This window comes from Coccidioides posadasii, chromosome 2, assembly GCF_018416015.2.
Source record: "Coccidioides posadasii str. Silveira chromosome 2, complete sequence".
In the NCBI taxonomy this organism is placed as follows: Eukaryota; Fungi; Ascomycota; class Eurotiomycetes; order Onygenales; family Onygenaceae; genus Coccidioides; species Coccidioides posadasii.
The window spans coordinates 4,947,035-5,201,509 of record NC_089408.1 but is presented as its reverse complement, the minus strand read 5'-3'; the positions used below and the strand labels follow the sequence as shown (position 1 = coordinate 5,201,509).

Below are 254,475 nucleotides of genomic sequence, written 5' to 3'. Positions count from 1 at the left end.
TATCTACCTATACTATGACTATGCAAAACTAATGGCTTCAAAACTTGGTTTACAGACTCACACACTTAATAGAGAGGAGCTTCTCAACTGTTTGGCTTATATCTATAGAAATTATCACAACATTGGCTCAGTCAAGACTGATGACAGCATCTACCTCTGGTTTTATTTGATAAATAGACTAGCTAGAGCTGAAGATGCTTTAGACATTTATAAATTCAAACATCAGCTAATTATTCCTCTGGTCATAAAAATGAAGATCTTTAACTTTATTATTATTATTATTATTATTATTATTATTCATTATAGTCTTATGCAGTCAGTGACTATAAAGACTACCTAATAGCTTCTCTGTTAAGATTTACTTAGTATACATTGTAGAAACTGAATAAAGAAAAAAATTCAAAGTATTTCAAGGCAATATAAGATGTTCTTTCTCCACAAAAGTCAAATAGCAGATAGAGTATAATATTAATTTTAAAGGAAAATAATACCCCTGGCCCTACAGCCACCCTACCCCTGGAGTCCCTAAGGCTCATCCAGGGGTCAACCAGGCCTGTAGGGAATGCAAACGCAGGGGGATACACTTTAAGCTATTATACATGCGCCTATAATAACCAACCACCGCGAACTGTCCTCTCAAGCCAGCATTAACCATTCTGATTCTAGTTAAGCCACTACTGCCCAGCCTACTGATCTAGTAACTAGTTCTAGAAGCTAGCTAGTCTACTAGCTACTAAACCCTGTCTTCCAGTTGCTAACCTCAGCATCCCAGCCTACCAATTAGCTGTCGCGGTCTCGCCATTAATGACTAACCAATTATCTCAAGAGATAGTTGACTATTGGAGCGGGGTACGATGGGATGCCTCGTCAAAGTAGGCGAGTTGGTTGATATGGTGAGAGCACAAGAAAGGTGAAAAATCACCACATAGTAAGGGTATGGTCAAGTAGTAAGTGTAGAGATAGATATGTTCTAACAGACGCCTAAGCTTGCAAGGAGTAATAGTACTAAAGAGCCCTGTACTAACACAGGCAGCTCTAATGAGGAACAGTAGCACATTTCATGAACAAGAAATCTTCATATTCTCTAACTAATAGCCGAACTGGTAGTAAGGAACGAGTGTGTAGAAAAGAGCAATGGTGCGTGAAGGTAATAAGCAAGATGCAGGGGCTACAGGTGGTTTATATAGCTCAAGGATAGTAGCTTTGGGGTGGTTTGCGCCTCGGACCGGAACAACCTTTGTCCTAATGAGGTACCGGAATCCCCACTACACTATCTCAAGAGATAACTAGGGGTGCCCTTGTCGGGTGGTTTTCAAATGCATTCCCCTGAATTGGCACCCCACTTAGTCACCCAATTATTAGTTATTATTGGATCACAAGGTGGAGTAGCTTTTAGTAGTGCAGTGGAGCCTACCCACTCACATCATTTTAGCTTCACCAGATACTAGGTGGACCCACTATCTCTACCCAATCATCAGTTATCATTAGGTAAAAGATAGTAAGTAGCTTAGTAGAGCTATAAGCATACATGGGTTGCCTTTTACACTACAACTTTGGTGGGTAAAAAAGTGTGCCAGTTGAAGGATTTGAACCCCGCACCCTAGAGTGCACCTGCAGCTCATTTTACCAGTGAGCCACCTGGCATCTTTAACTTTAATCAATACATACAAATAACTAAAGTTAACAAGCTCACCACCAGCAATCTTCATCAGAAGTGAGAAACAACAGAGTCTGTTGTTATTCCCTAGCTAATATGCTGGTGGAACAATAAATTACAAGACACTATCACTATAGTTCTCACCCACATCAACAGCAAATATAATATGTACTACCATTATTAGTAACTGATAGAAGATTACAATAATTACAGATAGTTGAGAACAATGTATTACAGTATCAGCCAACAACTTATGCATCAGAACTCTGTATACTATCTATAATACATGCTGACAAGATCTGACTATGCTTGGAAATTAATCTCCTATCTATACTACATCAAGTGTGCTAAGCCAGAGAATAAAACTAGGTTTCACCATATCAATATCAATGTTTCAGATGCTATTACTACTGGAAGGGGTGTTAATATAATACAAGAATTCTTGATCTTAATTGCAGAAGAGTTCAGCAACTACACAGAAATCTTGCCAGAAATGCATAACTATTTAGAGAAATAGTGGGAACTAGTTAAAGAATAAGAATTATTCACTAATAGCTATATTCACTGTATTAAGAATACAATATATATCAAAGATGATGAAAGAAGATTTAATATTAGATGGACTGATGTTATTTGCAAGCCTGGTGATATTTAAATTTCAAGCTCTCTGCTACTTCATGAAGTCCATGGTTCATGCAAAAAGGTCCAGCATATTATGCTACTTTGATATGTGGTGATTCAAGAGAACCATGTACATCTAGAAGTCAATAAAGCTGGTATATGGTCACAGCTCTCTACTGCATATAGAGATCTAGTTCCAGGGCCATTATTACTCTCCAGCTATTTAAATTATTATGCATCAGTTTCATATTGATTCCCTACCACTATTCAATTACAAGACTTAGGAGCTATATTGGATGCCTTGATAAAATAAATTAGGTGGAACAACTCTATAATAATTAAGGAACTGAATATTCTCTTTAGCTCTGATAATAAAAAAACTTAAGACTTTATAAATAACTAGTATCTAAAGACTACATGAATTGCTCTAGATGCTATTATCAAGACTTACTAAATTAAAAAGAAAGCTTTTAGTAATAAATTCTATTGACATTGCATGCACAATAATATTAACCCAGTGTCAGTTTAGCCTTCTCCTTCTTCTGAAAACTTGGTGAAAGAAAAGAATCATGATGATCACTATTAGAGATTGCTACTACCACACTCTTTATTCTTATATTCTATGTTTTTCCTTACCAGACTACTCATTACTATTTATTATTCTCTTATTTTACTAAATTAGTTTTATTTTATTTTATATGTTGTTTGTTGTCAGGGGATGCCAACACTCTAAGCTAGAAGAAAATGTAGTAGAGATTCTGGTATCTTATTAGAATAAAGATTGTTCTGGTCTGAGGCATAAACCATCTTAAAGCTACTATCTCTAAGCTATATAAACTATCTATAGCTCTTGCATCTTGCTTATAATCTTCACACTCTATTGCTCTTTTTAATACACTTATTCTTTATTACCAGTTCAGTTATTAGTTAGAGAATATGAAGATTTCTTGTTCATGAAACTTGCTACTGTTTCTTATTAGAGCTGCCTGTGTCAGTACAGGGCTCTTTAGTACTATTACTTCTTATGAGCTTAGGTGTTTGTTAGGATATACCTATCTCTACACTTACTACTTGACCATACTCTTACTATGTTGTGACTTTTCACCTTTCTTGCACTCTCACCACATCAACCAACTCATCTACCTTGATGAGGCATTCTATCATACCCTGCTTCAACATATCAGTTAAAGTTAAAGATCTTCATCTTTGCAACCAGAGAGATAATCAGCTGATGTTTGAATTTGTAAATGCCTAAAGCATCTTCAGCTCTGGCTGGTCTATTTGCCAAACAGAACCAGAGATAAGTGCTGTCATCAGTCTTGACTGAGTCAATGTTGCAACAATTTCTATGAATGTAAGCCAAACAGTTGAGAAGCTCCTCTCTATTAAGTGTGCTTAAACCAAGTTTTGAAGCTATTAGTTTTGCATGGTCATAGCATAGATAAATATCAGCTTTTTTATCACTAAAGGCCTTTCTTAACTGCTTCAGAATGCAAATAAACTCCAACTCCAAATGCATTTTAGTACCCTTTATTTTTTAAAGAAGCTGCTGTTCAAAACCACAGCAACAGCAAGTACCAGAGCATACTATCATGACAGATTCTTCTTGTTTATATTGGAGTATTTTCTCATCACTTTCAGGAGAAATAATAAACTCATCTTTATTATCTAGGTCTTGAAGGGTTTGGTGTGCTGACATAGCTGTAATTCTTTTACTATAGTGCTTTGGAGCTTCTGATTAGCTGAGTGAATTAGCCAGCACACTAGTGAATTTAAATGACATCTGTAATTAGCTAGTTTCCAATCCACACAATCTAATCAACATTGTACTATATATAGAGACTTCTGATATATTGCAGCTATGCAGTATTGACATTCCACTTATTAAAACATCTCTTGATGATCTTGATGACTGTAGTTTTTTTAGTAGATCTCAGGGGCTGCTTGCAGTGAAAGGACTCTTAACAATATCCTGAATTGAATATTGGGAGCTAGATGACTGTGAAAGAGATAATAACTGTAGAAGACTATAGTTCCCAATAGTAAGTTCTCATCAGTATAAAGTATCTCTTGAAGAAAGTTTGCAAGTATAATTAACTTCTTTATCAGCTGTAGTATAATTATCTGATAATATAGCTAAGCTTCAGCAATGTCCAGCTTCTGTAGCATCTAGTCTTCAGAGTACTATACTATTAATATTATTGACAAACTTATTCTAATTCTTATAGATATTTAGAGTATGACAAAGCTTTTGTGCAGTCTCCAGACTTTCTACTTTTAGCTATATGGCATTAATTTTGTCTATACCTCATGTAGCAACAAGTCTATTCTTGATCTTTTGCATATTAATATGATGTTGTTTGACATCCAGGGTAATCTTTCAAGCATCATGAAAGTCAGCTTTAAAATTGATGTGTATAATATGTTACTAAGCTTTAGATCTTTCAACATATTAATAAAAATAGGCCACTAAGTCAGTGACTATGTCAGTCACTTGCATAAGTACATTCATCAGCTCAACTTGTAGATTATATCAACAATGCAGAGCTTGGTTATCAATATATTCCATAGCTACTGTTAGATTATTGAAGAAATAACCATTCAAGTTAACTCCACTGTCTCTGGTAACAACCAGGTCTTGGTTTTCAGGTGCAGATGCCAGAGAAGGCAAGTTATTATTATTATTATTATTATTATTATTCATTATAGTCTTATGCAGTCAGTGACTATGAAGACTACCTAGTAGCTAATCTGTTAGGATTTAATTAATATACATTATAGAAACTGAAAAAAAGGGAAATTAAAGTATTTCAAGGCAATGTGAGATATTCTTTCTCCACAAAAGTCAAATAACAGATAGTATATAATATCAATTTCAAGAAAATTCAAAGTTCTTGTAGCAGTGTCATACAAACAAAAGAAACAAAGTTAGCAAATTTGGGAAAACCACTTTGTAGTAGCTATTCTAGTATATTTTAGAAATGAAACTAGCTATTTTAGACCTAATTCAGTTTCAAAAATAAAATTTAAAGATAGTTGAGAAATATCAACTTCTTGTTGAATTTTTCTTCTTTCAGTTTGATAAGCTAAGCAGTCCAATAGTAAATGCTTTGGGTTTTCAACACAATTGCAGAAAGAGCATAAGTTAGAAGAGTAATCAGATAATCTTACTAGATAAGATCTAAAATATCCATAACCCAGCTTCAATTAACAAATAGTTGACCATATCTTTTTAGATATAAAAAGTGTGGAAGCTTTCTATCTGGGTTTTATCTTGAATTGAGAGTAGTGATTTGTAGACTTTTCTCTATTAAAAAGATCTTCATACCACTTTATCATTGCTTGTTCTTTAATTTGTCTCTTAACATAAGTAAGAGATACATATCTCTCTGAACAAACTTGATTTAATTCTGTAGCTCTCTTTGCTGCTAGATCAGCTTCTTCATTTTCATGTATATTTACATGTGCAGGAACCCAATGGAGATGTATATTAATTTGCTGATTTTTAATATACTTAGCAGTTTTTCTTATAGACTTTAGATAATATAAGCCAGAATTAAGATCTTGATTCAAGAGTCTCTGAATAGCAGCTTGACTATCAGAAAACACCTAGATATCTGATATTGATCTTGGTTGAGATTGAGAGATAGAACTTGCTAATTTAAATGCTTTATCTATAGCAATTAGTTCTGCATTAGAGACTTCAAGATGTTTGCCTAGGTTCTATGAAAATCTAGTATTATCTTGTAGCCCCTTCTAGGAAGGGCTTTGCACCTTAAGCTACTATATACAATGCCTATAGCAACTGACTGCTGCATCTGTCCTGTCAGGCCTCCTAGCAGGTTCTGCTTCTCTAGCTAGGGGCTGCTGCTCACCTGGAACCCCCCAAGCCCCAGGCTTCCAGCTACCAATCTCAGCATCCCAGCCTATCAATTGGCTGTTGCAGTCTTGGCCCAGGAGGCCCTGTCACCCCCTGGAACTAACCATCTATTCTATAGCCTATAGTCTATAGCCTATTGTGTCCTCATGCTGTATCTAAGACTTAGCTGTAAGTTATCACTAAGCAGAGGCCTAGACCTATACACACAGTCCTAGAGAGCCAAGATAGGCCCAAGGTGCCCTGTCTAGCTAGCTCCCCCTGCCAGCCACTAACCAAGCATGCAGCTAGTGGCCAAGCATGCTCTTCACCTCACATGCAGTGGAGCAGCAAGGGTTCCAGCCAGTCGGGTGGTTTTTAAATCTATTCCCTAGTTAAAGGCAGCCCCTAGAGGCCCCTGGCTTTTAGTTAAGAATAGAGCCAAAATTATCCAAATTTTATTGCCCTCTTTGGCGGGCAAAAAAGCATTAATGGTGCCCGTAGGGGGATTCGAACCCCCGCCCCTGGGGGAGGGCAGCCTGAGCCGGGTGGTGCTGTTGCCATTGAGCCACCCGCGCCGGGCGAAAAGGCAAGTTGCTTCATCCAGTCATTTTGAAGAATATCAGTAATCCAAAAAGAGTTGTAACTATCAGAATAGTAAAATAAAGATCAAGAAGAAGTGTTGAATCTGCAAAAAGAATCAAACTTAAATATAAAATAAAGTAGAAGCTTCAGGAAACAAAAATCAGTCTTTAAATCTCTCTCAAAAAATTCAGAAAAAGTGAAGACATGCAAATAATAAAGAAAGAGAAACTTCTTAAAAAAGCAAGCAAAAACTTCTTCTTGCAGGCAAATAAAAGAAACTTTCCAAAAGAGCAAGCAAAAACTTGACCTTGCAAACAAAACACAATAAATTAAATATCTTGTAGAGATATAACAACAGCAAAGCTTCAGTTATCTGATATAATAGTTGGAAATCACATTTGCTTCACTTCTTCTTGATCATTTTTATTTTCACTTTAATTCAAGAAGCTGATATTTAAGAAACTGCTAGAGGAAACATTAGATTAACTTCTTGTAGCATATCTTTGAGAGACATTCTCTATCTCTTCATCAAAATCTGCCAGATTATTATTGAATAGTCTTATTCCAGATTTTATAATATACTTCTTTAATCTGTTTCCTGCAATAGATTCTCTGATTTCAGTGCTGTCTAACTCTTCAAGATGATAGAAATCTAGTTCTTGATTGGTGGACTTAACTCTATAAAGTTCTAGTTATTGAAAGTGCAGAGTGTTGTTTCTTGATATATTTTATTCTTCTTTGATATTGTAAAGCAAGACAAGATTTCCAGGTAGAAGAGAGTTGATCTAAATATTATGAATATTATTAAAGCATTTCTTATTTCTAGCACATATTCAGAGCTGATGATATGCTGCTTTCAGAATATTCTTATCTCATCTTTCAATTTGTTATGCTTATATCAGAAGCAGGTCTTCAGTTGTTCAAATCTTTTGTCAGAGAATTGTTTGTCAAGTAGAAATCTTGAGTTCAATCAGAAGAACTATCTTCTGGCTTATTAGAAATCTATAGAGAGAGACACCAGTACTAGTCTTAGCTGTTATTCAATCTGCCATCAGAATAGCAGGAAGATGTTTGATTTAATTCTTTCCAGTACTATTAGTGACTTTAGCTAGCTTATCAGCCAAAGACTTATAATCAACTTCCATCATATTATTTGCAGAAGAGTTATAGAGTGAAATAATAATATATTTAATATTGAATTTCTTCAGCATAGTCTCAAAAATATTCTTATTCTCTAGTTCTCCATCTATAACAAATTTGGCAGATAGGCTGTATTAACAGATGATATTCTCATAAAGAAATTTGACCACAGCTTCAGCTGTTATCTTTTTCAAGACTCTAGCTTTTACTTATTTAGTAAAGTTATATCTGACAACAACTAAATAATTTTGTTCTTGACAGAAAGATATATACTTGATATTCATTCCAACTTTCTTTCAACAGATAGAAGTTCAGATAAAATAAAGCTCTTCACTCAATCTTTATAAATTTTTTTATTAATATTGGGAACAGTGCATCACATAAGCAGGCACATCTTTATACATTTCTGATTATCAGTATCAAGCTTGTAGAGCAGAGTATGTTCTCTCTTGCTCTTTATAATTAAATTTATCATACATTATATGTAAAGTTTGTTCATACTGTTCTTTATTATTCATAACACATCTTAGAAACACACCAGATTCCACTTATTTAAATAGTTAATTAGCCTCCACCACATATTTAGTTACTTTTCCTCAGAATCTCACATACTCTTTTTCTTCCATGTCTAATGATTTTGATAGGGTGATTAGATATTGTGCAATCTTCTCCAATTCTTCTGAATATGTAAAGTCCAGTATTTTAAGATCTTCAGTATCAAAAGCTCAGCCAGCTAAATCTCTTATAGAATCTATAAAGACAAACAGATTTTCATCTTCTTCAGATTCAGACTGTTCCCTAATATTTAGTTCTTAGCAAGACAGTCTGTCAGCAGCTGTGTGTTTTGTTCCAGGAACATGTTTAACAGTAAAGTTAAAGAGATGTATTCAAGCTATTTAATTAATAATCAAAGCTTCTAGAATATTTGTAGCAGTTCTATTAAGTTGGGCAACAAGAGTTTTTGCATTGATTTTCAAAGTAAGAAGCACTTTATAGATATAGTGTTGAAATTTCTTGAAGACTTTCAAAACAGCTCTGCATTCTTGTTTGCCAGCATTATATATTTTTTCTGAATTATTTCATACTCTGAATTTATATTGTACAGAATATCAAGCTTCTTATTACTTCTGAATAATATATTCTCCCCACTCTAATTTACTAGTGTCAACAGCTACAGTGATAAGTAAAGAATCTTGTTTGTAATTAATTGAAAGAATAATAGAAAATGAACATAACTTTTTTTTCAAAAGCATAAAGATATTATTTTGCTCTTTAGTCCATGTTTATATAATATTTTGTTGAAGCAGATAATATAAAAGTTCAGTTATCTAACTATAATACTCTATAAGTATTCAGAAATATCCAGCAAGCTTTAGAAATTCTTGTAATTTTGTAATACTTATAGAAGTAGGCCAATTCATAATTTTAGCTATCTTAGCTTTCTCAGATTATTGTCTGTCATAGTCATAGACTCATCTAACAATATTAACTCCAGATATGCAGAATTGAGATTTGGCACCAGACATTCTGGCTTCAGAGATTTAACAAGCTATAGAACATAGTCCAGGTTCTGCAGATAGTTATAAATAAATCTTCTTATTTCTGAGAGAACTTCAGTTTCATTTTTGACATATGATTCTTTTATCTCAAGATCATCTATAAAGGCTCAAGCAATCTCTGGAAAAACCTCACATATTATCTTTATTATTTGATGTTGGGCTTGAGCTGACAAATTCATTGCCTTTTGAACTAAAGTCATATAGCAAAAGAGTCTAATAGAGGTTGCAATGGCTGTTATATCTCTGCTTTCTTTAGCTAATAAAAAATTATTGTATCCAGAGAATAAGTTATATAGACTAGCTATAATAAGTTTGCTGAAGTCTTCAGTATATTTGTCAATATTAGAAGAAATAAAAGTGTTTTGAATAGTAACTTTATTGTACATATATACTGCATTATGTTATGAATGTAGATCTAGACCAATTAAGCATTGAATAATGTTGGATGTTCAGAAGTATTTACATGACTCCAACTCTGAACATATAAGAATCATATAATTTACATAAATTGTGGGAACTTCAGCATTCAGTCTTCTAGTTAGAGAACCTCTACATTCTACATACAACTCTCTTTCATCAGTTGCAGACATTATATCTACTTAGCTCTTTCATATCTCTAATCCTGGGAAAATTTATATAATTTACAATCAGTTCTTCTAATATTCTGAACACTCTAACATACAATTGTCTAAGTCAGTATAATGCTATTAAGATTCACAAGATAAACTACAACAACACTTCATGTTGCAGATTCAACAGAAGTAGATATCAATATAAAGAAGATGAATATTAATGAAGATACTGATAGCAGTGAAGCTATCATCAGTAAGATATCAGTAGATAATACAGATGACAGAGATACATCTCTCAATACATTAAACAAAACTTAAAGAGAGAAGATTTTTGAAGAAAAGAAGATACATCTGTAAAAGAATTTAGTAGATATACATAAATAAAATAAGATATACAGGCTGCAGAAGTAGATAGAATACAAACAGAGAATAACAAACAATAATTTCTCTTTAGAGTTTCTCTTACACACACAACCAATAGAGGAGTCAGATAATTTCAACAATGTGAAGCTCTCAAAAGCATCTTACTACCATGACAAATCACTTAACAAGTGCAAATTGTGATTAGCTTTAATGAGACAGCAGTTTCATCTGAGAAAATCATTACAAAAGATATCAGATACAGTCAGAATTGATTGGGCATTCAGTTATTTTTATGACAAACCCCAGATACATTAGCAGATGCTGGAGATAGAGAGAGAACAAGTACCCACATCATGAAGCAAATTCAAGATGTGGTGTAAGAACAACATTGAACCCAAAATAACATACAGTCAAGGTACAATGCAGTACTACCATAATGCTGTTCAACGCGATGAAAGGCGTGACATTATTTCAACGGCTTCCAGCGAATAGCCTGAGTTCATCAAAGTTTTATAGGAGTTACCATCTTTCTCCGTTCTCATCCCCCTTTTCCTCGTCGGTCCAGAGCCGGTCACTCTCAATGTCGGATCACAGTCTTGCCAAATATGGCAAGTTCTTCCAGTACACAAGCGGCCGCTGGCTTTGGGATGAGGAAAAGCAACTTCAGGATCGATTTACACCTTTCAATGTGGTGGAACTCCAGCATATTGCGGCTGGAAGTATTGGAGCGAACAAGTGTGTTGCCATGACAAAGTTGGCGGAAGGCTCTTTTAACAAGACCTTTCATCTTAAGATGGACAACGGGTCTACTGCCATTGCGAGAATACCTCACCCCATTGCTGGACCCAAGTACTATACCACCGCATCGGAGGTCGCGACGATGGATTTTGTAAGACCCATCTTCTTGCCCTTGACAAGTTGTTGGACATCTGGTTTACTCTACTACAGGCCCGTACAGTACTCCAGATACCTGTCCCACAGGTTCATGCATGGAGCGCACGCGTCGATAACCCTGTTGGTGCTGAATACATCATCATGGAGGAAGCTGCAGGGACAAAGCTGGAGGATGTATGGGATAATCTTTCTCTAGAAGACAGAATTTCTATCATGAAGGATCTGGTATCGATTGAAAATAAGCTTCTTTCGGTATCTTTCAGCAGGTATGAATAATTAATTCAATGAACTGCAATCGATGAAGCTGACGCGGGACCTAGATATGGGAATCTCTATTACTCTGGCGAGGCAGTCCCCGGGGCCGTGGTCGCTGAAGTTGTGAATGATACATCACCAGAACTTAAAACGGACGTGAAGACGCGGTTTTCCATTGGCCCTGTTGTAGCAAGAGATTTTTGGACAAAAGAACGTTCAGTGATGGATATAGATCGGGGTCCATGTAAGTCAATCATCTCCCACTCAATATTTCTTATGCTTAAATTCCTTCAGGGAAGCTTCCACATGAATATGCGGTAGCTTTAGCACGTCGTGAACAGAAATGGATTGAGCAACATGCAATCCCCAAGCCTGCGACTGATCAATTCATAACATCTACAGCGCAAAATTCCCCCAAAGCCCATCTTTCTCTTCTCAAAAAGTATCTACAGGTGGTCCCTTATCTTTTGCCCACAGACGACCCGAATCTCGTTGCATCTACAATCTGGCATACAGATCTCCATGCCGGCAACCTCTTTGTGGACAAAGGCCATATCACTAGCGTGATTGACTGGCAGGAAGCTTGGGCTGGGCCTGTAGTTCTTCAAGGCCGCCACCCACGCCTAGTTGATTACCAAGGTGATATCATTTTGAAACCACCGCCAAATTTTAAGGACCTTGAACCGAATGAGAAGGCCCAGTTGAAAAAGCAGATCGCCAGTTCCATAATTCTTTATCTTTATGAACAGCAAACGGCAAAACTCAACCCTAACCTCAACAGAGTACTCCGTTTAAAGCTCGGGCGAGTGAGGTGTGAGCCTATAAGCTTTGTCGGCGACACCTGGGACGACGATATTTTGCCATTGCGCGAATCACTGATAAATGTGGAAAGGTATGTTGTAAAGTCAGTCTCCGGAATTACAATATCCGTTACGGGTATGCCTCCTAATTCCTGGTACAGACATTGGCATGAGCTAGGCTTCAACTTCGCGTGCCCAATTCACTTTACACAGGACGAGCTCCAGAGACACGCAGAGGATGGAGAAGGATGGAATGAAGTCCAAGACTTTTGGAGAGCTGTAGAAGGAATCGTCGCCCGTGATGGATGGACTCCACACAGCATGTATGAAGAGGCTGTGGCTCTTTTTTCAGAACTCAGGGAAATCGGGTTGAAGAACATGATAGGAAAGGAGAGAAAGGACTTTGAAGCACAGACGCGGTGGGTGGAGAGCTCTTCCCAGAGCCATAATGATGGAAATGTAGAATGATACCTATCAGTTCGGATCTCCAAATGACAGCCAACCATCTACATAGTTCTTCTTATCTGCGTAGCTCTCTATTATGCTTTGCGGCTGCCTCAGTCCTCATCACTTAGCTCATACTCTTTCGCCCAAGTGCTGATGTCATTGACAGACCGCCGTGAAATCCGAATTTTGACCCCATGCTCGATAAAAAATTCTGGATCTTGATACTTATACACCTGCTCAAGGTCAAGACCATTCGCAAGTGCCACATCACATGCCTTTTGAAAATCTGCTTCGAGTATCTCATCCACCACATTTGATTCCTGCCACTTGGTGAAGGCGGGAAGCCTTCAGTCAACCATTGGTGCACCATGAACTTTGTGGTACAAAATCTAACCACATCATCGCCCATGTGATCAGCAATGACAAGATAGATCACTGCCACACTTAACATTATATTCCCATAGCTTTTTGACCAGGGTGTTCTTTAAGCAGCATCAACTTTATTGCAAGCTCAACTGATTGTTGGACCAACATAGCTTCATCACTCTGGAAATCTTTTGTGATGGCATCTCTGGAGGAATATTCTGATGTAATGAAGATTAGTTGTTGAACTGGAACACAGGAAGATGGCAGTGACTTGCAATGACAAGAGAGAGCAGTTGACTGGGGAATGATTTCTAATTAGATACTAGATTTCTGGCTTTCTGGCTTTCTGGCTCTTTCTAAGACTGCTATTTTTGATTTTCCGACTTCCAAAGCCATATAGTACAGCTTTCTAAAGCAAACTATCCAATTTTCTGGCAGTTATGGGAATGGTTGGATCAAGTCCTTTTTCAACAAATCATCTGGGAGTAATAGTTCCCAATAGGACCTGTTGAGAATATCAGTAATTTGGCAAAGCCCCATGTGAGATCCCAACCTCTCAAAATCCTTTGTATTCATGTAAGGATTCGCCGCGAACTCCTTACACAGACCAACAGCACCCGCAAGGGCCAAAGGCCTCAGCTCGCAAGCTGCTGAGAGTTACATGTGTTCTTGCAAGGCACTAAGTCATGTGCTTGCAAGCGCACAAACCTCTTGCTAGGAGCCAGTGGCAATCTTGTTTACAAGTCATATATAGTTGCTAGAATACCAGATCTTTTACCTTGTCTGATGCGAAGATACTGGCCTCCGTCCTTCCGGTCAGATCGCGCCTGCAAAAGACCCCCGAGTCGTTTGTAGTAGTCGAGGACATACATGGCGCTCACCTGGAACGGATCGCGCCCCAGCATCGCTCGTGTCCATATCTTCGCAGTGGCCAGCGCCGTCGAGCCCCCGCCATGCTTCCTGACCAGCTGCTCGAAAGTCATATTGTCATATTGTCGGTGAACTTCAGTGGTAGCATGGGACAAGCTCTCCACCAGATCCCTAATTTTAATCATATTCTCCGTCTCTTGCGGAGAGAACTGCCGAGAACGGCGCACTCAATACATCGTCTGCCAAGCAAGAATTCACTACTGACCTTTGGAACGCTTCCATATTCAAACAATCCCACACTCCCATCCTCCTCCTGCATCACACAGTATCCGTTCGTATTTTGTTCTATGAGGTCCAGGTTGAGGCGTTTCGTCCATTCATATATCCTGGCCTGGTTTGTATCGTTGATCCACGCCGCCCCCACGTCCACCAGTTTTCCATTCTTCGTTTTCCGGGTCCACGTCTTCCCACCGACTCGGTCTCTGGCTTCGAGCACGAGGCATGATAGGCCGGCATTTTGAATGTCATAGGCAGCCTGAAGACCACTCAGGCCGGCACCGACGACAATGACGTCGTAGGATTTGGTCTGCCCAACCTCCATCTTGAATGTATGGAGAACAACCAAGTAGGGAAAAAAAAAAAAAAAAAGAGGGGGAGGAACCTTGTTTGTTGAAATATGCTACAAGACAAGCAGCCTTCTCATGGCCGTAGAAGACGGTTAGTATTTAACCATATCAAGTTCTCCCCGCTTTCTACACTCTTCTAGGTTGAATAGTACGCTTCTCCGTAACCCCGACTCTGCTCTCAAGTGTTCAGAGTAGAGAGCCGAGATAAAGGAGAAGAAGAGGTGCGGGGAAGTCACTGCTATGATCACTCGGTGTCCGGCGTCGGTTCCAGCTCAAGGAAACAGGGCGCGTCCTGGAAGTCCCGGCGGCGCTTGACGCTCGATAACGGATCTAGAGGGAAAACGCAGCTGGCCGAGCCGGCCGAATACGGCCAATGGCCAGCCAGGTGCCAAGTCGAAGTCGAGCATTTTCCACATCGGTCATAGTATAACTAACCAACCATCGCGCAACGACAGCGCGGGGAGAAGAGCGCATCACGGAGGAGGATACATCTCTTCTGCAGCGTGTTCGTGGGACAATTGGGTATCAAGAATTGCTAAACAGGTTTCGGAATGGTCCCAACAATCGTATGCAGACATGGGATGGTTCTTCCTGTTGATCTCGGAATCGAACACCCATTTTGCTGCCTGAGGCATCGTGTTCACCCCTCGAATTATGCGTCTAACCGCATTCAGAAATACGTCCAAAAGCGGCCTTTTTTGCGATTTTCATCAGACGGCTCAGAAGTTCAAACTTTGCAGAAACCCAGAGCGTCGAATGAAGTTTGACCCAACAATAAGAAAATGCATTTTGGGCCGGTTATTGGCCGGCATCTGTAACTCTTGTGTTGGACTTTTGCATGTTTAGCGCGATAGGTCACTTCCATCTACTCCGTACACAGAGATGTTACTACGCGTGGCAGAAGTGCAGAAGAATCGATTAATGACCTCTGCCTCTGCATCCTGTGGGGTTTGCGAACTCCAGGGACCTCGAAATCGGAGTTGTTTTGACTTCTCAGCCCGATGGCTTTGAGAGTGTTCATCTTCTCCAGGCCTTTTACCTTGCGAGTTTCAAACGCCCTTGAACCCGCAGAGAGACTTTTGGTGGCATTAGATACCTTTCAAAATAATATATATATATATATATAAATATGTTACTCTTCTTTTCTATTGCCCTTCAACTATGCGCCTTCCAAACACCCACGGCGCTGGTTGTTCGTCCGAATCTGACGCTTCCAGAGCCCATTCTGCCGGTTGGTTACAACGAACCCGTCCCGTTCGATAACTCAACCTGAGGTATCATCAAAAGGCTCTTCAAGCGCTCTTGTCACTTTGATGACGACGAACCGAACCATTGTTCTGGAGACGGCGCTTTGTGCTGCTGGAAGCTCGAGCCCACCAAGGGCTTCTGTTGCGGAGGATCCGATTTCGGGAGCTGCTGCGGCGATGCCTGCTGCCCGAAGGGACATTACTCTGCATACGCAGATTCGTAAGCGAATACATACATGCATATGTTAGCAAAAGAAGAGGCCTAAAGGAACGGTTGGGTAATTGAATATGCTACGTATCTAGATGGACGTCGTCATGCTGCCCCGACGGAAGCCAGTGCGGCGGCTTTCCTACACGCACAGAATCCGTAATTGTGTCCGGCTACGTCACCCAGACCGAGGCACAGACCATTGTTACGCTGATCACCAGTACAAACAGCGACGGCGAACTAATAACAAAGACGTCGACACTTCCAGTAACTGTTGCTCCCGCCAACTCCCTTTCCAGCGACGACGGCCGCGGCGATAGAGATGGCACCAGCGCCCCAATTGGCGCCATCGTTGGCGGCGTGATCGGAGGTGCAGCGCTGATTTTATTCTGTGCAATGGCTCTCTTCATCGGTTCTCGAAGAGGCTGGTTCAAGAAACAACCACCAACCGGCAGTGGTTCCGGCATCAATGAAAGAAGCAGATACGAAGACTACAAACCGGTCGCCAGCGTGCCGTCAAATCATCTCGGTGGTACATCTACATCTTCGCCCATCGATACCCCTCCGAGCGACCCGCGGCTTTCGATGTTTCCCGCGCAGCCGCTGGCACGTCGTCCGCTGCCGGAAATGTCAAATGTGAGTGCTTATTATGAGATGCCCGTGAATAACCGGGGTTAGGTATCTAGGATGAACGTGCATAGAGAGCGGAAGGTAGTTGCAGTACTTACGCGAAAAGCGGTATACTCCCTACATAATTCACAGTCAATTCCTTTTCATTATCCGTCTACGGAATACTCTGCAGCGTTTATATACCAGTGTCATTACTGATTTAAGGGCGTGCTGATGAGCAATATTAAGTTTAATGGAAGCAACATATCCTTTCCCCTCGGATTGGCCTATATGCTTCATGGTTGTACCCACATCTTTGCTTCATCCACAGTACCCGTAATAATGTTGCCATGTGGATAGGTGGTTGTTATATGTCAAGTTAACTGGCGTAGATCCTTCATTGAACAACTCAAGCGGCATCAACTTTGGTTTGCAATCATGTGTGGACTTAGTTTGTACGGAAACTACTGCGTATGTATGTACTCTACATACACACATACTTCGCATTTATGATAGGCCGGAGTCACCAGATGTCCATATTTTGCGCCGATCACATGGCTTAGGGGATATGAGAATCACCGATCCTTATGACGCGAAACGTCCCTTTCGGGTCTACGAATGACAAGCTACATAGTCCTAAAATCTAATTCCTGTTCACCACCTCTTGAGTGGAAGCTAGTGCTTTCGCAATTAGGCCAACACGATCGACAATGAGCATGTCAATTCCAGCATCAACTTGTACCTGTATAAGTGGAAAGGAACATTAGCACAACGTGACATGCAGCATATCTTCGTCGAGTCCAAGTCAGACAACGAACCTTTGCGTTTTCCGGCACATTATTCACTAGTCCGTATGAAGCGCAGAGAAGCCCAGACCTTTGTACGTATTGAATGAGACGCGGACACAATAAAAAGGTCTCTGCGGCGAGAACGACACCGGTAAAGTTCCACTGCCTTGCGAATTGAATAGCGACCTGGAGACTGGCTCCACGCTTCTCCATATCTGTTATGGGACGTTTGCCAGCATTGGTAATAAACATGATCGGATACCCCCTAGCCTTACGCGATAGAAGAATGCAAATTTCAGGGGTAAATGACGCCAGAACAATATTTCTCCCGGCGCCGAAACGGTGGATTTTGTCGAGGATTACATCGATGAATGCGTTTACCTCAATTGCAACAGGTGCAACACTGGCATCTGCAGCTTCGTGCGGTCTAGGATACTCTGTGATGCTCGGTTAACATCCATTTTATTGCCGTCTCTTCCGTGTGAAGACCTACTTAGCTCAATAACAAACCCAAGATCCTTGGGCAACTTAATAAGTAGGTCTTCCAGTGTCGCAAACGGACTCTGTATGGAAGTTCCCTGGCTGTTAGGCTTAAACCCTTTCTTCATAAAGTCTACGGTGTGCTGTAGTCTATAATTGGCGCTGGCAAATTTATCGTCGTATCTCGTCAACGATTGTGAGCGAGGATTTCGTTGGCATGCTCGATCATTCGGCAAGCTCCGGACCAAGTCATCTAGAAGTGCAGATTTACCGGAATAGAGAAACTAAAGTTGTTAACAAATGACAGCTACCAATGACGGGTAAGCTTACCTGATTTAGGCTCACATCATGGATCGGCACATCCGTTCCTGACTCGCTCAGGGAGAAATCATGATAAATGATCGGGACCAGGTCTCTTGTTACCTGAACGTCTACACAATTGTGGTTTAGCATTCAAGGATAACATCAACAGATGATGACGATTTACCAAACTGCAAGCCGTTAGACAGGGTTGCACAAGAGTTTGCTTAATGACTTACTTCCACCAATGAGGCGCCCATTGTTTTCGCTGAAAGACAGGACTAGTCCTATTAGTCTAATGTCCCGAAGGCTAGGAGGGTATCACCTGTCCTACTTCAACTGTATTCTCCCCTAGCTGAAGATAGTCCCGCTCTGCTGTGTTCTGGCCGAAGCCTATCTAAATGTAAGCAAGTAACAGCTGAGATGTAGGTATTAAACGTTACCTCTGTGGCCCACGAGCTGTACGGAGTTTGATATTGGTATGAGCTGCGCTGGTGGGCGACCGGTGCTGGCGTAGGGCTTTGCTATAACATACGTGAACGAGACGGTGCCTATAAAGTCTAATGTATTCTTGGACATGATGGAAATGCTACGTGTTCTTATTAGGGATTCACGATCAGGAGTGCAGGAAGGGCAGGCGTTCTCTAGAAGAGCAGTGCCACCTCCAACAAGAGGACCCTTTTGACCGCCTGTGCCAACACCGCGGAAAAGTTTGAATATGATTTGAGGTGTAGCTGATTTTCCTACTGGGAATAGCAATGGGTTACTCGCGTCGTCCAGTATGGGCAATTGAAGTAAATAGCTTGGACCACCCGGTAAAGAAACTTCGATCGAAAAGCTTTCGGGATGTGATGTTGGATCAAAGTTAAGCGCAACGGCTGCCATTTGCGTGTTCGTTTGCATTGGACCAAGATTCAGGACTAGACAGCTTTCATCACCTTTGGTCATAAAGCTGGAGCTCACAGTGTCTGGTTGTAAATTGCTAGGCCCGCCAAATGGACCTAAACTTTCGTGCGTTGGGAGCAGATTGGCTATATGGAGATGACCTCGAAAAGCCGCATGTTCTTTTGCAGTCCAACCACGACGGTCGACCATCGTATGGCTTGCCTTTGCCTGTAGCAAGATCTCGACTATTTCGAGGTGACCCATTATGCAAGCCAGAATGAGTGGTGTCCAGCCGCGTGTGGTTTCGGCTACATCGATGCTGGCCATCGAGTGGGACATTGCTTGAAGGATTATCTTCACATAGTCTGTTCGGCCGATCTGAACGGCGACATGAAGAGCGGTTTTCCCCTGGTTAGAATGGCAATCCACGTGTGATTGTGCCCAGGATAATAAAGAGACTATGTGATCGTGTTGGCACTTGAGGGCGATTAGAAGGATGTCACCCAACAGGTGAGCCAGAGTGTCCTTTATTTTTTGATCCGCTTGATTGGTAATTTTGAGCGCTTGTAGAAACAATTTGACGATTGCTGTATGGCCGTAGATCACGGCCAGGTTCAGGGGTGTGTGACCCTCGCAATCCTTCAGAAGTAACGCCTCTTCAATATGTAATGGGGTGTCAGGCAAAAGAACCATGGCAAATGGATATATGCCATGGATAGCGGCATAATGAAGCGGAAGACGCCCTCGAAAATCAACGATTCGTAGACAACTTTTTTCAATTTGACCCGATTCAATCATATCACGCATGATTAAACATAAGGAGTTGTCCGCGTCGCCTCGTATACCATTATCAGATGCCTGCTCATCAATACGGCTTTTGGATATTCTCCCTCGACCAAGGCTAGCTATGTAGCGGTTTAGAAATCCAGAATTAATCATGAAGGGGCCTTTGCTCCCGAGTTCAGTGATCAATATTTCAAAGCATTTTCTAGATTGAGAAACTGTGCAAAACTGCATCAACAGCTCCAGCATTTCAGAATACTCTATGCGATCTCTTGTTGAATATTGGGCTAGGAGCTCTGATAGGACCGTATCCCGATCGCCCACAATTGCTGTGAGAACATGTTCGGGATAAATTGCGAAGGGAAACTTGGCTTTCGAGAGAAAGAGCGATCGCAGAGGAGCCTGCGCCTTCCGGTCACGAAGAGAACGAGAGATATCTTTCTCCAAGCTTCTTAATCTTTCGCCATCACTGTTGCACTGGGCGTCAAAAGTAGGTTGGACATCCACTAACAGCCTCCTCGGGCTATTGCCTCCGTTGATCTTCTCAAGCTTGTCGCACAGTCTAGACAAAGCTTCTCCATTGACTCTATCGTACCATTGTAGCCTCGCTAAATCCGCTTGAAGCTCGAGAATGGATTCAAGGATATGGCGGGGTTCACATTCATGCAACGATGCGAGGTCCGGGATTGTCAAAACTGGAAATCGCAAACCGTATGTTGAGCAGAGTGCTCTCTCCTGGTGTTCTAGAAAGCTGTATAGAAGCTGGTGGAACGTTTTGAAGACATTAATATCACTTTCGAGATACTCATAGCTCTCTATGGGCCTTGTCAGCATTGTAACTGAGGGGTGCCACCTGTAAACCCTGAAGCCACAGACCTTCTTGGCTAGGGCTGCCTCCCGGCTGAGATGCCTTGATCAGAGCCTTGATGTGGTTGTAGCGGGCATAATACGGGGCCCATTCCGGAATTTGATGGCGATGGAAGTTCTGGCCAAACTTCATTCTGTCAAACGGATGCGCGGTCGAGCAGCACACGAAGGACCATCGCGATGCTGCACTCAAAAGCAGCCTCCTTCAGCCGCATGGTGCGGGGTTGTTGTTGGATGGTGGGGTTATTTCCACCAGTCAACCCTCAGGGCTGCGCGGGAATCCCGCCCGAACCCCACCGTGATGGCCCAGAGAGGCTAGCACCATTATGTCAGCCAAGCTGTCCTTGTGATTGGCTCCGGCTGTGGACGTCCGACATTGCATCGCAAAGGGCTGCAGGGAGCGACAGGGGGGCTGAGCCTTGAAAAGGGGCCTGGTCGCCCCGTGGTCTCTTCGACCCTCAAGAGGACATCATTAATATCCCTCTGCGCTCAAGTGATATTCTTGGGCCTGGCTGCTTTTGGCTGCACGCCGTCATGTCACCGTGGTAGGTAGGGTCGTTTGCTTTGATGGAGGCAAAGAGCCCACAGCGCAGAGAAGGATCACTCCATCTTTGACAAGGTCTACCCTTCCCGGCCTAACTGGTTACCCGTCACCACCATGGATCCGCTCTCCATCACCGCAAGCATCGCGGGCGTCACCACTCTCGCCTTTCAAATCTGCTCATCACTCGCTAAGCTGCGGTCCCTATGTAAGAGCTTACCCGGGCGACTTCACGCAATCAACAACGAAGTGTCAGATCTTGAGGTCGTCCTTCACCAGGTGGCAATACTGGTTAAAAACCGAGCAAATATCCTGCCGGAGACTCAAATTGCTGCGATCCCGTACCTTTTGAAACAGGCAGCTCTCAAATTGAGCGAGCTTAAAAGCGTCGTTGACAAGATCCTCGACACCGTCGGCAAAGCTAAATTTGGTCTCTCTGGCGCCTACGCTTGGCGGAAAGAGCAAGATACTTTGAAAGCTCTCCAAGACGATATCCGCTCCATCAAGTGCAATTTGAACATCCTCCTTGGAGCTTCAAACTCGTACGTTTTGCTACGGGCAGTTTCTTTATGATTGTCAGTCACAACGCTTTTTAACCAAGTCATACTGACTGGGAGGCGGTTGGCTCAGCCATGATATGGTTCAGATCTATCTCAGCATTCAAGCCATATCTGCATTCACCCTACAGTCCTCACAGGAGCAAGTTGCCATGAAAGATAAATTCATAGATACCCTTACGACCGTGGATGAGCGAATAACTCGAGTGGAGCAAATGCTCCAAACACAAACTCATCAGCTTCAGGCGACCCAATTCCAACAAGTTGGTGCGTTGTACAATGTCCGTCGGACCAACCGGCGCCAAAGTCGATCACGGCCGAATAATCCTACGGTAACCACTCCAAACTCGGAGGGTTTGGCGGTGCGCGTCAGTCCTTATGTTGTGTCCTGCCGGAGCGACTGCCGGTGTTCATGTCATAAGCAACAAAAGTCGTCAACCCCGGCGCTTTTGAACCGTGTATTTGGGCAACTATTCATCGGGTATGCAGGGTTACCTTTCGTCAGCCCGAAGTGCGACATCGAAAGCTGCAGAAAATCTCAAGCAAGTCAAGTTAGCCTAGAATACTGGTTTCCCCTTGGGTTTTTCTCCTCCACTATCGTACGAATGCAACTTGGTCATCATCACAACATGGGATCACTCTTTCATCTCGATACGTTGACAAGAGTGCCTGACTCGGCCCAGTGCGTGAATCTTGCCGTAAAAGGCGATATCGACGGTTTAAAACACTTGTTTACCCATGGTCTGGCTTCTCCTCGTGATGTCAGCACTAGCAGAGGATACTCCCTGCTTCGATGGGCACTTTACGCGAAACAGTACGACACGTGCGAGTTCTTGATATATGCAGGAGCAGACCCCGATTACAGGCCTTTGGCAGGCTCTGACAACAGTCCACGAATTAAGGCGTGCCATTTCTTACTTGAGGGTGGCCTCCCTGACCAGGGCGTCGTTGCCCTTAAGACCATCACTAAAGGGAGCTATTTTGAAGACTTTATCGAGGACTCAAACTTTACACAGATCCACAGGGTTGTACTGGGTCTATCTCTTCTTGACCTGGAGGATGAGATTGTGTTGCATCCTGAAGATCTTAATGCAACTGATTCCATGGGCAGAACTCCCCTTGCTTGGGCTGCTGCGCGTGGAGATAGCCGAAGTGTTGTCACTCTCCTTAGCCATGGCGCTGATCCAAATATTACAGACGTTCAGCTATCTGGACCTGTGTCTAATGCTGCAGCCCGGGGTCATACAGTTTGTGTTCGCCTCTTACTGGAGGCTGGTGCCGACCCCGATCCACCCTTGCCAAGCGGAGTACGGAAAGGCAGCCCTCTCACCGTCGCAACGCGCAACGCCGCAGACCCAATGTTGTTAAAGAGCTTGCTCGACTTTGGCGCAGTCGTCGATTCACGCGGTTCTGATGGTCAGACACCACTCATCCACGCTTCTCAAACGGATAACTCGAGTTTTGCCATGCTTCTACTTGAGTATGGCGCGGATATAAATGCATTCACGGACACCGGGTCGACACCCTTGACCACGGCAATTACGTACAACAGCCACAATGTCCTTCGATTAATCCTTGACAGATGGCACGAGTACTCTTCATGTCCACGCCTGAAGGGGCCCAATCTCTTGGAGCTGGTTGCGTTATATGCAGATATTGAAACCATCAATATTTTAGCGGGCACGGAGCATTTCAGACTGAGAAGTGATAGGCAATACACACTCGGAGACTTCAAGAGCCGCTTGCTCAAACGTCCAGACGTGACAGAAAAACTAGCCTTTGCATTTGATGAATTGCTGGATATTATAAACCACATGCCCGACACCAGGGAGGGCACAGAAAGCATTTTGGAGGCTGGCTTTTACTCCTGCACTTCTTCACCTATCGTTCTCGAGGATGGGCAAGGCTTCGAAAGGCTTGCCAGGCGTTTCTTTCCTTGTCTGTCCTCCTCGGACTCTGATAGTGACCAAAATATCAAGTGGCAGTCTTGGAGCGACGAAAGTTCGAATGACAATTTTCAGGACGCCCTTGAGGATATTCATTCAGAATCCAAGCGCTAGAGTCTCTTCCCCCCCCCAAACAAACAAACCAAAAAAAAAAAAAAAAAAGGAAAAGAGAGAAAAAGAGGGAACAGAGGAAAAGGTTTGAGCTTCACTACGAAGCTCAAGGAAGAAGACGAGCTTGCCATGACGAAATACCACGTAATGTTCTCAAAATCTGGAAAATTCGCAGCTCCTATATACGAATAACCTGGCCAGAAATGTCTGACGTTGATGATTTTTATATCGTCTCCCAATCCGTTGCTTGGATAATAAGTCGGATAATCCTATATCTCCACAACTACGCCTTCTGGGGGAAAGAAATGTAGTCTTTACCAGATACTTGGCTCGGCTACTGTTAGCAAGATGTTTGACAAGCTTTTTGACTTCTAGGTACATTCTATGCCCGTAAGTGGAAATAGCATCAACAACCGTTGATACACTTTACGGTGTAATCCTCCCACAACTCGACGAAAGAACCGTCTCAACCTTATTATCGAATCTCAAGGCTTTACGGCATAAATCTTGAAAGAGCCTATGATGGTGTCAACAAATCACGTACGGCTCCCGATCAGTTGAAGTATCTTACCTGCCCATTCATTGAAATCAATACTTTTAATTGTCGGCTTGAGTGGAGTGCAGGTGTTGGTGCCTCCACAACATGGCATGTCGGCACCGTCATCTTTGGCGGTAGTATATATATTTAAATCGCTGTTCGTGTCCACGATTACGGAGTCTGCTTGCGTCAGAAATATTTCAGGCATTGAGCTTGTATTCCCAAACGGGGATCAACATACCATTGAACCCAGCATTGCGGAAATATTGCTGGTAGCCTGAAACCTGGCTCGCGCCTGCTACGCAGCCAACATAGAGAGCCATGTCATTCCTGATTTCTGGTGGAAGCTCCTTTCTCGCGAGGATGTCACTGATGGCCACACGACCACCAGGCTTGAGGAGTCGAAACATTTCGTTGAAGACGAGTTGTTTCTCTGCTTCTGGGACGAGATTGACCACGCAGTTGCTGATGATGCAGTCCGCTGTAGCATCGGGCAGCTTGACATCGGTTATGCGAGACTCAACGAACGACACGTTATCTGCTTTGGCAGTCTCTTTGTTTTTATGTGCTCGTTCAAGCATATCCTGGAGCTAAATTAGCTCATACTCAGTTAAAAGGGCCGACAAGAGATATCTTCAGCCGAATTTCGAGGAAGTGAAGTGGACTGACCTTATTCATGTCGACTCCAATGACCTTCCCTGTAGCACCAACTCTCTTGGCCGCCAGAAAAACGTCGAATCCTGCTCCGCTGCCAAAGTCGACAACCGTTTCTCCCTTCCATGGGTCAGCTTAAGTGGTTTCGTTGCGTGATCACCGTCATATTGGGGAGTCCTTACCTCCTTCAGGTTCGCCAAGGCCAGCGGATTTCCGCAGCTCAGCCCCAGATTCGCATCTTTGGGGATGCTGGTGAGCTCAGACTCGCTATACCCGAATGCCTCGGCCACCTTTTTGCTGTATTCGTTATCAGTGGTTTTGGCGGCGGAGCTGTAATGCTCCTGGACGTCCGCATAGACTTGTTTGTTGTCCATAGTGGTAGATATCCTTGTACGTATGTGTGCCGTGTGGGAGGATAATGTTTCCTTTGGATAGCCTGCTATGGAAAAGAACTGCAAAAATTAAGTGCAAATGGGACACTTGCCTGATATATTTATATTCCTCGTGTCTTTCGCCGTTCTTCTACTGCCGGGCCGCCGTATGACGATCGACCAATCAGGGCGTGCGAGTGACATTCCAATCCTCCAACGCCACTCCGTAGTTAACGGCTCCAGAGAAGCCCCGCTCGCCGGCTCGAGACGGGTTGAAAACAAAAAGGCAAATCAGAGGAATTGGCTGGCTACACTTTTCGTTTCCGTGTTGAGATAATACATACAGTGAATATAAATCAAGCATAAGCATGAAATCTAGCAATACATCAGGGTGTAACATGGCTGTTCCAATCTTTTCTGAACATACGAAGAAGTCTAAAACAACTCAGAATGCGGGGATTATAGCACCAAGCAAGCAGTAAAAATGAAGGCAGACATCTACAGACAACAAAGTCCGTGCTTATACACCCTGCGGTTTTGTCACATTATGAATTGTCTCTTGAACCCCTGGGCTTTCCTGCACTGTTCCCATGATTAGGCTGGTCTTCATACCTTTCCGCAGCCTGGAAACAGATTCCTTCTGCCCCTTTAAGGGTGTGTATTGGAGTTGGAGGAGTTTAGTGGCTTCCACGTCACAAGTACGACTGAGTTGAGCCAGCTGCACCAGCTTCTGTTGCGCCTGGGGCGAGAGACTCGCGGATGGCTGATTTGATGATGAGGCGTGTGGTGGGGCGATTTGGGAGATGAAAATGTTTAGAGTGACGGACGCGGTGCGCGCGAGGCTTAGAATCTGGAACGGAAGAAGATAAAATGCATTCAGGCTGAAGAGACTGGAGAGCCAGGCTGGGAGATATGTAGCAGGCATGAATACTCCATCACGGTGCGTGAGGAGAGACACTTCGAGGACAAAAAGGGCAAACAGCGTATAGAATCGCCACTGACTGAGGTTTCAGCATCTCATCGATGAGTCGGCGGATTACGCGAAACTTACGTATCTTCCCCATGGCGAAAACCAAAATGTATTCAAAAGTGCTAATGTCACTAATCCAACAAAGTACTGCGGTAGTAACGCATACAGCCCTTCGTACAGGAGCTGCGTAATGGTGTAGGTCTTTCTGCCTTCGATGACCTCCCTCCCAAATCGATCATAGACGAATCGCCTGGTGGGGTCAAGCAGCGTGTCCTGCGCAAGTTTAAGATGGACAAAAAGGTCGCCGGTGCTCGTGCTCTCAAAGCCACCTTGTTTATCAGGGTGGTGAAGCGCGGCTAGTCGCCTGAATCGGGACTTGATGGTCCGATCGTCGGCGGTAGGTAGCACACCGAGGATCTGATAAAAATCTCCCTGCGCGCGGATGCGGTGGTATGCGTCATAAAAGGTGTAGAGAAGATAGCTCGTCACGACAAATATGTATATTCGGCGATAATGTCGGGCATAGCAGGGAGAGGAAGGATGTGGATGCGGTGAACCAGCACGGATGGTAATACGATAGTAAACAGATTGGAGGAACGAGGAGATAAACTGGGTCTTGGTTAGCGAACTGAATGTCCGGTGGATGAGACGTGGAGACTTACGCGGGGGAGAAAGGCCCAGCCAGCAAAGGAGAGAATAGAACCAGTGATGTCGCTCATATTCTCTATTGCATCCAGTAAGGAAACAATACTCTCATTAGAGTGGAGTTAGAACAAGAAAGCAAAATCAAAAAGGAGAGAAAGTCTACCGCCCATTCAATGTCACCTTCATCGCAGTGGATGTGCCCTGGTGCTCTGTATGTGATAGCTGTCATCGTCGCGGCGCTCTATTGCAGCGAAATAAGCGCGCGCTTAAGGCTGCTAGTTCCCGCTAGCGAGCCCCAAGCCGGACCGCCAAACCGCAAATCTCATGGGAGAAAATTTCTCTGCGACGAAAAAAATACCACGGCTGCAGCGCTCGACTGGACGGAAATACCTAACCACAAACACAACAATGGAGACAATGTTGGTATCGTCGCCTGTGAAAAAGAGGAAGAATAAAGATGAAGACCACAAGTTGTCGAAAAAGCGAAAACACCATGATCCCGGCACACACTCCAGTCCCGAGCACAAGAAAAAGGAGAAGCATCACCGCAAACACAAAAGCAATGCTGAGCCACTACATCCAGAATTCTCCTTGGAGCATACGAAACCTCTCAGCAAGTCGCAAGGCTCTCAAACCGACTCCCAAGACCCCATAGATTCCTCGCCTTTCCACCTCGTCGAAACGACCTTATACCTACCTCTCTCGCCGATCTCACTCTCTCCTACTCACGCTCTCTCATGCTTGATATCCGAACACGTTGCGCCACTACTATTAACTTACTATCCACCGGTCCGAGGAATAGTCCTTGCTTTCTCTAACCCGTCAATCTCATCCACACCTCCCCACCATTCATCAAGCTCCCACCAAAGCGCTACAACTCCGCAACCGCTTACTCTCGCCGTAACTGCTGGCGAATACGGCGTCCTGTACGTTTATCTAACGATCACCTTACTCGTCTTTCGCCCGGAGCGCGGCCAGACTCTAGAGGGATGGATAAACGTGCAATCGGAAGGTTTCCTGGGCGCCGTCGTTCTCAATCTCTTCTCCGTCGGAATCGAACGCAAACGGCTCCCCCCAGACTGGAAATGGGTAGCTCCCGGTCAGCAACCGGAATCAACACCGACTACGACGCAGGACGAAGATGATTCCGACACCAACTCAGATACGGAAATTTTTCGCCCGCTTAAAGGCGATAAACATATTCCCGATGAGCATGATGATGAGGCGTCTGCAGCGATGGGGTATTTCCAGACGCGTTCTGGGAAACGGGTTCGTGGGATGATTAAGTTCCGTGTGAGAGATGTGGATGTAATTCCCGGCAGCGAGTGGGATAAGGGCTTCCTTAGCCTTGAAGGAACAATGTTGAGCCCGGTGGAAGAAGGAAAGCTGATTACAGAAGAGAAGAGACGGATTTTGGGGTATCAAAAAGGCGTGACCATCGTTCAGAGCAGTGATGGTGATGTGGAGATGTCTGGAGGCCTCGTGGCCGAAGAAAGTCGCGACGATCGCGCAGCAGGGAGTGCGGAGAAAGAGAAGAAGAAGAGAAAGAAAAAGTCGAAGCAATAGTACACCTATCTCACTGATCTAGGAGCCATTCGTACGGAATCGAGGTTTGACCTGGAAGTTTGCATCGGAGTTAAACACTGGCTGGATAACATAAATTGCGGCTGAAAGAATTCACTGACTTAATATTATTCGTATTGCTCTAACTATATCGACTGTTACATATTTATGAAATTGCTTCTTACAAAACCAGAAGCACACGAAATTATGCACTGCACCAATTGGAAAATTTACATTCTTATTGTGCTGGGGAGGTCCAACGACAGTATATCCAAACCTTTCTCCAATTCCTTCTTCGTCGGCATGTTTCCTCTTCTCATTAACTCTGCACACTTAGAATTTAACGGATCCATGTTCATACTCGCTGAAGCAACAACCGTGTCACCAAGGGTGTAAAACGCAGCGAACTTGAAATTGTCCGGATCTCCGGCTAAAATCACGTCGTCCCATCCGTTCATTGTATTTCCGCAGTACCGTAACTGCTGGCCCAAGGCAGACCAGAAAATGGGAATGAACGCTTTCGGGGGCACTTCCTTTGGTGGAGAGGCTAAAGCGTGGGCAAGAGTGAAACCCACGCTTCGGCCAGCATTCTGTGCAACATCCCAATGTTCAATCCGAACATGGGTTCGATCACCTTGGCCGGCTCCGGGTCCGTGGTAGGGATATGTAGCGATGTCGCCAATGGCATACACGTCTTTAAGGCCATTCACAGCGAATGACTCGTCAGTTTTGAGAGAGCCATCTTGTTCCAAGGTAACTGCTTCGTTGGATTTCAGGAATTCCGTTGCCGGCGATACTCCCACTCCGAGGATAACGAGATCGGCTGGGAGAACCGTCCCATCCTTCAGATGAACCGCGCCAACCTTTGATGGGTCCTTTTCGGAGGGAGAGGCCTTTTCCACGGAAGCGGACATGTGGAAGTTGACACCTTGTTTCTCCAAAAGCCTCTGGAATATCTGACCAACCTTTGCGCCCATGACACGCTCCAATGGGGCCGATTCCATGCCAATGATCGTGACTTTATTTTCCTTTGATAGGGCATTGCCAACCTCCATACCAATGAAAGAGCTACCAATTATGACAATATTCTTGTTCTTGTCGCCGACTGCATTGAGAATCTCCTGAACATCCGTCACAAAGCGTAGAACGAAGACATTTCCAAGATCCTTAATTCCAGGCATAGGTAGTCTTCTGGGGACTCCACCAGTAGCAAGGATGAGTTTCGTATACGGGAATGATTTTCCGGAGTCAGTGGAAACAGTCCTCTTATCAAAGTCGACAGCCTTAGCATTATCTGAAACAAGGTCAATGCCTACGGACGCATACCATTGGGCAGGGCGAAGAAGTAGTTTACTCGCGTCCGGAATAAGTGCCTTGGAGAGCTTGGTCCTATCGAGCGGAGGGTTTGGTTCTCGGGAAATGATGGTGATTTTCCCCTTGAATCCTTGTTCCCTAAGGGCCTCGACAGCTCCAAATGTACCGCTTCCACTGCGCAATAATGATGTGGTCAACATTCTAATGCAGTAACAATTGTGAAGGATAAACTGCTTCTTACCCTCCAATAATAACGATCCTGTCATCTCCGACGATGGAGCATTGACTAATCGGCTGGCGTCCATTGCGCTTCAAGGCTTCAGCACCCGCTTTAACATAGACAGCAGAGTCCTTTTCAAAAAACTCGAATTTTTCCAGTGCATTCGGTGCTGGCGCGTCTTCGATATCTCCGGTCGTGACATTAAAACAAGCTACAAGGAAAAGAAACAAGCATTATTAGCATACATATCACTCTAGGCATTGGGGTTTGACCAACGTACCTCCGTGCCAAGGACATGTTATTCTTCCATCCGGAGTCAGCACACCTTTCACCAGTGGGGCGCCATAGTGGGTGCATCTCGCTGTCAGGGCATGGACTTGGCCGTCTAGCTTTACAAAGAGCAGCTTTGCTTCCTCCAGTCCTTCAATGCTGACTTCTCTCTTCTCCCCATCTTTAAGGTCCGCTAAAGAGGCGAGATCTTTGAGTTTATAATCAGAAGTCATGGCTGCCAGTGAACCGATCGAGTTACTGAATGGCCTGTTCGGTGTGAAAATCCTAGTACTAATCTTGGGACCTGCAAAGTGTGGCCGTATGGGCAAAGAATTGAAATTAGACAACAAACCCCATATAGATATGGGCCTTGAACGCAGATGGCTTGAGAAAGATGAAAAAGAACGCTTCGACCAGCAATGAAGTATAAAACGAGCAGTGAGGCGGGATGCGGGGTGTTGAGGGGGAGAGACCATGCTATCCTTGATTAATTGTTGCAGTGGTATTAACTCATAACATCTAGTTACTCCGTAAAGAATTAGTTACCACAGTTGAAGGACATGGACCGGTTCAATCAACAGCAAAGACGGTCCATGAGCCCATCGGCAATCCCGCACACTGGAATCTCAACAAAGAAATTTCGCCCACACAACGAGGCCGCTCATCGTCTGCAGATCCCGCTGCACCGCCGCGAGCTGGCTGCGAAGCGCTTTAAGGCGTGCACTCAAAACAGTTGGCGTCATACTTGCGGGGCCAGCCAGCCAATCAGCATCTGCAATTCGTCAGCGGGGAACTTGCGACGTGATTGGCTGGTCGCCTCTGACGCCAATTTCCTCTTCGCGCGTTGCTAAAGTTGTAATGCATGGAATCAGCAGCAGCGGCGTGGTTTGGGAATTAACATGCCCTTCATCCAGTGGGGGTGCAGACAGAAGTATCAGCGCTTAATAGTACAAATCCTAATCCGGTAAGTGATCCGAGCCAAAATATCACGGCGCCGGAAGAAACGCGGCCTATATCGCGCTCCTCCTCGTCTTCACCCTTCGCTCCAGCGAACCGTTCCTCTTCATCGACGAGTTTGCCCTCCTTGGTCGACGTCTTCGGTACTGGACAGAGCTGGGTAGCCCTTGCGACTTTGCAAAATCCCCATCGCTGTTTCCAGGCGATACAGGATCACTGGACAGCGTCAGGTCGACGAGCTGGGAGCCCTCGGGGATTTGCAATTGACATTTGGGGGCCTGCGAACTCATGGGTTCCTCCTTAACAATCTGGGAGGATCTTGACCTCTCCTTGGAACTTGATTGCTCGGAAATATCCGGTTGGTAGTCCCCGTCCCTATCATCATCCCCGTAAACGAACAATGGTTCAGGAGATCGTTGGCGCGGAGATGAAAGGACCGGTCGCCGAACTCGAGCAGATCTCTTGGGTTCGGACGGCTCAGTGATCCGAGGAGGCGCGGTGGATGAAATCATAGCATCTAGCGCTGTTCCATCGCTGATTTCCCCGAACAGAACACGATCCACTTCATAGAATGGATTTGTCACCATTGAGCTAGCAGATGAGCCGGGTCGGTCATTTTTCGTGTCGTCCTGGACGCTAGAGGGTACAATGGACAAAAGTGATTCCGGTTGGCTAGTTCCTAACGGCTTTTCCTCGTCTTGAGAATCAGGAGCATCGCTGTGGACTGGGGATTTCGACCTGATATTTTGACTCTCGCCAATAATATGCCCGCCTGGCCCTGTGTCATCGAGATCGGTTATATAGCGCAGACCATCCTCAGAAGGTATAGATAATGCTGAAGCAACCGGATCGACTTCCTGGGCAGCGTTTTTCATAGAGCTTGTTTGCACCAAAGGAGATTCGCTGATGGCCGTATTATTCCCAGTTCCAGTAGAACCGGTGATAGGACGCAGGGCCGCCCCCGGGTCAGGCCGCTCGCTTGTTTCGCGGACCGGAGTCTTTTCAAACCCGCTGAAAGTTGGAGACTCTATCGCATAGTCCTCATCCCCTTGTAATTTCGAAACGCCCTTGTCCTCCTCTTCCACGGCTTTGGTTGAATCGGCATGGGGGAGGAGTTTATGAGGAAAGGTTAAATCAGAATCAATGCCCGACCTAAATCCAGCATCGTCTATTAACTGTGAAATGTCTCGTCGGGTCTGGGAGGAAACCTGAACTATTTCCATCTCTTCCGGTTCCTGTAGAACAGACACGGGTATGCGGTCGGGACTAACTCATACGAAAGAATGAGCCACAAAATTTTCCGCAAACTTCAAAAGGAAACAATAGCAAGGAAATATTATACGGACAGGACATTCGCTTGGGTATCTTCGACAATTACCTCTCCCAAATTTTCAGCTTCACCGTCTTCAGCCGGTGCATGTTGTAACAGCTTTGCCTCCATCAACTGGCACACTTCCATATCTCTTAACCCGTCGTCTTCGCCTTGATCCTCATCATAACCCGGCATTTCAAATCCTGAATATTCGCGTGGGCCTGTATCCTGATTCTGTGGTCGTTCTTCTCTGTCACGCTTAGCGAGACGAAGTCGGACACAAGCGTCATCCAGAATCCTCTCTACGACCGCTGTGCGATAGTCTGAGACTACGGGCTGCCAGTTGGTCGCTTTCGAAACCTCCAGTTGTTTAAATGCTATAATAGCACCAGGTTTAAAATCGGTTTCAGTGGCATTCGGGAGGGACGATACATTCCCGAACAATGGGAGATCCTCCTCTGCCTCTGTAGGGCTTGCTTCCACAAGGTCTTCCTCAACCAGTCCCGACCGCTCTTGGACGTTGTATTTCTCAGTAGTTTCAACAACGGCCGGGGAAACTCCCTGCACATTATCTTCCTTGTCAGAACAATTTAGCGTAATCTCGGTATTCAAATAGCTTTCGGGACCGTCGTATTGATTGCCTTCCTCTTCATAAACTAAAGATTTCCTTTTCCGCTTTTTATTCTGACCATTTCCACGATTCCGCCGCTCGCGGATTTGCTTTTGGCTTTCAGCGTCCCATCTTTGAACAAATGGAAATGGTGGCGGCGGCACTTTCACATCTTCATATATACATTCGGTAGCTTTCAGAATGATGAAATCTTGCCAGTTCTCCACGGGCATAAGAGCTTGACTCTTTCTCGTTGATTCTGTCGGTTCTTTGATTTGCTCTTCTTTGGCTGTAGGTCCAGGTTTCTTCAATGTTTCCGCAAGCTGGGCTTTTAGACGCTCCGCGTCGCTCTTAGTCTTCGGGGTACGTAGGCCGAGGGAGCCAAAAAGAAGACGCCTCGTGCTGGCTAAATCTAACTTCGCCTTTTTGTTAGGCAGTCGATCTTCCGAAACAGGCGTTGCTGTCGCGTCAACCGAAGAACTAGGCTGTACAGCCTTCGGATCCCGTTGCGCAGAGTTTGGAGACACGTCTACGCCTCCCGCTTCAATATCCCGTAACAGTTGCGCTCGCCGTTTCTCGAACTCGGCTTTGGTAGGAGACATCACTTTGTCAGTTTCCGCTGTACATTCTAGAGGTTTCGGCACACTTCTCCTTACGCCGGTCTGATCCCAAGCACGCAAGTCATCAAAATTCGCATCCTGAGGAAGAATCCCAGCAGCCTTCATCTTTGCAAGTCTTTTTCGTAGTTTGGTCCGCAAATTACTATGTTTCGTTCTGCGAGAACCCATGCCGGGCGGATTCATATTTGGCCGTGCAATAATCTCCGAGGTGAGAGCTTCAGGTTTTGCGGGTGGCTTCTGCACTTCAATCACAGAGACATCCGACTCAGAGACGGAAGAGGTATCATCACTACTAATGGAAGATGACACGGAAGACGATGCACTCGTACTAGAAACGCTAGACGACAAATCCGAACTGGAATCACCCACTTCTTCACTCGACTCTTCGGAGGAAGAACTCATGCCACTCTCGCTTTCCGAGGAGTCTGAGCTCGATGATGAGAGGATGGACTTCTCTTCCTTCACCACAGTCCATATCCTGTTACCAGCCTGTTTGCTGCTATCTTTTGTGTCTCCACCTGACACCATAGCATCATGATCAAATTTATCAACAGCATTTATGACCACAGCGCTATCCGAGGTTAGTGGCGGCCGTTCAATTCCTTGTGTGTCGGTTTTATCTCCCGTTTCCGATAGTTCCTGTGATCGTTGGCCATTGGCATCCGCACGTGGCCCGACTTCAGCAGGAGCTGGGCTAAGGCTCCTGTGAACACACCATCCTTCTTCAAGCCTGGGAGGTGAAGGTGAAACCCCTAAGCATCTTGTGACGGAGCGATCGCTAACCCATTCTGCCTCGTTTATGCGTCTCCTTTTATTCCTTGGAGGAATCTTGATAGGAGGGCGAGAAGGTGCACCTCTTTTCAGAGGTCTTTTCCCAAATGCAACTCCGTCGATAAGATGGGTACCATCTGTCGCGATTTGATGACGTCCTCCTATCTGTCGTACCTCTAATTCTTCATAATGTAACGGACGAATTCTAAACCCCCACGTTGTCAGTTATTAAAAGGATCTTCGAGATAGCCTCGCCTATACCGGCCTTGAGATTGACTCACACAAGCTCATCACCATCCCTCAGTAGATTATCAACTTCCATAAAATGCAAGCACTCAGATCCCATCAACTCGACAACATAGTCTTCCAAGCCCCATTGTCCTTCATCTTTCCTATACCCCGACCGACTAGGCTGAGTTTCGAGAGGGACAACCTCATTAATATCTGCTAGCAGCTGGGAAATTGTATACCCTCCAGCCGTAGAAAGCGACGTCAAGGCCGTATTGAAGCTTGTACTCGCGCTAAGTCGTCTCCCGGCATTGAGCGCCTGAGACCCAGCCGCCGTGAAAGAGGATGCAGCAGAAGGTTGATTTGATAAACCCGGAGAGCGGAAAGGAGTCGACCAGAGGACCCGGGTGGCAGGGAAATCGTGCCTGTGGATAACTAGGTGAAGACGCATAGTGTTGCTGGGATCGCCTGCAGTTATAGCTCTGCGAGTCGTGCGATTCTATCCGGGGTCATTGTTGAGAATGGGCTTCGAAATCCACTCGAGCGCTGACGTGAGTTTGCAACCTCTTGACCAGGAAGGTGAACCGCTTGGGGTTTATACCTTGATGCCTGAAAAGGTCCTCAGCATGCAACGCAAATTCACAACAGAGAGAAAAGGAGAGTGGGATGGTCGTAAAAGCGCGTATCGCGTCGGTTCTTCCCGCAAAAGCTTAAAATTGCTCTCTTGCCCTCAAGCACATGTTTATGTAAGCAAACTCTAAGCAACGGCTCTTCGAGACATATTCCGGAATACAGAGAGTACTCCGTACATAGACTCCAGAATTGGTTTGCCTATGATCGTATCATCAAATTCGAGACTAATTGACTAACTAGCGGTCTTTTTAATCGCATTACATCTCACATATCATTATTCATAGGAAGAGTCATGGTGCAAGATATGTTAGCAATGCTAACATTACTATGGAATTAATAATTCACCTGCTCTCAACCTAGAGAAAGGCAAATTTCTTCAGCCATGCATAGTACATAATCATGTCACATTTGTAAAATACGCCTCCGCACACCATCATTAGAATATGTGTATATGAACAAGAACCACAATGCAAGTTAAAAAGGTATCTTTATGTGTAATAACTAAGTGATTTGGAACACCCTTCTTAATGCTGGTATAACAATGAACTCTGATGATATCCCCGTATTCGATGTCCAATCCAATGCAGAAGTTCATCTGCGCGACTGCCCTAGATCGGGGAGCGAGTGTCCGGATCCTGGAACGGGTTTTCGGCTCGGTATTCCAAGTTGGGGAGGCGGTCTCCGTTGGGACGATTCTGGGCGGGATTCCATAGAGGCTGGTGAGAGGGTAACCGGCGACGATTGATCGTCAGGGAGGACGGATATTGGTGCAGGACGAGAAGAACTCGGTTCCTCCGCGAGGTTTGAAGGTGCTGTCCTCGAGCGGTCCGAAGGTGAGAAACCATCGGCAGGGCCAAGCTGATGGTAAATATCGAAGGAGTCTGTCGATGAGTTTAAGGGTCCGCTATTGGGAAATAAACGGTCGCTGCCTTTGGAATTGCCCACTGAACCTTGAGTATCAGTCCCCATCCGTGAGAAGTTTCCAGAAAGAGAGGCATCAAGTGGGTTATACTCGCGCCTCGGGCCGTCCACTGGCCCAAGAGCCTCCGCCATTGCATCTTCGTAGCTAGGCGGAGCGTCCTCATATTCCTCCATAGGGGGCGGCGGTGCAGTGTATGGGGGTGCCGATGGTCGAGGTGGTGGCGGGGGGGGCAGAACTTCTGGTAAAGTTTCGGTGGTACCAGTGGGAAACCCCATGGCCTCTAGTAGCGCTGCTGGAGGAGCTACGCCCGAATAGACATAAACGGAAATACGGAGCGGGAGGACGATAAGATCCGGCTAGATTCAGACTTAGCCCAAAGGCTCATTGTTCCCGTGTTGCGAGGAGGTTCTTCAAAAGCAAGGGAGCGGATACATATCCAAAGGGTAATCCATACCTTCATTGCCGTATGAGCCTCACGAGAAATGCCCACACGCACTTCCAGCTCATACGTTCTCGAGATATTGCAGGTATCAAAAGACGGGGCCACGGAGTTTGGCAATGGAATTTGATTCCACATCCTTGGATCTACCTTCCATTCTTTCCCAACAGGGTCATCAGAACTACCGAGTGGTATATTCATATTACTGCGGCTAACGATGACCCAGCTACTGCTCTCCTTGCGAACAAGGTCATGGGCCCGAATGTTGGTATATCCTATTAGCTCAAGCTGGAATAATTGCAAGTAAAGAGTTTCGGAAAATTCAGTCAGCTTTTTAATGAGTATTCTTAGCGGCAAAGGTTCGTTGCAAGTAATTATGGCTGGACTGGGTAATCTCGCATCGACAGAGATTTTGGGAGCAGGGCTAGTGTCATCTATTGCGCCAACGCTGCCCTTTCTAAAAAGTCCTTTCGTTTCTTGTACGAGGCGAGCATTCTTGAACTGATGTTGACGTCGAGCAAAAGTCTCCTTGTCCGGCTCCTTCTTTCTTGGAGGCTCAATAGGCAGAAACTTGAAATCCGCGAACTATATAGCCCGGCGAACACAGGTTAGTCAATCCACAGCAGAGAAACACATTCACGGTTCCTGTGGGCGGAGAAAGGCTGGGGCCGAGCATCAATGCACTCTTCAGACAAACCATCCTGGACCAGACATACCCCTCTATAATTCTCCTTATAGAACTGCGGCCTCACTACGGTAACTTTCACATAATACCTGATCTCTGCTTCACCCGGAAAGCCGCTTAGAGACGGAGGTAGTGTCTTCTTAACGTGGCGGTTGCCATCTCGGGCAACTTCTAGCCGTATTCCCGCCATGTTGAGATTCGACGACAAGTTGTTATTAATACAATCATTGTTGAATGGGAACTGCAGCATCACGAGTAAGCATCCAGTTAAAATTGGCATAGGATCTTCCAGTTCTCACTTTAAAGCGAAAGGGATATTCATATATCCCGGGACTGAGTGTATAGTATGTACTTGGAGTGGCGAGTGGGTGCAGCTCAGCAGTGGGAAAGAGGGTTGCGACTTTGTATAGAAGCTAGGAATGACGAAATCAGCATCTTTGTTCGATTAAGTCCTCGAGCCCTCGTGTCCCAACCATGATTGATAATATCCATACCTTATGTGACTCTACCTCCGTCCTCTTTTTATCAGACCGCTCACTGTGCGGATACTTCGGGGCAATAAGTCGTGTACGGCTCTCGCCTTCTAGCTTTACGGCAATCAAAGTTATCGGAGTATCCGATGTTAATGTGAGTACCGCCTTCCCCGTGATGAAATCAAGATTGGTGAAGTGTGCGTGGGGTTTATCGAGAAAGATTTGGACCGACATGGTGAAGGGTGTTTCAGTTGGCGACGGCCCAGTGCAGCAGCCGTCGAAGAGCTATTGCATGGTCCGGACGGTCAAAACGTCTTGCTGTAATTGGAACCTAAAGAGGTTTATAGTAGAGTTTATACTTCAGTTTCTCCGGTCATCAAGCGTCAGGATAAGTCCTCCGATTTGATATCCAAATGGGCCAGAAAGAGGGTCAAGGAAGTTGATAAGGTTCTGGGATCAAAAACAAGCAATGACGTTTGCTCGGCACTCCCCAACTCTTGTTGGGAAACGTTAACAAGAATGCGGGAGTCAGTTATCTTTGGCTTGTCTAATAGGTTTTAAAAAATGTTAGAGCTCTCGTCTTCGAATTCCACAACAACACAAGATCTTAGACCGGATCCCAGGAGTAGCTACTGGAGCATGTACCCATCCATGTACCCCGCTGAGATACAGGGGCGGCACAGTTGACCCTGGCCTCCTATTCCGCAGATTTACGGAAGACCGGCTCGCTTGCCCAGCTAGGCTGAAAGATTCTGCAGATGGTTCTCGATCGCTGCATGAACCGCATGCCGAAGGATTTTGTCTGGTTGTGAGTCGCTGCCATCGCGAGCAGCCCTAACCAGGGACCCTCGCGCACAGATGTGGCAGGCTGCTCGTCGGAGGTCCCTTCTGCGCCACAGGAGGGTCCCCCGGGCGACATAGCCACTTCCACGCGGCCTCTCCTTCAGCCGCGATCTGGTCGTCCGGCGCTCATTCGACAACAAACTCTACATCAAATAGTAATATGCAGGAAATGCGAGACGTCAGGGCTCGAAGGTATGTTTCACAACACTCTCCGCCAATCCAACTGTCAAAGTTGTCAACGCATCCGAATACGGTTTTACGGTTTGAGCATGCGGTTACAGTACATGAGTGTGATCCAATGGAATGAAGAGCACGAGCTCAACATTTCATGGTGGTCTTGCTCGAATATTGACTGGTCACTTCGGCTATGTTTGGGCAGCATTTTGTAGATAGATAGGCGCCTTGATCCTTGTCTTCCTCAAGACCACTCCATCTCGGCGACTATGACACGACGGCCAAATTGACTCCCTTCCGTGAAAGTCCCATGATCCACCTCAATGCTCCCTTCCGTAGAAATTCTAAATTTTAGAACCTGTACGGAGTAAACTGAAATGCGTTTGCTGTAACTGAACCCTCTACCAAAATCGCAGGCCATGGAGCGTCGTGGAACAAGAAACACCCGCAGCAAGCTGCCCTGGTGCAGTAGCTTCAACAACCCTCCCATAAAGGCTAGTGGTATCTAATGATCGGACAACTGGCAAAGATAAGACTAAAACACCGAGAAAACATCTATCTGAACCCGATCTTAGGCGTTTGCTGCAAGTTTCTCTGGGACCTCCGGCTTCACATCCAGAACTGCATGGATCAGGTCGTCAACAACACGCTCTCCTTTTGCTTTGCCCGCTTCCTGAATGTCTTTAAGCTTGACGTCTGCGTCTTTGTTGGCCTCTTCCTCAGCCTTCTTATTACCACTCGAATGCTAGCAAACAATGTAAATATCGGATGCATCGAGAATTTTCAAATGGGACGGATCTGTGTTGAACTGGGCATAGAGGCCCCATAAGTCTTACCTCAGCTTCGAACCGTTTGAATTCCTGTTCTTTCTGTCTTCTGTACTCTTCGATCTCCTTCTGTGCTTCGGCTTTCGCGTCCTTTATGCGTTTTGTGCGATCTAGAAGTATAATTAGAAGGGCACCTTCAGGCTCCATCCACAACTACTAACATTCTCGGGCTATGAATGGCCATTAGTGGACGCCTCCGCATAGTTCCCTAGGATGATAAGTTGCATAAGCTCACCGCTTTGTACGATTTTTTGTGCTTCCCTCTCCGCCTGGTCAAATTGCAATATTAGCTGCTATCCGTGACGGCGGGGTTGAACCTGGGGTTCCGCAGAGCTCTCGACACGTACGTCCAGGAGGGTCTGAATACCAGCTGAGTTTTGGGCAGACTAATGGGAAAATCACATCAGTTTCAATCATTCCATCATCGGCCAAGGACAAGTCAAATCTTACCATCTTTGTTAGTCTAGCGTCTATGAGAGATCTATTTGAAGCTGCAGTTGAAATCGCTTCGCTACCTTCAACACCTAGGGTTGATCACCCGCCGACACCGTCATCACGGCCCGAATCTGCCAGGTCACACCGCCTTGGCCGGAGCGCCAAGCCTCAAACATCGCAACGGGGTTTCAAGCAGCAAATCTCTCATGGACGAAACGTCCCAGTCCAGCTTTTCGTCTCCAGGATCCAGAGATTCCCGATTTACGAATTAATTTTGGACTGGTTTGAAGTTTGCATGTCTGTTTTCTCAAAAGCAAGGTCATAATGTCGCGGGCTTCGAAAATTACATTCGCATGCACCTCGCTCGCGACCGCAGGCATAGTCTATTTTGTTCACTGGTCCCAGGAGGCAGATAAAGCTGTATGTGCTACCTTTGCTTACGCTAACATTAGCAATTAAAGCGGAATTGCTGACCAACTTGGGCTTTTCTAAGGCGATGCATGCTGGCGTGCTGAGAGATCTCGAAAACCAGAAGGTTAAGCGCGAACGACAGTTGGATTTTGAGATGCAGAGGCGATTGGAGGAGGAGTATCGGAAGATTCAAACAGTATCGGACGGGAGTGTCCCGGCCGCTAGTGGCAGCACAGGAGTGAGCCCAGGAACTTAGCCTGTGAGCTTCCAGCGCAACCAATCGCAAAAAATCTGCAGGGTGGAAAAATCAACTACCCCTCTTCAAGGGACGCCAGCCTGAGTTACTTTCTCGATTCAGTGCACCGCTCCTCTACCACTAGGGGTTCCATCCGGCCCCAAGGACTCTGAGAAATCGACCGCGGGAAACTATGTTTATTCCGAAACTTCTCCGAAAAGACACTCTTCACTCACGGATATTCCACACGCTCGCTGCGTGCCATATATTTCCATATATGAATTGAAGCTTGGATATTTACCCGGCATCGAAGGATCCCGGGTTAAGCGCACTAATGGGTTGTGGTGCACTTAACATAATGTACAATATTTCAGCCCTCATAGATACCCAAAATGATAGACACTGAAGCTAGAAACAGCCCTAACAGAGCGTTGAATGTCTCTCGTTGCCATCACGTTCGAGGAGAATGGATAGGATGTTATTGCCAGCTAGTCATTCAACAGGCATGGTAGTATGTGATTCATTAAAAAGTACTACGGAGTACGCACTTCACCTAATTATATGCATTGCATTCCAGTAGCTCAGGGCGCCTGGCCCATTCACATCTCACACACTAATATTTCATCTATCTTGAAGAACAGTGAGAGCATTGAACTAATAGGGGCCGCGTACCTAAATATGAGTTCTGCTCACTTTACAGATCTAGACTTTGTGGCATCCTACCATAAATATTATTGGCTTCATATGTGGCCCCCTGGTAAGCGCTGTGATCCATTTACTCCTCATCCTGTAATCCGGCCTTGTCATGGCTATTCCCTGTCCCGGACTGAAAATGCTTGATGCGGGGGATTGGATAAATGAAACCAGGCTGCAGACCTCATCCAACGCGTGACGACATTAACTAGTCCCACCTCTCTTTTGGGAGGTTGCCAGCCAATCTCATCACACTCAACTCTTGGAGCATCGTTACCTACACTCCTGGCTGTGGGATTCCAAGAGATAGAAGCCAGAATACCTGACCTAAGCCGGTCATCCAAGCACGTCAAGGAGCACTGAGCATCTCGTGGCCGTTCAAACCGAGCAGACTTCGGATCCCTATGAAGCTTTCCAGCCTCCTGCACCTCGCACCCGATCGATCTTACGATGGATCAGTCCAAAATCAAGTGCTGCTGTGGCAGACCCGATTGCGCATACCTCCAGCACAATAATGCTGCTCTCCAGAATTTAGAAAAGGACGTCGACACAGCGGCTCGACTTGGCCAAGTACGTCTGCCCAATCAAACATTTTTTTACCAATCGACCTGACAAGTCACAACGACTCTAACTGACGGTGTTTCCTTTTACAACCTATAGGCCCTCCTTGGACGTCATGAATCGTACATGGCCGAAGCGGAAGCCGATCGTGCGAGAATGGCTGCCACTATCGATAATTTAGAGAAACAAAAGCGAGAGGTGCAGGCGGAAAATGCAAAAATCATACAGGAGAATAAAGACCTTTTAGAGGACTTGGAGGGGCTGAATAACGTAATATCTGAGTCGGATGCGCATATCAAAGTCTTGAGTACCTCCTTAGAAACTGCCCAGCTCGAGGTCCGACGATTGACAGCGGCCGCGTCTCGAGCTGCTCTCCTCGAAGCGCAGCTGAATGAGATGGAAAATGATCAGGCACGGTTGGAACAATCTCTCGCCATCACCCAGGAGAATGAACGGTCAGCTATTCAACGCTGGCGAAAAGCAGAGATTACGCTTAGAGATCTGCATGAACAGGTAGATCGAATTGAAAAGGAATCAAGAGAGGAGCGAGAAAGACATGTGGAGCTATTAGGTCGAATGGAGCGAAAGAGATCAGTGGAAAGAGAATTACATGCTGCTGCAGGGAGACTCAAGGGCGCTGCTGCAGCGGCCTCTTTGGGGCGGAACAAGAACGGAACGAATGTTGTCTCTCACTTTGTTAAGGATATCCTTCAAGACAATGCGAATCTCCAGTTGAACATTGTGGAGCTGAAGGAACTGCTCCAGAGTTCAGATGAGGAGGTTCGAAATTTGAGGGAGCAGCTTCTCGTCCATCAGCCACTGGTTGGGGATCCAGATGGTCCAAATTTCCACAGTGGCAGTTTGTTCCTGAGCGAAGAGCTGCAGAATGTTCAGTCTGCTCCTCAAGAATTTCACATTCACCACCATTACCATACCGCTGTCCCAGTTTCAGCTTCACGCAAAGATCGATCCCAGCCGGCAGCACATCGTCGACAACGAAGAAGGAAAGCTCTCTTCCCGCCTACGCTCCTCGAGTCTCCAACGAAAGAATCCAGCGAGAGTCCTCTGAGCGTCCACGATACTATTGACACCGCTTCCCCAGCTTCTACATTTCAAACATCACCATCCTCCCGCACCAATCGCTGGGTAGACCAAACACCTGGTCCAACGTTTCCTTCTGCCCCGAGTTCCCCCGCATCTGCATATAAAGCGGCGTCTATTTTTGATCGTTCCGACCTGGGATTCGATTCATCTCGCCCGACTAGCCCTGAAAGTGGGTTTACTTCTCCTCTCGTGAGAGCATCGCATCGGAAAGGGCCATCCGACACTTCAATCCGATCTGTTCTTGAAGACGGATGGCTAGACAATGTACCGTCGACACCCGCGATCGTGAAACATTCACAAAATCCAAGGTCATTGAGTAAAGTTAATATCTTTGCTGAGGCTGATGGCACTGCTGGCGGAAGCAACGTCTGCTCGCTCTCTGGACTTCCAATCCCGGAAGAACACGACGACAATGAAGCCTCAACCTCATATCATCATTCTGGCGACCAGATTGTTGTGCCGCTGCGATCTCCCCAGTTGCGTCGATCCACGTCTCACGAGAGCCTTTTGTCAATTTCAGGGATGGATATTCACCTGACAAGTAACTACTCAGCCAGCTCCACCCCGACATTTGTACCAAGGACTCCCAGACGTATCGCATCAGCCGGAACAATATTCTCATCAACTACCCCTGTCATCTCTCGGACGAACGTAACCATTCCTAGAGTTTCAATCAGCAAAGATAAATCTCCCCTTTCTCTCTTGTCGTCCGTCGCTTCTGCAGCAAATCCCACCACGAGCGCCACTCCGGTTGCGCAAGAGATTCTTTCTGAGTCGAGCACTCCACAGGATTCCCAATCCAAAAGCATTAAACGTCGCATGGGAGGCTGGGTTTTGGGAAAATGGACCTCAACGCCGCCAAAGTACATAAAGCCGAAATCAACGACCACTCCAGAGACCTCTAGTTCTACCTCGCATTCGTCTCTCCCTTCTACAACGGACGAAGACGTTGCGAAATCATTACCACCAGTATTATTCAGGCCACCAGGTGTAAATCAGAGCGGACCTATTTTTGGCTTGCGTCCTCCTGACAAGGCGCCAACTTCAGTACACCCAGAACACCTCGATGAGACCTTATTACATGAAGCTTTGGCAGAGTAGCCATGTTTTCCGCATTTCCTTTTGCAATATGTATTACGAACGCTCTTTTGTGACTTTCCTTGTTGTCTTACATCTACTATCTACTTTCATTATATGCCCCCTTTGATTGTTTCGGGCTTCTCTTCGAATACATTATGAATAGACCATATTAGGTCTAGGATTGGCCAGCATCTCCATCATTGCACCTGCTTTTGTACACATCTCGGCGTTTGTGTTTGAGGCTGCTGCATTGTTACTCCTGAGCCGTCGTCCTGTTTGCTCCATTGGTTAAAATGAGTTGAGCGTATTGATACCCACTTGCATACATTCCTGGCAGCCTTGTTTCTGTAGGCTGTCCCCTTCTCTCTCTTGGTGTTTCCTATTCAGTGTCTTTATCAGTTTCTATTTGCTTATTTAAACTGTATATATGCCTCAAAAATTACACATAATTAAGAATCAGATACATATGTTGGCTTCCCAAGAGTAAGCATAGGCAGAAAATCCCAGATTAAGCTAGGGGCGAACTATGCGCCGCCCCATCTCTGCTATTGCAGGGCGTCCGCCAAGTTAGACTATTATCAACTTCTACAATGAACTCACGAGTATCTACATGCGTCCATTATCACCGTTTCCTAACTCTCTGACCAACCACATGTAAGGATAGCAACAGACCATCGGATACCCGCGTCAGGAGTAATGAAGTGTACAAATGCCAACCAGGGGTATGACAACAGGCAGTGAAGCTACCTAGCACCGCATTCCATGCGGAGTTATTATAACAACTGCCTATATGCACTACTAGTTACGTACCACCAGCAAAATGTTAGGGGAGGATATGTATCAACTGCGTAGCAGGACTATTGGCTAGTACAATTATACACTAGGACTCTGTAAGTCATGGATATATGGCATAGAACAAGGAGATCATGGTATGGCTCAGGAATTAAACGTCACTGGAATATGTGTGGTAGTTTTTGTGTAAGACTGGTGTGGAGCTAACGCCGGGTAATGCACGTAGACAACCCAACAGGGAGGAAGGAAATGCTGCCAGGTTGTCAACCACAAGCAGCAAACTGCTACAAACAGAAGAACAAGCTCAGTCTCCACTGGAATGCCAGGCTCCCCTTGCTAAGTCTCAGAGTTTTGAGGGCATGGTGTGGGCCTAAGGCGTTAGTCTGAAAGAACATATCAGCCACCTATCAAGTAAGTTGCTTCTTAACAAGATTGAAGATACACATATGTTATGCCCAATGTAACATGCCACCCAGAAACCAGCGTAGGTAGAAAAGTCTAGAGGTTACTAAATCGCATATTTAGAGGCAGAAGCAAGGGAGTTTGATGACGATGGTAGTGGAACTCATTAGTGGGAAGGATTACCCTAGAACAGATGCATACAGTTAGGCCCGTGGAATGCGAGTTATATAGCCAAGATAGGTAGTGTATGCCTAGGCTTCGCGAGTGGTTATCTTGTACGTCCTGATAGGCACATTGGTGCTATGGAAAAAGCCATCCTGTGATTGCAGGGGAGGAGAATTGAAGTCGATTGGTTGTGCATGGAAGTGATTTGTTTCTATTGTCATTAATGGTTAGTGACTTTTGGTGTACCACCCTGCATACATTAGAGATGATTGACAGGGATGCACACCACAGGATTTGAGGAACATTGCGAAGGTCTTCCAGTTGCGGAGCGTTGCCGATATTAAAAACACCTTGAGACCATAATTTTCAAATAGTTCACGCAATGTTGACAGAAGTACAGGTATGAGGTCAGCATCGTATATCTGCCAATCATACCATGGATCAGTACGATGCACACGCGCCTTCAAGTCATCTGAGACATGTAGATGGTTTTAAGAGGCGCATACCAAGTCAGAGCCCAGTGCAACATCGAAAGTAGTTGGATGATCTGCACCTGAATCATCCGGAAGTTCTAAGGGTCTACCCCACTCCCAAATACGGCTATGGAATTTCGAACAGTCAAGGTTGTTTCGTACCACGCAATCCTCAATGTTAGAAATCAATGCCGGCTCCCGATCCGTAGCCACGACTCTCTTAGCACCTAGGTATTTTAGGCAGTACATTGAAACCAGCCCGGTGCCGGCGCCCAGTTCCACGATGTTTTTCCCTGAGACCACAGCCCTGCCCGCCGGGGTAGAAAGATATGTCCCTTGGTGCAAAGCTGCTTCCCACGTGCGGAATCCTGTAGTACCTGAGGACAGGATGAGCCCACGATTCTCAGACGTTACGATAGCCTGGGATTCTCCGCGGCCCAATGTTCCTGGCGGTGAGTACTTGATGTAAGACAGATCCTGAGCTTCCTCTAGCGGTGGCCGTTTTGGGCGAGCAACCAGATCACCCCAACAAGCCATGAGATCGTCAGAGATCTCCTGTCGAAGAAAATAACAGTCAGGATATATCATTAATGCGAAAACGGAAAAGGAAAGAGAGGAACATCAGCTTGATCATGTGTGAGAACATGATGCTGGAACAGAACGTTTTCACAGTGGAATTTATTCATACATCCTCCTCAGGGTCCATAATTGAGTCTTCAATCCTGGACAACAGAGCTTTAAGAACACGCATACGGTAGCTTGCTGGTGGAATTGGCCAGATTACATCTTCGTTGAACATATTTTGGTAAACCCATTTCTGGGCCGCAGGTTTGATGAGGACCGGGTTGGACGGGAAAATTAGACTTTGCGCGTCAACGACTTGGAAATACTGAGCGGCAAAGATCCTGAGATCCGACTCATATTCTGGGGATAACGAATCCATCCAATGGATATCTCAGTTTCCTGACTGCAAAATTTCTCGTGTCGTTGCAGAAGAGCGAGGAGAAGAGGCATCCCACCTGTGTGCGCTGTGCTCCGGGACTGCGGGAAAGTTTGATGCTTTCCGTACTGGGACTAGCGCAGATGTGGAATTTCTTGGCCCTAGCCGAAAACCCACACCCAGCAAAATCGAAATTAGCGACTGAAGAACTTCAGAACGACAGCGACAACTAACGCCAACAGCAGCCTGCGACCCATCCCAATCGATTTATCTGCTTGCGCGAACCCATCGTCAAAGCAGATTCAGATCGATTTATCGGCACACCCGCAACCATGGCTGACGCTCCTGTTACCCTGCGGACACGCAAGTTCCTCCGCAATGCGCTCCTGAGCCGCAAGCAGATGGTCGTGTAAGTAAAATCGCTATCTATCATCAAACATGGCAGCTTGGCTGGAATCCATCTCTTTCGCTGCGACAAACTGGAATCGGCCTTTTGGAAGGAGTTTTGGGGGATAAGTCTAGATGTTCAGATGCTTACGGATTCTCTTATCCGGCAGTGATATCCTCCATCCCAACCGCGCCAACATCTCCAAGGACGAACTCCGCGGAAAGCTCGCCGAGCTCTACAAGTCCAACAAGGACCAAGTCTCTGTTTTCGGTCTTCGCACACAATATGGTGGCGGAAAGACTACCGGTTTCGCCCTCATCTACGACTCCAGTGAAGCCTTGAAGAAATTTGAACCCCGCTACCGTCTCGTCCGTATTGGTGCTGCTGATAAGGTTGAAAAGGCCTCCAGACAACAACGTACGTCTTATCTGCTTATATCTTTTTCTATGGACGGACAAGCTTAGGGTTTTGGCGATGTTTGAACGGGATGGCTGATTGATTTTACGAACAGGCAAGCAACGAAAGAACAGATCGAAGAAATTCAGAGGCACAGCAAAGACCAAGGGCCCCAAGAAAGACAAGAAGAACAAATAGACGACATGAACTTCGGTGTTATAGGGTTGGCAATGGTGCTTGGTTCCTGCTTCGATGGATTGTTCAGCACCCTGAGTGATGCACCTCAGGGATACCGATGCTGTACTGTAGCTACGAATCAAGCCTTGTGGTAAACATGTTTCTGGCTTTGTTTTATTCTACGAAGCAAAATAAGTCTTTTTGAACTACGAAATTGCATTTGCTCTGTTCGCGAATTCGATCCTCATCCTTTGCTGAACCAGGTGGCAAACTTCAAAATGAGACTTGAGAGATTACCTTCCCTTGCTATCCATAAATTTTGTCCCTGAACGACTTTGGCCCCCCTTTCCCTCCCAATACAAAACGATCCACACCATATTCAGGAGCCCGAAATACCCTGGCTCAAGGGATTATAGGCGTTGAAAACAACAAGAAATAAAAGTGAATAAAACACAAGGTGCAAAAAAAGACAGCATGAATCAGACCTCCCAGGGTAAGCCACGTGCGAAGAATTAGAACATCGGCTAGGGCGCCGGCTAGGGACATATGCGGGAAGTGTATTCTGTAGATGGCCCGGAAAAAATTCCATACTTAACCCGCCGAGGTTTTGAAAAGGCAACTATAGGTTGCACAAACCAAAAAATTTGCCAAAATCAAGCCGTGCCGTTAGCAAGGGGGACATTCGCTTCCCCATTTACTTCATTGCATTGAGTAAACTTTGCTCGTAGGAAGGAATTTGTGTTCGAAGAATTCAGTCCTCAATTATTGTAAATTAATCAGTTCGAATTAGACTAGTCTGCAGAACGTGGCCCATCCTGTGTGGTAAAAAATCAAATTCCCTCAGCGTGAGTAAGGGGCGATAGAGGCGCTGGGCGCGGCATCGAATCCGGCCGGTGGATTGAAAGCGGCTCGCTGTCTGCCGGATTTCGTACGTAAACATGGCCACTTATCAAAGAACCTCTGGAGCGTCTTCCTCTGCTATAACCATACATCTCAGATGTGTACGTCTCTGGAAAGCTCTCCCGGTGACAGGCCTTTGGACGTCGGGATTCGTCGGCTGAATGGTATCTGTCCGAGAGACTTAATATTTCGGGCAAAGTGGATGAAGGCGAGATAACAGCTGGTGTTGACTGATTGCTGGATATTGGCATGTATCCGAAAGCAATATCAGAGGGACTTGAAGGTGATAGCCTGGACCTGCCGGACGATGTTGTAGAACTCGTAGCGCTCAAATCTGCGCGTGGGACATGGAAGTCGTTTACAAAGTGTTTATCGAAGGCCCAGGAAGACTTGTAATTTGATATTTGGCCTGGAGCGGCAGACGCGTTTGCCGAACTTTCCGAAACAGCTGTGACGGGTGAGAATGTGCTATTCCGGTGGCCAACAGGATTTGGTAATATTCTGTCGGATGATGTTATGCCAGCTGGTTGTGAACTTAACAGAGGGAACGTGGATACATTATCGGTTGGAGCTGGCGTATGGGGCTGTTGGAGTATAAAAGGATAGCCTGGGCCCGTTATAGAGTTGTTCATATCGGGATCCGTAAACATTCCTGGTAAAGATTTGGCTTGACAAGATTCATACCACGGTTTTGACCCGGCCGTGCTTCCAAAAGCATTACCACCCGCAACATCACCGTTAGTAAGCATATTGGATTGCTGTTGTTGCGCTTGATAGGCTGTGTCATTATCATAGCCTAAAGAATAGCCGGACACATACGGTGGACGATGGGCAAAATTTGATCCATTGTTTGCCCCGTAGTCAAAGCTGTGGTGAAATAAGGAATAAGGAGCGCAGCTTGTAGAAGTGGAATGTAGAGCAGCTGAATTTGGTCGCGAGAGTGCATGCTGGTCGTAACTACCCTGGTGCAATCCTCCAGTTGAAAGAGCTGCATTGGAGCCGAAAGCAGGGAATGGCAAAGTAACGTATGGTGCATGCAATACAGATGAATTGACCTGTCCTCACATTAGACAACGAATCATGAAAATTCCATCATATGTGGCTGACTCTTAAAAACATGCAGGTGCGTGTCCCTGAGGTTCGACAATTTGTACACCCATGGCCGTCGCCGGTATCTCCACTGCACTTGATTTTGCGCTGCCGACATCTTTGACACTACAGGAAGTCAGCCATTTCGGAAAGTCATAAAAAGATAATGGGCCATTCAAGACCGTACCGCCACCTGCGTTCGACGCCTCCCGTTGGGCTTGCCTTCAGGCTCCGTCATTGATCTGCTATGGCTCGAGTTGCCACACATGATATCTTGTCTGTTCTCCGCTCTCATTGACTGAACCATAAGGCTGTGAGTGTAGAGCTCTCGGGGGGTGGCAAATCTCTCAGTTTCAATTCTCCTCTAGTTAAAAAGTAAAGGTGTCTCTTCAACAGACATGCATGCTTCACGGCCGGTGTGTTGAGCAGTATATATCAAACCCACAATGACTGTGTAACTTTTTCTTTCTATGGCAGAGCAGAGATGAGCACACACAGGCAGCCAGAATAAATTGGAGAGCTGTGTTCAACAGGAGCCCCACAGCATGGGAACAATAGTCAAGTTTGATATCCTCCAGGGTCCTTGGTGGTTGAACAAGAATGGCTCGACATATGTACCTAGGAAGCAAGGCTGGTTTAAGCCAAATAAACAACGCTGACTCCTTGTTAACTTGGCTGTACAGCTCCCATCAAATCCTTGTCCGTAATGGATACAGGACAGAATGTACAAGGAGTAACAGAATCCCCACAATTTGAAACTCCAGGTTGAACTGTTAAAGAATTGTGAATTAACGATACCCAATTCTTTATCATGTTTCACCAGGACTCCATGCGTGTCTCCGGTACACAGTCTGCAAGCTGTGGTTAACGTGAAGAAAGCATACATTAATCTGTTCAAAACCTGGAATTTAGAAGGGCACCAGGATGTATCACAGAGCAACGTCACACACACAGGTATATGCTATCCTCATGCTAGTAGGGTAAACCAAGTTCTTGAGATAAGGTGGCTCTGATTAGCCCCGTGCAAAGAAAAAGGACCGGAAAGGAGTTTTGAGTAACTCGCCAGCAAAAGGTTTTGGAGCTCAGGACTTGTTTTCACTTTGATAGAAAATGATAACAAACAAAGAGCAGCCGGTAAGCCATCTCTGGTGAGAATCGACGAAATGCGAGCAAGCAGCCGCTGCCAGAGCGTTTGCCTTGATAGAACGAAGGTATGCACTGCATCTCGTGATGCTATGTGCTACTGGAGCATCAAATGTTTGCTAGATGCTTGGCTTTCAGCTATGATTCGACCTTTAGGTGGAATGCAAGCTGCAGGTACTCGAGCAAACAATCCTAGAATTGGTTCCAGAGCGGAATATGGTCTTGCATCATCAATGCCAATCAAACCCGTGTTGATCAGCATGGTTACCCCAATCAAACATCATCCCCGGGCAAAAAAAGTGTTGTATATGCCCAAAAGATAACAAGCAAAGACTCTCGACTGTTTGTGACCCAGCTCAAGGACGATAGGGAATGGGAAGGCGAAGCAATGGCTTCAGGGCATTCCAACAAGACACACAAACAGAAGGTTGATCCTTTCATCAGTGATTCAAGCCACGTGAAGAAAAGCCCATGTATTATAATGACTTCTAGAGGTCACATACCTTAGAGCGGATTATAGATGCGCGGTCAACCCCTGGCGGTGTGGAGAAAGCTTCTAGATTGGCACGGCCTAGGTTGAACTGCACTAGAAAAATTTTTCAGAATACTTTTTTTTTCCTCTACAGTTTCACACGAAATGGCCTTTTCTTTTCTTTTCTTTTTCTTTCTTTCTTTTTTTTTTTTTGTCGAACGAGAGAGCCGTAGAGGAAATATGTATGTTTCAGATCCCGATCAAAAGCGGAAGCGTTGAGCTACAAGCGAGGAAAGTTATTCTGGAACAGCGGGAGAAGGGTCTTCCCTGGACGGCTCGCATAAAACATCGATCAATCATATGCACCAGTCCAAAATTCTTCAACAGGCTTGGCAACTAGGCTGCATTGGACAACTCTTTAATTTTGTAACGAAATTGGCGGGCTTGCACTCTCCAGACGCGTGAAGGCTTACTCTAGAAAGTACAGCTGAAATTCGAATTTAAACACGAGCATCGATGTTTTAGGCAGGATAAAAATGTAGCATACGGTCTGCTGAAGCGCAAAATAGTGTTCCCACGTGTGTTTCAGAGCAGAGACATGGTAGATGCTCACTGCGGTCTGACAGGAAACCGTAAGCTCATGCGAGTGACCGAACCGTTTTTCAACCGGTGTTCTCTGCTGTACAACATTAGCGGAGCACGCTGTACCAAAGCCATCTGCGCGGAGCAAGTGGAAGTCCAGCACTGGGCTATGTATGTACTGCACATCGCGTCTTTACGCAACTAGTTATGGTAAAGGCCCACATTCACAAAACACTGATACTCGGATGGGGCAAGATGGAAGGCCGGGTCGTCGAACTGGTTCTGTGCCATGCAGTCAAAGGGGTGTTAGAGACAAAAAGAACCACGAGCAAACAAATAACAACCAAGGTTGGACATGTAAGATCCAGGTTCATTAGTTTAGGATAGAAACAAAACAGCCATAAGCAGTGGGTTTCAGGATCCTGAAGGACTGACATGGCACTTGACAGCATTCGACGGCGGCTAAGTGTCAGAGAGTAAAACTGAATGTTCAAGGGATAAAACGGCACTGGAAGTGAGTCTTGCTAGAGCGGTTTTAGCCCCAAATCAAAAGCAGCCACTTATTCCTCAGATGATTGCTGCAGTGGTACGGAGTATACGGCCTGTTGCTCATTGTCCAGCCGACGGAGAGTCGTTGGATGTGGTCCAAGCCCGAGCAGCCTTGCTGAGGCACCGCCGTCGACTCGCGCTGCACGCGTAATATCAGCACAAGCGGTAATAATGGAACTTAGGTACAGAGATACGTTTGGAGAAAGGTCCTCCCACGCCTGGTGTTGGAAGTTGGAAACACTTGTCGAATTCGTCTTGTACTACTTCGTACGGAGTACATTAATTGTTATCGATCAGGTGAATATTTGGATTCTAGCCATGTACCTTTCTGCCACACACCCATATGCTCCCTGTATGTACGGAGTACATACACCTGGGTTGCGCGAATATGATCGGTTCCTGGTGTGACAGCACTAAGTAGTACAGGTATAGGTATGTATGATACAATACTCCATATTTACCGTACATCTAGCGTCTGCGCCAACAGCTCCTCGCCGTGACAACCTGTGGAGGTCGCAAGACAAGCCAACATCTTTGCGATATGAAATAGTCAGCTCTAAAACGAACAAGGATGAGTGTGCTTTTGGAAACATCATTAGGAGACATTATTGTTGACCTCTTTGTCGATTCGGTGCCAAAAGCGTGTGAAAAGTGAGTTCGAAGAATCCATTTTCGTTTCGGAGCTTGCTATTGGGGTGAACGGTAACTGAGAATGGTACTAAGAGCTCGAGATGTAGCTTCTTAAAGTTATGCAAAATCAAGTACTACAACTTCTCGCCAGTTCACAGTGTGCAAAAGTCCTTCTCCTTTCAGACCGGTGACCCGATCGGGCCAGATTCGGCAGAGAGTGACGGTGGCTCATCGATATGGGGCATTTTAAACGGACCGTCGCAGAAGACCTTTCCGGTCGAATTTGCGCCAAAGCTCAAGCATACTAGCCGTGGCACTGTGAGTATGGCTACAGTGCCATCGTCAACGGATCCCGATACCCGCCTGGCTGGTAGTCAGTTCATAATAACCCTCGGCGAGAATCTGGACTATCTGGACGGCAAAGCCGCTATATTTGGCAACGTGGTTGAAGGTTTCGATGTCCTGGAAAAGATTGATAGTGCTTTTGTTGATGAGAAAGGACGACCGCTTAAAGATATACGGATTAAACACACTGTGATATTGGATGATCCTTTTGACGACCCTCCAGGCTTGGTGGCGCCGTCTGAAAGCCCTGTTCCCTCCAAAGCTCAGCTAGCCACAGTAATGATAGCAGACGATGAAGAGCTCGATGATAACATAGATGAAGAGTCATTGGAGAGATTGCGGAGAGAGCGCGAAGCAAGGGCGCAGGCCTTGACTTTGGAAATGGTGGGGGATCTCCCTTTCGCTGAAGTCAAGCCGCCAGAGAACGTCCTTTTTGTATGCAAATTGAACCCAGTTACTCAAGGTGCGTACATCCTCTCGCTTTACCAACGTCTGATTCTAACCCTATCGAAAGATGAGGATTTAAACTTAATATTCAGCCGTTTTGGCCCTATTTTATCCTGTGAAGTTATCCGAGACAAACGAACCGGAGACAGTCTTCAATATGCCTTTATAGAATTTGAAAATCAAAAGGATTGCGAGCAAGCCTATTTTAAGATGCAAGGGGTTTTGATCGATGACCATCGAATACATGTGGACTTCTCCCAAAGCGTAATGCTAAGCTCTACCTGTGACTTTGCTCCTTCTGCTAACTGTCGAATAGGTGTCGAAATTATCAGATAGCTGGCGTTCAGCTACGAATGCTAAAAGAGCCGGCCAAAGAGGTGGATTTGGTGGCATATCTAGTCTTGAGAAGAAACGACACTACAGAGCAGCTGACGCTCCTCGTCAACACGACCGGTATGGAATGGTGTTTGACAAGGAAGATATCCGCACGGGAAGTGCTAGCAGGGAATCGTACCAACCCTCTTCGCGGCACCGATCACGAAGTAGAAGCCCGAGTCGACGCTATCGCCACGCATCCCCTCGACGATACGATGACAAGAGGCGATACAGGCGTAGTAGTCCAGATTCTCGGTACGACCGGAGTTACGACAATGAGCGACGACGGAGATAATAATGATATTGTGGGGTAAATAATCATGCATATTTGCTGTATTATATGTCCCGTTATGATCTTAAAAATGTATAACGAACTCCCTCCAAGCCCGTGCAGGTTTGATCTGGACCGAGGCATGATAACGTCGGAAATATAATCTTGGAATTTCTCATTGTCTTCTGTATTACCAAACGAGAGGCCCGAGCTGCTAAGGGGGTTCTTGATCGATGTCCCTGATGCGAACAGGAGCGAGAGAAGCTCACGGAGGAGTCAGCTTTTGTGGTTAGTCTTGGCCGGTTGGCGGAACGCAGCTGTGCGGGAACCAGCTACGTAGAACCTTGACGGCCAGCCTCAACACACGACCCCACCTCAGGAGTGGCTCTTGAGGCGGCGGCCTGACCCTCCTTCAGCCGCGAATTAAAAAGCATAATTGAAGCATTCCACGATTGAGCGTTAAACATATTTTCTTTGCATGAATAACATTTTGTGGTTTTTATTTCAATCAGTCCATTGCATTTCTTCAATTCCCAGGCGCTCCTTTCTTCTCAGCGCGCAAGCTCCATATCCAAGTCAGCATTTAGATCACAATATTTACCCCACCAATGGCGTCAGCAGTGAAAGACACGGTCTCCAACCTGATGGGCAAGATGGGCTTTCATTCGAAAGAGCCCTCCGCTGAAGAGCTGAACCAGCTCCGGCAGAAGTACGACGAAGCTGGACAAGGCCAAGTCTTCGCCTTCTTTGACGAATTGAGCTCCACCGAAAAGGCCCAGCTCTTCCATCAGCTCTCGACCTTCGATCCCAACCGCATCAACGTCCTTGCTACTCGCGCCACTCAGTCCCAGGAAGCTTCGACGGGGCTCGGCTCTGGAAAACTCGAACCGCTGCCAGACAATGCTACTGCGTCGATCCTCGACTCCGATCCCAAGGCTCTTCAACGCTGGTATGACGAGGGCCTGCAGTTGATAGCAGAGAATAAGGTTGCGGTCGTTCTTATGGCCGGTGGGCAAGGAACAAGGTTGGGAAGCTCTGCTCCGAAGGGATGCTATGATATCGGACTTCCGAGTGGAAAGTCTCTCTTCCAAATACAAGCTGAACGGATCGCGAAGCTGCAATCTTTAGCTAAAGCGAGCTCTGGCAAGCAGAATGTGGTGATTCCTTGGTATGTTATGACGAGTGGGCCAACACGAAACCCTACAGAGGAATTCTTCCAAAAGCATGGCTACTTTGGGCTGAAGCAAGAGAATGTATTCGTTTTTGAGCAAGGCGTTCTGCCGTGCATTTCAAACGAGGGGAAAATTTTACTCGAGAGCAAATCAAAGGTACCTTCCTATTCATCCAAACGGTCTCGGTTAAATATGCGGCTAATTATCAATGAAAGGTTGCAGTCGCTCCCGACGGTAACGGCGGAATCTACCAAGCTCTGGTGACTTCGGGTGCCAGAGACGATATGAAAAAGCGTGGAATCCAGCACATTCATGCCTATTGCGTCGACAACTGCCTTGTTCGGGTTGCTGACCCTACCTTTATCGGATTCTCTGCGTCCAAAAAGGTTGATATTGCCACAAAGGTTGTCCGAAAGCGTAATGCTACCGAATCCGTGGGCCTCATTCTCCTGAAGAATGACAAACCAGATGTTGTTGAATACTCAGAGATCGACAAAAATACAGCGGAAGCCAAAGACTCCAAAAACCCTGAAATTTTGAAATTCCGGGCCGCAAATATCGTCAACCATTATTACTCGTTCGACTTCTTTGAATCAATTGAGAGCTGGGTTTCAGATCTCCCACATCACGTTGCTCGCAAGAAGATCCCCTGTGTCGACACAAATACCGGAGCGACCATAAAACCCCAGACGCCCAACGGGATCAAATTGGAGCAGTTTGTGTTCGATGTTTTCCCATTGACACCGCTTGCAAAGTTCGCTGCTATCGAAGTCAAACGCGAGGATGAATTCTCACCTCTGAAAAATGCCAAGGGAACCGGTGAGGATGACCCCGATACAAGCAAGCGTGATATCATGAACCAAGGACAGCGATGGATTGAAGCTGCGGGAGCTATCGTGACGTCCGAGTCCGAGGGTGCTCCCGGTGTTGAGGTGTCGCCTTCCATTAGCTACGTGAGTCCCATTCCCTTTAGCAACTAATATTTGCCGAAAATTGTACTCACTTTATTACTGCAGAGCGGCGAAGGATTGGCGTTCCTCAAGGGAAGGACTATCAAGGCTCCTGCGTTGATTGAAACCGAGGATGTAGCTGCTTAAGGCCATTGGATGCAGGATCCGACTCCACACCCATGTTTGTCGCGGAAATAGCTCGGAGAAATACAACACTGCGTGTTACTCCGGATATAAAAGACTCTACGGCTACGTACATAGCATTTTCAAGTCCATATTGTGGTAGTGAACCAAAAGGGTGAATATCATAGAATTCATGAAAGTGAAATGCCTCAATTCGTATTCCCTGTGCCCTAAGATCGAGAAAGACGAGGACTGGGTCTGGGTCAATCCATGGATTTACGCAGAGTCATGACCTTGTCTGGGGTAGGCGCTAACGCGATTCGGGATAGTCGCAAAAGAGCTAAAGATTTTCATCCACCCCAAGATGACGGATCATTCTGCACTTTCTAAGTATCTTTCGGGAGTATCTTTACATTTCCAACGCACGGTCATTTGGACAACTGATAGGGAACTCGACTGTGGTCTCGGTGGGATTGAAGAGCCGTGAGGGTTTAGTTTGGAGTGCTGAGAAGTAAGTTATCCTATCCTTTAGTTATCTGTACCTGTCGCCCTTTTTTTTTTAAAACAAAAAGAAAAAAAAAGGTAGCTAAGACATTGAAATTCGGCCCTGTAGGTCCTGGACTGCTGGTTATTGGATATTGAGAAAGAATCTGAGTGTTCAAATATTAAAAGTGAGTTCATTATCCCATAAGCTCGAATCGGTGAAGCGTTGAGACCGCTGCTACATCCGAAAGCCTTGTCTATTTCCGAGTGACTTTGACCAATACGCTTTCTTGCTCAGCGGCTTGCCCGCACACTCCTTGCAGAAGTACTATCCCGAGCGAATCGGGGTGACTGTGGTATTCACGGAAGCTAACACCCTGGTGTACTTATAGAATGTTGTTGTCTCGTCGTGCCTGTTACAAGTGTGGCAACATCGGCCACTATGCTGGTGTGTATCTGGCTCTATGGATTCGCGATAGGTTTGGATCTCCGTACTGATAAGGACAGAGGTTTGCTCGTCTTCCGAACGCCTTTGCTATAACTGTTGGTTTTCTCCATAAGAGCCCACCTATTCCGGACAAATGCTGATTCGCACATGTACAGGCAAGCAGCCCGGTACGTTCGCCTCGTGGTAACATTCGACATTATTCCACTATAATCTAATATGGAGCCAGGACACGAATCAAACGGTTGTCCACGACCTCGTACTACTGAAAGTAAGTTTATCGGGTACGGTGGCACGAAGAAAATTCCATTAACTCTCTTTCAGCGAAACAGTGCTATCACTGCCAGGGCCTTGGACACGTCCAGGCTGATTGCCCTACCCTGCGATTGAACGGAGGAGCGACAAGTGGCCGTTGTTACAACTGCAATCTTCCTGGGCATTTAGCCGTGAGTTAAGCTTGTCCTTGAGAAGAGTAACCCGACCCTGATGTCATATAGCGGAATTGCCACAATGCCGGAATGCAAGGCGCTCCGCGCAACGTAGGCGGTGCTCGCGGAGGCTTCAATGCACCCTTCCGTGGTGGTTACGGAGGGTACCCAAGAGCGGCAACCTGCTACAAATGCGGCGGGCCGAATCACTTCGCGCGAGATTGCCAGGCCCAAGCCATGAAATGCTATGCTTGCGGTAAATTGGTAAGTCGAGATATGATTGGTACGGAGGTTTTATCCAGAGCTGACATTGTTTAAGGGACATATCTCGCGAGATTGTACCGCTCCCAACGGTGGACCTTTGAGCTCGGCAGGCAAGGTTTGCTACAAGTGCTCTCAGGCCGGCCACATTTCCCGGGATTGTCCCACCAATAATACCGCTAATACTACTACCGAGACTAATACTCAGCCTACAGCCGAGACAACAGCTCCCGCTCCACCAGCAACAGAAACTACCACTGAGGCTCCTCAGGCTCCAGCCGCTGCCACGACTCCAGCAGTGGCATAGAGGGTTGTAGACTACAGCCGTTGAGAGCACGCCCCCGCTCCTTCTTTACTAACTTCAGTCTTTTTCTTTTCTTTTTTCACTCGGTTTCTATCATTGATTTTGGATTAGTCTCATCTCATATATTGCACATATCACGCCCGTAACAAATCATCAGTACCAATATTTTATGTATACGACGAGCAAAGATTTCACGATGTCCTAGTTTCTACGACCCGGGTCCAGCATGGCTCAAGCCTCATGAAAAAAAAAATCGGCGTCGAGTGTCTTTCAAAATGGAATTCATCTGCGTTTCACGTACTATCAGGAAGAGAAGAAAGAGCAAGGCATCTTGAGGGTTAATTGAGCGGAGTGAAAGGATGGAATGGACTAAAGCGAGCCGGAGTGGAATTGGCTTTCTCCGCCCATGGACGTTGGTGCTGACTTTCCAGTTTTACGGTACTGGCGTGGCTTTTCTGGTTACATGTCTAGTTGTGCTTTATTTCCCTTTCCTTTGACCCGGTTTTATCTGGTGTCGGTCTCAGTCTCTTAGTTTTCTTTCCTTTGGGTCTGTACAATATGCCGGCGGTTCTTCTACCGGGCTAAACTCGTTCTTGTCTCCATCTAGTCCAGCATGGTCCAAAAGCGGGATTGGTTTGCACGTCTGTCTCATTTCGGTTTCCTTTTGTAGTTCTGGGACTTCTATTTTGTTCTCTGCAAAGGCTATGGGACGATCATTGCATGCAGGCGGTGTTGTTTCCAAGGAGGCTCTGCAATCGATTTCCTAATATGGCAGCGCTCGTGACTTGAGGAGGGGTTAATGGGAATTCCCTCCCAGTCACTCTCACGTTCTCTCATGCCATGCGAGTATCTAGCTTTCCTTGAATCTCTTGAACTTACCCTGGAGCCTAGCATCATCATCATTAGTATCCAGGAAGCTTCTCCAATCTTCCTTTCCAGACACAATGCCTGCCTCAGATGCCAGCGGCAGTTTTGACGAAGACGTAAGCACTCAAACACTCAGTTCTTGTAGGGCAAGACAAGGCATTCGAGTTCCATTATTAACTTTTGATGCAATCGCGAGGACTTAGGAGAACTTCATTGTTGACATTGATGGCATTCAAGCACATGGTTTGTCAATCTTCGCAGGCAAAAGGCCGGCCCTCCCCTTCGCCCCGCGGCTAACTATTAGGTTTCAGGGATTGGTGCCTCTGACATCACAAAGTTGAAAGCCAACGGCTTTTATACTGTTGCTGTAAGTCGCAGAATGGTCCCTATTTTTCCGGGGAAGATGGCTGCAATGTTCCAGCTAACTGTTCTTCTGTAGTCCGTTCACGGCGCAACGCGCAGAACACTGCTGAAAATTAAGGGATTCAGTGAAGTTAAGGTGGAAAAGATCAAGGAGGCAATTCAGAAATGCCAGGTATGATCTCAAAACATTTCCGTAAGACACATAAACATGCAAGACTCAAAGATGCCTTAGCCCTCGGCTTCGGGTTTCATAACGGCAATGGAACTCGGCCATCAAAGAAAGAGGGTCGTCAGAATTTCCACTGGCAGTAAGCAATTTGACGCGATCCTCAACGGGTAAGAATGGAAAGAGTGTGCCTGGCCATAACGAAAGCTGACCCTCAGAAGCGGGTTCCAGAGCATGAGTATCAGCGAAGTCTATGGAGAATTTCGCTGCGGAAAAACGCAACTTTCGCACACAATGTCTGTTGTCGCTCAGCTGCCAAGAAGTATGGGCGGTGCTGAGGGAAAAGTTGCATATATTGACACAGAAGGGACATTCCGTCCGGAACGAGTCGGACAGATCGCTGAACGTTTTGGAGTCGATCCCGATTCCAGTCTAGAAAACATCGCGTATGCGAGGGCGTTAAACAGTGAGCACCAGTTGGAACTCTTGAATACCCTATCCAAAGAGTTTGCAGGCGGGGAATACCGTCTGCTCATTATTGACAGTATTATGAACTGTTTCCGGGTTGATTATTGCGGGCGTGGCGAGCTTGCAGATCGCCAGCAGAAACTCAACCAGTTTCTCATGAAACTGGCTCATATGGCTGAAGGTATGACCGTCAACGCACCAAGTAAATTGACCGAGTAAATACTCACGCACGATTAGAATTCAATGTCTGTGTTCTCATGGTAAATTCTCCCTAGCCCTAAAGTTGCTGATTGCCAAAACTCACACCACCCAGACGAATCAGGTGCAGAGTGATCCTGGAGCAAGCGCGTTATTTGCGGGTGCAGATGGCCGGAAGCCTGTTGGCGGCCATATATTGGCTCACGCCTCAACCACCCGGGTGCTTCTTCGCAAAGGGCGTGGGGAAGAAAGAGTCGCCAAAATCCAGGACTCTCCAGGTATGTCGCCTGAATCATGGATTTGGTATATAGGGCGCTCTGAAGTTGGATTGTCTGACCTTCTAATTCCTGGGCAGATTGTCCGGAACGGGAAGCGACGTACATTATCACAAACGGGGGTATAAATGACCCGGAGAAGGCATAGAAGGTTGACCCTTAGCTTTCTGAAAACCACTTTTCAGAGTCATTCGATCATCTTCAGAAGCAGACGCTTTTGCAATATTTGCTAATTAATTGTTGACGTACGGAGGGCTATGCATGGAATGCTGGAGTTTACGGGAGTAGAAGGCAAGATTTTCCGAGGTTAGAATTCACTTGCGGTCGCGTAAAATTTCCCTATTACATGAGCTTCAAAACTCATCTTTGTGAAAACACATTCGAAGATCGCAAGATCTTTCGTAATTCATTGATTTCCAAGATGGGCCGTGAGTATCCTTTAAGCCTATCTGGCTTTACAGTTCTTCCATTAGAGCTTCCACCGTTGCCTTCCCTGCCAAAGGCCGCAACCCATTTCCTCTACCTGCAACCACATCAGCCAAGAATCCCAGACCCTGATTCATCCCGCTCGCTGTTTCTTGTGAACGTCCCCATTACAGCTACGGAAGCTCATTTCAAACACTTCTTCGGTACCCAGCTGTGCGCTGGTCGGGTCGAGTCAGTGAGATTTCAAGATGTCCAGAGCACAAGCTCAGCTCCCGTCGTCAAACCAAGCGCTCAGTTGAGCAAAGGGAAAAAGCGCAAGAGGGAAACGGTCGAAGAACTGGAGCAAGAACTCAAATCCATACGGTTGCCGAAAACATGGGATCGAGAGCTTCAAAACCCCGGCGCGCATGCCGTTGTGGTATTTGTCGACAAGCCGAGCATGGAAGCGAGTTTGAAAGCTGCGAAAAAGGCCGCGAAGTCTAGAACTAAAATAGTATGGGGTCAAGGTATCGAGGATAAGTTGCCGCCTCTGGGATCACAGAGATACGAGAACCACAATCGTCTCAGATATCCGCCGAGAGAGGAGTTGAAACGTATAGCGAACGAATATATGCTCGTTTTTGACCGTCTCGAAGAGGCCCGTGCCCGCGAAGCTACTACGGGAGCACAAGTACCGGATGAAGACGGCTTTATCACAGTGGTCAAGGGACCGAAGCACAATCCCGATAGGGAGGATGAATTGAAGGCTCTGGCTGAGAAACAGAAAGAGAAGAATAAAGGTCTAGAAGACTTCTATCGGTTCCAGACGCGAGAGATACGGAAGGAGAAGCAGAACGAACTGCTAAAGGGATTTGAGGAAGATAAAAAGAAGGTTGAAGAAATGAAGAAGAGGAGAGGAAAGATCAGAGTAAGTTCCATTTCTCTTTCGTGCTAGAATATCTAGAACTGATTGATACAGCCTGAGTGAGATGGGATCGAATATCTACTATCTCCACGCTTCCGCGACCCGTAGCCTGAGAATATCAAGTACAGGTGTGCATAAACAGCAGTCCAAGGACAACTATATTTTCGCTGGGTAAGTCATATGTCCTATGGTTTAATCCCAAGAGCACCAGCAAGATGAGTCCGCTGGGGCCATATGAACGAGTGGCTTCGCATAGTCATCTCGATGATTTGAACTCCAGTTTTCTCATTGACCAAAATCTTCTCTCAATTTCTCTGAATTGGTCTCATATGCTGCGTTTCTATAGTGAAACTTCCGCTGAAACACGACTAACTTGAACTTTCCGAGATAGAATCTTCCTCTCAGTGGTCCTCGAAGATACGTGTAACTGCGCAGGCCTACCCTTGTGACCACTGCAAGCAATTGACTCCGAGTATACTTCCGATTTGCGAGGCGATGGCAATCGATCGCCAAATGCGTGGTCACGCGCATACGCACAAAGGCCAAAATTACCGTAATGCTGGGATTCCTTCAAAGACAGGTGACCTTTTCAAATAGTGCCCGTAGCATTTGGCCTTCCGCCCAGAAGTTTGTAGATACGATTGCATACTTGGGAGCCGAAGTATACCGATTTTCTACGGAATAGAAGAGGGAGTGGTGTGCCATTTGCTTTTACGTGGAGGACGATGGTCAGCTGCTCACCAAAAGGGTCAGAGTTAAGCATGTATGTATGTACATACATACGAGCAAGCAAGCAAGCATCTTAACAAGTCCCGTATAGCTTTGTAAATGAATCTAGTGTTGGGCGAGCTACAAATGCGATTTGCCGTAGTTATGGGTTTGGTCTCTTTGCGCTTGACGTAACTGGCTGAACGAGTGGCGGAGAGGGCTCACACATCACAAATCGCAGACAGTGATCAAGTCCTCCATCCGAAGAGTGTTTAGATGCAATCGCCCTGCGTTCATCCTTCTTGGCTTTTCTTATCGACCTAGTCACGTATACCCTACCAGTTGCTACGTCAGATCCGCGAGGTACTCCGTCCGACCCCCTCCTCAACTCCTACCAGCGTCATCATCACCTAGTTATTTTGAAGTCCAAGGTACCTTTCATCACTACATTGGACAATATGTATACCCCTCCTCCGCAAGGCGGATTTTTCCCTTCCTCCCTCCCTTCTCCTGCTCCGTCGTCCGCGCTGTCGTCAGCCACGATCTCCCATTCGTTGCCTCAACAAAGGCACCATCCTCTTAAGCCCGGATCATCGAAGGAGACAGCGGTGATCAATTACGTGGATAGTCACATACTAGCGATCAACCGGCGGCATGCGAAGAAGTTCAGCAGTTCCTTTTCAGGCGAGAAGGATGAGGACAGAGGATACGAACGATTCAGAGAAGTAGCGAAAGATATCGAAGGCATTGCAGATGTTCTATGGGTGAGCGGGACTCGTGAGTGACAATCTTTTCCTACCTAATCTCTATCTCTCTCAAACGTTTTAAATGTTGAGAGGTATTGATTGCTTTTTGATTAGCATCCCTACAGACGCCGTATCTCATCTCCATAGCGGGCCTTTTAAACACGTATCTTCCAGACTACCCTTTCTCACCCAGGTCTACGTTCCAACTGGTAAGGAAGCTTGACGCGATGTTTGCTTCTTTGCTACAAGGCGAGGATGTTGAAACAGGGCAGCCCCTTCCGGGGTTTGAGAACAGGAGGAATCAGGTCTCCATGACGGAGAAAGTACGAATAAAGAGTATCGCAGAGAGCACGCGCATCACGGTGCTAGATACGCAGGATCAGGGAAGTCCGTTGGAATTTGATATTGAGGATGAAGATGGCGATGGAAATGAGGCTAGGGATGATGATGGTGATTTTGGCACCGGCGAATTCGTCGCTGATTCGGGTCCAGGTAGATGGGAGATGGAGTCCGCAAAAGTCTATGAGAGGACTATACAGCTGCTGGGAGACGAGCTTGGGAAGCAGGGAGGGTTCTAATACCGGTGAAGGGTCGATAGGTCTCCTTGATATTTGTTGTAGTGTTCTGGGCCTTCGCTCTACCAGCCGAGACTCGAACGATTTTGGTCGCTCTTGACAGCTCGCCGATGTGACGTGTGCTTATCTAATCAAGGATACCGTCACGTCATCGATGAACGGACGAATGGCTCCGCTGGGCGATTCGAGCAGCGCGTTCTTTGGGAATTCTGGAAGCTAAAAAAAGAGGTACAAGATTCTATTATTATGTGTCCTGCTACATGCAGGTACGTGTTTTGGCGGAATTCAGCCATCGGGGAGGGGGTTGCGTCTGGGGAGAAGAATTGGATGTTTCGGAAGGAGGGGTAGTTTGGCTGAGGGCAGGCCTTTCAGTGGAAGCCGCCAAGCGGAGGGTGACCGCTAATCCCTGCGAGCTCCGCCAGCATGGCCCTTGGCCATTGCTTGCATATCGCGAGTGCTGGGAAGGGCGATCATTGGCTAATTTTTCAGATCCACGAGGTTCTGTTCAGATTGATTTTCGTCATTAAAAAGCCCTTCACACAGCAAGAGAACGACTGAGCGTATTCAGCGCGGCACCACGCGTCGTGCTGTTTCTCTCGTACAGCGTATGTAATGTTTTAAAACATATTGCCCAATCAGATGCCCCGACGCCTACAGAGTGTGGCTATGCGCGGGTGAGATACACTCGCGTGACCGTAATACCGTCGACACGGTGAGCCCTATGCGTAATTATTCCTCCGCAGAAAAGTACCGAGAACTGCCAGGCACAAGCAAGAAGGAAATACTTGTTGGGCCGAGATAAAACGAATCCAGCGCCTTTTTTTTCACCAGCTTCATTGGCCTGGCCTGAATTGATTTTGGCCATTTTTAGCACAGGTGGCGCCTGTGAGGTCACCACGCCTGTCCCCTTTTTTTTATTTTTATTTTTTTTATTTTTATTTGTTTTTCGTATGAGACCTTAACGGCGGATGCCTGTTCTTTCAACGACCGCCTGCGTGTTCGGGCGATACGAGCGCGTTCGTTACCTGAGACTGAGATCTTGGAATCGCTGAGACCGATTTTAACCTTGCGCGCGGGTGCAAAACCCCTCGTTCTCTTTCCAGAGACATTCTTTGGTACCCTTAGTAATTTTTCTCCGCTCTTGGGATAGGTTTCGCCTCTTTCTGGTACCCTCTTTTGATCACTCAAGAGAACCTACGGCCATGGTAGACGGAATTTAATAATTGTAGTGCACGGAGCAAAGAGGGTGTGATCGTAGCAAGGAAAAGTCTGGTTCCTCATCTTCGCTCTTCTGAGGCTATTTTTTTCCCACCGGCTTTCCCTCTTTTTTTTTTTTTCCCTTCCTCCCCTCTTCCTCTCCTCTTCCTCTTTTTTTTACTTTTTTTTTTTTCTTCCCTTTTTTTAATCTCTTATCCCATCAACTCCGATTTTATCAACCAACCCCTCCCTTATCGCCCTGCTTCTTTTTTATCGCTCCTCGTTGTTCCTTTTTCCCTTTTCTTGCGTGTTTCGTTCGCGACGGGTTCAAGGTTCTCTAGCCTGCGTGTCTTGCTCGTGTCCCCTTCTTGCGCGCAACTTGTGGGAGTTCCAAAATCTTCGGGTTCCTTTTTGCAGCCATTCCAACCGACCGTTCCGATTTGAATCTGCAAGGTATCTTCCTGCATTTTGTTTGCCATTTAAAGGCTTGGTGAGTGGCTTTATTTTGATAGCAGCATCTTTCTTTCTTTATTCTTTTTATTTTTTTTTTTTATTATATTTTTTTTTTTTTTAAAGAAAGTCACTCTGTTGTTTTTGCGGATTCTGTTTGTTCGGTTTTTATACTTGCGCCCGCCTGTCTGGCTGGACTGTTTCGAAAGGTTTATAAGGACAATCGATCTACACCATTGCTGCTCTTGATAGTCGAGCACGCCTCAAAACCGGGTTGACGCTCCTGTTGGCCAGACTGGCGTGTCATGCAGCGAATTGCAGGATCTTCTCATCTTTTTAAAGTCTCCCGCATCCTGCTCCTCTTTAGTCAGTGTCGCCACCTACAGCCGTGCCTAAAGCGCTTGACGCCTTTGAAATGTGACTTGCTCCCTGCTCTCGCATTACAGCCTTAAGCATCATCATCAGCCAGGTATACCTTGATATGAGAATCGCAACTGAGGCTGTTGACAAAGGATAGTGCTGGCAGGCGCCGGTGGGCGACTGGCTAAGAGAACAACACAAGTGTAAAAAGAATATATTGTCGTCATGGATCTCCCATCAGCGACTCATTGAGTCTAGTGGGATTGCCCCGATTCAGCACAGGACCTGAACCCCCACGCCGAACATAATGCGCAGCAAGATGCAAACCAACCGGACTAGCAGGCCTTTATTGCATTGTTGCTGCAATATGGTGCATTGGTGTGCAAGACTACAGAAACTTCCCACCTGTTGTGATTCCCAACTTGTTTTGCCCAGGACACTATTAGTTAGGGTGTCTTTTCGGCACGCTACCGTGTTTTTTCTCCATCCTGCTTGGCGCACCTGCTGACCTCTTCAAATCCACATCCTCACTCTCAAACCACATCGCCCACATTTCTTCATCTTCCCTTTTCACCCTTCTCTCACTCTTGTTCGGCGGGTTTCTTTCCGGTTGTCGCTGTAACATCATTTGCTTTCATTTCCCATTCACTTTCCGTCTGATCTTTTCTTTGTTCACCTTCTGACTTTGACTACGTCATTGCGATTCTAATTTTTAACTGTCAATTAACCTCCTGTCATTTCAGTCACTTCTGATCTTGCTTCCCTTCATTAGGTGCATTTCCATCTCTCGTTTTTTTCTCTTTTTATTTTCCTTTTTGTTGTCGCTCATGTTAGATGTTTTCAGCCAGGTGAAGTGTTGCTAACAGTGATGATTTCTGCAACAGACACGCGAGTCTCTCTTCGTCGTCAACCTGGGTATCCTCAGCCTCGTGTTTGTTCCCGTCTTTCCTTAACGACCCTACGATTTAAGTCGCAACGGCCGTATTTGCAGCATATCGCACCTTGCAAGGCTTTTACTCTGAAAGGTGAGTCGACTTGAATTATTGTTCACCGGACGCGATCGTACAATTAGGGCCTTAGCTCTGTCGGCTATCGCGGAACTTCTCTCGAGAACGGACGTGAATATTTGATGTCGCCCCAATTGGCTACGCCATTCAAACCCACTCGCTGAGCTACTCGAGTTGCTAACTATTTTGCGAACCCTGTAGGTCCCATCACGGTTTTTCCTTGACGATTTCTTGAAAAGTATCTAGACGGTATATTTCGTTGCATATCGGAAGAACTTGATCATTATCCTGTAGCCATGTCGTTCCAGAATTTCGATACTTTTCAGAACCAGCACGGCGCTGCCGAGTCGCCTGCCAATCCTGCGGGTCCTGCTCCTCCTGCCGACCAAACCATGACGGGTCAGCCGGATGCTACTGCTCCTGGTTTCCAAGGCCCTGCTCCAGGTGAAGCTTCTGCTGCGCCCGGTGGACAGCAATCTGGTGAAGGCAAGACCACTCTCTGGTAAGTCTAACAACATTTACTCGTCTTGTTCGACTTAACACGTCGACTCTAACGCCGCATTCATAGGATGGGTGAGCTTGAGCCATGGATTGATGAGAACTTCATCCGCAATATCTGGTATCAGATGGGCGAACAGGTTAACGTGAAGATGATTCGTGACAAGTTCTCTGGGTATGTTCTTTTATCTTCTGGCCCCAGCTTGGCAGGGCTCTATCTGATCCAGGCATACGTTTAGGAGCAACGCCGGATACTGTTTCGTCGATTTCGCGACCCCTGCGGCAGCTGCTAAGGCTTTGTCGGTTAACGGAACTCCTATGCCCAACACCAATCGCCCATTCAAGCTCAACTGGGCCACCGGTGGTGGTTTGTCCGACAGGTCGTGAGTTCCTCCCAGTAGAGATTTTTGGTTTCTTTTTGCTAATATCTATCCTAGTCGTGAGGATCGCACCCCCGAATATTCCATCTTCGTCGGTGATCTTGGTCCCGAGGTTAACGAATACGTCTTGGTTTCCCTTTTCCAAAGTCGCTTCCCATCTTGCAAGTCCGCTAAGATTATGACCGACCCAATCAGCGGCATGTCTCGCGGTTATGGATTTGTTAGATTCTCCGACGAGACCGATCAGCAGCGTGCTCTTACTGAAATGCAGGGTGTGTACTGTGGCAACCGTCCAATGCGCATCTCCACTGCGACTCCCAAGAATAAGGGTCCTTCTGGTGCTCCTGGCCAGATGGGTATGCCCGGTGCCCCTCCCGCTGGCATGTATCCACCTGCGATGGGAGGTCCACCGATGGGCTACTATGGCGCTCCGCAGCCGATGAATCAGTTCACTGATCCTAACAACACCACTGTCTTTGTTGGCGGTTTGTCTGGCTATGTCACTGAAGACGAACTTCGCTCCTTCTTCCAAGGCTTCGGAGAGATCACCTACGTCAAGATTCCCCCTGGCAAGGGTTGCGGCTTCGTACAGTTCGTTCAACGTCATGCTGCAGAGATGGCCATCAACCAGATGCAAGGCTATCCGATTGGCAACTCCCGTGTCAGACTTAGCTGGGGTCGTTCTCAGAACAACTCCGGGCCAGCTGGCACACCCTATCGCCCTGCACCACCCCCACCCATCTATCCATCCATGGGCATGCCGCCATCCCACCAATACGGTGGCGGGTTTGCGCCAATGAAGGTAAAGTCTTCGAAGTTCTGCGATTTTTCCATACTGGACAATTGACTGACTGGTTAGAAGTGAGAGCGTTTCGTCTTCGTTTAAGCACCAGCAGGAGTTCTGCGTCTCTTTGAAAGATGGGTCCATGTGTCAACATTTAGTTTAAGGTCTTTCTTCAATTTTAACAAGGCTCTGCTTTACGGCTCTTGATGGGCGTTTTTCTCCTGTGCTTGGCACTTAATGTACTCGTGAAACGTTTCTTTGCGGATTCAGCCTTTGCCTCTTTTTTCCCTTCACTATTCTTGAAGTGTTTTCCCAGTTTGCAATTCCTACTATTATTCTCTTCTTTACCCTTTCAAATTGATTCAGCACTGTCATGCCTCCTAGTTGTGTTGCTTCGTTTTCCCAGGATTCTGGAATGCGACATGTCCAATTTATTTAAGCTTCGGTACTACTCCTATTCCAATTCTCTCGGTCGCACCCTTGGGTTGGCAGTCTGCAAAAAGTTTTCTTCATTTCTCATGTCACGGAACAGCCAAAATTGAAATGTTTTTCTGCTTTGCTCCGCCCAAGATTGTCTATCCCCCCACAGCTTTCTTGCTAAACTGTTACGTGTACAATACCGTCAGCCATTATGTTTTCACTTTTTCTGACTTTCGTCAACAATGGCCCGTTTTCCAGTCGCCTTTTGTTTTTCTCCCCTACGAATGTGATGCTCTCGCTGTGTACGCTGTTACCACGCAAGCTTTGACGCTCGGTTCCCTTTGTTTCGTAAACTGATCTGACGCTCGTTTTAACATCTTTACCTTTTTTTTTTTTCTCTTCTTTGGCCGCCTCCAAACGGTGCGTCTCCTTTTTTCTCATATGAGTATGTGACTTTAGGCTTCTAGCCCAGCGCGGTTCTTCATACATCCTTTGTCTGCTACTTCCAATGGACTTCTTCCTTTTCTTTTCTTAACTGGATTTGGTACTTTGAAGCGGCATCGTATCTCATGGAGTTCTCCAACTGCAGCTTTTCTTTTCTGAAAATTGGTGAGGTGATATTCCCCCCTCCCCAATTTGGTGGTTCAATTGTATTCTGCAGTCTGCGCAGCGGCTCATTCGAACCCTTTTCCTATGGTACTCGACTATTATCTGCCATTTTCTTTGTAGCGTCTCATGGAATTGGCTGCTTAATTTTTATTTTATTTTATTTTTTTTTTCGGTTCGATATAATGAGCGTGTACGATATTGCGGACGACCTTTGAGTATGGCGATACCGGATTAGGTACGGACTAGCCACTGAAGCTTCGGAATGGAATACCCAGTTTGTCCTACAGTTTAAGATTCAAGGTTCGTGATTATTACCTGGTAATTCAATTACACAATATCAATGAACAGAGGATTGCCCGACTCAGTACTCGCCTAACTATATACCTAGTGATTAGAGTGTTATTATGCTAATATTATAAAAGGTCAGTCGAAGAAAATAAAGTACCAATTATCCAATAAATTAAATGTTTTGAGATATATTGAGGCCTCTAAATTAGCAACTGGTATAGGAAATGGTGGTTGCCGTATGCTGAAACAGCTGGTTACACTAAAAGCAGCTTGCGGTTCTGGCTGTCCAACGCGCCCAGTACGGAGTACAGCAAGCTCAATATCAAGAATTCGACAAGGCTGATAGGCGAGGCAGTGAAGTACAAGGCACATTAAAATTTGTACGTACTTAAAATGAACGGGCAAAACGTCCCAGGTGCCAGAAAAAGATTTCTCACATCTACTGCCAGCTGTGGCGCATATAAGGACAGACATCTCTCCCATCCATACCGCATGTGTTATTTCTTTTGTATACCAGGTTATCGTTTTCGTCAAAACCAAGAATCGAGGTTATCGAGATGAAGACGCTCCGTTTTGGGCAATCAGGACACACCTCAGTGTTGAAACCCCGACGCGAGTGGCAGTACGTTGAAATTTGGGATGAGTTCGTATGTTAACGGCTTTCGAGTCGATAAGTAATTTGGTCGGGGGAACTATTCAGCTAAGAGTTGAGCGCCCGATAGAACAGCCCTGCTGGTTTCAGCTCCAGTGAGAAATTCTTGAGCGAGGAAGAATTGCTGCAATGGGTATCAAAGGTGCAACATTTTTGGCCTCCTAAGGCCCTCCTTTTTTTTGGGCCGATCTGCCGACTGACACCACTAACTACCCACTGCAGCCTCGTGAAGCTCGGCCAAAGGCAACTCACAGGGTCCTGTACGCTGAGAAGCATCCTCCAACTGACGACACAAACTGATTAGCGTAAAGGTTCAGCCCGGCGTCTCCAGATGGTGAGCCTCCGGCTTTAGGAGCAATTCCACGGCGCACTCTACAGAGTATAACCCGTGCCTGGAACCTCCCCTCCTTGACCTATCTTGCCGATTCGAGGGAAATGTCAGTCTGTTATACAGCAAAGGCCGTGGCTCAGATCGATCGTGTCTCTGGTTAGCGAATGTTCCTCGCCCTGGACGTACGAGAATATGTTAATAGTATGTAGGGCTGGTATTGCGGAATAACCACGGTGGGCATTGGTTCTACTGCCTTGCAATGAGCTACAATGGAGAGACGCGGGAAACATGTGCTCTAATCATCGGACTTCACAATAATTCGATCCAATCTCTCAAAATGTGGCTTAAAGACTGGTCTGTCCATGATTCTAAGCCTACGCATCCGCTCTTTCTGCCGTCCGTACTCATCGAGGAATCATTGTTAAGAATTTCAAATTCTCTACAACTACATCGCGATAAAGTATGGGAAGTTGAAAATGATACGGGCCTACATTATCGCAACACCGATCCAGATCATCCCAACAGATCCGAGGCCTTGGATTTGGACAGAATTATAAGGAAACTGACCGGTCTTCCAGGGGCAATATCTCATATAGAATTTATCTGTCAAACACAGCTCCGGTTCTTAGAAACACTAGCTCAGTGGTCAACGGCTGCTTATGCAGTTACTACGGCTGAACGCGACCTATACTGGACCTCAATGATCGAAAAACTGGACCTGATGAAAAGCAGCTTCACACACTTCCTTGGCGCTTCAGAGTACACCCACTAGCGCATACAAGCTCAGACACAGACAGTAGATAAGAAAATTCCTATTGTTTAATCTGACAATGTTTCTAATCATGACTGCAGATCTACACGTTGCTCGGACAGCGAGATAACCATCTCAACCGATCCATTGCCGAGAGCCAGAGGCGTGATAGCATGGATATGCGGATAATTGCTGTGGTCACACTTTTGTTCCTACCCCGAATGTTCACCGCAGTGAGTGTTCGGCGCCATCGAAACACCAGTTGCCGCCAGTTACATCAAAGTATTGCCAGAACTCGATACTGATTATTTCTGCTTCATTTTGCAGACGCTATGTAGCACCACCTTTTTTAACTTCCAAGTTGGCCAGGAGCAAAAAGTCCTGTCCTCTTGGATCTGGATCTATGGCGTGGCCACCGTCCTCTTGACCTTTCTTGTATTGGGAGGCTGGGTCTATTGGACGCATGGAGAGGGCCGGAAACATCAATACCAGAAAAAATCTCGCCTTAGGCATGGCAATGAGATGCATGATGCTTCCCTCAGCCCTGATAGTCAGCAAGGGGATATGTTGGCGTTTCACTGGAAGGGAGCCTAGGAGGCTTGCTTGGAAAAGAAGTCTCTGGGATCGACGGGAGCTGTTTTGGATAGATGTAATTTCTGTATGTCTCGCTCGACGGATTTTCTGAGAGCCGCTGTCTCGGTCACAGACGCCCTACTTGGATTTTTACGGCAATATTGAGCAGTCGCTTTGCTCAACACCCTAGAAAAGATCATGGAGAAAGTCATGGGAAAGAGAACCTCGAAAATGGCGGGAAAAGAAATACGTTACTCCTTGAGGCCCATATGGGAGGAAGGAAAAAGAGTTTCAATAGAACATCTGCCAGCCGCCTTAAAACATTCTTTTCCACTGTTGGCCAGCCCCTCCAGCTATTCTCTTCATAGTAGAGAGGGCTATCCCCTTCTTTGGACCTGTCAAACACCAATTTTGCAGTCAAACTTGAATTTCAAGACTGCTCCAAAGTTAAGCCTCGAAGCAATTGGGGATGTCCGCGTGAAGTTCTCCAAGCTCCTCATTCAGTATATCATCGACATTTTCCCCGTATTCCGTTGAGATGGCGAAACTGCGTGTGTTTTACAGCCGGGGAGTGTGTTGGATGCAGAATAGGGCATTTTTTTGAACTCCCATATTAGCCAACGATCAATGTCAATGGGTTAAATGCTGGTTAGCAAAAATAGCTAGGCCCAAACATAAAAATAAAAAGTAAAGGTAAAGGTAGAAAATCCAATAAAGTAGCTAAAGTATTTTCATAAGAAATTTCTCACAATAGAGTAAGCAAGAAGGAGGCAAACTTACTGGTAGGCATCTCATTTAGAAAGCTTCTGTCCCATCCTTTCTCCTTCACAGTAACATTCATCTTGGACTTGCTTGACATCCACCATAATCTCTCCCACATTGATATACGTTCTGGTCCAACATTTCACTATAACTTTACCAAGAGGAAGCTGTAGCGTGTTAGGAAAGATATCATCACAGAACAAGGCTTCCACTTCATGATCATCTTGATTGTGGTAAGGTTGATTTGTTGTGCAAATCTCCTGCAAAACAGACCCCAAGGCAAAGATTTCTGTTTGCACTGTTGATTCAATGCAACTTTCTAAGCCTGGGTGAAAGACATGGGAAGTCAGGAGTTTAACTAGTTAGTTATTAGTTGACTATACCTAGCAGATCAGAACTTTACAAGAAAAGCAGCTCAGACAAGGACAGCAGAAGAGAACAGTTCTGACGAAAAAATAAAAATAAACGAGAGACATCAATATCAATATATAATGAGGATTTCAAGCTCAATGCTAGACTGTCAGATTTCAATCCAGTCAACAAAAAGTGTTACAAGAGAAAGCTGGCTTTCATCTAGAAACTGCTTGTGCTATCAAATCAAGATGAGCAGGTGTGAACAGTCTAGTTTAACATGTAGCAACTATCCAACTAACATGTATACATAGGTATAACATACTACGCTACACATAATCATATATAACCATACAAATGGGGGTAGTCACAGTGTGGAGTTGTGGAAAGCGCGTAGTCCAACACGCATGGATGAGTTGCCGTGACAAGAAAGCACCTATTTTCCCCCCTTTGAGCTTTCCGGACAATATGTTTTACCCAAAAAGAAAGGAGAATTCGCGACGTCATTTGCATCCATTATTACTTCCTTCAATGGGCAGAAGAGGCGCATCCTGTTACCTTCCTATCTGAAACCAGAAGGCTTGATGGGCGGCTGGCGGCTCTGCTGGGCTCTTGACGAAAACACACACATTCACCGCCCTTCATTCAACCTCCGCTCTCCATCACCAGTCGTTGGCGAGTCTCATCGATGGTTCATCTGGATAGCTTTCCCTCGCTCGCTGTTTGCAGATCCTCTCCGTTCCCCCTCTTGTTGCTCGCTCCACGGACAGCCCGCTCTGGTATAGCTTCGAAAGACTAACACCATGCGCTACGAGAATTGGGACGTCCTCCTCTTTGCCGAGGGGTCGAGGGTGCCCATCCAGGAGTTTAGGACGCAGTGCTTCGTTACCAAAGACCGTGGTTCGTTTTCTCTGTTTCTGTTTCAGCTATGAACCTTCAAGTTTTAGGTGCTAAGTTTTATATGGCGGAGTTTTTAGAATCTCCGTACTTGCAGACCCAAGCATTCATTAACCCGAGTCTTTTCTTTCCCCAGAATAACAACAGTCTTCAGGGTGGCCCTGGCCAGGTTCCAGTCCTCACCACTTTCATTCCAAGTCTTCCCCAGGACAACCCGTTTAGGGTCTCCATTCATAGCTGGGAGAGGCCTCGCCCCACCAGGGTTCTGGAGGGTGTGATGCAGCCGGATGACTCTGTCATGTATGAGGTGCGGATTTTCATTGATGGATTCTGCGTCTCGTAAGTAGAAGTCTCAGCTGAAGCGGGTAGAGCCTGGCATCATTGCTGAGAAACTTCAAGGGGAAGCCTTTTCAACCAAAATGCTCATTGGCCTCATGTCATCGGTAAGTGTTTTTCTATGGAAAAATACCCAATGTCTGACTCCCAAGGCTGACGTGCATATAGAATGGAGTTCTCGTAAGTCCATGCAGGGCGTATTTGCACATATTGTATAACTTACTGACAGTTGGAGAGAATTGGACAAAAATGGAGACCAAGACTGCATTCGCTTCCCTCCCTTTCACGAAGAGATCCTGCGCCATACCCACTGGGACGCCGGGGAGATGTACGGCCGGATTAGGGTTGTTGTTGCAGAGGGGCTCACAAGACCCCATCGTTCTCCGCCTTTTGAACGAGTGAAGGATATTATCGTTTTCTCCTTTCAGCATGCCCCTCTAAGTAAGTAGCAGGATGGATGGAACGTCAAGTAAAATGTTCTCTATGCTTACCAGAGGAATAGATGTTCTAGAACACTCCAATATCGCTTGGCCAAATCCAGGAATGTGGCTCCAAGGCCCTCGTGCCTTTTTGCCGTATAGTGTTGGGGGAGAGAAGGCTTATGTTAAAGATGATGATGCGCATTCGCATTCACCAAGCCGTCAAGACACTCGGCCTACAATCGGTAACATAGGTCCCGGCCAGGCTAACTTACCCTACCGACTTCAAGGGACTGCTGCCGTGCCATGGCAGCACAATCTTTGGCCCGAAGGCGATCTGGGATGGGTTGTCCCGACTCCCCCAATTGTGGATCCTTTTGTTGATCCTTACAGGAATTGTAGCAATAATCGCTCGACCTTGGATGACGTTTCGATGCCAGATTACGTGGCTTCGACTACAAGCAGCAGCCGAGCCATATCTAGTAACATGAGCTTTTCAAGGAACCAAGAACCTAGCGCACCAGCTCCGATTGATGACGAACAGTATAACCAGCTAATTGAGGCATTGAGTCCTAAAAAGGTTGTTAGTGGCGGTACATGTGCTCCTGCCAACACGCCAGTTTCGACTGCTCCGAAAAAGACCAAACCGTCGGCTACTGCGGAGACTCGCGTTAAGGCAACACGTTCTGGACCGCTGCAAGAGATTTCCCAGCCTGGTTCAAGGGTGTCTTCTGCTTCCAGTGTTGTGTCTGATGCATCTTCTGGCGGAAAACTCCCTGGTAGCCTTCTTAGTCCCAGCCCAAATGCATTCGGCAAAGAAAAAGGCTTATCCCCGGCCTCTAGCAGAGATGGTTCTGTTTCACGCGGGACTCATTTGAAGCCGACACTTCCAGTTACTTCCTCGATTGATAGCAAAAGGAAAAGGTCACCAAAAACAGATAGAAAGAGCATTGATTCAACGTCATCGTTGTCACCGACCCCATCAAAAAAGATCTCTCGCCGAAAGGAGAAAGAAACACTAGAAAAGGAAAATTCTTCGGACCTGTCTGCCACGAGGGCTACCAGATTGTCGATCTCCGACGTCGAATAGAGTTGGATGCTTGGAATGGGCTTCAATGCCCGAACGAAGTGATGACGGTGCCGCACAGTTCTGGAGGAGTGTAGCGTAAATTCTATCCAGGCGGTTATTTTGACGAGCCGAAAGCTGCTACAGGATAAAGCCAGGCAGATGTATAGAAAGCAACGTAGATCGATAAAGGAGTGAATCTTAGCCCACTATCGGGTTGGCCTTGTGATGAGAGGATTGCTAGGAAATCGCATCGATACGTCTGTGTATTGTATACATTATTGTTGTTGATAGCCATTAAACTAGCCAGCATGGAATTATACATAATAGTCTAAGAAATTGTTCACAGTATCACTTTGGTGTCATGTCGCGAATGCCATTACAGGGTCCTTACCTAGGAAATTGGAGAAAAGAAAAATGTTTCATTCAGTGGTGCCTGAATACGGAGTGTAGGAAGCTAAGTAGGAATGCTTGATTTGAGAAGAGAGCGCTGCTATCTGAAGGCTACGGAAGTACGTTGATACGAAGGATTCGAACAGAGATAAAGTGCGAGGGGTTTTAAATATGTATGTACTGTACCATAAGTAGGTTTTGGGATTCGAGAATGGATCTCGTGTGGGATGAGGAGAGACAAAAGACCTCCTGAATAGATACATACTTAGCTATGCCAGATGGAACATGACGAGAGAGAAGTTACTTCAGGCTTGGTTGAATGATATAACAGCGTTTCATAGATAGGCATCATGATCTGTTTTGGTGATGATGGGATGGATGGATGGATGGATGGATGGAGTGAGGCGAGATGAAAGGTTAGGTGATAGATAGAAAACACAGCATGCACCTAGGTATTTCACTCAAATCCAAGTATAATCAAATAATAATAAGGAACATGGTGAACCCCACAGAAAAAGGAATTTTGACAAAAGCAAAAAAAAAAAAAAAAAAAAAAAAAGAAAGAAAAGGGGGGGAAAAAAAGAAAAATAGGGGGAAAGTGGTGCTTAGTGTCAAGGGAGTCAAAGAGGGACGATTGCGTTAACAGTGCGAGAAACAGTCGCGCGCGCCGGACAAAATGAGGAAACATGTGGGAAAATCAAAATTCACTTGCTGTTTAGGGGGTGGAAAGAAAGAAAAGAAAAGAAAATGAGAAAGAAAAGGAGCCGGCCGTATACGGGGAGTATAGCAAAAAAGATAAGGATAAAACACGCCCTGCACCTTGTTACCACCATTCCACGCCCATCCAATCACCCACATCCAATTTATGGAAATCGCAGATAAACGATATAAACGAGGGCAGAGAAAAGAACCAAGAAGTAAACCCAGAGACAGAGCAGCGAGAAAAGCGCGAGAAGAGGGGGGAAGCAAAAGCAAAAGTAAAAGTCAAAAGCTCTTTTGTCGGTATCCTCAGTGTGATGATTGCCCTGTTGTATTCTAGAAGCGATATTAAAAGTGAAGACGATAAAGAAGAGAAAAAGGAGAAATGTAGAGAAGGTGAAGAGTAAACAACATCGGAAAGAAAATTCGCAGACGCCAGATTAGCTGAAACTCAACAAAGGAGTAGAAAACAATGAAAATAGAAAATAAGCAAGTAACGCCGGTGAAAAGGAAGGAACACGGGTTTTACATTGTCTCTCCAGCTCCTGCTTCAACACCGTCGGCGGGATAGCTCAGACCGGGCTCGAAAGCAAATGTGGTTGGATCGTCGGTGTTGAGGAATGTGTCAAAGTCAAAATTTTCAAGGATATCAGGATTATCAAGGGTGGTGAAGTCGAGATTATAGTTATTGGTCTAAATGAAACATGTTAGATCACGGTTCGTTTACGAATCATGCAGAACTCGACTCACATCTGGGAGATTCATATCACCGAAAGGTAGGTTGGGATCCTGTTGAGGTTGCTGCTGCGGTTGGGATTGTTGCTGCTGAGGTTGTGGAGGTTGGGCCTGTGGTGCTTGTTGCGCCGGCTGAGGCGGTGGTTGTTGCCCGATAGCTTGCGGTGCTGGTGCTGATGTTGGTTGCGGCGCATTAGCATTGGGGCCAGGTTTGTTGAATGAATTCGGATGCACAGGGGTGATTGGGGTCGATGGCGTAGGAGTTGGTGGTGGTTCCGCTTCGGATGACGGTGTTGCAGCCGTGTTTCCTGTATTTGCAGGGCCCTTGGCTTTTGTGGGACGCTAAAAATCCAGTCAGCATTGGAACGTAGCAATGGAGTATACGATATTAACCTTCATTACCTTTCTCGCATTGTCTTTGGTGTCTTTCTTCGTCTTTGGAGCTGGTTTGTTCGCTTGTTGTGGAGTCGGCGGTGCAATAGTGCCGGGTTGAGGAGAAGGTGGTTGAGCTCGACCACCTGCGCCCGCAGCAGGAGCTTGAGGTGGCGGCATTGCGTTTCGCTCTTGAGGAGTTCCACCAGGTGGACCTTGACCGGGCTGTTGCGGTTGCGGGATCATAGGTTGGCCTTGCGGGGTCTGTTGCCAGTTGCCGGCAGGCATTCTGTTTGCTGTCCCAGGCGGTTGCGGACGCGCCATCGCATCCATCGGCTGTGTCATTTGAGGACCACTGAATGCGGGATTCGAGCTTGGCGGCCGCATCCCGTTGGGGCCAACTACCCCTTCGGGTTTCATACTGAAAAACGCAGCTCCACCCATCTCAGGGGGCATTTGCCCGCCAGCGAAATTCATTGATGCAGGCGAGCCACGACTTTGGCCCATATTATCCCCAACATTTGGCGAACCGGGGAGACCAGTTTGAGGTAGCTTTGGCGTGCCTCTCTTCATCTGCTCATTTGGATTTGGAGATGCACCGGTTCTACTGCCCTGGGGAGAAGTTCCCGGAGCCAGGTTCGGCTGAACCATTCCAGGCTGGCCATCAGCCCGGGCCATGTTATCTTGCTCCTGTCGAGCCATCATAAGTCGACGCTTATTTTGCTGTTCCAAGAGCATCAGCTGCATTTGATAATCTTGAAGCGCGTGGTTCCCACCACCAGCCTGTCCGCCGGGCGTTTGCATTCCGGGTCGCATCTGCGCCATCTGGCCGTTCGGTGCGTAGTAATCCTGCATCGGCAGCATTCCTTGACCGTCGTGTAGGGGCATGACTTCGCCTTGGTTTGGCATCACACCGGGATTCATTAAGCCGTTTGGCATACCCTGGTTATTCATAGCTGAGCGCGAGTGATGCATTGCCAGATTCTGATTATATACCTGGAGAGACTTTGCTTGTACCGATGGATTTTGTGCTTGCAGTGAATGGATTTGAGCCGGAGTCAGATTTCTTGGGTTGATCCCGTGCTGCATCAACAGATTATTGGTCTGTTGATTTGGCTGACCCGGCATTCCTTGTGACTGCGCGCGACCATTCGGTGTCATCTGTTGTCCATTAACCTGTGTTCCATCAAGGCGAGGTCGTTTCGACGGGGAGGGCGCATTCTCGACAGAGGAGGGTGACTGAGGGCGATGCCCATTCATTTCAATGTCCGAATGCTCGCGCTGCATCTGATGGTGCATCAGTTGAGCTTTATTTTGCTGCAGCTGCGCAAGTTGTTGTGGAGTCCTAGCAAAAGGTGTAAGGTCAGCACATCCCAACGGCCTGGCTATCGGCACAACATAGCATACATATTAGGAGCGTTTGCCTGCATTAATGACTTTTGCATATTCGTTCGCATCATGCCATTCCCCATTCTCATATTAAACTGACTGGGCATCATTTGAGAGTGGCGATAAAGCTGGTTTTGCTGGTGGTCACGGAGACGAAGAATGTTCTGTAAAATAGTTTATTAGCGAGAAGAAAAAGGCGTCAAGCGTGTTCGACATACTTGTGTGTGCTGAAGATACTGCATCGCATCAGTGCTCTTTCCTTTCTTTCTCTGCGCCCAAAAGACATCCCAGAAGAGGTTAAACCAGTCAAAAAGGAAAGACGTTTGCTGCATATCTCCGTTCAGATTAGGCCGTGGAAGATCGTCGGGAATTTTTGGTTTTGCATCATCATTTGAATCTGTGACCATCGCATTTGGATCGACGCCATTAACTTCACCGTCGCGGTGGCCGGATTTTGACGGTGCGGCTGTGTTCATCGGGACGTTGCTATCTTTGACGAGAGCTCTGGCGCAGTCGATATAGCCACGCTTGAGGAAGTAATCGTAGATGTAGGTGTTAAGCTGTACGACCATGGTGTGGTCCGGGGAGACGTTCGGATTGGCATTAGGGTCGCTACGGGGAGCGGAAGAGCCTGTGTTCATCATGGGGATGCCACCCACTGGGCCTCCGGCGGGGTGCATCCCCTGCATGTTCATCTGGTTCATGACGGTATCGAGTTGGGCCAGTCACTTGGTGTTATAAACCAGCGAAGGATCTGACCTACTCCTACCCACGAAGCTGGGATAGATACTCCGGCGGGAAGCGACGGGAGGAGGGTGGGGGGCGATGGATGGAAGTGAGGGGCTTGAGGAGAGCGGGACAGAAGCTTGCCGGGTCAACAACAAGAAGACGGCCAGAGAAGGTAAGAGGAAAGAAGGACGAAGCTACTCTGACAATAGCCTTGCTGCTTAGATCTCCCCTTTCTTGGGTCTGCGAGATGGCTGGGTGCAACTAGATCCAGCGACACCTGTTGACACTTGAAAGTTGAGTTCTTGTTGGAGATGGGGCGTTGGGGTGGCGAGTTGATTGAGTGTGGGCGAGCGAAGGGCACAACAACTTTAATAGGATGTCCCACGGGAATGACAAAGCTTGGAACCAACCGGTAACGAATGAACGTACGGGTATAGATTCGGGCGGAAGAGCCTGATGTCGCGACGAGCGGGACGTAGGTTGGGAAACGGAAAGCGACAGTGGAAAGAAATAAATAAATGATGGCAGATGCGCTCAGACAAGAGTGGGATATCAAAGCTAGGTTCTAGGGTTGTGGCCGGGAGGCGGGCTGGCGATGGCTGGAGGGAGGAGGATGGAAACCTTGGATAGTCGACTGGAGCGCGTCAGTCATTTGAGATAACCACACGAAGATGGGCGCTAGCGACACATGGTCGCCGTCTTCGCGATGGAAAAAGAAAAAAGATAAAAAAAGAAAAAAAGAAGACGACGAAGAATAAAGAAGAGGATTGCGTGTGTTCGCGAAGAAAGTGTGTGGATGAAGTCGACTGGCGGGTAGAGTTGCAGGGCGATTGATCCTCTGTTTTCCAGTCGGGGGGCGGAGAAAGTGGTGTGGTTGGGCGCTGGGATTTGCTTACCAGGCAAAAAAAAAGGGCAGCGAGGAGGGACCAGCAGATTGGGTTTGGCGTTTGGGTTTGCGGTGACTGTGGAATTTGACGGTTGAAGGAGAGGACTGGATGACGTCTCAACACGCTCGAACAGGCCAATTCACCCTAGACCCGTGAATACAGCAGCACGGCCTCGACGTTCATCTCTTCGTTCGCTTCCGACGCGATCACGGGCGAGCAGCGAATTTGTTGAAGCGGAATCGGTGCGGCGCTGGGGGGAGAAATCGTCCATGATATTCTCTCGCTGGCTCGGGGAGGCTGCCAGCGGGAGGTCCTGCAGTTACGCCCGCCCGCCGCACTTTCTGTCACGGCACCCATCACGCGCCAGGGGGGGGCGGCGAAATTACCGTACCGCCGCATTCTTACCGGACCGCAAGTACGTATCTCCATGCCTACAGGAACAGTTGCATCTGAAGGCACCCTCTCCGGCTTCAGTCTACAGGGCTGCCAATGCCTGCTGTATCTACAATGTTGGCCGGTGTAGCTGTCCTCGCTGTGGGGTGGGAGAGAACCACACACACACACACACACACAGAGAGAGTTGGGGTAAAGAAAAGGGTCCCTTACTCAGGTCAAACCGGTTGATACACGGCCAAGACTTGCATGATTTCACAATACGGTGCACTGGTAACGCCATTACCTCCACTGGACACCCACTCCGGCTTCCGTGCATGTATGAGCATGTATGTTAGGTACACTCCCGTACGGATGGCGATAAATCTCATTGCTTGAGCATGGAGGTTATTATGCTTAATCTCAGTACGCTGCGTCATTGGTGAAGTTGCCAGACAATTGATTTCTTCTCACAGTTCTTTGCTTGTGCAACCTCATCCCTTGCGGTGGATTGGAAGAACCGCCTGACTAGAGGCGGGGGGAAGTTTTAATGGGCTTCTTGATGGGTTTCTGACGTTTTTTTTTTTTTTTCCCCTCTTTGTAACGGAAAATCATCTGCGAGAGAGATGCCCGACCGCCCGCGCTGATTGGCCGGGAAACAGACATCACAGGTCACGTGCCTCTGTCGCTCGCTCCTTAAGAAAGAAAAGGGCTCTCTTTCTATCTCTTTTTTTCTCTCTCTCTGTCATTTTCTCTCCCAGAGACCATCGATCGCAGCCGGAGGAGGAGTTGCGTGTGTTGCAGGACAGCACCCCGCGCTTGCTCCAGGCGACATCAGGCGGCTAGGTTCGGGGACCAGGCTTCGCGAGATTTACTTTCCAGGGGAGGACATCCTCAAATTAGATCACGGGGGGGGACAATGGGCGCCTAAGAGGAACATGCTGGCAGAAAAGAAAATCACGGCCCCCAAAAACTCCATGCACAATTTGATCGCGATCCAGTTCGCAGTATAATTCAACAGGGGAAATCTTCACCATTGCTTTATTTTGTCTTTTTTTCTTTTTGTTCCTTTTTCCTTTTTTTTTCTCTTTTTCTTTTCCTTTTTTCAACATCACTCATCGTCAGGCGGCATTTCGTCCTCAAGGTACCTCACCAGCGAGACCCGCATCTCTGTCGTATCGTTTCCGCGTAGAACATCACTCACAAAATGTGCCTCTACCTGCATTTGTACCTGCATCATAGTCATCTGTTTAGTGGAACTGCGAGCAAGCTTAGGCTGGAGAATATTTAGGGGCGCAATTACCATCTCCAATGCGCCTCTTAGCACGCCGCATAGAATGTTTGAATACCATAGTTCATCCTGTGCCCGTCCATCATCCGGTAGCTCCACAAAGTCCGCAAGCGGATTCTCATCAAAAACCAGAGAAAACTGCTTATTATCGCTAGTCCAATTCGTCACAGTAGGCGTGATGTTCAAAAATATTTTGAAGCCAACCTGTATATTTGCATTCAAGGCAGATCTTTCAGCGTCGATCCCTCTTCCTCATCCTAGGCAAGCTGGAGGCATTCTGACCTTGGAAATCATATCTGCGGTCTCTTTAAAATTTGAACATCTCCCCACGCTCGACTTTGCGAGAAAATCTTCAATCAGGCGCATTCCGATATTATATCCCATCTTGTCTAGTTGCCGGTTGACCTCGATGTAGTCATGGTCATAGTCGTTGCAGAGCTGCGCGACAATGGTGCCGTATGTCAGAGTGACCAGTTCCGCATTCACCTTGTCAACCTTCGTCCTATATCTTCGGTGAGTAATATGCTATCTGGACGTTGCATTGTTTGCGCGAGTATCCATCGGGCTGGATGGAAAGGGGTCTCAAGAACATAGGCGGCCCGGGATGGAAAGGATTCGCTTTTACTCACTTCCATATCCTGGATGGAAGCAAGAGTGTTAGCATCGATCCGAATAATAGTGGGTGGAGTGTAGCATCGGGAAGATAAACCATACTCTTCTCCTATTCTGGCGGCTTTTGTGGCCGACATGATATTGACAGTATCAGGGATTTTGGGGGGGGGGGGAAGGTCCAAGCTGTAAGTCTGCAATAAATCCCTGGGAGGGAGTTGCCGATGGATGTTGTTGAGTTCTGAGTCAGGGATAGTGAAAGAATGCTGTGTCGGAGGAGAGAGTCCAAGAGTATGAGTTCAAATATGCTTATGTTCTTGAAATTAGAATACGATGATCAGACCCGCGTGCTGACCTGTGGAGCTGAGCTAAATTTAAGCGCTCCAGCCGCCGAGACGCCGTCTGCTTGGGGGGTTTCTCGCGCTAGTGAAAGGAAGCAAACCTTCACAGCAGGTTGCTGCTTTGCGGAGCAACTCCAAACCCCGTTCGACCCTCGTTTCCATCACGAGCAGCGGCTGGTGATTTTCGATATACCAGCCCCTGGATTGTCGCACGCCCTCGCATTAAATAATTCCCGGTTAAATCGCACCCTGCTTTATTTGTGCCGAGATCGACTGCGGACTCCCGCTTCTGTTTCCCAATTTATTTGATGCGATGATAATGATGTCCGCCGAGAAAAGACCAGCTCAAGACTCGTTCGGGTCAACGCAGCTTGTTAAACGACAGCGCTCAGATGCAGATTTGGGAAATAACAATGCTCTTGCTGTATCGAGTAGCACCTCTCAAAATGGGGCGCTGATGAAAGCTGTATGCCGTGCTCCAAAAATCTCTTCCCTGTGGAAGAATTGGGGGGAAGGAGAAAAAGAGTGCTGATTGTGGTCACAGATTCCCCGGACGAGTGGCCTCGAAGCTCCTATTATGGAACTTACTGGTTAGTAGTGTGGCAAAAGCCCTGATGATTGACCGGATCAGCTGATCGTGCATGGTTTTAGGCCATACGGGGGAGGTGTTTGCGACGAGGTTCGATCCAACCGGTCAACACATCGCATCTGGTGGAATGGACAGGTCAATATGTACGCAATTCAGGTCAACAACTTGTGGGCAATGGAAACTAATCTCCATCTTTATATTAGTGTTATGGCGAACGTACGGGCAATGCGAAAACTACGGAGTGATGACCGGACACAAAGGCGCTGTCTTAGACTTACATTGGTCTCGCGACTCTCGTATTATCTTTTCCGCGTCTGCAGATATGACTCTCGCTAGCTGGGACCTTGAATCTGGAGAAAGGATACGTCGGCACGTTGGCCATGAAGAAGTCATCAACTGCCTTGATCTCAGCAAGCGCGGACAAGAGCTCCTAATTAGCGGCAGCGATGATGGATGTATTGGAATTTGGGATCCCCGGAAGAAAGACGCGATAGATTTTCTGGAGACTGAAATGCCCATCACGGCGGTTGCATTGGCCGAGGCTGGAAATGAAATTTACAGCGGCGGCATCGATAACGATATTCACGTTTGGGATATTCGAAAACGATCGATCGTATACTCCATGATTGGCCACACAGATACGGTTACATCTCTACAGATTTCGCCGGATTCGCAATCGTTGCTCTCAAATTCCCATGATTCCACTGTTCGAACGTGGGATATCCGACCGTTCGCGCCGGCAGATCGACACATCAAGACCTATGACGGCGCAACGACAGGCCTCGAGAAGAATCTCATTAGAGCCAGCTGGTCGCCTAACGGAGAAAAGATTGCTGCGGGAAGTGGGGACAGAAGTGTGGTGATTTGGGATACAAAGTCAGCGAAGATTTTATATAAGCTTCCAGGCCACAAGGGAGTTGTCAATGATGTGCGCTTTGCGCCAAATGACGAGCCCATAAGTAAGTCACGGAGAGACCATGTCCCAAGTTCCATCCTCCTTAAAAGAAAAAAAAGCCTTGTTTACTGACATATACTCTTCGACCAGTCGTTTCGGGATCGTCCGATCGTTGCATTTTCCTTGGCGAGATTAGCAAATAATTTCGAATCTGGCAAATTCCAAAATTCAACGTGTGCACCTTTTCATTTCTTCTAGCGCTTTGGCTTGGATTCTTGTATTGTATACTCCTCAAGAGTGGCTGAAAAAAAGCCTCCCCTGACTTTGTGTGTTCCTGTCCGTCACCACGGATATGTGTTATTGCCTTTGACCTTTTCCTGCAGTAGACAGTGATATGGCATTTCTCTTCGCGCTCGAAGTAAGTAAATACCGTTTACCCGCTCCGCCGTCCGCTTGGATGCGCAGTGCAATGTCACGTGGATACAGTGCCGTGCGCCTCCCGCCTTGGGGTACTTCCCGCAAGCTTGCCAGATAGTCATTTCTTCCTCAGCAGCCTCATTATTCCATACGGGGCGGGGGGAGAAAGTCAAGGACAGCGATCAAGGCAGTTGACGCACCAGATATACGAATAGATTTCTTTGTTGACTGATTGCTTGGCGGATTGATTGACGGCGATCTGATGAATTTCGACGAGGGGCTTAACCCAGCATGCTGTACGTATACGAGTGCTCCGGGAACTTTGCCTCGCTTACATTCATCGGTTCTGCAAATGCCCGCCAGGTCGAGCTTGTGAGTAGATGACAATATTTTTAAAAATAGATGTGTCACGTTCGGGTTTTGGGCATGACTCTGATAATCGGTCAGAGGGGGACCGTTGACCCCAGGCCCAGAAGAGCCGCACAGCCTCATTTGCAGCACAAGAAGGCTGCAACTGGTCTTTTTTTCTTTTTTTTAACTCCTACCAATATATGCAGGACATATTTCTGCAGATAAAATATGATTTATCATGTCATCCAGACCCTTCATTCCAGTGGAACTATGAAACTCCAAAACTATTTTCTAGACTCACATTCTCGGCACAGATGGACCCTTCCTTTCAAGAAAGAATACCTGTCTCTGGCTGGGAACGTTATTGCTTTGATTCCTTAACAAAATATCTGGGCGACGGCCTAGAGAATCTGACACACGGGTTAACTGACAAGTTTGGACGGCCCATTTTCTCCTTGGACAACCGTACTTGGGGGATTGATATCGAGACATGCAATGCATATTGCAGCTCTGATTCCTTACCCTGGCCGGTAAACATCATATATCCGTCTACCTATGTTTTATACTAGGTTAAGATACTAACGAGGGATAGAATTTCAACTTCAGCTCCTTCTCCTCGGCTTTTACGAATTATCTTCTGCCATGGCTGGCCCTCACTGCGCAACTGCCGTACGAAACCGGAAGTCCGTGGAGTGACATCATGAGCCTCTGTCTTGCCCTCGGTAGTCCTGCGCTACTTGGTTTTTCATTGACCATCACGATGCTCAACCGATATTGGGTACGCCGGGAACTCAATTTGCTAATTGGTAGCTTACGTCGCGAGACCCGGAAACGGTACAAACGTCAAATTAGCGCCGTGCAGTATCTCCTTGCTGAGGCGCAACAGGTTCCTCTGCAGGTGCCATCTGATCAAGACAGCTTGCGAAGGCTGCTCGAGCCCCAAATGGAAGTCTGGTGGCAGGGTCTGAATGGGCGGCTACGGCGTTCGAGGCGCGGGGTTACCGCGTCTCTTGTGGCTCAGGCACTTTCCGCTGTGATCGCCTACACCTTCACCGTTATCGCATCATTTTTAACATCAATCGATAGCCTAGACCCGGTTATGGAGATTACTGCAGGGACACTTTGGGTGTGGTTGGTGAGTTCATGGATTCCCCTGTGGCTAAGTAGTTATATCAATCGACACTAACAGCTTGTCACAGATACCCGTAATATGTGGATGGGTCATCGTCGGAACTCAGAGCACGCACGATGCGGTGGAAGACGCCCTGCGCATAAAGCATTTTGATCGCTCAGCCGAGCCCCAGGGTGACTCCGATCACCAGGAGCCCTCTTTTGACGGAGAAGAAAGCCCCATATCTATTCGCAGCAATTGGAACAGTAATCATTCCCGTTGGCTTGGAGTAAATTTTGCCGGAGATGAACTCCAAAAGGGCCCAGTGTATAACTATGCGCGATTATTCACATGGTGGCAGACGGCCAACGCTTTCATTCAGACATCAAAGAGTATTGCTATAGAACACGATGCGGAGACGGAAGCGACCTGGCAAACGGATAGGATTTCGAAGAGAAAAGGATCCCAAGTTCTCAACATGGTATCCGAAAGTGAGATTTCCGAAATTCGCATTATCCACAGTGAACGATTCGCAACGTACCCGAGATTTTCAAACATCCCGCCAGACGTTTGGTGGCGGATGGTGCTGGCCTCGATCATGGCTGTCACGGTACAATGGGGCGCTACTGGCGCGTCGATCCTCATGGCGTATCTCACACCACCCGGAGGTCTCGGCTGTCGGTCAGGGAGCTATGCTCTCTATGGTATTTTCGGGACAATCTCCTGGGTGGCTCTGCTTGTGTCAATGGTGTTGTCGCATGCTGCAATGGCGCGACCTGCGAGTCCCTATGGCCCCGCCTTGCTAGGAAGGATGGCCATTATGTTACGCTGCGGCGGAAGAGCAGTCGCCGTCATGAATGCGGCATGGTTGGTCGTCAGCACCCTGTTCGAGAATATTGGACTTTACGATAGCTGTTGGTGTCACGGGGTTGTGTTGCAGCGTGGCGCGAATGCTTGGGTGATACTGTTCCGTACGGCGGAGGAATTTCGGCACGAGGCGAAGAATGCGTGGCCCGGCGGTATCGCGTTTACTATGATTGTTTCAACGTTGATGATTGTGGTGTTTGCGCTTGGGTCAAAGGGTGATTCGTCGTCAAGCGACGACGAGTATGAATAACGGAACGTTGGTTCTTAATATACCCCGCTGTCCATATTTATTTTTATTTTTTTTGGGATCATTTTCGTTGTTTCATATCATCCATTTTCTAAGGAACTACAGAGTACTCCGTTAGAACCTCGAATTAAATCTCTTATCTTGCCCATGAAAAGCGGGTTTCTCTTGACAATTCTAATTTCCCACCCTGTGTTTGTCTCAAAAAATGATCATCAGTTATAATTAAACTCCTTGGAGCCATGTCCATGCCCCATTTATCTCCCTCGCATACGGAATATAAACATCGCAGTCTCTAGAATCGGGTTCTACCACCGCCTGCCCGAGAAAGGAATGTGCCCAATGTTGAGAAAAGACGGGATAGAACTGATGCCTTGCCCTGATCAACATCAAAATCTCGTATATTGAGATGGTCACGCTCACCGTCATTGACCAACAGAGTTATCCCTTTCTTGTCTGATTTGTCGGAGAATTGGGTATTGTTGCGCATGGGTTTGCGAATCAGGGTGTCGCCAAGCCTTCTCTGGCGCTCACATCACGGACACTCGGCGGGCTTTTGGCCAACGATAGCCCCTGGATCACGAACTTTGAAACGCCACTCAAAAAACCAAAATCACCCCCTTGTTCCTCCTCCGCACACCTCTCAGCATGTATCGCGTTCTTTCCTCGCCTCTTCGGACGAAGACGCGGGTCTGGAGCTTTCGAACCGCCTTCGGCTTCGTGCCTCCGTGTGCTTGGATACAGTTGCTGCAGGCGAATCAGCTCAAGAGCATCAATTGGCCAAGGGGCCTGGGGAGATCACTGACTGGAGACCCCTGCCAGATTTGTCGACAATTGTGGGCAGCTTGTTTGACTTGAGTTACAGGTTAGGTTTTCTAACGCTGCGTTTTGTGACGTCGCTATGGGGTGTTCGCCCTCTTGGTAATTCCGGCTGCTGATCCCTCGTCCTATGGCGTTGAGAATCTATCGCCCTGTCGAACTCTGGACAGCGTTGAAAGGTCGGTCCTTGAGCCGGAATTGGGCTGGATTGGATTCATTCCGGACTGGGCTTGCATTTCAGTAGGGCAGTGAGCTTCTGGGAATTGTCGCTGGCGACCTGTTCCTGCTGGTTCATCGGCTCGATTTGCAACACTGGGCTTTCCCCCTCGAGTCTCAGGTTGAAATTACTGCGTTCATGGTTTGCACCGCCTCTTCTCTTGATATGGTGCGTTCTGTCGTTTCCCACTGAGAAAAACCCTCCCACCTCGCTCCTCTTTTTCAGAGCAACTCGAATCGTGAGGACTGTTGTGAGCAGGTGGAATGGTATGGATTGTGGGCAGTTCGATTTTTGAGGACATTGTACTCCGCATAACCTCCTGAAAAATTAGTCTCTCCTTCCAAGGTTCAGCCACACGCACACACTAATCGCCAAAGAAACGGACGCAGAGCTTAAGGGGGTGAATTGTGGATATTTTTCAGATACTCAAAAAGAGAAGTTAATGAAAGAACGGAAATAAGACTTGGGACTCTTTTCATGTCGCTATTTACGCATCAACAAAGTCTCGATTTATTAGACGTCGATCGCAGAGGAATTTAAGGGGACCAGAGCCGATGGCAACCCGGTTCGAATCTTTTCGCAATCGCGTGTCATCCGTTTTTGCTGGAAAGCCAGCGTCTACAAGGCAAGATGGGGACCAGTTATCCGTGAATTCGCGAAGCCGCAGATTAGGATTCCGCTTATTCCCCCCAAAACGCTCGGAGGGAAGCCAATTGCCTTCACACACCGACCATGGGCCGTCACCACCAGCAGAAGCCATCGACGCCCACATAATATCTTCAACGAACACAACTCCAACGAGTCAGGGAAGTGGAGAAGCACGGGGGCCGCTTCCCCAAACTTCACCGTCCAGCCATGGAGACTCGTCTATGCCATCCAATGGTAGATGGCGATATCCTATTGCATGGGTGAGGCCATCCCGCAAGACGAGACGGAATACCGTAAGAAGCCGATTTAGATTGGGCCCGGGGTTTAAAACAAGGGAAGCGAAGAGAAAAATGATCAGTTGCGGTATATCCGGCTCAATTCTTGCGATCGTGCTAGCAGTATGTAAGTACCCCCTCGCGGACTTTTCTCATTATAGGTACAGTACGGAGTGCAAGCAGCTTATCAACCGTATAGACATGACGCTTGCATTGACGACATCGATAAAAGGACGCGAATTTCACATATTTCTTATTCTCATTTTGATGATTCTTACGATATACTTTTGCCACTCTTTCGTGCGCCTTTTCATGGTTGCTTCCAATTGTCCTTCGGATGAGGGACCTTACGACGGTCGGCGAGTAAGATTTGCGGAAATAGACCGGCCGATTCATGTAAGATTTGCCAGGGACGAAGAAATCGCCGCCAGCGACACGGAAGATGATGGCCAAAATTCCCCAATTGCTTCCCCGCCTCCTGCATACGGTCTGTGGAGAGGCAGTATGGTACGTTTGTTTACTTTTCGACGCTTGATTTAAAATTTATAGTAACAGCCACATACGTCGACGAGTCGGTGCTGACTTTCGAACCACAGAGAATAAACCCCAACTTGATCTACTGGCAACGAGTGGAGGAAAGTGGTTCCGAAGGACAGAGTTCCTCTCAGACTGAAGAGCCACGGCCTTCAACAGCGAATCGGCCACCCAGTTATGTCTCCGAAGATGGAGTTCGGTATGTTGTTGATGTACAACCGCGGTCGTTACAACAACCATCCTGCATACAACCGACGGAGCCATCCCCGATACATCCCGCCGAGCGGAATTGTGCTTAAAGAACCTAAGGACTTCCAACCATTGAATCCCCCTCCTTCCTTTTTTTTTTTTTTTTTTAATATTTTAACCCCGTCATCAGGGGCCGGCTGGTCTAAACTGAAGCTTTTTGTCCCCTTTTTTCTTTTTGAACTTCAGGCGAACAGGGAGCGAGTCTTCCTTTGATTTGACGGAGCTTGGTCTGGGATTACCTTTGTTCCTTTATATTGTCCTATATTCTATTTTTAAAATATAGACTGCATCGAATCATGCAGGTCATTATGTACATATATCCCACGGAGTTGTTGGCGCCGTTGACGCGAAAAATTGAGACAAAGGGTATCTGACAAGGTTGAGTGGATTTTTTGCTGACATAATTAGGAGGTTATCTGTCCTTTAGTTACCCAGCAAGTAGAACGAGCAAATGTACAGACAACATTTGGCAAACCCTATGACCTCGCGATGGAGGCTCTTCTTGTATATATATATTGAGCATCTGACTTTTTTGTTTCCTATCAAGTAAGCCATTTAGTTCCTAGCTGGCTGCTTGGAACCAAGCGTACGCTCTCATGACCACTTTCAGAAATTTAGAAAACCGGTGATGCGCTCGAGATGCCGGCGCCCCCAGATGTCCGGTTTAGCAATTATCAAAACATGGGTCTTCTGGGCGTTGGCGCTGCTGCCATGGCTCTCGTGTGTGCAAGCGATGAGAGAGAGCCAGATTGCAGAGCTCAGGTTTGTCGCTTCCTGTCATGCGACAGAATTTAGAACGCAGTCACTGATTGTAAAGGAAAACCTTATAGGGCAGAGGCAGAGCATATGTTTTATCATGGATTTGATAATTATATGAAATATGCATTTCCGGAAGACGAGTTGCGTCCTTTGTCCTGCGGACCTTTGACACGCGACCGCGAAAACCCCGCGCATATTGAGTTGAATGATGTCCTCGGGAATTATTCACTTACCCTGGTGGATAGTTTGTCGACATTGGCAATATTATCGGATGCCGGCTCGAGGGCTCACAAGGGTTGGAAGGCATGGAAATACTTTCAAGATGGGGTGAAACACCTTGTTGAGCTATATGGCGATGGTTCCAACGGTGCCATGGGTACAGGTTCGAGAGGAAAAGGATTTGACGCTGATAGCAAAGTCCAAGTCTTCGAGACGGTCATTCGTGGCCTTGGTAAGACACTTTGGCCTTTCTCAATGCTTTCTATATATGAGGATGTGATTCTTACTCGGGGATCGAGATCCATTCTAGGTGGCCTTCTGAGTGCTCACCTCTTTGCCGTCGGTGATCTGCCAATTCGGGGATACCATCCTCCTGCAGACGAAGTGTCCTATGCAAAGCTATGGAATAAGAAGGATGACTCTTCAGGTCGTCCCGGGATACGCTGGGCAAACGGTTTTGTGTATGACGGTCAACTGCTCAGGCTTGCAATGGACCTGGGGACTCGCCTGCTTCCTGCGTTCTTCACGGCGACCGGCCTTCCGTACCCTCGAGTTAATTTACGCCATGGCGTACCGTTTTATCCTAAGTCACCACTAAATGCCAATTCTAAGGGGGGAACATCTCGCTCGGAGCAGACGTTCCCTCCGGAAATCACCGAGACATGTAGCGCGGGCGCCGGAAGCTTGGTCTTAGAATTTACGGTCCTTAGCCGACTTACTGGTGACGGCCGCTTTGAAGAGTTTGCAAAAAGAGCATTTTGGTCTGTGTGGGCGAGACGCAGTGAAATTGGTTTAATAGGTGCTGGCATTGATGCGGAGTCTGGGAAATGGGTCAATTCATATACGGGGGTAAGCTAGTTTTTGCGTTCTTCCCAAGCTTTACCCCCAAAAGCTGCCACCATTCGTTAAAGACTGTCTGCTGATTATCCATTTCCAGATTGGTGCTGGCATCGATAGTTTTTTTGAGTATGCATTGAAGTCTCATATCTTACTTTCTGAAGGTCAACCATTGGTCTTCAATGCGTCTGGTCCTTTCCATGAGCTAGACGGTCATTTTACGCCATTGTCAGAAGAGGCCCATTCTCCTGATGCCTTCCTCAAGGCATGGCAACAAGCGCGACACTCTATCAAGCACCATTTGTATCGCGGCTCCAGCTACCAATATCCTCATTATATACAGGGAGACATCATTACAGGAGCGACACGCGCGTTTTGGATGGATAGCTTAAGCGCGTATTTTCCTGGTTTATTAACGCTATCTGGGGATTTGGACGGGGCTACCGAAGCCCATCTCTTGACTACAGCGTTATGGACGCGATTCTCGTCGTTACCCGAAAGATGGAATATTGCCACCGGTGATATCGAAGGTGGCTTAACCTGGTGGGGAGGACGCCCGGAATTCATTGAATCGACGTATTACCTCTATCGCGCCACGGAGGATCCGTGGTACCTCCATGTCGGGGAAATGGCCATGAGGGATATCAAGCGAAGATGCTGGACAAAGTGCGGTTGGGCCGGTCTCCAAGATGTCCGAACTGGAGAATTAAGCAATAGAATGGAGAGTTTCTTCTTAGGAGAAACTGCAAAATATCTCTTTCTACTGTTTGACCCGTCCCATCCTTTGAACCATCTCGATTCTCCCTTCGTATTCACTACGGAAGGCCATCCGCTTGTGATACCAAAATCAGCACAACACAGCACACGTTTGAAATTCAAAAAAAAGCATATAAAGTTTCACGCGTCGGAGGTAGAGACTTGCCCTCGACCACACCCTCCGCTTCCCTTTGGGTTGTCTACAATTGCAGCGCGATCAGATGTATTCCATGCAGCAAGTTTAGCCAGGCTGCCTCTTATGCCTCCCAGAGCCCAAGTTGAATCTGCCATTGTTGAATATTCAAAAGATCACCCAAGCATTACACTCTCAGATCTCGTTTCTCCGTCCAATTACACTTACTTCCCGTGGACATTGCCCCTTGAGGTGGTACCACCTAATGCAATAAGCGCTCCCATGGCAACGAGACCTACCCTTGACCTCTCTTTTCCTCCGATGCCAAACACTGTCCTCAGTTCTGCATCTTTGGAGCGTGTTGCGGATGGAATTTGGGTTAAGTCCATGAGTGGGCTGCGACTGGGCATGATTCAAGACATGCCTTTCCTTACTGAGAGCTCATCTACCCCCATGGATGGGTTTCGTATACAGGTGATCAATAATATAGCGCTTGGGAAAGACGAAAAGGTATACCTTTCCCGTGAGACTGTTACTAACTTGGAGCCGACCGATCCCAATTTTACTCAGGTTGAAGATTTGACCGTGATAGACATCGTTATCGATCTTAAACCGTCACAGGTTCCAGGCAATACCTCGTCTTCAACAATCACAGCGACCAGCAGTCCAACTAGTACTGGGAAACTACTGGAAGAAATTCATACGCCAGTTGACGATAGCTCAAACATGAAATTCGCATTTTCATCGTTTATGAGTCAGGTTACTTCATTGCTACGGGACGAAGTGATGGCGTCTTCTGCTGGATCGGCATTCTTTGGTCGCTCTGTATCTCGAGTGTCGCTACCGGCCCTTACGGCCACAGGTAAAGGTGCAGTGCCACTAGCAGATGTCGAAGAGGCGACACTTCCCGCTCCGTGGGTCTCCAGCTCGTCGGGAAAACAGATTGTCAATCGCCTTGCATGGTCTACTATCTACCTTGCAGGAGAACTTTGCGATGGCCCGTTGCCTTCTTCTGTTCCAAGAACCCATCAAGTTATTGTCATCAAGCGAGGAAGCTGCAGCTTCTCTAAGAAATTAAGAAATATACCCGGGTTTCGCCCAACGCGGTCCGCATTGCAACTTGTCATTGTCGTCTCTTATCCTCAGCCAGGGGATAATAACAACCTCTCTACGCAAAGTGCGAGGCTCGGCTCGACAGGCAAGCCTCCTACCTCGGCCTCCAAAGAAAATGAACCCCCAATTTCAACACCAGTTATTGAAATGGACGAGTCGTGGCTTGTCCGTCCACTTCTTGACGAGATGCAGGTTGTTGCTGATGGGATTCCCCGGCCACATCCGATTAGTATGGTAATGGTGGGTGGTGGAGATGAGACGTACGATTGCTTTAAGCGCGCATTGGGCGTGGGAATTAGAAAGAGGTATGAGATCAGGTCTCAGGGAGTACCGATTAGCAACCTGTTTGTCGTTTAAAATAGTCGCTAGGGCGTTTTCTCCCTCAACAATAGATACGGAATCCAAGACAAAAGCTGGCATGGCTTCCAGTAATTTAGCCCAGCTAGTCACTACATGTATGTACATACACCGATGCTCACATGAATATGGCGGCCCTTTCTTGCGGTTTAATCCTAGGCAATGTTGCCTCAGTTCAACCATCAATGAGCCTACTAGGCTACTTCGAAAATTACATATGTAGCAACCGAATAGTTTGATTCAGAGTGCTGTCCTAGATTCTTCCCTACCAACGGGAAAACATCCCCAAAGTGGGGGTGGAATGCCTACAAAAAAAAAAAAAAAAAACCACACCTAAGATTTTCAGATCTAAATGCCAAAAAATGCCCTGAGCCTTAGCCCCCTAAAATTACATTGCTAAAGTCCCTACAGAACCCACGCCAATCTAGAACATGTGGTGGCGTAGGTACACGATTTAATCTAGATAATGACCTCTGCTTCGCCGAAGGGAACAACGAGACATCACAAGGGATTTGCTTCCCTGAGTGAAATTGAAAAAATTGAAAAGCAACCAGTTGCTGGCAGTCTAGCATGTGGTAGCCAGCTTTTTTACTCGTGGTGTATTAAGTCCTGAGGCTTTTCCAGGAGCGTTATCTCCCACAATCACCCATGGGCTCATGTGGCAAGCTTGGGTGTCTAGTTCCCAGGTCCAGGCAAGACAGAAACTAGAATCGGCGTGACATGCTTCGCCACAATGGCCGGCAGTCGGGACGTTAATTGATTTTGTCGATTCATCCAGACTACCAACGTGGTCCCAATTTTGTCGAATTGATTGTTTTGTAAAAGTGTCAGGGAGTAGTGCCTGGTAAATAGACAATAAGTCGATCCATCGCACAGGCTTTACAGCATGTCTGAACATTCTGCCGGTCTGTAGCATGGCTAAAGGAGATAACCCATGGAAAGCCATAATGGCTATGCAAAATCGATCCGATCGGAGCTTCGCGCTCCTAGGCGGTTCCCCATTAAAGAACCGGGAGTATCCTTCCTCTAGGTATATCCCAAGTTTGATTAAGGTTGTTGCAAGAAGTTTATCACCCCAAGTTTCTGAAAGCGACTCTTCATGCGCCGCAGAAACTATTTCAGGATTCCCAAAAAGTCGGCGCATAGTCGCCTGGGATAAGATCACAGAGGATCCTCCGTGGGCGAAGCGGCCTCTATAATCTCCAACAGGATTTCCAAGATAGTAGCAAAGATTTGAGTCGAAATGGCCTAAAAAGCCTTCCAGTGAAGGGGCCACGATGTATGTGTCGTCATCCGCCAAAATGTACAATTTTTTTAAGTGGCATGCGTTTATAGGCCAGCTCAAGCCCAGAAATAAACTGGAATGGAGTTAGCATGCGGGAAATAGCAACATGAGGTACTCGAATGGATCAACGAGTTGGTGTTCAGCCCTGTAAAAGATCACTACCTTCATAGCATCTAATTCCCATCCAAAGGATTTGGATAGCTCAAGTGCAAGGTTCGTGTCACCAGTGGCAATGGCAGCTGTTAGGTTTGAATATTTGAGCAATCGTGGATGCGATAAGCCTGGGGGTAGGGATCCATTCTCCAGCATCAGCGCCAACATGTCGTGGACGTTAAGTTGACGGCCGCTGTAATTATAGTGCTGTCCTGGCTGCGTTGCAAAGTCGCCGACAACAAGGATGTCGACAAAACTCCTTTCTTGGTGCCATTCAAGCCATGCGGAAATTCGATCTTTTGTTCCAAATCCAGACTTGAGAATTATGCCAGCATCCTTTGAGATTGTCACTGGAAAAGCGGGTGGTTTGACGAACAACCGCTGGCTTGTGAAGGGAGAACCAAGAGCATTAAGATTGAAGCGGAGGGCAAGGCGGATAGAGCTATCATATGGCAGAGCAGTCCATAATAAGAAGAGGCTTGCGGGGAGGGTGAGCACCAGGAAACGCCAACGGAGCCGCCCCCCACAGAATTCGCATTTCCCAGTGAACGGAGCGGGGGTCAGAGGCAGATGAAGGTGAACTATGTGGATCGACGCAACGGTTCGAAGGCGGGCAAAATTTCGGTTTTTTTTTGCGAACCAAGTCTCCAGGTTGATGTTAGCAGCTCCGTCGTTCGAGAAGCCGAGGCGAACGCACTTTGCGACGGTCACATGAATGCCAATTGATGGGGACCCCGGATGGTGAAAGGACTGTCCTGTTCGCTGAGAAGGCTATTACTTACTGTATATGCTATGGGAGACATGTTTCTGAGCTGAAGGACAACGCCAATCAAAGAAGATATATGGAGAAATAAGTTACCCAGCACTCTTCAAACTGGATGGAATGGTCCCTGGATGCGCTGCGGGCGGCCCCAACCTTATTTTACTTCAGTGAAACCTTGGAAACCCCTTTTCTACACGTGATGGCCGGTCGGTCCATGAAGTCCATGTTTCTGTTCAGCAAGCTCACGACATCATTTGGGGACTGATTTTCTTTTTTTGTGCACCTCTTTTGTGTTTAAAACATTTTTGGGCACTGCTGATATATATTTAGTCCCTGGGAGCTGGATTCCTGGTGCCCTCCAGCAGGACCATGCTATTCACGCATTTCGTAAAGACCAGGTTAAGACTAGATTGAACTTCATGTCGCCCAATCTTTCTAGCTGGAGATTTCCTCTAGGTTTACCTTATCTATCTTCGAACATATTATTTTGCACTGGGCGGGATACTTGTCAGTTTCTGCTCTAGGTGAGCCTTGTGCCTCCCACCGCAAGGTTCTCGTCATTATGTGTTATCACCAGCAGGTCGTTCGAGGCAGGGATCAGTCTAGAACGGCCATGATAACTGATCCCAGTGGCTCAATGATGCTTCTTGGTGTGATATGATGGAGATTGTTGGAATTAATATTCTTTTTACAAACCTGACCCTCGCCCTGAGGCAGTGCATAAATCGTCTTTTTGCCTCGATGAAAATATTTGTATCGGCCCGAGGATCAACCATGTACAACTTTACAGCAACAATCATCGCTCTCTCGACTACAGCCGGGAAATACCCTTTAGCACAGTCATCCTATTCGCATTCTTGAATCTTCGTTGGCGACGCCAAACGACCAAGAGACCCGCGGTCCTTAAACGATCATGGCGGCGTCCCTACGACAAGCTTTGCCAAACAAAACTTACTAGACAAAGGAAAACAAGTTTATATCCAACTTTGGATGGATTGTGATGTTTATGGAGGAGTGCTAAAACTGGAGCTTCAGAAGGAAACATTTGTGTAATTGGTCAAAGGAGCAGCGTGGTCGACCATAATTTTTGTCCGGTATGATATCAATGGGTTGCGGAGACGAAGAAACATGTTACAAGTTCCCGCCGGCCACGAGAAGCGCAACATTCCCACTTGTAAAGGAAACTAAACGATCTTTTTGGCGTAATGATCTGGGTCTTCCTATGTACGTCTTATTATGGTCATTAAAGCCTACAGTCTTGGGGTCTAAAGCTGCTCATACACCGCATAGAATAATGACGTAAAATATCCACCGGCCGTCAATCTTGCCTTATCTATCTCGGATATGAAAAATAATTGCGTATATAATGGTCCTGGTAGTACCTACAGAGGGCGGAACGGCACTGCGATTGGAGGCCATTTTTTTGGTATCAAGAGATACAGCAACATTGTCGGTTATAGTATTGGCACTGCTTAGAACCCAGACCTGTTGATTTCCAGCTGCTTTACAGGTCCTTCCTTTCTTTTCTTTTATTCCTCCATTCCCTGAATGTGACTATTTTGAAATACACAAAGAAGCAGCAGCTATGCTTGTTTGGAATTTACTAGCATTTCTATGCCATCTTGAATACAGATTTTAAAGGAGGCATATCAAGGCGAGCTAGAATAAAAACCAGCATGTTTAGCAGCACGGATAGCATGTAACGGCCGTTAGGCAACTACAATCTACAAAGAAGTTATCAAAAGAACCCTTTACTATGTATATATCCTGAAGATCGTGCGTGGAATATCCCAGGGTTAGGCAATTTGCCAATCCCCTGTCAAATCAAACTTCAAAGGGGAATAAAGATGATACCAAGTGTTGATATCGACCCTTGTAAGAAGGCGGTCGAGACGCTCCGAGCGGTTTAAATGCGCGGGAAATATCGGGGTTTGCTGGATGATGTTGACTGTGGACAACAGGAGATGAGTCCAATAGACCAGGATATCGAAGCCAGCATTTATTATTAGGCTCTGCTTATTCATCCCCATCGGAATTATTAACTACCCAACTGGCAGTGTATGGATGATAAATGAATTCGAGAAGACAAGATCTTCTGCTAACTATGAAGTGATATAATGCTTTTGTACCCAAGAACGCCCAAAATTTCCCCAGGTCCCGCCACCATGCAATTGTCATTATTGTAAAATCACCAAAGAAGCGAAGAGAGCTGATAGAAACACAGGTAGGTCGAAGTCCTGGCCTCAAGTCTTGAGGGGATCCAATAAGCGTTGTCATAGTTGGTTTGAACTGGCGAGAAAGAGGAACTAGGGGAAGTATTAAAAAGCACAAAAAAAAAAAAAAAAAAAAAAAAAAAAAAAAAAAAAAAAACGGGAGAAAGAAAGAAAGAAAAAGAAAAAGAAAAAGAAAAAGAAAAAAAAAGACTGTTCATGACAGGTGAAAGGTAGGGCAAGTCTATTATTTAGAATGGCCGGCGAAAAAACCAAACGTTCTTTTTGATGTACGGAGTATCTAGTCGTAGAACGGTTCACGAACCAATCAAAATAGACATGGAATGAATGATGCACGGGTCCAGAGAGATGTATCGGCGACAACTCCTCGCCGTTGGCTATGAGGAGAGGAGGGTGTAAACTGGTGCGTGAAGCTTCGCGCGTCCCTTGAGGAAGTCGATTTCGAGCATGAAGACAAAGCCCAGCAAATTGCCTCCAAGTTTTTGCACGAGATTTCCAGCAGCACTTGCAGAGCCACCTGGATATTGTTCAAAAAGGGGCATATTAGCAATGTAGTTCTCATTATAATAATGGGTCATGAAAAGCGTGTGGGTTCAAAGAGAGGAGAAGCATAAATAGTTAAACACACCTGTTGCGATAATATCATCGACAACAATAACTTTCTGGCCAGGTTTGATTGCACCTGCTTGCATTTCGAAGTGATCCGATCCATATTCCTTCTCGTAGACCTGGGTCTCCACAGGACCGGGCAGTTTACCCTTCTTCCTCACAGGAACAAAGGAAGCTCCCAATCGAAGCGCCAGAGATGGTCCAAACAAGAACCCACGAGCGTCCAGACCGACGATCACATCGGGTTTCTGGTCTCCATATGTTTCGAGCACATGAAGCTCAAGACTTCGAATAAGGTCCTCATGGAGTGAGGGGTCGGCGAAGATCGGGAGTATGTCCAGGAAGATAATGCCAGGCGAGGGGAAGTCCGGGAACTGGCGCAAGGCATTTTGCAGTCTTATCTTAAGACTGGCGAGTTCGGAGGAACTGGCGGAAGTGGTGGAGGGGTGTCCGGGCACTTTGGAGGAGACATCGGATTGCTCACGATTCGTCTGCGTGGTGGCAGAGTTGTTACTCATTCTGGGGATGAGGATAAGGAGGCTTAGGGAAAGAAGGGAAAAGAAAGAGAAGAAGAGAAGAAAAGGCGAAAGAAAAAGGTCTGAGAGAAGAGGACGAGGGGCCGGGGGAAGAGAGGGGAAATATGAATGCTTGCCTTGGGATAAGATTAAAAAAAAGAGAGCGAAAAATTAAAAACGTTTCCTCCCTTCCCATCCATGTAACTTCACTCCTCCCATCCCACCCTGCAGAGCCCTAAAAGGCGATACGTACCACGACAAGGTTCCGTGCCGATGTATCTACCTAGTTGTCTGTTTTCAGGGCGTGATTGACTCAGTGCATTCCCTGGATTTGCAGCCAGCATGTCCACAGCTTGAACACAAAGGTTCAGCGATATTGTTTCACTGAGACGGGAATCATGGTCGCCCAGATGACGACAAATCATCGAACACCCAAGAGACACGCAACTCCAGGTCTGTGGCTGGATCTCGTCCCCGCTACTTAATTCCACACCACCTTGACGTGCTCCGATGGTTGGCTGCTAAGTTTATCCCTGGGAAAAGCGGTGCAGGGAGGTAGGTTCCCTTCTGGCCGTCCGTTCTCCTGTTCCAGGCATCGGTTGCATCTGAGCTATCACAACCATAAGAGCAAGTCGACAAGAAGACTGTCCCGCATTGTATCCTCCCGGTCCTTGTCGCCTGCCTGCAGACAGGAGATCAATTCCGGACGTGTTCTGGACTTGTCCTTCGGGAGTCAACCAGAATTAACTACATACATAATTTATCGAACCTTAGCTCTCCACCCCTCGTTCCTCTTCTGCAAACACGGAACTCGGAACTGCCTTTTCTCTCTCCCAAAAGGTCGGTGAGGAAATTTACCGCACATGTCAGAGGCCGCTCCCCGCTTGTCGGCTGGCAAAAAGGGCTTGTACTGAAGCCAGGCCACAGGAGTTCAATGCAATTAATCGCCTCGTCACAAGAGAGGATCCGTACTTTACACTTCATGCAAAGCCCCAAAACAAAGACAAGAACCTTGGGAGACCAATTATTGTTGGGACGTCTCTCGCCAACGTACAGTGTACTCTGTACCATCTCATCCCAAATCCCTGCAGAGAAGTCGGGTCAAATGGAAGGATTAATTCTCTGCGCATTCGAAAATGATTCTATGGGGCCGCGGCCTATCCGATACAATCCCTGTTAATCCCCGTCGCTTACCTTTACCGTGACTCACTCGGCTGTAACTCATACTCTGGTCGCCAAAGTGACCATTTAAATGTGTTGGATATTTCCCCGGAGGCGCCTTGCCAAAAACGAAAACCTGCTAAAAGCCAGGTGGGATTTGTTACAATGGACGTTGTCAATGGCGTAATGCCACAGCAGATATTCTCACTGTTTCGGCAGGTTTGACACAGAATACACCTATAGCCGCTGCTTCCCGTCAGGTACGACAAATGAGGTACCTATACATACATACAAATGTACACCTGTCGTTTTACATCGCTCAACGTGGCCGAGGCCCCTGCATCAAGTTTCGAAAATGAAGCTGGACTCTCGCGATATTCTCCCTGCACACTTCCACCTGGTTGATGGTGAATCGGTCCAAGTCTATTCTTTGCGTCTTATTTCACTTCATGTTGTTCGCTTTGGGCCTCCCAACACGTCAATTAACCCCCAGGTATTTGCAGTCCCAAGCGTCAGAGCCTGGTCATTATCGCTTTCACCCAATACCTCATTTGGTTGTTAGCTCGAGGACAACTGCGCGGCTTGTCGCTCTCAGACATGAAAATCTGGATGAGTTGGAGTCCTTCACCCTGATGCCTTTCTGTTAGAATGGGACGAAATCTGTTGTACAACAATGGCTCGGTTTGGCATCAGTCCGAATTTCAATATACTGCCCCGGATTCCCCATATCTTCAAATAATTGCCGTGCGGCAATGCTGGACTGAGACAAATGGCAAATAGGGCTCAATAAGCGACTCTCCTGTTAACCAGCGAGTTAGGTGTAACCATGGCTGCTGAAACCAAAAGGAGCTCTGTGCTTTCTCGGCGCCCAGTGTTTTCTGTTCGTGTCAAGCAAACAAGCAGAGCCTTACATGAACAAGTCGAGAATTCCGTCCTCCTTTCTGGTCTCCAATGTGCTGCAAGTGCGCCTGAGAACTGACTGCTGGCACGGTTACAGCCCGAAAAAACCCTTTCATCATTTTCACAACAATGGTGATGGCTTGTTCTATGGGATTCCAAGCTCCTCTAGAGCCGCCTGAAATTGTCACCTAAATATTCCGCTAGTTCAAAATCTATGCGGTTACCCTTTGATATGTAGACAGGAACGTTTCTGATCAGCATCTACCTTTTTTCTTTTGGATAAACCAATAATGTCAGATGGAGTTATGCACCAAGCCACCTTTGAAAGTTAAATGGCCTCATAGCAGCTGTTCGTCTGCATCTTGACTTGTGTGATGTGTGTCTACATGTACACGCTTAGATTCACATTTCTTGCTCCTTTCATACACAGGCCTTTTGCGCCCTCATCTCTATTCTTACCGACATGCCATATCTTGGAATAACCTGAAATTCTTTCCCTTTATCACAGTCCAAATTCAGTGCTCCATTGTGGAGTTGCTTTATTACAAGCAGACCCGCGGGCATGTAATTCAATGCTCATCTTGGGCTTCGGAGGCAATCAGCTTGGATAGAGCACGGATCAGCTACTCTAGCGAATGCTAGCCCACTAACTATCTCATGCATGCTCTGCCACAAACAAGTCCTAGAAAAGAAGCTGGAAATGCACACAGGTTAATCTTGTGGCCAGAAACTGAAGTTAACTTTCAACTGAGTAACAATCATCTTCTAAATAGAATAAATCTGTGTACTTGCAGTAAATCCTGTTTTCATTCCTTTTCACTCAGAGACAGGCACTGCAAGTGTCCCACAATGTGAGAGTTGAAACCCTGTGTTTAAAAGTGTAGGAGATTTATCAGAGGCCCAACGCGCAGACAGTATGGGGACAAACAAGCATGGAATTGCAATGTTTGGCCGCATCCTAAGAGGATTGCCGCAAGATACAAGTACTCCTGACTGTAGTTAATGGAAAGGCCAACAGGATGTTAGAATATCATCAGGGTCCAGCTGAAATATTTAGCAGCAAAACTAAGCCTGGCTAGGCTGGAACTTCTGGGAATCGCGCAGGCTAGGATATAAATGTCCTCTAAATCTTCCAAATATTGAAAGAATAATCACAAAAAGCAGCTACAGAATGGAGCAGAGTGAGTACTTCATGGTGGACTGCATCCTCCAAAGCAAAAGATGGTCAACCACAGCCTCATGCAGACAGCTTATTATGGCCACAGCTTGTTGGAACACAGAGAGAGGGGAATGTCTGGTTGCCACGGCAAGCAGAATAAAGCACTGGGAAGATAGCAACATAGGTCTAATTTAGCATGTTCCAACCATTGTTACTTTGTTCATTCGCTGTCTGATGCTGGTCAACTTTGCATTGTTTTCACTTATCGCTGAATTTGATTTTTAGAAGCCTGAATCACGTGTGCTTGAAAGCCACAGTGCACGGACCATTCACTGGCCCATAAATACCTCTCAAAATGGAAGACAAAACATTTTTCCTCTTCATATTGTGGATGATAATTGTCATCCTTGTCGCGACTCGATCTCCCAGATCCGGGCTGTCAAAAATGTTTTCTTCCTTGGAAGTTCAGCCTGAGCAAGATTCAAAACAACTGCTCGCGCTTGCAGAGGGATTCAATGCTCTGCTTGAAGCTGCCAAACAACTGACCAGGCAGGAACAGCTTCTTCGCAGCAGACTAGAGTCTGCCCATGACGAGGTATGTAATGATAAATAACTTCTCCTTCTGCTCTTTAATGCTCTCTGGCTTGTATGATGAGAAAAATATTTCATTAGCTCTAGATCAGGAGCTGCTCTCGCAGCGGTGATAGACATGTATATTATCTGATTACTTATCTTTATTGATGATTCATCCTTCGTTACTTGTACTTATCGTTCGATCTTACGTACTGATTTGAGGTTACAACCATAGTACCTGAAGCTTTCAAGCCAGTTGGCTGAAGGGTCGACTGGTCAGCAGACAGAGGCATCGGCGGGTATTCCTCCGCAAGATATTACCAGTCATAGAAACGAAAAGGCGGCAGTTGACACGGGTGAATGGGTTCGCAATATTGAGCATGCCGGTTATGTCAATCAGTTCGGTGCTAAGGCGGTAATACAAGCTTCGGAAATCGCAGGGAGAGCGATAAAAGCACACAGCCATCGGGATGAACCTCAGAGGCCAAACGCATGTCCTTTTTCCAAGTCCGACGTGAGAATGTCCATGGAAAAGGACTTTACAACACCCGGGACAAAAGGTAATTTACGCTGCCCCTTCGCGAAACCCAGCGATGAGGCTTCGGCCAGTGGGCAGGTAGTAGTAAACGGGGAATCGGAACGGTGTGGAAATGACGATCTAGATCCCATCAAGGCCGAGCTTCATCCGGGTGTACCCCCTTGTGCGGCGAGTTCAACTCGCTCTGTAACAGCAAGGTGCCCGATTCGCTATCTGAACGCTCACTCGCCGGAAGAAATAGCAGAGTTCTTCCAGAAGCATAAACATGAAATCCCTCGCAGCCACTCTATATGCATCCAGCGGTACCAGAATGACCCACAGAATCTTCGGCGGCTGGATGGGAAGTACGGTGATATTGTGAGCATGGTCCAAGGGCTTGGAGCCTATCATCAGCCGTATTTACCTTCCTCACCACCTCCAGATATGGAACAAAACGGGGAGACGGACGCCACGGACAGGGTCGAAAAGTGGGCCGAAGACGTCAGTAGCAAGTCGCCGACTCCAGGCACTCCTCCTTTCAATGTCGTCGCTGACGACGGCGATTTCGAAGCTAGGGGGAACCATTTTGAGCGCTCTTTGAGGGATGTCCGGGTGGGAGAGTCTCCAGGTCGACCGTGGGGAATCCATGTCCCGATTTCCCAGGAGCCAGCGCAAAGCGATGTCGCTTCGCTTCCCGCACCAGTTCCTGCGAGTAGTTGGTCGAACGCAAAGAAATCCGCTGAGCGTCCACAGCCAACTCCTACCCCCTTGGTTGATACAATGGGTAGTCCCTCTAGAAACGGTCGCTGCCCGTTTAGTCATTCCGCAAAACAGGAAGCTACATCTAACCCTATGCAGCCCGGTCAGCCATTAAATGAGCCACGTCCTGACATCACCCAGGCTTCCGATGCAGCTGCGCCTCCTCCGAGGCCTCAATCTCCTCAACCTCGGATTATCTTCAACGGACCAGTCATTTTCGGGTATAGCGGAGAATCGGTTGCATTGTTCCTTGAGAAACTGGGCCAATTCGGAAAGCTTTAGTAGCATATTCTGGTATCTTCTTGACACATGGTCTCGGGCGGGCAACAGTATATTTCTCCCCTACTTGGCTTCTATGAAATGATCCTTCAATGGTGAAGAATGATTGCATTGTAAAGGCGCAAATTTGGGAAGATTATATGGTCCTGGATGTTCTCTAGCATCTTTGAGCCTTTTGATTATTGTCTGTTTTTACTATTCCAGCTTAGGTGGAATACAGTTCTGGAGCTATGTTATTCCCAGTCTAACTAGCTCTTTACAATGATAAGGGGGGTTTTAGACTCTTGTCAGTTCCTGTTTGTTTCTCTCATAGCGCATGTGCTTACATGCTGGTAACAACCCACAAACTTGCATAAAATCATGCATGCCAGTTCTTCATGATGGATGATTTGCAAGCCTAGAAGCGACAAGAAGCTTGATAATAGTCAATGAACCTTGTCATAAATGTTGCCAAGAGGGATGACATGGTCTCAATAGGCTCGGTGGGGGTTCCGCAGTCTCATCCAGCCTGCTGAAGGACAGGTATCTGAGGCATTGGAGCATATAATTGAATTGTTAAGCTTAGGGAAACGAACTGAATAACAGATAAAAAAAAAAAAAAAATCTAGACCGAGGATAATGTGCTGTTATGTGTTTTTGTCGGGGAAGGTAGGGCATCTCGTATTTTTATCCGGTTGGTTGAAAGGATGGAGTTCCAAAACATCGAACTGGAGTTTACTCGTCAACTACGGAGGAGTTAGTCCAGCCGATAGTTAACTAGGCTTTTCATGCTATTGCATTATTGCCTAAGATGCAGGCTTGTAGGGCCTCTTTCCCCTCATCCACATGAAAACATGGGATCGCTCATAATACACGCAAAGTATCTTGCTGTGCACTTTAAATATAAGTTGGCATCATTCGGAGTTACATTCAACCACATATATATTCGCCTCCATCTTTAGTTGAACCTGCCATAACCTTCATGTCAACAGGCTGGTTTGATACTCACAAGAGTACGGGAATTTCTCTCCGTGGTCAGTAACAGTCTCATTTGGTTGAAGAAAGAGCTGTTTCTCAATTGCTGGGAATTCCGACAGACATTTGGCCATCTCCTTTACTCTTGATTTTTGAGCCCCTTTTAGGTGACTTGGATCAGCGGAAACCTCGACCGCGAGGGCTTCCTCGAAAGACGAGTCCACCGTATTGCGTTGTTTCGCGCATAGTTCGCTTGGTCATCGTGATGCGTCGGCGCAGCATGACATCGTTTTTGTTGTTGTTTCGATTAAGGAATCCCTAAAGACGTACAATCGAACTATACGACTGCCTGTCAAAACCGTCTGCTGAGTGGGGGTCAGTCAGCATAAAGAAGGTGAAAAATTTCTACCTTCTTGCTTGTACGGACACCAACGATCAACTCTCTCGATTTTGTCGTCCTGGCTCGAAGAGGCCATCCCGGACGGAAGGGTTCTCGCAATTGGCTCCACGGAGCTGGAATTTTTTCCGAGAATCCTGGCCTTGCCGTAGAAAAACGAGCTTCGTCGCAAGCCGCTTAAAATTCTCCGTACCCAACTTCGGCAACATCTCATCTGACCAGATGCATCAGTGCTCAGACCTCAGAGCAGGCATATGCTTTGTTGGTCCGTGCACGCGTTCGGTCGAGCTGCCAATAAACTGGTGTTGAGGCAGCAAGGGGTGCGACGTGGTTTTTTACCACTAACGGGATATTTGCGGAGCTTAAAGCAGTGCATCAGGAGCCGGATCTCGAGAACGTCGTCAACAGTTATCAAGCGCAGAGGCATTCTCCGTCGACAGTAATTCTGCCAGAACAATCGTTTTTCCCGGTTACGTGTTTGATATTGCAGAGGTTTTAACGTCCTTTTCTCGGAGGAAATACAGGTTCCTAGTGTAAGCGGCAAGGAGACAACTTGGAGATGACAATTACCGTTCAAACTGATTGGAATGGAAGAGCATGTCTAGGCGTGCATGGGTGGATACGCAGATCAGCTTGAAGGTTTGGCGTCTCATCCACTTCCGCATTTCAAGGTTGAAGCTGGAACCACACTTGATCTCTAACAAAGGTGACGAGAGAAGCCGGGTCGCTGGGCTAATTTTCGGGTCATAGAATCGATACGGAGTGCATCACTCAAGCTTCGATCAGTCCTGGTGTGTTCACACTTATGCAAGCTGTGCGCCAGTTGCAAGCCGGGCCGATTGGTGGTCATGCTGGCAGCCAATCGAATGTGGCAATCTCGAGAACATCACTTGACTTCCTCCAATGATTCACTCCCAGCCGGATGAAGGATTCCAAAGCAGTCCTACATGCTGGTTGAATTCTGCATTGGCGAGATGGGATCGCCCCTAGTCTCGCCCGACAACGCGGAGAATCTGAACGGAAATGAACTCCAGCCCCTTTTTCCCAGGTTATTGTACAGAGAATGCTCCTCGCAAATACCCATGAATCATGCACCCGGTCATATTGGGACTGAGCGTCACTTACCATGGCTCCTCAGGCGATATACCAAAATATGCCCAGGAGATGCAGTCCGCGGAGGAAGAGGAACATGACGTCACGCTAACCAGTCCTACGAACTCTTTTCAATGACATCTTCGGTTCATACTCGGTACTCCGTGCAGAAAGCAACATTGCCCGCCAGCCTCAAGCACGGTTGATCACGCACTGCCAATGCCCCATGCCTCCATCCCGTCTCAATTCGATTAAGGGCAGTTATCCATCGCCCGCCGATACGGAGTACGGAGTACTCCGTACATACTTGCCATTTTCGGACCTCGACCTCCACCCTGCAGGTCGAATCAGAATTATAGCTATCAGATATTACATCAAATACCACCACTAATAATATTTAAGCCAGAGAAGCCACGGCTCATTTGGAATCTCTCGCTTTTCCGACTATAAAGACATTTGGCTGCCTGTATTGCACTCCGTTCGTTTGTCCAACTTGGTTGCTTTTTCTTTCAAAACCCCACCCGGCCCCCCTCGTGGCCTAGAACCAGGAGTGACTGTTAATTTCTAAGTATATCTCTGAAATTATGAATACATGTACAAGGTGCTTGCGCACCCCTCTGAAAGCGCCCTGGAAAGCGATTCAATCTACCTCGCTACCGAGAGAGGCGTTCTCTTCGAGAGGCTTCGTTTCGACGGTTTCGCGGTCAACTAAAATACAGTCGCGAAGAATCTCAACGGATTCTTCCAAAAGCAGCGGTAACAAATATGGGAATCGCACAAAACTAGCCTTTGCTTTAGCCGTGTCTGGCTTTACCACTACAGTCATACTTCTCTATGGTGGTCATCGAGACGCTGTGCGGATGGATTGGCAGCCCAAACGAAAGCCTGCTGTTGACCCAACTCCTGCACCGAGTTCAGGCAAGCCAGTGCCCCCTGGTGAGTCGGGGAAACCATTTCCAGTGAAATCACCAGGGCCGACATCTACTAGGCGATCAATTTCCTTCGTGCCCGCGGGTTACGGAGAAACTGACCTTTCACACTTAGATCCCTATACGGTCCTCGGGCACGAACCAATAGACGTATCAAAATTTCCCGTAGAGGATGCTATACTTACAACAGCACCAAACGTTCCTCCACCAATTACCCGAGACCACCCGGCCCTTCTTCGCGTCCCATTAACCACGACCACCAAGCTGTCGCAGCTTACAAGCGTGTACAAATATGATCAATGGACATTCAATGATTCAGTTCCGGGACCGTTTATCCGAGCACGAGCAGGAGATGTAATAGAATTGACGATAACAAACAAGGACCCATCTGGTAATCCGCACAACATCGATTGCCACGCGTTTATAGGTCCTGGTGGCGGCGCACCGTTGACAACCGTGGGGTTCAACGAGTCCAAAACTGCAAGGTTCCAGCTTCTTTACCCAGGGTTATACGTGTACCATTGTGCAGCGGCCCCAGTACCAGTCCACATCGCGAATGGAATGTATGGCATGATATATGTGCAGCAGGCTGAGGGTGACCTCCCGCCAGTGGATAAGGAATACTTTGTTCTACAAAGCGAGTTTTATCATGAACCTCCTGAAGTTGAAGACGATGGACGCCCATCATCCATCGTAGAGTTTTCGTACCCTAATGCTTTACGAGAAGAGCCCAACGTCGTCGTGTTCAACGGCAGCGAGTCGGCCCTCACAAGAGATAAACCCCTTACGGCGAACATCAACGAAACCGTGCGCCTTTTTTTTGGCAATGCAGGGCCAAATCTGACCAGCTCGTTTCACGTTATCGGCAGTAATTTCAAAAATGTTTATCGCGAGGGCGATGTGATCAGCCCACCTGGCCAGTGTATACAAACCGTCTCTGTACCCCCTGGCTCTGCTACTATAGTTGATATGGAGATGTCGGTCCCGGGGACTTATGCGCTCGTGGATCATGCTATTTTCCGTATGGACAAAGGGGCGGTGGGATACCTGAATGTCTCCGGGGAACAGAGACCAGATATCTATGGGAGCACACAGCCCCCAGCGCCTTGTGTTGGGTGTAAATTACATCCTTGACCAGGTCATGTTTTCGATACGTATCTATTTCTTGATCTTGGTTCGATTTTGTTTCGGATTATCTATTTCAACTGTTGCAGATATTGACACTATTCTTATTCCTTCCGGAAGCTTTCTTGTCCTACCGTGAGACTGGATAAAAAGGCTGCTGCATATGGATATAGCTCTCACAGCGAAGTTTCTTTTGGCCCACAGTGGGAAAAAGAGCAACCAATTCCATGATTGGACGCATGACAATCGAACTTGGAGAGAAGGCATTTTTGGTCCTCTAGCCGTAATATTTAATTGGCTTTTGTGACAATGGAATGATTGCTTCACATATTTCTTGCGTATGCCCTTCTGGCACCCAAATATCCAACTCCTAGGTTGCATTAAAATGATTTATATACCTAGAAGAGGCCGCCAGCCATGTTAAACAAGAGAGCAACGAACACCCCAATCCCTTTCGATGTACTTAGGCCAACAATCAGGCCTGAGGCAGCATTTGAGTTTGTCGCTGTAGATGCTGTGCCTGTGGTGGATGTGGAGGCGCCAAGTGGCCTCCATCCAATGTTCGTAGAGTTCTGGCACTTATCAGAGCTCAGCAATCCCGCATTATCGGAGAACGTGATATCGGCACACTGCAATGCAGACATTAGCCACACTCCTAATTCCACGCATCCAAAAAGAAATAATGCATCTTGCGAAGAAGAGTCTTTTTTTCATACATTATACAAGGCAGACCCCAATTCGCTAAGTTGAATGACCTGAATACTCGCGTTTGTCCCCGGAGAGATCTGTGTACCCTCTGGAACTTGAATTTTGGAAAAACAAACGGTTCCGTTGCCGGTCTGGTTGAACGCGGGTATGAGGGGAACATCGAAGATCACGGAGTCGTCGTTTCCAATGCCAAGATTAACGTACGTTATCGCCCATGGGTGGCCGGCCGAGAAGAGCAGTGAGCCTCCATTAACAGGCCACTCGGTACGATTGGTCGTTACGTTTACGCCACCACCTGTTGTGGGTTAATATGCCAAAATTCACGTTGGGCAGGCTTACTACAGACATGGTCTTGTGTATTGTGTTTTGAAAGAGTCTCCTCGCCAGTAGGGGTAGTCAACATGGAAGTGGGCCGAAGCCAGCTGGAGGAGGGATAAAAAGAGGAGAAGGGAAGACATAGCTAGAAAGTTGCAAACCGGGAGAGCCACCGGCGTAATTCTAGTAATCGGCTCGAGATAGAAAGAAGAGTAGCTATGTCGACATCCAACCGGAACAAGGCTGTTCTGGCGGACGGAAACACGAAGATACAGGCAAGAAAAGCAGCCTCATAAAGGCAGCACGCGCCTTTATATACATCGATTAACCTCACAGCTTCTCTCTTCTGGAGAATCTGCTATGAAACGCCCAAGCGACCTCTCCCCACACCGTCTCCATTGCGCGAAAGAAGCAATATGGAGCTGCTGTCGCTTTAGAAGCCAATTGGAAGAACGGAGTCATTCTTCCTAATTGAGGTTGAGTGGAAGAAGCTTTGAAGGAGAATCCACGAATACTTAAGCAGAACGGCTAGCCGCAACCGAGGTGGGCGTGAGGAGAATTGAGCAGATTTAAGAAAGATTCTGGAGACGCGACGATATCATTTGATTGGATGTCGTCAAACAACGCCAAGATGATTAAAAGGCTGACTAATCAGTGACTTCCGATAAGATAAGATAAACGGGACGGATGGCAAAGAGATTCATTTACGTCCTCTCACACAGCGAAGAGCATATGCTAGCAGACAAGCATTCGCCTAGCAGCTAGCTAGTAGGATGCTCAACAGCATAACGTATATAGATATATCCAATCCTTGTAGATTTGTAGCTTCCAGCTACATCAACGAGAGAAGACTGATCCCTTGCCTCCTTTGTAGGATCCAAGCGAATTGGCACGAACTACGGAGTATATGGATCTCACATCTCATACACCATACCCCCGTATTCTGTAGAGCTCCGATGGCCTAGCTGCTAACTCTCAGCTAGCTCGTAACACAGATGCGATTAAAGCATGAAGATGCGACAGAAGATTGGGGAGCCGCAAGGAACAGAAAGAGCGTTTTTTGAGAATCTGGAAAACTATGGAACTTCCGCGAGGAGTGTAGGAAGTTCCAATCTGAGGAAATCAAAACTCTAATGAGCTCACTAGCAAATTGAGGCTTTCCACGGGTCCGCGATTTTCTTCGCCTTTCCCTTCGGAGAAGATAATAACAGATGACAACAGCTGCCAATCTAAATATTTTGGAATTCTCTCTGCAGCACCCAAAATGGAGTATTGGGATGAGATGTCTTTTGAGCAGGAGGAGGGCTTTCATATCAATAATAGTTAGCCAATATTGCATTTGATCACCAAGATTCCAAGGATTGCCAGCAAAAGCACACCTTTTTCCGTAACGATCTTAAGGTTCCCGGCGGGCGGCTAACGAAGGAAATTAGTCATCTCCGCGGCTGAACTGTACCTGTAGTCTGTATACCAAACCTATCCAGGAATAGTGTACGAGATAGCCGCATTATATAATCCTGTGCCCCTCACTGAATTGGACCGCCCGCGCGAAGTTTACCCCTCATACTCCGTAGATGCATTACCATCCGGTCACTGCCATTATTAATCTGCCTAGTCCTCCGCCGGTCAATCTGTCAGGGTGATATGTTTAAAAGGGTCCTTGCTCCTCAACGTCTATCCCAGAGATTACTCTTGACAACTCCTCTTCGCCATCAGACAGTCCCTCGCACTTTCCATAGCTCAATTGATCCGCAATCTAGACGAACAATGGCCGAGATGAGCAAGGTGTTTACCACGGAGGCTTGTCCCCGTAAGTGCTGCTGCTTTGCTTTCCTACCACCTAAACCTTTTGATGTGTACCCCCCACCTGGATTCAATTGGCTAACATTGCCACCTCTACTATAGCCGCTGGCCCTTACGTACGTCGATTCTTGATATTCCCGTCTCTTTTCGCAGATATGAGACAAACTCCTAACCTGAACGCTTGATCCAGTCTCAAGCCATCAAAGCCAATGGCCAGGTCTTCGTCTCCGGCCAAATTCCTTTCGATAGCAGCGCCAAGCATGTTGGCGGCACCATCGCCGAGCAGACTGAGCAGTGCTGCAAGAACGTCGCTGCCGTTCTGGCCGCTGCGGGATCATCACTCGACAAGGTCGTCAAGGTTAATGTGCGTACACCAAACAGATATGCACGCCCTTTAACTCGCAGCAACACTATTCCTGCCTGCCACTGAGAGTTCGAGTTTGATCTGGGCTCCTAAACTTATGGCTGACTGATTTCTGGTCGATTACGGACAGGTCTTCCTCGTCGACATGGGCGATTTCAAAGAGATGAATGGTGTGTTTGAGAAGTACTTCGCGCACAAACCTGCTCGCAGCTGTGTCGCTGTGCGCGAGCTCCCAGCGAAAGTCCCTGTGGAGATCGAGTGCATTGCACTGGCATAAACTAAGCATGATTGGACTACCTGCTCACATTGACGGGAATCTCTACGTGGCAGGAACCGAATGAATGTATATACAATTATGTACTGCTAGGTCCGTATACATACAAAGCAGCAGTAGAGCCGCGAGTGACCACATTACGCAAATTTTAGTATCATTAGTGTCGTAACCATTAATTGGCGATAGAAAACTCTTATCACTAGCTTAACACACTGCACCTTGGATATCATAAAGACATTGCCCTTAAAAGCGCAAGAAAAGGCAACAAAAATGACGCCTCGATTCATAAGGATATAAGGAAAACCAGTGAAATTGTTCCGAGAAGCCTTTTGCGTAACGTTCATGCTATCCAGACGTTGACCATCATTCGATGACGTTCCAAACGACAAACCAGTGTCTTTTAATAGATAAAACTTGAACTAGCCGCCCAGCAATGATTTCGAGTACTTCATCCTCTCGGCAGGATCCCGCTCATCCGTCCCCCACCGCTTGCCATCAGGCTCTGTTTAACAATCAAATCTGCGGCTGCGGCCGTCGCAAGTCTTTCCTTTTGCCGACTTCGGTCTCGTAGATATCCCGCTGCCTCGGGCCTCATCCGCAGGATTCTCAGAATCATATCATCATTGGGCTCGGCTTGGGCTTCTCGCCACTTTTCCTCCTTAGCTTTTTTCATGGTCCCTAAATTCCGTTTATACATTATACTCTTTCCGCGCCGGCTAGACGGAATGCCGGCAAGGGGGCTGAACGATGCTGAAGTCACAGAAAGCCTGTTCCGATTGGCTTGCTGGCGAGCTGCGGTGGCGTTGGCCATGCGTTCGGAAGTCCGGATTAAATGCTCCGTTGGTTCGAAGTAGAAAAAGAAGAGAGTTTGAATTTCATGATATTTCGGGGACTTGAGGATGTCCATCGGCACACCGTTTGCTTCGCCAGTTTCTTCATCAACGGCGTTGAAGAAACTGAGAAGTAGAGTGAGCCACCGTGAGACGATGTCCACTTCTTGTTGAGTGAGAGGTCGTTGGTTTGAAGGTTTATCGGATAGTGGAGGGACGAGAAGGCCTTCTACGGTAACTAGCACTTCCTTCCACAGTCGTGCCATCACTTTTCTCATTGCATCTGCAGTGAGGGTTAAATTCATGATGGCAAAGTTATCATCGAAGTATGTGAATAATGGATGTAGCGCTCCCTCAATTTCGACTGGTGTTGGAGCTTGGCTTGTTGGAGCTCGATTTCTGTTAAAGTAACTAGAGACACTAGACATGCTAATCCCCCTTGATAGTAGGGCCTTCAACGCGCGGCGCGACAGACAGTGGTTGATATACGCAGAGAGCTAGAAAAGAAAGGTGTAAACATGGAATCTGCACTCGACGGTCCATTCATTTAACGTACCTTTTCGGTGGTTTTGCGAGTCATCTCTCTTTCTGTCCGTTTCAACGTCCGGAATGTTTTACCGAAATAGAACTGAATGTCATCCCGCTCTCCTTCCATGCTAACCCGGAGTAACAAGCGGCCTTGGGTATCAAGATCAAGCCAATATTCCTTGGGTGCGAAATCGCTAAAATGAGCTGGATCCAATTTCAAAGAGGTACGTCCGACATAGTCGTGGTCTCCCACGGCATCCCAATCCCAAAGTGTGGCAATGATGTTGAGAGGTGTTCTCGTCATGATGTCAACACTGTCATCCCATCTCGGGTTAAGGTTATCATAGATTATGCGAGTCTTGTAGATGCGTTTCTGGTATTCATCGGTCAGCACCACATATGGGTCACTCAAACCGTCCATATCGCATCCTTTCAAATCCTCTGCCTCAACAATCTTGACTGTGAAGACGTAGTTCGTGGCCTTACGCTGCTTTTTGGACAGCGGAGGAGCATTCTTTGAGAGAACCTCTGCGCAGGCGTCAACGTTGATACCTTTCTCTAATTTGTCGAGTTGCTGCAATGCATATTCGATGTTATTAAGTTTCACAAACGACTAACACAGGACAATTAGCACTTGGACCACAATCAGATATTTAACATATTTACCTCTCGGAAAAAGTGGAATGGCTCCACTTTCTCCTTACTGCTCCACGCTTCCTTCGCCATTTGCATCCATTTTTCTTGCTTTGTTTGCCTTGCAGCTGCTTCTTGTTCAGGAGTGGGTCGGTCCATTTCTTTGATGAAGGATTGTTCAAGGATCTCGCAATATCTCGAAAGCGCATTTCCGATGGACTTCGACACAGAAGTCATAAACTTTGCGTACCCAACATCATCATCCCAATTCAGCTCGACTATTTGGTTGACTACCTGGTTGAACGACCTGAAAATATCAACCACTGACACACTGTGTCGCTGTTCCTCTGTGGGTATATCCTCCGGCAATTCCGTTCGAACCATGAAGTTATCCTGTTTAATGGCTTGTTCTACCCATCCAACCATCTTTTCATCGGTTAGCTGGACCCAGCGCCAGACAAAGTCAGCCAGCAGCTCTTCGATGGGCATAGGGAATAGATCTCTAGAATTAAGGTCAGCCTTCAATACTCTTCATCCCAAAAAAAAGAAAAAATTGCGTAGGAGGGATAGACTCATTAGACTCACCCGGGAAGAACTTCTGCGTAAACACGCCGCATATCTGATAGCTCCTTATATAGATCAAATCCTTCCTGCACCTCAATTTCTACATCGTTGTTTTCAGCTTGCTGGATGATCCTCCGGACCATATCATGAGCGTCTTCGGCAAATATAGGAAGAACACAGTTAACAAGCGCTGTCAAAGGGTTGACACTATTCAAATTAGTCCAGGCCAACGATAGTAGACTTCGTTACTTACCCCATAATTTCTGGATTCTTCTTATATCTCTTTTGAATCCGCTGACAGAGCTTCATAATTGCTTTACTAAGCTGTACTACATGGTAGAATTCCCACGCCTCCTGCTCAGGCGGAACTTCCTTGTTGAGATTCTCTTGGTAGACCTCCTTTGCTTTTTCCACCAAGCCGTCGTGCGCATACTTCTGGAATTGCTCCTGATCTTCCGGACTGGACAAGAAATTGGGATCCGATTCTACATGGTTTTCAAGTACATAGAGAACTGGGCCAAGAGGTGGAATTTTGTTGTCATAACAATGCATGAGTGTTTCATACAGTTGCCGAAGTAAAGCATTGTGAAGTGATGCTAGTATCCGCTGCATGGTACAGATATCGGCCCGCGTCCATTTGTTTCTATCGTAAAACACAGGTGCGACGAAGCTGGCCCGCTTGTTTTTTTCGGGAGGAGGCTCTTTAACGAATATAAAGGCCGAATCTAGGGTATCGAGGTCAACCTCCTGGTCCACAAATTTAGATCCGAACACCTCCAAGAACAAGGCCGCGCGTGAAAAGGTAGGTATGCGCCATCTCAGCGCTAATTCATTGAGGAGCTCAGTGGATTGTTTTGAAAGTAGTTTCATCGACGGAATTTCGGAAGTGGCTTCAGATGGCTCCAGTAGCCGGTCATTCAAGTCATGGGTGATTGCTTGAGTCAAGATGAACCGATAATACGACCTTGGATCCGGCGGAATAAAGGTATAGAGGTCTCCCGTGTCAAGCTGCGGCTCTTCCGCAACATCGGATATAGATAAAGCAGATATGTCCACGGGTTGACTTAAAGAATAAGCATCCGAAGTGGGTGTCGTTTCGCTGTGCGGATCGTTGAACTGTGGTAATCCTGCTACTGGAGTGCTTTTTGCAAGTTCTATGTTGGATTGAACAATTGCCAACATCATTTGGGATAAATGCGGAGCTTCGGCCTTCTTCCAAGATTCATAAGCTTCCTCATGTTCGAAATCGGTCCTCGAGAGGGTCTTTCCAGTATGTAGATTGAGGTGCGCCTGATACTTCTTGAGATCCTGTAATGCCTCTTTGGCGGTCCAAGAATCCTTATTCTTGTTGATATCGGATTGTACTTGTGATTCTCTGAGGCCAAATATCTTTGCCACTACTTGAACCAAGTGCATATCTTTGACATCGTAACTCAAAGGAACGGGCTCGGTAGGCGTGCCAACCCTGTCCGGCTGAGACGCCTGAGCCAAGTCTTGGTCATGAGCCAGCAGCTTAGTCTCGAGGGTGGCCAATCTAGCAGCTAGTTCGGGCTTTTCTCGCAGCCAATCGTGATCCTTCAGTATGAGAGTAATAAGCCTGACAAAAAGCGCAACATGGCGATCAACCATTAGCTTCCAGCTTATATCTTCGGGGGCTTTCCCCTTTGAAAGCTCTTTCGTAGCATTTGAGAAGAATATAAGCACAAGGTCTTCCACCCTCCTATCTTTCTCCATCCGTTTCTTAAAGCTTTGCTCCTTCAGGGCATTAAGAAACACTGCAAAAGTCCGCTTCACCAGCGCATCCTGATATTCTTTTCTTCGCTCACGCCCAATCAGAACACCGGTCAAGCGCTTTTCCAACTCTGCAATGAAACCGTGCGGAAATCGCGTGCTCTTTGAGTCTCTAACAAGACTAAAATCCTTCATAAGATCATGAAATGTCGTTGACGATCTGTTTGGGTTTGGCTTGGGAGGGAGGCTTTGCGGCCTGCGCAACCGTGGTTGTAGGAGGTATGAAAGGAACGCGACGCGGAGAGCATAGGTATAAGCGTCATTGTGGCTGATCGGTCGTCGTATGACCACGGATATATTGCGTGAATGAGAGCGTAAATCTTGACTCGTATGGCTGTTCAGTCGTCGCGATATGCGATAGGAATTTGTAGATGAAGTCGACATCAGTCCCTTGTTCGAAAATGCCCTTCCGCGATATGAAATAACGGTACGAGTGTGCGGCGTCGAGGTGAGACAACTGCGACGAAGGTCAACGAGCAACACCAGTCATTCCTGTAGGTGATGTCGGTAAGGTGAAAATTCAGCTGGCCAAAGCTCTCCGGAACGAAAGCTTCAACGTCGGGTATAAGTAATGTCGGTGGCTTGAAGAGTCCGCTAAAGAAATGATGAAACAAAGTGCAATGAAATGGGCAGTGTGGATGGAGGGCTCGCCGTCAACTACCGACTTATAATCCACAATCTCGACAAAAAGACCATCAACAAATAAGAACTTTGATCAACCATTCCAGTTTAAGGATCATGGAAGCAGGTTGAGGAGCTCAAAGATGAAATTTGAAAGGGATGCTTACAGAAGACTCCGGATCTATGGCCCCTGTCTTTGGACTGTTTTGGATAGAATCACACAAGTCTGACGTAGGCCAGCCGCGCGCCAAGTCTTAGTTAGCGACAGTAACCTCTCCAGTGAGCGAAGGACTCTGGAAAGCAGACCACCAACTCTGGACAATGTAATTACGGGGTATAAGTATAAATAATATGGCACTGGGGGCCCTTGCGAATTCGTAAGGCTACAAAATGGGCAGATTTGATCTGATGTATCTGGTTCGGGTGAACAGTGAGATCAGAGGAGTTTTGCGTCATATTCAGGAAGAGATTTTTATCAAGATGAATTGACGCCGCAATCAAGAAACTACCAGCTCTATGTACAAGATCAAGTTAAGACAACTCTACCATGAGTCTTCGCCAGGTTTTCGGGCCTAGTATCATGTCAGCATCTCAACGCACAAGATGTCCATTCCCAATAGAACCTACCCTAACTGCATTTGCACCCCCTAACTCCTTCTCAAGGCCGTCCTCAAACGTACGGGGAACGCTGGGCTTGTCAGGGTAGAAAAGGCTGACAAGGCCGCTGAAAGCGAAAACAGTGGTGATAGCGCAGCCCATCAAGAAGAATGCCTTTGGAGCTTTGAAATGGGTATATGACTCGGTAGTGAATGTGCCAAGGATATCGTTATCTTCGTGAACCGGCTCTCCGAAGTTCCTTCTATCCTGTGGATCCCACCAACCGCCGTAAGGATCGCGGAATTGGCGTCTCTGAGCAGGAGGATTGGGATAACCCCCATTCTGGAGGACAGAAGACGTCAGTTCGGAGAATACGACAGAACATTGAGCATTTAGAACCAACCATTCCGGGATCTTCAATCTCAGCCTGGGAGGCATATCGAACTTGCGTGAAGGCAGGGCGGGCAACCGAAGGTAGTCTGGCACAAGCCCGCACCGGCAATTTTGCCGTCAAAATCCGTCTGGACAGCATCTGATCAGCAGGTAGAGGAGTTAGCACAGCTGCAGCAGACTAATTGGGCCTCCTACTTACAATGGAGCCACCTCAGCAAGGTTGAGAGCGCTGGGTGCGAAAACAGGTATACGGATGGCCAGTCGCCTGGACGTTCGCCTCCCAGTTCGACTCGTCGCCCTTCCCGGCAGACAGGCAGCTGCCACGTGATATTACATAAGCATTATTGGCGGGAAATTGCGGACAGCTGGAAAGAAAATGAAATCTCACACAACTCATCAAGTCGACAGGTTTTCTCCCAGCCAGTGACGCAGATTTGCCGATAACTATGCCAGAATTCACACACATGTTTGACTTGCTGAGCTCTTTCTATTGATGGTCAAATTACGCGGTTACGACGTATTTTCGTTGACAAAGTTGGGGTTGCCTCCGTTTTTTGCCCCATCCGAGTCCTAGAGTCAAGACATGCAAAACGGGACCCATCAAGGCGTGTTAGAAAACAGCAACAGCAACGCGACTCCCGAAGCTCGAGGCAGGTGTACACAGCCTATGTGTGGTCCGATTATTTTACTTACATGTCTACAGCTGACGTGAAATTAGACGTAGACGGGGATGTCTCGGGTGACCAACTTCAAGGCCCGCCATCCAAAAGACGGAAACTTGCAGATTCATCCTCGCGATCAACCCCGAGACCCCCTTCGCCGCCTTGGAAGAAGGCTGGTATTGATGGCCCAACGTCCTTCTTCGATGGCGGCAGACGCAGATCCGCTAGAACCAATGCCATTCCGCTTGACCTTCAACCCCATTCACATAAGCGACACACGCGTTCCGTTCAAAAAGAGTACGCTACAAAATTAAAAAGCAAACACGGCGGATGGCATGAATCATCTTCTACCCTGTCGACTCCATCCAGACCAGATCTGAATGGGAAACGAGGGCCCGGAAGAAATACCTCTGTGGGCGGGCTCGATGGTGTTTCCAGCCGAAAGGATGCCTCGCGAGCCTTGGGTGTGAAGACTACACAAGCCAAGCAACCACCGACTCGATGGGATTCCAACAAGAATTTTGAAACACGGCTTCGGACCGCTAACAAAATCGCCAGGGCTACCACGAATGGTCATAACGATACCTGCTCGCACCAAGATGACAATATGGCTGCTCCACCGGATTTGGGGTCTGGACAGAACTCGCAAAATGTGGGAGGTGAGGATGGCTACAACCTGGCAGGGAGCGCTCCGAAGAAAGCTCCGAGGATACGGTTCAAAGTCAAGATGCCTTCCTTAGTGCCTCAGAATCCTTACCATTTGGTTCCCCTAAAAAAGTACTCTTCGTTTCGAGAATGGGTAAAGAATGAAGCCAATACAGAAGACGAGCACCATGCCTCTACACCTAGTTCAGCGCTTCAAGAGTATCAATTGTGGGGTAAAATTTGGAAGGAGGCTGATCCTGGTGGTTTACTTAGCAAGGATAAATGTTCTATCTATCTTGAAGATCCAGAAGAGGAACCACCACAGCAGTATTCACACCATGACCATTTTGTTTCCCATGCCTTGTACTTCAAGAAGCTCCTTGACAAAGAACGCAGACATCATCGACATTTGGCAAAACTGTTTGCTCATTGGTGCGCAGATGCATGGAAGAAACGTAACAAACGCCCGGAGGATATACTCAAAGAGCAACAAGAAGAAATGCGTCAGAAGCGCCGAGTCCTGATAAAGGACTTGCAACGACAGTTTGACCAGGCACGCGCGGAGGTGGAGAAAGTAAGGCTTGCTCAGTGGGAAGAGGAACAAAAGCTCAAAGAACAGCTTGCATTAAATAAGGCACTCAAGCAATCCACAATGCTTTGGGAAATGCGAGTTGGCGACAAGGGCGACAATAGCGGAATGAGCGAAATGGATCAGAGCAGCGATTCGGAGGACCTGAACGAAGAAGAATCTTCGGACGAGTCTGAAGATGAGGACAATATGTCATCAAACGGCTCTGATAGCGATAGCGAAGGAGCCAGTACGGATGATGATGCACACCTTTCCCATGAAGCTCTTCGGGCAAAATACGCCCACCTGGCGGCAACGAACGTCGCATTTGAAGACGAAATAGGGCAAAGGGATGAGCGCGTGACCTCCGTTGAGCCAGGACCTTCCGAGGCTAGTGATGAAAACGCTGTGGAACCTCACTTCAATGACTTGGATATGCAGTTTGATGGAACTCTGGATGAAGTGGATCCATTACTGCTTGATGACAGCGACGAATCTATAGACATGGACGACACAGACGACAGTGATGATGGGGACGATGAGGAAGAGGATGATGCATCAGAAGATGACTCTGGGTCGGAACCTGGACTGTTAGGGTTCTTCTCTGCGAAAGAGCTGGCTGCTAGCGGCGGCATAAATGAGGGCAATACGTTTAACGATAGTGACGCCGTTGACGATGAAGACAAAGACTCAAGAGAGGATGAAGGAGAAGATGACACGGATGAAGTTCATCTCGTCCCTATTGGACCCCAAGAAGGCAGTGAGGCCAGCAATTTCGTAACGTCCATTCCGGCTCATCCTCCCACACCGTCAACCATCGTTCAACCGGCGGATGTCAAGTGCAACGTTGACACTCTATCCCAAGAGAAAGCAGCCCGTGATGAATCGATAGTCACGCCAGCGACACATCACGTATCTTCCACGGACGGTGGCGAACCCTCTGATGAATACCAGAATATTGGCATCGTAACCGATCAGTGTACACCTGCGTCGCCAACCTCGCTCCGACGCGATGATGGGGATTTTAGCGACAATGACCAGGTCGAGCAAAAGCCGCTACCCGATCAACCAGAAACCCCTCATGAAATGGAAGTAGATCCTCAAGATGCAGTTGAAGGCCCGCCTGAGTCACCAAACACTTCAGCCATAAAAACGCCAATACCTCATTTATTACGTGGAACCTTACGTGAATATCAACATTTTGGCTTGGATTGGCTTGCTGGGCTCTACGTAAGCAAAATCAATGGCATCCTTGCTGATGAAATGGGCCTGGGAAAAACCATTCAAACCATTGCATTGTTAGCTCATCTCGCCGTTGAACATGAAGTTTGGGGCCCACATCTCGTTGTTGTCCCGACAAGTGTGATGTTGAATTGGGAAATGGAGTTTAAGAAATGGTGTCCTGGATTCAAAATCCTTACCTACTACGGGACACAAGAAGAGAGAAGGCAGAAGCGCAAGGGTTGGATGGACGATGATCGCTGGCACGTTTGCATTACCTCATACCAATTGGTTCTGCAAGATCAACAGACCTTCAAACGACGTAACTGGCATTACATGGTTCTTGATGAGGCTCACAACATCAAAAATTTTCGGTCTCAGCGTTGGCAAACTCTTCTCACATTCAAGACAAGAGCTAGGCTCCTCTTGACTGGTACTCCACTTCAAAACAATTTGACAGAACTTTGGTCGCTCCTCTTCTTTCTCATGCCGAGTGATGATAGCGAGAGTGGCGTAGAAGGGTTCGCCGATTTGCGGAATTTCTCCGAATGGTTTCGTCGACCCGTCGAGCAGATTCTTGAGCACGGACGAGACACCATGGATGAAGAGGCCAAGAAAGTGGTCAGCAAACTGCATACCGTACTACGACCTTACATTCTCCGTCGATTGAAAGTTGACGTGGAGAAACAAATGCCTGCGAAATACGAGCATGTTGTTACATGTCGGCTGTCCAAACGCCAGCGGTATCTTTACGATGGTTTCATGTCCAGGGCTCAAACAAAGGAAACTTTAGCGTCGGGGAATTACCTATCCATCATCAATTGTCTAATGCAGCTCAGGAAAGTGTGCAATCACCCTGACCTCTTTGAAACCCGCCCAATTACGACATCGTTTGCCATGACCAGTTCCACGATAGCGGATTTCGAGATCAAAAATCTTTTAGTACGCCGTCGACTTTTGTACGAAGATCCACTAGACAAACTTGATCTGGATTTCCTCAATTTGGTGCCAATTTCAAGAGAAGATACGTCTAAAGGACTAGTGGATGATGCGACGAGAATCATGGCGTACAATCCGCTCAGGATGTTGCGTGAGCGCCAATACAATCGCACTAACTGGTCAATGGATTTCAATGGGTCTTCGATACAATCAGTCTTGGATTCAATGGAAAATGCATATCGCAAGCAAAGAATGGGAGAACTCGAACGATGTTTATACTTCGAATCAAAACGTCATGGCCGACGCCCTGTCTACGGAGAAAGCTTGATTAATTTCCTTACAATAGATATGAATCCCAAGCCCACAGCTCAGCGACGACCACAACGACGGCTGCTCATCGATTGGCTCTCCCGGCAATCTTCTGTACTCGAGTCCATGATACTCTCACTGGCAGAGAGGTCTCGTGTCGTGGAACCTCTTGTGCAGAAATTCGCCTGCATCACTCCCGCTGTCGTATCCCCGGATGTAACTGCGGCTGCTTTGACCCCAGTCAAGTCTCGCTACTTCTCATTTTCACAGCGTGTTCCTTCATATGACCCCTTCCATGAAGCACAGATGCGTTTGTCCATCGCATTCCCCGACAAACGACTATTGCAGTATGATTGTGGCAAACTTCAACAACTAGATAAGCTTCTCAGGCAACTTCAAGCTGGTGGCCACCGTGCTTTGATATTTACTCAGATGACAAAGATGCTCGACATTCTTGAACAATTTCTCAATGTACATGGCCATCGTTATTTACGTTTGGACGGCGCCACCAAGATTGAACAGCGCCAAATGTTAACAGAACGGTTCAATAACGACCCACGGATCTTAGTTTTCATTCTGTCCAGCCGGTCTGGTGGATTGGGAATAAATCTCACGGGAGCAGACACGGTCATCTTTTACGACTTGGACTGGAATCCTGCTATGGACAAGCAATGTCAAGACAGATGCCACCGAATTGGTCAGACCCGCGATGTCCACATCTATCGCTTCGTCTCGGAATACACGATCGAATCAAATATTCTACGCAAAGCCAATCAGAAGAGAATGCTTGATGACGTCGTCATCCAAGAAGGAGAATTCACCACAGACTATTTTCAGAAATTTGATGTTCGTGATGTGATTGGTGAGGACATTCTAGACGGACAGGACGAAGCAAGTGCGGCGATGGATAGGGTTCTCGACACCAAAGTCCGTAATGTACCAAAGGTGTTTGAGGAAGCAGAAGATAAAGAAGACCTTGACGCTGCAAAAACAGCTGAAAGGGAATTGGAGCACGTTGATGACGTTGATTTCGCTGAAAGTAGTCTTCCTCAAACCCCTGGTCAGACCGGTCAAAGCCAAGCAGGGACGCCCAGACCGAGTGAGATCGTCGAAGATGAAACGACAACGGCCCCGCAGAGTGAGGGCCCAGGTACTCCATTTGTGCCTATGCCTTCGTCTGTCGCGGCTACGGATGGCGTGGCTGACGAAACAGTTGGCCACATTGACGACTATCTGATCCGCTTTATGGAATGGAACGCCAAGGACGAGCCGCTAGTCCTGCCGCCGGACAAGAGCAGAAAGAAGTCAAAGAGAGGCAAGGAGCATCGCGTAAAACGGCACCGATAGCCTAGCCTCACCTATAATTCTGTGCTTGTTCCTGTTCCCATCTCAGAGAAACGGGCGGCAAAAAGGGAAGATCTACGGAGTACCCCTTACTTGGGTTAGGACTCAGGGTCCGCGAAGCTTCCGGGTTTGCGTTGAAGACACAGCGGACCCGGCGCTTTGGCCACCTTATTATATAACGACTGCCGAGAGCGAACCTTATTTCCTCCTCTTGCGCTTCCCAACTCCTATTTTACTTTATCCCAAAATCACGCTTTGTAATGGTGGTCTTGTTTTAGCATGCTTTTCAATTATTATAGGGACATGGGGACTTGGCATGAACGGTGTATGGGTTTTTGTTTCTTTTTTTCTTTTTTTTTGACTCGCTTCATTGAACGTTGATGTTTGGAGACTTGCAAATATACATGTTGCCTGTATTGTTAGTGACTAATGAACTATAGCCTTTTGGCGAAGGAAATCTCATGAGAAGTAATAATTATCTTTAGTGTTTAAAAGCAATTGGCTCACCAGCTTAATAAGGTGAAGAATTCCCGCTTCTGCGCCGAACCAACGTCGAACGCCCGCCAAAGCAAGCCAATTTTAATATGCACGGGGTACGGAGCACTCCGTAAATATTTTGCAGAACGGCTGGCAAGAAATCGGAGATATGATTGGGCATGCGGGAGGGACCCATCGATCTCATCCGCGACGCTTTTTCACCATCTTGCTCGATGGCGCTGCTGCCGAGCGAAGAGGCACGTTGGAATCCCAGGGAATGTGACCCGTCATATGCAGCTATTCCAATGGCTTGGGTCGCCTCGCGCCTTCAAGAGGAGTGAGAAACTTCAAATGTCCCCTTTGACCCCTCGAGTCAAGAAAGTTGAACGGCAATGATGTTTGTCATCGCTTACATATTATCTTGCATATCCCATGCTCGCGCTCCGTCTCGGATTATGCTCCCGTTTCATTTCTATCTGAGCTAGGCGTGACGCTGTGATCCCGCCCGTGTTGTTCGAGCTCCTTCGCTTGCCGTTAATCCTCCGAAAGAGTTATCGGTTCCAACTCCTGCATTGCCGGGATTGGTGCGTTAGCTCATTAGCTCCAACTGCGTTCGGAGGAATTAGAAACTTATCCTTGTACTCCGTACAGAGAACTCCGTACGGAGTACGGAGTAACAAGCTGGCAAATCCTCAAACGCAAGATCTCCAGCCATCCTAATTTAGTCGGTTCTCCTGGCGCTGATCCGTTCCGGCATCTTGGGTGTAGAATCAGACTCCAGACTCGCCCGTGGAATCGCTATTGCGAATCAATTCGGGTTCATGGCGCGTAAGCGGCGGTTTGGACCACATAATCTCCCCATACTCTACTCCGTAGTAGGGGCTGGCAAGAGGAGGGGCCATGCCATCAGTGGCGGTGGGAGCAGGCCACCTCCGCCGCATGAGGAGTTTACCCACGAAGACGCACCACTCCAAGTCAAGGATCGCTATGGGATACCCCAGACCAAAATTTTGTTGATCGCCATGGCCCCCAATAACTTGCAAACACGGGAGGCCCGTCGCCAGGGCACGCCTCATGATCATACTACTGCGGCAGCTATCCGAATCCTGCTCAGGGCTCTCCAGAGACAGATATTTCGCTCTTCGATCAACATAACAAGAAGCTTCAACCAGTGAATAGATTAATGATCGGTCTCCAACCGACAATCATCCTCTGAATTTTGCTGAGCTTTTGCTTGCTAGAAATCCTGTTGAGCATGCGACGCAAAAGTACTGTACACAAATGTGCTACCAACAAGACAGCCCTGCTGTTTCGTCCAGCAACCATTTTATCTCGCCGGTGACATCTTTTTCACCGCCCGACCGATATTAAAGTCATGTTCTATAAGCTCTAGCGCGTAGGCGTGCGTGCCACACGTGTGCAGGTTACCTCTCTTCATCAGAGCCGGTGTACGGAGTACTGAGAGTTGTCATGTTTGAAAAAATAAATTATCCATGGAAAGCCCTTGTATCAAAGTCTTAAACAATCCTCACTATCATTTGGCCGCTCAGGTAGAGAAAATTCGGCAGGTCTAGAATGCCGGCTAGATTGTTAAAGCTGTAACGTCTGCTCCAGAGAGCACAGGCCAGCGATTGATGCTAGGAGAGAGGACTAGAGCGCTCAAGGTCATATCCTGCCATGTGGTGAATGCATTGTGTGCTTCGTACGGAAGAAAATGTGAAACAATTGTCAGGGTCCAATATTCCTAGATTCTTCGAATATTTCAGGAGCTTTCCACCATTTTACCAATGAGGAGATACACCTGTCGGGGATTGCTTTTTGTTGACTAGTCAAATTGTTAGGGATTTGGAATGCGTAATCTGTATAGAGCATCAAAAGGCACGCCAACGTAATGGACTATGTCTTCTGGCGGAGATAGACTGGAGGGGTCCGTGATGATTGTTCATGTGCTCTTTGGATGGCGTGCGTATCTCGAGCAAAACGAAAAGACGTTTAAGTCATCCCCATCAACGCAAACGTGTTTTCCCCATGAAGTGGCCGCTTACTGTGATGGCTAGCTCCATATTTCAAACTTCTTCACGGTTCACATCCTTTTCCTTTCCCTTGGATACAGGAAGCGGAGATGCGCGAGCGGCACCCCGTGGAGATTGGGCATTTCTTGTGACCTTCACTAATCAAAAGAGTCAAGCGTCCTGCAACTACAAGGGCCATACCAATCCGTTGGGACCACATTTCTACACTATTATTGGGCCTAGCAGAGTTTCTGACGTATCATCAAGCTTAGCAGCGTGACGAAGGGGGATCCCCGGCCTTTGAAGGGACCAATTTGCCCCCAAAATCCAATGTCGCTCCCTGAGCTAAGGGTGCGGTTGGCAAACAGGGATCTGAATTTGTGAACTTAGCAAGGGTTATCTGGTCATATGTGTTGCCTTGGCTGATGCAGTGATAATGGCTACTTTAACTAAAGACAATAATTAACAAAACGCCGAATGGAGATAATCAACATATTCCCGCCCCATACCTTAGAAGGCAGGTTCAATCTCCTTCCCAAAGGCAACTAGCTGAACCTTCAGAAATAATGCAACTTGATTCGCTGTTCAACAGACCGTGCTTCCGGAGAGCATACGCTGCTCCCTGAGCGATACTGAGCGAGAGCCGCTCATCCACGAATATCCATCATTCACAGGGACTTTCTCTCATGAAGGAGTCGTCATTGGATCTGTAGCGGCGCAGAGGAGTCCTGTCATCCGGGGATGGTGGTGAAGGGGACTTGCATGTCCCTGGGATTGGCTGAAAATAATAGTGCATGTCGTTTAGGGTCAAATGGCGAATAGGAAGCATTGCACAAGAGAAAATCAAATCCATAACTGCTCCGTCTTCACCAGGAATAGCCGGTGCTTGTGGCGGTTCTTCATTATCCCTGTAAATACTAACTGCTTATGCTTGAGGCTCGGAAAACTGCGAGTCTTTGATAAGCACGGCCTAGCCCTTGTTAAAGCTCTGACCTGCGCGTTGCAGAGGCCAAAGTCGTCAACTCTGACCTTGGATCTTTTGCAAATTCCATCCTGACGGTTCGGCGGCACGGACTTTCGATAAAATTAATTCAAAGTCGAGCGACTTTTGCGACGTATCACGGCTTCGACGTCGCCAAATCAGCGCTGACCGATACACCGACTCGTGTCAGGCTGGCTAATGTCAGCCTTCACGGCTCCACAGGAACAAGATGAAAAAGACAATTCCGTCAGATGTGTGGGACAGCAAGAAAGACGAAATATCAAATTTGTATGAAGTTGAGGAATGGCCACTGAAACAAGTCATGAAGAAGATTCGCAGCGAGAGTTTTGACCCAACGTAAGCCCATTCCTGCTGAGAACATTCACAAGCATTTGCCAGTTTCTCAATTTGACCCGTTCCAGTGAGACGCAACTTCGCAGTCGATTAAAGAAATGGGGTGTGAAAAAGCTATCTCGACAAAAACGAAAGAAGACCTCGAACAAAGCGACCGAGTCGAAGGTTGTGAAGGTGGAACAGTCTCAGGAGGTCGTCGGAAAGTTAACACCATGTTTGAATCGCGAGATGCATGGGTCCACGGGTCAGGAAAACAACGAAGGCTGGACATATCCCCAAAGACCCAGCCAGAATTATCAGTTGGGAAACCCAGTGGTTTTGCAAAGCGATGAAATGCAAGGGACTTTTTCGATCCCGTCGAACAGCATCGCAATGAGCGGGAGCACCAGCACCCTTCACCCAATGCCTCACCCTCCGTTTTCCTACGACCCCTCGCGAGATGCATTTGGACATGCATTCTCGGTTCCCTGTTCAATCGGGAACTCCAGTATCGGCAGTGGAATGGTCAATCCAGCGGCGCCGTCTCAACCTTTTAATCCATCTGCTCATTATGCAGCTGGAGTTTCACCACATATGCAGCAACACCACGGCACAGCCCCCCACCGAACATCCCCTTCCCTTCTAACACCGAATTCAAGGAGTTATGCCTCTCCTGAACAATCTCAACCCGCTTTCTCTGATGATGCATACTACCAAGTTGCAAATTCTGCTTATATTCCATCTCATGGCGGGCAGTCGTCAATACACGATCAAAGCACCACTATTTACCCATGTTTCGGTGAAATTGCGCCCTGCGATACCGAAGATCTGGATTCAGAACCTGGTATACTCGTCTGGAAACGACCATCAGCAGTTTCGGGCCCTCCGGACAATTTTATGGGCGCCGCTCGAGTTTCGAATCGTCGTCCTAGGTTTCGAAAACCTAAACCGGACGGAAAACCACCGCCCTCGCAGAATTGGGATGCCAACCAGATATACTCCCACAATACACTGATTTCCCAAGCTGCACACCCTCCTCTTGTTGATCAGCCGGTTCATAGTGGTACACATTTCGACGGCCAACATGAGTATATGCTCCCAACGTCATCGGCCCTGGACATCAACCAGAGATGAGTCCATCCTTCGCTTGTATATGATACTAGCACTACCTTCTTTTTGAATTTTCTTTTGTCGTTTTTCCTGTCTTGAATGGGTAGTTTGTCCTTTGCATTTTTCCCTTTTGACAACAGGGTATAGAGATACATGTGGGCAGGTGTACATTTTCTTTATCCGACGGGACGGGGCGGGCAGATCGGGAGGCAATGGAGAAAACAAGGAGTTAAATGGCGCCTTTGATCTGCTTCTTGTTGATGATTTGTTTCACTCTAACTTGCACATTCTTCTTATATTGGCCTGCGTTTAACATGCAGTTTCCAGGGCTATTTGGACATCTGAACATTTGTCTTGTTCTCCTTTAGAAGCAAGAATTATATAGAAAAGACTTACCGGCGCAAGAATATCAACTTGGAAAAGTCCCAAATCATGGAGCAACTGATGGTGGTCTTGCATGATCTTTAAACAAAGCATCCTGTCATTCGTGTCACCATCATCGACGTCGAAGAGTAACTTTACCCGTCAAAAAAGCCTCGGTAGTCAACCAACGACAAACAGGTTAAGATTCCAGGCGAATTCCTCAACTTCCCCACGTCATCCTCCTCACTGTCCTCTGACTTGTGAGTGGCCTCCTTAAAGGCAACGCTACTAAATCTGTCAAGTTCTACGCGGCGGAGAAATTCTTCTTGCATTGGCTTGACCAATTGTGTCCGTCACTTATATCCAAGGGTGCGACTGGTGACCTGCGTACGCGCTTCGTTCGTTAATTGCCTACTTCTTCCCTCCCTTTCTTTATTCATTTATTCCTATGCTGATGGGTCTTGATGATTCAAGGAACATTTCCACCACAGTCTTACCTAAGTCGTACATACAGCCTCCGTGCAATGACAAAGAAGGTATCCTGCTGAGCACCGGGTGTATATGATGGAAGACTTGACTTTGACCCCCTGATAAGGCTGCGTCTCTTTAAGTGTCTGTAACACCGGGGGGAATACTAGGCTGTGCTATTTGCTGATTTGCTTTCCCGGTCCTGGTTACTCCATATTGTGCTCCATGCGTACCCTATTGGTCATCAAATGGGTGGCAACAAGGATTGTCCTGGCCAAATCATCCCCATCTATTCCGTCGGCCTTACGATGCGATGTGATCAGTTGAGCGGATATTTCATACGGTCCTGCTGGTTAGTGGAAGCCGAAAGGGAATGAATAATCTCTCACAATATTCCGTACGTAACGGTATCTCAAATAAAATATCGGTGAACCTTTATCGATTGACTGAGAGTCGGCAATAACAACAATGAATCGGCCGAATTGCCGCTCCGCTCATGGTCAATTGGATCGCCCTTCAACTATTTTGCGGTTGGCCCCGACCTCTGCTCGAGATTCATTATCTTCAAGACGACCCCCGATGACTCGTCAGTGAGAAAGGCCTCAATCTAGACTGGACATCAGTCACAATAAGTGATAGCACTCATAAGCCCCCCCAGTCAGTGAGGTCACCATATGACGGTAGATATGGTCCAAATTTGATATTATATTTGGCAAGGATCTCCGACTCATATTCGCTATGGCTACCGGGAACTTTTGGTTTGAAGATGGAGAAGTATTAATTGTTAATGATTAAAATTATTAGGAAAATTGAGCCACGCTATGCAATAGCTGCCGTTTTCCCGAATAACCATATGCCGGTCAGGCGACACCTTTGAGGCCTCAACCGGGTTTCAAGCCTAGGCCAAATCAGCAAACCAAATCCATCGCGGTATCCGCGAAGGCAAGAACCCATCTGCAGTTTTGGAAGTCCGGGATGTGCTATCCACTTGCACTCAGGAGAAGATGGAGTGCAATTTCTTAGGACATTTCCCGTTTTGATATCCGGCGATCTTTGGCATCAGAGGCTAGTTGCACTTTCAGCGGTTTATCTAGGCATTAATCCGGACCCGTGTGCACATGGCATCTTTATGTAGCGTTTTCAATGCCTCAAGAACCTGCTTCGCGATATGTTGGAACACCCTTCCACTCGTTGAACCTCTTGGCATTTGAAGAGATGAATAGATCATCTTTGAGATACTTCAGCTACTGTAGCGGGCGGGACCTGCTGATTTGACCATCGCATCAGTCAAATCGACCGCGACAAGTTGCCCGACCTTGTCCTAGCTGCCGAAACGGTAGTACGGTACTGTGTTAGGCTGGGATGTGCGGCTGTTTGGTGTCCATGCAACATGGAACGGGAGAAGTGAATTTGTGATTTATATGTGTTAAACATACATGCCTTCCCAGTCATAGAAATTCGCCGAGTTCCTTGGTGATGGTATATGTCAACTGCGCCGTTGAGACGCCGGTCCAGTTTCAGGAAAGGAGAAGCTGACGAATTTTGCTGAAATGGCAGCAGCCATGCTAGTCTCATGAAGGAGAACTTGAAGCTATAGAAAAGGGAGAAAACGGCTTGGGGGACAAGCAGATAACAAAATATGCATGATGCAGGTGTAAATTGTCGGCAAGTCCTCCTGAAATTAGGAAAAGGTACGGAGTATACATCGGCTTTTTCTTTTTCTTTTTCCCTTTTCTTTTTTTTTTTTTCCTTTTTTTTTTTTTTTGTTGCAGACATCTAGGACTCATTAACCATGGCAAGACAAACAAATAAGCAAACAAAGAGCTCAAGAAAGAGCAGATTTCGAGCTCTGGACTGCTTGAGGTCTGAAATATTGTCATTGATCATGCTGCTTTATGTCTCCTCATGATGGGATTTTCTAGCAGTTCATTTTGTCCTGAAGTATACTCAGCTGCGACCATCCTTCCAACAGCGATAGAATATGGAAATCAATTTCTTCAGAGAATCAGCATGACATTGCCATACCTGTTATTATCATGGTTTCAGCAATGCGCTTATTCTCCGAATGAGCTCCGTACTCCGTACTCTAGGGAAATTTTAGCCGGCACGCCGCTTATTATGGCGCTTCCCAAGGGCCATTCACCAGAACGCCGGGGCAGTGAGCCTCGGCATCTTCCCCGCGTGCGCGATAACCAAGCTTTATCAGAATTTCAGCGACAAGACCATTTAAGGGCGAGCGACAACTTCGATCTGAGGTAAAAAAGGGAAAGGGACGAAACATCAGCTTCAATTATTTTCATTCAAGAAATTTTTAGAATTCTTTCAGCGGAAACAACTCAGGAAGAATGCGCGCGATTCAAGTGAGAGAATACGTCAAGGTAAGCGCATCAGCTCCCGAGCGTGCGTACACGGGAATGATTGCACCATTGCAATCCCGGGATGCATCTGAAAAAGCATTGTCCTAATAACTTTTTAATGTAGGGACCCCTTGACCTTACGGTCACAACCCTGCCGACTCCCTCTCCTTCCCCAGATCAATACTTGATCCAAGTCCATTCCGCTGGGACCAACTTCTTCGATCTTCTCCAGATTCAAGGCAAATACCAGAATCAGCCGCCACTTCCATGGATTTCCGGCGCGGAGTTTGCGGGCACAGTCCTCAGTACCCCTAGCGGCAACAAATCTCCGAAATACAAAGTTGGTGATCGCGTCTTTGGCGCCAGCCAAGGCGCATATGCTACACACATAGTAGCAACGGAGCGCTCGTTGCTCCCCGTTCCAGAGGGATGGAGCTTCGAAGATGCCGCAGGGCTATTTATCACAGCGCCCACTTCATATGGTGGCCTTGTACATCGTGCCAACGTGCAGAAGGGTGAATGGGTTCTTGTTCACGCGGCTGCGGGTGGCGTTGGGCTCGCCGCAGTGCAAATTGCCAAGGCGAAAGGGGCTACAGTAATTGCTACAGCGGGAACGGAGAGGAAACGACAGGTTGCCAAGAGCTTTGGAGCCGATTACACGATCGATTATCGGGACCCCAAATGGCCTGATGCCGTGAAGAAGCTTTGTGCGCAACACCGAACAGGTAATGGAAAGGCTGGCGTCGATATTGTGTACGATCCTGTTGGTATGATCGATCAGAGCCTAAAGTGCGTGGCCTGGAATGCACGATTGCTCGTTATCGGATTTGCGGCAGGAAGTATCGAGAAGGTCGCGTTGAACCGTGTACTGTTGAAAAATGTAAGCCTTGTTGGGCTGCACTGGGGCCAGTATGCAAATTTCGAGAAAGAAACCGTCGGTGTCGTTTGGAAGGGAATATTTGACTTGGTGAAGGAAGGAAAGTTTAAAGGGACCAGCTTCAAGGACGAAACCTTTGTTGGCCTCGAGTCCGTACCGAGGGCGTTACAAGCTCTTGGGGGTAGGGAAACATGGGGAAAGGTGGTTGTTAAAGTTCCCGACGAGGAACAATCCGGGGCCAAATCAAGTAAGCTGTGATGATTTTTCTGAGATATGCGCCATATAGAAGTTGTGTTTTCATAGCTGGATGTGTGTATATATATACAAAATTAGACTGGAATTGGATTGGCAAAACCAGACATACGATTGCTTGGAATGTAGAAGCGCAAGGAGTCATGCTCTCTATGGGATTTGGTCCCGCGAGGGACCAAGAAGAGCAAATAGCACGAACTATGAAGGCTCTTAATGGAATCGATTTGCTAGAGACATTTCAATTCCATTTTTATTCTTGCAACTCGAAAGACCACTATTCACAAAAGCATGTCTGCCTTTGCTTCTCACCCAGCTCCAGCTTACACGAGCACAAAACGGGCAGATGTGTTCGCTGTCCTTCCAAATGAAAGGGCTCGTAAGGACGCTGTCCCTTTAGCCGCTCCACTCAACGAGGAGGAAGGTAATGGGAAACCTGCGTTAGAGCAGCTGAGTTTGAAGAATTGCTCCTATGTGTGAAGATATTCGATGATCGTGTGATCGCAACAACCCTCATAAAGGCTACTGCATTCGCTTTGTTGGCTATTGAAATCGATTCCATGGAAGATGTATACGACTCAGCGACAGTTATCGGGGAAGGCTACTCCGTACTTTTGCGACATTTGTACTCCGTAGTGAATTGAAAGGTTCGGGTGGCTTGCCAGAGACGTCAGTGATTCGCAGCAAGTCAAGAATAAGAAGAGAGCTTGAAAGATGTGATAATTACGCCTAATCAGAGTCGGCACATCGTCACTGGCTCAGTGAGCCAGCAGCGTGAGTCCCGTCACTCAGTTAGTGCAGAGACAAAACAAGTTGAATTTTTTCGTCCGCAAAGCGACGAGAGATTGATTGATTTGGAAGAAATGACATGTTTGTTCTGTTTGTTCTGTTTGTAACTTATTATTGCCACATCGACACGACAACTACCCACGCTCGAAGTCTTAAACAGGACAGAATAACGACGGTCAAGAAGTCTTTAATGCAAACATGTTGTGGTGGGCTATGTGAAAATTCTTGGGCTTTTGCTCAATCAACCAATTTGTGGAGTGTTTTACTACACTTGAAGATGTCAGGGGACGGACTATCTTTCTTACATTGACGGCACTTTTCTCTCCCCAACGCGAAGAAGCTCCTATTTTGTTTATTTCTTTAGTCCATCATTCTATTTTCTGTATCTTTGAGGGTACTTTTGGTAAGGAGCTCGAGGATGATGTCTCGAAAAGCATCATCGTCCCCTGGGTCAACGATCTGCACAGCGTCCAAGTTATTCGCCCTTAAGTAACTCGGTTATCCTTGAGGGAAAATTGCTCTATGCCAGCCTATTTGAGAGCGGGTCATCCATACGTTTATACCAAGCCGTTGTGAACATTCTTGAATTAGGCATTCTCTACTTCGTACTGAGCCTCCCATTCTCAATCAAGCAATCAACGGTTCATCCATGCACTTCGAGAGATTTTCTTGATTGCTCAGCACCTCGACTTCATGGCCTTCATCTAAAACTGATGCCGTTATCCCGAGCATCTGTGCTTACAGCCTCGGTCTCGAGTATGGCTTTACCTTACTCTAGGGAACTATGTGCCGCCAAGGCCTTGACGGGATGAATTTCCTTCGGCTTTATATACCAGCAGAAAGTTATTTTAGCTGTCCGCATAAGTCCTAATACCTGGCAGTTAGATATCCCCGTTTTTTACTTAGCCATGTTGAGATACACTCGCCCCACCCACCCAAAAAAGGTCACTAAATCGCACTGTCTGGCCTCAAGAGGGTAGCAGGTAGCGTACCTTATTGCATGTGAAATGATGCACCTCCCTGCTTGTGGCCGTTGACCTTGTTAAATATGATCGAGCGCGTCGATAAGCCATAGAAGTGAGTAAGGTAGATTCTATACTGGCGGACATCCAACTACTTAACCTTTACTATCTTCCTGTGAGAGCTCGAGTTAAAGTGACAAGGGAATGATATGATTCAGAGTCGAACTGCTTTCAAAACCACTGACGGCAAAGACCTGGCAATCTGGTATTATCCTAGTCGCTAAGCATGTCCACATGCTTCCTCGACATCAATCCGATGATGTAGATCAAAGCCTGTGGATTATATTTCTTTTAAGTACGAAAGAGCCTCATAAGGTACGTATATACAACATAAGTTTGCTTTCTCGACGATCACACTCCAACTCGGCTATGCCTCAGACCATCCCTATTTGTATATTCAACCATCTATGACCAAATTTTTTGTGGTGAAGACGGGAAGAAATACGAGAGAACCCTCTTCACCTGAACGTGATGTGCCCCCGCAAGCAGGGCGCATGCATTCGAGGTTGAATTTTCCCTGTATGGGCTGCACAGAGTATTCGGTTTTGAATTGGAGCCAGAATACGGGGTATGCGGGTCTCGATGGAGGTCAAGTGTGGGGATAACAATCTTTTTCGTGGCCGCCTTGCCCGATCACTCGGGTGGTCGCTGTGTTGGGCTTTCAGGGGGGACTACTTTGATTTTGTTGAGCACTGGGCTGCAATGATGAAGCTGTTACTCCCTACAATCTCTAGTGATCTATCGAGAAGTCGGGATAGTCCAGCGGTAAAGAGGATCTTGTTTCCAAGCAGCGTCTATGGACTACTCGCATGCGTACAGCGGTGCAATTTGTCGGTATTCAGCCTCGGAATGGATCATAAAGTTCAACCTGAGATGGTCATGACGGGCTTAACCACATGGCTGACGCTGGTGGCCCTTCAAAGGCCTTGTTTCATGCGAGAGCAACTTGAAAATCTGCCTCTGCAATCTGTACTCCATAGTTGGTGCCAAATCCTAGCACCATCCCACATATGTATGTAGAACAGTCAGTGGAGTTGTTTTTAACTTGAATGGTAACTTATTGGCAGCTAGCGGTGCTATTTGACATTTTCTGGAATCCGAATTGGAAGCTTGGCTGTCATCACCCGCGATACGCCCCCGTGTCGCGCTTGGCCAGGTTCAACCTTGCGCTTCGCCACGCCGCGGTAAGTTGAGCGTCGGAGGAACAAAGAGAGTTGAGTTTGCATCGCCGCCTTGGCCGCAAGCTGTCCGCAGAACGGCCCTGTCTTGACCGCTTCACTGAGCAAGAGCTTTGTTTTGTCATTTAAAAACAGGCATTGCTTGTAGTTTCCAACAACATATCCTGCTTTACTGTCCACAATTTGCTCATCAGGGTGCAACATATGAACGAACATTTTTCTTTTTTCTTTTTTTTTTTTTCCAAGTAACTACATATTCTGTGGCTGTAGGATTGGAGTGTTTACGATTCTTGCAAAACCATTGGGCGCATACTTGCATGCCGCGCGCATACGCGAAATACTGACAGTATGAAAATAAAATCGAGCTTTACGCTTGGCTTGCTCCTATTCCTCTCTTCCTCGCTCTCCGTCACATCACGGAGAGTCCTCCGGACGGACCTCAGTCGAACAGAAGCTGAGGCAAGCGGCCACTATGCGCCCGTGATCGACGCTCCTAAATTGCCTGTGTTGGAGAAGCGAAGGGGTGGCGGAGGTGGAGGAGGAGGACGAGGTGGAGGAGGAGGAGGACGAGGTGGAGGCGGAGGCCGCAGCGGTGGAGGATCTGGAGGTCGTTCGGGGGGTGGTGGGCGTGGCGGAAGCCCCGGCGGCAGAGGTGGTGCTAGCAGCCCGGGTAGTAGACCGTCAAGGTGCGTTATTCTAGTCCTACAAAGGCTCGATCAGTGCGATAGATTTGGGCTTCGAAAAGTTGACGATGGATTATTTCCGCATTCCAGCAATGCCGGTGGCACGTCGCCCGGAGGATCCGGCAGCCCTCGTAGTTACGGCGGCGGCAACAATTACGCGGGAGGTGCGGAAGTTCCCTACACAGCTGGCAGGCGATCTCCAACCGGTTTATTGCCATTTTTCCTCCCAGTGGCGCTGCTCGCCTTTTTCCCGGGGCTTTGGCTATTCGGAGCCTACGCCTATCAGTCCAATCATGACTTCAATTGGCGCAATCGCACGAGTGGCATGGACGAGAACATCCCGATCATCTGCCTGTGCCAACAATACTCCGTGTGCGGATGCGATGATAATAACAATAGCACCTATATCCAGTCCATACTCAACGACACAGATCAGAACGGGCTGCCACGCAATTCTTCCATCGTCAAGACTGTGGAGGTCAACGGCACAACAAGAATTTATATTAATGGCACTCTGCCCAACGGGACTACCGCTCCCTCCGGAGAATCGACCAACATGGCCCCCGGGCTTATGTTGCCGCATCTTCTGAAGTTGAGCGGTTATTGGTCCATGGTAGCAATCGTCCTGGCGACTGTGACGCTCCTCTAAGTCAGAACTCGAGGCATGTAACTACGCGATAGGGAGGGGATTTGATGTTTTATTTCTTGTTTATTTTGCTGTGCTCTGTCCTACGTTCGCCAGATACGATACCCGCGCTTTCGCTAAATGGCTTATACCCAGGTTTTTTTTTTGGTTAGAGGCAGCTCGGCTTGCAGTCGCATTCGAAATGTTGTCTCCATGCTTGTGATTTTTTGGATCCTGCTTCGTCGCCTTAATCTGATGCAAGGATAGTAAACAAGGTGGTGCCGGTTTTGTACATATGTATTATTATGATGCTCCTCATGATCACGTCGAGCAGTATATTGCTATGGTTAATGATATTCACAGTAGTCAGATGATGAAAAATTAGCTTTAAACAACCGCTCTTGAAGTTGGGATAGCATTTGGCTATAGGCAGAGGGGAGCTGGTAATATACATGCATAAGGAAGCCAATTACAATACATTCACGGTGCCCCAATGCGACAAAGAGACCTTCATAAGTCCCGAAGTAGAACTGGATGTCCTCCCTGTACTCCAAACTAAAAATCAAATGAAAAGGATCTAGTCTTTTAGGGTAGCCTCGTATCTGAACAGAAGAAGATGGTTAGCATAGGAGTGTGAGGAACAATGAACAGAAAGCCCGAAAGCATACCTCTTTCCTCTAAAACCCCAAACACCCCAGTTTCCGGCAGAGACATCATGCGGATCTAAATCGTTCAGATCCCACCTCAAGCTCCGGAACCTATTCTCTCCCGGCTCAAGGAGGATATCGAATTCACCGGCACATTTCTCTGTCACCCAATTCAGGTCTCTCTGCATATCCCATTCAGTGTATCCCGTGCAGAGAATGGGTACTTTTGTTTCAAGGAGATGGGGCAATGTTTCTTCCCACTCGTGTGAGCTTGCAGGGTGACCCAGACCAGGATGGAAAAGCATGAAGCAGTCAAAGTAAGGATCATAGGGCTGGAACATGTTTGTGCGATGCATGGTATGGAAGTAGTCCACATATGTTGTTATCTTGAGTTGCGGTCCTAAACGGTCTTCTACGATGCCGCCGAAGGGATTGCTCGGAGTTCGTTCCGGGAGTGGGAATTCGTCATCTCTGTTTGCCATGCTTTCCGGGCCGATGAAGATGAGATTGATGCTTGCTCTTGGGAAGAGGTATGTGAGCTGTAACCAGACGTCTCGTGGAAGAGAGGACTCGGCACGGGCTCCGAGAACGAATATTCTAACTGGCGGAGCATGGAGTCGTAGGCCCGACATATCCGTTCCTTCACCTGTTTTCGGCGGATGAAGGGTATATCGGAGGGCTGATTTCTACATCAGTAACTTCATAAACAGGGTACTGGCTTTGCTATTGCTTATACTAACCAGCAAGACTCTTTAATCCCTCTGTCGTGAGTCTCCCATTGTTCCGAATATCATAGGGGCTTAGCTCATGCAATACACTCGCAATAGTCACCGGATATGTCAATAGTCTCGTAACCTGCCGCATACACCTATCATCATTTACCGCATTAAACTCCCTCGTATACAAGAATGTATCCCAATTCGTCATATTAACCACGAAATCGTCATCCTGTCGGCCGGGATAGTCAAACTCTGTAAAAAATCGACCCGAAACCAAATCATGGTCGTCCTCATTGATTTGTCGAATTGTCTCGCACACTTCCAAATGTGCTTCGAAATCATCCATCCAGTGCTCTTCACAGCAGTATACCGGGACCCCACAGTCGGGACATTCGAACTGTGCAGGGGCTGGCTCTTGACTGGTTGCGTCGGAGGTTTTCCTAGACTCGGAGTCATGCGGAGACTGCGGAATGCGTGTTTGCCGGTGGTTGGGATGAGGACAAAATGCATTTTGCTTGATGAATGCCGCGCGACGTCTGATCTCCGGAGAAGGAGAGTTTGTATAGGAGTGGAAGAGGTTATTCGCACGGAGGATGGGCCGCTCGAACTCAGATCTGGACGCCTGACGTTTTGTCTGGATTTGAGAAGAGGGTGCATCGGTAGCTTGAGATCTGGAAGCAGACGCGATTCCTTTTATCTGGTCCTGAACGTTGACATATCCATGCTTGATGCTGGGCTGGAGCTTTCGGCGTCCAGAGAAAATGGTGTTCGAGTGATAAGACCGGGTGTTAGGGATCGATTTCATCCTAGCTGTGGGAACATGGCTTCTGATTCCAAGGCGGAGCGCCTGAGCACACCTTTGACAGGTGAATTCTACCACCATTGTCATGGAATTTTTGCGTGTGGTAATTGACCGATATTCACCCACTTTTTCTTTGCGACGATATTCAGCAGATCTCAGGTCGGCCCAGAACATGGTCACGTGACACTCCTGTTGGCTGCCCGGCAAGCTCCGAGCTGGGCCAGATTGTAAGCTCAATTCTGTAGCCAAAGCACCGTTCAAGTCCACAACGATGAGGTGGGTATTGACCTATATACGTGCTATGTTATATTAGCCGAATGGGCCATGTATCTGTCACTCAAGTTCGCCAATTGCGGTTCACAAAATGGCTTCACAAAAACGGTGCCCATGCTATGACTACCACAGAATGCAATCTCGCAGAAACCCATTTCGTTGGGCAACAATAAATCCCTCTGGACAGTGTTTCTTAAAAAATATCTTCACACAAGCTCCAATCACCCGTATCTCTACATTTCCAGTATTTTCCGCCATAAACCCAGTATTCTTCCCCAGTGACGCCACATCTGCCCTTGCTGAACCATTTGGGGACGAATTCCTCGCCCTTGGCCTCACGTTTTCTGCGCTTAGCTCTTTGTTTCTCTTCGACACGGTGTTTTTCTGTGGCTGCAAAGTCATATTCGCCGTCTTCCATTGCACGTTGATCTGGTCGTAGACGGGTATCTGTAGGAGGTAAAAATGGTCTTAAGCTCTCTGGTATCGCGTTAAGAGTGACAACGAAAGGTGTGAGGTTAAACGGAATCCCAGTCGGCCGTGGATTCGCTTGCCAAACTAAGAAGGCTTGCGGTGAATCCGGATTGGGCGATGCGTCGTTTTGCGGTGCTGACACTGGTTCGTGATATCCTGGTGTGTGTCGTGCATAAATTTTGTCGTTCCAACGCCCGCCAATACTCCATTTTGGAACACCATCCCGATCTAAAACTTTGCCGGTAACCTGGTAGGCGGATGATGCCGTCCAGCCACGTGGCTTGAAGTCCAGGTTGCAAACCTCGCCGGTTGTCCAGTTCTTGATCGTCATCGGACCATAGTTGTCCACGGTCGGGCTCCCAGTAATAATGCCAATTACCGAGGAAGTGACTTTTTTCCAAGTGTAAAGCTCTTCGCCACCAGTAACCGGGCGCAGTTTCAAAAACCAAGTACCCAACGGATTGATATCAAAAGATTTACCGTAAAACTTTGACTTTACAGCTGACTCGCCCTGGAGACAAATATGTTAAGGCGTGTTTCCTAGAGGTAGCATAAAAGAGACACTCACGTAATAATCCCATTTGGCCGACTCTGCGTAGGCGGCACCAATCGGTGGATGATGGCTGACTTGTTCGATGAAAAAGCGGAAACCTTTGTCTGGCCGTACGTACTCATAGGTTTCCCCAAGAAGTGGGTTGAATGGCTTAGCAACACGTCCAATTGTCGAAGCATACTCACTGGCCGCAAATGCGGCAACGTAAATCATACGCTCTAAAGAATTGGCCCGATCGGCGGCGACATCGAGGAGATCGGTGTATTCCATGTCTTCTGCCACACGCTGAAGTAACGAGGTGGGCTCATTGAATGAAACAGGGAGCGTCATTTTGGTCATGTCCTTTCCAATCATCGATTTAAGAATGCCCTAAAGAGATCAAATGTGAGTAGGATAGCCAGATGAAGTGTCAAGTTTGGCTTACCCAGAGCGAAATTTTTGGTCGATTGTCATCGTCCATTTTTAGACGTTTGCGTATTGGGTCTTCATATCCCTTGTATGACGGCTCAATCTCTAACTGTTTTAGGGCTCGAACATCAGAATCGGCAGGCGGTACCTCTTCCGGCTTTGGAGGAATAACAACTTCAACCTCGCCAGCATCAATTGCGTCGAAGAACTCTTCCTCTTCCTCCTCACTCTCTGACAGAGCACTTATTTCATCCAAGATCGACCTCCTACGCACCAGTTCATGACCACTTGGCTTAGACTGAATTGATTCTTTGTCCAAAGCCAGTTCCTTAACAACCTCGACCACGTCTGATATCTGGACGTGTGAAGGACCTGAGCTGGGGACTGTAGATGCGCTTTCTAAGGCCTCTTTTAAAGCCTTCTTTGTTCGTTTGCGTTTGTCTTCTGACTCTCCCATTCTATTCTGAAGCTCCTCGTGCTCTTGCGCTATACGAGCCATGCTATCTTCCCACATTTTCCGCGCATCGGCTTCTCTCTCCAGGCGATATTGCCAGTAAGCATCGCGATCTCGTGAGATCTTAAGTAGATCAAGTACAAGGGAGTTCAAATTGCTAACTGCTCCTTCATACGTAGTTAAGGCTTGGGTTATAGACGGATCTGAAATTGTCGTATTAGGACTTTTCTCCTTTTCGGCCTGTAATGCAGCTGAGACAGTCCCCAAGAGATCTAGTTGCAGTTTCACAGACTGTGCTGTAATGTTGAACGCGTCCTTGTTCGATGGTTTGACTTCCCGACTGCTATCGTAATCAGCGTAGTCGTCATCATCCGCATCGCCTTCAGCGGGTATAGTGGCTTGACTGATAATACGGTCGATAGTAGGCTGCGAGTACGTAGGATCAAGGGCAATGGAGACCGAACCTTCTTCATCCCCGACGCCGCTTTCTGAGGCGCCTCTGGAAGGCTGGAGACTTAGTTTCGATCCGCTAGGTGTGAGGCCCAAGGACGGAGGGGCGAGTGTTTTCCCGTTGCCCTTGCCACTGGTGAAACTTCCCGTGTCGGTTTGATTATCCTGTACCTGTCCAAATTGGTCCATCCTTGCCTGTCGTAGAACCTCAGCATCTCTCGTCCGTCGCCGGTCGTCTTCCTTCGCTTCATCCTTTGCCCACTGGATGGCATTATTCAATGCCCAAAACCACCTCTTGGCTTCCACAACGTGATTCGCCTTCAGGTGATACTTGACAGAGGACTTTCCTTGAATCTCAAATCTGGTCTTGTCCTGGGGATCCATATTAAGCTTTGCAATACGCATATTGATCGCGCCACGACATGCAGAGCCAGCGTCATCTACCATATGTTAGCGTACCTTTCACCTGCGTCGAAGCACACAACCAACCCTGATGTTTGTAGTAGCTCATAACCCCATCCTCCAACACAAACCATCTTAATTTGTAACCTCCGGTATAATTTGTCCACTTTTTGAGGTACCCTTTCATTTCACGGGCGTCTTTCCCTCCAATGCTCACATCACCACCATGCCCAGAACTACTTCCCAGAATGGACCTTTCCTGGATTCCCTGCTGAGCAATAACGGCAGCTGGTGACCTCTTCACGATGGCTTTTGTCCGATCATCCTTTGTGACATCCTGTGGAAGCTTTCCCTTTCTATCACGGCGAAAAGGATCCGCGCCATTCATCAGCAGGATCTGGATCAGCCTTGAATCCTTCTTCCTTGTCGCTTCATGCAGCAAGGTTCCACCGGTCAAGGCTGTCGTGCGATCTGTCACAAGGTCCAAGCTATTCACATCGACCGTTCCTTGAACTCGTGGGTCAACCAGCAAATTTTCCAATCCCTCGTAATCACCCTGTGCCACTAGGCACTGGATCTCTCGAGTCTTCGCTTCTATAAATAGCGATCGGGAAAGCTGGAGCTGCTGGAAAATTTCTGGCGTCCGGGCGAGGTCAAGAGGAGTCTGGCCATGGAAGTTTGTGATACCGTCATTGATATCTGGACGATCCAGCAATTCTTTCACAATTGATAGTCGTCCCAACTGCGCTGCCAAGTGAAGAGGGGTGTTTCCATCACGATCCCTAGCATTCACATCAACGTCACCATTCGAAAGTACATATTCAACGACTTGAGGCTCTGCACATTGGATTGCTAGGTGAAGGATGCTTGTTCCTAGTGCTATGGTGTTTTGTGTTTCAGAATCTCGACACTCCTTGATTGCCTTCGATATGGCTGTTGTGTCTCCATCGCGTAGGATCTCAAACAACCGAAAGGTCCGTACGGATTGCTCTATCGACAGAGCACCACCCGCTGGGACATTCGATGTGGAAGCTGTGTTCATATCCAACCTGTCTCTTAAATCTGTAGGATTCTCGGGGCTCTCGCACGGCAATTTATTGCTGCTCTGGCTGCTCGTGGCCTCCGCCTCTGCTTTTCGCCTTGATGGCCGTAGGTAACTCATTGACGCAGAGTACGAATGGCGGGACTCGTGAACAGGGGAGGGGGAGGTCGATATCGGTGAACCGGGGTCTAGATTTGAGTGCTTATCATAGTTACCATCGTCACTCTTTGACTTATCGCGATGGAGAATGGAGAGAGCCAGCGCACTCTTTGAGCGCTTGTGCCTATAAGATGATGGAAGCTGAGTAAGTTTGGAGCCATGGGTCAAGCCGGGTTAGGACCTAAGGACCTCTGTGGCACAATACAGGTAGTTCCGAAGGACACGAACGACGGAATGCAGAAAGAAAAGAACTGGGCATTACCCTTCATGTTTGTCTCCCATCTTCGCCGTTTCCACAGGGATTCACCCTTGGATCCCGTATTTTCGGTTCAGACACAACTTCTGCGAAGGCAAGCAAAGGTCATAAAGGCGGATGGCGGCCACAACGGTCGGATAAACGGGTAAACGGGTAAAGTCGAGGATTGAAATGTCCCTAAAGAGGTGGTATCCTTGCAAAATCAAAAGCACAGGAGGGATAAGTGGATTGATTCCATGCTGAGAATGCTTACAAGTATGGCCTAGAAGTAACTGCGATCGGGTGGTGATGGTAAGGGGGGCGAGGCCTTGGCGGTTAAGTCTGGATTGCTGGCGCTGCGCGTTTGACGATGAAGCGCCTGCGGAGCCGATCAATAACAGTCGCCAAGTTTCGTGAGCATGGCCGCTCTTGAACCAGAAGCCGTCGAATGGTCAAAGAAGGTTCACAGCTGCGTCCACCGTATGGAATGAATGCTTCGGAGTATGCCGTCCCATTTGGTCCTCGGATCTCGATGGTTAACTATGCGATTGAACTACACATTAACTACGAAATATACAGAGCACTCGTCGTTGCCGACAAGCACTCTGCCCGCATAATCATGCCCAATCAATGTAAAATCCACGAGTTTGAATCAGGATTTATTTACACACAGTCAAGAATAGAAGATGGCCGCGTTTATTTCGTGTTGTCGACAGGGCCGTGAGGGAAATGTTTGACTTGCAGGGCGCCTTTTCCGGTTCTCGCGAACTTTCACCTCCGCTCCCCACTAACCAAGAGAACAGCGCTCCCAAGCTGCCTGCTCAAATCCTCCTTCTCCACGTCGTGTGTATCTTCAACTTCCCCCCATTGCTCGGTCTGCCATTTAACCTCGAGACTCGATGCCTCGGCGGCTTTCTCAATGCCAAAGGTTCTCCTTCCCCCCGGCTGGAGATCGCGGAAATGCTCGCTCCATTCGACAACGAGCCTCACCCCGATTAGCAAACTCTTGCTGGCAAGGACAGCTCTCTCTAAACCCGCCAATTCATATGCCGGAAGGCCGGTGACCCATCCGCGAATCACCTCCTTCGTCATCTGGGGTTGGGAAACTGGCAGGATGCTATCTTCTTCGAGAACGGGTTTGATTTCAATCCCTGGCCATACGACGGTTGTTAAAAATCCGATGATCGGCTGAGCGGTGCGGATCTGTAAATCTCGGAGCGATCTAGGAGCTTCTTCAGCTCCCTCTGTGCTGTCAATGTCGTAGGGCCCTTTCTGCGGTGCCCAGCTCAGAAGGGTATCGGTGTCAAGGTATCTCATCAATGTTCGCATAATCTCGTTTCGGATAGTACTCTCGCCCCGTGAGTCCTGTTGAACAATGTCTTCAGCTCGTGCAGTGAGAGAAGTCAAGGGGATTAAGTGATGTCTCAGAGCTTGTTGAGCCGACACGAGTTGGTCCCATTCGAGCGCTATCGCGTGTGCAAGATGAGGTTTCGAACGTGGTATATTCAGGATAGTTTTGGCCGGGGTACGTATCGGTCGAGAATCTAAAAGGACCTGGTAACCCTCTATATACCGACCAGTCAGTTTAAAACCGTGCGTCCTAAATTGATACTTAGAGTTATAGAGTTCGCTTCACCGGCTGCTTCTTTCACGTGGACATCTTTCCAGAACCGTTTTCGCAGAGGACTTGCTGCTCCTCCTTTCGCCGCTAATGTATCCTTGTCTTGTCTTAACAATTCCGATTGTTTCCTGCGTCGTTCAATCCGTTCATTATACTCCGGTGACGGGACTGGAGCTTTTGGGGGAGGCCCGTGAACATTTATCGGATGCGCTACGGCAGACTTAAAAGTTGAGGAATGGACAGCGCGGGCGCGTGTAGTTTCTGCCCTTATTCCCGTTAAAACATAGGAAGGCCGGGCGCATATAGAAGATGTTCTCTGCAAAACTTTCATTGTCTATAACAAATTAAAATATTCCGAGCTTGCTGAAATGTCGTCGCGCACATCTTGGGTTCATCCTGTCCACTCCAGCCAGCAGCCGGAAAAACATAAGTGCGGGTCGAAGTAGATCTGACCTCACCTAGTTACCTACCTTAAAATCTTCTGGCGAGCGCTCCAGAGAACTCCTATCATTGATATGCGTTTCCTTAATACTACGTTAGACACTGACAGCTATTTTCTGATAAACTGACTGGTTTGATGCTAGGGACGCATAAATTATGTACAGTACCACAGCGACAAACATTGCCAGCAGCATTTGCAGCGATCCTCTGCCTGAGAAATTTTCTCAGGGCAATGGTTGAGACGAAAGATTATTGACATGTGCTTTAAAGGCGAGGTCGCTTTTCCTGTTCTAGATGATCCACTCCAGATAACATATCATTTGTCGAGCATGCTTGCAGGCTACAGAGAGCACCTTATTTTTCTCTCCTTATGATTCCATGAAGGCATATCCCTGGAGGAGATCTTATATCACCGGGCACATTTGACGTATGAAAATCAACGCAGCTCTTTTCCACTGACCTGAGGGCTCTCCTAGGAAATAGACTTGAGTCTACTCCGTACATGGTAGTTTAAAGCCCAAACACTCGACCCCACGTCTGAGTGATTTACATAAGGATGCAAGTAGCCATGCCAAGCTGCTACGCTTCGACCTTAAATCCCGCTCGGTTCCGTTGCGTTTACAGTACAGGTCAGATACTCAAGGATAAGTAGAGACGACGATGTTAGAGGGTTTAGGAATGACTGAGAGCCTGGGGAAGGTAAGGTGAGGGCGCTTTGGTTTGTGCGACGAGCAGCCGGAGTTCTGTACCTGCAACTCATTACCAAACAGAAGAGGTACTGAGTATCAGGATGAAATAAACTGGACAGTTCAAGGATTACCTATCCTCAACATCGTCAGATTGAGACCCCGAACATTAAGCTGCTTTTAGTAGGAGCAGCGAGTTGCTTCTCGCAGTAATTAACTACGTTGTCCCCCTTGTGATTCCTCATATATTTCGTGATATGGCATTCAATACCTCTCATCAGTCATAACAGACAGAAAGTAACCATGGCTTAGCAGCTCTAAGTGCTGTCAATATGCTTGTCTGTAAAGCTGTCCCAGCTCGCATCAGGTTACGGCTTTGTTGGCAGTTAGGAGAAAAGGAAGACTGGCCATAGTAGCTACTCCGGGCCAGCATTCGACATATTTTGAAACGTTTCGATGTCTGAATGCGTCGTGCTGGACTAGGGTTGTTGGACAAGATTGCCCTACGTCAACGAGCCTGCCTGGGGGGAAGTGAGAAAAAGTTCCAAACCCAACCAACCGTTTGCGGGACGAGCGGGACGTTGTTTCAGGTGCTTGGTTTGCGCCACGGAGCTCGGGGGCAAACTGGGATTGGTTGGATTTGTGATTCAGTTTATTATGATCCGTGCCGGCCCTTAGTTGCCCATGGGGTATCACGTTCCCAAAATCTTACGGCATTCACCAGTGGATGTTAAGTAGTGGGACCAGCAAGGGGCACCTGGGAGGTTGACCACCCTGGCCTCTTCAAGTGCGATATAAGGCAAAACATCCGCTGGGATTTAAAAGAAATTATCATTACGACGAAGGAACACTACGACCGAGCCAATGAGATGGGAGATACGAAGCAGCATCATACAATGCAATCAGTGCTACCCCCTTGTTGGCATACAACGGTGCCATCCATCGCTGACCGCCACGATGTCAAAATTTAGTTGACCAGGATAGGGCCTAGCTACCCCCTTCCTTCTGCTTTCTCCGTATCCATTCACATCCGCAGAACCGATTGCTTCTCCAGATCCTACGGCGACAAGGTACCGAGGATGCACGTGGGTAGTTGTCCATCCATACATAGACATGCCTACTTGGCTTCGCTCGCGGTTGTTTCTTGCACTGGACATGGTCAAACGTGGTGTGCCGTCGGCTTGCCGATTCGTACTTTGATTCTGATTTCGCGCCGTGATTCCCAATTGCCGAGCCCCAGGTGACGGATACAAAAGGCTGCTACGTTGATTGGCCGCCCACTCAAATTATCCGTCAATGCTCCTCGATAATCAAATTAAAAACGTTTCTTGGCCATTCGTAACTGCTCGTCCAGCTCTGACAAGCACTTTTCCATAAAGAGCAGTTCGTAAAGTGTCGGGCGCTGGAGAAAGCAACACGGAATTTTCCTGGGGGAAGGTGTGAAGAAAAGCGGGATGCGCACCTTTGGAAAACGTTTTCGACTTTCGGGGAGCGATTGTTTGGAGCACTGCAGACTCCATACATACCTTGCAGCACGCTATTTAGTTTGTGCATTTCGGAAATATATTTTTATCCTGCAGCACGGTTAGAGGGGCTAATGCATCAACCGCTTCTCCCCGCCTTAGCTTTCTGTTATAAAACGACGACCGATGCATGACTCGGCTTCGTAAATCAAAGGATATTTAAGGATTGCGCCTGTTGTTTACCCTTCGTGGACAACGAGATCTGGCGTATGCCCATTATTGACGTGGTTTTGTTCACCCAGTTATGTTGGATATATGCGGGAGTCGCACATATCAACTGCATGGTGTTGCAGGAGTTGCATAAATGGTACTCCATAGAAGATAGACTTGATTTTTGGGTGGGAAAAAAAAACAAAAAAAGGCAGATGAACCTTGGTGTTGGCCGTTATTGAATGAATGACTTCAGTCGGCGACATGGGATAAGAACCAGAGTTGGAAGCTAATTGGCCGCATGCCGCCGTTAAGAAAAGCAAACAAAGTGTCAAAGCCCGCGGGGCAAGTTTTCCAACGATTCGTGCTCCGACGCAGACCGGGAATAATTTCGATTCGATTCTCGGGTTGATTACCAGCATTGGCAGCACAACAAGATCCCGAAAACGGGATTTGGCCGTCGTGACTCCTCGGGTCTCGGTGACTCAAACCGCGGGAGTAATTATTTCGCCTACCCTATTGGAGAACGACTTCATGCTTGGATTTGGTGCACATGCATCGGGAACAATCCGTATGCATCGTTAAGTGCTTCCCCGAAGAGTTGGAAGCGAATGACTCGTCTTTGCTGGGTGGCACGTTGAACTTGCGGGCGTTCCCTGAGCGCTCATAAGATGGTGACGCTAATAGGGCGGAGGACATGTACTCTAATTAAAAGGAAATACCGCGACCTATCAGTGAAGGGAGATGATAAATAGAATGAGGGAAGAGATCTCGTTCATTGAGTGTGATTTGCGAAAGAATAATATGCTAAATCTCCTTGCGCGCGGATAGGAGGTTACGGGTAGAGGGGGGGAAAAAGAGGCAATCAACAGCAATGACATTCTTTTTGAGACCGCCGGGAAAAATGGCACGAAAACTATGTTCAAAAGCAAAACGAGAAAGGAGATCTAAAGCAGTCATATAGTAGAATGGTGCTTTTTGTAAACCTGTGCCCATCAATTAAAACTTTTCAGTGAAAAATAAATATCCATCTGTGGGAGGGGAGAATCGAAAAAAGGATGAAATGAGAAAAGATCCAAAAAAAAAAAAAAAAAAAAATTCACGCTGTTGACACACGAGCAAGTCGTTCCAGGCCCTAACATAGCCTTAAACCGCTGTAGATCGACCTCGTATAAAATCGGTTAAAAAACAAGTAGTCTGCAGAGACTGGAATCTTCTCTCAGACATGCAGGATCCATAAAGTGCCGATGGTATTCCAGAAACGCTAACATAGATTGGGAGTCGGTACGGAGGACTCCGTACGAAGGGTGGAAATAAAAATGTGGATAGCACGGGAAGCCGTGAAAAGATGATAAAGTGGAAATTTTGTCATCAAAACATATCGGCCTTTCCGTCAGCCGAGTCAAGAAGGGGAATGGGTTAGAGAAACGGGTAACTATAAGGATAATTCATCTTATCCAAAAACCGTTCCGACACGAGGGAGTCAGGGTATGATATTTTAAATGTCGCTGTAGAGTACTCCATACGGAGCGAAAAGCGGCAGAATAGCGGGGAAGTTCAAGAATGCACCAACATCCGGCTGGTTTGTTTTCTTCTCTTTTAGCTTTTCTGTTCCTTTTTTGTTTTGGCTCAAAGTTGACATTAACTCGATCGAGGTACTTATGTTACCTCGATTCGGTAAAAGGGAAGGCCATCTATGCTATCTGATCGCGGGCCTAACGAAGGCTTTTGGTCCGGTCTATTGAGGAGCTGCCAATAATCGCGCTTTGGAAAAAGAGGAGTTATCGTAATCCGGTTTTTCCTTCATCCGGTCAGTGTCGCTGACGTCGGCGCCTTCACGAGAACCCCATGTCGTCTAAAAAGTAGTTAGCACGTGGTGAGAAAATACATGTGAAGAGCCGGACAAAGGAGCCAATATGACGGCGATGGTAAGCGCTCCACGACACACGTCGCGTAGAGTTAACACGGACAAACGCGGCCAATTGAGGATCCAAAACAGTCGGGTGAGTGGGCAATTAAAATTGGACGAAAAAGCAATAAGACGGAGCTGAAGCAAGGAGACGCGAGTGGAAAAGTGGAGCAGGGCTAGAACCAGTCCATGGCGGCACAAGAATCGGAGGAACTTTGGGTAAACCGTGGGAACTCCGCCGGGTAAACTGCACAAATTGGCCCAGCGATGCGGGGAAAGAAAGTAAAAATGAAAGTGACTTTTGTCTTACCACATTGAGCGTGAAGGCGGCGTAAACCTTGATGATACCATGGAGGTATCCAAACAATATCGAAACTGGGAGTAGGAGGAAATCGGCGGGATAGCGGATGTAATGGCCGAGCAACTTGATAAATTTGCTAACGAACATCCACAGCAAGAGTGCTTGCATCGCCAATGTGCGGGTCTCTCCACTCCAACCCTCTGTACCTTTATAGAGGAAGAGGATCAGAGAGAGATCGCCAATAAAAGCGGGAGGTGACAGCGTGGTCAGGAAGACGGCGTAGGTGCTCCACGGTTGGCGGCTAAATAGAGAGTGGGTGGCCACACGGACCCCTTGAGTTAGCGTCCAATTCGAACAACGGCCTTCGTGTGCTCTAGAAAAAGGTGGAGCCAGCACTAATCTAAACCCAGTGCGGCAGTTCCAGGTTAAGGACAGGGATCTGCTGGCACGATTTGCCCGGCGACAGATCCTGCGATCTTCACCCGAGAAAAAGCAAAAAAGCAAACACGCTAAAATATGCATGACAATCAAATGCAACACAATGACGCTAGGGGAAAAGGAAAGACAAAAAAAATAAAAATAAAAGGGAAAAAAAAAAAAAGAGGGAAGCAAAGAAAATAAAAGAAGTTCAGAAAATCATCAACATCATCCATAAGCTTCGTCTTGGATAGAAAAGGAAATATTGGTGAAAAGTTAGGGGTGAACTTACAACCAGACGACGTGTTCCTGAAATAAGGTTGTTAGATTGCTGCGCCAGTTACTTCTCGACCATCTGACACATTGTTTCAGGAATTTGGGATTGTCTTCGAGTGTTGTTTGAATCTCAGCCTCGGGATGGTATTGAAAGTATGTTTCCCAGCCGTGAGTAACCATCCATCGTGATAAGAAGTTATCGTCGTCAGCATTGAGCTCATACCGCCCAAACCACCACTCCTCGTTGGTGAACCCCATGGTAAACTCGCGGTCTTGTAGGATCTTGGTCCGATACGCGACGGTACGACCAGAAAGGCACGGCATGCCGCCATCCACATGGGTAGTCGCAGCACAATCAAAGTTGCGCCGTTCGAGGTACAACGCCCCCAGGAAGTCCCAGATCTTCTGCATCGAAAACATCGGTGCGTTCACACGCCGTAATCTCTGGCATGTCGCGACGCCCCCGTAAATGGGGTCTTTCTCGAATACGGCGAGCATCCACTTCAATTCCGTCCTGGGCCACGTCACGTCATCATCGACGAAGATTGTGATTTCCGTGCGCACCTCGGGAATGGCGCGAACCATTTGCCGTCTCTTGTTCGGCTTGGGGATGCTGAGGAGCTGGATTCTGGTTTTCGATGCGGGCATCGTGTCGAGCATCTTCTGCGCGTTTGCACGGTTCGCGTCAATGGTCACCAGGAAAATCTGGTAGGGCTCGTTGACTAAGATTGTCCTAATTGTCTCACGCAACTCCTCACCACAGCCTTGCAAGGAGGGTATAATGATGGTCGCATCTTGGGACGTTAAGGTAGGGTTCTCCGGAGGAGGAATTGGACGAAATGTCCATACTGCAATTAAATTAACAGCCAGTCTGAGATATCGGTAGACACTGTATCAATCCTCCAGTTAGACCATCATCCCGTCTCAAAAAGCCCGAGGCCAGCGAGGTGCAAAGGGTGAGTAGATCGATTAAGAAATAAAACCTACAATAATAGCTTAAAAGCCAGAAAATGGGGAAATTCATATGCCATCATGCGTCGTCGATTGCGTCTTCTTTGCCAACCGTTAAACACCAACCAATGTATGTAGAAACTCGTACAATGCGTGGCCGAAGAAGACCTCCCGATTATATCGGAGCCGATCGCTCCCAGAAGGAAGAAAATTATTAAGATTAATAGGCGTTAAGGTAGAAGAAGATGGAAACGAGCGGCCCAGTGGAGCGGCCACCGGAGGGTATAAGAGAGCGACTAGAAAGAAAGAAAAAGAAAAGATGCGAAGAGTAATGCAGACTTGAAAACGAAAAAGAGAAGAATAAGCGGAGGAGATTAGTTAGAGATTAAAATGATCTAAGCAACCAGCAAGACAGTCAGGAACATGGGGTTAAAGGGAGCTTGGTGGGGAGCCGATGAAGACAGCTTAATTTGTACCATTCTCGCATCGTGAATCGCAATTGGTAACTGACAGCGACAAATATAGTGTCATCGTTGAAAAGACAACTGTGGGCACGTAGTGAGGATAAAGGATGAAGCAGGAAAGGAAGCGAAACCTTTTTTTATTTTTTATTTTTTTCTTTAGAAAAATTCCTTTTTTCATGGGATCCCTATGCTTATCGAGTAGTTTCGGTCCACTGGCGGCTGGATATGCCTGTGCATCGACTACCCTCTTTTTTACTCGGTACCTAGCTCACTACTGTATGGAGTAACTGGTTATTACTTGGTCGCCTCTTTTTTGCGTGTGTGTTTGTGTGTTAAGCGCATTTATGAAAGGCGTAATAATAAGAGGTCATCCCTGCAGGCCTCCAGCAGTGTGTGGAGCTACCTCAGGAGCAAGCATCAGTTAGTCTTTGGCTTCAAAGTTACCGGGGAGGGGTGCATTCGACGATTGAGTCCAAGGAGTTACGTAGCGTGGCCAAGGGGGACAGGAAAAAGTAAAAAAATTGGCTGTCAATCATTTCACATGGAACAGGGGTCTTCGTTATCTGACGTTGGAGTCGCTAACCTACTCCGCGATCGTGTTATAACATGGGAGGACGGAGGGGCGCTTCCTTCGTTACGGGGCGAAAGCAGCTTCAAAATTACCTGAATATTCAGAATTGGACCGAAACGGGGTTTGAGCTGACCGCTGGTGGAAATGAAGGCGCAGTGAGCACTGTCAGCTCCTGAAACTCCCAAATATATCAGCGGGCATGCATGCTTGGGGAAGCTTGGGATTTATTCAACTCACTCGAACATTTGCCCTGATTGCATTGTTAGCCAGCCATATGCAATATGCTGGGGGTGATTCTGGATTCGGAAGAGAGCCAACAACTCCCAGGCCAACAAGCGGCACCACCAAATCCCGTTCCGCAACCACGATGTGTGGGAGGTGAATGGACAGGACCCGGCTCGGGCGGCTCCTGGGAGCGGCAGCCGGCCAGTCGGTGAGCACAGGCGCACATTCGACGATCAATGCAACACCGGGCTGAGTTCAGAGTCGAGAGACTGACCTTTCGTGAAACCAAGCTTCCTGACTGACCTACAAGCCGACCATCGAATATGAATTCCGCAATCCGCTCCTCTACTCTTCAACGCATCCATCAGTTCTCAAAGAAGGTTTCCGCTTTCGGAAAGGTCCGGGTTCTCAAGTGCGAGAAAAACTGGGGCTGGGCTGACATAGCCGAAGACTGCGATATTTGAGACCCCTGAACTCAAAACCTCGTCGGCGGCGCAACGTCTTACGAGTCAACAAAGACCCAGAAGTCGGGGGAAGAGGCACAGAGTTGGTTGTCCCAGCTTGTTACGTGGTGGACATTAGCACATCTGGCACTCCGGGCCAGCACCTGGCCGGGTCCGCATGAAATCGTTGCTCTGGATGCAACAACTTCGGCCCGTTAACGGAAATAGAATCTACAAATGAGTCTGAGGAGATATCTGGTCGTGGTTGGAGTCTCCGGAATTGGCCCACGGCGACGATGAGTTTCGGCGTCTTGGCAACGCGACAGGTTGCGCCGAAGCGCCCTGCAGGAGCATTCAACATCACTTCATGCAAATGCCAAATGATTCCAGGAATCGAGGCGCTCATCGCCTGGCAGCCGGGTCTCACTTGTTGTTCATCTTGACAAGCGGAATGTCTTGTCTCCTATGTTAACGCCCCTCGCCTTTTGATATTCTGATAAACGTTCTTGCAGCAGCGATGTCAAATCTGCGGCTGCTTAGAGAGCCAAAGCGCATATAAAGCACCACTGTACCACCTCTGCAATTTGAGGCGAGACATATTCCGATACCATGAGTCATCTTTTGCCTCCTAGCTGCCACAGAGCTACCTGCCCGCCAAGACCGATAGGAAAATAGCTGATAAACAGATAATCTTGGGGCATCTTTGAGCCAAATAATGAGTTTTCAATGTTTCTTAGCATATGATTTCGTTTTCTGCTTTTCTAACTAATGAGGTATTGATAGGATATATCTTTCAATTGTGCCTGAGTAAGTTCAAACGTCTAATTCCATCTCAACTCGAAGAGAATGTTCCTCGTGTCTGCCATAGTATTCGCTAGTACAAGGAAGGCTAGTTCCAAGGCTTGAGCTGCTGTTCAAACAGTTGTACAGTTCAATCCATGCTCACCTTCCAGGACATTGACTCTTCGGGTATGGATTTCAGCGCCACCATCTAAACCAACGATTTAAAGCAGCCCATCTCGCCACCAAAATGTATCAAATATAACGCTTGCGGGACATAGCAAATATTATGCGCACTAGACCGCCCCGCAGTTCGATAGTTACGATCAGCGAAGACAAAGTGGATAAAATTCGAAGCATTGACCATTCGCCAAGACCGGTTTCTGACTACCTAGGTAAACGCTTCCCGCTCTTTTGCGCAGAGCATTATTAGCTTTAAAAAAGGGAGTGACGGTGGATTTCTAATTCCGAGAACGAGCTGCTCACAGATTTGCAGTGAAGAGACTCCGACGAACCGATTTCATTAAGCGAATTCATTAACGACTGTCATCACTTGACTCTTCAAAGGAAGCATACACCTCCACAAGGAGTTAATCCTTCAGCCAGGAAGCTGCCCAATTTGCAAGGATTTCTCGAACTAGGAGGTCGTTGAACAGCTGGGCAACAGGGTTCTATGCAGGGCTGGTTTCATGTGGACAACAAATTTCTGCCATGGGCTCCAAACCATGACTCTTAATGCTGTGGGCTGTCTGCAGAGCATAGATACATTATACCCAACTCATGGCGTGCTAGTATTTTCGAGCGCCTGCCAATGCTTCCAGCAAAAATCGTCGTCGAAACCTCCGAGGTCTGATACACGAGCAGTTGAAAGCATACATATATTTTCGGCCATACAGATGAGATACACGCCAAAGTGCCTCTCCGATCACGCTTCACAAAACGCCAAGATCATTAGCGCCAAACTTTTGTTCTAGATGTTTGGAGGTTGGGATGTGAGTTGGTCCCTTCGAGATAGTAGTCCCCTCCGAAATTGTGCCAGATCATTGGGCGCCAGGTGTGAAAGTTTGCTTGATTTGTGAACCTCCCTTGTCTATTACTTGTTCCTGATTCCGGGGCTTTCTCACTTGATAAAGCAAAAGGAGGGTGACTGCGGAGTACAAGGGAGGGATTGAACCCAGGGATTTGCGAAATCCTCTGCAACCCCTAGAAAATATTGAGTCCTTGTGGTGATTGATCTCACCCCGGGTCGTTGTAGATCACTTGATTGTCGAAAGCCGTATTTCTTGGAATGCCAATGGGCAAGAGGTTCCGATATCTGTATTCATGGCGTATCAAGGGAATGAACCAGTCTAGTCGTTTACCAATGGACGTGTCCCCTCTCTGCAACATTGTCAATATAAATGCCCGGAGCCAGCGCCTCCCGTGAGACGGCTAGGCTTCACACCTTGTTATGCGCCTGGTAGCTACACACATTTTGTGCTTGTTTTCGAGTTCAACGTTCTTCTTCTACGGAGTACGGAGTAAAGATTCAGCGAACCGTTCCCGATGCTAGTGCTCCTCCATGCTCCGTACGGAGTATTGAGATGAGAAAACGATGCTTGGCAGTCAAAAATGTTCAGAAATCGTGCTACGACAATTGTCTCTCGTCTCTCAAATTTTGATGCCGCCTAGTGAAAAACTGGTTCCGCACAAAGCAGATTTGGCCGGCCCTGTTTTCCGCGGCATGTCGCAGAATGTAAGACTTGATGGGCAGATCCCACCCACCCGAGAGAGCGATTCCCCGAATATTACGGGACATGTCTCGGGACTTGCGTTCCTGCAGTCTCGACATCCATGGTGATAATGCTGCGAGTTCCCCCAAGCGAATAACCTGGAGAAATTTTAGCTGAGTTTTGCGCAATCGATATCCTATTATCGGAATTGCTGATCACCGAACATCTGAGCACTCAGCCTTACGTGTCTGAGATGTATGGAGATGGGGACCCAAGGGTGTCTGGATTTCGGGTATCATCTGGAGTACATACATATGCATGTACCACGGCGGATCTCGGCTCCATAACTACAAGATTGCATTGAACATCGAAATCTGCCGTCCTAACGATTAATGAAAATTCATGCTCTCGTGGAGTCTGCGTATGGGGTACGTTCATACGTATAATACTCGGTCCTAAAGTTTCGTCCACTTTGTCTTCTAGAAAATTTCTCGAAGCCAGCCAGTTGATGGCAGTGGAGCCCCGTCCCGAAGCCCCAAAACTCAGGAAGAACCCGATCGGCTTTGCCTTTGTTTGAGAAGGTCGCGTTCTGACAGGGATCATGGTCAACGCTTATGCAACGACTAGCAACGAAGCAACCGGCTCTGGAATCGAGTGGGCCGATGAACGGCGTAACCGCTTCTCACTAAAAATTTTTTTGATTGAGGGCCCTTCCAGGGATGTTCAACTTAACTAACCGAAGAGTAGCCTTCCGTGTCCACAAAGGCAACGAAAGGAGACTGCCACGTTTTGCCCCACCAGCTGCTCAATCTCTTGGTATGAAGGAGAGACGGTTGGGCCGGATATCCATCCATACGGCGACAGGTCAGATGATGCGCTGAACGAGACATCTTCCTCTTGTCTTCCTTTCATCATTCCACGTGGTTCTGAGATTCGGAGTTGGCGTCAACAGGAACGGAGGGAGTTTTGAAAGGGCTAATTATTGGTCCAGCAATAACCTTGAAGCGCTTTGGCTCCTACTTTCGGAATTGCGCAAGTCCTGTACGGAAATACGGGGAGCAGGAATTCAGCGGTGAGACTCTGATTACGGAGGAACAGGAACAGATGCATTTTGATCTTTCCCGTGGATCAGCCTATCCCGTTACCCTTACAAGGCGTTACGCTTGCTGCCCAACAAGATCTTGTAAGAGACATGTGTTGGCAACCAAAAAAAAAAAAAAAAAAAAAAAAAAAAAGGGGCAAAGCATGAGATTCTGGGATGGCCGATAGAATCGTCATTTGAGATAGGCTTCCAGCCCGCCACTGGACACCATCGCGTCTGTTCGAGAGGTTGCAGGGTTGGCTGCATGCAACGTGCGCCTCCGGAAGCAAGCCTGGTGTTCCCCGAGATGCTAAAATCAAGCTAAACCGGGATGCCCGAGGCTTTGCCGGGTGATATTCAGGGGCGCCGAACCGCGTCGAGTGCTGACTTGAATGTTTCGAAGCTGTTTTGCATTCAACGCGGTAAATAATTGCTTTTTGTGAGGACTCAACGGTTCTTGTTTCGTATTGATGGGCTAGGAGGCCGGATGAGTATCTTTTGCCGCGGAGGTACTTCTCAAGTCCTTCGGGATGAGAGACAGTCGTTACATTTGTAACTACGGGAAACATGGAAATACGTAAGTACTCGGTACTCTCAACAGCGAAGTGCATATATCTGGCCCTACGCGTGGATACTGATCATCCAGATAGTGAAAGCCTTCTGCCCAACTATTGTCGATTACTCGCCATTCGTCGTGAGATTCACTGCATGCCTACGGAGGAGTTACATCCAGAAGCCCGAATGCGGACTGTCATCCATGCAAGTTTGGAGTCCGGATTTTGGAATCGAGAAATACAGACCTGCAGAGCGACCACACTGGGCTTAGGGCTTATTCCCCCGACGCAAAGCTGTCGCTTGATTCCGCAGACAGATTATCTCAATCCTAGATGAACCTTTTCAAGATTAGCCGTCTTCAAGGCCTTTCACCCCCGATTTCCTCGATGATGAAGCACCTAACTTATGCCGGCTTCTCTGTCTCTTTGGCTAGAACTATCATTCTACCCTATTTGGAGTGCGCATTATGATTATATAACTAGTTATATATTTTCTTTTTCTTTTATCTCTTTCCCCACCCCTCGTCGTGTGCAACTTATGAAACCGACGGTGGGAGATTTTGCATGACGGGAACTTTTTTCTTGAAATTCTCCGTTCACGATCGACAGGTGATTGAGCCATTCATAATTTTTTTTTTTTTTGCGGGAACATGGTTTCTGCCTTGACTTTTTTTCTTCTTTTTTTTCTCGCTTTTTTTCTCGCCATTCGCCATGAAATTGAGGTGAGCGACGGTGGCTGATGTCTTGGGTAAATCTCGCTTGATGACACAAGTTCAATCTGTACGCTCTAGCTTACGACAAGTGATATTATAGCAATAGATTTAGGATGTTACACACTCAATTAGGGCGGACAGATTTTACACTCGACGATCGGTCAGATTTCTTTAATGCCAAAGCAATATATGAGTGATAGTATATCTGGTATACGTATCCAAAATACCAAGTACATGTGCGGCAAATATTCACGAGACTTTCAACGGTTTATCGTTTAGGTGGCTGATTAGGTATATATTGACAGGAAGTAACAAAACCCATGGGATGAGGGCAAAGGGGTAAAAATGGGCGGAAATTTATTCAGGTGGAGACCATTTCCATCCTGATGGATCGAAACAGGCTTCGAATTCCACTCCGCCAAACAATCCAATAGCTCCATGCAAATCAAAATCTCCCTCTAAACCCTCGAGACTGCCTTGTTCAGCGTCTACCTCCTCGTGAAGGTTCCACTTCCCTGCTAATTTTCCGTTCCGCGTGAAGAATACTTCAACTGCAAAGGAGTTTAACTCTCCGTCCACGGCTGGAGGTTGCGGCGCTACTCCGAATGGTGTCTCTCCCACACGGTAAAACTTCATTCCTAAGCCGACAGTTTCTCCAATTGCAAACTCTGTTGTGAATTCTTTCCCACCCCAGGAATCGTTGATGAATCTACATCCGTCGTCGGAAAAGACACCCAGGCTTCCACGCTCCCAACCGGGGGAACGCCATGTTGGGTATGGCTGTGCCACATACCCAATGGAAAAACCGGGAGTCTGGGTGGGCGTACCGCCAGATAATTTCCGGAGCGTGACTTCAAAGTAGATAGTCTTTGAGCATTCGGTGACTAGAGGAGAATTTTCCCGTGCGAAATACATTGGGTGGTCAGTCCATATAATGCAGTCCGGGTTTCCGATGGTGGTGCGGCCCTCCCATCTGCCGTTACTTGGGACAGAAAGGGACCCGTTATATTCGCTTGGTTTAACGGGACGGAAGCTGGCCCTTTGAGCGGCTTGGTAGACTTCCGGCAAGGGACCCACCGGGAGTGTGAGCGGAGTGTTGTCGCAGAAAGCGTGGGCTCGCTCAGCATCTTCCTCAGTTGCATTGCCGGTGTTGGAGTATAGATAGGCATGAGCAGGCGGCGGAGGAAGATCCGCGGGGTCGGGAATGGCCTGCCAGTTGTGATCCGGCTGAGAAAATGAAGTTGCTCCTGGATGAGGAGGTGGGCCTAGGGGAGGAGAGAACGTGTGATTTTGAGAAGCATAACCAGGCGGAGGCCCTGATGGAGGATCACAGGTCTGTGCTGGTATCCTACTGCTGCCGCCGTTAGAAATATGCCCTGCTGTAGTTAGAGATATCGTGTCCTGTCCAAACACTTGCTGCTTCTCGTCCGAGGTACTGAGATTCAACGTATTCGTCGTATACGCCGGCCGATAAGATGACACTGTGCTGCCCTTTCGCTTTTTCTCTTGGGAGGACTCCATCTCCAGGCTGACCGGTGCGTTGGTCCCGGTCTTACTACCTCCACCCCGGCGGAAAAGTGCCCTGAAACACATGACGGACGTTATGACCTCTCGGAGAGCCTTGACGCTTACTTCAATTGGGCATAAAAATCTCTATCCCTTTGCTTTTGTCTTTTTGGCCTTGAGAGGGCTATTTGATGTCTGTCGAATCTGAGTTACGTGCGCCCAGCGCAACGACTATTCGAGTTGATTCGGTTCAAGCGTTTTAATGTCGTAAGCAGCAAGAGTGGCTCAGTGACCCCAGATCGTGGCTGAGCCAGTCGGAAAATTATGTCATTCGCTGGTTGAACTTTTGTGCTGGCTGCGCCCCAACCCGAAACTGCCACAACCCAGCCAAAAACGACAAGCTCCCAGCTATGGATTCGAACTTTGCAGATGTATCTGTCTGTCTGCTGCACGACTATCTGGTGTATTGGATGGGGTAGCCATATTATCTAATCCCACCAGCTAAGTGGCATCTTAAAAGAACCCTGGAAGCCCCATGGAATGATCTGTCGATCAATCTTACCAGCCAGCAAACCGTACGGAGCGCAGAAGATCTACTCATGGTCGTTATACCCCCTTCTCCGCATCTACTCCTGGGTGACTGACCTCTGCCACTCTTCAATGAGACTCCGATAATCCGCGGGGCCATACGGTTCAAAGATCTCCGCCAAAAGTCCGCCCTTCCTATGCACCTTGAGCCCTAAATCTCGCAATAGCCAGTCCAGATATGGCACTGCGTCGAAAACAAAATCCGGTCGTTGCTGACCGGTAAACGGGTATCTCCACTTCCCGAATTGGCTGTGGAGCACGGTGTCCCAATGCAAGTCGTCTTCGAACGTGGGTGAGCAGGTGTCAAGAGCCAGCTTTCCATCCATGTACGCCACCAGCCAAAGAGCTTGTGTTTGGGCGGTTAAAACTGTAGAAAAGTTTGACACGGTTCCCAGAAATCCAAGGCTGCGATCGTGAATGAAGTCCGGTGGCACCATATGGCGATATAGTCTATATGGTTCGTGGTCTTCTGGGCGAGTACAATCTCTCCTAGCACCCCCGTATGGATTCTTCACTTCTGGCTGCCGCTTTAGTCGAGGGAAGCGCGATAGGATTTCCGCATCTGCCTTGCGGGCCAGCTTCTTCACATTCTGGGTTTTGTGCGGAAGCCCCATTTGCTCTTCTATTCCTTCTGGAAGGAATTTTATGGTTGGAAGAGCTGTCCAGCCTGTGCAACTAATAAAAGCATCAGCCTTGATTGCTTGCCCTCCTACAAAATGAACTGTTTTTGGTGAAAGATGTGAGATGTCCGCAACGTGTACTCTGATCTTTCCATCGCGTACCAAATCATAGAAATGTGTTGGATAGTTGAGGATGCTAAAAGTGGTTGCTGACCAAAATGCATCTGTCCATGGCTCCAATTTCTTTGTTTCCGGATGGTCTCTATAGCCGTTGAGAGTTACAACGTCGTTTGCTAGGATTTTCCAAAACACGTCCACAATCCATCTGCCTATGAACGTGCCATGAAGAAATCCTCTGATGCCTCCAAAACCATCCGCCTCGCCCCAAGAACAGGGGCTGAACCAGGTCAGAAATCTAGTATTCACCAGCTTTTCTAGCCACTTCTTCAGTGGAGTTACGTACGGAGGTGCCATCCAAGAGGCACCTCGACCGGACTTGCTAATAATCCAATCGACTTCCACGCCGTGAGATGCCGCTAGATATGCCGCATCGTATCCAGACTTTGCGCCGCCTAAAACGACCACGCGTTTTGCCTCAGTAATCTCACGTTGCTTCCTGGCCGTATCCTTGCTGTGAAGTAAGGGAGCATCGAATGTTTCGGCCCCTTTCAGCGTTGGTATAAAAGGCTCGGAAGCTACTCCCGTTGCCACTATCAACTTCCGCGTAAATATCTGTTGTCGTTGGCTTTCCCCGTCATCGTTGTATTTGGTGTATGTCATTAGCCAGGCGGCATTGCTTTTTCTATCGAGCTTTTCAACGGTTTCCACTCGGGACTGGAGCCGGACTCTCGAATAAAGCTCAAATTCTTCCGCATAAGCCATGAGATACCGATGCGTCGCTTCTCCAGTGATATGCTGCCCGGGCTGAATGCCGAACGCTTCGTCCATCGGAAAATCGCTATATTCATACGTTCCCAAGAGGTTGTTCAGGCGCAAGCCTGAATAGAGTCTTTCTTTCGCCCATACTCCTCCTATGGATGCCGCAGATTCGAGAATTACTACGTTTGCGGAGGGATGTATCGTGCAGTACGTTCGAGCGGCGGCTAAGCCGTTGATTCCTATTTTATTCGTTGAGCATCGTCTCCCAGGTTTCATAGATTGTCAATTTCCGACTCGAAAGGCGCGTAGGTTACATACCAGCACCTACTATCACCAAGTCTGCAGCTTCCCGGGCCTCCATCCTTAAGCTTAGTACGCTTCAGTCAAGCTACCCAATGAACACCTCGCAGTTCTCAGGAGAGGTGATCACAATCCCTCTGTTACCTCGTACTAGGACCCCTGAACGCACAGAGCCATGTACAGTTTTCTGGGACGAAAGGCTGGGATGTACGGAGTAGTTCTGTAAAATACTATTCGCTCGTTAGAGAGGAGAAAAAGAAATCACATGCTTTCGGCTGTGTACTATTTTATATTCTTTGTATCCATTGAAAAGCAGGATGCGACTAGTCGTTCACTTTCGCTTCTGGCGGTCAGCGCGAGTGGACACGCTGGTCAAACACCCCGGCACTTTTTAGCCGCTCCTCGAGAAGAGTAACCAACGAAAAGCAGTGAAGACGGTTTGAACTTGCGGGTTTTCGCAAAGTTGGACTAACTTATCCACGTAGGTCTATATGTATGTACTTCAATCATGAATGAGCTCATCAAAAAGGGCTAGCACCATATGTGAGCCGGGATGCGAACTGGAGGTGCAGCTCTGTCCGCTATCTCAGGCCTTTCAATCTTCACTTTCTTTCGAAAACGCGCAATTCCATCCACAGTCTTTCCCTGAGACGTTGTTCCATCTGAGCCAGAATGGCCCTCACAAGTTTCCTGGCATCAATTATGAAGCCAGACAGCAGAATTCCTTGGGCTATCAGATAAGCCATCAGCAATCATTGTACAAACGTGGGTTCAAGCTCGTGCCTAGAAACCAAATGTCGCCATCTTTTTGGAATTGCCTTAAAACTGCGGTTCAACACCCCAAGTATTCAAGAAACAGAATCAAGGACTTCACCTCAGCGAGAGTCATTGTTACCCCGTGATGGAGTTTTAAACCCAAAAATATATCCCCAAAAAATGGCTGGTGGCGGATGTGACTGGGATTGCTAATAGATATAGTCTAGCAATCGACGGCTCAGATGTGGTAGAAAGAAGTCATCTAGCAGGAAGTCAGCAAAGCTTATCAAGTTCTTCTTTCACCATGCAACGAGGAACTTATCCCAAGAAATATATGCACATATTCAAAGCTCTTCCAATGTTCTGCTTAGTCCAGACGGTATTCATATGTGTCGGAATTGCAGTTTTATTTTCTCCCCAATTCGAACCAAACATATCGATTATCGCGGGTTCCATTGAATTCATCCCGCTTTCGGAAGACTCCATTGGCGATTCCATTCGGTACGCTAGTCGGATTGCAGCACAAAGCATTAACAAGCGTGGTTCCAGTCCAAACTTGATATAGTTCGACATATGCATAAGAATCAGCAATAATATTTTCCACAGTCGCATGGGCGTGCAATAAGCCCACCATGAGTTTGCGTTGCAAGTCATTGCAAATTATGATATCAATATCTGCTATTCAGCTGCTCCTAATAGCTAGAGAGCAAGCTTGCCATCCTAGATGCTCATAAAATAAAGATGCTTTGCTCCCTTCCATCTATGCTTGCATCTAGTTGTGCTGCTGAACCATTTATCGATTCGCACAATGCCCTAGATGTAGATATATCACGCCTTTTGGCTTCTCGCATCACCTCACCTTTCTTTCATGGCGGATGATAAACACATGATCCTCCGATAGTGGAGAGAAATGACATTCGCTGCTGTAGTAGGGGGAAAGAAGTGTTTGTACAATGGATTCTGCTTGTACAACATCCAATTCCTAGCACACATGAACATGACACTTTCATTCAGATGTAAGATATTGTGTTGTTGTTTTGAAGAAAACACTCGATGGCGAAGGTGAGCGGACCTTGGTTGGTCTGTTCTGCAGTTTGGACCACAAAGGTTAACAAGTGCTCCGCAGTTCATGAGAGTACAAATGGCCTGGAACAAACTAGTTGCTATTCGCTTTGTCCTGTACGGAGTACACACCATTAATAGATGCAGCTTATCAGTGTTCCCACAACCGGTGATCTAGGAGAATGCCGGTCGCAGAGTCATCTTGGCTATGAAACGGAGCTTTCATGGATGGATACGACACCAAACTTTGTCAGTTGCAGGGGCGTTCTGACCCTCTTCATTCGGAGTAGTTTGCACCACTATCAGGCTCTGCAAATGTATCGGAAAAAGAAACAGCTACTCCGCACATGACTTAGAAAGATGCTAAAAAGCCATTTGCAAAGCACTACTCCGTACAGTAATGCCTATAATGATCACCTTATATAACGAATCCTCTATATAACAAACGAAAATCTCTTCCAAAATTAAATCTTCATACAAAACATTTGTTAACCTCTATACTACAAATTGCGTTAAATATCTCTCAAGATTTCTTAATAATTTGTTATAACGAGGCTAAAAAAACACCAAAATGCCCCACTGAACCGCAATTTTGATCAAGCAGAAGAAGAAATTATGCTTTCACAAAGCTCAATTCTTCCCTCTCCAACAAGGCCTTGAAGCAGTGGTTTGAGGCGCTATATACACAAAAGATTGCTTTATCTTCAGTCTCTGAGATCCTTTCTAAACAATACCAACATCTTGACCAGCCTGTCAACCATACATCAAACTGGCTGTCAAGTAGTGCTTTTAATGAATAATTTCTCTGCTCATGAACTGGCAGTTGAAAATATCAATAAGAGCCTTTATTCTCTATGGAATACACTGATTATTTGGCTTCCACCAAATGTAATGAGCAAATATCAGCCACTAGATCAAGGGATTATATATTCTTGGAAGCGCCACTGGAAATGGCAGTGGATTATCTATATGCTTGAAGAATACAAGTCAAACTGTGATTCTCTTACTACAATGAACATTTTGAAGGCCTTATGCTGGAGAATACAGGCTTGGAATATTAATATAGTGTCTGTTACTATTCAACACTGCTTTCAGAGAGTCTTGTTCAAGAAGACAGATGTTCTGTCTGAAGATCTTTCAATTATACAGATCTCCAATGATTTTCAATGGCTTCGCATGATCTCTGGTATTCAAAACCTAATGAAAATCGAAAACTTTCTCAATCCTGCACAGGAAGTAGTGGAGGACTCTTCTGAAGACCTAGAGCGCCATATAATTGAGCAGCTGGAGCTAGAGGAGCTTGAGGATGAGGAAGAGAAAGAGAAAGAGACTATAAATTTGGAAGCTGATCTGCAAATCAGCACCACTGAGGCCCTTGACATGGTGAAAAGGCTTCGCTTGTATGAAGAGTGGCAGGATAAGGGAGATACAGAGCTAATTCAACAGTTAAATCATTATGAGAGAAGATTAGGGGCTCGGAGGCTTGAAAATCAGCAGCACCAGGATATTAGAGCGTATTTTGTATGCTAGCTCTATATAATGAATTGAACAGGCTTCCAAAATTGATTCATTATATAGAGGCATTACAATAATGGAACCATAACCTTGAACAACAGTGAACTTATGTTTGAACCCCCTGATTTGGTGAATATTTTGTATGACATGCTCACTGAGAAGTCAGGAGTGATTCTGTTGATATTAAGTCCCTTTTAAACTGGATAATCTACCACCATGATGTGAAACTCGATCAGTGGTGGGATGTCTTCACTGGAGGGCGCCCAAATTTCAGGGAACCAATACAATTTAAACACTAGATATTTTGCATGAGCTGAAACATGCATTAGTATCCAGCTAATATTTATATATATGTTGCAACTCACCACTACATTGGGCGTGGCACCCAGTTTTGAGCAGGCTTCAACTTATCTTGAGTGCTCCATGCCTGAAGTTGAAGATCCACGGGTTGTCCATTCAGGAGGGGGAATAGATGTTCAGCGAAAAAGTTCACTCCGCTGCCGTACTGAAATGAAAGTACTGGGTGGCAGCTGTCCTATTTCACTCAACTGATGGGGTGTTTCGATAGACATATACATACATACATACATACAGTTGCTTGATTGGCATAAACTTTATGCACCAGCTGGCTAGTTCTAAATAAGGCTGCCCGAGTATACATACTCAAGGAGGGTATATTCCACGTGTTGATACTGGCGGCAAACATGAAAGGTATTTTCATCGATAAAGGGCTAGGACTGTAGAGTAAGAATTGAGCATTTCGGCCCATTGCGATGCCCGCGTTGATTGTATTCCTTAGTTTGAAATCCGGGAAGTAACCAAGAAACTGGTCCTCCGGCATAGTCCCACCCTAGCGTCAGAAAATATGCAGGTGGATATTCACGTTATCTTGATTTCGACGCTGATACTCGGCCGGGCTAGGAGTTGGACCTCGGGCATTTAAGTGCGGGCGTCGCGGAGATTTTGGCTGTTGTAGCCTGTCTTGCTATGGCGAATGAAAACTCATGCAGGAGGCAGTAAATGGGGACTGGGAGGTATTGTGAGGCCAGAAAGTGAATTGAATTCAATTCCTCTCGCTGGGTGGTTGCGAAAGCCCAAAATGAACCTTCATATATTTTAAATATGGAGATCCGCTGAAATAATGAACGAGAATGATTTGAAGATGAACCAAATATTGGGATCATCCATTCTCGATGCATAGAACTAAGCATCAGTGCCCGTCATCGAGTCTCACATATGCAAATGGTTGGTTATAAAATTCCCTTGCCTCCGGATATAAGGCAATCAGCGTTGGTGAGGAAGACGGAGAGGAAAAGAAATTGAAATAAGGATACCATATAGCCGGAATATGTATGCCAGGCTATATCCAATCTCCATAGTACCCGGGCTTAGAGACAGTGGACATACCCTTTGTGCTAGCTGTTTTGATAAAGGCCAAGTTCTTAGTCTGGTATTTTCCAGGGTCAACGGTGACGCATCAAGGTCTTGCGACCTGAAAGCAATTCGGACAACCGTTTTGAACCATTGCTGCAGGAGTTCAGCTCCACCGACACAATTACATGGTCTATCGTATATGATGGTACCGATTGTTCTGAATGGAGAAACTGGCCCGCTATTTCTTGTAATTCGCATCGTATACAGCTATAAAGATGCACGCTTGTGGAGCCTTCACAGCGAGCGCAACGGTAACTCTGGACTATTCCAGAGTCTTGAATCCAGGACTCAACTTGACAGAGACAGCCATACACCGCTCACAAATCAAGCGCGTGAATTAGGTTGCAAAACGAGGAGACCCGAAGTAGATTGGGCCAAAAAAGATCCTTTGGACAAGCAACAGAATAACAATCAACAGTGTGGACCGTGGTGGAAGCTGAAAGACCTAGAGAAACCACAATTGAATTTTATGGATAGATTTCATCGAGTCTCCAACATCTGGGCAAAGGGTTTGCCCACAAGGGGCTTCTCGTCTTTTCATTGTATCTTTAATGGCAGACCAAGAATCAATTCTCATTACTCCGCAGAGCGACTCTCCAAGATAGTTTTCGGTGCAATAAGATGTCACATGTGCGTGAGTGTTAGTGCTGATTTGTTGTCAAGCCTGAAACCACAACATCACCCCATTGCACCAGGAACTCAAGAGGGCCGTTAGCCCAACTCATTGCTTGGCGGGCTGGACGACGATCAATCCACTCTCTCTGTCCTGAACTCACATCAAGAATTACCAGCCTAATATGCACCTCGGGACGGGAAGGCGATAACACATTTTCTTTCAATTCCAGCGTCATGGCGCGCCAGAGAGGTGCTTCTACTGCCTCTTCCCAATCATCTCTTCCTGATCAGAACCAGGTGAGGGGAAGCAATCCGCCACAGATATTAGCACCGCATAGGCTAACAACTGTTTGTTCTGCTTCTTTAGGAGCTAGGGAGCATGTATGACTACCTAGCAAAGGTCATTCTTTTAGGTCCAAGTGGTGCCGGAAAGTCCGTTTCTTTGCATTCCTCGTGAGCCTTGCCTGGCGGTATTACTGACAACTAGCCTAGGTCATGTCTGTTGCATAGATTTGTGAAGAATGAATGTATGTCATTTGTCCTCATCTCCCTTGGCTACTGCTCTTTTCTAGACCTGGATGCTGACTTGCGGAACACTGCACAGGGAGGGTCCTATCTTCTCAGACCATCGGTGTTGAATTCTCTTCGAAGATCGTAAAGATCGGAACCGGGTCGAGAAGGAAACGTATAAAACTACAGCTCTGGGACACCGCAGGGACAGAACGCTTTCGCTCCGTGTCGCGTTCGTACTATCGCGGTGCTGCAGGTGCAATATTAGTATATGATGTCGCATCTCACATCTCTTTTAACGCACTACCTACTTTCCTACTTGATGCTCGAGCCTTAGCGTCTCCGAATTTAACAGTGCTACTAGCTGGAAACAAGAGTGATCTGATTACGGACCCTATTAATCACGGAGGTTACTGGGATGAGGGCCAAAGAATACCAGCCACCCCTAATAGTACATCGAGTAAACAGTCGCCCTGGGCGTTTGATTCCGGTGGTGGATCTGTTCGATCGATGAACAGCCCGATCGCTGGGACAAGGATGACCGCCACAATTGCGCCAGACGGGGGTGAGGTGTCCTTGGAAGAAGCGTCGCGGTGGGCAGCAAAGAATAACATTCCCGTTGCTGTGGAAGTGTCTGCACTATCTGGGGAAGGGGTGGACGAATTGTTTACTCGATTGGCGAGAATAATTCTCACCAAGATCGAGCTTGGGGAGATCGATCCAGATGACCCGCAGAGCGGAATTCAGTACGGAGACATGTTTGGCATGAGCGCCAGCGATGGCGGAAGTATCCGAAGTGGAATCACTGTTGATGATTCTTATGTCCAACTTCGGCAAGGAAAAAGCCGCAAGAAAGGTGGTAGATCCTCCACCATGCGAGAATGGGAAGACGTGTTCCGATTAGGAGGTACAACCAGACGAAGAGGTTGTTGCTGACACTGGACCGTTTCGCATTTCCTTCCTACGCACGCATTTACATGGAAGTTGACCAGAGATACCTGATTCTGGCCACCACATCTTGTTTCTTTTCTTTCTTTGACCGATGATTCTTCCTGATATCCCCATCTCCTCGTCTCGCCTGGCTCCTGTACCCTGTAATGTTTACTTATGTTATTCACGTCGAAATGATACCCCATCACATTCATTTTATCCTCGCTATCCGTCCGCTCTGGTCGGACAACCTGCCCTGCGGGCACGTACTTTTTGTAATACGTTTGCAATTTTGAAGTTGGCTTCTCACCACGGCGTTATACTACCTCTAAGCGTATATTTCACAGCAACAGCTAGATGGTTCCAAGTACATCCCAATGCTAATAATATATCCTTTTTCGCGACAGGAAAATGGGGTTGTGCTTTGGAGAACCTACTCGGTGCTCCTTTGGTGTATAATGGGATTTTCATATGCGGGCAAGCAGTCATTCAAAAAACATGTTTCAATTTCGACGGAACATGGCCATTACAATGGTTTTTCCTTCGGTCGCGGCCAGACGATGAAAGCTAATCCTCTACTCCAGAGATTAATGTCTTGATTCCTTTGCCTGCCTTGACCTCGATGATTGCCTGCTCTGCATCGGTGAAGCGGACGACTTTCGTGATCAAATCCCTAACGTTGATTTTTCCGGTCTCAACAAGCTCTAGAGCAAGCTTGTAATCACCGCTGCTGTAACGAAAGCTTCCCTTCACACTAATCTCCCTCGTGCATACGACCATGATTGGAACAGAAAACTCGGCCCTTCCCATGCCGCCTTGCACGTATATTCCACCCGGTCTCAAAGCATGAATTCCTGTTTGTGCGGAAGGCTCAGCGCCCGATGCATCAAGCACAACATCCGCACCACGACCCAAGCCACACTGCTCCTTCAGCCTTTGCGCATTTTCCGCCGCGGGAATGGAACCTGGCATGAATGTCGCCGTCGCTGCGTACTTCCTAGCAAAATGCAATCGAACCTGTTGAACATCCACAGCAATGACCTTCGACGCACCAAATGCCCTGGCAACCGCGCAGCACAACAATCCCACAGGACCAGCGCCAAAAACAACGACCTGATCGCCGGGCTTCACTGCTCCTTGCTTCGTGATATGCACAGCGACGCTCAACGGCTCCATCAGTGCAGCCTCTTGTAGATCCATACTCTCTGGGATCTTATAGCAAAAGTCCTCTGGCAAAATGTAATACTTCGCTAGGGTGCCATCATACGGCGGCGTCGCTGCGAACCTCATGTCATCGCACAAGTTATATTTGCCACCTTTGCAGGCCTCGCATTGCCGACATGGAACACCCGGTTCAAGAGCTACACGGTCGCCAGGTTTGAGCGATGTGACACCCGGTCCGACGGAGATAATTATCCCACTGGACTCGTGACCGAGGACCATGGGTTCTTTGAGGACGAGGTGGCCGATTGCGCCGTGGTCCCAGTAGTGCACCTACATTAACCGGGCTATCCTTTAGTGGCAACGGGGCTCTAGTTGCTTGCGATCAATGTAAAAGCAATCAGAATGGCAGACACGTACATCGCTACCGCAGACGCCAGTGTATTTGACGTTAATCATAACATCATGTGGGTGTTGGATGGTTGGGACCGGGCGGTCTTCGAACTTGACCTTCTTGACGGCCTCGAGGACAAATGACGGGTTCTTCCAGGTATAGCGATTAGCCCCGCGAGCCCTCTATATTCCTATGGAAAGTGTCGTCTTCGCTGTACTCCGTACATGGGCTCGGCATCCAAACAACGATGATGTCACTCACCTTAGCACCCATGTTCAGTCCCTTGCTTGGTTCTTCAGTTTAATGAGATAGCCAAGTGCGGAGCACCAGTAGAAAGTGCTAAAGAACGAAATGAAAAAGAAAACTTCGTTGTCTGCTCTTCCTCTTAGCTAAATATCCAAAACTCGAAGCATTGTGCCATAATCCGCTTGCGTGCGGAGCTGGTCAGCTCCAGCAAAATCGCGGGGAGCCAAGTGGGACAGCATAAGCTTCCCGCATCCCGGCTGTCAACCGGAATTTCCGGAATTGGGCAAAGCGGTCGAGGCTCCGAACCTGATATAGTTACACAGTTTCCATGGCAAAGAATGTGGAGTTGCTTATTTTTTTAGCGAATAAATGTCTAGTTACGGGGTACTCGGTAGTTAGTCTGCAATTAACTAACTAATTCTTTGCGCGCCCTGTTGGTCAATGGGAAGACGCCTCAGATCAAGTTCACGCACGACATCGCTTTCGTTTGCAGACATACTGGATGTGGATAGAAGAGGCGATATACATCACTATGATCTATAGCAGAAATCGAACCGAAATTTCATTTTCTTGTCCCTTTTCCAATCCACGAACGCCAATGTGGAGCGTTTCATTAGGGACGAGGTCAACGCAATTATCCTCAAACTTAACGGCTTCTCGCTGGGAATACAGCGCCAGGCCTTTCACAGGAATGCAGGACGATAATTGAACTTGGCTTGAATCTTTGGAAAGCGCCACTTTCAGCTCGCTCGACCGTTGGATATGTACGTATTTCAACGGTTCTGGCCAGTTGATGGATCGTGTAATTTGTTCTCCGCTCTCAAAGAGGTATGCCGCTATTACCAGGTGGAATGTTGTCCCTCCTTTATCACCTATGGAGGGCGGGATCTTGTATTGTGTAATTTCAGTGCTCTGGTTTTGTTCTAGAACAAAACTATCAAAGAGAGTCTCAACATGTATTTCTTCTCCTGTGACAATGTCGAAGATCTTCACGACCACTTGCACCTCTTTGGTCTCAAGTGTGAAATTGGATGCCCATATATCGATTTTTCGCATATCTGACCCAGCATTTGATGCCTCTCCCATTGGGCGTTTGAGGCCGACGATTATAGGTGCCAACTCCCGTCTAATTGCGTAGTATGCATGCTTGGGCCGGAGGTAGTAATCCGCGATGGCCCATGAGGTCACTGGCCAACAGTCGTTCATCTGCCATACCAATGCACCAGCACAATATTCTTTCCCCAACCCCTTCCACTGGCGTCTCCACAGCCGATAAGCAGTGGCCAAGCATTCCGCCTGCATTACCTGCGTACAATGGATATATTGCTCGAAGGGATCAAAATTGTACCTGATGTTTTCAACCATGTATAAAGCCATTCGTTTCTCATGCCCGACAGCTTTATTGTGGAAGTCAACGGTGGAAGACTGTGGGTACCTGTCATGGTCATCGTTCCCGCCAGGGAGGTAAGAGTCTATGGTTTGGATGCTGGGAAAGGCTTCCATACCAAATTCCGAAACAAACCGACCGGACAGCTTGTCGAAATTTTGATATTTCTCCTGGGTCCCGTGCCAGACTAAATTAAACATGTGAGCAAACCGGCATGGACATATAGAATATCGACTTGAAAATGGCATACCATTCCATTGGTGGATGTCTCCCTCGAGTGGATCGGCGCTGGTTTTGCCTCCCCATGGAGAACCAAAGTGATAATAAGTGTCAGGACTATACATACTCATGACATCAACCAGCAGTTTCTCGTAGATGTACCTAGCAGGAAATGATGACTTGAGCCAGCTAGACGGATCCTGATCACTTGGGTTGTATTCCAGCTTTTCACTTTCCGCATACTGGTAATCTTCATTGTTCCCTGCCCAAATAACGATAGACGGATGATGCCTAATGCGTTTGACATTGGCTATAGCTTCTCGTTCCACGGTCTCGAGAAAGCTTTTGTACGCTGGGTAGTTCCCGCATGCAAACAAAAAGTCTTGCCAGACAAGCAAGCCTAGCTCATCGCAAGTATCGTAGAATATTTGCTCTTCATAGATACCACCGCCCCAGACCCTGACCATTCCTTGATTGCCGTCAACAGCTAGGTGCAGCCACTCTCGATATTTCTCGGGCGATATTCTCGGGACGAAATTGTCTCCCGGGATCCAGTTACTGCCCCCGCAGAAAACGGGGACGTTGTTGATTTCAAAAAAGAATGATTCACCGGAAGTTTCATCTAATGGTCTTTGTACTAGCCTCGCTCGGCGGAGCCCAATTCGCTTGGATACGCTATCCAACTCTATACCGCTTCCTCGTAGGATTGCACGTACAATGTATAGCGGCTGGTCCCCATATTTTGCTGGGTACCAAAGTTGAGGATCCCGGATGAGAAATGTCGCAGTTGCAACGCCGGCATCTATATGTGCGGACTTTTGGGCCTTCGTATCATCTTGGTAGAGAAGCTGTAGAATTACTTCGTCCCCTTCTCCCTCCACTTCAACGGTCACTGCTACTTCAGCATTCTCGAGAGATTTGTCAACGTCAGTACGGCAATATAGATCAGCGATAAGAGACGTAAAAGTTTCAAGCCTGATCGGTCTCCAGGGCCCACATGTCATGAGCATTGGCCCCCAATCCCACCCCTAAAACCATAATATTAGCGACGACACTACCGTATCAAAGGTATACCTCACATAATGATACTGCGCTTTTCTGACGGCGCATCTGCTTGGGTCTCCATTCCAACAACCCCAGATATGCTCGGGATGCCTTTCCTGAAACCTCTTTCCGATCTCAAATGCACTCTCAAACGTAATTTCCAACGTATTCTCGCCGTTCCTGGGTTTGAGTATCTCAGTAACATCGACTCTTTCTGGAACGAACATGTTTTCGGTCATCAATATTGTCTTCCCATTGAGATTCACCGTGGCGTATGTATCGAGACCGTCAAAAGCAAGGACTGCTTTAATCGCAGTATTGAGGCCTGGAGGCGTGGAAAACGCGGTCCTATACACCCATGCTTTTTCTCCAACCCACTGTACCTTCTCTTCATTCTTTCCAACGAATGGATCCTCAATGATACCATGCTGCATGAGGTCCAAGTGAATGTTTGTAGGGAACTGCGCAACGGGAAGAAACTTGCCACCTTCATCGTTTGCTTGCTTGAACTCCCACTTTTGGTCAATTGGGAAGATTGCTCGACGAGCGGCGTCTTGCACCATTTTGAACTGAGATTTTTTCTTTTGGGCAATAAAAGCTAGCTGTTCAAGACGGATGAAAACTGCATCATGTTAATTAAACGAACCGAAGGTGGTATTTATGCTCGTCAGACCACGGCAAGGATATCGTATGAGGACCTTGTCTCCCTGGGGTACACGAGGGCTTGAGCACATTTGTCCGGAAAAGAAGTCGGAAGCTCCGTGGCTCACAGAGCCTGCATGAGGTGAGGTGGAAGGTCCTCCGTCGTCAAAGAGGAAAGTCCCGAAAACATTTCCGTGGTTGAGATGCTGAGGTCGCATTTCACTCCACGCAGGTCAGGCGACCAGTGTCCATGGACTCTGATGTTACGCAGGGGCGTAGGCGGAGATAATCACTGGGATTGAATCTCCAATATCAAATGGACAAACGGGATATCTTCCCCAAGGTTCGGCGCCAAGTCTCTCGCCCACATTGGATAAATTGTGGCGCGGAAGATGGAGAGATGGATGCGGTTGACAGCTAACTACTAACAAGTTAACAAATAATCAACCATGTACAGAGTATGTAGTTCTCGTTATCGTATGTATTATGTACAATACTCGCATCTCTCGCCCGAAAGCAACGAGAGAACTAACCGCGAGTCGAAAGAGTCCGTGGCATTGCGTCGGCAAACAGGACGAACGGAGCTCTGCGGTGAGGAGAAATAAGCTCCGGGACAATCAGATCTCCAATTTCAACCTGGGAAGCACTTCCGGAGCTGCGCCAGACACCGCATCTCGACCCCGCAATGTGTTAATGCTCGGGGAAACTCAAAAGCCAACAGTTTAACCGCAGGATCATCGAGCAGAGAAATCCTTCTGGGCCAGTTGTGCACGAATTCCATCCGCCTTCGCTACGATGTTCAGCTCTCGCGAAGTAGCTTCAAAGGCCGCGCGAACAGCCAAAAGGGCCCAACGGATCACAACCACTGTCTATAATTCCACTCCAAAGAACAGAGCCCATGCGAAAAGATCATTCGGAACAACATGCGCTAGAGCGGAGGAACGACCGACATTCAAAGGCCAACTGTATGAGAGTACACAGCAGAGAATACAGCGTGAACGGGCAGAGCTTGAGCGGTATGCTCGGATGCAAAAAGACTCGTCTGCTTTGCGAAACACAGCAATTACTTTCAGTACGTTTTGTTCTATCCAATTGCTTCGTGTGGAATGAAATTTTTTTCTCTTTCCTTCAAGCTTACAATGGCATAGCTGTCCTTGTCACGGCACTTGGATGTTACTACCTAGGATCCTTAAGACCTGCTGCCTTACCGGAATCGTCCACTACGCCTCTATACAGTGCTCCAAAGCCTCATCACGATACTTCACCGGGTAACCTTCAAGCCGCCTGGTCCGATTTTATCCACATTGTCGGGAAGGAAAATGTTTCCACGGACAAGGTTGACCTGGATGCGCACGCCGGATCGGATTGGTCGTCCTACACCGCGAAAGAGAGCGAGAGGCCATTTTTAGTCGTATTCCCTTCCACCACAGAAGAGGTCTCTCGCATAATGAAGGTTTGCCACGATAGAAGGATCCCAGTTACGGCTTTTTCGGGCGGCACGAGCTTGGAAGGACACTTCTCTCCCACGCGAGGTGGCGTCTGCGTCGACTTCGCCCGCATGGGCAACATCATAGCTTTGCATGAGGAGGATTTGGACGTTGTAGTGCAACCAGCGGTTGGATGGGAAGACTTAAATGAAGAGCTTGCCAAGCGCGGGCTATTCTTCCCTCCTGATCCTGGCCCAGGTGCGCAGATCGGAGGTATGGTGGGAACCGGCTGTTCTGGGACCAACGCTTATCGATACGGAACGATGCGCGAATGGGTACTCTCTTTGACTGTCGTTCTTGCCGATGGAACTATCATCAAGACGAGGCAGCGTCCCCGGAAATCCAGCGCCGGATATGATCTTACAAAACTGTTTATTGGCAGCGAAGGCACGCTGGGCCTCGTTACTGAAGCCACACTAAAGGTCACGCCAAAGCCAAAGAGCGAAAGTGTCGCAGTAGCTGCTTTCCCATCGATTCACTGTGCTGCTGAATGCGTTGCTCGAGTCGTTGGTGAAGGTATCCAAGTTGCAGGTGTCGAAATATTGGATGACGTTCAAATGAAATGCATCAACGACAGCCAGACGACGAGACGGACATGGAAAGAGGCCCCGACTATCTTCTTCAAGTTCACCGGAACGCCTGCCGGGGTCAAAGAGCAGATTAAAATTGTTCAGAAGATCGCTAAGGATACGATGGGCCAGTCATTTGAATTTGCTCAGGGACGAGATGAGATGCAGGAGCTGTGGAGTGCAAGGAAGGAAGCCCTGTGGAGTGTCATGGCGATGAAAAGAGACCAGAACGATCACGTCTGGACTACTGATGTTGCGGTACCGATCAGCAGATTGCCTGATATCATCGAACAGACAAAGGAAGATATTACAAAAAATGGGCTGCTAGGAGGTATCTGTGGACATGTGGGTGATGGAAATTTCCACGGTAAGTTCATCAGGGCGTCCTTGGTATGACGCGGTGATGCTGACATTGCATCGATGCACAAGCTATCTTATTATTCAATGATAGCGAACGTAATGTCGCTGAAGGTGTCGTGCATAGAATGGTGAAACGAGCTGTTGAAATGGAGGGAACAGTTACCGGCGAGCATGGAGTGGGACTTATTAAACGAGACTATCTTCCTCACGAACTCGGCGACTCTGCCGTGGATACTATGCGCAAGGTACGTTTCTCACTGAAAAGTTACAGTTCGGAAATGAGCTATCGTACCGTGGCTGACCTCCTCGTTTAGATCAAGCAAGCTCTCGACCCACTATGCCTTCTTAACTGCGATAAGGTCGTAAGAATGGAGCCTCCAAAGCAAGGCGAGATCAAGAAGTGGTAAAATTTATGTATGCACCATAGTACTTTATATAATCTTAAAATGTTTGTATGATATGTCGGAAGCGCACGCTTTTCATCGCTGTCTACTACGCCGTACAGTTGCCAAAATAGTATTCTTTAATTTTGTGAAGCCGAAAAAAAAAAATGTAGAGCCAAAAAAGGAAACCCGCCCGAGCAGAGGCTCGAACTCTGGACCCTGAGGTTAAAAGCCTCATGCTCTACCGACTGAGCTACCCGGGCTTGGTTAACGTTTACCTTTTTCAACAGCATTATAAGCGCCAACTACATGGCTATCCCGAGAACGGACAAGCTAAAGCGGCGGGAGTGGCGCGATCCTTCTCATTTGTCGGCCAATAACAACGGCAGATATAGCCTCGGCTGCCTGATTGCAGCCGCCGCTTTCACTAGATGACAAATCTACAACCTCTTCGTAACGCCGAAAGGGGCAATGGACGATCGATCATGGGGATATTCAGCTGTGAGCGCTTGGGCTGCTGGGGAGCCTTGGAATTTATTACCTAGCTGTGCCTTTTCTTGAATACACCCTTTGCATGCGATTACCGTCTCCAGTGTTTAAATCACCTCCTTATTCCTATATGTTTACATACGGTTTTAGCCCAAACACTTTCAATGTCACAACGATTAATCAACATTCAGCTGCTCTCCACATTTTGCATAGATACCATGGTCTGTGCCGTCATTCGGTAGAGATCAATATCTAGATGCAAAGGAACTGTTTATTGCACTGGGCCTTGCTATTCTTTCTGTGCTGCTTACGCATTCTCTCCGTGGATACCAAATCCTATTTACTATGTACTCCGCCTTGGTTCCAGAATGGCATTTGGATATACTTTCAGCGAGCTCTTTTCCAAGTGCACCCCAGACTCCGTCTTACTATACTCCTGCGGAAAATTCCTCACAAAGGGCTCTTGAGGCACTTACTCCGGTTTCACAGGAGGCCCATGGACATCTGAATGAAGACAGCAATAAGAGCCGGTCGGCAACTTGTTCAAAGAAGAAAAGGGTGTTACCAAAGGAAGTTGTGGCGGTTCCATCTGAATCGGTGACAAAAGAGGATAAGATTACCAAGAAGCGAGGTCGGCCTCGTCTTCACACCGAAAATGAGACGCCTGCTGATGTATGTTTTATATCGAATTGAGTCTTGCATGGGATACTCACACATGCTTAGCGGCGGCGAAGACAAATAAGGATTGCTCAGCGGGCATATCGATCGCGGAAAGAGGCCACTATAGCGTCACTCAACGAACGGGTGGAGCAACTGGAGTGCACAGTTGATGAAATGAACAAGACATTTTTAGCTTTCAACGACGATGCTCTCAAATCCGGCGTTTTGTCTGCGCAGCCGGAACTTGCACAACGATTACGCTCTGCTACACAGCGATTTATTAAGCTTGCATCCGAAATTTCGCAAGATGATGCGCCGCAGGAAGACGCGCAATCGGGCAATGCTGCCACTGTGGAAGCTCCAAACAATGAACAATGTTCACTAAATGCTTCGGGAAATAATCCCCGACCTGATTACACTGAACCTGAGACTCTTATCGCTTCTTATGCGAACGTACCAGCGACTCATGCGACCATTCCGATATGTTCTCATATCGCGACGTTACCCGATGTCTGGGACACGAGTATGGCGAGTAATAACTTTTTCAATTATAAATCTTGGTGCGGCGAGGAGTCACAATCGCCATTGAAGAGCTCAGCATTCATTCCTCGACAACCAAGCCCACATCATCGATATACCTACTGTTTTCAGGAAACTAGTTTTTCCCGGCGTCTTCATCGCCGATGCCTGGAATTCGGATATTCAGCCCTCACTGACCCGTCCTTTAATGAAGAGAGGTTACATCGCAAATTCAAAATTACATTTAGTCTCGCAAAAAGAGATAGGGTAGCTCATATGTTTTCCACCCTTCTCCAGAGGAAAGCTGGTGAGCCTCTTGAATTTTGGAACAAACCGTTTTTCTACATCGGTAAAGCTGGTATGCATTACCCTTACCAAGATGAATTCGGGAACGTGATTTTCCCGCCAAATATGCATCCGCCTGAACGGGCGTTTGGACCGCTCCCATTTCACAATGCCGAAAGACCACATCAGTTCAAAAGTCTTGATGAACTCATCGAAGCTATTGGATTTGGCGGGGACTGGTTTGATTGTCACGACGTGGAAGGATATCTACTCGAAAAGGGGATCAAACTGAGTGGCCTATCATCCTACGTTCTTGTACCTCCATCAGCCATTGCTGCGCGGATATCCAACGCCAGCTCTCCATCAACAAATTCATCTATCGGATCACAAGTTACAGCGGCATCGCCGTGCTCCGCTACGCTTGATGACCCAGCATCACAAGCAGGATTCGCGACGGCCGCAAATAATCCAATATCCCAGACATACTACCCCTTCCAAAACGAAGTATGCTCACAGATGATGCAGCTTCTCGGTCTTGATTACGACCCACCTCTAAGGTCAAATGCTCCTCCACAGCAAACAATAAACTCTTCGTTCGACAGTACACCGTCCCTAATATTAGACGTAGACAAATTTGTTACACGTAAGTTAAAACTTATTCTTCCAAAAGCAGAACCATAAGCTGCCTTTATAAACCTAAGAAAACTGACACATTTTCTTTCTCTTGTCTGTAGAACTATCCCGCAGAGGTGTATGCCTTGGTCGGGCACCTGGATTTCGCAAGCATGATGTTGATGCAGCGCTGCAAGCGGCTGTTAGCGATGTGTCGGATTTCATCCATTGAGCTAAGCTTAAAAGGAAAAGAAAAAAAAAAAAAAAAAAAAAGAGGAAACACAGGCTGTGAGTGCTGCTTTTGTGTGTTGGGATACCATTTGGTTACCTCTTTACAGTATCCCGTTCGAATGAAGATAAATGAAGAAGAGAAAGTTGAGTTGCAGCCACGGAACAAGTCAGTATGATGTAAATATAATCATTGCCGGTGATGAAATTTCAAAGATACCATGGTTTACCCCTTTTTTTTTTTTTTTTTTTGGTGGAAAACACACAAGAAAGGAAACAAGACAAAAAACTCTATGGATGTAAAACTTTTATACAATGTAGTATGTTTTAGAGTATGCTCCGAACCATGGAACTCAAGGAACAGTACAAATATATCTAGAATAGAAAAGGGGAGAATAGACAAGGTCATAAGATCATACTTCCAAATTTGCGCAACCGAAATGCAACTCATATCTCATTCATGTGGTAACCGAAAAAAAAAAAAAAGCAATTATACTTCACAGCAATACCAAAAAAGAGGGTCGCTTTTAGCACCCAGAAAGTGATTGCAAAGACCGAATGCATCAAGTCTCCATGTAATGCATGACATTAGTTGGAAAGCACATGTGTTATGTTTTGGTGCATCAAGATGTCAAAATGTCAAAAAAAAAAAAAAGGCATGATTCAAAAGTCCATAAGACTGAGTGGAATGAAGAACTGGGAAACCAAACCATTGAGTACGGGCACGTTTTCGATTCCAAGAACGTCCTAATACCTAGTTATTCGGACTTTGTTCAAGGTCCAATCGTCCGACTTGCCTTGTTCAACGCCTTTCAATGATGGCGTTCGCGCATAGTAACAATTGTTGTCCAGCCAGCGCAGCAAGCCTTTGCCATTTGATGGTAACACCAGCAACATATCGTAGAGTGATTTAACAAGGTAGACGTGGAGCTGTGTCCTGGCCGGGTAGGTTTAACAGGTGCCTTTCCTTCTTTGACTCCAAGGCTCGTCCTCGACGAATTAGGACTTGCTAATGGCGATCCACCAAAAACTCTCAATGGTGATTCGAGTCCGGTTGGAGAAGTAACAGTATCCGCGGCCCCTTGGGCAGGATCCTGTGTTTTATCGGGAAAGGCTAACTTTGCATAGGCTTGGGAAGTCATGTCGTGCCAATGTTTGCACTGGCAACATATGACAAACATTTTTGCAATTTGTTGGCCAGGCGTTCGGCTTGATCCAGTACCTTGGGGTGACGCACCAAGCGCTCGGTGAAGGCTTAAAGAGCTTGGAGAGGTAGGGATATAGTCGGACGTGGAGCGTCGAAACTGACTGGGCCCTGGTGTGGCGGATGATGGCTCTTTAGAAGGGTTAGCCGATATTTTCTTCCCGGTGTTTGCAGATAGACGAGGGGAATCCAGACTCTGTGGCGTTTGCGTCTTGGGCTGCGAGTTGCGGTCTCCGGATGGTTTGTCATGGACAGTATGACGTAGTGTTTCTGTTTCTGGCGTTTTGGAATCGGATCTGGAATTGATATCTACCGACACCGCTCGTTTCCGTAGCTTTTCCCTTTGATCACCACCCATGCGCAGTCTCTGCATAATATCGTTTGAGTTTCGATTGGGCCGCGAAGAGTCCGTTATATCGGTTGATTTCGCAGTCGAAAATCCATTTTTCTGACTGTTCGGGCTGTCCGGTGGACTAGTAGAACTGGACAAAGGACTCGAAGCAACCGTAGTCGATTCAGACTTTGAAGATGCCACGGCAGACCCAGCCTGACCCATTTTCTTTCGTCCCTGTACCAAGTCCATACTGGCACCACTGTTGCTCCTTCTACCATGCCCTAAAAACCGCGGGATGGTGAGTCTCTTGGAATCTATGTATGCTTGTAAGGAATTACGGCGCCTAGCTGGATTTTGTGCGGTTTCAATAGTACAATGTCCTTGCTCTTCAGCTGCGGAAGTCTCATTCCCCTTCTCAGGATGTTGAACAACAAGAGGTGGTCCAGCCAATGGTGATGAGCGGAAGTAAGCGTCCCGAATGTGGTTGGAAGCTATACGTGGGTGTTCGAGCCTAGAAAAATTCGCTTGCGGAGGCGTGGGCTCGATGGGTTGAGTTTCACTGCCATTAGGTGTGACGCTTGCGGCACCATGCTGCGATTCGTTCTGGCTGCTGGGGGTGTAGGCATTTCGAGAAAGTGGCTGGGACTGTTTGGCACCGGGCGAAGACGAATGTTCCTCTTCACGAGTATTGGTCATTTCGCATGTCGTACTTTGCACAGGGGAATGTGGGGAAGAGGGGTCCTTCATAGTAGGGGTATCTTTGGGCGATCCATGCTCAACCGGGGACATGCCTATTGTTTCAGCTCCATCTTCAGAATTTTTCAAGCCGACAACCGGAGTTGGATGGCGCTCATCGCTCAGAATCTTGCTCCGTGCATCCTTATCAGCGGGTCCCCTTGCTTTGATTTGAATGCCAAGGGAGTCCGTGCCGGTGATCGCGCGAGAACCTAGAGATTGGCTCAGTGTTGCGGCTTCGGAAGGTTGCCTCTGAGAGCGAATATTGTGAACTGGCTCGAACGGCATTCGTAGTTCCCGATTTGCAAATACTCGATGTTGCGTAGCGATGTCCCCTTCATCTGCTCTGCCATTCATATTTCCCACACGCCGACCATCAGGCATACTTTGACGCATCTTGGGGTGCGCTGATACTGGACCGAAGGATGTTCGCGCGCCTCTGATCACTTCAAACGCCTTTGCGCTTGCTCGCAAATCTCCATGCCTCTTCACCGTATGGAGAAAATGCCTATTGGTATCGGGTGGGGTATTTTCTGTAGCAGATGGCTGATCAGCACCTTGCCGCTCCTTGGGTTTAGTAGATCGACGAGGCCAGACATTGGGAAACTTTAGTTTCTTCCCCGATGCATTATCTCCACCGAAAGAAAATCTACGACTTTCCTTTTTTACCTCACCCTGATATTGATCATTAATGGAATTGGCCCCTGATGTTCTTCTGGACCAAAATGATCCACGCGATGAAGCGGCAGACGGTAGCGGAAACGCACTATGGGCACTTGAGGCTCTGCTTGAAGCCGCTAGGGGTGCTCGCTTCTGCAGCCGTCGAGGCTCCCGCGAATCAGACCCTTTTCTTCGTTTAGCTTCCTGTTTTAACCTCCGCTCAAGCTCCTTCTGCTCCTTCTCCATTTTCTTCCTTTGCTCTTTTTTCTCACGCCTCTTTTGAGCAGCCCGCGACCATGATGGCGACACGCAAACCTGCGAGCTAATTGAGTTGTGGTCATCATCTTTGCGACGCTCTTCCGCGCTGTTGACTTTCTGAACGGGCTCTGCGTCGTTTAAGGCCAGCACTTCGTCAATTGTAGCGGCGTATTCTCCAGGAGGAACTTGAATGATGTTAGCCACAGAAATTATCGCGGAGTCTCACCATGCCTACTCTTTTGGCAAACAAGATCTGAATTTCTGTATTTTGAACTTGGGGTGCGGGACATTGACCGGAATGACATCGATCGTTCAGGGGTGTCGGACGCATTATGGACTTCATTCGAATGGTATCTGCGGCGCTAGATGACCGTTAGTGGTTGCTTTATTATCACTATATCGTAAGTGAACGATGTATGTACATTACCTGATAGTGAGCGTCATTCGACAAGTCAGGCCTACTGTTTGTAGAGCTGGCAGTATCGTACACACTATCCGTTTCGTCCGACTCCTGGTCCATTTTACCGTGGGGGATTATAGGATTTCAACCTATAATTGAAACCGCGAGTAAACGGAAAGCCTTTTCAGCTAGGATTTGGTGCAATCGATAGGGAAGGGTGCACTGGCAAAAAGCTCTGTAGAAGATTGGAAGCTTCTAGGTCACACGGTACTCTGGATCCAAGTTTAGCAAATGCACATACAGTGCACAGGCAAGGGTGCTTTATTCTGTTAACATAAAGCATGGAGGGGCCACATGGAACTGGAGGCCTGCAGTGTGGGACAAGGGCACTTGGGCAGTGCAGCTGTGAATCTGTAATTAGATGGAGAAAGGATAGAAACTTAGACGAGACAAAGCGAGTGACAAGAAGCTGGCATCCAGACAACTTCAATACAAGGTAAAATTAAGTAATAAGTATCAAGTTCATCTCAGACTGGCACCATGGTAGGTCAGCTTCCAACACAGATCAGCCCACAGAGGACCGGCTGCCAGGGACATGTAACGCCTCCCATGCGGTTATATGCACAGAGAGCAATAAGAAGAGAACCAAAGACAATGCCCCGCAAAGTCATCACTATCTCGGTGTCCAAAAAAGAGTGACTGGTATTGTCGACAAGTCTGGTGGAAGTTCCCACCTCTAACAGGATGGTGAGACAAGTGCATGAAAACACCCGGGTCTCCTCGGCGTAGCGCTCATGGGCCATTTTTAGACGGAACTAAATACGGAGTAAATTGCCACCCTAAAATGCCACATGAATTGGCAGATGACATCCAAGAAGGAGGTGGGGGCACCATGGGCTGTCAAGATGGCGCTTCAGGCCATTAACAAACGGCCGCCACGGGCCCATCGACGAGGCTGCTGGCGGCTACGTGGCGCCGCAACTCCCCGAAAGAGATGGCTTTCACCAAAGCCATGAGAATGTTTCAGCAGAGCCAACCGACAAATACCGACATTATTTCCATCCAGAGTCCAGCCAAGCGGATGGACGAAGGTACGGAGTACTCCGTACTGCAAATAAAAAACTCTGAAGGTGGCTTGCCGGGCTCGAGTTAGTGCCGGAGGATGGAGTCTGTTTGGAGGACAATGACCGGAACCGCCTCTGATTCGCTAGCAGTGGCTGCAGCCGAACACATCGTGCTGCAAGAGAGTGTCGGTGACCGTCTTTTGACTTTTTTTTTTTTTTTTTTTTTTTTTTTTTTTCATTGTTCGGCGCGGATTGTGACTTTCTCAGCGAAGGATGGATGGTTAGGCTGTAAGAGCGGAAACCTTTATTCTCTGTGATTTGTACTCCGTAACTGAAAGATAAATAATCCTGAGATCTCGATAGTCTCCCATCGAACGCCCGCCGATTTCGGCGCACTTTGTTCGCTTTTCCCGGTTCCGTGAGGTCGTCAATACGAGTGGTGAATCTCAATACAGCCAATTCGGCTCTAACAGTGTCCAGCGCCCTTTGAGCTCGGAATGTGTGTATGTACTCCCTACATACATACATTTGTCCTCCCTCCCAGCTGCTAGAATGAAAGAGAACTGCCAGACGATCATCGCTGTAGACGTCCAGTTACCTCTATCATATCAACCAACTACCGGATCCAACGAAAGCTACCCGCATGGCATAACGTATGCTATGGATCTTGATGAATCCATACACCGCACTTTGCAACCACTAAACGCGGCGGAAGGGCAACCGGGCTCACATTGCATTCCCATCTATCTCCTAAGTTCCCAGTCTACCTACAATCGCTACCTATTTGCCATTGGCGCGCAGAATCCTTGTAAAATAACTTGGATTGAAGTTTATGAGAACACTAGGGACCTCCAGTTCTGCAAGTATATCCTACGGCAAAAATGACCTGGTTTGCAAATGCAAAGCCAATGAGGCGAAAAGGGAGAAAAAAGGAATAGTATATATCCACAACTTCGCCAGCCATTTCGCTCTCCTTCTATATCGACAACTATTGGAGCCATTCTACATCTCCAGATGCCATCAAAGATTCTGAATCTATTGGTGAATTTCCTTTCAAAGCCAAACTGTGAAAACCAAAAGACAAACATGGCAGTCGCTCCAGTTGCTGCAGCCTTGACTCTCTTCTCCCCCACCCAGTAACTTGCAGACTCTTAGAGGGGATTATATTCTGCAGGTGCTGCGTTGTGTTTGCTGACTTCACATCCCGTGGAGGGAATAATAAAACCAATCGCACCTCACATAGCACCACGTCTATATCGTCCATATTAGCTGAAGTTGTTGGGGTTCCCTTCTCATCGAAGCAATCGTTATCCTTAACTGGTTCTTTCTCTACAGGCTTGAGACAACGTGGAAAATATTCTGATCTGTACTTCCTTTTCAAAGGACCGTTACTTGCAACACAAAAATTTTGAAAGTAGCTAGCAATGCCCACAGCTTCCAATCCTACTCACCTTCTTGAACCGTATTGCGAGGTGATGATACCGCTATTATTCCAAACAACCATCTTTGAGCACATTAGCTAGATAATCATGGCCCTGTATTATATGGTGAGATACACAATACCTTTGAGCGTGTGTTGATTTTAGATGGGCATGGCGGCGTGTTGGTGAACATGACTGATTTTGCGTTGCGAGTGAACAGTGAAGGCATGCTCCCTTTTACTATAGCCTCCCTCTTTAGCCGCCAATTCGCCCTATTCATGTGGAGAGCCGAAAGAACTACTTCTGTTTAGAGATATCCACTCAAGTGAGCCACGAATTTTTTTAATACGATGCCACAGATAAAGTCGGAAAGCTGAATGTGGCCTTCACTATATTTCCAGGCACACCCCAAGTCCATGCTCTTTGGAAATATGGATATGGAAATGGCGGAGAGGAACCGGTATCAACCCAAGGCTCTAAATATCCGATTGAGAAAAGGGGCTTGCAACTTCGGAAATTCTAATATCGGGGCTTTATTTCCAGGTCACTGAGATTCAACGTTTGGAATGACGTTTGCTGCAAATTGCGTCATTTGTTCTTTGGGGAGAGGAGCGGAGATTAGAAATGACGGCTGAGTAATAACTCTACGCCTTGCTGCCCCTGTTAACTACCCGCAGGCCGGTACTTCCACTTTCAAGATGCATGCCTTTGCTGTTGGAGAGCTCTGCTGGAGACGGCTGTCGACACACTGCACCAAGGTGTAGTTAACTCCGTAGTAAACTGATCAACACACGGATAAGGTTAATTTGGGTTCAATGACCCATGGTTATAGGAGAGCATACGGTACCCGCCAACGGATGCTTAAAAAAAGATCTCAACCAAAACTGAGAGTCTCGCTGGAAACTTTCTTTTGATCCAATACCTGCTACCTGAAGTCTGTTTACTCTTTCGTTGAACTTATACCTTAAAGTCGAATTCTCAGATCACATTTCTCACTCCCATGGGGCCGAGTGAATGTATTTGCATGTCAGAATTCAATCTATCAGGACCTTGGAACATATTCCTACACAACCAAACTTTATACACATAACACACCAGGTTTCTGTTCGCTATGGTCGACTCTTTCAGAAATGACAGTGTGAAATGTCTGCGTTGCACTCGGCGATCTGAGAACACAAAGTTTTCATCATTCTTGAATTATCTTGTTTAAATAAGATAAGTCAGTTCCTGGAAACGGAGACATAACCCATCTGTCTGCATGTTGAAGCAGGATAGTTTGCGGCTACATACATCAGCTCTGACCTCATTAGTCTCCAGCCTTTGTTTAGCACATGTATCTATCCAGCATAGAGCCGTCGAGAACGGTTAGTAGCCTTTGTTGGGAGATTCTACTGGTGAAGCTTAGCGGACTTCAGGCTATTAGTTAGTGTATAATATATATACCATTTGAAAAGAGCCGGGATATACATCAAATCCATCCCACGTCCTTGGAGATAGCATTCAACCCGCCGCCAGTCACATTCCCTGCCACGCGTAACCGCGCCATGAAGCTGGGACAGTGACGGAGAATTGGGTCCCTCATCCGACAACGAAAAGGTTGTCTTCTCCCGATGCCTTAATTTCAAGGACCGATTGCGAAAGTGATACAAGCAACTCGAAGAATTCGAGATCAACCTTGCCCTACCTAAACAACATTTCTTGCGCAGCCCCCGTCTTTGACCTATAAGTTCCCGAGTAAAAGTCTCTGGTAGGATATCGCCGAGTTGGTTGTATGCTGACTGCTTGTCAATTTTGACTGTCCTTCACCAGAGCGCGATCTCATGTCATGTTTATCGGCGTAGAGGCCAATCCCAACCACCGGCCGACGAACCTAGGCTACTAAACCGGAGCGGATGTGATATATCTACCCACCTAACCAACCCCGACAATTCCAATTAGCACCAGAGGATGGTGTTTTATTCCTTCACTCTGCACTCATCGGCTTTTGATGCACCCACATCCATTATTATTCTTGCTGAGCAACGAAGGACGCCATCCAAATTGAAATAGCTGACGACAAGTGTAACGTTGTAGCGTAATCGAGTTTCATGGTGCAAGCTATCTCCACCAACCCGGAAGTTGATCCTCCCTCCCCCAGAGGCCTGCTGCTGGAGAAACCAGAGAGATGTGCCAGCAAGCACGGAGTATACTTTTTTTTATTTTTTTATTTTTTATTTTATTTTTTTAGTAGATGGATGCGAAAGTCGGACCAAAGTTACTCCATGGCGTTCTGGACGTTAAACAATCCCTGCTTTGTCGTCCTAGAAGTCAGCCGTGGCACGCCCCACCTGTGGCTTGGTGTCCCATGACATCATTGGACTGCGATTGGCTGGGGCGTTTGCCTGTGTGTGCCCCGGTGAGTGGCTCGTGGAACCTGCCAGCAAGCTTTCCGCCATTTGCGCAATGCTTAGCTACTGTATTTAATGGACCACGATTCCCAACAAGAATCCCAGGAGCATCTCCCCAGCTGCGTTGCCGCTCCTGTCTTTCTTCGGCAATCCTACTTCTCACCACCTTTCTAAAACTCCATCTAACACATCGATGAGCGAACCTTCTGGCGAATCGCCACTTCATAGTTGGATTGGTGCCTGGCTGCGAACGAAATCAAGCAACAATCGAAACCCCAACATCCCCATACTTCCTCTCAGAGACAAGCCTTCTCATAAGCATGGCGCAACTGACCACAACAACGAGAGTCGATGCGCGAGCAGCATTGCCCCGCTGCACGATAATGAGAAGAACGCCAGCGCGGGTATTTGCGATGCAAGCTCCTCTGGCCTCGCTCCGCCAGCACCGCCGCCCCCTGATACCCTGGGCCATCGTGAAGAATCCACCGCCGTGACGGACAACGAAAGGTTGCCTGTTCTCACTAGAATACGGCAATCATTAAATATTATTATCTTTTCAAGTTGGATCAACATCTTACTCATATTCGTACCTGTTGGTATCGCCCTGGGAGCTCTACATCGTCGCCAGGGAGACGGAGCCTCCGTAAGCCCTACGGTTATATTTGCAGTCAATGCTGTGGCTATCATCCCGTTGGCTTACCTGCTCGGGTTTGCAACGGAGAGTGTTGCAAGAAAAATGGGTGACAAAGTTGGAGCTTTGCTCAATGTCACCTTTGGAAATGCTGTGGAACTGATCATCTTGTAAGGAACACCTGTGTGTTTTACAAAACTTCTGGTACTGACCCGTCATACTTAGTATGTATGTTGCCCATTTGATGCTCACATAAGAGACTTTAATGTCTACATTTATTGCCATTCTTCGGCCGGTACTGACGCTTATGCTTCCTGTGAATAGCCTTGCATTAGTAGCGGTACGTGCTGCTGCTGGCACCCCTGCCTTGGCTTTTGCTGATCATTCATTGCCTGCAGAACGAAGTTCGCATTGTTCAAGCCTCTTTACTAGGATCCATTTTAGCGAATCTGCTACTTATCCTCGGCATGTGTTTTCTGTTCGGTGGACTCCGATTCCGAGAACAAGTGAGCTGCATAGTCCCGTTTATTTGGAACACTGCAGGCTAATATTATTCTCTCAGCTGTACAATCCTGCCATTACTCAAATGAGTGCATGTCTTCTTAGTCTCAGCGTGATGAGTTTGCTTCTGCCGGTACGTCACCATCTAGGCTCCACGAATACACCGCTAACACAACCTCTCAGACTGCATTTCACGCATCATTCAACAACCTTGCTATTGCAGATAAAGCTGTTATACAGGTCAGCAGAGGAACCAGTGTAGTAGGTTTATTGTTTGCCGTATTGTTGCCCTACTCTAATTCGAAAATAGATACTGCTCCTCGTCTACGTTCTCTATCTGCTCTTCCAACTCAAGTCCCATGCATATATTTATGAGAGTACGCCACAGCATAAAATCGATGAAGAATCCCATCCTGGTGTTTTAGCAGACATATTAAACTCTAGCAGTTCATCCGAATCCAGTTCATCAAGCGATAGTGACACAGATAGCAGCTCGGGATCGCGAACTACAGCGAAACGTATTCGCAGAGCCATTAATAAAAGAAGACGCCGCAAGTCCAGCACTAGTTTATCGAAAGAATCACAATCCATACCGTCGACACAGACATTAGACCGCGTCACGTCAGCTTCACATTCAATCAGGACTATGTCACTCACCGACCATGCTTCCTTCTCACCGGCGAAGACAATTGATCCTGAGACCATTTCCAGTGGAGATGAAGCTGATCGTGAAGATGCGGCTATATCTCATCAGCGATACCCAGGTGTGACTACCCATGATTTTGAAACTGGCGAGTCCCATGACGCTTCAAACAAAGCGACAAAGAGGCACCGTAAAAGGCATCGCATGGCGTTGAAGAAAGAGAAAACGCCAAGCAAATGCCATAAAGCCAGAGAACATTCAGAGTCCCGGCGGAATAAACCTCCAGAGCGCCGTGTCGGGTTTACCGAACCTGCCCCTACTCCTACCACCTCCGACACCGCAAAAAAGCCTTTTATGCTCCGGGGAGTGTCGCGGGAAAGAATATTTCCACACCTGATCCCCACTTTGCAACCAAGGCTAAGTAGCACAGAAGTCACGCAGCGACGGGTTTCAACGACTTACAACGGCAGCCCACGTATTCTTCGTCGGACCACCTCTTTGCCTGATCGTTTACACCAATCCTATATCCATAATCCAACTGTCCCATTCGCTCAGCCACTTCCCCATCTGATGCCGATTATTCCAGTTCACGACGAGTCCGACGGAGATTCGCAGGTCGAGGAGAAGCCACATCTCTCTCGAATGGCGGCCGTTATTCTTCTCGTGGTCTCCACAGGGCTAGTGGCAGCCTGTGCAGAGTTCCTTGTGGAAAGCATTGATTATCTCGTCAAGAACACAGGGATCAGTCAAGCCTTTATTGGTTTGATTATCCTTCCGATTGTGGGTAATGCGGCAGAGCACGCTACGGCGGTGGCTATGGCTGGCAAGAATAAAATGGATTTGGCTATTGGTGTTGCCCTTGGCAGCAGTATCCAGATTGCTCTCTTTGTAACGCCCATTATTGTCTTGTTGGGTTGGTGTCTGAACACAAACATGTCGCTGTATTTCAGTCTTTTTGAGACTGTTTCGCTGTTCGCATCAGCATTCATTGCCAACTACCTAATGCTGGATGGAAGGACAAATTATCTCGAAGGCGCGCTCCTGCTTGCCGCGTACGTGATCATTTCTGTGGCGGCATTTTTCTACCCGTCTTGTGAGAACTTGAGTTCAGCCAGCAACCCTTCTGATGCAAAGGTGTGTTAGAATTAATAATCCCTAGGTGGTTTGATGGCTTGGTTGGATTATGCGAGGCAAATTTCTTTGGTACCTACATGCACACATACTTCATATTTGTTAATGGGATATCTTCCAAAGCACTTCCTACCACCGTAATTATTTGTCAAACCATGCTGCCTGTGTAGTTTTAAGGAGGTGGATGTTGGTTAATCTATGCTATTGCACTACCTATTGACTACCTGTCCAGGAGAACTAGCTTTGTGAGACTCCTTTCCCATTTCGCAAATGCACGTTGTGATAAATCCGTCAGACGCTGGAGTTGGGCGGCAGATTGGAATCAGGCGGGTTCCTCCAGCTCCCATTGGTCCGGCCCGACCCGAGGCGCTTCCGGACACTCAACGTCGTTACCATCTCACCAATGTTCAGCTATTTTTTGCCGTCCATTTCTGTATCGCATCCTGGCTCGCTCTCGGTGTCTAATCTCGGGTCTTCTGGTGTTTGGTGTGGGTGCGTTCAACCTACTTCATCTGTTTTGCTAGATTCCCCTCTTCGATGAGGTCCCATGGATGGACTACTTCTCTTAACAGAAACCAGGCATTCAACTCTAATATCTGCTCCCCCCAGCACGGCCTGTCCCTGAACGGTGGGATGAACCAAAGCATTACAAAGTTCTATGATGTCGCCAGTTTCCATGACTACTAATATAAACGGCGCTCTCCCTGTCGCTTGAAGCCGCCCCGCTCTGCTTAAGTGGTGACTCTGGATTTAAATACGTGGAAATAACACATAGAAGTCAACGTCGCCGTTGTTTCACAAGAGCCGCGTGAATGGGGAGCCGTTGCACAAGAACCTCGAACGCTCGGGTTGTAGGATCACTACGGGAGCGATCTCAAAATAAGGCAAATGCACAATCTCCTTTTTCCCAATATAAAGTCCAGAATTAAGGTTCTTTTGGAGAAGACCTGCTCGTTTGGGCTTAAAGATGTAATCTTTGCGGGAATGCTGCTAGGTAGTTACTGCAGTAAGGACCTTGGGGACAATTATTCCCCGATCGGATTTTTGGCAGGTAGAAATTTGATATAACTTGACAAAATCGTTGCCTGTGTAAAACGTAACTACGACCTGGGATGGGGAGGCTGCATTTACTCTTACACCGCGAAACTCCCTTTACAATTGGAGTGTTGTGCGCCCATATGTCTTAAAGGCCCAATCATCAGCCGCCAACCACGACCGCTAGGATCCCCGACGGCGACGGTGGTGATGATGATGCCCGTGTCGGTCATATTCGTCACCGGAGTCACCATCGTTATCGTATCGCTTTTTATATGAGTGGCCATAGCCGCCTCCGTACTGCCTTTCTTCACTGCCATGGCGTCTTTCATCCCGGCCACCATAATGTCCACTGGAATACTGTCTTGACTCTCGTTCGCGTGATCTCGATTGTCGTCTTCCTCCATACGAGCCGCTTTCGCCATATTCCTGGCGTCCATACCCACTAGAATGCCTACTTTCGCCGCCTCCGTATCCTTGCGAGTAGCTGTCACCTCCGGAATAGCTTTGAGTTTGTTGTCCATATCCGCCCGTCTGGCCGTATCCAGAGTCATAGGTTCTGTCCACATGTCAGTTTCTAACTCGATGTTATTCACTAATTATACTAAGGAGCGAAATACCTTTGCTGACCGTATTCGCTACCGTATTGCCTCTCCCCATAGTCTCCACTCTGCTGGTATCCTCCATATGACGGCTGAGAATACTCTTGTTGACGTCCATATGAGCCTCCACCGTATCCGGTTTGCTCATATTCAGATCGGCCATAATGTTCTTGTCGGGAACCATATGACGGCTGCTCATAGTCTGAGCGTCCATATCTCGAAGAAGATTCATCCCCACTGCCTTTCTTCTCATGTTTGTATTTCTTTTCTTTCTTTTTCTTCTTCTTGTACTCATCGTCATCGTCATCGTTGCTGCGGTATTTGTACTTTTCGCCTTCATCTTCATCCTCATCGTAACCTTTATACTTCTTCTCTTTCTTTTTCTTCTTATACTCATCCTCATTATCGTCACCATACTTCTCCTTCTTCTTTTTATACACGTCTTCGTCGTAATAGTCGCCGTACTTTTGCTCTTTCTTCTTCTTCTTCGACTCGTCTCTGTCCTCGTCGTAATAATCCCCGTATTGTTTCTTTTCCTTTTTCTTCTTTTTATATTCATCTTCTTCGTCGTAGCTATATTTCCTTTCCTTCTTCTCCTTCTTATACTCATCTGCTACGCGACTGCCGCCTTCATATCCTGACCCTCCAGCAAGAATCTCGGCACCAGCACCAGTCACGATACCGCCAACTAAATCACCTAGGATACCTCCTCCAACGGCTTTCTTAGCCATGTGCGCTAGTTCATCTGTGTCTCGAGTACGGCCAGCTCCTGAAAGCCCGCCCAAAACGCCAGTGTTCTTAGATTTATGTTTCGGAAGAGACAACGGCTTGCCGCAGCCGTGGCCGGTATCACGAACGCCAGGTTTGTGGTTATCACCGTTTCTCACACCTTCCCGGCTCAGCTGCCGTCGGAGCGAGTCTTGGCCACGACGACCCTGTTCATTCCACCATTGCTCAACAGCACCAAACATGAGCATGCGGATATCTGACTGTCCATCTTGTCCGTGATTACGGTGAGCGGGATGGTGGAAAACACCGTGGATAATCCGAGTCAGCGTGCGATCAACGTCAATATATTCATCGTCCCAAGCGTCCATGATCTGAGGAACGGCCCATTTCACGACTTCCTGCGCGACCTTTCCAGCTGGCTCGTTGAGCACATTGGAGAAGTGGTCCTTGGATAACATTGAATGGGTAGGATCAGTGCAGTCGTCGTTATTGAAGATGTTGTGTTGCTGATCTCTGCTGCTTTGGATAACTTCGGACGAACCGGTCTCGAGCTCGGTTTTGACTTGATTAATTATTGGAATCACGTACGGTGCGATTACCGAGAACACGAAAACATTGATCTCATTTTGAACCTGTTCAATAAGATCTGGGAGCACCGGGATCTTTTCGATTGCTTCGCTGATCGATTTCATCAAGTTATCGTGCCATTCTAAAACCGGATAGACTTGGGTTTTGACGTTATCCAGGTATTCGGTCCACTCCTCTGGCTCTTTTGGAGAAACATGTGGTGGTGACTGTTGTTGGTGTTGAGCGTTGGCTTGAAATTCGTCCATCTTTCCAGAATTATCCTGGCCGCCAAAGATCTCAGATGGTATCTTATCTAACAAATCCTTGATGAAGCTCTTGTTTCCCCCTTCACCTTGGGATTGCTCCATAACCCCTTCGAGGGACTGAAGCTCCGATTGGGTAGCCTTATCGGAGAATTCTCCCATAACCGAGTGCAAAAAGTCCACACCACCGAAGGTACCGGTGATGATTGGATAAACTGGATACCCAACTCCTGGTAGCTCCATCATGGTTCGTCGACCCACGTGTGGGAAAACATCTTGCTCACCCATTTCAATCAGACAGAGCTCAGTAAAATTGGAGTGAGCGGCATAGTCTTCCAAGCAATGGAGGCCGGTTCCAAGGAGGCGTAGCGCTTCATACAGTTCAGTTTTGTCGCGAGATCGCCCATAGCTACGCCCAAGCTCGATACACCTTCCAAAAACACTTCGCAGAAGGCCGGCAGACGTTGCGATACCAATATCTTCGGTGGCAATGTAATGCTTAAGACCTGATGTGAAAAACAGTTATATACTCTGAAGAAGAAGATGAATAAACCAACTCGGTAAAACATACCAGTACGAGTGTCAATAGCCAGCTCTCGCTCCTCGTCGATGGGGCCTCGGAGCCGTCTGTCGTAGCGACGAGCATCATCACCCTCAGCATATCCCAAAGGATTATCAATATGCTCTGTGGGTTGATAAGTTCCGAGGCGTTCCGTCGTCACTTCGAATTCGCCAGTACCGTACCTATGCTTGGTGTTAACAGGAGTTGACAATCTCCATTTGCAAAGGGATCTCACCCGAAGCTCAAAAATCCCAAAACCCAGAGCAAGATCCGAATTGCTTCAGCACTAACGTATTTGACAGTTCCAACGTCCACTGCCTGACTATAATCGCGGAGCCAGTTGCCAAAATATACCCGTTGCAGATCGAGTTTGGAGAATTTCTTCCCGCCTGCTACACGTGCCATGACCACAGAGAGAAGCGCATCTTCGATATCCCCATGCCGCCAGTTCTGGCCCTCGATGCGGGAGAGTGAGGCGATATTGCCGGCACCAAAGGCGGCGGCGGGATGGGCGAAGATGAGGACAAGGAGAAAGGTGGTTGCAATGAGAGTTGAAGTTGACACGGCCATGGTTGCCCCGTCTCAAAGAGCGAAAAAGGCTAGCCAGTGAGTATGGGTTCAGCGATTGAGATTGGTTGCTTATGAAAAGGAGAGGGTTGTGGGAGGGGGGCTTTTTTTTAACCCAGCAGCGAGTAGTGAACTCGAATGAACTGCCCCACTATACCGAGCAATGTACCCCGTATGGAGTACGAGGATGTGGATATTCGGAAGCTTGGTCAGAGGAGGCAAAAAGGACGACAACACAGCTGATGAAATGAATTTGTAAAACCGCAGTCCAGATGCTGCTGGAGAAGAGAGCACAGCGGAGGCACAGGTTTGAAGCCTGTCACAAGAAAAGAGTTTCAAAGATGCCCATGACCACCCTTTTGTTAGCGACCTAGTTACCCCGCAACAAGTCAATGGTGGCGCAAAACAGGCCGAGCTGAGATGTGACATTCTGTGTTTCCCTATGAACTGCTTTCCCGGAGTTAGCCACTCTCAAGGGAATACAGAAACTTGACCGATGGCCCTACACAACGTTGTGGCCCACTGACCCTTCTCTCCTGCTCCCCCCCTGCTTGCACTGCTGTCCACTGATGACCTATGTATCAATATCTTTTGGTGAGAAGGGCAGATGCTATGCTCCATGAAAGACGAAACAGACTGGTGCCCGCCTCATCACAATTGGTAGTTAAGAAACAGAAGATGGCTGTTCCCAGATGTGCCATGACACTACAGAATGGTCAGTCCTAGGGAATCAGGCGTTTATTTCATGAGAGACTTTGCTCCACGCAGCGCCATTTGTTTAGGGCTTACTCTGTATGGTCAGCAAGTACTTGCAGCATTGACACTATAATATCACTTCGGGTTGAGTTATGTTTTCTCTGCGTCCAAAGTGATTGGATTGGGATTGGCTTTTTGCTGGTTAGTTTTGTGTGTTGCTCCCATGGTTCACCAACCTAGTCGCAGATTAGTTAAGTAATGATGAGCTCGGTGCTGCACAAACTGGATGTCAGCACCACCAGCATTACCCTCAGGAAACTGCTTTTATGACACTTAATGGCTAAAAAATATCAGATGCCATTTGCCAGCTGTGATGATTAAACCAGTCAACCTGTTTGACCATGCTGCAATATCCAAATACCCAACCTGATAGCTATTGCCCCTTTTGTGGTGTGATTCTCCACTATACACCCTTTGCGCCCATTAAATGTCCATTTTGGTTCTCGGCGATACGAGCAGGTGAGTCTGTCTTTGAAGAATGACTGTGTGCAGTCAAGCCAACTATCTTTTCAGTCTTTGTCAAAGGGACAGCATCGGACACTGTGGCGCTAACAGGCGTTGGATATCTGGCTTCACGCAACATCCTCCGAGCACCTGTTGATAGCAAATCATCATGCAAAGACGAGAATCCAACAGTGGATATTACATTATTCAGAACCTCTGACTCCTGTTGGGGTTATGGCTTTCATGACGCTTGCTGGCGACTCTTCCTTGCTTGCCTACAAGATATTGACGAGGCCGATATCATAAAACCTCTTTTTCGCTTCTTTTGGTCCACAGAATGCCCTCGGTTTTCGATTTTTTCCCTTGGCCATGATTATGCGGGCGCCACTGAAATGCAAAAGCGCTCCTTTCCTGGAGAGCCATTTAAATTATCGTTGCTTTTCTACGCAGATCCTTCTTATGTTCCCCCATTTGAAGATTTGAAAGATCTTGTTTCAACCTCACAATTCCATGCACAAGGGGTCGAGCATGACTATTCAAGCACTCCCAGGGAGAGGACTTCCCCACTTGAAAATCTTCCAGTGGAACTTTTGTATATGGTTTCATCATATTTATCGTTAAAAGATGTGCTCGGTCTTAGATTGCTCTCTAGGCCGTTTTATCGACTCCTTGCCCCGGAAGAATTGCCCCAGTCTTTCTGGAAGACCAGATTCATGGTACCACATGAACAGGACTTCATATTCCCAGATTTTACTACGTCACAAGAGGATTGGTTTCGGCTATTTTTAGGCGTAGACGAATATCTCAACGACAAATCCAAGTCCCTTCCAGGCAGCAAAAGCCTGATCAATCGAAAGCGGGTGAGGGGCCTTATTGAGCCGATGGCCCGCCTACTGGAAGTGAAGATCAGAATCCGAGGACAGCCATATGGTGTTCGAATAACCCCGAGGACAAAATATGAATATGTTTGTTCTGACAGTCAAGCTAGACAACAGCTTGGATCTCACTTGAGAATCAGCCGTATTTTCGGTGGACAGTTGGCTTCGCAAGACTATCAGAATCAATTGACGGAAGGCTGCCGCCCCGTGGAATACATGGTCGCGCGATTTCCAACCAGAACTATGGAGCCTGATTTTCCCAACGAAGTCAGGATTTCAGTTGTCAAGATAGGAAACAATAAATATGTGTCTGGTATCAGAATCGCATCTTCGTCACCTGCTGCGGCGTTTCCTTCTGAGATAGGCTATTTTATGCCAGGAGAAACCATAATTCGACTTCCAGATGAGGATGAAATTCGAACACTTGAAGTTGTCTTCTCAGCAACCGGTTTAAGAGGGATTAGGTTTATCTATAGCAGTGGAGCCTCTTCCCCATGGGCAGGACAGTTTAGAGGAGAAGGACTAGCAAGAGGCCTCATTCAATTGGAAAGCTCAGCGGAGTATGATATTATTGCAGGTCTTGATGTATGTGGAATCACCGATTATATCACTCTAATTACCTCACTAACCAGTACAACATTAGCACTATAAGATCATTGAGCTGGGACTCGTCGCCAAAAATGGAGATACAGCTGAGGAACCAAACCGTATCGTATCAAGGCTTTGGAGCCCAATGGTTCCAAACTCTCGAAATATTCGGATAACTCCTCTTAGGCCGTCCTTGAATGTGCGTCCATTTGAACCAATAATTGATATGAACTTTGCAGGCTCGAATGGGTGGCTGCTGCCAATGTTAAAGAGAGTCGTAGTCCACATGGTCTCTGACTTTCAATCGGTTGTTGGGTTCTCGTTTGTCTTTGAAAAGCACACTCTCAGCCTCGGAAAAACAGGAGAGGCTGAGCTTTCTGCAGTGATCGATGGCCCTGGGGGTGAGCGAATTACGAATCTCCAAGTGTTAGGTTATGAGTTCCGCTATGAACAGAGGATGCGTGGCTGCCAAGTTAGTCTCACATCTTCTCCTACGCTCGGCATTATAGTTATTGACCCTGTCTTCTCCACAGATTGGTACCAATTACAGCCGGAATATTGTGTTTTCTGCAATCCCTCGCTTCCCTCACTTGCAAAAAGACTCTGAGCTTTTAGAGTTGCCAAAAAACTATTCGGTTACTGGGCTCATCGCCACGAAGGATGTGAGTTACCCTCTTGGTTAGAAGGTATATAGAAATGACCTTTTGGATTGATCGTATTAACTACTAGGCGGATGACAACACTCTCCAAAAACTTGGCCTCCAGGGTCACCCAAGCAAAAATCATTCATCTTCGGAACCGAAACGTATTCGGGACCTGAGTCAAGAACTACGCGAATCTCAGGTCGAATATGACAAGATGTTTGCCGTTACTATCAATGTCCTAACTCAGGGCGACTTTTGCACCTACGCACCTTTTGAAAGCGTGCGCCGAATTACGGCATCCACAGGGTCCGAGGGGCGTTCCAGGACCCCATGTAATGTCTCCGGTTTAAGATTTGACTATCACAATGAATGGCACTGTCCTACAATTGTTGGTCAGTGGATGAATGAATTGGATACCTTTGAGCTAGATCAAGGCGAGAGGATCGAGGGCTTAACCGTTTGGCTGTCTACAGAGCCATGCTATCGAACAGTAAACCCCGTGGAGCCTGGGAGAGTGATTGCTATTCGAATTGATAGCTCATCGAAACGGCATAAAATATTCAAGGCTGATAACGTTGACATCTCTTTGGAAGAGTACAAGCAACAGCAATACCAGTCAAATATGCGAGAAAACTTAGTGCGTTCTTTTTACAACCCAGCACATGCACCATAACTATGTTATAACTATATATCGGTGAGGCTGACTTGGCTTTTATCGAATAGACAGCGATTTCATGGATTCTAAATGGCACGTTTGACCGAGTGCGAGCGGTTATCCAACTCGTAAATCCTGCGATACCGCCTCCTATCCTGATCCCTCAGCACGATGTTCCGTTCGACCAAGCTCAGAAGCTATTCTTCGAAATCACAGACCAGGCTAGCCGCGTGGATAAGTTGGTCCAAATGGTAGCACATGTCCGGAACAACGAAGTTCTGGGCGTAAGTTTCGACTACCAGTCAGGATGCAGGAAATCAATGGGATATACAGATATTCCAAACTTAATAGAATATTCTATTGGCCTAACAGACTACGAAGAGATTCTAGTCTTTGAGGTTGAAATTTGGAGAGAAAGGATAATAAGAATTGAGGTAAGAGTTCCTCGTAAGACGTCGCTCATCTTGTGCGCGCGCTAAAGTGTGATTTCCAGTTTGAAACGAGGCGATCTAACGGCGACCCTGCATCGTTGGAAGGGACCAGGAAGTCATTATTCCGTTCCCCAGAGAATAAAGGTGATTGGACATCGACATGGTGCGCAACTGAAGCTATCGCGGCCAAGATGCCTGTTAAACAGGCGCTTAGTTGCCAGTATATTTTCCCTGAAGATGCAAAACTCGTCGGGTTGTATGTTGCTTGCCAGGAGTTTAGCCGTATAGGCGGTGTCTTCCAATCTATGGATATTTGAGACTTCAGGAAAACTGGCTCCGAAAATTCAGCCGTGAGGATGAATGTAACAGTGTGCAACAAGTGCTTCTGAATAATAGGGTGAAATTCACTTTTTCAATTGCCAGGGTCATTGCTGAGCCGGCTGTAAAACAAAGGAGAATGTTGCTGTCCGGCCTTGGACATGTGTGAGATATGCATCCAATTCGTGGTCTTCGGTAATGAGAAAGGAGATATCACTCCCGTCGTCGTCTCTCACTGTGCCTTCTATCCTCGCCACACGCGCATCTTTGAACTTCACTAAAGCAAGCATTCGCAGCTCAGCCACAGTCCGCGTATTAAGCTTGCTGATCCAAGTTTTAGCATTCTGATGGATCTGAGACTGGGGGTGGATGCGGAGGAAAACAGGAACTGGTATAAGGGCCTGTGAATTAAGGATTGGACTGGAGAAATCGAAAGGTTGCGCGGCTGGCTGCTGATGAATGGCGAAAGAAGGGTCGTTAGTTGCGGCCTGGATCAGTGACGGATCTATCTGGATCCCGCCAAGTTCGCCGCTAGCCATGCGAGTCGATGCAAGCGCTTGAGATGCCAGTGAAGTAACCCCACTAGGAACCGCGGTGGAGGTTCTAGCTCGAGGAGCTCGGCTGGTATTAGGCCCCCGTCGAGTTGCCTGTCGAAGGCTCGGATCACGCTTAGCTTGATCGTCTCGCAGGCGTTTCATAACATCTCGACAGAGCACTTCTACTGCTTTAACTTTGGCTGCATGTTGAGGGTCCGCTGGCCCTGGGGAAAGGATACGTTGTAAAATGTCAGAGTCCTGAATCCAGCGCTGTTTGAGTTCCTTCCAACGGTCGTCACCCATTTCAATCTTGCTTGTGAAATGATCAGCTCTCAGTGCGTCGTAGAAAGCATTCCGTATTTGTCTGCTTTCCTCCGGGTTAATCCCCAAAGTGTTCTTCGCCTCTGCTATGGTCATCCTGGTTTCTAAAGTACGCATTCGTTTCGTGACATCGGTGCAAACAACGTCCAGCGCAAGCGTCTTTAGTTCCACATGAACATTATTTGCCCAAAACATAGTCTGCAGATGTGGGGATTCCCGTATCAGCCTATCCTTCGCTGCCTGCCACTTCTCTGGCCCGGCAATCGTCTTTTTGATAAACCCAGCTTCCTCACATATTCGCTGAAATTGATCACGAATCTCTCGGTACGTCACATCGGTCAGGCACAGGTATTTCTTACTCTCATCAAGCGTGGTTTCGGATGGGAAGCGCGGGGGCCCAGGAGGGTCGGCAGGCAACCCTCCCCAACCCCGAGTGCGGCGCCGTCGCTTCTTAGTAGCCCATCTCTCGTCACTCTCTGCCCGCAGTTGAGCCAGTCTCTCTTGTCTCTTCACCATGATATCCGCATCAGAAGACGAAGGAACTGCCTGATGCACCGCAGGACCTGCTTGTTCGCCGGGAGCATCCGCCGAAGCCCCCTGAGTCGTCCCAATGTCAGATGGAGCCGCTTCTTCAGCGCCGGTTGGTGGAACGCTCTCTCGGTACGACTTCATGCCATTCGGGACTCTCAGCAGCCATCTGTTCTTTGCACGTAGTCGCATCAACCCACGCTCCCCAATCATATACCCTTCATCGTTTAGAATTCGCAGCATATCCCGCTGCGTAACATTGTTCTCCCATAGCTCTTTCACTCGCGCCACAAGGTTCGGACTTTTATGCGCAGGATTGTGCTTCGAGGGGAAACCCCAGCGTTTAAACTGTGTCTGGAAAGCTCGCTTACTGGATACATAGAGAGGCAGGAAAAAGACGAGCAGAGACAAGTTAGTAAGTCTCCTTATCAGTAGTGCTCCTATATCTGCGGATTTAAGGGGGGAACAGGGAAATCTCCGGGCCGATGTCTTCTTTTGGAAATTGCCAAAACACACCTCGGTGCAAATTGATGCGACGTTTTCATATACTCCATGATATCATCCAGAGACTTTTTCTCTTCAATGTACATCCTGTAACAGGCGTCTCGCTTGTCCTCCCAATCGTACACCATGTTTGCGGTTATGCTGATGGGCGTATCCCTGGGCTGCGTGGTCCACCGTAATGCCTTGCTGGCGATGGAAGAAGAGGTTGCTTGATCCGCCGTAGCACGGGCTGGCCGTTGAGTCAGGTGATAATGGCACTAGCTGCTTGCGGAAAGGCCTTGGCGGCCGTTGGACGTTTATTATATAATCAGTCATGGCATCATCGATTGGCCGGCTTGCCCTCCGGGGGGGGGACCTCGGCAAGGCAGCACAAGCATCATGGCCTCTCATGGAGCTGGTTTCGTGCAGCGTGGAAACGATCGTTGAATTCAAAGAATAATATGGATTCTCCAGATGCAGATGCTATTCTAACACGATAAAGCAGGAGCACAACAAGAGCGAAGTGGCTGCCTTATACTCCCCTTTCGAGGCTGACATCCCCATGTAACGATCAGCAATTTCCCTCCGCGAAAGCGAGAGATACATGGCAAGGGAGTTCTTAAATGATAGACAGGAACTTCGCAACCCGTACATATATTGCCAGGAAGGAAAGGAAAGACCACGAAGAGAAACGAAATCAGCGGTAAAAAAACAGCGGCAAAAAGAAAGAAAACAAAAGGCACATCCCAGTTCAACGACGAATAACTCCGATCGCACCATTCAGCCAACGCCATAAACCCCATGTGTGTCCTCCTGCCAAACCAGGGCGAAACCAAGGACGAGTGTCGGGGGGCTCGTAAAACACAAAGGCGTAGATTCATCCGTCACGCGTAACACGTCTCTAGCTCATCCTTTTAATCTTCTTTCCCATCTTGAAGATCCGAGTCCGAAGCCATGTCAGAAACAAAAGCCACGCCGTTTTTGGGCTTTTAAACCCGAATTTCGTTCCTCCCTCACCCCCATACCTCGCACCACTACTTGAATAATATCCAGAATCACCATGGGCGGATCCCTCGTGATGGGCTGCCTTTTCACTGTTTCTGTGGTTTCGGAACGTAAAATCTGTTAAGCGCGGGGTCCTCCCCGACCCTTCATGCTGTTCTTTTTGTTCCCGCCGTAGCTCTTTATCTTGCGCTTTCATATTCCGTTGCTCATGCTTACGCGACTTGGCGGCCTCACGATCTTCAAAAGCCTGCCTGGCGGCCTGGACGGCTGCTGCCCGCGCCACGGGGTCTGTAGTGCTTGGGCGGCTCTTAGAGCGGAATGGAAATTCAAGCGAGCTTCGAGAGATTGGCGATATTGTTTCTCGCGCGCTATTGTTGTCCATTTGGCGGCTAAACGAGGAGGAGGCTCTTCCGACATTTGTCTGTGACGCGGCGTGGGGGAATGTGGGATTCTCTCGGTGAATGTTGAAAGAGGGACGCGATTCCATGTTGGAGTTTAGGGATGAAGATTGTCTGGGGGGTTCTCGATTACTCGAGGTCGCTTGGCCATCGAGATCAGGGAACTGGTGCGTGTCAGGGGAGTTGTCAGTAATCGAGTTTTGATGAGAGCGATTGACTGGGGTGCGAGGGCGCGGGGTCTGGCGCATGGGATGAACATAGTGCGACCCGGGCTTGGTTGAAGCAGACATTGTCATAGTCACAGAGCCCTGGGAATTGCCGCTTATAGAGCGTTGATGGCTGTTTGACCCCGCCAAGCGCGTTGCAGTGACGTACGCATCGCCATATCTTTGGTCTCTATCCAGGTTCGTGTATATTCCCAGTCCTTCGTTTTCGACGGCGGTGAGATTCAGGTCGAGAGACGTTGATCGGTCCTTTTTGAGATGCGGAAGGATGTGGACCTTGTGCTTACTCCTAGCCTTCTTATCCAACATGTCGGAGCGATACCCACTGGCCAAGGTCATCTCAGCTTGTGCAGAGTGTGTTGAAGAAGGGGATCTGTATGACCGTGTGCTGTATTTGGAAGGGGAAGGGTTCGAGGCGTCTTTGAGAGATGGAAGAGAGCTCGAGAAGCGTCCGGGACCAGCACGAACGTCATCCTGATCCAAGAAGTTTCCCGATGATTGGGACCTTTGAACGGGCGCAGGGGTGAGCATAAAATGATAAGCGGACGGGGACAACCATGGACGAGCAAACCTAATCGGCTTCATTCTCTGCCTTCTCGACGTCAAGACACCGCTCCCGTCACCAATCTTCCCCAGATAGTCGATAGGCATGATCGCGGCGTGTACATACAATGGGATACTCGGGCGCGTCGTCGTCGGTCCATCAATGTCATCCCCAGTCGATGAAACAAAACACCCCCGATTCGGATGCTACAACGACTTCTTTATCTTCAAATACGGCATCGCGCGTCCGTGTCTGTCGGTAAGAATAATAAGAAGTACGTATTAATAAGTGTCTTAAAGATGCTTTCTGCGCGGGTCTTTGCAAACGGATGGCTGAGGGCCGAGTTGACGTAATGACACAGGCGATGCGGACAGGCTAAACACACAGCAGCAAAGTCGGAGACTGGGTTTCGTTCAACAGACCATGAAAAAGGCCCGAGGATGGTGATAAGGATACAGCAATAACCAAAGCCCAAAGCAACACAGATGTTCAGATGAGAACACAAATGTGAATTTTTTGGAGGTGGGAGAGATAGTGGTATGCTTTTAAATGAAGATCTGGGAAAACGGGGCCGAGAAAACAAAGAAACTTCACTGCGGTCTCGGAGTGGGGAGGAACACTGAGCGTTCAACAGCACGAAGTTTGCAGAGCCAGGGCGACGGAAGTGGCACAGAGACGCCAGCGACTGGTAAACCTCTCACAGCAGAGAGAAAAGAGACGTGGAGGATGGTATTTCTACCTAAATTCAAAAGAGCATCCACATCCACACATCCAGATCTCTCCAGGCGTGGCGGCGGCCTCGTTTCTTTTGGCGGGTTTCGCTGGTCCTCGCCGTCGATAATTGGATGCGTGGGAGAAACAAACGTATCCTCAGCCCCGGAACCCCGAGGCGGCGTGCGACGACATAAATCAATGCACTGTGCCAAGGGAAGCCCAGGCGCACGCTTCGTCCAGTCGGTCGACGATCAGGGCCTGTCGCTGGAAACAGCAAACTCCACGGGCCTTTAAAATAGATCCCCCGTGCATATAAGACACATACAGATACATATACGGAGCATACATCGGCTACACCTTCAGCCTCTTGCTTAGGGTCTGCTATAAGTGAGGTGACTGATGGCTGTTTAAAACATCCTTTTATCATGTCGCTTCTGCCCCTCGGCAAGGGTATGGTAACCGGGTAACTATGGAACTTGCGGAAGACAAAAACCTTCACACCCAAAAAAGCATCAATAGTTCCAGTGTTAGTGCGAGGATTTGCTCCGCTCTCGAACTCATTCCCAGCCACACGCCCTCCGCAAAGCTCGCTGACCGCAACTGAATGTGGGAGGGAGTCGCAGGGACCTGGTCATAAATTTTCTCGGAGCATGACGACCCAGTTCGTAGTGGGATTCTCCAGACATCATCATCCAGGGCCCCCCACGTAGTTATGTAACTCCCTGCCAGCTGATAAAATAAGCACAAACGAAGCGATCGGATGACTATGCTGGGAGTGCAACCTGTGGTTTTGCCACAGCTTACCGATGTATCTCCGCTCTCCATTCGCTACTCCTCCGTGCTCTTCGGTCTCATACAACCAACAATCCGAATGGCGGGGTTGCATTCCTGTGATTGTGCTTGCGGCCCGGAACTCCATATTCCCCCTCCCTTCGAAGGTCCTCGGACAATAATTCTAAGGCTCCTGGCTCCCCAGGCTTCTCTTGAAGCCTATCCATCCACTGGGCGGAATGGGATGCTCCATTCGGCGACGCGCGATCCCAACTAAATCAGAGCAGCAGAGAGCACTCCATATTGTCGGGTGCTGCTCGGGGCTCCACCACTAAAATAGAATAAGATTAGTGGATTCACCCTCATTATACTGTACAAATTTTGTGGGCGCTGTGGCTCTGGTGCTAATATTTCTTATCACTGATGCTATATTCTCTCTGCTCTAACCCCACGGTTATTTGCTATCCACCTCCCCCTCAAGAACATATGGGTGCGTGTGATGGGATGGTTTCGAGTAGGAAGATAGTGCTGCATTGCTGCTTCTGTCGCTGCCTTCTCAGGATTTTCAGATTCTTTTTAATTCTCTGTGTAGTTGTTACATTGCAGCCAGTTGGAAATCTTTCTTCTTGCTACTGATGATTGTGAGGTTAGAAGAATAAGTCTTTATTTACGGAGTACTGACTAAAGTACTGTAGTTGTCTTGGGATCCACAGCTTTCACATTCAAACCAATGATGAATATCACTAAGATCCAGATATTCTGAATCAGCCCTCCTTTTGCAAGCAAATGCTCACATGAAAGATCTTAAGCTTCCTGAAATCAGCAAGTCGACAGACAGAAAGGATAAACCATCAACAGCGAGAAATATTACTACATATCAGGGCCATGCAGTGTCAGAAAGTTTGTTTGTAACACTTATGACCACGCTAATCCTAATTTTGGTTTGTGATGTCCCATATCTGTAACCGATTTGCAAGTTGTGCTTGACCTTTATCTGTCACGCACACAGCCTTTAGCCCACAATAAAGAATCATAGCTAAAAGAATGGGTGCCTATCTTGATACACAGAACGTTCTGCTTTACAGCCCGGAATGACATTTTTACCTAGGACTCTGGAGCACAAGGGCGGCGTGCTCCGGGAAAAAGGGATGACAACACAGTATCATTTTGATCCCTTTTTAGCGCTTGGCACCACTGGGCGTCAAGTAGACTAAGCAAGCTTTCATGCCCGAATTGTAAAAAGGCTTCTCTAACTCCACAGAGCATGTCGGCTAATTCCGACATAACCTCTTTATTTATTTTGATCTTCTTTTCCTCTCTTCAATATGCCCGGCACATCAACTTCCTTGAGATACATCTTTCAACAGTTGGGACGTGGAACCTCCCACCAGAATATGGCGAAAGTCAAATCAAAGGGAAAGATGGAAAACTAACGCCTGGGTCTCCAGGTTGAATCCAGACTGGTCTGCGTACTTAAACTTGCCGAAGTTAAGGCGGCCTAAGAACGATCAGCACTGTTGACCTCAAGGATCCAAAGAGCTCGTTTACCATTCTGGGTGATATAGTCGTTATCACTAAAACTGATCAGGAAATATTCGTGCTTTTTGTGATGTCGACGATCCCTCCGATCGACGGGAACTAGCGCAAGACTCTCCCACTTCTCGTTGAGCAGGAATCGATCTTGCTCACCGCCGTTATGGAGACCAAACTTCGCAAGCTCTGAAGCGAGGTTGTAGTCGATAAAGGGGCAGTACTCAACGGGCCTTATTCCTGCCTTTAGGACTCCAGTCGACGATGCAATTGAGCCGTTGACTCTGTCGTACTGGTACGACTTGATGTCTGTCGTCCGTCGAGATTTAGAGATGATATCCGCCCGGCGATACACCGAGCGGGATTCTGATTGACCATGGCCAAAGCCGGAATCCCGCGCCAGAATCATCAAATCTCCTGTGGGAAGGTAATGGATTTCCGATTGCGATGCAACCAATGTGGCCTTCTCGGGGTTCTCCTCCGTGTAGTCTACATAGGTTGGCAATGTTACCGCGTACTCATGCACATACCGTTGTTTCCTCCCAGAAATATCATATTCGAGCAAACGCGCCTGCTTTCTATTCCGCTTCTTCGGCCCCCCTTCCTGGTTCATGCCAGACTGAAGCATAACGAAGAGTTTTTTCCCGTCAGGCGAAATCGTCAAGGCTTCAAAGCCTTGATTATTATTGCGTCCGCACTCAGGATCTTCGGGAACAGGTATTTGGTCGGGGTCATATATTGGGGGTGACGCAGCACTGAAGCTAAGTGTGTTGTTACGGCGAGGAAGGTATGCAGCCGGCGGTTGGATGGCTTGCAACATCCGCCCGCGACGCGAAAATTTATAGACATAGGGACCGTATTCGTCCGAAACCCAAAATGAGCCATCACGACCCAACGCAAGACCTTCGCAATCTAAAGAGATACGGCGTCCACCTGGTCCTGCACCACCGAACCCGTCGCCATTGATGGTCGCTCCTGGTAACGGAGGGAATCCCGGAAATGAAATAAATCCTGTGGCGTCGGCATCAATTCCAGTGGTAGGAGTACCATCTGGCCCTGTGAGGAGAATCGTGTCGAGATACTTTATTTGGAGATTTGGTTTGGATGGGTTTTCGGCGCTGGCCGTGGGTGCCAGAGTAAGCTTCAAGCTCAATTTCTGGACTCTTGCTTGCACATTCAGGGTACCATTGGTGTTCCTACACTCCCATGTTAGTGGAACAGGCCTTATCTTCGCAAGGGATGCTCGTCTTCATACCAGCCGCGGTCTGGCAATGCCCACGCAATACCTTCGTATGATCCATCTCGTTTTCTCTGCCACGAAGATTGCTCTACAGCTATAGCGCTGCCGATACCGCCGAGTGTATCACCGTATTTATCTACCGCGTCTGAAGGGACGATTCCGTAGCCCGCCAGACCGTGGTATTGATATGTATGTCCGCCGCAGGTTGTTTCCCCCACCACTGGAAGATCTTTCGGTGGATATACCCTTCCACCCGACACAGCATTTGAGAGGGAAAGAAACCAGAGCAGAGAGCTCAACGAACAGTTCCATAGCGGCGCCATTTTGCAGTCGGAATGGCAAGCGGGGTTCAGAGTGCTTTTCCTTTGCTTTTCCTTTTTTTTTTTTTTTTTAAAAAAAAAGAAAAAAGTGGCCGCTCTGGGAAATGTGTTCCCCTTTATGAGGGACGAGGGCAGCGAGCTCTTTTGCTTGGAATGAGCCTTGTGCAGCTCAAAATTGGACTTTGATTCGCCTTGAGCAACTAGCATTCTTGAGCTTCAACTAGCTACATATTGATCCGTATGGTGAAGAAGGACACTGCACGTGTCTCTTTGCCCCCCAGAAGAGCTCCCGTACTTTCTACATACCTTAGGAAATGCGCCTAACGCGTCCCCTGTAAGTCGGCTTCGGAGTGACCCTCAATCTAGGCGAATATTCCAAAAGTCTGGAGTCCTAACCGAGCACCACTCGAGCCGGACCCCTGTAGCATCTAGAGTTCTATCGTAAATGGTAGTGGGCGCAGGTATCTTGGGAAATATTCTTCCCTCACGACCCGTCTTCCTTGCTCCACCCAATGTCACTGTCAAGGACGGGGATGTTGTCCGGCCCAATGATGTTCGCTTTTGATGTCACGTTGGACCTGTTGTGGAGCGCTGGCGATATGGTTTCTTTTTCTTTTTGCCCATCGCTGGCAACAAGATGAGTTGACCTGAAAAGCCATCATTGATTTCTCCTCTGCCCAATCTTGCACCCTGTGCTCCGTAAATGTGAAAGTATTGTACTGCCGCTTCGCTCGACTCTCTCACTATCATTTCGACTTGAAAGTTGAAAGGCGAAGTTAACTACATACTTATAGAGCCGGCAGTTACCGCCATTCCGACGTACCAAATACGTGACGGAGGTTACCCGGAGAATTTTCTTATTATTCTACTCCTATTAATGGCTAAGATCAACCCGTCTGCTTCGATGTGACCATAAGTGATCCGGGTGGCATTGTCAAATGATATGTCAGAGCGCGCCGGATTTATACAAATATTAAGTTCATTTTCCATTTTGTCCCCATTAAGCGTGTTTGGTAAGGACCGTTCAACTCTTCCGCACTCAATATACAAGGGGATAATTATAGGGCTTTTAAACGCCTTACTCCCACGTGGTCGGCATGGACGAAAACTGTTTTGAGCTCATTCCCAGATCTTCGAAGACTGCGTGATCATCTACGAAAAAAGAATGAGTATATCGCCTTACAACAGCGGCGCTCGGAAACCTACCTCGAAGTGGAGAAGCTCGAACTTCATTTTCATGCTCCAGCTGCTCAAGCTCTTCTCCAGCTTCTACTTTTTCGCTCGGTTTGTTTTCAGTCATACCGCCTTTACCAAGTTCACCTCGTGCCTCTCCTATCATAAGGAATTGGGCATTAGGGTAATTAATGAACTTGGGCTCCAAAGGGACCCAACGGAGGTCGCGAAACCCATCCAAGACCCTATCATGCGTTAGATGTTGGATTCAAGAATAACCACAGAAATACACTTACTCCTGGGGGTATTCCGGAGGTTTTGGAAGCCGCGCCGTCGACGGCCCAGGAAACTTCGGGCTTTTGGAGCTGACAACAAAAGAGGCCTTTTTCTTGAGGCCGAAATCTGTCTGGATTTCGGATGGTTCCCCAGGAATGGTGAGAATGTATGCCAGGTGAGAACTACGAGTTGTGGATGTAATTGCATAAACACCTTCGGCCAGAGGAGTTGCGCTTGGAACTTCCTGATGTCCCTGAGTTTTCGTTTCGTATTCCGTGCCCAAAAACGATTCTCTGATCGTTTTGAGAGTGGAATTCGCCTTCTCCACGAAGCCCATGTACCGCTCACGAGGAGACGATGGCAATTGTTTCTTTGGGAGGACAAGAAGTCGGCAATTAGGATCATCTCCAATCGGGCCTTTGCCTAGCTCCGCACCTAGGGGTAGAGGCCGCAGAACAATAAAACTCCGCGCAATGTCTTCGAGACTCTCTGGCTCTTCAACACCAACACGTGAACGAAAGAAGAAGTAGATAATTCCCTTCTCCAAAACGTTCGATGGTATTTCTTCTTCCCTGTCTACGGATCTTCTTACTGCGGTCTCTGGTTGAGTGGCTGCTCCTCCCTTACCCTCCTCCTTGGTTTCTTTCTGCAATTCCTTCCCTTCACTAGATGCCTTCTTTTTATCTCCGTTTATATCGTGTCCATTCTGCTGCTTCTCAGCCTTTTTCAACTGGTCCTTTGGGGGCTGGCTTGGCTGCTGGTCTGCAGGAATAGCCTCCTCTTTAGCATGGGGCTCGTCTCCCACCTTCTTTCCACGTTTGACCTTGGCCCCCCCCTCATCAGTGGAGCCTTTCCGCTTGCTGCCAGATGCCCTTCTAGTTGCTGCACGTGCAGTTTGGTGCAATGCCTCGTTCGCTTTCACGGCTGCTTGACGAGTTGATGTTCTGGTCGGCATTGTGCAAAAATACGATGAACTAATGGAACAGGACTTGAAAAGAAATGTCAATTGTATAGCATCGAGGAGATCAGGATTTTACCACTTTTCAGCATTGTCAATTAAAAGGAAAAACCTCATGGAATGGCAGTCTTTCAATATCGAGGTGTTGGCCTCTGACGTCATGGATGGCCAGCAGGATGTCACGTGACTTTAACTCGTAGCCCTTGAGGAGGATAATCTTGATTCACACTTGAATGTTGGCCTTTTTATGGCCAAGAAATTAGTGACTTGCACGGAGAAGTACTCTATTCTATGGGTGGATGATCTGAAGAAGTGAAAGTGCTAAATGGCGTTCGTCTCAGCTATTGGAAGCAGGCCATAATACTGCGTACCCCACGAGGAGACTCAGTCAATATCCATAGAATCACTCCCGACGGCACTTGACTCGTGCTTTTCATGGTTCCAATGTGCGGATGCTTCAGATATGAAGGGCCCATCTGAGAAGCGGTTTATCGGGTCAAGGTCCAGGGCTGTGTTAGCCTCGAAGCCGGAATATTCCATTTTAGGTCTCTTGGCCATAAGGAATGCCTTCTTAGATTCTTGACGATTCAAATTCGGATTCCCGGAACGTAGAGACGATCTTTGGTGTAAAGAATCCAACGAAGGCCTCGATTTCCTCTTTCGGCTTTTCTTTAGACGAGCAGTGTCGTTTTCAGAGTCACAGCGTAAGGAGCGCATCCAATCGATCAATTTACTGTGTGACACATCATCGTGGTTTATCCGCTTCGGACCTGTCCATTTGGAATTCGTCGGTTGCTTTGAACCGGGCTCTGCCTCCTCGCCCCCGTCTTCGTATTGATATGGCCAAACCACTTCAAGATCAGCATCGTATCCAGAGTCTTGGTTAGATATATCTTCGATAGTGAACGCGCCGTCGAACTCGACACTCAAGCGACGTTTACGAGGGGCCACGGAGTCAAGCGATTGCTTCCGTTTTGGAGGTGTATCCTTCTGACGCCTTGCAAAATGGGATCGGCCTTGTTTAGTTCCCGATTCAGCATCGTCTTCGTTCGGCCCGACGGGATGCATATATGAAATTTTCGGAAGTCACAAAGAAAGGCTTTAGGATGAAAAGACTCATGTAGCTGTATTTGGCCATGTATTATATGGAATCCGTCGTTGTGCCGCTCAAAAGCAGGATGGACTCAACCGGCCATGGGAAGAAGCTTGTGGATCTAGGACTATTAGTGAGAAGTATCGTTGCACCCTAGAACCTGAGGGCGTAGTGTCTGATTTGTTCAAAATAACGACAACACCGGACTCCTATCGCGCGAAGTTTTGAACTGGGAGGTGGTAAGAATGGGATCGTCGTCATGGTCCGGCTGAAATTGTGTGATCGAAAAGATCGGTTTTTGGGTTTCAGAGTCCGTAAAGGACCAGCCAATGACACGTCGTTATAGCTTTGCTCGCGTGTATGGCCCAGTACGGGCTGGCTCCTCCCCATACAAGCCGCTCAAACCAACAACTTCCGAAGAGTCCACGTACTTCACAGCGCCGTTGAGGGACAGCAGCGTAAGGCCGCAATAAAGGGCTTCCGATAATCAAATAGCATTCAATTGACACCGCGGCCTTTCATCCTATCAACTCAAGTATTGCTCTTCCATTGCTCAGCCGAGAGAGCCTGCAGAACACCGTGGCTTCGGCCACCACCCGTCAACATGCAGTCCGCTCCCACAATGCTCACAAAGGTTTGTCCCGCAGGTTTGGTGATGAGAGCTTGCCACTGACACCATTGTCTAGTTCGAATCTAAGTCGTCCAGGGCAAAGGGCATTGCCTTCCACCCCAAACGGTTAGTTAACCGCGGTCTTCATACCTCCTTTTCTCTCCGATACTAAAATGTAATTAGGCCATGGCTCCTTGTCTCCCTCCACTCCTCCACGATACAACTATGGGATTATAGGATGGGAACGTTGATCGATCGGTTCGAAGAGCATGACGGCCCAGTTCGAGGAATCGATTTTCATAAAACACAGCCGCTGTTCGTATCAGGAGGCGATGACTACAAAATTAAAGTCTGGTCATACCAGTCGCGCCGATGTCTCTTTACGCTCAATGGCCATCTAGATTACGTTCGTACGGTTTTCTTTCATCATGAACACCCGTGGATTATTTCAAGTTCCGACGATCAGACGATCCGTATCTGGAATTGGCAGAATCGATCGCTGAGTAAGTGGTTCTGATCCTTTCGTCAACACTGTTCACTGATATAGAGGGCAGTTTGCACGATGACCGGCCATAATCATTATGTTATGTGTGCGCAATTCCATCCAAAGGAGGATCTGATCGTTTCTGCTTCCCTCGACCAGTCTGTTCGAGTGTGGGATATATCTGGCCTCCGAAAGAAGCATTCCGCTCCAACCAGCTCAATGAGCTTCGAAGATCAGCTGGCCCGTGCTAGTCCTGCTCAGGCGGATATGTTTGGAAATACCGATGCTGTGGTTAAGTTTGTGCTCGAAGGTCACGACCGTGGCGTTAACTGGGTTGCATTCCACCCTACCCTGCCATTGATTGTTTCTGCAGGCGATGATCGCTTAGTAAAACTTTGGAGAATGAGCGGTAGGATTCTCTCCAGAATTGCCTGTGGTTGGAAAGCAACTAACCGTGTACAGACACCAAGGCGTGGGAAGTCGACACCTGCCGAGGACATTTCCAGAACGCATCTGCTTGTTTGTTCCACCCTCACCAAGACTTGATATTATCCGTCGGAGAGGACAAGACTATCCGTGTATGGGATTTGAATAAGCGAACATCCGTCCAGTCATTTAAGCGTGACTTAGACCGATTCTGGGTAATCGCTGCGCACCCAGAAATTAATTTATTCGCTGCTGGGCACGACACCGGTGTTATGGTATTCAAACTAGAACGTGAACGTCCGGCATCAGCTATACATCAAAGTCAACTCTTCTACATCACAAAGGAGAAACATTTGAAATGTTATGACTTTGTTAAGAGGACTGAGTCCCCTCCCATGTTATCACTCAGAAAGCTTGGTAGCCCATGGGTGCCACCACGGACATTGTCTTACAATGCAGCCCAACGCGCGATTCTAGTGACCTCGCCAACTGATAATGGCACTTACGAACTTATACACATTCCGAAAGATTCGGCGGGGGCTATTGAGCCAACTGATATCAAGAGGGGCCACGGGACATCAGCTGTTTTCGTTGACCGCGATAAGTTCGCAATTTTTAATCAACCAACCCAGCAAATTGATATCAAGGACATGAACAACTCGACCTCCGAAACGATCAAACCCCCTTCTGGAACCACCGACATCTGTGTCGGCGGACCTGGCTTACTTCTCTTCCTAACCCCGACTTCTGTTGTTTTATATGATATTCAGCAAAAGAAGCAAGTGGCTGAATCAAGTGCTAGCGGTGTTAAATATGTTGTGTGGTCGAATGATGGGCAATATGTGGCTCTTTTGAGCAAGCACAATGTGACAATCGCCACAAAGACTTTGGAACATGTGAGCACATTGCATGAGACAATCCGCATCAAGAGTGCCTGCTGGGATGATAGTGGTGTCCTATTGTATTCCACTCTCAACCATATCAAATATTCTCTCTTAAATGGGTATGTTGTTCTTCAACCTGGTGGATGCGGGTTACTGACAGTTGGTAGTGACAATGGCATTGTACGAACTCTTGACAACACAATATACCTAGTCCGAGTAAAGGGCAAGAGTGTTTGTTGTCTTGATAGAAATGCTCAGCCGATTATCCTCGAAATCGATCCGACGGATTATCGCTTCAAGCTTGCCTTGGTCAAACGCAACTATGACGAAATGTTGCAGATTATTAAAACTTCCAGTCTTGTTGGACAAAGCATCATTTCGTATTTACAAAAGAAGGGTTATCCAGAAATTGCTTTACAGTTCGTACAAGATCCCCAAACACGGTTCGAGCTGGCCCTCGAATGTGGTAACATTGATGTTGCCATTGAAATGGCGAAGCAACTCGACCGCCCTAAACTGTGGTCACGGCTAGGAAACGAAGCCTTAGCCCACGGAAATCACCAGACAGTGGAGATGACTTATCAGAAGCAACGGAATTTTGACAAGTTATCGTTCCTCTATCTAGCAACGGGCGACCAGGAAAAGTTAAATCGAATGGCAAAGATCGCAGAACACCGGGGAGATTTTACGTCCCGATTCCAAAACGCAATTTACCTTGGTGATATTGAGGGTAGGATACAGATGTTTAAAGAACTTGGTCTCTGTGAGTATATCGCCTTCATAGCCGATCCTTAACAAGTGCTGATGAAACTAGTACCGCTGGCTTATCTCACAGCGAAGTCCCACGGGCTTACCGAAGAAGCGGAAGCAATCCTTGAGGCAAACGGTCTCACAGAAGATCAGGTTAAGCTGCCTGCGCTTGGCACACCGCAGGAGTTCCCCAAAGTTGTTGTTCCAACCTTCAAGTCCAACTGGCCTGTGAAGGCTGCTTCTCATTCTGCCTTTGAGAAGCTGCTCTTGGCTGATGAAGAAGGAGAAGAAGATGAAGATGAAGCAAATGGTTATGAAGACGAGGGAGAACCCGCCGAAGAAGTGGAGGTAGATGAGTAGAGGGCTCGCGTATCTTGGTTGAGAGTTTTTGGTGGTTATGATTTCTTTCTATCGGAGATGGATTTGCGAAGATGGAAATTTTTAAACAGTTCTACTTTTTATTACTTGTCTTCGCTTTGATGATAGACGGGGGGAATAATGTCGATACCAGCTTATCTATGCCATGACCATGCTTTTTTATAATCACTTTGATCTGGCTCTCCCAGATGTAAAATGTCGCTGGGGCAAATATCGTCATCATACAAGACTCCTAGTGCGAAACGGTACATGCTGATGTTATAGAATCAAAATCTAGTTACATCATGAGTTGGGTTGCTGAATATAGTACAAATATCTAGTGTACATACGTGGATATATACAATGCAAGCAGGGCATTCTATCATGCTTCATAAAAGCGGGTCTAAATGGCGCCCATACGCAGCTCTAGGCATCATACCAAGCGCAATAGTCGCCACAGCCACAAAGGGGCCAGGGCAAAGCAGCCAGAGTCATCCCTGAGGAAGATCCTATGACGTGCCAAACGACGAGTCCTCCGTCTCCCTAGTCACATCTTCCATCCTTCCAGCCCGTCCTCCACCTCTCCTGCCACTTTGAACAATCAAATTCCTTCTTTCCCAGCTTTCGATTAACTTCGTTATGTGCCTCGCACATCCAATTTCCGAATTCATCTCTTCCCTTCACTTTTGGCTTATTCTTTCCAGAGGGATCGTTCATCCACGTCCGGAAATCGTCTGCGCACACCCAGCACGGGTACAGCTTTGAGAAGAGCGAGAGGAACGAGCGCATGTCATCTTGTTGCTGCGGGGTTGCAGATGTGGGGTAGGTCGCTGCCATTGTGTGCAGGAGGGTCCAAGTGCTTCGGCCAAGGGTCTCGACGTCAGCAGGGCAGTCTGAGGGGATGGGATCGGAGGGAGTGAAGGTTAGAACGGATCTCGTGGACGGCAGTGTGGCTGTGGTGGACGATGAAGAGGATGCGGTGGCAGCAGCGGCAGCGGCTCCGGCTGCGGTAGAGGAGGATTTCATCCTTGTGAGAGCGCGCCAGTCAGCAAGAGATGTACATGTGCGACAGCTGTGTGAACACGGGTCGTTAGCAAAGACAAACAACGCAGAGAGACCAGGTAAGTGTCGCAGGGGTGAAGAGGAACGGTTAACCTACGGTTTTCCATCTTTATCTAACACTACACCCTTTGGCAAATTCTGCTTGATTCCTTTATCACCCCGATTGGGGAGCTTTTGCTCCTTGAGGGCGTCGATCTGCTCGGTCAAGATTTCTGCCATTTAACACTCGTAGGGCGGGAAAGGTCGTCTAGACTGGGTTGTTTAGAAGAGTGTAGCAGTAGATAGAAAAAAAAAAGGAAAATTCAAAGGAAGACGAGAGAGAGAAGTACGCTTCGTTAACGTTGCTTTTCAATCGTAGAGTTAATGTGGTGAATTATGTACTCCCGTACTCAGTAGTTATGGGTTTCGAATCGCGGCGGAGATCTGGACCTCTCGATCGCCGACCAACCGCACGTCATGTGGAGAGATAAGGTTCGAGCGCCAGCCAAAGACAAATATAACACCCGCATTTGCCCAGCGCATGACACAGCGCAATAGCGACACGTCTACTCTGAACGGAGTACAGGGAATTTCATTGATTGAATACAGTTACTGGTGACTATAGACACGTAGAATTCTCTGTTTGACGCGTTAAACACACCACCACTACGTCGAGCTTTTGCCTGGAGGATTTGGCCGAAAGGTTCCCCAACATTACAACGCAAAATGTCGGACGATTTAGAGTCAATTTCGTCCTTCAGTGTGCCTCAGGATAACATCGTCGAAAATGCGCTCCGTGAAACAGTCGCAGAATGGTACAGATTGGAAAAATTCGAGGATCTGACTATGAAGCGCATCCGCAGAGCGGTTGAAAACGCCTTAAACCTACCAGCTGAATTCTTAAAGAGAGACCTGGGTTGGAAGCCAAAGAGCGAAGGGATTATCAAGGACGAAGTGGTATGATCCCCATCTCTAACCTCCCAACGGCTTTTGCTCTTTGATTTCGCTTCATTCGTGGCTAACTCCAAGATCTTCTCTCCAGGACCGGCAAGACCAACTGCTTGATCAGAAAAATAAGATCCCGGCTTCTCCCTCACCCAAGAGACCGGCAGGTTCCACTACATCGACGAGACCGCCATTACAGCCCAACCGTGTTAAGAGAGCGTCAGCCGCCACATCGGAAGCACCGAGGAAGAGACGAAGACAAAGCGCACTACCTTCTCACCGAGAACGCGTATCCGCACTATCCAATACTAAAAAGCCCTCGGAAAAGGAAAGTGATATCGAAGAAGGAATAGAGTCGGGCATCCTAGCGAAACGGACAAAAATGGAAAAGAAACCTAGAAAATCCTCTAGACCAATTGTGGAGTCTGCTTCTGAGACCGAAATTGAGCCGGGGAACTTGCGCGATAGAGATGAGCAATCGGAGAGTGAAACGTGTGCTGTGCTGAATGAACCACGGAGGCCTAAGCCGCAGGGAAAGGTAATCGTGAGAGGGAAAGCGGTTAAATCCACGCAGAGCGAAAAAGCTGCCTCGGAGAGTGAAATGTCGGAGGTATTAGATGAGGCCCCAAGGCCTCAACAGCGAAAGCGCAAAAGCCGCCTAACGAAGGGAAAGGCGACTGGATCTAGCCGTGGTAAAGATGCCAATGTCGACAAGGACCAAGCGGAGATCAAACGACTGCAATCCTGGTTGGTTAAGTGTGGGATAAGAAAAATGTGGCCTCGCGAGCTTGCGCCGTTCGATACACCCAAAGCGAAGATACGACATCTAAAGGAGATGCTCAGTGACGCTGGGATGGTCGGACGATACAGCATTGCGCAGGCCAACGTTATCAGAGAAACAAAAGAGCTTCAAGAAGACCTGGAAGTCATCCAAGAAGGCGCGAAGAAATGGGGGAGAGAGGAATCTGACGATGAGGGGCCGAACCGCGGACGTCCCAGACGGCTAGCGACGCAGGAGGCTAAAAGTTTTGATTTCCTTAATAACGACGACGTAGAATCTGGCTGACATGGGGTGTTTCTAGGCCAGTTGTGTTGGGGCCTATTCGGTATCCTGATAGCATTTACGGCTTTCCCGAAAAAGTTTGCTTTTTGAGTCTCTGGGCATTTGTATGAGCCTATATCTAATACACTGTTGTACACTATGGTCAATGCTCAGGAGCCTTTTTGGGAATGTATATTTTGTAGTTTATATAATTATTGAGCTGTTTTTCCGCCGCCCATTCTCTGGGCGATGAGGCTGAAAACCGCCACAGAAGATATGAATAGGACGAGATTATAAAACTAAGCCCATTGTTAGCTTGTTCTCTCTTGGAAAAAGTTCACAGCCATACGGCATTTCTTGAGTATTCATTTTCTTCGGCCTCGGAACGGGCTTCTACGAAAAGCCGGCGGAGATTTGGAAGATTTGCCTAGAAATGTGTGAGCACTAATTGAACGATGGGCTGTCTATCTTTCGATTAAATTTAAGGGAGATACCATTGCTCGCTTCCTGTGTTCTCTAGTTGTCGGGAAAATGAAAGGTCTGCTCCTTGTTGCTTGTGCAGAGAAAAGTGGAGGTTGCAGGCCAACTGAAAATCATGCCAAGCCTCAAAGAAGCTCGTCCACTCTCCGCGGCAGCACTTCACCTTGGGGGTTTCCTTGCTAGGTTTATAGCTGTAGAGCCTCAAACACAATAACAGAATTACAAATCCCTCTCGACGTGCCGTGAAGGCTACCTGTGTTGGAACCGGGCTAGATGGGACAGTCCTACGAACGCTAGCTTCAGTAGAGCATAGCAGGCATAAGCTAGTATACTCCGCAGTCTGGCTTTATATCCTCCAAGGAAATGAGTAGTTGACCATCCTCTTCTTCGGGCGCAAGGGACTATTGGTCCTACTTTTGACTGTATTCTTTGAAGGCAGCATCCACGTTGCAGGATTGCTACAACGATAAAGCACTTGGCTGTCAGCTCCCTAATTATATAAGCGTGTCATTGAAACCGCCCATTCCAATTACGGAATAGGCCGATTCGTTGCCCATCTCTGTAAGTAAGCTCGACGGGAGGGAGTCGATGCGAGGACGGTGGAAACCATCGCATTCAGCTTTTAATCTCGAGATTCAATGGAATGAGAACTGGCAGGGACCATATTCTGCATACGGAGCTTGCCACCACAGATTATCATAGTCGGTCCCCATTGAGGAATTCCTGGAAGGACAACTTGGGTTCTGTTCGTTGCCCGTCGGCGTGCTCCTGACCCCACACTCCAAGCCATTCAGCATACTTCTCACAGACGGCCTGGCCTCTGTTCACTCACTTTGAGACATGGCAGTTAATCGGATAAGAGGCGCATTTACAGCGCCTCGAAAAGGAGAGACATTCGAGCTGAGGGCCGGTCTAGTGTATGCGTGGCAGTCAATTACCTTTGGTGCCTTTGACCGTTGCTAACATGGGTTGCGTAGGTCTCAATATGCACACGAGAGGTATTTCTAGTGTCCCAATTTGATCCGGCAGAGAATGGCAAGGCTCATAATATGCTAGGAAGGAGGCGATACAAAAGACCATTATGGCTATGACCCTGGGCAAGGATGTATCGTCCCTCTTTCCAGACGTCCTTAAGAACATAGCTACCGCCGATCTGGATCAGAAGAAGCTTGTATATTTATACCTAATGTTGGTGACACCTTTTCTTGCTGGTCGATATCCCCCGGGGATTGCACTGCTTTAATATCCAAGAACTAACCCCCTATGTAAGGAATTATGCCAAGTCCCATCCCGATCTCTGCATCCTCGCCGTCAATACCTTTGTTCAAGACTCCGAAGATCCCAATCCCCTGATACGGGCGCTGGCCATACGCACAATGGGCTGTATCCGAGTAGACAAAATGGTGGACTACATGGAGGAACCACTGCGGAAAACACTACGAGATGAATCTCCCTACGTGCGCAAAACCGCTGCTATCTGCGTTACGAAGCTTTTCGACCTCAACCCCACGCTTTGCTTGGAGAATGGATTTTTGGAAGCCCTACAAGAAATGATCGGGGATCCGAATCCAATGGTAGTGGCAAATTCGGTTACTGCGCTTGCGGAGATCAATGAGACTGCGCCAGAAACCAAGGCGCTCCAAATAACTCCGAATACGCTCCGAAAGATGCTAATGGCATTGAACGAATGTACAGAATGGGGTCGAGTGTCGGTTCTTACATGCCTGTCGAATTATAGAACGGCGGACCAGAAGGAGTCGGAAAGCATTTGCGAACGAGTTGTTCCCCAATTCCAGCATATAAATGCTAGCGTTGTTCTTGCTGCAGTGAAAGTGGTATTCTTGCACATGAAGTACATCAATCCAGAAACAGCGAAATCTTACCTTAAAAAGATGGCGCCACCATTAGGTGAGTCTCGTACAAACCTTTGCCGGCACTGACAACCCAGTGCTGATCCATTACCTAGTAACGCTCGTGTCTGCTGCTCCCGAAGTGCAGTATGTCGCTTTGAGAAACATTGACCTCCTCCTTCAAGCTCAGCCAAATATCTTGGATAAAGAACTCCGGGTTTTCTTCTGCAAATACAACGATCCGCCTTACGTGAAGTTTCAAAAGCTGGAGATAATGGTCCGGATTGCCAATGAACGGAACGTAGATCAGCTACTCGCAGAGTTGAAAGAGTATGCACTAGAAGTCGATATGGATTTCGTACGTCGGGCCGTCAAGGCAATCGGACAGACCGCTATAAAGATTGAAACAGCGACCGAGAAATGTGTTACCACGCTACTAGATCTCATCAATACTAAGGTGAACTACGTCGTCCAAGAAGCTATCGTCGTGATCAAAGACATCTTTCGAAAATACCCAGGCTACGAAGGCATCATCCCTACTTTATGTCAATGTATTGATGACCTCGACGAACCAAATGCTAGGGGATCGTTGATATGGATTGTAGGAGAATATGCCGAAAAAATTAGCAACGCTGGTGACATTTTAGCTGGTTTTGTGGAAGGATTTAATGAAGAATTCACCCAGGTTGGTTAATCTTGCGACTATTTTGTTCCAACAAACCATCTAATTCATTTAACAGACTCAGTTGCAAATATTGACGGCGGTTGTTAAGCTATTTCTGAAGCGGCCCGAAAAGGCTCAAGGGTTGGTTCAGAAAGTATTACAAGCAGCAACAGCAGAAAGCGACAACCCTGACATCCGCGACCGAGCATATGCTTACTGGCGACTACTGTCAAACACGACAGACACCAATGCCGCCAAAAACGTTGTATTATCTGAAAAACCTCCAATAGTCACCACCATCCAATCCCTTCCGCCTACTCTCCTTGATCAATTGCTTCACGAACTATCGACGCTAGCCTCTGTTTACCACAAACCACCAGAACAATTTGTCGGACAAGGAAGATTTGCGGCTGATGCTGTACAAAAGGCCGCCATCGAGTATGTTCGCCAACCCTAACAAACCCTACAAAGGTGCTAACGTTCTAATAGGGAACAACTGCAAAATGCTCGCGAAAATCCCCTCGCTGCGGCGGCGGCGGCAGCAGCTACCGGCACTTCCACAGCTCCAATCCAAAATAACGTTGAGAATCTACTGGACATCGATTTTGATGGCACAGCACCTGCATCTGCGCACAAGGAGCCTCCTTCCGGCATGTCCGGCCTTGAAGGCCTGGCTGGGACACCAATGAGGGTTCAGTCACCTGCTGCGGGGGCGTCACAACCTAGCTCAAATCTAGAAGATTTGATGGGCGTATTCGGAAGTGGTCCGGCGGCAAATGATGGCAGGTTTGGAGGAAACACAAGCAGCTCTGGCGGAGCGGACTTGATGAATGGCTTTGCTGGTTTGGACCTATCTCGGTCTTCCACTACTCCTGCAGCTACAAGTACAGCCGCGACGCAAAAGCAAAACAATACGGATACCATTGATCTTATTTAATTAGATTAGGAAGTCTGGATGCAGCAACTGGGGAATATAGAGGCGCTTCAACGCACATATGATATTTTGAACATTTATATCCATTCGGATTCTAGGGTATCTCCAGTTAAACACCATCACCTGATAAGAACTAGTACAAGGTTGCAGGCCCAGAGTCTAGATCGTCAGCAAAGGACTCTCCTGGTAAGCTTTGTGCCACATCCAGTGCGCAAAAAGGACAACAATGGAACCATTTACAAAGCTATTTCTTGACCAATTGACTGTGACATCACCCAATTCAACTCCCAAACGAAATGTAGGATAAAAGCTGTCCTAGATAGAGTCCACAACAACAACACCGATTCCATCAACGACCCATATCCCTCGAGCACTCTGCAGTCACTATAATAACTAGTCCAAGGCAAATCAACCCGCATGTCATCAAGCGAAGAAGGCCAGACCGCTCATCACGAACCGCCCTCTGACGACCTCCAGGCGTCCGCCCCACCCCCACAATCACCACGCCACCAAGAACAACAGCAGCAGCAGCAGCCATCCCTCTCGACGACGTCCTATTTCACCTTCCCCGTCACACATGTCGTCTCCAGCCTCTACCGCCGTTTAACTGACCCTGCTCCCGAGCCCCCTCCCAAACCGCCCACCCGTACCGCCACAGAGCCCATGAATTCCAGCGCACCGAGCGCCGTATTTACACCCCGGCGCACGGCGTCCCCGTTCCAACCACCGCCTCTCACACCACTCACACTCAATGCCTCGCCAGCGCCGTCGACTCAGCTATTGACGCATGCGTTGGCGGAGGAGATTCGATTACTTGTTCCGCCTAGATTGCAGTTAGTCGATACGTGGACGCTAGCATATAGTTTGGATCGGGATGGGTCGAGTTTGTCCACGCTGTTTGAAAAGAGCAGTCAGTGCGCGGCGAGAAGTCAGAGGGCGGGATATGTACTTGTTGTGAAGAACGTTTCTTCGGGGAATAATTCCGCTGGGGTAAGTGACAGCGGGGGTGGAGGAGGCGGAGAAGCATTGTTTGGAGCATACCTCACAGATCCTCCACACCCAGCATCACATTATTATGGGACGGGGGAGTGCTTTCTGTGGAGAGCTAGCACGCTTGCTTCTACGCCATTGCTGCAGGTTGGGCTGAATGGCTATGGGAATGCGCCTGGAGGACAAGAGCAACTTGATTTGACAAGTTTACCTCCCCCGCCAAGTGCGGATACGACGGATGTGCGGGGCAGAAGTACGACATTTAAAGGTGAGGAATGGTTCATACGCAATGCTGTAACTCATGTTAGCAGAGATCGGGACGAAAGTCCAGCCAATTGCTCCAAGATCCGGAATATTCACGAATTCTCGCTGTGATACTGGTCCCGATAACCCTGTTTGCTAATGCAAGAAATGATAATACAGGGGAAAATCTAAGAAGTGGAACTAGCACGCCCGATCGAATACGTTTTAAAGCATTCCCGTATAGCGGAGTGAACGATTATATGATACTCTGCGAGACCAGGTTCCTAAGCGTTGGTGGAGGGTAGGTTTTCGTTTGATTCCACTCCAATTCCTTCTCAACCTCCCAAAAGAGCGATGTACTGACTTTCTACGCTGCTAGTGATGGCCATTATGGCCTCTGGCTTGACGACTCGTTCGAAAAAGGAGTTAGCAGTCCCTGTCTAACATTCGGGAATGAACCATTATGCGACGAAGGAACGAAATTTGATGTTTTGAATGTGGAGTTATGGTACATTGGGAATTAACCAGCACATATATCTCTTGATCATTTTGCTTTGTACTTAATCCTATTCTGAAGCCATATAGCTCCTATGGCTCTCACCAAAAAATAAATAAAAATAAAAATAGACAAAGAGAGAGTGGAAAGCAATACTATTCACAAAACAACTTTGCCTGTTTGACAGCCTGTTTGTGGAGTACACATCCATGAAATGTGGATGGCTGAACTGGAATGTAAGCCTTAAAAGCCATGAAGGTTCTACTTATATGTTGAACTACCAGCCGGAGCTTGAAGTCCACGTCATCCTCTGGTTATGCGTTGTCGCTAAACATTTAAGGCTGATTGAATGGGAAAGGTAAAGTGACCAAGTCAAAGAGCAAGGAAAATAAAAACTGAAAAGCGAATTAAAAAAAGGGTATATACAGTGTGAATGAAGTAGAAGAATACAACGCCTCTCTACACTGGCGAGTTTACTTCCCGAATAAGGAAAATTAATTGATGTCAAACAAAACACAAAATCAGGGAAAAAGGAGGAAAAGACTAAAATCACCAAATACCCACTCCCGTCTGACCTCGTGCCCGCTCATCCTAATTCCAAAACTCCATTGCGGTGTCATAATTAAAATGGGCTATTCACGATCTCATCTTTTCTCAGCCGCGCGCTGCTCCTTCTACCAAATCTGGCCGGGGTAACCGGGCCCGCAATACTTTCTCTCGTTGGTTTTCGGAAACTTTGTTTCGCAACCATATTGACCTCATTCGGGAGCGCAACAATGACGTTCTTGTCACTTCCGAACTTGAAGTTATCAGCCTTAACTTCCTCCGCATATCGCTTGATTGTGTAAGGGTCCTTTCTACCGGCCAGGACCTTCTTCAGATTCCAGGTGATGATGAAAGGTCCCGTGGCCGTAATAATAGAGGTTTCACTGGAGTCGAGGCCGGTGTTGAAACGGGCCGGAGTGAATGACAATGGAGCCCCAGTCTCATGTTGGAATTGGGCCACATGGGATGGCTGAAGACCTAGACGACGCGGCTGTGGTTTGGAATCCTTTCCAAATGGCTTTTCGAAACCGAGCCTTCCTTCGTTTTTCCCCTCTTTTTGGAGCGCATCGATAAGAAGAAGGTAGGTACGGCATGTTGCTAAGACCCAGCGACCATCTGCGGAGACATCCAGACCAATGATAGGTTCGCCAAGTGCAGGAATATGAGTCTTTGCGTTTATTCCTAGCCGATCAAACAGGCGAACATCTCCTTTGTTTGACGCAACAGCTATATATCCCTTTTCTGTTGTAGCAGCGACCGAAAAGTCGTTTTTGCTGACATATTGTTTTAAATCTGCTTCGACAAGCTTATTGCCCGATAAACGAGGATCGACCCGATAGAGTGCATTGCGTGAAATACCCAAGAAAGGTTGATGAGAAGTCATTTGGGAAAATTTCTAACTCAAGTTAGTCAAAGGGCCCAATAGAAATCCACCAAAGGATGGATACGTACATTCTCTGGAGCAAAATTGGTCACAGGGATATCGTCGTGGACCTTCCATTCATCCACAACTTTTCCATATTCAAGATCCATGCGGTATAGCGTATTGGGTTCTGATTCATTCTGAAGAATCATATTTGAATCCTCTGCATGAAGCATAACCTTCTTGGGACTGAAGAGTCTGCCCTTTGAGGTTTCAACCTTCGATATATTTGTCGAAAATTCTAGGTTATTATTTGGCGTATGCTTAAAGACACCGATCTTTGAGCCGCGAACGACAAACGATCTGTCATGCTTGTAGCCGACGGCAAGTTGGGAGTTGACGTTCCCATCGTCTTCCTTAATCACAACGCCGTCCGCTTCTTCGTCCGAATCGTAGTGCTCGCTTCGCTGCGAGTCATCGATCTCATCTGCTTCTTCCTCTTCTTCCTCTTCCTCCTCGAGTTCCTCGGGGATGTCTTCCATGGTGAGATCATTGAAAGCTTCCAAGACGTAGTCACGCTCATCGACCTTAGTTTTAGACCACTTCATTTCATGCAAGTATTCCCATAGCGCTTGCATCAAGCCCTCTTGGAACCGTTCCTCCACAGCCTGGTTTTTAAATCTCAAGAGCCAAGAGTAGGCTGATCCATCTGCTGTATAATGATTGAAGATGAACGAGAGGTATTCAAAATTGAATACTGGATTAATATCCGCCACCACAGGTTGTCCTAACCATTCCCTATCGGTGCCGGTTATTTGTAACCAGTACTGCCAGTTTCCAACTTCAGACACTGTTGCCGTTACAAAGTGGTCCTGAAGAATGAACGTTCCGGAGTTGAAATCGAAAAGGTGCAGCTCTGCAGTCTCTTTTGCGAGGACCTCAAGCGCATCGGGATGCACCGCGGCAGGAGGAGCTTGAGTTTGTCCATCAGACTTTGCTACAGGGAGATGTTTACCTACTACAACCTCCTTGGACATTGCAGCGGCTGATTCCTTGGACGTTGGGCTGACAGGACTTGCAATAGGGCTCGCGTTTGGTATGGGACTTTCTTCTTCAAACGAAAATTCCTGAAGCTCCCTTTCCGTAGCCTTCTGGGCGCTCCGTCTGTGTTTTCGCTCGTACTGACACTGGACTGCCGCGAGGACAAATGTCGCAACTTTTTCAGATGAGGTCGAGATGTCACACACAAATTCGTAGAGATCGCCGACGTCTCCACTTAGATCTCGCCAAGCCAGTACTTTCTCTCCTCCTTCGCGTACCTCAGATCGAAAATGAAGACTTTGATCTAACAAGAATGTCTTTTCATCCTTGTCGCCACTAAGTCCTTCAACGTCGCCTCCCTCGTTCTCGTCATCCACGAGCTCCTCTTCACCCTCCTCGTACGCACGTTGTATGACCAATTGGTACTGGAATTCTTGCCCTGTCCGTCTGATACTGGCGGCAGCGTCTTTGAAAATGAGCTCGGAAAACCCCTTTGGCGACAGCGGTCGAACGATGTAGAGTTGGCCTTGGGGAATTTCGATAATGGACTCCTTGGCAGCGTCGCCGAATATAAATTTGCTTACTGCGGAAGAAAAATGAAAAGATTAGTATATTCCCGAAGGCTGGCAGCGTTGTGTTGTGCAGCTGCACTTCTAGGGTGGGGGAGGGGTCGAAAGCTTCCTGCTAGAAAAACACACCGTTTCGGAGCATAAACATGGTGGTGGACTTGGAAATGAAAAGTAGCCCTTAGTTAAAACTTGATAAAATTGTTCAATAAGAGCATCACCGAAAGACAGTAAAAAGCAAAAGGTACAATAAGGAAAATACCGGCTTAATTCCTGAAGAGGTGAGGATGAAGCTCGGGAACAATGTATTTTTCGAGGGAATGAATGTTTTTGCATGACGACAAAACAAGCCAAAATCAGGCAAACACCAACCTTGGTGACGGTTTCCGTGGCGAATGGCTTGCAGGGAGTGGAACTAACCAATCAATGCACTGGAAACCGATCGCGAAATGAGGGGCTAAACTGTATTCGGCATAGCGTACTTGACGACAGCTTTATGCACGCAGCCCGTCCTCCTATCCGCCACAGACATCTTGCTTGAATCTCTTTTGCGCGAGAAATCTATCTTTGACGCGATTTATGTATATAGATACATATTACCAAGACTACCTGATACGCTCAGACGGGTATCGAATTGCCGGCGCCCTCGGTGACCAAAGGAGACGTTTCCCCCTTGTTCCCTTCCTTCACATTATCCTGCTGCTCTTGCACCTGCATATCTTTCTCCACTTCATTCTTTTCTTCACTGGTGCTACTGGTCTTCAACGTGCCGCCTTTTCTCTTCGGTATGACCCGATCAAATGCCTGACCCCAGTCGCCCAATTCTAGCCACCTGATCATTATTTCAACAACATGGTTTGTTGCTAGAACAGATCGACTGGACATCTCCATGTAGTCCCCGATGGGTAACTTAGCAGTTTTAAACCCTTTCTCTGTAGCTCTCTTATAGCAGATTCCTTTGTGGCGATTCTTATCGACTAGTCCCCCAATAATATACGTGCTGTACGGCTTCAGCTCCGTTAACGTGTCAGGACTGTCGCTCGTGAGATAGACAATTTCTCCTTCCTCTTCTAACTTGGACTTCCCAATCTCTGCTTTGCGGGAAAACATGCCGGCCAGTCTTCCACCCCTGGGCTGTTTCATTCGAGCTTGCGCAGACTCCGCTGCTAGGACAAAGTCATCCTCCGTTAAGGTCACGCCCTTCCAGCGCTCATATTGTTTCGCCAACACTGTGTCGAACCGCTCTTTTAACATTTTATTAAAAGAAGATACCACCAAGTGCGCCCTATACTTGGATCGAGAGTTGTCAGAATATGAACGAGTGATTTGTGACGCCAGGGATTTTCGCTCCTTATCCAGCATGAGATCGTCAAAGTCGCAATCCAGGAGAAGCGTAATGGGGAGAACAACAGAGCGGCCATTATCCCTTTTTCTCAGCTGCCGAAGCGTAATTCTTCCGGCTGGCGAGCCGTCACCTTGTTCCTCTCCTTCAGGGGCTTCAGAGGGTTCTTCTGCTGCGGCCTGTGCTTTTGCAGCTCGTTCACGCTCTTTTCTCGCCTTCATTTTCTCCTTCCGCTTCTCCTTGCGCCATTCCCGCCCTGCTTCCCACCGTTCCAGTTTCTTAAGTTTCTTGAGCTGGTTTTTCGATAGGGCGGGGGCGACCTCGTCTCCAGTTTCAGTGCGGGCTAGAGGGCCCGCTTCCGACGCTGCTCTACTATCATCTCCACTAGTTGTAGGTGGTTCTTTTTCAGTGATTGAACTATCGTTTGACATCGCTGTATCCGTTGTAGGGGCCGAAATAGGTATTGCGATTTTGTCGTCTTTTGCCCCCGAGCCGGGCTCATGCACCACCTTCTGTAATTTGCGCGGCCGTTCCTCTTCTGCCATGGCATGCGCAACAGTAGTTGATGCAACCATCTGTTCAATGCGCGCAGCTTTGAAAAAAGCGCGTGGGGGTCTGGAGGCCTGAAGAGCTTTGCGAAACGTTCGCCCACCGCGCAGAGGCGTCCAAACTTCCAGCCAATGGGAGGGAAAGGATATCATCAAATCACGTGAAAGATTATCCGACTGCCGATCCATCATTGATCATCATCACCACCAGACTTGCTGCTTCAGGATTGAGTTGTCGTCTTTGCTCATAACTTCCTTTTCACAATGCCTCAGGACATGCCCCCAGTTGGGGGCTACAAGCCTGTTCAATATAAGGTATCAATTTGGCTCTTATCCCCCCATTGCCCAGAATGCAGGTCGAGCGTTGAAACGCTAACAAGAATACATTGAACAGCGCAACCTCCCCGTTCGCGGCTTTAGACCGGTTTACTACTTGCTTGGAATGCATGCCATTATGGGATATGGATTCTATAAGCTGTGGCTTGGCCAACGAGAGAAGAAGTTAGTCACCTGAGTCTTCTCCTTCTCCGCAATCGTGCTCTTATATCCCTCTTCAAACGTCGAACTGGACTTCTCGAGCGTTATATTTATCAAGCAACAGTGCTAATTATTGGCAGCGAACTTGCTCGCGAGAAAACCTGGGCTCGAATTCATTTGATTCCCCTTCTCCAGGCGGAAGAAGACCGCGATCAAGTCCGACGATACTTTGCCGATCGGGCGAGAGAGAAGGAGTTGGTTGGGACAGAGATCAAGGTTTACAACTCAGACCGGTTCGTTAAAGTTGCCTGCAAGAGTGTTTCGTTAAAAAGATGCTTCTAACACCTGATTGCGGTCTAGATTTGTGAGACCGACCTTCGCGTATACCCCTGCTCAGCCCGCTCAATAGACCCAGAGGAATTAAAAGCGTTGCACCGCTGGGTTGTTTCCTATTTGGCATTTTTAGTGCCTATTAGAGGATCGGGCTACTTGGAACATCAGAAAATGCCCTTTTGCCAGCTTTAGAGCTGGGTCTGCTCGATTAACACAATGTTTTCAAGGAAATAACTTATGGGCAAAATAGTGTGGAGAGTATAGAGGGTCGATCCGCAGTGTTCCCATATATTTGTGTTTTATAAGCGTTGGACATGGTGTCCGCCAATGAAGTGTATATCAGTTCAAAATGCATCAAGATTCATCCTACATTCAAGAGCGTTCCTCGATCCTACAATACAGGAGGTCTTCACTCTTCAACGCAGAAATAGGCATTCGTATGCACCGACAAAACGTTATGCGTAAAGCGCCCGCACCTTATCTTAGCAGATAAAGACTGGGAGAGGAATAGAGGTGTACAGGTTTCCAACACTGCGAATACGATGGGGTCATAGAAATGCAAAAAGTATCGGGATATATAGCTGCACTGAAAAAGGGAGCCCATCAACCTCTCAGGAACCCCTCAAGAGAACATATCAGCCACTCCGGTCAAATCAGGTCCATTGTTGATATCCACTTTTCCGCCCTCCTGGCCTTCCATTTCCGTCGTCATATACCTTGCCTGCATGATACTTCGCTCCTTTCTTCGACCAGCCCGGGCTCCGCCGATCTTTCCTTGCTCACTGATACTTACGCCCCTCAAACTTTCCAGGAAATCCAAAACCACTGCTTTCTGGATTCGTGTTGACGATGATTTCATCAACGCCTCTTCAGCAGCTATGGCTCTCGCTTCCGTAATTCCAGGTAAGCTTAACATGACGGATCTGGGGGTAGGGCTCCGGGGCCCGTAGAGGATCCATATAGAGGCAATTAGTTGGGCGAGGTCCTTTTGCATATCGACAAAGTACGGTTCATGCACGGAGGTTATGCACGCTTTCAGCACCTGGGTGCTGATGAATTCGCGAATACTCGCTGCAGTGGGGGTATCAACGGTGGGTAAGAAGGAAGATAGAATAGAGCGGAGCACTCGGGTTATTATGCTACAGCTCCGAGTATCGTGTATGCGTAGAGCATGGGTACAGAAAACGACTACCGGTTCGAGGATTTGGGGCGTGGAGAGGATGAATGTTCTCATTAGGTTGGCCGGGTTAACTTCTTCTGCTTGGGTTGGGCGATTATTGGAGTCTTGGTTTCCGGGGCCTTTTTCTCGAGGGGAAGTCAGCAAATATAATACCATGCCTCACAACGCTAGAGCAACAAACCTTCTTTGTTAGGATCCAACAAACTAGCCACCATGATTACGGTAGAGTAAGTCAACTGTCTCAGTATGCTCTCTTCCTTCATCTCTTCCGTTAAATCATCATCCACCATGCCCGCCCTCCGACGTTCTATTACATCCCATTCCGTCGTAATCTTCTTATCAAGTTGAACGAACAAACTTGACATCATTGGTGGGAGGAAATGCCCGCGGGATTGCGGCGGGCAGTCGTCAATGAGGCATCTAGATATATTCAAGAGAACCGAAAATTGGTGAGAGGAAAGAGATGTGGCGTTGCTGTATAACGCTTGAGATAAAGGTATCGAGAGTTCCTGAAAGCCGTAAAAGTGCTCACCCAATCTACTCATGCTAAACAGAATGGAATAGCATGCTTCTCTGACAGCTCTAACTTTGCCTCGAACGGATGATGAGAATCCCTCAAGGGTACGTTTCGATGTGGCAATTTTAGCGTAGAAATCCTCTCTGCTGCCCGCTGAAATACCAGCTTGCCAGAACCTATCTGTCAAGATTCGACCAACAATTGGGCGCATCTCTAGTGGTAACCCCGCCCAATTATCGGGGTTATGAAACGCGTGGGCATGGCTATAGAGTCAGCAGAATAGAGATACCTCGGAATGAGTGTCACTAACCCAACCAATTGCAGCAAAGAAGGAAGGATGAGAGGAATCATGTCTTTCCAGAGCTCGCATGATACCTGGTACGCGGGATCGCTTGGTTTTAGCTTCTCTGTGGAGACAGCCAGCAAAGTTTTGGTGTTCCTTAATGGAACGCTCTATGACTTGAAGTCAGCGTAGGTCTCCACAGTCCCTGAATTGCGAAAGGTACCTGGAACTTCGAGTTCATCTGACTTTGAATTCGTTTTCCTTCCTCGTCAAGGGTAATGACAGACCAATCTTCAATATTTTGTGCCTGACGAGCTTGTAAATATGGGTGAACCTGGTCAAGGGCAAAGACTTCACAGAAGCCCTGAAAGGTACTAATTATCTGCCGGAACTGGTCGTTTGCCCAAGCCTGCCTTAAGGGTTCAATGAATGAGCGCAAACGCGCTTGTCGTAGATGCGGATCGACATCTTTTGCTCGGTGCCTACGTAGGTTAGATTGCAGATTTCCGCTTGGAGCACACACAACGGCACATACATAACGATGAGTAAAACCGAAGATAATTCCATCTGTGGTTGATCCTCGGTAGATCTTTGTTGCATCTCCTGGACTTTTTGCTCGAGGATATCATAAAATGTCTAATTTGTCAGTTGTTGATTGCTTAGCGGTTGGGGGGAAAGCCATACGGAAAAGTAATCTGCATATCGAGTCGCAAGTCTGCGTACTTCATACGTTGACAAGCTATACAGTTCTCTCACAGCCTCAGAATACAGTGGGAACTCGGGATTATCCACAGCGTGGGTCGTTAGGATATGCTCAAGAACCTTTAGTGCATAGCTTGGTTTGTTTCGCAAAGCTTTAGCTGAAAAATCAACGGACAACCGAATAACTCGTTGTTTGATCACCGGGTCCTGTTTATCATCAGCATCTGAGCCATATATATATATTGGATGTCCCATACCACAAATTGTCTTTGCAACAAACTTAGAGCCCATGATTCTAGCAAACTCTCAAGCGTTGATCGTTGCTGTTCCTGTGAATAATTTAACTCGTCAGCCCGACTTTATGCCTCTTTTAGGTTGGCAACCCTCAACTTACATGTCGTTGCGGGTCATTACCGTGATTTTCAACCCATTTATTATAACCTTTCAAAAGATATTCTGTGACAGTAAACTGCGTGTCAGCCCGCAGCGCTGCAACCGTGTGCTTGTGGAAAGTAGCAGCTAAATAAAAATAATGTTAGAAGCTATACATCCTCATGAAAGACATAGCTCACGCACGATTAAAGGGATCAGTTCCATTATATATGTTGTTAAGGCCAATATCAACACCGGAGAGGATATGCGGAATAGCATCATGAGGTCGCTTTTGAACGATAACCTCGATGACCTGTCCACAATACCTTCTGTAGTTTCCTACGAATGCATGCCTGTCGGGTAATGTGTCAATATCCTCATTAAGGAACAGAATTGTTGGATCTTCTGAATTTTCCGGGAATGCTTCGTATCGTACGAGTCGCTGGGTGCATATCTCAAGCAACGGGCCAATAAAATTGGTAACGATGTCTGGGTTCCCAATCTCATCGCAAATGAGCAGCCTTGACCAAGAATGAAGCACAGGAATAGATAGAATCAAACTTGGATGCCTTAAGACATTGGTCAAAAAAGAGAAAAAGTAGGATTGATCGATCTTCTTGCTGAGATTGATATTTTTTTCTTCAAGGAAACCGGCCAAGTACGATAGGAGCTAACACAGGCGATTAGCTCAAGCGCGCATAGACGTAGCAGTATCAGTCTCACCTCCGACAGTTTCTTAGACGTTGTATATTTCGAATCTATAATGTTTTCTGCATCGACAATGGACCACTCGTAAAGTTTTCTCAGTAATTCAAGACGATCTGTGTCATAAATTATGAGTAGAAGGGGTTCGAATTCCTGGATATCATAGTGCGTTCTCCCATATAAAGCATGCAAAGCCTCAACAGCCAACTGCATATCCCATTAGTGCTTTCTCCACGAGTTAGCGGAGAAAGGGCACCTACCATTAATATGCTCTCATCGTTTGCAGTAAGCGCACCGCATATTGCCTGAACACACTGACTAGAGGCAATAGCCAGCGGGATGTTCCACGTCAACATTGATCGCAAAGTTGCGAGCGCCTTCTGGGCACATGTCCGGACTTCGGGAGCTGAATGGAGATTCTGCACACAATCATTCAGGAGAACGGTAATTCTAAAAAGCCAGCCTTCAGGCCCACAGCGGAGTTCGGTGAAGTTTGCTCGATCGGGATAGACTTCCTTGAAAACTGCATATGGAGTGCAAATCTCCACCAGCGCGCGATTCAAATCCGTCCCGCGCAACGAAGAGGCTGTATCTTCGTGATGGAAAACATCATCGGACATCGCTTCCAGAACGCCCAGAACAAACTCTTTATGTATCAGTGATCCGTTCCATAACTGCAGCAACGATTCGTCCATGCCTAACCAATCCAGCGCCCATGTACGCTTCGCTATCTCTACCCACAACAGAATGAGCTTGTTGCGGATATACGACAGATCTTGAACCTGAACCTCCTGAGCAAGTCCCAAAATCAATCCTCTAAGGTGCCCAATTTGCCCGGGGGTCAACTCGGACAATCTATGCTTCAAAACATGCTCCAGGAGCGAGAGACCGAAATGCCGTACGAGGGGAGAGTGGCTCCGCTCCGCCGCCAAGTAAAATCCATTCTGCACCGCACTCTTCTCATGTTTCTGCAATTCCAAAAATTCCGAAGCTTGCTTTCTGATTTCATTTGTCGTGGTCCGAGTATGTATAGCTTCTAGCGCCTGGATGATATTGGCTAGGTCGGGATGGGCTGTCCCGTTGCCATGTATTGCAGTTGGAAGTTCCAGGGTCTGAGGTGTTGATGCAGCCATATCGCTCCCCGGCGACTGGTTAAATCAAACGCGTTAAACCGAGTTCGTGTGTGATTTCATATACAAGTGATTCTCGGCTTTCAAGCTCCGATATTGCGAGTTCCCAGATTCCCCGGGCGGCGATGAGTTATTTATTGTATCTCGAGCTCTCGCCACTAGCTTTCAGCACATCCGATCCCTAGGAATAGAAGAGTCCACCGTCCACGTAATGTCTACTGCATGTGTCGTAAACACGATCTGAACACTGGCTTTGGCAGTGATGTTACCTGGATCTTGTTTGTTGGCTGGAGGTGGTTTGTGGTGGATTTGGGTGAGATCCGCAACAAGTTCAACATCAATGCAAGTTTTTTCATTGACCTGCAAACAAAATTCACCTCGAGCTCAGTGGAAGTTAGCCGGTCCACACAAACAACAGCAATCAGGTTGGTCACAGTTTATGTAAAATTCAAGAGCTAAGAATGACTTGAGGATTTAACTATTTCGTACAGATACAATTTTTAAATTTAACCTCAGGCAAACGCCAGTCACAAAACGCATCGAATGACTACAAATCCATACAGCCTTGAATGATGCATCGAGTTGGATGTAACTCATAGGATGATTTAGGCTTCATCCAGGCTTTGACTTGAATTTATTTTCGAAAAGGCAACACCCACCACCTCATTACAGAGGTTTTTTGATAGCAAAAATGCTATAATTAGAAGTGTTTTTATCAGTAATCCAGGGCTTACTCTCGAATTGATACTGCGCGAGGCCCTTGATGGCCCGATTGATTGAAAATGCTTCAAGGTCATTATGAACACCCAAGTGTGCAAAATAGTAAACCACCAGTTGGTTGTAGGAGCATTCGCATTGAGTGTTCAAACATGTCAACGCCCGCTAATCTTGGTACGCGGAAGTGAGCCTAAGCGCGCGACAAATCCGAAAACTGACAACACCATCAAGGACATCGTGTGCATGGCCAAACGCTATAAAATAACAAGAAACAAATAACAGCACTTAAACCGAGATCATTGTTGTGCATCATTCAACTCATTTCATCTACCCGAGTTTCAACACTCTACATCAGAATGCAGGCGTCGCGACGACACTGCTCAAGGTATGCTTCATCGTCGCTAGTATCCACTATAGCTCCTGCTTTTCGTTTCGCACCGCGGATCTCAATGCTTTGATCCCCTTCTGCGTGCCACCACTTCAAATACTGAACGATGCCGGACCCAATTTCTTCCGTGTCAATAGCCCATTTCCCGCCGCTCACCGCAACGTCTGTGTGCATGCTGGGATAGTGGAATTCCGGAAGGTAAACGACAGTGGGCGCATTTTCCGGAGTAGGGGTCGGAGAGGTTAACGACATAGTAAATAAGCAGTTTTGCAAATTGAAGCCGTAGCCTCCCAGGTTTCCGTGTACCACAACGGGGCTCGGCCGGATGTACGCTTCTGCAGCTCTGTATCCAGGCTGGCTGGATGGATCGGCATCTGATGCGGGATTGACTGAGATAGAGGGTGTGGAAAGCGCTTGCTTCACATTATTTGGGTTAATACTTCCGCTGAGCGAATCGGTTCGGCTTTGAGAGAACGCAGGGGAAGTGCGATCTAGAGAAGTACTCGACTGATTTTGGGAGTTCTGTCCCAGTGACTTCGCGGTAGGCAATTCAGGATCGTCAAGAGAGTAGATCGACAAATCCTCGCCGTTCCAATGATCACCCCACTTGTGTATGTTCTGCAACAACTTGATTTAGCGACTATTATTTGAAGATCATTGGGTAGAACAGCGTACCATTGCCATATAAGTCCAGACCGAGAAACCATTCATTCCGCTTCCTTCAATCGCATAATGATTGGCATCCATGGCGCTGATCTGGCTGGAATAATCTCCGGTTTTATAAGCGTGCTTGTCATCCATGTCATACGGAATACCTATTTCTGTCAAGACCGCAGGGTGATTTCCCATAAGATCTAGACTTTCTTGTCGAAGGAAGTGGAGCTGATCTCGTAAGCAATTTCGAATCGCAGTCTCTCCAACCTTTATTGCGAATGCAGGAGTGAGATATTTTCCTCGAAGTATACCAATTACATCAACATTGTAAAGCCGGTTCCTAGCTTTGTTAATTGTGGTTCAATCGTCTTACGATAGGATACTCACCAGTGCTTGGTCATAAGAGTGAGGCCATCGTAGAAATGGACAGCATGAACCATATTTGGATCATCATCAGCCGTATCCTTAATAGCCGGGGGGATTTCCATAACCGGCGGCTGACAGAAGAGGATAGCGTCCGCATGAACGCTTCGAATAGCATCCCTATAGTTTCGATAGTGCTCGAGAAAGTATTGATTCGTAAAGCCATCATAGTCCAACTGTTCACCGGTTTTGGGATCCTTCGCAAAGTAGTCTTTCTTTAGCAAGGTATCCGTAGCCGGGTCCCAAACCCCATGTTGCGCCCAGAGACATTCGCCAAGTTTCCACTGCGGATCTCTCTTCCAGCCATATTTGCTATCGCTATATTCTGACGAAAGCCATACTGTGGCTCCTTTTGGATCAACAAGTTCTCTCCCAGTTTGGCGAGGACCAAAGTTTCCAAAGGCCCAAGTAGTAATCTCACAAGCGCGCCCTGAGCCGGTCAGCATCCCTTGGAAAGCGGTTGGCGAGGTACCGAGCTGAAGCTGCTGTTCCGGAGGGATAACCGAAATATCTTGATAGCCCACCAGTCCCCTATTAGGCTCATTAATGCTTTCCCAACCTATTACGACTTCATTTTCGAGGTCACCAGCCTCATGGATACGTTTGGCCAAATGCTTCACTGCAGCAATGAAATGACCTTGGAGAAAATCCTGTATGTTCTTGCCATTGATAATAGCTTTGGGGGCAAAATCCTTCCCAGCCCAAAACAGTGTAAAAATGGTTTGACAAACAAGTCTAGTATAGTTTGTACTCCATATCATTTTTGGGAATGAAGCAGGATCTGGATACGTATTTTGAACGAGAGCAGCCTGTGTGATATTAAAATTTCGAGGATCGAATCCAGCAGCGTATAAAGTCCACATAGGGGCCCCAGAGCCACCCGAGTGCCGGGACCACTATCAAAATTTAGTAATAATATTGGGCACGCCAGGGTCATGACTTGTTGGTTGGGGATTTCCTACCACGTCTTGGTGAGGATCCATATAAATGTAGAAGCCATATTTTTTCAAACTCCGGAGCAATTCTATTGTGAATTCTATCCAGTCTTCATCATATTTTCCGGGGCCAGCATGTTCAATGGCCTCCCATGTAAAGATGTATCTGATTTGATTATAACCCCATCTTCTTAGTCTTTCGAAATGTGTATGTGCATCTTCAAGAGCAAACGGCCGCCCGACAAAGGAGACATTATCTCCATCGTAGAATTCGTCCGGGATATAGGAGGGTAGATTTGGGGTCTTTGGAAATTTCGCCGTGGCATCAATATTGATACCTCTTAAGACAACTTCTCGATTGTGCTGATCCCTGAAGGTCCTTCCATCGATGTATAGGCGTAATGGAGCCATAATTTCGCATATATATACTGTTAGGATCAACGCAATCGTCTGAATTTCAAAGGCGTCAACGGATGCCGGACAAACCACCACTCATCACCAGAGGCAATCTTGGAGTATCATGCAATCCATCTAAAAGTTGAGATCTATAACATAGATAACTCTAGTGAGTAACTAATTATATTATTTGTGCTGCAGTTGTCGGACTAGCGTGATCAAACCGCCGACACCCCTTGAGTAAATAGAGCGATGCGGTTGCCCAAGGGTGAATCTCCCGCCGGCATCAGTTGGTGACGGGATGGGCTTGGGAGCTGACTAAGCTTGAACCTGACTTCATTGCCCAGCTCAACCAGCAGGCGATCAGGATGGCCGCATGTATCCTGTTATCACATTAAATAACCATCTGTGCTGTGTGGACGAGTGCACAACCCAGATGCAGTGCGCAAGGCGTGGGATAACAGCTGCAACTAAGAAATTTAGGAATCTTACATCCCGGACGTTTTGGTGACAGATAGCGAACAGGAAATGCTCTAAGGCTAGACAGCCAAGTAGAAATGCCACCAAAATCAGCCCTGAGGAATATCAGAGCTTGTCTAGATGCCGGAGACTTTGCGCAAGCTGCCATAAAAGCCACAGAGCTCTGCGAGCAAGATCCTCAAAATTATCATGCGTAAGCTATATAGATCTTCTCCCAAACTGGCCAATATTTGATAATACTAATCTCTATGGATATTCAAGGCACGTATTTCTAGGGCTTGCCCTTGATAAACTAAATGACGCGGATGCATCCGAGCGTGCGTATATAAACGCTACAAAGCTCAAGGCGGATGATAAAACTGCCTGGCAAGGCTTGATAAATTTGTACGAAAGGCTCGGAGGCAAGAAGCTGGATGATTATGCATCCGCTGTGATTCGACTGTGTCATATTTTTGGAGAAGCGTTGGTGACCCTTGATAATATATTTGACATGTCTCTTAGCTAAAGCCTCTTCTAGAGACGAAAAGAGCCGCGCCCAGGCGTTGGTGGAAAAGTATATCTCTTCCGCTGGGAAGAGTGGCACTACCAGTCAATACAAGCAAGCTCTGAAGCTGCTACTGCCTTTAAGCCCATTGTTCAATGTTTTGGAAGGCCTGATTCCTCATCCTTCCCACACATATCTTCGAATTATCGAGCTTTCTGAAGCGGAAGAAAAGCAATTTATCAACCGGGAGATTGGCGAAAGAAGGACTAGATTGGGTGCCAAAATTGATCAGGTCACAGCAGAAGTTAAACTCGAGGCTTTTCGACGTAGCGACCTTGATGAATTGTACCGTGGCCTCATCGACTGGACCCACGATGACGCAGTACGGCGAGAGCATGAAGAGAAGCTCCTACAGCGAGGATATGACTATCTATTGGCCCTCCCAATCGGAAAGAAACCCGAACAGCGGAACCATGTGATAAAATCCGCCAACGATATGGTTATCATTCATCACCCGTTTGACCGTGCATGGAAAATTTCCTTGGAATGGAAAGACGTCAATGAGCTCTCTGAGCTAGATGTTACTCTCTTAAGGGAATATATTCAGTTATTCCCAGACGACGGGCTTAGTAAAGTACTGAAAGGGTGGTTGGCCAGCGATCTATCCCCGTTTCCTAAGGAAACGGATCCAGAAACCCAAGTCGATCAGGATGTGTCAAAGGCAGGAAATCCCGCTGATGATGAAAACGAGGTTGCAGGGGATGATCCGTTGTTGTTAATGGCTGAAGGGCTGGTGGAGTCTTCCGGTTCCGTATTATCCCATCGGATAATGGGAGAAGTATATCTTGCACTTGAGGAGTTTCAGTCCGCCACAGAGGTTAGTCGGAAGGGCTTAGCATTGGCGCTGGACCTTCAGCGACGTACAGGCCTAAAGCTTCGCAATACAATCGATTCTATGAATACGGCACTTGCAACTGCACTTATCACATATCAGTCCCCCAAAAATCACCCTGAGGCCAAGCAAATTTTCGAAGAAATCTTGAAGCGAAATCAAACTTCGACAAAGTGTCTCCTGGGACTAGGCCTCATTTTCGAGGAAGATCAGGACTATGATCAAGCCGTAGCTCTGCTCGAGAAAGCATTGCAGCGCGATCCCAAAAACGCTAGAGTTCGGTGCGAGCTTTTCTGGTGCAGAGCGCATTGTGGGGAGCTTCAACAGGCGGCGAGAGGTCTAGAGGAAACCCTTACAATGATTCAGTGCGAGCAATCACAGTATCGTGATCTGAAGGCTGTGATATTATATCGAATTGGACAATGCCAGTGGGAGCTAGACCCATCCCCGACAGCAAGGAAAGATCGAAATGGAGCATATGCCAAATTCCTTGGGTCAATCCAATCGAATATGAACTATGCACCGGCGTATACCAGTCTCGGTATATTTTACGCAGATTATAAGAAAGATCAGAAAAGGGCAAAACGCTGCTTTCATAAGGCAATTGAACTCTCATCGTCGGAGACCGAAGCTGCAGAACGTCTCGCCCGGGATTTTGCTAACCAAGGTGACTGGGATCTCGTCGAGGCAATAGCCCAGAGAGTTGTTGATTCTGGAAAGGCTAAGCCCGCGCCAGGGTCAAGGAGGAAAGGTCACAGCTGGCCATACGCCGCCCTGGGGGTGGTGGAGATAAATAGACAGCAATATACCAAAAGCATTGTTTCGTTTCAAACCGCTCTCCGTATATCGCCCAACGACTATCACTGCTGGGTTGGCCTTGGGGAGAGTTACCATAATTCTGGCCGATATATCTCTGCTATCAAATCCTTCCAACACGCCCAGGCACTCGAAGAGACGCTATCCGAAGCTGATAGAGATCACATTTGGTTTGCAAGGTACATGATGGCGAACGTGATGCGAGAACTTGGAGATTTCCCGGAGGCTATTTCTAGGTACAAAGAAGTGCTGAACATGAAGCCTGATGAGTTTGGAATTTCAATCGCGCTACTACAAACGCTCACAGAAAGCTCTTGGAAATCCGTTGAATCCGGTGTTTTTAGCGACGCTGCAGAAATGGCTGCGACAACTATCAGGATGGGAATTTCAATTGCCAAACGACACCCTAATTCCGTCAATTTGTGGAAAGCAATCGGTGATGCGTTCTCCACGTTCTCTTGGATTGAGAATAAAACTGCACTAATGCCTGTCTCAGAGTTTAAGGCGCTCTTGGATACACGGTGTGATTCGGAGGCCTTTCAGATACTGGCGGATCTCGATAACATAGGCTCGAACGTCAACGATCTCCTTGAAACGCCGAACTCGAATCTGCCGACGATTGCAGCTATCCTTGCGTATAAGCGTGCATTATCGGTCTCTAATGCTGATGTTCATGCTCGCGCGGTCGCATGGTACAACCTAGGCTGGGCAGAGTACCGTGCACACGTACGTCGCCTGGCCGAGCCGAGCAAGGCTAAAAAGGGTAAACATAGTGGGTTTCTCAAAGCCTCCATGCGCTGTTTCAAGAGAGCAATTGAACTCGAGGCCGGAAATTCTGAGTTCTGGAACGCGCTTGGTATTGCATGCGCATCCTTGAGTCCAAAGGTCGCCCAGCATTCGTTCGTCAGGAGCCTGCACATCAACGAAAGAAGTGCATCAGTCTGGACAAACTTAGGTGCATTATATCTTTTGAATAACGATTTTCAACTGGCAAATGAAGCATTTACCAAAGCTCAGTCTGCAGACCCCGACTTTTCGCATGCTTGGTTAGGACAAGCCATTCTTGCATTCTTAATTGGGGACGTCGCTGAGGCTCGTGAACTCGTCACGCATGCATTCACTCTGGGGAATTCCAGCTTGGTTTTCCCAAAACGGCAATATACGATCTCTGTCTTTGACCACCTTTGCTCTAGCTCGGCATCCAGTGATCTATCCCATCTCATCCAACCTCTTTTTGCGCTTCATCAACTCCACACCCAAGAGCCATCAAATTTACCTCATGATCACCTGTCCGCCCTTCTAGCAGAGCGCCTCGGAGACACTGCCGGTGCAAAATCGAGCCTCGAACGCGTTTGCTCCGCCGTTGAAACTGAATATGAAGCCACAGAATCTATTTCTGCTTTATCTCGATATTCCCAAGCGAAAGCAGATATGGCCCGTGCGCAGTTGGCCCATCTAGAGTATGAAACTGCTGTGGAGAGTGCAGAGACTGCCCTTAGTTTATCGAGCGAAGACGGTGTAGCGGAGTTTGACACTGAGGCACACAAAAAATTGCGGCTATCTGCACATTTAACGGCAGGACTTGCGTATTATTATTTAAAGGAAAGGGATAGAGCTATCGATATGTTCCGGGACGCTTTGCAGGAAGCTAACAGTTCTCCCGATGTTATATGTCTCCTCGCGCAAGTTTTGTGGGCCAAAGGAGGTGAAGAAGAAAGGAGCGTTGCTCGCGAGCAATTATTTAATTGCGTTGAGCAACATCCTGACCATGTTGGAGCCGTTACCCTTCTTGGTGTGATTGCATTACTCGACATGGATGAGGACGCTATCGATGCGGTTGAGTCTGATCTTCAGAGCATGAGGACCAATAATGAACTGAGCATTCATGATCGCACGAAAGTATCCAAACTTTTGGCTGGTGTCTCGAGTATCACCTCCAAAAATGAACCTAATGTTTCGGAGGAGCAAAGCCGAATTCATCAAGCGAGCATTTCTGTCATGCTATCACCGAGTGAGCCGCAAGGCTGGAAAGCACTCGCTTTGGCGTCTTCAGAGGAGTTTCCGGCTCAAATGACTGTTCTCACCGCTCTTGGAAACATTCCACCGCACGGCTCACTCGGTGCAGTCGATGTCTCGAGAGCATGTGCTCTTACAGGACAGAGGCAAGATGCCCTAAAAGCTGTCATGGTGGCGCCATGGATTTCCGATGGCTGGGAGGAACTGAGTCATTGTCTGATTGAAGCATAGTGACAAAAAAAAAAAAAAAAAAGGAATAAAGGCACATGACCACCAAATATAACCAGCGGTTTTCGCCGTATGATACTGGTACGAACAAGATTAAACAATGTTTCTTGATGCCCACCGGGGTTCTAAGTTTGTTCGGGTTGCAATTGTTGCACCTTAGCTAGCAATCTATCTTTCCTGCCAGCATTCCATGCTGTGTCTGCATCTTCGATCTTGCCACCCAGCACAGTGACACAGCTTGGTTCAAGGAGCAGCATGCCTCTCGCAACAGTAGCGTTTTTGATAAGTAGTTTTGCGCCAATTGGCATTTTACCAATTCCTACGCTCTCGACCGGGCTTAGTTCAATAGCGACTACTTTCGTTCCTCGTGGATCTTCAAGGACAAGTCGATGTTGGCCTGACTTTGGAGACGTATTGTTGTTCCCCTGTAGTACGGCAGAATTGGAGCTCATATTTCCAGAATTAGGATTATTCCCTACAGTGGAATCTCCTCCCTCATCTCTCATCACAGTGCGGATAATTTCTCGTCCTCGTGTAGTCTCGCCCCTCTCCACTCGCTCAATTGCCTCAATCTGGGTCCATAAACTGCTCCCGATATCCTCAATATCAAGGACCTGTAAGGGAATTGGCCCGGGTATCTTCGTTTCTCTTGTGTTTGGATCGGAGACGCTGGTTGGAAGGAGGTTCGAAGGTGCCGGGGCTAGTGAGGTGGTAAAATCGGATGCAAGAAGGCGGAATAACGCAGTCTGAGTAAGGGCAGGTAGAGAAACCGGGATTGATCTTTGGGAAGAAAGAAATCTAGAAAGCCAGACTTGTGAAACCGGGAGAGATTTCACGGTTAGAAGATAGTGCGAAATGTGAGCATCAGGATTAGAGGCCATCATAGGAGAGAAGACTGAGTTGGTGAGAATCCACCTTAGAAGTTGACAATGAGGTTAAAACAAAGCCAATAATTAACATGCATTTCGTAGAGGATGTTACTCTGCAAAGATTCGATGAAGGAGGCTCGCTGGCCTACATCCCTAAGCCATCCATAGGAGGATTTTCCTTGGACGACACGCGTTGCCAACGCACGCGATAGAGTTCAAAAATGTTCCAAAGCACGGGCCACAACCTTATTTGCGAGTTTAATACATCATCCGTTGACAGCTGGCAATCCGTCTATATCTCGTTGCCGTTACATCAGCGGAGGTGAATTACAAGCGTACTCTGGTTCCTAGCCTTATCTTTACATCTACTTCTTGCGAAACAAAATGTCCACTATGTCGTCTCCCAGGCCCTCTATTACTTCCGCCCGCACGCCCACACCTACAGGCTCCCGAAGACCCTCTGTCGACAGCTTAGCCGTGAGCATCGCATCTACTCCCACCCACCGAGTCCCATCTCCATCCATCGCACATCGCCGTAATAGAGCCGCACTGCGAGATTACTATAACCTGAGATCAAATCGCACCGAGCCATCGGTTTCAATTCAGCCAAGTGCGCGCAGCGCCCCTCGTGCTCAAGATAGCCTTGCGCCGCAACAGGCTACCCCAATTACCAACACTGAGCTTGACAACCCAAGTTTTGACCCGTCAGCCTATGTTTCACACCTTTTATCCACATCCTCTCTTTCAACAATTTTACGCGCTGAAAATTCACTTGTCAGCGATATTAGAACTCTTGACGGTGAACGCAAAGCTTTGGTATATGACAACTACTCGAAGTTAATAAAAGCAGTGGAAACCATTGGCAAGATGAGAACCACTTTAGAAGAAGAAGGTGCCCCAATGATTATGACGAAGACCCTTGGGCCAGCGATAGGATTTGTTGCTGAGATAGCTGGCACCCTGATCAAGGAGCAGGAAGAGATGAACAACAGAGGCAATGACGAGGTTAGGCAATTAAAAGACAGGAAAAGCCCAGATAAACAAACTGTGAGATGGGTATTGGATACACCAAGGCGTCTCCGAGTCTTATTAGAAGAGGATAAAACCGACGATGCAGAGAGAGACTGGGAGGAGATAAAGCAGCTGCTAGCCAAGTGGGAACGTGTGAAAGGCGTTGAAGAGTTGAAGCGAGAATGCGAAGCCATTTTAAAACAGGAGAGGTAGAGAATCACGTCGTCTGCAAAGGATCTTAAAACGCCTGTGCCATCGAGACCCTGCATATGTTCACGCCATGCACGCCTTGTCGATGATATCATTGGCGCAGGATATTCAGTCGAATCTTGACTGCGCTATTTAACTGGCCGATACAGGAATGAACTCAATGAAAGAGGCAAGGTTTCTAAAAAATCTTATAAAATCAATTGTCTACTCCTGTCGCAAATACATAAATAATTTGGCGGCTATGAAACTCCTTGGAGAAAGACGAGAAAGAAGATTTCAAATGGCTAGAGTACTAAAACTTGACTCAACTTCCTTAAAAGCGTACGATAAACGTTATCCCGGTGATATGTTTCTATGTACGGGGCTACGTCGTCAAAAAGCTTGAGCAAAAGGATGCGAGGCAAAATCTACTCAGGTGATGATATTCGATGCCATTTTTTAATTGTTAGAAAGAAGTACTAAAAGTCGGACAGCATCATGTTTTGAAAAGCGTCTCGCACAAGCGGCAACTGGGGACACAGACACCAACTGGAGTCGTCTCTAAATGGCCATCAGGCCGTGGTCTTCGATTATCTATCAATGAAATTTTTCACATTTTCTCTTGTAAAGATTTGAGACAAATGAGCTGTGTATGTCTTTACAACATGACCACAGGATATAGGAAATCATTTTAGAGCTTCCAGATAATTTATTCATTGAGATTGAAGTACAAGCCGTCGAGGGTTTAACTAAAACACGAGAAACATTTTTACCAAGGTCCAAGGGTCATTGCATGAACGCTCACCACCCGCACGCGCCCATCTCATCTCGGGAGTAGCAACAAGTGAGAATCTCAAAATTAAGATGACGGATTCTACAATAGAGTCCCCAGCATCATTGTCTACTTTATTTCTTGATCAGCCACCCAGCTGCTTAGCCTTCTGCCCAACCGCTCCCGATCATGTCTTGATCTCCACCTATCTGCTCACAGAAAATCCCGGAGCAGCAGAAAACTCCACGCCAGAATCAGTTCGAACCGGAAGCCTCCAACTCTTTCGCTTTGATCCACATCTATGTCATCTGTGAGACAATTTTTACGTCCCATGCGTCAAAACTCGCGCTTAACTAAATTATGCAGCTCTCCGGTGCAAAAACTTTACTTGGATTCGGCAGTTTTCGACTTTCAGTTCTCGCCACGAGATCCAACTTTATTTGCTGTGGCCCTAAGCACACCTGTCGTATCATTATATCGCATTGAAGGTCCTAGTGGTGAGCCGAACGCTTCGGTGAAAATAGTGTTTGTGCGCTCCATTAATGTCCATGAAAACGCCAGCCAATTGGCTTTATTTCTTGCCTGGATTCCTTCTGGTGGCTCTAGTCGAGATGAGAATGATGGTCAAGAAATTAAGGATGGCTTTGCGGTGTCATTCTCAGATGGCCGGGTTTCTGTGTTTTGCACAGATGCAGGAATTGAGAGCACCAATGAGATCGCAATCTCTGAAATTCGGTTCACTGGATACCCTATCGAGGTCTGGTACGTTGCTTTTTATTTAAAAACGGTTGAACATAAACAAATTTCAGTTTTGTTCGCCGGCGATGATATGCAGCATGTTCGTGGGGTCACACTCGAGGAAATTGAATGTTCTGGAAATGTATCATCACGCGCATGGCAAGTTGACGACCGTGGACGATGTCATGATGCAGGAGTAACAGCTATTGTGCCTCTCTTCGCCGATGAGGTGGGCACGATTCTTCTCACAGGAAGTTATGACGAGCACATACGAGTTTACCACTTTAAGCCCCGGAGCGAAGTCCTGGCAAGCAAGAATATTGGCGGAGGAGTCTGGCGTCTCAGACTAATAAAAATTGAGCTTTTAGGGGATGCGGATAGAAGCACACCATCACAGTGGCAATTGGGATATAAGCGAATCCGAAGTTATCTGGTTTTAGCTAGCTGTATGCACGGGGGCGCCAGACTACTCCGTGTGAATCATTCTGTCCAACGGGAAGACGATGAAGGACACTGGGAGATCGATGTGACTACCGAGTTTAAAGAGCATCAAAGTATGAACTATGCCTCAGACTTCTATAAAGGCAGGAAGGGGGGATTCGAAACGGACACTCAGGATCGTACTGTTCTTTGTGTGACAAGCAGCTTTTATGATAAAAGGGTCTGTGTATGGAAAGCAAGTACTTGACGCAAAGTTTGAAACATCACCCTCCAAAACCCTGGAGCACCAAGTTTGTCTATACTGTTAGAAATATGCGAAAACTAGGATTATATTATCCCTGCAAAGACAAGGGAGGAACAGAGATGTATGATACAATCCATGGCCATTGCATCTCCCATGCCCCACCCCGCGAAAAGCGTTCTACGAGTGAATATCAGACGATTGTCTCTAATTGTCTTGCGTAGCCGATCGCATTCTCAATGACGTTGCCTCCCGTCAGGAGAATTTGCTTTTCGGATTGAGAGGCATCCTCGTCGGTCTGCTCTTCTTGCGTCGGGAAATATACTCTTCCATCTTTAAGAGTCCAGCCTCGCTCTTTCGCAAATTCTATAACGGCGCCTTCAGAGTTGAAGAATAGGAGGTTCTTTATATTGGAAATAGGCAAAGACGGATACGCTTTCTCCGAGCAGTCCGCAATCTCACTTCTAATCGTCCCAATAAGGATCTAAAGCATAGCATTAGCATTGAACTGGCATATAGAAACCTTAGCGAGGTAGTTGGTGAAGACATACATCAGAAAACAAACCAAAATCCGGAGATGGGACATTCTCCAGCTTGGTTTCCCTCCACACCTTATCATAACTTCCTTCCATCAAACTCCTCTCCAGTTCAACAGGGTATTTGATGAATGGATCATCTTCTACTATGCGACCCTGAATAGAGGCTTCTTCCACTAGACCTTCCAACACAGTGTGGAAATCGGTATTATTACCCATGCTCAACAACAAAAGCAAATAAAGCCCGGTGATCTTGCTCCTCTGACTGGTGTGTACATTGATCTGTGATGTATTTCCCTGCGTCGCAATAATATGTCGCTCGATGTCGTAAAATGGCTGAAGTTGTTGGTAATATCTGGTGAACGATGGGGCATCGCCTCGACGTATTGAAGTAATGGCGCCTAGCTCCAGGATTTCGCGGGCAAGAGAGAAAAGTCTGGGGGGGGTGGAGGATGTGGGAATCAGGGCGTTTAGCTGTAGCAGTGCTAGTTTCGAACGGCTAAGAAGCGCAAGAGCTTGGTCGAGCTGCTCATTTTGAAGACTGCCGTGGAGCCCGGTGACAAGAGCTTGGAGTTCGTCGGGTGCCATGGCTGGCAGATTCGAGGTAGCGATGGGCGATCTTTAGGGAAAAGGAAAAAGCCAGAACCAGAAATAACTCGGACTGGCTCTAATCAGATGACAGAAGGGGAAAGATTCTATTCTTTTGCGATATAAATGAACTGGATCAAGGGATGTCTGTTCGTCGGGCCCGTCAGAAGCTCAACGTCACGGGAGCGCCTGATGGCGGATAATTAGATATTCCTTCCGTTGGCATCCTACATACGCTAGCCAAATTAGGCTAGACAATTAATTCGGGATATGGAGAGGTGCTTACTGAGTATTCTGTACTCCGTAGTACTCCGTACTCCATTTATATAAACCGATGACTTGGCGCCGAACATTTGTTTTCATTGCGAAGCACAGTGAGGGTCGAGCCACTCCACAGGACAAGAAGTAAATAGGCATATAACTGAAATGTTCTGCTAGATTGTTATTTTTTGCAATTGATTTTTCCACCGTGGTCAGGCAGGCGCTGGATTATGTTCTGAAACCACCAAGTGATGGGTGATTCATAAGAGCGATTATAAAATCTACAGTTGCAAAGCTTCAAAAATTAGCACCATCTGTCTCTGTTTTGAAATGTCAATTTTCTTGCCAATGGGGTCTTTCTGAACCCCTAAAACCTCAACACATTGAGTGGGTTTTCACACTCCTCTGGAGTTAATCCAGAGACTCTTGTTTGCGTAGGCCACATCCCCTGTGATCGATCACCTAATGCAACCGTACAGTGTTCTCTTTATTCGTCCTATGATGGCTGATATTGGTTTTCTATATCTATGGCAAATTTTCCTTTCCATGGGTGGCAGTTCTCCTTTTCGGTGTTTTATAAAGAGAAATCTCCGGCAATAGCTGCTTTGCCTGTGACTATTCCAGTGACTATTTCCTCCAGTTACGTTCCGCGGGGAAAGTATCCACACTGATTTCTACTTCCATCTCAATGCTAGTTAGGTGCAGCTCTAGCCAGGAAATGTGAAGCATAGAGCCATCGTGGCTGGGAACAAGCAGAGATGGAAGAATCATGAACCAAGATGTTTGAATGACCCAGACACACGCAACGCAGAACTATTTTCTCAGATTGTTTCTATGCTAATTGACTCTATAAGCTCACCATGAATTTTCTGTATTATTTTCTTTTTAGTGTAGATAATAGATGCATATGTATCCTCCCACTACAGATCACAGTGGCGTTGGACAAGCATAGAAGCTGATGATGAGACCAGCGGTTTGGAAGCTTTCAATACCTTTCTGGAAGTTATATAACAACTTGTTTTCCAAAACCTACTAATTAATTGTTGTCTTTCATGCGTTGCTAGTTTTGCACGTGTTTTCAATCTTAGTGTAGGGGCAAACTGCTTTCGATTCTCCAGCAACTCTCATCCTTCCCATTTACAGAGTGCCTAGATAATATCCATCAATGACGCAAAAGCCGCCTCCTGTAGCTCCAGTTTAAACGCCAGTTATAATCCCACTAGGGCCAACTGACCCCAATCTTCGCTTAGGTGGGCGTCCCTTATCATCCTTCTCATGATCATCTTTATGGTATTCATACACGGAGCCCTCCGAAGCTCTCCTTGGCCGGCAAGTTGGGCACACAGTTGTTTCTGCCCAATCGCGGGTTCTCGCCTTGTCTGATGGTTGGATAATTGCACACAGGCGACCTCTTTGCAAGGCTTCAGCGCACCAGTAGATTTCAGAGCCGAGAAGGTGAGGTGCGGTATGACCGCATTTCCAGGTATATTCGACGGGATCGTCCTTCACGCACATTTTGATAGAGATAACGAGGATGGGAATGAAAATCTCGATAGGTCTCGAGAGCCGGGATGTTGGATGATGAAATGGGGTGACGTCACTTCTCTTGTGGAACCAAAGCTGTGGATTTATGGCAGAGACAAACTCCAAAAGGGGTTTGGCCATCAATTGACTTTTTCCGAACAAGTTAACTGGTACGTCAACTCTCTGCAGGCAAAGCCATGCGATTCCACGCCCACATTTAGACCATCGAGTATCTCAACCAGTGAGCATTCAATGGTCAAATTGCTGCGTGTGTTATATGTTATATGTGCCCATCTACAGTTATGTGCAGTACCATACGGGCCGTACATGGAGGCCATACATTTTGGCCAGATACGTACAGGTATGCATTCTACCATATGCGCATGCCCCGTACTGGTGTAGAATACGTGTGAAGCTAAGCCTTGCTGAATTTTCTTAGTATCGAGTACAGCTGGCCGT

General features: G+C 47.3%; 84 protein-coding genes and 2 non-coding genes across 88 annotated transcripts; 42 read left to right on the top strand and 44 right to left on the bottom strand.

The window, feature by feature from the left end:
* Positions 1-6,629: 6,629 nt before the first annotated feature.
* D8B26_004138 lies at positions 6,630-6,712 on the bottom strand. The gene has a single exon. It is a non-coding gene; the product is annotated as a tRNA-Leu (tRNA).
* A 4,221-nt stretch (positions 6,713-10,933) lies between these two features.
* Positions 10,934-12,770, top strand: AIM9_6 (Phosphotransferase enzyme; the record flags this gene model as incomplete). The annotated part of the gene is made up of 4 exons (XM_066124383.1): positions 10,934-11,242; positions 11,302-11,513; positions 11,568-11,746; positions 11,797-12,770. 4 exons carry the CDS (start codon positions 10,934-10,936, stop codon positions 12,768-12,770), a joined length of 1,674 nt encoding a protein of 557 aa, XP_065980464.1.
* Positions 12,771-13,852: 1,082 nt separating this feature from the next.
* D8B26_004136 (uncharacterized protein) lies at positions 13,853-14,586 on the bottom strand (the record flags this gene model as incomplete). Its single annotated transcript, XM_066124382.1, has 2 exons — positions 13,853-14,194; positions 14,251-14,586. 2 exons carry the CDS (start codon positions 14,584-14,586, stop codon positions 13,853-13,855), a joined length of 678 nt encoding a protein of 225 aa, XP_065980463.1.
* A 1,186-nt stretch (positions 14,587-15,772) lies between these two features.
* On the top strand, positions 15,773-16,744 carry D8B26_004135 (uncharacterized protein; the record flags this gene model as incomplete). Its single annotated transcript, XM_066124381.1, has 3 exons — positions 15,773-15,842; positions 15,899-16,078; positions 16,221-16,744. 3 exons carry the CDS (start codon positions 15,773-15,775, stop codon positions 16,742-16,744), a joined length of 774 nt encoding a protein of 257 aa, XP_065980462.1.
* A 558-nt stretch (positions 16,745-17,302) lies between these two features.
* D8B26_004134 (uncharacterized protein) lies at positions 17,303-20,911 on the bottom strand (the record flags this gene model as incomplete). The annotated part of the gene is made up of 8 exons (XM_066124380.1): positions 17,303-17,417; positions 17,494-17,900; positions 17,957-18,227; positions 18,274-18,366; positions 18,483-18,524; positions 18,578-18,636; positions 18,687-20,726; positions 20,788-20,911. 8 exons carry the CDS (start codon positions 20,909-20,911, stop codon positions 17,319-17,321), a joined length of 3,135 nt encoding a protein of 1,044 aa, XP_065980461.1. The 3' UTR covers positions 17,303-17,318.
* Positions 20,912-21,436: 525 nt separating this feature from the next.
* On the top strand, positions 21,437-23,936 carry D8B26_004133 (uncharacterized protein; the record flags this gene model as incomplete). The annotated part of the gene is made up of 2 exons (XM_003067856.2): positions 21,437-21,861; positions 21,950-23,936. The coding sequence occupies 2 exons, from the start codon at positions 21,437-21,439 to the stop codon at positions 23,934-23,936; spliced, it is 2,412 nt and encodes an 803-aa protein (XP_003067902.2).
* On the bottom strand, positions 23,514-25,615 carry D8B26_004132 (uncharacterized protein). Of its 2 annotated transcripts, XM_066124379.1 has the most exons (5): positions 25,308-25,615; positions 25,141-25,245; positions 24,713-25,055; positions 24,505-24,651; positions 23,514-24,450 (listed from the first exon to the last, which is right to left on the bottom strand). In XM_066124379.1, exons 1-5 carry the CDS (start codon positions 25,497-25,499, stop codon positions 24,419-24,421), a joined length of 819 nt encoding a protein of 272 aa, XP_065980460.1. In that variant the 5' UTR covers positions 25,500-25,615; the 3' UTR covers positions 23,514-24,418. The 2 variants fall into 2 exon arrangements, with proteins under 2 accessions (XP_065980460.1, XP_003067903.1); XM_003067857.2 differs by having other exon boundaries at positions 23,514-24,651.
* Positions 25,616-25,836: 221 nt separating this feature from the next.
* Positions 25,837-27,322, bottom strand: D8B26_004131 (uncharacterized protein). The gene is made up of 3 exons (XM_003067858.2): positions 27,129-27,322; positions 26,548-27,075; positions 25,837-26,493 (listed from the first exon to the last, which is right to left on the bottom strand). Exons 1-3 carry the CDS (start codon positions 27,183-27,185, stop codon positions 26,017-26,019), a joined length of 1,062 nt encoding a protein of 353 aa, XP_003067904.2. The 5' UTR covers positions 27,186-27,322; the 3' UTR covers positions 25,837-26,016.
* Positions 27,323-27,519: 197 nt separating this feature from the next.
* On the top strand, positions 27,520-28,677 carry D8B26_004130 (uncharacterized protein; the record flags this gene model as incomplete). The annotated part of the gene is made up of 1 exon (XM_003067859.2): positions 27,520-28,677. The coding sequence occupies one exon, from the start codon at positions 27,520-27,522 to the stop codon at positions 28,675-28,677; it is 1,158 nt and encodes a 385-aa protein (XP_003067905.2).
* Positions 28,678-28,883: 206 nt separating this feature from the next.
* D8B26_004129 (uncharacterized protein) lies at positions 28,884-31,173 on the bottom strand. The gene is made up of 3 exons (XM_003067860.2): positions 30,489-31,173; positions 30,230-30,419; positions 28,884-30,162 (listed from the first exon to the last, which is right to left on the bottom strand). Exons 1-3 carry the CDS (start codon positions 30,952-30,954, stop codon positions 28,905-28,907), a joined length of 1,914 nt encoding a protein of 637 aa, XP_003067906.2. The 5' UTR covers positions 30,955-31,173; the 3' UTR covers positions 28,884-28,904.
* A 161-nt stretch (positions 31,174-31,334) lies between these two features.
* D8B26_004128 (uncharacterized protein) lies at positions 31,335-35,623 on the bottom strand. Its single transcript, XM_066124378.1, has 3 exons — positions 35,030-35,623; positions 32,782-34,953; positions 31,335-32,701 (listed from the first exon to the last, which is right to left on the bottom strand). Exons 1-3 carry the CDS (start codon positions 35,425-35,427, stop codon positions 31,489-31,491), a joined length of 3,783 nt encoding a protein of 1,260 aa, XP_065980459.1. The 5' UTR covers positions 35,428-35,623; the 3' UTR covers positions 31,335-31,488.
* Positions 35,624-35,904: 281 nt separating this feature from the next.
* D8B26_004127 (uncharacterized protein) lies at positions 35,905-38,851 on the bottom strand. Of its 2 annotated transcripts, XM_066124377.1 has the most exons (5): positions 38,150-38,851; positions 37,955-38,068; positions 37,668-37,896; positions 36,986-37,555; positions 35,905-36,887 (listed from the first exon to the last, which is right to left on the bottom strand). In XM_066124377.1, exons 3-5 carry the CDS (start codon positions 37,668-37,670, stop codon positions 36,201-36,203), a joined length of 1,260 nt encoding a protein of 419 aa, XP_065980458.1. In that variant the 5' UTR covers positions 37,671-37,896; positions 37,955-38,068; positions 38,150-38,851; the 3' UTR covers positions 35,905-36,200. The 2 variants fall into 2 exon arrangements, with proteins under 2 accessions (XP_065980458.1, XP_003067908.2); XM_003067862.2 differs by lacking the exons at positions 37,955-38,068; positions 38,150-38,851 and having other exon boundaries at positions 37,687-37,896.
* A 451-nt stretch (positions 38,852-39,302) lies between these two features.
* Positions 39,303-40,495, bottom strand: VMA10 (H(+)-transporting V1 sector ATPase subunit G). The gene is made up of 6 exons (XM_003067863.2): positions 40,423-40,495; positions 40,320-40,358; positions 40,208-40,241; positions 40,134-40,142; positions 39,982-40,082; positions 39,303-39,890 (listed from the first exon to the last, which is right to left on the bottom strand). The coding sequence occupies exons 1-6, from the start codon at positions 40,423-40,425 to the stop codon at positions 39,717-39,719; spliced, it is 360 nt and encodes a 119-aa protein (XP_003067909.1). The 5' UTR covers positions 40,426-40,495; the 3' UTR covers positions 39,303-39,716.
* Positions 40,496-40,662: 167 nt separating this feature from the next.
* Positions 40,663-41,359, top strand: D8B26_004125 (uncharacterized protein). Its single transcript, XM_003067864.2, has 2 exons — positions 40,663-40,827; positions 40,901-41,359. Exons 1-2 carry the CDS (start codon positions 40,732-40,734, stop codon positions 41,072-41,074), a joined length of 270 nt encoding a protein of 89 aa, XP_003067910.1. The 5' UTR covers positions 40,663-40,731; the 3' UTR covers positions 41,075-41,359.
* Positions 41,360-42,196: 837 nt separating this feature from the next.
* On the top strand, positions 42,197-44,512 carry D8B26_004124 (uncharacterized protein; the record flags this gene model as incomplete). The annotated part of the gene is made up of 2 exons (XM_003067865.2): positions 42,197-42,316; positions 42,407-44,512. The coding sequence occupies 2 exons, from the start codon at positions 42,197-42,199 to the stop codon at positions 44,510-44,512; spliced, it is 2,226 nt and encodes a 741-aa protein (XP_003067911.2).
* A 1,317-nt stretch (positions 44,513-45,829) lies between these two features.
* On the bottom strand, positions 45,830-47,266 carry D8B26_004123 (uncharacterized protein; the record flags this gene model as incomplete). Its single annotated transcript, XM_066124376.1, has 4 exons — positions 45,830-46,061; positions 46,137-46,272; positions 46,357-46,878; positions 47,012-47,266. 4 exons carry the CDS (start codon positions 47,264-47,266, stop codon positions 45,937-45,939), a joined length of 1,038 nt encoding a protein of 345 aa, XP_065980457.1. The 3' UTR covers positions 45,830-45,936.
* A 329-nt stretch (positions 47,267-47,595) lies between these two features.
* D8B26_004122 (40S ribosomal protein eS24) lies at positions 47,596-48,245 on the top strand (the record flags this gene model as incomplete). Its single annotated transcript, XM_003067867.2, has 3 exons — positions 47,596-47,672; positions 47,821-48,068; positions 48,163-48,245. 3 exons carry the CDS (start codon positions 47,596-47,598, stop codon positions 48,243-48,245), a joined length of 408 nt encoding a protein of 135 aa, XP_003067913.1.
* Positions 48,246-49,054: 809 nt separating this feature from the next.
* Positions 49,055-50,520, bottom strand: D8B26_004121 (uncharacterized protein; the record flags this gene model as incomplete). The annotated part of the gene is made up of 3 exons (XM_066124375.1): positions 49,055-50,179; positions 50,232-50,339; positions 50,401-50,520. 3 exons carry the CDS (start codon positions 50,518-50,520, stop codon positions 49,055-49,057), a joined length of 1,353 nt encoding a protein of 450 aa, XP_065980456.1.
* Positions 50,521-53,508: 2,988 nt separating this feature from the next.
* CYP6 (Peptidyl-prolyl cis-trans isomerase cyp6) lies at positions 53,509-55,202 on the top strand. Its single transcript, XM_066124374.1, has 4 exons — positions 53,509-53,610; positions 53,697-54,397; positions 54,449-54,645; positions 54,698-55,202. Exons 1-4 carry the CDS (start codon positions 53,531-53,533, stop codon positions 55,049-55,051), a joined length of 1,332 nt encoding a protein of 443 aa, XP_065980455.1. The 5' UTR covers positions 53,509-53,530; the 3' UTR covers positions 55,052-55,202.
* Positions 55,203-55,500: 298 nt separating this feature from the next.
* On the top strand, positions 55,501-57,483 carry UAP1 (UDP-N-acetylglucosamine pyrophosphorylase). The gene is made up of 3 exons (XM_003067869.2): positions 55,501-56,355; positions 56,415-57,152; positions 57,216-57,483. The coding sequence occupies exons 1-3, from the start codon at positions 55,636-55,638 to the stop codon at positions 57,294-57,296; spliced, it is 1,539 nt and encodes a 512-aa protein (XP_003067915.2). The 5' UTR covers positions 55,501-55,635; the 3' UTR covers positions 57,297-57,483.
* Positions 57,484-57,665: 182 nt separating this feature from the next.
* Positions 57,666-60,117, top strand: D8B26_004118 (uncharacterized protein). The gene is made up of 9 exons (XM_066124373.1): positions 57,666-57,783; positions 57,886-57,943; positions 58,148-58,203; positions 58,263-58,298; positions 58,359-58,370; positions 58,430-58,471; positions 58,533-58,646; positions 58,698-58,892; positions 58,948-60,117. Exons 3-9 carry the CDS (start codon positions 58,198-58,200, stop codon positions 59,194-59,196), a joined length of 654 nt encoding a protein of 217 aa, XP_065980454.1. The 5' UTR covers positions 57,666-57,783; positions 57,886-57,943; positions 58,148-58,197; the 3' UTR covers positions 59,197-60,117.
* Positions 60,118-60,137: 20 nt separating this feature from the next.
* On the top strand, positions 60,138-61,678 carry DMC1 (Meiotic recombination protein dmc1; the record flags this gene model as incomplete). The annotated part of the gene is made up of 9 exons (XM_066124372.1): positions 60,138-60,176; positions 60,264-60,303; positions 60,372-60,427; positions 60,500-60,595; positions 60,656-60,759; positions 60,811-61,238; positions 61,295-61,317; positions 61,371-61,533; positions 61,611-61,678. The coding sequence occupies 9 exons, from the start codon at positions 60,138-60,140 to the stop codon at positions 61,676-61,678; spliced, it is 1,017 nt and encodes a 338-aa protein (XP_065980453.1).
* A 273-nt stretch (positions 61,679-61,951) lies between these two features.
* Positions 61,952-63,662, top strand: RRP7 (RRP7 superfamily domain-containing protein; the record flags this gene model as incomplete). Its single annotated transcript, XM_003067872.2, has 3 exons — positions 61,952-62,863; positions 62,915-63,031; positions 63,252-63,662. 2 exons carry the CDS (start codon positions 61,952-61,954, stop codon positions 62,921-62,923), a joined length of 921 nt encoding a protein of 306 aa, XP_003067918.2. The 3' UTR covers positions 62,924-63,031; positions 63,252-63,662.
* A 200-nt stretch (positions 63,663-63,862) lies between these two features.
* D8B26_004115 (uncharacterized protein) lies at positions 63,863-65,423 on the top strand. The gene is made up of 2 exons (XM_003067873.2): positions 63,863-64,345; positions 64,429-65,423. Exons 1-2 carry the CDS (start codon positions 64,027-64,029, stop codon positions 64,890-64,892), a joined length of 783 nt encoding a protein of 260 aa, XP_003067919.2. The 5' UTR covers positions 63,863-64,026; the 3' UTR covers positions 64,893-65,423.
* Positions 65,424-68,199: 2,776 nt separating this feature from the next.
* Positions 68,200-69,646, top strand: D8B26_004114 (uncharacterized protein; the record flags this gene model as incomplete). The annotated part of the gene is made up of 5 exons (XM_066124371.1): positions 68,200-68,405; positions 68,472-68,576; positions 68,641-68,781; positions 68,839-69,583; positions 69,644-69,646. The coding sequence occupies 5 exons, from the start codon at positions 68,200-68,202 to the stop codon at positions 69,644-69,646; spliced, it is 1,200 nt and encodes a 399-aa protein (XP_065980452.1).
* Positions 69,647-71,439: 1,793 nt separating this feature from the next.
* D8B26_004113 (uncharacterized protein) lies at positions 71,440-72,637 on the top strand (the record flags this gene model as incomplete). The annotated part of the gene is made up of 5 exons (XM_066124370.1): positions 71,440-71,529; positions 71,605-71,667; positions 71,757-71,794; positions 71,846-72,021; positions 72,075-72,637. 5 exons carry the CDS (start codon positions 71,440-71,442, stop codon positions 72,635-72,637), a joined length of 930 nt encoding a protein of 309 aa, XP_065980451.1.
* A 2,468-nt stretch (positions 72,638-75,105) lies between these two features.
* Positions 75,106-75,690, top strand: D8B26_004112 (uncharacterized protein; the record flags this gene model as incomplete). The annotated part of the gene is made up of 2 exons (XM_066124369.1): positions 75,106-75,202; positions 75,280-75,690. 2 exons carry the CDS (start codon positions 75,106-75,108, stop codon positions 75,540-75,542), a joined length of 360 nt encoding a protein of 119 aa, XP_065980450.1. The 3' UTR covers positions 75,543-75,690.
* Positions 75,691-76,009: 319 nt separating this feature from the next.
* Positions 76,010-77,044, top strand: D8B26_004111 (uncharacterized protein; the record flags this gene model as incomplete). The annotated part of the gene is made up of 1 exon (XM_066124368.1): positions 76,010-77,044. One exon carries the CDS (start codon positions 76,010-76,012, stop codon positions 77,042-77,044), a length of 1,035 nt encoding a protein of 344 aa, XP_065980449.1.
* A 714-nt stretch (positions 77,045-77,758) lies between these two features.
* On the bottom strand, positions 77,759-82,654 carry D8B26_004110 (uncharacterized protein). The gene is made up of 6 exons (XM_066124367.1): positions 80,827-82,654; positions 80,627-80,772; positions 80,216-80,564; positions 79,250-80,161; positions 78,863-79,189; positions 77,759-78,805 (listed from the first exon to the last, which is right to left on the bottom strand). The coding sequence occupies exons 1-6, from the start codon at positions 81,310-81,312 to the stop codon at positions 78,638-78,640; spliced, it is 2,388 nt and encodes a 795-aa protein (XP_065980448.1). The 5' UTR covers positions 81,313-82,654; the 3' UTR covers positions 77,759-78,637.
* A 1,053-nt stretch (positions 82,655-83,707) lies between these two features.
* On the bottom strand, positions 83,708-84,636 carry BET3 (transport protein particle 22 kDa subunit; the record flags this gene model as incomplete). The annotated part of the gene is made up of 4 exons (XM_066124366.1): positions 83,708-83,827; positions 83,900-84,091; positions 84,170-84,389; positions 84,602-84,636. 4 exons carry the CDS (start codon positions 84,634-84,636, stop codon positions 83,708-83,710), a joined length of 567 nt encoding a protein of 188 aa, XP_065980447.1.
* Positions 84,637-84,994: 358 nt separating this feature from the next.
* D8B26_004108 (uncharacterized protein) lies at positions 84,995-87,101 on the top strand. The gene is made up of 5 exons (XM_003067880.2): positions 84,995-85,303; positions 85,382-85,427; positions 85,489-85,569; positions 85,630-86,385; positions 86,472-87,101. Exons 1-5 carry the CDS (start codon positions 85,151-85,153, stop codon positions 86,522-86,524), a joined length of 1,089 nt encoding a protein of 362 aa, XP_003067926.2. The 5' UTR covers positions 84,995-85,150; the 3' UTR covers positions 86,525-87,101.
* Positions 87,102-87,403: 302 nt separating this feature from the next.
* Positions 87,404-89,685, top strand: D8B26_004107 (uncharacterized protein; the record flags this gene model as incomplete). Its single annotated transcript, XM_003067881.2, has 3 exons — positions 87,404-87,619; positions 87,682-88,224; positions 88,289-89,685. 3 exons carry the CDS (start codon positions 87,404-87,406, stop codon positions 89,315-89,317), a joined length of 1,788 nt encoding a protein of 595 aa, XP_003067927.2. The 3' UTR covers positions 89,318-89,685.
* A 118-nt stretch (positions 89,686-89,803) lies between these two features.
* On the top strand, positions 89,804-92,508 carry D8B26_004106 (uncharacterized protein). The gene is made up of 3 exons (XM_066124365.1): positions 89,804-91,397; positions 91,470-91,777; positions 91,867-92,508. Exons 1-3 carry the CDS (start codon positions 90,902-90,904, stop codon positions 92,101-92,103), a joined length of 1,041 nt encoding a protein of 346 aa, XP_065980446.1. The 5' UTR covers positions 89,804-90,901; the 3' UTR covers positions 92,104-92,508.
* A 173-nt stretch (positions 92,509-92,681) lies between these two features.
* On the top strand, positions 92,682-96,270 carry MNL1 (alpha mannosidase-like protein; the record flags this gene model as incomplete). The annotated part of the gene is made up of 4 exons (XM_066124364.1): positions 92,682-92,815; positions 92,884-93,263; positions 93,342-93,880; positions 93,969-96,270. The coding sequence occupies 4 exons, from the start codon at positions 92,682-92,684 to the stop codon at positions 96,225-96,227; spliced, it is 3,312 nt and encodes a 1,103-aa protein (XP_065980445.1). The 3' UTR covers positions 96,228-96,270.
* Positions 96,271-96,792: 522 nt separating this feature from the next.
* Positions 96,793-98,468, bottom strand: D8B26_004104 (uncharacterized protein; the record flags this gene model as incomplete). Its single annotated transcript, XM_003067883.2, has 3 exons — positions 96,793-97,585; positions 97,628-98,361; positions 98,448-98,468. The coding sequence occupies 3 exons, from the start codon at positions 98,466-98,468 to the stop codon at positions 96,793-96,795; spliced, it is 1,548 nt and encodes a 515-aa protein (XP_003067929.2).
* A 1,968-nt stretch (positions 98,469-100,436) lies between these two features.
* APT1 (adenine phosphoribosyltransferase) lies at positions 100,437-102,077 on the bottom strand. Its single transcript, XM_003067884.2, has 2 exons — positions 101,288-102,077; positions 100,437-101,176 (listed from the first exon to the last, which is right to left on the bottom strand). Exons 1-2 carry the CDS (start codon positions 101,784-101,786, stop codon positions 101,037-101,039), a joined length of 639 nt encoding a protein of 212 aa, XP_003067930.1. The 5' UTR covers positions 101,787-102,077; the 3' UTR covers positions 100,437-101,036.
* Positions 102,078-105,358: 3,281 nt separating this feature from the next.
* Positions 105,359-107,134, top strand: D8B26_004102 (uncharacterized protein; the record flags this gene model as incomplete). The annotated part of the gene is made up of 2 exons (XM_003067885.2): positions 105,359-105,598; positions 105,812-107,134. The coding sequence occupies 2 exons, from the start codon at positions 105,359-105,361 to the stop codon at positions 107,132-107,134; spliced, it is 1,563 nt and encodes a 520-aa protein (XP_003067931.1).
* A 3,024-nt stretch (positions 107,135-110,158) lies between these two features.
* On the top strand, positions 110,159-111,637 carry D8B26_004101 (uncharacterized protein; the record flags this gene model as incomplete). The annotated part of the gene is made up of 2 exons (XM_066124363.1): positions 110,159-110,510; positions 110,619-111,637. The coding sequence occupies 2 exons, from the start codon at positions 110,159-110,161 to the stop codon at positions 111,635-111,637; spliced, it is 1,371 nt and encodes a 456-aa protein (XP_065980444.1).
* Positions 111,638-112,026: 389 nt separating this feature from the next.
* Positions 112,027-112,794, bottom strand: D8B26_004100 (uncharacterized protein; the record flags this gene model as incomplete). Its single annotated transcript, XM_003067887.2, has 3 exons — positions 112,027-112,257; positions 112,345-112,631; positions 112,683-112,794. The coding sequence occupies 3 exons, from the start codon at positions 112,792-112,794 to the stop codon at positions 112,027-112,029; spliced, it is 630 nt and encodes a 209-aa protein (XP_003067933.2).
* Positions 112,795-114,201: 1,407 nt separating this feature from the next.
* On the top strand, positions 114,202-115,809 carry D8B26_004099 (uncharacterized protein). The gene is made up of 4 exons (XM_003067888.2): positions 114,202-114,461; positions 114,557-114,570; positions 114,645-114,818; positions 114,949-115,809. Exons 1-4 carry the CDS (start codon positions 114,296-114,298, stop codon positions 115,093-115,095), a joined length of 501 nt encoding a protein of 166 aa, XP_003067934.2. The 5' UTR covers positions 114,202-114,295; the 3' UTR covers positions 115,096-115,809.
* Positions 115,436-119,822, bottom strand: D8B26_004098 (uncharacterized protein; the record flags this gene model as incomplete). Its single annotated transcript, XM_003067889.2, has 5 exons — positions 115,436-116,419; positions 116,479-117,063; positions 117,117-117,585; positions 117,669-117,854; positions 117,901-119,822. 5 exons carry the CDS (start codon positions 119,820-119,822, stop codon positions 115,541-115,543), a joined length of 4,041 nt encoding a protein of 1,346 aa, XP_003067935.2. The 3' UTR covers positions 115,436-115,540.
* A 676-nt stretch (positions 119,823-120,498) lies between these two features.
* Positions 120,499-121,320, bottom strand: D8B26_004097 (uncharacterized protein). The gene is made up of 4 exons (XM_003067890.2): positions 121,249-121,320; positions 121,060-121,188; positions 120,687-120,998; positions 120,499-120,631 (listed from the first exon to the last, which is right to left on the bottom strand). Exons 2-4 carry the CDS (start codon positions 121,186-121,188, stop codon positions 120,602-120,604), a joined length of 471 nt encoding a protein of 156 aa, XP_003067936.2. The 5' UTR covers positions 121,249-121,320; the 3' UTR covers positions 120,499-120,601.
* A 312-nt stretch (positions 121,321-121,632) lies between these two features.
* On the top strand, positions 121,633-126,782 carry SWR1 (swr1 complex component; the record flags this gene model as incomplete). Its single annotated transcript, XM_066124362.1, has 2 exons — positions 121,633-121,705; positions 121,768-126,782. The coding sequence occupies 2 exons, from the start codon at positions 121,633-121,635 to the stop codon at positions 126,738-126,740; spliced, it is 5,046 nt and encodes a 1,681-aa protein (XP_065980443.1). The 3' UTR covers positions 126,741-126,782.
* A 611-nt stretch (positions 126,783-127,393) lies between these two features.
* Positions 127,394-128,389, top strand: D8B26_004095 (uncharacterized protein; the record flags this gene model as incomplete). Its single annotated transcript, XM_066124361.1, has 4 exons — positions 127,394-127,551; positions 127,764-127,798; positions 127,983-128,042; positions 128,094-128,389. 4 exons carry the CDS (start codon positions 127,394-127,396, stop codon positions 128,387-128,389), a joined length of 549 nt encoding a protein of 182 aa, XP_065980442.1.
* Positions 128,390-130,288: 1,899 nt separating this feature from the next.
* Positions 130,289-132,086, top strand: D8B26_004094 (uncharacterized protein). Its single transcript, XM_003067892.2, has 2 exons — positions 130,289-130,565; positions 130,631-132,086. Exons 1-2 carry the CDS (start codon positions 130,438-130,440, stop codon positions 131,673-131,675), a joined length of 1,173 nt encoding a protein of 390 aa, XP_003067938.1. The 5' UTR covers positions 130,289-130,437; the 3' UTR covers positions 131,676-132,086.
* A 2,741-nt stretch (positions 132,087-134,827) lies between these two features.
* On the top strand, positions 134,828-136,445 carry D8B26_004093 (uncharacterized protein; the record flags this gene model as incomplete). Its single annotated transcript, XM_003067893.2, has 3 exons — positions 134,828-134,860; positions 134,964-135,963; positions 136,282-136,445. 3 exons carry the CDS (start codon positions 134,828-134,830, stop codon positions 136,443-136,445), a joined length of 1,197 nt encoding a protein of 398 aa, XP_003067939.2.
* A 2,857-nt stretch (positions 136,446-139,302) lies between these two features.
* D8B26_004092 (uncharacterized protein) lies at positions 139,303-140,286 on the top strand (the record flags this gene model as incomplete). Its single annotated transcript, XM_003067894.2, has 2 exons — positions 139,303-139,640; positions 139,728-140,286. The coding sequence occupies 2 exons, from the start codon at positions 139,303-139,305 to the stop codon at positions 140,284-140,286; spliced, it is 897 nt and encodes a 298-aa protein (XP_003067940.1).
* Positions 140,287-140,658: 372 nt separating this feature from the next.
* Positions 140,659-142,529, bottom strand: MSS51 (translational activator for mitochondrial COX1). Its single transcript, XM_003067895.2, has 3 exons — positions 141,650-142,529; positions 140,931-141,588; positions 140,659-140,864 (listed from the first exon to the last, which is right to left on the bottom strand). Exons 1-3 carry the CDS (start codon positions 142,515-142,517, stop codon positions 140,840-140,842), a joined length of 1,551 nt encoding a protein of 516 aa, XP_003067941.2. The 5' UTR covers positions 142,518-142,529; the 3' UTR covers positions 140,659-140,839.
* Positions 142,530-142,694: 165 nt separating this feature from the next.
* On the bottom strand, positions 142,695-147,105 carry D8B26_004090 (uncharacterized protein). The gene is made up of 5 exons (XM_003067896.2): positions 146,905-147,105; positions 145,529-146,766; positions 144,152-145,479; positions 143,743-144,096; positions 142,695-143,685 (listed from the first exon to the last, which is right to left on the bottom strand). The coding sequence occupies exons 1-5, from the start codon at positions 146,922-146,924 to the stop codon at positions 142,897-142,899; spliced, it is 3,729 nt and encodes a 1,242-aa protein (XP_003067942.2). The 5' UTR covers positions 146,925-147,105; the 3' UTR covers positions 142,695-142,896.
* Positions 147,106-147,511: 406 nt separating this feature from the next.
* Positions 147,512-148,858, bottom strand: ATP12 (ATP synthase complex assembly protein atp12). Its single transcript, XM_066124360.1, has 2 exons — positions 148,514-148,858; positions 147,512-148,442 (listed from the first exon to the last, which is right to left on the bottom strand). Exons 1-2 carry the CDS (start codon positions 148,827-148,829, stop codon positions 147,649-147,651), a joined length of 1,110 nt encoding a protein of 369 aa, XP_065980441.1. The 5' UTR covers positions 148,830-148,858; the 3' UTR covers positions 147,512-147,648.
* Positions 148,859-153,036: 4,178 nt separating this feature from the next.
* On the bottom strand, positions 153,037-155,235 carry D8B26_004088 (uncharacterized protein; the record flags this gene model as incomplete). The annotated part of the gene is made up of 4 exons (XM_066124359.1): positions 153,037-153,153; positions 153,518-153,809; positions 154,218-155,090; positions 155,189-155,235. 4 exons carry the CDS (start codon positions 155,233-155,235, stop codon positions 153,037-153,039), a joined length of 1,329 nt encoding a protein of 442 aa, XP_065980440.1.
* Positions 155,236-161,535: 6,300 nt separating this feature from the next.
* On the bottom strand, positions 161,536-163,422 carry D8B26_004087 (uncharacterized protein). Its single transcript, XM_003067899.2, has one exon. The coding sequence runs from the start codon at positions 163,286-163,288 to the stop codon at positions 162,053-162,055; it is 1,236 nt and encodes a 411-aa protein (XP_003067945.2). The 5' UTR covers positions 163,289-163,422; the 3' UTR covers positions 161,536-162,052.
* Positions 163,423-163,675: 253 nt separating this feature from the next.
* On the bottom strand, positions 163,676-165,649 carry D8B26_004086 (uncharacterized protein; the record flags this gene model as incomplete). The annotated part of the gene is made up of 2 exons (XM_003067900.2): positions 163,676-165,527; positions 165,607-165,649. The coding sequence occupies 2 exons, from the start codon at positions 165,647-165,649 to the stop codon at positions 163,828-163,830; spliced, it is 1,743 nt and encodes a 580-aa protein (XP_003067946.1). The 3' UTR covers positions 163,676-163,827.
* Positions 165,650-171,087: 5,438 nt separating this feature from the next.
* On the top strand, positions 171,088-172,807 carry D8B26_004085 (uncharacterized protein). Its single transcript, XM_003067902.2, has 4 exons — positions 171,088-171,267; positions 171,338-171,402; positions 171,463-171,497; positions 171,575-172,807. The coding sequence occupies exons 1-4, from the start codon at positions 171,205-171,207 to the stop codon at positions 172,414-172,416; spliced, it is 1,005 nt and encodes a 334-aa protein (XP_003067948.1). The 5' UTR covers positions 171,088-171,204; the 3' UTR covers positions 172,417-172,807.
* Positions 172,808-172,881: 74 nt separating this feature from the next.
* On the bottom strand, positions 172,882-174,266 carry D8B26_004084 (uncharacterized protein). Its single transcript, XM_066124358.1, has 2 exons — positions 174,227-174,266; positions 172,882-174,114 (listed from the first exon to the last, which is right to left on the bottom strand). The coding sequence occupies exon 2, from the start codon at positions 173,851-173,853 to the stop codon at positions 172,978-172,980; it is 876 nt and encodes a 291-aa protein (XP_065980439.1). The 5' UTR covers positions 173,854-174,114; positions 174,227-174,266; the 3' UTR covers positions 172,882-172,977.
* A 482-nt stretch (positions 174,267-174,748) lies between these two features.
* On the bottom strand, positions 174,749-177,492 carry D8B26_004083 (uncharacterized protein; the record flags this gene model as incomplete). Its single annotated transcript, XM_003067904.2, has 3 exons — positions 176,897-177,492; positions 175,849-176,845; positions 174,749-175,785 (listed from the first exon to the last, which is right to left on the bottom strand). The coding sequence occupies exons 1-3, from the start codon at positions 177,422-177,424 to the stop codon at positions 174,749-174,751; spliced, it is 2,562 nt and encodes an 853-aa protein (XP_003067950.2). The 5' UTR covers positions 177,425-177,492.
* Positions 177,493-178,079: 587 nt separating this feature from the next.
* Positions 178,080-180,393, top strand: DLD1 (D-lactate ferricytochrome c oxidoreductase). The gene is made up of 4 exons (XM_003067905.2): positions 178,080-178,575; positions 178,652-179,926; positions 179,989-180,164; positions 180,234-180,393. Exons 1-4 carry the CDS (start codon positions 178,299-178,301, stop codon positions 180,324-180,326), a joined length of 1,821 nt encoding a protein of 606 aa, XP_003067951.1. The 5' UTR covers positions 178,080-178,298; the 3' UTR covers positions 180,327-180,393.
* A 99-nt stretch (positions 180,394-180,492) lies between these two features.
* D8B26_004081 lies at positions 180,493-180,565 on the bottom strand. Its single transcript has one exon. It is a non-coding gene; the product is annotated as a tRNA-Lys (tRNA).
* A 571-nt stretch (positions 180,566-181,136) lies between these two features.
* On the top strand, positions 181,137-183,099 carry D8B26_004080 (uncharacterized protein; the record flags this gene model as incomplete). Its single annotated transcript, XM_003067906.2, has 3 exons — positions 181,137-181,463; positions 181,515-182,898; positions 182,990-183,099. 3 exons carry the CDS (start codon positions 181,137-181,139, stop codon positions 183,097-183,099), a joined length of 1,821 nt encoding a protein of 606 aa, XP_003067952.2.
* A 316-nt stretch (positions 183,100-183,415) lies between these two features.
* Positions 183,416-187,407, bottom strand: D8B26_004079 (uncharacterized protein). Its single transcript, XM_003067907.2, has 3 exons — positions 186,714-187,407; positions 186,522-186,648; positions 183,416-186,471 (listed from the first exon to the last, which is right to left on the bottom strand). Exons 1-3 carry the CDS (start codon positions 186,804-186,806, stop codon positions 183,908-183,910), a joined length of 2,784 nt encoding a protein of 927 aa, XP_003067953.2. The 5' UTR covers positions 186,807-187,407; the 3' UTR covers positions 183,416-183,907.
* Positions 187,408-191,702: 4,295 nt separating this feature from the next.
* D8B26_004078 (uncharacterized protein) lies at positions 191,703-194,680 on the top strand. The gene is made up of 6 exons (XM_003067908.2): positions 191,703-192,359; positions 192,514-192,529; positions 192,588-192,695; positions 192,752-192,823; positions 192,874-192,951; positions 193,001-194,680. Exons 1-6 carry the CDS (start codon positions 191,752-191,754, stop codon positions 194,474-194,476), a joined length of 2,358 nt encoding a protein of 785 aa, XP_003067954.2. The 5' UTR covers positions 191,703-191,751; the 3' UTR covers positions 194,477-194,680.
* A 739-nt stretch (positions 194,681-195,419) lies between these two features.
* D8B26_004077 (uncharacterized protein) lies at positions 195,420-199,439 on the bottom strand. The gene is made up of 5 exons (XM_066124357.1): positions 199,317-199,439; positions 198,458-199,229; positions 198,232-198,404; positions 196,120-198,166; positions 195,420-196,058 (listed from the first exon to the last, which is right to left on the bottom strand). Exons 2-5 carry the CDS (start codon positions 198,790-198,792, stop codon positions 195,683-195,685), a joined length of 2,931 nt encoding a protein of 976 aa, XP_065980438.1. The 5' UTR covers positions 198,793-199,229; positions 199,317-199,439; the 3' UTR covers positions 195,420-195,682.
* Positions 199,440-199,886: 447 nt separating this feature from the next.
* D8B26_004076 (uncharacterized protein) lies at positions 199,887-205,232 on the top strand (the record flags this gene model as incomplete). Its single annotated transcript, XM_003067910.2, has 7 exons — positions 199,887-200,004; positions 200,059-201,452; positions 201,511-201,927; positions 201,989-202,117; positions 202,185-202,736; positions 202,823-203,188; positions 203,248-205,232. 7 exons carry the CDS (start codon positions 199,887-199,889, stop codon positions 203,500-203,502), a joined length of 3,231 nt encoding a protein of 1,076 aa, XP_003067956.2. The 3' UTR covers positions 203,503-205,232.
* On the bottom strand, positions 203,611-205,520 carry D8B26_004075 (uncharacterized protein; the record flags this gene model as incomplete). The annotated part of the gene is made up of 2 exons (XM_003067911.2): positions 203,611-205,258; positions 205,405-205,520. 2 exons carry the CDS (start codon positions 205,518-205,520, stop codon positions 203,611-203,613), a joined length of 1,764 nt encoding a protein of 587 aa, XP_003067957.1.
* A 312-nt stretch (positions 205,521-205,832) lies between these two features.
* On the bottom strand, positions 205,833-208,026 carry D8B26_004074 (uncharacterized protein). Its single transcript, XM_066124356.1, has 2 exons — positions 207,570-208,026; positions 205,833-207,503 (listed from the first exon to the last, which is right to left on the bottom strand). The coding sequence occupies exons 1-2, from the start codon at positions 207,647-207,649 to the stop codon at positions 206,273-206,275; spliced, it is 1,311 nt and encodes a 436-aa protein (XP_065980437.1). The 5' UTR covers positions 207,650-208,026; the 3' UTR covers positions 205,833-206,272.
* A 2,410-nt stretch (positions 208,027-210,436) lies between these two features.
* On the bottom strand, positions 210,437-212,120 carry D8B26_004073 (uncharacterized protein; the record flags this gene model as incomplete). Its single annotated transcript, XM_003067913.2, has 3 exons — positions 210,437-210,525; positions 210,576-211,753; positions 211,813-212,120. The coding sequence occupies 3 exons, from the start codon at positions 212,118-212,120 to the stop codon at positions 210,437-210,439; spliced, it is 1,575 nt and encodes a 524-aa protein (XP_003067959.2).
* An 842-nt stretch (positions 212,121-212,962) lies between these two features.
* On the bottom strand, positions 212,963-214,598 carry D8B26_004072 (uncharacterized protein). Its single transcript, XM_003067914.2, has 3 exons — positions 213,587-214,598; positions 213,324-213,535; positions 212,963-213,269 (listed from the first exon to the last, which is right to left on the bottom strand). The coding sequence occupies exons 1-3, from the start codon at positions 214,519-214,521 to the stop codon at positions 213,196-213,198; spliced, it is 1,221 nt and encodes a 406-aa protein (XP_003067960.2). The 5' UTR covers positions 214,522-214,598; the 3' UTR covers positions 212,963-213,195.
* A 212-nt stretch (positions 214,599-214,810) lies between these two features.
* On the bottom strand, positions 214,811-215,869 carry D8B26_004071 (uncharacterized protein). The gene has a single exon (XM_003067915.2). It carries the CDS (start codon positions 215,590-215,592, stop codon positions 214,909-214,911), a length of 684 nt encoding a protein of 227 aa, XP_003067961.2. The 5' UTR covers positions 215,593-215,869; the 3' UTR covers positions 214,811-214,908.
* A 178-nt stretch (positions 215,870-216,047) lies between these two features.
* On the top strand, positions 216,048-219,310 carry D8B26_004070 (uncharacterized protein). Its single transcript, XM_003067916.2, has 7 exons — positions 216,048-216,251; positions 216,304-216,353; positions 216,411-216,730; positions 216,782-217,120; positions 217,174-218,140; positions 218,189-218,784; positions 218,836-219,310. The coding sequence occupies exons 1-7, from the start codon at positions 216,222-216,224 to the stop codon at positions 219,129-219,131; spliced, it is 2,598 nt and encodes an 865-aa protein (XP_003067962.2). The 5' UTR covers positions 216,048-216,221; the 3' UTR covers positions 219,132-219,310.
* Positions 219,311-219,585: 275 nt separating this feature from the next.
* D8B26_004069 (uncharacterized protein) lies at positions 219,586-220,513 on the bottom strand. The gene is made up of 2 exons (XM_003067917.2): positions 220,288-220,513; positions 219,586-220,200 (listed from the first exon to the last, which is right to left on the bottom strand). The coding sequence occupies exons 1-2, from the start codon at positions 220,407-220,409 to the stop codon at positions 219,672-219,674; spliced, it is 651 nt and encodes a 216-aa protein (XP_003067963.1). The 5' UTR covers positions 220,410-220,513; the 3' UTR covers positions 219,586-219,671.
* Positions 220,514-220,754: 241 nt separating this feature from the next.
* On the top strand, positions 220,755-222,180 carry D8B26_004068 (uncharacterized protein; the record flags this gene model as incomplete). Its single annotated transcript, XM_003067918.2, has 2 exons — positions 220,755-221,126; positions 221,212-222,180. Exons 1-2 carry the CDS (start codon positions 220,896-220,898, stop codon positions 222,178-222,180), a joined length of 1,200 nt encoding a protein of 399 aa, XP_003067964.1. The 5' UTR covers positions 220,755-220,895.
* A 1,031-nt stretch (positions 222,181-223,211) lies between these two features.
* On the top strand, positions 223,212-226,147 carry APL2 (beta-adaptin). The gene is made up of 7 exons (XM_003067919.2): positions 223,212-223,553; positions 223,614-223,634; positions 223,693-223,824; positions 223,907-224,544; positions 224,603-225,171; positions 225,227-225,588; positions 225,640-226,147. The coding sequence occupies exons 1-7, from the start codon at positions 223,477-223,479 to the stop codon at positions 226,085-226,087; spliced, it is 2,247 nt and encodes a 748-aa protein (XP_003067965.2). The 5' UTR covers positions 223,212-223,476; the 3' UTR covers positions 226,088-226,147.
* Positions 226,148-226,415: 268 nt separating this feature from the next.
* On the top strand, positions 226,416-227,923 carry OXR1 (oxidation resistance protein 1). Its single transcript, XM_003067920.2, has 3 exons — positions 226,416-227,342; positions 227,498-227,618; positions 227,697-227,923. The coding sequence occupies exons 1-3, from the start codon at positions 226,502-226,504 to the stop codon at positions 227,839-227,841; spliced, it is 1,107 nt and encodes a 368-aa protein (XP_003067966.2). The 5' UTR covers positions 226,416-226,501; the 3' UTR covers positions 227,842-227,923.
* A 271-nt stretch (positions 227,924-228,194) lies between these two features.
* D8B26_004065 (uncharacterized protein) lies at positions 228,195-230,979 on the bottom strand (the record flags this gene model as incomplete). Its single annotated transcript, XM_003067921.2, has 3 exons — positions 228,195-229,254; positions 229,311-230,845; positions 230,961-230,979. The coding sequence occupies 3 exons, from the start codon at positions 230,977-230,979 to the stop codon at positions 228,436-228,438; spliced, it is 2,373 nt and encodes a 790-aa protein (XP_003067967.2). The 3' UTR covers positions 228,195-228,435.
* A 324-nt stretch (positions 230,980-231,303) lies between these two features.
* TRM10 (tRNA (guanine(9)-N(1))-methyltransferase) lies at positions 231,304-232,745 on the bottom strand (the record flags this gene model as incomplete). Its single annotated transcript, XM_003067922.2, has 1 exon — positions 231,304-232,745. The coding sequence occupies one exon, from the start codon at positions 232,743-232,745 to the stop codon at positions 231,447-231,449; it is 1,299 nt and encodes a 432-aa protein (XP_003067968.1). The 3' UTR covers positions 231,304-231,446.
* A 192-nt stretch (positions 232,746-232,937) lies between these two features.
* Positions 232,938-233,909, top strand: D8B26_004063 (uncharacterized protein). The gene is made up of 4 exons (XM_003067923.2): positions 232,938-233,033; positions 233,113-233,219; positions 233,336-233,488; positions 233,556-233,909. The coding sequence occupies exons 1-4, from the start codon at positions 232,983-232,985 to the stop codon at positions 233,602-233,604; spliced, it is 360 nt and encodes a 119-aa protein (XP_003067969.1). The 5' UTR covers positions 232,938-232,982; the 3' UTR covers positions 233,605-233,909.
* A 115-nt stretch (positions 233,910-234,024) lies between these two features.
* D8B26_004062 (uncharacterized protein) lies at positions 234,025-236,501 on the bottom strand (the record flags this gene model as incomplete). The annotated part of the gene is made up of 6 exons (XM_066124355.1): positions 234,025-234,833; positions 234,890-235,488; positions 235,536-235,678; positions 235,732-235,990; positions 236,044-236,144; positions 236,193-236,501. The coding sequence occupies 6 exons, from the start codon at positions 236,499-236,501 to the stop codon at positions 234,151-234,153; spliced, it is 2,094 nt and encodes a 697-aa protein (XP_065980436.1). The 3' UTR covers positions 234,025-234,150.
* Positions 236,502-236,595: 94 nt separating this feature from the next.
* On the bottom strand, positions 236,596-238,777 carry D8B26_004061 (uncharacterized protein; the record flags this gene model as incomplete). The annotated part of the gene is made up of 4 exons (XM_066124354.1): positions 237,548-238,777; positions 237,306-237,494; positions 236,787-237,252; positions 236,596-236,729 (listed from the first exon to the last, which is right to left on the bottom strand). The coding sequence occupies exons 1-4, from the start codon at positions 238,418-238,420 to the stop codon at positions 236,596-236,598; spliced, it is 1,662 nt and encodes a 553-aa protein (XP_065980435.1). The 5' UTR covers positions 238,421-238,777.
* Positions 238,778-239,357: 580 nt separating this feature from the next.
* D8B26_004060 (uncharacterized protein) lies at positions 239,358-240,371 on the bottom strand (the record flags this gene model as incomplete). The annotated part of the gene is made up of 2 exons (XM_066124353.1): positions 239,358-240,140; positions 240,198-240,371. 2 exons carry the CDS (start codon positions 240,369-240,371, stop codon positions 239,481-239,483), a joined length of 834 nt encoding a protein of 277 aa, XP_065980434.1. The 3' UTR covers positions 239,358-239,480.
* A 188-nt stretch (positions 240,372-240,559) lies between these two features.
* Positions 240,560-241,945, bottom strand: D8B26_004059 (uncharacterized protein; the record flags this gene model as incomplete). The annotated part of the gene is made up of 2 exons (XM_003067925.2): positions 240,560-241,495; positions 241,562-241,945. The coding sequence occupies 2 exons, from the start codon at positions 241,943-241,945 to the stop codon at positions 240,560-240,562; spliced, it is 1,320 nt and encodes a 439-aa protein (XP_003067971.2).
* Positions 241,946-242,487: 542 nt separating this feature from the next.
* On the top strand, positions 242,488-246,849 carry SKI3 (Superkiller protein 3; the record flags this gene model as incomplete). Its single annotated transcript, XM_003067926.2, has 3 exons — positions 242,488-242,603; positions 242,672-242,872; positions 242,928-246,849. 3 exons carry the CDS (start codon positions 242,488-242,490, stop codon positions 246,847-246,849), a joined length of 4,239 nt encoding a protein of 1,412 aa, XP_003067972.1.
* Positions 246,850-246,971: 122 nt separating this feature from the next.
* On the bottom strand, positions 246,972-247,730 carry D8B26_004057 (uncharacterized protein; the record flags this gene model as incomplete). Its single annotated transcript, XM_003067927.2, has 1 exon — positions 246,972-247,730. One exon carries the CDS (start codon positions 247,728-247,730, stop codon positions 246,972-246,974), a length of 759 nt encoding a protein of 252 aa, XP_003067973.2.
* Positions 247,731-248,108: 378 nt separating this feature from the next.
* On the top strand, positions 248,109-248,939 carry D8B26_004056 (uncharacterized protein; the record flags this gene model as incomplete). The annotated part of the gene is made up of 1 exon (XM_003067928.2): positions 248,109-248,939. One exon carries the CDS (start codon positions 248,109-248,111, stop codon positions 248,937-248,939), a length of 831 nt encoding a protein of 276 aa, XP_003067974.2.
* Positions 248,940-249,779: 840 nt separating this feature from the next.
* D8B26_004055 (uncharacterized protein) lies at positions 249,780-251,113 on the top strand (the record flags this gene model as incomplete). Its single annotated transcript, XM_003067929.2, has 2 exons — positions 249,780-249,997; positions 250,054-251,113. 2 exons carry the CDS (start codon positions 249,780-249,782, stop codon positions 251,111-251,113), a joined length of 1,278 nt encoding a protein of 425 aa, XP_003067975.2.
* Positions 250,281-252,335, bottom strand: RPN12 (regulatory particle non-ATPase). The gene is made up of 2 exons (XM_003067930.2): positions 251,659-252,335; positions 250,281-251,591 (listed from the first exon to the last, which is right to left on the bottom strand). Exons 1-2 carry the CDS (start codon positions 252,229-252,231, stop codon positions 251,301-251,303), a joined length of 864 nt encoding a protein of 287 aa, XP_003067976.1. The 5' UTR covers positions 252,232-252,335; the 3' UTR covers positions 250,281-251,300.
* A 1,354-nt stretch (positions 252,336-253,689) lies between these two features.
* Positions 253,690-254,007, bottom strand: D8B26_004053 (uncharacterized protein; the record flags this gene model as incomplete). Its single annotated transcript, XM_066124352.1, has 1 exon — positions 253,690-254,007. The coding sequence occupies one exon, from the start codon at positions 254,005-254,007 to the stop codon at positions 253,690-253,692; it is 318 nt and encodes a 105-aa protein (XP_065980433.1).
* Positions 254,008-254,475: the final 468 nt, after the last annotated feature.

Excerpts from the sequence above, each read along its gene's own strand:
- D8B26_004132 (XM_003067857.2), bottom strand. The coding sequence starts at position 25,499 with ATGGACAACAAACAAGTCTATGCGGACGTCCAGGAGCATTACAGCTCC. Across the intron at positions 25,246-25,307 it reads CCTTGGCGAACCTGAAGGAG|GGAGAAACGGTTGTCGACTT; the intron begins GTAAGGACTCCC and ends GACCCATGGAAG. Across the intron at positions 25,056-25,140 it reads TTGGAGTCGACATGAATAAG|GATATGCTTGAACGAGCACA; the intron begins GTCAGTCCACTT and ends ATTTAGCTCCAG.
- D8B26_004131 (XM_003067858.2), bottom strand. The coding sequence starts at position 27,185 with ATGAGCGACATCACTGGTTCTATTCTCTCCTTTGCTGGCTGGGCCTTT. Across the intron at positions 27,076-27,128 it reads GCTGGGCCTTTCTCCCCCGC|TTTATCTCCTCGTTCCTCCA; the intron begins GTAAGTCTCCAC and ends ACCAAGACCCAG. Across the intron at positions 26,494-26,547 it reads TTTCGCCATGGGGAAGATAC|TGGCGATTCTATACGCTGTT; the intron begins GTAAGTTTCGCG and ends AACCTCAGTCAG.
- D8B26_004129 (XM_003067860.2), bottom strand. The coding sequence starts at position 30,954 with ATGGTCTCTCCCCCTCAACACCCCGCATCCCGCCTCACTGCTCGTTTT. Across the intron at positions 30,420-30,488 it reads AACATGTCCTTGGCACGGAG|CTTGTTTTAATGTCACGACC; the intron begins GTACGTTGGTCA and ends TTTTCCTTGTAG. Across the intron at positions 30,163-30,229 it reads AGGATCGTTATTATTGGAGG|TGGAAGCGGTACATTTGGAG; the intron begins GTAAGAAGCAGT and ends ATTATTGCGCAG.
- D8B26_004128 (XM_066124378.1), bottom strand. The coding sequence starts at position 35,427 with ATGCGTCTTCACCTAGTTATCCACAGGCACGATTTCCCTGCCACCCGG. Across the intron at positions 34,954-35,029 it reads AGGGATGGTGATGAGCTTGT|AATTCGTCCGTTACATTATG; the intron begins GTGAGTCAATCT and ends GTGGGGGTTTAG. Across the intron at positions 32,702-32,781 it reads GATACCCAAGCGAATGTCCT|TCCCGACCGCATACCCGTGT; the intron begins GTCCGTATAATA and ends CGTATGAGTTAG.
- D8B26_004127 (XM_003067862.2), bottom strand. The coding sequence starts at position 37,845 with ATGGCGGGAATACGGCTAGAAGTTGCCCGAGATGGCAACCGCCACGTT. Across the intron at positions 37,556-37,686 it reads ATAAGGAGAATTATAGAGGG|TTCGCGGATTTCAAGTTTCT; the intron begins GTATGTCTGGTC and ends CGGGCTATATAG. Across the intron at positions 36,888-36,985 it reads AGGCTCATACGGCAATGAAG|CCGGATCTTATCGTCCTCCC; the intron begins GTATGGATTACC and ends GTCTGAATCTAG.
- VMA10 (XM_003067863.2), bottom strand. Across the intron at positions 40,242-40,319 it reads GTATTCAGACCCTCCTGGAC|GCGGAGAGGGAAGCACAAAA; the intron begins GTACGTGTCGAG and ends CAATTTGACCAG. Across the intron at positions 39,891-39,981 it reads TCAAACGGTTCGAAGCTGAG|CATTCGAGTGGTAATAAGAA; the intron begins GTAAGACTTATG and ends ATTGTTTGCTAG.
- D8B26_004125 (XM_003067864.2), top strand. The coding sequence starts at position 40,732 with ATGTCGCGGGCTTCGAAAATTACATTCGCATGCACCTCGCTCGCGACC. Across the intron at positions 40,828-40,900 it reads CCCAGGAGGCAGATAAAGCT|GCGATGCATGCTGGCGTGCT; the intron begins GTATGTGCTACC and ends GGCTTTTCTAAG.
- CYP6 (XM_066124374.1), top strand. The coding sequence starts at position 53,531 with ATGAGTGTGCTTTTGGAAACATCATTAGGAGACATTATTGTTGACCTC. Across the intron at positions 53,611-53,696 it reads GTGCCAAAAGCGTGTGAAAA|CTTCTTAAAGTTATGCAAAA; the intron begins GTGAGTTCGAAG and ends CTCGAGATGTAG. Across the intron at positions 54,646-54,697 it reads ATGTGGACTTCTCCCAAAGC|GTGTCGAAATTATCAGATAG; the intron begins GTAATGCTAAGC and ends ACTGTCGAATAG.
- UAP1 (XM_003067869.2), top strand. The coding sequence starts at position 55,636 with ATGGCGTCAGCAGTGAAAGACACGGTCTCCAACCTGATGGGCAAGATG. Across the intron at positions 56,356-56,414 it reads TACTCGAGAGCAAATCAAAG|GTTGCAGTCGCTCCCGACGG; the intron begins GTACCTTCCTAT and ends TATCAATGAAAG. Across the intron at positions 57,153-57,215 it reads TGTCGCCTTCCATTAGCTAC|AGCGGCGAAGGATTGGCGTT; the intron begins GTGAGTCCCATT and ends TTATTACTGCAG.
- D8B26_004118 (XM_066124373.1), top strand. Across the intron at positions 58,647-58,697 it reads ATCTTCCTGGGCATTTAGCC|CGGAATTGCCACAATGCCGG; the intron begins GTGAGTTAAGCT and ends GATGTCATATAG. Across the intron at positions 58,893-58,947 it reads GCTATGCTTGCGGTAAATTG|GGACATATCTCGCGAGATTG; the intron begins GTAAGTCGAGAT and ends ACATTGTTTAAG.
- D8B26_004115 (XM_003067873.2), top strand. The coding sequence starts at position 64,027 with ATGTATACCCCTCCTCCGCAAGGCGGATTTTTCCCTTCCTCCCTCCCT. Across the intron at positions 64,346-64,428 it reads TCTATGGGTGAGCGGGACTC|CATCCCTACAGACGCCGTAT; the intron begins GTGAGTGACAAT and ends CTTTTTGATTAG.
- D8B26_004110 (XM_066124367.1), bottom strand. The coding sequence starts at position 81,312 with ATGAACCAGATGAACATGCAGGGGATGCACCCCGCCGGAGGCCCAGTG. Across the intron at positions 79,190-79,249 it reads CCAAAGACAATGCGAGAAAG|CGTCCCACAAAAGCCAAGGG; the intron begins GTAATGAAGGTT and ends CTGGATTTTTAG. Across the intron at positions 78,806-78,862 it reads GTGATATGAATCTCCCAGAT|ACCAATAACTATAATCTCGA; the intron begins GTGAGTCGAGTT and ends TGTTTCATTTAG.
- D8B26_004108 (XM_003067880.2), top strand. The coding sequence starts at position 85,151 with ATGATAATGATGTCCGCCGAGAAAAGACCAGCTCAAGACTCGTTCGGG. Across the intron at positions 85,304-85,381 it reads ATGGGGCGCTGATGAAAGCT|ATTCCCCGGACGAGTGGCCT; the intron begins GTATGCCGTGCT and ends TTGTGGTCACAG. Across the intron at positions 86,386-86,471 it reads GCCAAATGACGAGCCCATAA|TCGTTTCGGGATCGTCCGAT; the intron begins GTAAGTCACGGA and ends CTCTTCGACCAG.
- D8B26_004106 (XM_066124365.1), top strand. The coding sequence starts at position 90,902 with ATGGCAACCCGGTTCGAATCTTTTCGCAATCGCGTGTCATCCGTTTTT. Across the intron at positions 91,398-91,469 it reads TGCGATCGTGCTAGCAGTAT|ACATGACGCTTGCATTGACG; the intron begins GTAAGTACCCCC and ends TCAACCGTATAG. Across the intron at positions 91,778-91,866 it reads GTCTGTGGAGAGGCAGTATG|AGAATAAACCCCAACTTGAT; the intron begins GTACGTTTGTTT and ends TTCGAACCACAG.
- APT1 (XM_003067884.2), bottom strand. The coding sequence starts at position 101,786 with ATGAGTAACAACTCTGCCACCACGCAGACGAATCGTGAGCAATCCGAT. Across the intron at positions 101,177-101,287 it reads CGATGATATTATCGCAACAG|GTGGCTCTGCAAGTGCTGCT; the intron begins GTGTGTTTAACT and ends AACAATATCCAG.
- D8B26_004099 (XM_003067888.2), top strand. The coding sequence starts at position 114,296 with ATGTTTAAAAGGGTCCTTGCTCCTCAACGTCTATCCCAGAGATTACTC. Across the intron at positions 114,819-114,948 it reads ACAAGGTCGTCAAGGTTAAT|GTCTTCCTCGTCGACATGGG; the intron begins GTGCGTACACCA and ends GATTACGGACAG.
- D8B26_004097 (XM_003067890.2), bottom strand. The coding sequence starts at position 121,188 with ATGCTGTCCAGACGGATTTTGACGGCAAAATTGCCGGTGCGGGCTTGT. Across the intron at positions 120,999-121,059 it reads AGATTGAAGATCCCGGAATG|AATGGGGGTTATCCCAATCC; the intron begins GTTGGTTCTAAA and ends TCTGTCCTCCAG. Across the intron at positions 120,632-120,686 it reads GGGGTGCAAATGCAGTTAGG|GCCCGAAAACCTGGCGAAGA; the intron begins GTAGGTTCTATT and ends ACATGATACTAG.
- D8B26_004094 (XM_003067892.2), top strand. The coding sequence starts at position 130,438 with ATGAAAAAGACAATTCCGTCAGATGTGTGGGACAGCAAGAAAGACGAA. Across the intron at positions 130,566-130,630 it reads AGCGAGAGTTTTGACCCAAC|TGAGACGCAACTTCGCAGTC; the intron begins GTAAGCCCATTC and ends GACCCGTTCCAG.
- MSS51 (XM_003067895.2), bottom strand. The coding sequence starts at position 142,517 with ATGACAATGGTGGTAGAATTCACCTGTCAAAGGTGTGCTCAGGCGCTC. Across the intron at positions 141,589-141,649 it reads GGGATTAAAGAGTCTTGCTG|CCCTCCGATATACCCTTCAT; the intron begins GTTAGTATAAGC and ends TGTAGAAATCAG. Across the intron at positions 140,865-140,930 it reads TGGGGTTTTAGAGGAAAGAG|ATACGAGGCTACCCTAAAAG; the intron begins GTATGCTTTCGG and ends TCTTCTGTTCAG.
- D8B26_004090 (XM_003067896.2), bottom strand. The coding sequence starts at position 146,924 with ATGGGAGACAAACATGAAGG. Across the intron at positions 145,480-145,528 it reads GAGCTACTACAAACATCAGG|ATGACGCTGGCTCTGCATGT; the intron begins GTTGGTTGTGTG and ends AACATATGGTAG. Across the intron at positions 144,097-144,151 it reads GACCAAAAATTTCGCTCTGG|GGCATTCTTAAATCGATGAT; the intron begins GTAAGCCAAACT and ends TGATCTCTTTAG.
- ATP12 (XM_066124360.1), bottom strand. The coding sequence starts at position 148,829 with ATGAAAGTTTTGCAGAGAACATCTTCTATATGCGCCCGGCCTTCCTAT. Across the intron at positions 148,443-148,513 it reads CCACGTGAAAGAAGCAGCCG|AGGGTTACCAGGTCCTTTTA; the intron begins GTGAAGCGAACT and ends GTCGGTATATAG.
- D8B26_004087 (XM_003067899.2), bottom strand. The coding sequence starts at position 163,288 with ATGTGTTTCAGGGCACTTTTCCGCCGGGGTGGAGGTAGTAAGACCGGG.
- D8B26_004085 (XM_003067902.2), top strand. The coding sequence starts at position 171,205 with ATGGCGCGCCAGAGAGGTGCTTCTACTGCCTCTTCCCAATCATCTCTT. Across the intron at positions 171,268-171,337 it reads CTCTTCCTGATCAGAACCAG|GAGCTAGGGAGCATGTATGA; the intron begins GTGAGGGGAAGC and ends CTGCTTCTTTAG. Across the intron at positions 171,403-171,462 it reads GGTCCAAGTGGTGCCGGAAA|GTCATGTCTGTTGCATAGAT; the intron begins GTCCGTTTCTTT and ends CAACTAGCCTAG.
- D8B26_004084 (XM_066124358.1), bottom strand. The coding sequence starts at position 173,853 with ATGGTCCTCGGTCACGAGTCCAGTGGGATAATTATCTCCGTCGGACCG.
- DLD1 (XM_003067905.2), top strand. The coding sequence starts at position 178,299 with ATGTTCAGCTCTCGCGAAGTAGCTTCAAAGGCCGCGCGAACAGCCAAA. Across the intron at positions 178,576-178,651 it reads AAACACAGCAATTACTTTCA|CTGTCCTTGTCACGGCACTT; the intron begins GTACGTTTTGTT and ends ACAATGGCATAG. Across the intron at positions 180,165-180,233 it reads CCGTGGATACTATGCGCAAG|ATCAAGCAAGCTCTCGACCC; the intron begins GTACGTTTCTCA and ends CTCCTCGTTTAG.
- D8B26_004079 (XM_003067907.2), bottom strand. The coding sequence starts at position 186,806 with ATGGACCAGGAGTCGGACGAAACGGATAGTGTGTACGATACTGCCAGC. Across the intron at positions 186,649-186,713 it reads CGAATGACGCTCACTATCAG|CGCCGCAGATACCATTCGAA; the intron begins GTAATGTACATA and ends ACGGTCATCTAG. Across the intron at positions 186,472-186,521 it reads AGATCTTGTTTGCCAAAAGA|TTCCTCCTGGAGAATACGCC; the intron begins GTAGGCATGGTG and ends ACATCATTCAAG.
- D8B26_004078 (XM_003067908.2), top strand. The coding sequence starts at position 191,752 with ATGAGCGAACCTTCTGGCGAATCGCCACTTCATAGTTGGATTGGTGCC. Across the intron at positions 192,824-192,873 it reads TGATGAGTTTGCTTCTGCCG|ACTGCATTTCACGCATCATT; the intron begins GTACGTCACCAT and ends ACAACCTCTCAG. Across the intron at positions 192,952-193,000 it reads TCAGCAGAGGAACCAGTGTA|ATACTGCTCCTCGTCTACGT; the intron begins GTAGGTTTATTG and ends ATTCGAAAATAG.
- D8B26_004077 (XM_066124357.1), bottom strand. The coding sequence starts at position 198,792 with ATGGCCGTGTCAACTTCAACTCTCATTGCAACCACCTTTCTCCTTGTC. Across the intron at positions 198,167-198,231 it reads GGCTATTGACACTCGTACTG|GTCTTAAGCATTACATTGCC; the intron begins GTATGTTTTACC and ends TTTTCACATCAG. Across the intron at positions 196,059-196,119 it reads AGCGAATACGGTCAGCAAAG|AACCTATGACTCTGGATACG; the intron begins GTATTTCGCTCC and ends ACATGTGGACAG.
- D8B26_004074 (XM_066124356.1), bottom strand. The coding sequence starts at position 207,649 with ATGCCTATCGACTATCTGGGGAAGATTGGTGACGGGAGCGGTGTCTTG. Across the intron at positions 207,504-207,569 it reads CAGAGAATGAAGCCGATTAG|GTCCCAATCATCGGGAAACT; the intron begins GTTTGCTCGTCC and ends GCCCGTTCAAAG.
- D8B26_004072 (XM_003067914.2), bottom strand. The coding sequence starts at position 214,521 with ATGCCGACCAGAACATCAACTCGTCAAGCAGCCGTGAAAGCGAACGAG. Across the intron at positions 213,536-213,586 it reads CCTCCGGAATACCCCCAGGA|GGTCTTGGATGGGTTTCGCG; the intron begins GTAAGTGTATTT and ends AACGCATGATAG. Across the intron at positions 213,270-213,323 it reads TCGAGCTTCTCCACTTCGAG|ATGATCACGCAGTCTTCGAA; the intron begins GTAGGTTTCCGA and ends CTTTTTTCGTAG.
- D8B26_004071 (XM_003067915.2), bottom strand. The coding sequence starts at position 215,592 with ATGCATCCCGTCGGGCCGAACGAAGACGATGCTGAATCGGGAACTAAA.
- D8B26_004070 (XM_003067916.2), top strand. The coding sequence starts at position 216,222 with ATGCAGTCCGCTCCCACAATGCTCACAAAG. Across the intron at positions 216,731-216,781 it reads TTGGCAGAATCGATCGCTGA|TTTGCACGATGACCGGCCAT; the intron begins GTAAGTGGTTCT and ends TATAGAGGGCAG. Across the intron at positions 217,121-217,173 it reads AAAACTTTGGAGAATGAGCG|ACACCAAGGCGTGGGAAGTC; the intron begins GTAGGATTCTCT and ends AACCGTGTACAG.
- D8B26_004069 (XM_003067917.2), bottom strand. The coding sequence starts at position 220,409 with ATGGCAGAAATCTTGACCGAGCAGATCGACGCCCTCAAGGAGCAAAAG. Across the intron at positions 220,201-220,287 it reads TTAGATAAAGATGGAAAACC|CTGTCGCACATGTACATCTC; the intron begins GTAGGTTAACCG and ends GTGTTCACACAG.
- APL2 (XM_003067919.2), top strand. The coding sequence starts at position 223,477 with ATGGCAGTTAATCGGATAAGAGGCGCATTTACAGCGCCTCGAAAAGGA. Across the intron at positions 223,825-223,906 it reads CTTGTATATTTATACCTAAT|GAATTATGCCAAGTCCCATC; the intron begins GTTGGTGACACC and ends CCCCTATGTAAG. Across the intron at positions 225,172-225,226 it reads TTAATGAAGAATTCACCCAG|ACTCAGTTGCAAATATTGAC; the intron begins GTTGGTTAATCT and ends TTCATTTAACAG.
- OXR1 (XM_003067920.2), top strand. The coding sequence starts at position 226,502 with ATGTCATCAAGCGAAGAAGGCCAGACCGCTCATCACGAACCGCCCTCT. Across the intron at positions 227,343-227,497 it reads CAGAAGTACGACATTTAAAG|GGGAAAATCTAAGAAGTGGA; the intron begins GTGAGGAATGGT and ends ATGATAATACAG. Across the intron at positions 227,619-227,696 it reads TTCCTAAGCGTTGGTGGAGG|TGATGGCCATTATGGCCTCT; the intron begins GTAGGTTTTCGT and ends CTACGCTGCTAG.
- D8B26_004063 (XM_003067923.2), top strand. The coding sequence starts at position 232,983 with ATGCCTCAGGACATGCCCCCAGTTGGGGGCTACAAGCCTGTTCAATAT. Across the intron at positions 233,034-233,112 it reads ACAAGCCTGTTCAATATAAG|CGCAACCTCCCCGTTCGCGG; the intron begins GTATCAATTTGG and ends TACATTGAACAG. Across the intron at positions 233,220-233,335 it reads CTTGGCCAACGAGAGAAGAA|CGAACTTGCTCGCGAGAAAA; the intron begins GTTAGTCACCTG and ends AATTATTGGCAG.
- RPN12 (XM_003067930.2), bottom strand. The coding sequence starts at position 252,231 with ATGGCACCCGACGAACTCCAAGCTCTTGTCACCGGGCTCCACGGCAGT. Across the intron at positions 251,592-251,658 it reads ATTTTGGTTTGTTTTCTGAT|ATCCTTATTGGGACGATTAG; the intron begins GTATGTCTTCAC and ends GCTATGCTTTAG.